We start from the raw sequence: 276,038 nt of genomic DNA on the forward strand, positions 1-276,038 counted from the left end.
AGGAAAAGGCAACCATGTCTCCTTCCTCCTGCCACTGCCACAGTGAGAGGGTCCTGCTCTCCCCAGGGCTTTGGGCAAGGTGAGTCCTTGTGCCCATTGGAGGGTGTCCCAAGGCACAAGCCCCAGCCCCTCAGCCCTTTCCCTGAGTCCATGGGTTCCTGAGGAGCTGCAGCCTCAGCGAGGAGGTGTTTGCCTTCTCCTCTGAACCAGGCAATCTCAGAGGATTTTTCTCACAGTCCCTTGAGCCATTAATCTTCTCAAAGTAAATCTTTTCTGTGGCACAAAGGGGATTGGGTAAATAATACAGTGGACAACCAGAATGCCCTTTTCCTCTGGGAAGACTTCCAGATCCAAATAGCTTCCCCTTGGCTCTGGCTATTCCCTGTTTGCTTTGCTGGTCTGTGATGGACAGGTATGAGGGAGAGGGGCTCTGACCAGCTGTGGCTTGGACTGTTGTTCTTCATCCACAATTGAATGCAAGGAGATGAGGCACCAGGGCAGGAACCAGAGGAGCAGCAGCCAGGGAGGAGCCTGCCAGCACTGCTCCATGATGCCAGGGGCACATTTGACCCGTGAGGGAACGTGGATGCAAAATGTCTCCTCATCAGTTTAAAGAGGAGAGCAGCAAATGGTGACTGAGGGAGCCAAAGAGGAACACTTGAGAGGAGAGAGATGGGCCGAGCTGGCAGGGAGCCAGGCACGCGCCTCGTCCTGCCTTTGTTCTGCTCCCGAAAAGGCAGCGCATCCATCAACAGCAACTCCTCTGCCAAAACAGCAGTGCTCCACAGGCTGAAATTATCCTCCAGCCCAATAAATGACATTTCAGCCTTCATTTCCCACTGCCCCAAAGCAGTGGTTATTAGGGAATAATAACCCAGCTCACACAGAGCTGGCCAGGGGCCTCAGAGCCAAGCCCATGGAGCAGCCTCATGGCAGTGATGCTGTGGAGATGCAGCCCAGGGATGGCTGGACTGGCTTCTGCCAGTGGGATTCACAGTGGGATGTAGCTGGAAGGAAAGGAGAGTCCCCATGAGCCTTGTTGGTGATTCTCAGGATAGTGCCTCAGAATTACGTTGGAAAAGACCTCTAAAATCATCGAGGTCCATTAACTGATGCTGCCAAGGCCACCACTAAACCATGTCCCCAGGCGTCACATCTGTACACATCTGTCTTTTAAATCCCTGCTTTAAATCTCTTCAGCGCTGATGTCTCTACCACTGTCCTGGGCTGCCTGTTTAGCCCCAGGAGTTCACTAAAACTGTGCAAAGCCACTGGAGACGGCGAGGACAGGGACATCGCTCGCCTCCCTGCGCGGGGCTCCCCTCGGCGAAGCCCCGATGCCCGCTCCGCAAAGGAGCGCAGCGACACTAGAGGGAACCAAATCCCAGCTTCTTGCCGGGAAAGCGGCTTTTCCCTGGGCAGCGGAGCATCCTGGCTGTCCGGCAGGGATCCCGGCTCCGGGAACGGGGCACCCACAGCTCTTTGCAAGCACCAGAACCACAGGATGGTTCGGGTTGGAAGGGACCTTACAGACCATCTCGTTCCACGCCCCTGCCACGGCAGGGACACCTTCCACTAGACCAAGTTGCTCAGAGCTCCGTCCAGCCTGGTCTTGAATACTTCCAGGGATAGGGCAGCCACAGCTGCCTCACCACCCACACAGGGAAAAATTCCCTCCCAACATCTAATCTGAATCTCCCCTCTTGCAGTTTAAAACTGTTTCCCTTTTCTTGGCACGATCTACCCTCTATCACAAGCTGTGTTTCATTTATGAAAACACAGCCGTTCGTGTAGTGCCAGACACAAGGGGCTCAAGGGGGATCTCATTTTGGGGTAAACTGACCTGGCATCTGCCTGTCCAGGGCTTTGCCAGTCCTTTACCAGGGCACAAACCTCTCGCCACCTTTGGGACATTTATTCACTCACTGCTCCACGCAGCAGCTGCTCGATCCCCTCTGCCACTGGGGAAATTGAGGCACAGACAAGCTGGGGGACCTTCCGCCCTCAGCCCACACAGCCTCCTCCACCATATTACTGGTGGGACTGGGCTGGCAGAGCCTTTGTCCCTGTGGGACAGGGTGCCCGGCGAGGGGTCACGGCAGGCTGGCTCTGCTCCCCGGAGAGGTGCTGCGAGGGTAAGTTGGTGAAGTGTGGGAAGTGCTTTGTGGAAATCGGCTCGCGCCAGATAAGTAGCCCTGTTGTTTTAATGACTGCTTCCTGCGGGGATTTGTCTGGGAGGGCGGCTCAGGGCACGGGGCTGGGGACTGGCGGGAGGTGAGTTGTGTCCTGGCCGGAGAGGTGATGGGGTGAGGGACCTTTCTCTTGGCTGTTTTTCCCAGTGCCCCTCTTTGTGACTGTATGGAGAGTGAGTTTTTGGACATTAGTGGATGAACTATCCTTAGAGTAAAGAACCTGACTGGCTAATGGGGTCTGTGGGCACAGGGCACTGCTGTAAACCCCAGAGGTCTGGGGGAGCATAGAACTGAGTATAAATGCTGCCCAGAGGCAGAACAAATGCCAGGGAGGGGGAGGCTGGAGGGGGATGGCTCTTTGAGAGGGGCTGTGGGCTGCCCCGTGCTGTCAGGAGAGGCAGCAGCACATCTTCTACAGGCAAGACCCTGCTGCATGTGCTCTGTGGTGAAGCGCAGAGGGTACCTCCTTCCGAAGCCTGTTGGGGCTCAGAGCTGTGTGTGGGCATGTGGTGCTATAATTTCTCCTATGTCTTGTGTGCAATTTGGGCCAGGGAAATAATTCCTTACTATGAGCTCCACCTTTTAGCTGTGCAGCTGGGCTGGCTGCTGGCTCTGGCAGGCTGCTGGCTACCTATTAGCAGGTCAGTGGCTACAGGGAGCATGAGATGGGCTTTTACCCTTGTGTCAGTGCTGGCCTGGCTTCCTGAGAGCTGCCTGTGCTGCCAAAGCGCAGGTCAGTGCTGCCCCAGTAATTACCATGGAGATTTCCAGCCCTTCCTCATCTCAGTGTGTGAAGCACATGATTATGTTATGGATGTTAGCAGGACACCAGCTTTCCGGGCTGAACGCTCGTGCAAAAGGCTCCACACAAGTGCTTCCTGTGCATGTCCAAATGCAGAGCTGAAGGCTGATGTCCCCAAACGGTGGCTGCTGGGTAGGACCTGAGCCCCAGGTGTGGGCTGGCAGGAGCTGTGGGAGCTCTGGCTGCCTGCCTGCTGCTGCCAGCCTGGCACGTGTGCCGGGCTCAGCGAGCTGGCAAAGGGCCTGGGCTGAGCGATCCATGGAGGAGCAAATGGGGCCGACATGAATGGCACAGGCGGCTCAAGGACTCACCATGGTGACCCAGGACAAGCACTCACCCTGCCAGCCTGAAGTTTTGTCCTCTCTGCTGCTGCTTCCCACCTTGCCAGCAGCTCCTGTCCTGGAGGAAGGAGCCCTTGGCAGAGGGAGGTCAGCGCATTTGGCAGAGGCTGATTCTCTGAGCAAGGGATGATGAAGGAACTCACGGGAGATGCTGAGCAGCCAAGGGAGCTAAAAATGAAGCGGTGAACAGCATTTACTCCCCCTGCTCACATGCCTCACACAGAGATCTGTGGGGCCCCGTGGGTGCTGTGCCAGCGAGTGCCCTGCCAGCCCACGCACCCCCATTTCATTCACTCCCGAGTGTGGGAGGATACAAATCACACCTGAGTCCGACGCACTGCGCGCTGGTTTGCAAAGTGCTGTAGCGGGTTCTGTGGCTGGCAGCTCGCTGTTAGCAGGCTGGGCTGTGCTGCCATCCTGCAGCAGCTGCTGGGGAGGGAAGGGGGCAGATGCCTGGCATGTGGCTGGGGCTCCCCAGAGCCCGGGGTTTGCTTGTTGCCTGGGCATGGGCCTGCATACCAATTTCCCCATGAAGTATCAGCGAACATCTGTATGGTGATGTAGGTGGCGATTGAAAGGCACCTCGATTCCTGGAGGGATGCGTGGGCAACCGGGTGTGCATCAGCTGCTGCTTCATCGCCTCCCGGGATGATGCTGGCGTGGCCAGCGGGACGAGTGAGCCGGTAGCGTGGGGCTGGGGAGCAGCACGTGCCCACGTGGGAGGGCTGTGTGCCAGGGACACCCATGCACTGTGACAGAGCTGCTGAGGTGGCCTGGGGGTGGTGACAGCGCTACCAAGCCTGGTAGCACTGAGGAAGAGGAAGCACATCCTTGGAGAGGAGGAGGAGGAAAGGCTGTGGTCTGCCAGACCCACACAGCATGGGCACAGCGTTTCCTCCCAGCTCTGCTGTTGGCACTGAGGCCTGGACAGAGGTTGGGTGACATTGGTCTCACTGTGCTCATCCCTAAAATGACAATGCCTCTGGTGTGGGTGGCCTGGAGCAGGGAGGGGACAGAGGATCCAGGGTATGTGTGCAGGACCCTGAGCCCTGGCAGCTTCTCCATGTCCCTTGGCCAAATCTCCTCCTCTGAAATGGGAATCACTCACCCCCAGTGTGCAGGTACCTCCTTGGTGAGCATCTTGGCTCTTCAGGGCACTCCTAGGAGGGAAGGCTTGCAGTGATTCTGTGAGAGCTGAAAATGGCCAAGGGGCTGTTGTTTTCTCAATTTCCGTGACGATACTTGGGTTTTCAATTAAATCTAAACAGCGCTTTTTTAAAAAATCTGAACGTAATGTTTTTCCTTCTTGTTGTTTTGTTTGAAATTTGAATGCTTTAATCTTTCTTTCTGTTTATTTTCTGACAAATTGGGCTTGGAAAGGCTGTTTGGGAAAGCAAAGAAAACCTGCTATAATCACTTCAAGAAAAGACATTCTGAATGCTTTAACGGTCCAGACAAATTGGCTTTGGTGTGGCTAAGTCTTGGGGAGTACAAGCCTCAGCTTGAGCTAAGCCTTGGATAAATACACCCCAAAGTAAAGCATTAGCTGGTGTTTTGTTTGTTATTTGCTGGCTGGAGGGATGAATGTGTAATGAATCTGCTGGGCCCTGTCTTGCTTGTGTCTCATGTCACTGGAGCAGCACGGGCTGCTGAAACCCTGACTCCCCATCCCTGGAAGTGTCCAAGGCCAGGCTGGACAGGGCTTGGAGCAACCCGGGATAGTAGAGGGTTTAGGGGGATTGAACGAGATGGTCTGTAAGGTTCCTTCCAACCCACACCGTACTGTGGTTTCTGTCCCCCCGAAGCTGGAAGGTGTGCGGGAGGCGGTGGGAGCAGGAGAACTGCCAGCTGCGTGTCCCGGGTGGCTCAGCCGTGCTGTGCGCCCCCAGCCCTGCGGTCAGGACGCGGCTTATCTGGGGAAGGGCTGCGGGGATAGAGGAGCACGAGCCGCGCTCCAGCATCCCGAAGCTGCACCGAGCGGGACCGGGGCTGGTCGCCCTCGGGGCGAGCGCAGCTTGGAGGCGGCTGGTGGGGGACAGGGGGTTCTGTGCGCCCCTGCGCACGCCGAGGAGGAGGAGGAGGAAGAGGAGGGGGCTCGCCCCCAGCCCTGCGCGGAGCGGGGGGGGAGGCGGGCGCGGGCGGGAGCCCGGCCCACGGGCGGGAGCGGAGCGGGGCGGAGCGGGAGCGGCGCTGGGCACCTCAGCCGGGCTGGCAGCGGCGGCAGGAGCGCGGCACGCCGGGGCACCGCACCTCCGCAATTGCGCCGCAGCCCGGGGCCAGAGCTGCTCTGTATGGCATGTGGCTGGTAACTTTTCTCCTGCTGTACTCTTTGCCGAAAGGTACGTGGGGGCCGGGGCTGAGGGGCGACGGGGGTCCCCCCAGGAGCGGGACCGCGTGGGCGGGCGACACGGGCTGCGCCCTCCCTGGGGTCACCGGGATTCTGGGTCCTCCGCTTCTCGGGTCCCAGGGCCCTCGGTGCGCCCTCCCGACGGTCCCGGAGCATTCGGTGCGCCCTGCCAGGCTCTCGCTGCGCCCTCCCCGTGCTCTTGATGCCTCTTTCTGGGCTCTCGGACTGTCTTCCCCGAGGTCCCGGGGGATCTGGGTGAGCCCTGTTGGGCTCTCGATGCGCTCTCTCCGGGGTCGCTGGGGCTCTCGGTGCGCCTTCTGGAGCTCTTGGCGTGCTCTCGGTGCTACCTCCCGGTAGTGCCCGGGTTTCTCCGTGCGCTCTCCCGGAGCGCTCGCCCCGGACAGCGCAGCGGAACGCGGGCTCGGTGCGCGGAGCGGGGCCGGTCGGTGCCGGCGCATCCCGGAGCGGCTCCTCGGAGGAGCCCCAGGGGCAGAGGGGGTTCCTGGGGCCGGGACAGGGCACCGACGGGCGCAGCATCCTCCGGCGGGGCCGCGCCGGGACCGAGCGCTCCGCGTCCCCACTCCCGGCACTACTGAAGTCTGATCCCGTCAGCAGGCGAAATCCAAGCGGTGCCTTAGAATTCGCATCCTTTCCTCTAGGAATGCTGTGTGAAGTGTAACCCAGAGGCTTGACATCAATCAGATTATAGATAAATCATATATATATGGGGAGAAGGGGGAGAGGATCATGAAACAAGCGTGTCAAGGAGACACACACTGAAAGATTACAGATTAATTTAAAGTTGGGCATTAAGTGAATGCTGCCCACATCCAGCGAGGTGATACTCTAACCGAGTTTCTTCTATAGATGCAATTAAAGAGAGGCAGGAGCTGTGCGTAGCATGGGCAGTTAAATCCCACTGCGTTTGTTACAACAATCGATCCATGTTACATAAAGGAATTGCCCGTTTCCGGATCTGCGGGAATTTTTAATTATGTTTCTGTAATAAATTACCTCTTTGCCCATGACCCGACCTGCGGATGCAGTGCTGGAAGCGCCCACCTCCTGGAAAATTGTCTGCTCAGAGGATGTAAAATGACATTTGCCCTAATTATCTTCTCTGACATTTGAGAACAGCGAGGGGGAAATTTTAGGAAATGAGGGAAGTGAAAGAAAGGGGATGGAGCTGCTTCCTTGCATGAGACCTTTCTTGCTGCCCATTACATTACCCTTTTAGCTGAATGTCAATCCAATGAAAAATATTTAGAGGTTTAATAGGGCACTCTGTCCAGTTGTGTGGTGTTGATCAATTATTCCATCAATTATTAATTATGGAATAGCTGCTTTATTTGAACTGGGGTAAAGCTGCTTTTGGGAGCTTTACCCAAAATCGCTATTGTGCTTTGGATCTGCTGAGCTGAACGTGCCAGCGTCTGCTTTGCTTACATTTGCATTTTTTACAGAGCTAAAAGGGAAAAACAAACCTGAAAATAAATAACCGTCGAGGATGTTACGCTTTCTTTCGACCCCCAGTAGTCAAAATAATAAAGAACTGCACTGGTTTATTGCCTTTTTGCATCTTTTCAGCCCCAGCTTCTTGGAAAAGGGATCTCTTCCCACAGAGCTATCTCTTCGGAGAAGAGCAAATTAAAAGCCTCCATTAGCACAACTCCTGATGGCCTCGTTTTACATTTTATTTCTTAAAAAAAAAAAGATATCTTCACTATTGAACAGTCCTGGTGATGCAAAGTGTTAACATGAAGTGGTTCCAAAGAGAGGACAGCAATACAATGGAAGTTTCATTAGAATAATAGGATAAAAAAATGAATTGCTTAATGCATGATAAACCTTTCAGATACTTAATATTTCTGGGCATCGAAGCACATCCTTTTAACGTGCTCCTGCTGTAGAACAAGAGCTCAAGTAGAAACCGAAAGCAGATAAACATTTGATCCAAGGAACCCCTGAAGTTTAGAAATCCCTCTATGGGCTGTAGCTGCTTATTTCTCTCCCCCTGTTTATAAAATAAACAGAAATAGGTGGTTGGCAAGCAGGGAGTTGAGCAGCAAGATGGTCTGGCAGTGTGAGGGAGAGCAGCCAGGCAGAGGGGAAGCGAGTGGCATGATGAAGAACATACTGGTCAAAATGAGAGGCTTGGAGCTGGGGAAACGTCTCCCTGCGTGATCTTGCTGGATGGCTCTGCCGCCTGATTTATATTGGCATTATATTTACATGATGTTCCCGTGTTGGGTGCAGTGAACGGTGCAGCTCGCGCTTTCTAATCTCTCCCATCTCGGCCCCCCAGTGTGGCACAGTGCTCGTTTGTCTCTGAAATGAAACATGGAAACCTCATTAAATGCACGGAGGAGAACCCTGCAGTGCTCAACTCCTCGCCCTGCCCAGCGCTTGTTTATCCTGCCAAAATTTCCCCAGCACCAGGAGCCATGGTGGCGGCTCACCCAGAGCCCTTACCTGTGCCTGGTCTGGGCTTTGGGCTTCTCCTGCCTTTGGATGGGAAATGGATATCGGCAACCCTGATATCCCTGGGTGTTTGTTCTCTGGAGGAACAGGCTGTGCCTCGTGCGAGGGGCGAGTGCCAGGGGTGTGCTGTGGACCAGCCCTTCCCAGAGCCGGGGTCTGCCTGGGAGCTGTAGGCATGGCTCGGGGCAGCCATGGCACTGGTCACCTTGGTTTTGGGGTGCTGGGGTCTCTGCCCACGTGATCCTGAGCTGGAGGGATGGATGGGCACTGCTCTGTCCTCCTTTGGAGCAGCTGGCGAGCCAAGGGCAAGAATCAAGCGGGAAGCCTCTTTGTGGCAGGAATTCTGACATGGCAGCACACGAGCCTGAGCTGCGCCTCGGATGACATGGAGCCATCTCACACCCAAATAAGCAGCACATTAATAGGTGCGACTTCCATGGCGGGCACGAAGGAGGAAGGCGCTCGGTCGTTGCAGTCGTTGCGATGCTGCTGTTCTGGGAGGATGTGCAGTGGCAGCTCTGGGTGCAGAGTGTTTCTTGTCTTTGAAATCTCGATTGTAGCCAGCTCTGCGCTTTTACATAATCATGATTTTTGTGAGTTACCCTTTCCCAGCTCATACATCCTGAAGTAACATCCCCCACCACACACAATCTGCATGTTGCCGCCATCATCTGCCAGCAGAGCTGTACCAAACATTTAGGAATTCCATTTCCAGACTCGTGCTGCCTTCCCCAGCTGCTGTGCTTGGGAAGGGCTGCGGGGGCTCCTCACCATGAGAGGGGAACAAGCACGACTTGGAGGGGACAGGGCAGAGGTGAGGAGGTTGCAGAGCCCACTCTGTTGATGCCTTCCCCTTGTTTGTCCTACCTGTCGACTGCATGGTGGAAATGCTGATCTGCACCTTGTAAAGCCAGTGTGTGGGTTGTGGTGTGGTGGGAGCATGGACTGGCAGTTGTGGAGGAAACCCAACATCAGCCGTGCATGACCTTTGCTCAACCCTTGTGCCCGCTCGTTTGGCCTCCCTGAGGAGACACTGCTGTCACCCTGGCTTGGTAATGTCACCAGATGTCCCCTTGGGACTCAGCTGCAGCTCCTCAGGCTTTGTGTGTAGCATGGCCAAGATGTGGATCTGGGCTGTGGAAGGGGAGGGATTGCCTGTGGTCTCTGGGCTTGTTCCTCACCCCACAGAGCAGAGGGTCCATCCAGGCTGGTGGGCTCAGGAGATTGTGCAAAGCTGGGGGATGTCCAGCTCTGGGTCAGCCCCTGTGTGCTGGCATGGTGACACTGGTACCTCCAGCAAGCTGCCATGGGATGTTTAGGGACTAGAAAACCAGCTGGGAGAGCCTTTCTTTCCCAAGCAAGGGTTACAGCCTCAGCCTGGGTGCTGTCGTAATAGCTGGAGGTGGTTCAGGCCTTAATTTCCATGCAGATGCATTAAGGAGCAGGCGCTTGGAGCATGTTTGAGCAGTGCCCTTACCCGCAGAGGACCAGAGGAAGGTTTTCCTTTGCCCCCTGTTTGGTTTGTCAGGTTGGGAAGGACCATGGTGCTTGAGCTGGAGGGGATTGTGCCACCAGGGTGGGATTTCTGTGGCAACCAAAATAGAGCGCTGGGGCAGGGAAGGTGCTGTGGTAGGTACCTGTCATCACTGCTGCTGTGTTGGGCACCAGCTGAATGCCCCGAGCCCTGCTTGGCATTTCCTGACACAATTCCCACCCCAACGAGACTGGTCCTTGAGGGGTACAACATGGGGGAGGCCACTCTGGAGTCAGGGCTTTAACCCTTCGGACTGGAAAGCCACGGTGGTGAGGTGACATCCCAGGTGGATGTGCTGCAACTCCTGCCTGCAGAGGCACCTCTGTGCTCCCTCTTGGAAGGGGCCAGCCTCGTGTTACTCCTCTTAACTCGGTTGCTTCCCTCTTCCTCCCTGCTGTGATGCTTGGAGTTGCCACTTCTGCTCCCTCATTTCCAAGGTCACTCCCTTCATTGGCACAAAGTCTGCTAAAAGTGTTCTACAGGTGAGGGCTTGGAGGAAGGTCCTTCCAGGAAGGCCAGAGGCTGCTCCAGCACTGGGAACGTGCAGGCAGAGTGTGTGATGGAATTCCTGTCCTCTCTTCAGTACAGAGGAATGATTAGGACTTGCCACCTACCTGTAATTCCCACCCCTATGCCTGCCAAGCTTCAGTTCACTTTCTCCTTGAACAGGGCAGGTGTCAAACACCCTTAATGAGGATAATAAATGAGCTGCGAGGTGGCCATTAGCCTGCTGCTCTCCGCAGCATCCCTGCAGCCCGGCACAGCTGGGGGCTGGGGAAGCCCTGGTGGTCCCTCCAGTCCTTTTGCTGACCCATGGGTGGGTTTCTTGCTGTGGGGCAGCCTTGGCAGTATCGCAGCAGCCCTGGAGGAGGGCTGGGGTGGGCACCCAGGTAGTCAGACCACCAGGACCAGTAAGGAGGTCTTGGGAAAGGTGCTGCCAGTGGGGTAATGTGAACTCCAGTCCAGTGCCTGGCCAGAGATCACATGAACCACCTTGAAACACAACTTGTTCAGCCTTTTCCCAGCTCTGTTGTGTTTCCACCCAGCTGTGGATGTGCAAAGGACCTTGCTCAGCTTTGAGGAACTTCCTGGGTTGGGGTGGGCATGGGACTTGCTGTGGGGTCCTGAGCAAACAGCTTGTTAGCAGAGGTGATGTACGTGCGTCGCGGGCAGAAAAAGCTTCTTATCTCAGGAGAAACAGCTCTGGCTGGCACGAAGCTGGTCATTGTCTGAGACAGGTCCTAAATCCACTTCTTAGAAAAGGATGGGCTCTTCCCTGTGAGGCTTGGAGGGGAGGAGGGGTTGTGCTGCTGGGAGCTGATGGCATTGCTATGCTCCTCGTGCAGGACTTGTATCTCATTTTCTTCCAGAGATGGGTGGTGTGGTGACAGATCCTGGGGATAGTCAGTGCCCTCTCTATAGAGCAAGCTTGTGCTTTCAGCACATCCTGGTGCTTTGCTGTGTTGCTGGAGGTGCTGGAGTTTGGGAAATCCAGACATCAAGACTAGTAAATATTCCAAAGGGATGATAGCAAAATTACTTGCTTCTCCCAGCTCGGATAGAGATATTAATATTTCAATACCTCTAGGTTGTAATTTACCACAATTTAGGAAGATTGAGCTCTGATAACTTAAAACACCTGCCTTTCAGAGCTAGCTTGAGTGTCCAGCTGTGCACTGGGCTTGGTGCAGCTCCCAGCTAGAGCCAGGCTGGGCTCCAGTGCTGGCACCTCTCACTGCATTCCCAGCAGAAACTGTTCCATTTCAGCTCCTCCAGCCTCCTCTTTTCAGGTTCATGGGAATTAATGCCCTCGATATGTAGGTTAGGGTCAGCACATCTGACCAGATGTGAGCAGTGATTTCTGGTTTAAAAATATTGCTGTGCTATTTCTAAATTTTTAATCTCTCTCAGTGATTTGGAGACAGTTTTATGAAACATGGAATTAGGATGGTGCTCAATGCTAAATGGTAAAGGAGATTATATGGATTTAACTCTATGCGTCTGTCACATAACTATTGCCAATCCCATAACCTCCATTTTCTATTAAAAATCCCTTTCCCCCTTTGACCTGAAAAAGCTTTATGGGTAATCTGAATTTCACTGTTTATGAGGTATTTTTCCACTCCTTGCCCCAGCCCCTCACTCGTCCATCTCTAAACCCTCCTGGTGCTGCCAGGGATGAAGATGTTTCCCTGACAGGCTCTGGGTGCTTGAGGAGCCTTCTCAAGCTGTGGTCTGAGATCTGGGGGGAGATGCTGGATGGAACATGGGGGCACAGTGGGATGTCCCTGGTCCAAAACCAGGGGAAAGGGTGGCTTTTGCTCTGCCCTGGCTCCAGCCATCTTCTGCTCAGCTCGGGCGACAGGCTCTGCCACAAATAGCTCTCTGCTGCTCGTGCGGGCTTTGTTTCCCTTCCTCAGCCTGCAAACCTGCGGTTTTTTCTCTGTCATGTATTTGGGGGAAGCACCGTGCTGCTCTGATGAAGGGAAATGCTGATTCATGACGACAAACCAGCCTGGAGATGTCACAAAATGACATCTGCAGGGCCGAGTGGTGGCCCTGTGGCTCTGCAAAGGCTCTGCTGGAGTTTTGCTCCTCTCTCCTTCGGTCTCTGGTGCTTGTTAGCAAGGGAGGGAAAAATAAATGGCTTTGTCTCCTTCTACCTGTGTGTGGACACAGGGAACTGGTGTGTGTGGAGACATGGAGGTGATTTCGTGACCTGTAAATCTGTTGTCTCGTGTGGTGGCTGGACCTTGCTATCAGCTCATCCCTTCTGTGATGGGTCTGCTGGGCAGTGCCCTGATGTGGGACAGGAGGGCTCTGAGGAGGCACAGTGGGAAACTTTGACATTTTAGGGGGTGATTCTGTGCAGTGCACACAGGGAGCAAGAACCAGCTGCTCTGCCTTTGCTGAAGGAGCCATGAGGTTGTACATCCGTTTGGGAGAAGGATGGAGAGGAGTCTGCTCTGGGAAGCAGTGAGATGTTTTGAGGCGCCCCATCCTGACCTGGATGAGGATGGTAAGGAGCAGGCTGGTGGCAGGAAACACACCTGACCAGGCACTGGAGGAACTTGGTGTGGAGGTGGAGTGGCTGTGGCCACTCAACCAGCCGTTCCTCAGATGAACAGCCACAACGTGCTCACCTCTGGCTCTCCATGTGGATGAGGCTTTTCTTCTCTCCCCTGTTTTCGTCCCCTCCTCCCCAAGTTAAGAAATTGAGGTCAGGGAGGGTCCCCCGTGACTCGTTTTGAACCGGCGGCACGGTAGTGATCTGCTTATTGGCTCTGCGGCACCACGAGCGAGTGCTCAGCCGGAGCTATTAATACACCCGCCGAGGGCCGTTCCTATATCCCTGTCCTTCCGCCCACTTGGAAAGAGTGCAGCTAAAAAAAGAAAGCGGATCTAAGTGACTGGGGGCCTCCTCATCCTTATTTATAGCCAATTTTGCTGGCTTTGGTTGAGAAGGGGGAGCTCTGGAGGTCCTGGAGAGTGGGAAGGAGGGACTGGATGAGTTGGGTGCAGAGGTCCCTTCCCTACTTTCCAAGAAGGGAAGTGCTGTTCTCTGGTGCTTGTGGTGCCCTGGAATGCTGCTTCCAGCTGGGTGGCTGCAGGCTCTGCCTGGACTATGCCATTGCACCCACCTCTGTCCTTGTTTGGATGGTGCAGGGATGCCTGGGAGAAGCTCAGGCTGAGGGCAGCGTGGAACTGGAGTGCCCTCCCTCTGGCTCTGACAAAGGGGAACAGCTCTTATCCCAGTTTTCCTGCCCCTCTTCTAGTTTGCAAGCAGCAGTAGGGCAGCAGGAGAGATCTCTGCCCTGCATTGGGATGGTGTGCACTGAATGTGTGGGCATTTGCTGATGGGCACCTGCAGCTGGGGGTCTGATGAGGCACAGGGGTGCCAGATGGGGCTGCTCAGGGCTGGGGGATGTTGGGGTTTGCAGGAGAAATGGTGTTGGTTGTTTTGCTTGGTGAGCTGTTGTAGGACTTGGGTGTCCTTGGGGCTGTGGGTGCTGAGACAGTCGGACCACGCACTTGGAGCCAGCCAGGTGCCTGGGGAAGCCCGGGAGGCTGCCCTGGGGGGCTGTCCCCACTTGCACAGCCCCTGGTTGTCCTGCTGAGGGGCCTGTGATCCCTGATCCGTGCTGGCAGCAGGAGCGCTGGCCTGTGAAGGTGGCCTTTATGCTTCCAGCCATGCACCGATGCTCCACCGCACACAGGGGCTCAGGGCTGTGCCAGGGGGTCTCTGCGCCGGCGGGATTGATGATCCCTGCAGTGACCCATCCTGTTGTGGCCTCTGCTTTCTCCGTAGCACACGCTGAAGATGTTGGAACCAGCCTCTACTTTGTGAACGACTCCCTCCAGCAGGTCACCTTCTCCAGCACAGTGGGGGTGGTGATCCCCTGCCCGGCCGCGGGGTCACCCAGCGCCGTCCTTCGGTGGTACCTGGCCACAGGTGACGACATCTACGATGTGCCCCACATCCGGCATGTCCATGCCAATGGGACTTTGCAGCTCTACCCCTTCTCGCCATCAGCCTTCAATAGCTTTATCCACGACAACGACTACTTCTGCACCGCGGAGAACTCGGCTGGCAAAATCAGGAGCCCAAATATCCGTGTTAAAGCAGGTAGGGGCTGTCTGTGAGCGCTGGGGTTTGGGTGAGGTGCCAGCTTTTCTCTGGTCTTCTCCATGGCCTGCCAGTTACCCCATCAAGTGCAGAACCAGGACTGCTCTCTTGGGCTATTGAGGTGGGATCGATTGATGCTGCGCAGATGGTGCTGGGTGGGATGTGCACCTTGGGGGTCTCCAGTGAGTGTCTGGAGAATGCGGTGTGGCTGCAGCCTGGTGGCAGGAGAGCTCCTTTCCCTGTGAACTCATTGTCTCACCCAACCACATACAGAGGCTTTCCACAGCTGTGGGAGGTGCTGGATCACATCTGTCCATGCAGGAAGACCTCCTCAGTGTTCCACAGCCCTGTTCCCACTGCAGCATCCAGCCCCAGCTTGCCAAGGCTTATTAAGAAAAAAAAAAAAGGGAGGAATATGGCAAAGAGCTGATTCCAAAAGCCATTATAGTAAATTATTGACCAGGCTGAGGAGGGCTAATAGCCCAAGAATGGCTTCATTATGTAACCTATTAAAAGTGGGGCTAGCAGAGAGAACGTGACAGAAGTGACTACAGGGGTTTTTTATTTTAATACCTTGTACTGAAGAGTAAATTGGTATTAACCCCCTTCTGCAGAGTGAATTATTTACCAGCACCATCAGGTTACCTATAAACCACAGCTTGGATGGAGGAGGGATGGAGCAGATGGGGTGTAGTAAACCCTCCTCGTACTGGACACCATGAGGTTGGTCTGCTGGGATCCCATGTGCTGCCATGAGATCACAGAGGGGGAGTCCTGGCTTTCATATCACTCAGTCCTAGGCTGAATGCACACCTGCTGTTAGTAGAGTTTCAGCTGGGAGCTCAGCCTCCGTCCCTGTTAGCAGGTGACATTAGCAGGAGATGTGGATGTTCAGTGAGGGCTCTTAGAGCAACCAGGATGGCTCTGAGGGTCACCAGAATGCCTCCAGCTGCTTGAGCTGCTCTGGCTTCATGGTATTAGAAATGGTTAGGAAACACTCCCCTGCCCCTGCTCCCTCCTGGCCATCCCACATCTCAGTCACTCTCCAGTGCTTTGTAACAGCAGTGCAGCACATAAAAGCCAGTTACAGCTGTAGAAAGCAAGTGATTCAAGAAAATGCAGTTGAAATTGAAAATATGAGGAGAAAAGTCTCTGGAAACTGTGGGAAAGCTGTTGTTAAGCACATGGAGCAAATCTCTACAGCCAGGTGAAAGTTTTAAGTATGCTCGTTGTGGCCAGGTGTTACCCTTGTGGGGTTTATTCCTTGTGGCAGGAAAAGGTTGTGGCCCTGGCTGTGGGGGCTGGCAGAGGTCAGGGGTGCAGGGGCAAGCATGGGGGGCCCATGCCCAGGGTCTGCTCCAAGCTGAGGTTCTCATGGTTGGTGGGGTGCATGCAGAATTCTCCTCATGGTCCCTGCTGGCCTTTAAAGCCTGTGAATAAACCTCTGCTCCAGGTGATTAAGGAAGCTTTTGGTGGATAATCTGCTTTGGCTCTGCAGTCCCTTTCTGTGTCGGCTCCTCCCTGTGCCCTCATGGCTCAGATCCTCCTCTCTGAGCCGGGTGCCCTGAAAGCCTGGGAAATCAAGGTGGAAATGCTGTCACCCTCTCACTGCTGCCTTGTCTGTGTGAGGCGTGGGATGTGATGCCAGCAGGAGCTTCCCACTCAGGGAAAACACCTTCCTTTTGGGGTGCTCAGGAGTTTGTTGTGCTGCTTGTGTTCTGGCCCAGGAGTGTGTTGTTAGATGACAAAGTGAACATTTATTTCTCATGGTAATGATTGTGCTCATGTCCTGCAGGGCACAATTATTGTCACCGGAAGGAGGCACCTGCCCTCAACTGCCTTTTGTACTTAAACTTGAGGAGTTTTTGGTGTCTGCATGTGTTACTGACGCTGGTGACATCTTTTTGACTTGCTGAAGAGGCTGAGGTGCATCCACATCACCCAGCGAGTGCTTCTGGAATGTTGTGGCAGTGGGGAGTTCCTTGTTGCTGGTCCAGGGAGCAGCATGGAGCTGTCAAAGGGATGTGCATCTCCCTGAGGAATAGGGCACATGGTGGGGACATGTGGCATGGCTTGGAAAATTGTCATCTGCTTCTCTCAGTATTCCCTTGGTGGATTTTCAGGGTGCCAGGCTCTCTGTCTCTCCCAGGTGCCTCATGGCTGCATTTTCAGCATCCAGAGGTGAAATGAATGTTACAGCTACAAAATGCCCTTTGTCCCTACACTGAATCTGGCAAGTTCAGGTGATGCTGGGGACTGTAGCAGGGTCCCAGCAGGAGGACCTGTGCCAGACACCCCCCTGCATGCTGAGCACAGCACTCCATTCCCCAACAGAGAGCCCCTTCCTTCCCTGGAAGGTGTTTGGGATGGAAGCAGTGTGTATCTGGGTGGGTTGGTTTGTTTGGGAAACGTGGGATAAAAGCAAAAGGAAGTGTGTTTTCCTCCAGCACTGTCATGCTACCAACCATCTGCTTTTCTCCACAGTTTTCAGGGAACCGTACACCGTTCGGGTGGAGGACCAAAGGTCGATGCGTGGAAACGTGGCTGTTTTCAAGTGCCTCATCCCCTCCTCAGTGCAGGAATACGTTAGCGTTATATCCTGGGAGAAAGACACCGTTTCTATCATCCCAGGTAAGAGAGGAGCACCTGTTCTCTTGGAAATCTGACTTGCTTTGCCATGTGTGACAGTCGTTGTCGTGAACGGTCTGTTTTTGGCTCATTGCCTGTGCCTGTGCTGCCCAAGCAGAGGCTTTTATTGGTGATCTTGCAGCTCCAGACTGGGAGATGCTGCTGGCGTGAGCAGGTGTGTTGTGTTCAGAGCAGGTGTGTTGTGTTCAGGGTCTCCTGGGTGCCGTGGTCGGGTGGCTCAGTGTCAGTGTGGCAGCACGTGTGCCCTGTCCTGGTTTCTGCCTGGCACTTTGGGTACCTGGCACCTGGGCTTGGACAACAGAGCAAGCACCTGCCTGTGCTGTCCATGTCCTGACTACTGCAGCCAGGGCTGGTGTTTGTGTTGTCAGGATGATGCACAAGTCAATATTTCATCTTCTCTTGTGAGTTTTCACAACTGTTTTGGCCACAGGGAAAGAAACTTGGTAAAAATGGTGTTTTGTGCCTCTTCACCATGCTGGAAGTGGCTTTGCCTCCCTATCCTGTTCCTACCTTGTAGTCCAGGATGTGTCCTGCTCAGTACTGACTTATATCTGTGGGAAATGGGCTGTGGGGGGACAGAACCCCTCGTCTTATGCAGGGACTTTGCAGTTCAGGGTGGTTTGCCCCTGGGTAATTCCCTATGATTTTCTGGCAGGTACTCCTGCCTGGCTTGGCACAGGTGCTGAGGGGGCTGTGGGCAGGTGCTGGCACAGCGTGGGGCTGTCCCCACATCCCTGTGTACTGGGGTGACCTCTTGGCTCCTCCGTGGAGCCGCTATTGACGGCCGCGCTGGCTGCCCGGCGCGGCATGTGTAAGCTCGTAGTAAAGCAATCAATACTGCTTTCCCCGGGGGATCCAGAGAGAATTAAAGGATTTGGCCAAAGTGAGCGCTCTGTGCTTGATATTTGCTCACAGGTCAGCAAGTCCCAATGCTCCTGCGGGTCTTGGTGCTGCCACAGGGAGCAGATGCCACCGGGAGCAGCGCTGGGGCTGTGCTGACCAAACAGGAGAGATGGTTGCTCTAATCCCTCTGGCACAGATCCTTCTTCCTTTTAAGGAGCTTAAGGAGCAAAGTGCTTCACCTGGAGAGGGGGTGGCATGTTCTCCAGAGGGCTGTGGTGGCTCTTGCTGGTGGGCTGTGCCTCCTGGCTGGGTCAGCCAATGTGCTGACCCAGCATAACTCGAGCACTCAGAGGCAGGTGAAAGGGAGTGGTGCTCCCTACCTTTGGCAGGGGGGCAGACTGGCCTTGCCAGCCTTTCTGTCCAGGAAATGGCTGTACCTGTGTGGATGGGGGAACCTGAGGTGGATTTCTGTGTGGTGGATGGGGCTGAGGAGTTTGTGGAGCAGTGAGGTGCTTGGGTGATGCTCTTGGTGGATCGTGGGTGATGCAGGTGATGCTCTGCCTGACGTGGGCTTGTGTGTTCAGGCGAGGTCCTTTTGCAGGACAACCAGAGGTGTTGTTTTGTCAGTGACAGGCTGGCTCTGGCAGCACTTCCTGGGAAGTTGGTGGTTCAGGATTCTGCAGGATGGAGCCAAGCAGTGCCTGTGTGGCCAGTGGGCTCAGCAGTGATTTTGCCAACCGAGCACCCGTGTACTTGTGTGATCTTAACCAGACTTGTTCCCAACTTTGCTGTGGCAGTGGATTTTTTAATATGATGATTTAATTAGGGTGGAACGATTTTAACATTCTAAAGCAATAATTACCCTAAAGACAGAACATATAAATTGTGTTACAGTGCAGAGTCAACACAAGCAAACATGTTGTGCCGTTAGATTACAAATATAGTATCTGCCTGAAGCTTATTTTTTTTGTTGCTGGTGTGTTAGAGCTAAAACTGGCTTTGCTGTTACCAAAAATACACACTTTTCCTGACCTCTGCTGATCTTCTGCTTCTGTCCTGGTTCTGAGTGGGGAGGAGGAGGGATCCCTGCTGTTTGGAGGGAGTGGAATGGGGGTGAGGAGAGCTGGGATGTGGTGCTGAGGCCCCACAGCCCCCGTCAGTCACAGTGATGCCTTTGCACAGTGAGCCTCTGCTGCAGGAGGAAAGGTGTGTGGAAGGACTGTCAGCAGTGCACCTGAGCTGTGCTCACAGCTGGCTGTGTAACGTGCTGTTCTTTCCTGACTTCAGTGTGCCAAGCTGTGCTTTCCCTGAAACTTTGCTCTAGTGCTCCCTGTGGAAGGCTGGGCATCTTCCCAGCAAGTCGAGATGCAGGAGGGGAGGAACAGTTCTGATGCACAGAGCAGGGAAAATCTCCATCCAGACTTCTCTGTGGCACAACACTCTTTTTAAGTGACTCTTTTTACAGTCAAAGTCTTTTCCCCAACCAAACCAAAGTATTCATAGCTCAGATGTAGGGGCAGCAAGTGTTTCCCCTGGGGCTGCTGCTCTTGTGAGCTCAAGCCTCCAGCTCTGTACATGGCTGGGGTGACCTTTTGTGAGCTTTTTTGGATTCTACAAAGAAAATCTTCCCTGTGGGGGTGGGGAGGCCCTGGCATAGGGTGCCCACAGAAACTGTGGCTGCCCCATCCCTGGAAGTGTCCAAGGCCAGGTTGGACAGGGCTTGGAGCAACCTGGTCTAGTGGAAGGTGTCCCACCTGTGGCAAGGGGTGGAATGGTATAAGCTTTAAGATCCCTTCCAACCCAAGCCAATCTGTGATTCTGTGTTTGATAAGTCTCTGCTTAATTGTGATTACAGGGTGCCCAACCTCCTGTGTTTTTTTCAGCCAAGCCCTGCTGCTCTTTTCATGTGGGTTTGGTGTGGATTTGGTGGATGCAGGGCCTGGGTGGTGCCTCGCTGCTGAGAGCCCTACTGAAGAGCCACCTGCCTCACCGGGGTTTGGCTGGCGAGCTGTGCTATTTGGTTAACTTGGCAACACCGTAACATACCCCGAAATCAAAGATAAATTCTTTATGGCAGGTTATCTCGCACATAAATCATCATTAGTGCAGCTCATTTTTGTTTAGAGCCCACCTGACCGTGCTGTCGTCGAAAGCTGTGTGTTTAGTGAAGTCAGGGGTTGCAGAGAAATTACAGGGTTTTCAAAAACCCATTTGCTTTGCTGGTGCTCACATCAGAATCAATCTTGCCTGGCGTTCCCAGCCTTGCTGCAGACACAGCCCCACTAGCAGGACTCTCTGGTGCTTTGTGTGGGTGGGTGTGGATGGGAGGGCAGCAGCAGGGATTGCTGGAGAGGGGCTGGGGAGAGAATCATGCCCCACACATGGGCTGGAATTTCAAACTGGGCTGCTACTGCTGAATCTTGATGTGTGTTTGAGGGGAGGGATGGGAGCACACCAGTGTTTTACACACCCCTCACCCTTTTCCATGGGGAAAAAGAAAAAGAAAATCCTGCTACAAGCCAGTTGGAGAACTCAACATTGTAAACAGCTTTTATTGTATTATTTTATTATTACTACATGTGGATCCCACTAATGTGTGCACTCCTGGGGTGCGTGTCCAGCTACAGGGTACAAAATAAATACAAGGAGCTACTTGAGTCACTAAAAGGTGGAATTTTGGGGCAATTTCAGATCATTCTTTGTTGTTGCAATGTGTTCATTTGAGCATTGCTTGGCTTTTGCAACCCTGTGAGGACACACATGCCTGTGCACTTGCACTGAAGCCATTCCCCATCTGAATCAGGGGTGTCAGTGTGTCCAGGTTTGCCTTGCTCGACACAAATGTGTGACCCATCCAGGCTGTGCCCACAGGAAGAACAGCCCTGGGGATGGGTATGTGGTGTCACTGGGCTCCGATCCTTTGGCTGTGGGTTCACATCTGCACTGGCACATCCCAACAGGGGGGTGGGTTTTGCCTCCAGGGTGTTGTGTTCTCACCTGGGGAGGGGAGTGGGTGTCACTGCAGTGCATGGGTCTAACCTTGTTGGATGGCTCTGTGGTGTCCCTGGAGAGCAAATTGTGATGCTCTCAGGTGTGACAACATTGTGTCAGCTCGAGGGAAAGCTGACAGTGCTTGGCATCCACCCTGCCCAGCCTGATGGCACTGGGACTGGCAAGGGCAGTGGGATTTGGAGACAGTGAGCATTACTGGCCTGGAAAAGCCAGAGCTGAGCTCTTATTTGCTGCTTCAGTGTCATGTACTTGATAGGCTGTGTTGGAAAAATCTAAATACAGCCCTCCTCAAGGTGCTACTTCTCTGAGGGTGCTGCCTTTGTCACCAGCCTCATACAAATCCTCTGAGGGCTGCTGAGACGAGGATGTACTTAGTCATTGGTTATCCACAAAGCCTTTTCTCTGGAAAGCAAAACGTAAAGCTTGCCAGAAGGATGGAGCTGAAAAAAAAAAAGAGTTCTGTGAAGTTTTCAATGTGTTTTTATGTATGTTATGGGCTGAGCCTTTCAGGAGTTTCCAAAATATCTGAGCTAATCTGTTGTGGTGCTTCAGATATGAGCTTTGTTTGACCTGCATAGCCCTTTCTGCCCCATCCTCTGATGTTCCCAAGGCTGGTTATGGGGTTCTTAAACTCATCTCAGCAGCTGTTTAGTGTTGTGGGCAATAAAAGTGCAGCAGCTTCCTGTGTGGCCAATCCCCCCAAAATGTTTGCTCTCCTCTGCTGCACCCAACACTGTTTTGGGTTCTTTTCTGAAATAGCAAAACTGGAACCACACACAAATTCCACTGCAATCCATCCCAGGATGTGGATGAGGCATGAGATGAGGCATGAGGCTGGATTTATGGGCACAGCGTTCCCTCCCAGCCGGGTGCTGCGTGCCACAGGGCACAGAGGGATGATCCAAGGGTCAGAAGAGCCAGGACCTGGATAATTCAGCATTGTCCTTGTGTCAATAGGCTTATTCTGGAGGACATAAGTCTCCTGTTCCTGGAGAAAAGCTGGAAGCTAAGGCAGAATAAACACGGTGAGGCGAAAGGCTGCCCTTGTTTATGTGTTTGTCATCATGGAGAGGTTTGGAGACAGAGAGAAGTTTCTGAGGGTCGTGTCCAGCTGTTGATGTTTTGGTTTGGTTTGGCCTGAATGCAGGATAACCCAGCTGGTTTAAAGCAGCAGGTCTGAGTGTGGTGGGCACGAGGCCACCCTGCTGCCCTGTCCCTGCTGTCCCCTGTGGCTGAGCACAGGGCTGGTGGCTGTGACCTGCTGCTTCCCATGGAGAGGAGGCAGCCCAGGCTGCCACTGCCTGCCCTGCTCCCTCCCAGCATGTGCAATCCACACAGGTAGCTGCAGGAGAGATGCTGTGACCATTGGGCAAAAGGCTGGCCAGGAGTTGGCCTTTTCAAGAGGATTTTGTCACTCCTGCCTGGGACGGGCTGACTCACAGCCTGGAGCTGCCTGATGTGATCAGGGCGAGCATTGTCCTGTCCTACCCTGTCTGGGGGTGCTGCAGAACCTTTTCCCCTGTCGACCTCAAGATCTTCTAAAGGTGTCCTGGCTTGTCCCCCACTCCTTGCCACCTTCTCTGGCTTCGACATGTGCCCAGACCTGTTACAGAGGGAAGTAGCTCCAGGCGTTATTCTCACCAAGTGGGGTGAGATTCTGTCTGAAATCATTTCATCCTTCCCCAGAGACTTGGCGTGAATTTTATCTAATCGCCATGGCAACAGATAAAAAAAGGTGTGAGCACATCTCCTTTTGCTGTGATAATTCAGATTTATATATTCAGATCAGATTGGAGTTAGAGATTTTAAAAGGAGCAGATGCAGCAGAAGGTGTGACTGCAAATAATGTGGCGAGAACGTTTGATGATCCTGCCCTTTAAGAGGGGAGAGCGCTTTCCTGCAGGTTTTTTTGGAATATAATTATTCCATCAAATCCACTTTAACAAGGACTCATTATAGCCCTGATAATGCAGAGTCACGTTGGAGACAATCACTCTCTCTCTCTCTCACACACACACACACAGCACACGGAGGGACCACAACAAGTAAACAGGATTCTGTGAACAGCCCCAGCACTGCAGGTGCCCCTGAGCAGCTGAGGTGGCCACCCTGCTCCCTGTGTCACCACGTGCTCCTGGTGCCTTGGCTTTGCAGGCTCTCCCAGCCTTGTAGCCCATTGTGGCAGGGCTCAGATGGAGGTTTGCTGACTCTGAGCTCAGGCTGTCCTGAACCAAAGCTGTTGGCAGCTTTTGCTGCACTGTGGCTGCTTCTGTAGGAAAGGAGAACTATGGCTGAGAGCAGAGCAAGGAATCATGGAGTGGCTTGGAAGAGACCTTAAAAATCATCCATTCCACTCCCTGCCATGGGCAGGGACACCTTCCACAATCCCAGTTTGCTCCAAGCCCCGTCCAGCCTGGCCTTGGATACTTCCAGGGATGTGCCAGTGCCTCACTGGATGCGGAGGGGTTTGGAGAAGCAAAGGGGCTGCTGATTTCACACTTGGCATCCTTTTTCCCCACCATGCCCTTGCCCCTGCTCCAAGCCCTGGGGCATGACAGAGCACTAGTCAAGTGTGTGGCATGGGAAGCTCCAAGGCATTAAATGGACATTCCCGGAGCTGCCATTCCTTGGTGCACCTTAAGTGTGAATTTTTGGTAGGGGATGACTGAGGGTTTGGAGATCCCATGGGAGGCAGGTGGGCTGTAAATCTCTTCCTGGACTGCAGAGAGCAGGAGGAGGAGAAAGAAATCAGTTGGAGGAGATGCAAGAAGAAAGAGTCTGCTGGTGACAGCCAAAAGGAAACATCCTTCCAATCATGCTCTGAATTGGTCACTGAGGTTTTGCAGGAAATGTCAAAGAGGTTGGGAAAAGAGGGAGGTCCCCTGCAGCACCCCGCAGGAGGGGGTTGGAGGTGCAGCCAGAGCCTGATTAACCTCCTGTGGTGTTCCTGCCCTTACAAGGTGTCTGGGCTTCCCTGGGGGAGCTCAGAGACCCCCTGGGCTGTGGTCCATGGATCCTTGTGAGAGGATTCTCTGCTGAGCACAGCCCTCAGAGGAGGTTGCAGGGCACAGCTTGAAGTGGAGCTGAGCTATATAATGAATCCTGGTGCTACATGTGCCTGCTGCACCTTGTTGAACCCACCACTGTTCCTTCCTGCCCACAGTACCGAGTCTGGAGGATCCAGGTCTGCACTGAATTACAAGGATAGTGGTTTTGTCTCCATGTTCAGAAGGCACTTGCTAAATTCTAATGCTTTTGTGCATTTTAAAGACCTTCCTGCTGGCAGAGGTCACCTCTGGGGGGTGAGTTTCTGTAAGGCACTGGAGCAGCTCAAGCTAAAGGCTGTGATCCCCACTCCATGTGCTGGGTGGGATGGTGTGGATGTTTAGAGCAGGGCTGCAGCCCAGCTGGAGCTCAGGGGGCTTTGTACAGGGGTGCAATTCATGCTTAGCCATGGAACACCTTGCCTTGAGGGCCACCTCTCTGCCTGGAGCACTCTGCAGGATGCTACCAGCCTGGTGGGCTTGGAATGCACCAAAATCCCTTCAAAAATTACAGAATAGGATAGAATCATAGATTTGGAAGGGACCCACCAAGGCTCGGCTCCTGGCCCTGCACAGGACAGCTCCCAGAATCATCCCAAGAAAATGCTGAAGCCAGCTCTGAGAAATGGGTTTGCTGGCATGTTCAGTTTCTCCACCAACCCCAATCTTTCTCCTTTTATGCCTCTATTTAAATGTCACCTAATGGAGTGGAGACGTTGCTGGCTCCTGTCCTACTCCCCCAGGGTCTCCCCAAGGACTGTTGCCTACCCAGCAGTAATTGCTACAGCAAAGCCAAGTGATGTGAGAGCTGTACAGGTCAAACCTCTTCTCAAACCACATGTTTTTGTGAGCTTGAGCCACCTGCCTCTGGGGCCCATGCTGGGCTGTAGAGGGAGAGTGTGTCATCACATCTTTGTGCCACCACCACTGCCGTGTCCACTGGGAGGGTGGGATGTGCGTGTCCAGTGTGTCCCAAGTGGGCAGAGCAGGGTTGGGGTGTCTGTGGACAGGGAGGGTGATGGTGGTGGTGCGGGTGAGCGTCTCCCTCCCCTCCTCCCCGTGCGCCCGCGCACATCCACAGATGCAGGAACAATCCCGGTCATTATTCCTGCCATGGTGACAGTGACAGTGGCAGAGATGCCAGCTTCCTCACACAGACGGCTTTATTTCATCTCCTCTGTTTTTCAAAGCCTCTTTCATTTTGTATGAGGAGACAGATGTGAAGGGCTGCAGGCTGATAAATTCTGCTGTCTTATGAAAAGAGAGGATGGGTTTTTGTTGTGGTTGCTGCTCTTCCTCCCTGCCCAGCCCCCTCCCAGCAGCCTCTTTCTGTTGAGGATGCTCCTTGCTCCGGGTGTGGGACGCTGTCTGGTGGTCAACTTGCAGGGGCAGGCAGGGCTGAGTTCCCTGAGTGGGCTTTCCCAGGGGTGGATTTTGCAGGGAGAACCTGGGGTTGTAGTGATGGGCACCTGGTTGCAAGAAAAATGAGCCCAGTGGTGCAGATGCCTCCCAGTGCATCCGCACTGCCTGGCCCTGGCATGCTCCAAGTCTGCCCACTGACTGGAGAGGAGCTGATCCCAGCTGTGGAATGAGGGATAAACCTTCCTGGATGCTTACAACCCAAATCCTCTTTCTTCTTGTAGCAGCACCAGGGTGTCTGGATTGGGGCAGGGGGCTTGGAGGTTGCTGTGGTCTGTGCCAGGGAGGAGCAGCTGTGGATTGGGGCATGGAATGGGATGCAACCTGCACTCCTTGGAGGGACTGGTGGAAGTGTGTGCTCTGTGCCTTCACCTTCATTCATGGAGAACCTGGTACTGTGGCTCCAGTGGCGTTGGGGGTCCCAGGGCAGCCCCCCTTCCTCCTCTCCTGCTCTACTGATAAGTCCAAGTTTAAAAATAAATTGCTCTGTCTTTAATTGCGGTTTAAATAACTGCTTCATTTTTATTTAAATGTGACTCTGTAAGGCTTGGAGAACAATTAGGAGAAAATACAGGGCATTGCACTGGTGCATGTGTTCAAGCATATAATTAATTTTTTTTATTATACTGATGTTTGCCGAATCTGGAAAAAGATCTTATTGTTCCTCTTGATTCAGTCACGCACAGGATCTACAAATACACCAGCCATTTCAGGACTCCATTTCATAAGCCTTGGTGCTGACATGCTGAAGGAAGGCTCCTCGGATCACTGCCCTTTGCCATCCCTGCTGTGACATGGATGCATGTTAGACCATGGGGCTTGCAGCCTTAAAGCAGGGTAGGCTGCTCTGTGCCACCTCAGCACTGTCTGCAGGGGCTCCCCAGTGCCAGGCTGGTGGGCACAGCCCAGGCTGGTGCTGTTGGATGTGTCCTCAGCCCCTCCTGAAGGATTTTGGCTGCTGCTGCAGAGCCCAGAGCCCCCACTGAGGTCTCAGCTGGGGCCTCACCTCGGTGAGGGTTTGTGATTTTTGTTGATGAATGGTGTTAAAATGCCAATACATGATGGGGGGCTGCTGGGTGAAACCTCTGCAAGGCTCATCATGACCCAGGGACCTCTCACAAGCGAGCTGGCCATTCAGGGCTATAAATCTCATTCAGAGTCGATAGGGATTAGGTTCCTAAGTGCCCAACATAGCTAAAGTGTTTCTGAAAGTGTCGCTTGTTAGAGGGCTGCAAGGAAGCTGCATGTGGTCTGGCGAGCTCTAAGCTTATCAGTCAAAGGTGCTTTACTTGGTGACAGAAGCCACTTGTGGTAAACAAGCTGCTGGCCCTTTGGACTCCAGACAATCTTTTAACCATTTATTAAAGCAGCTATGAGCTCTTCTTGGAAATGAAATCTTAATAGCGAGCGTGGCAGAGATTTTTCACAGATGGCAGCACTGCCAAAAGCAGGCATTCAAGAAAACATTCATCAAAAACATTCATTTCTTTCAAAAAGAAATTGACGTTTATAGCGTAGACAAATTTGGGACTCATTTGCTTTGCCTTTCAGTTTCAGGATTTTTAGAGGTCACGTTTTTCTGCACCTTTGAGGGCTAGAAACTGGTGTTATTTTTAACTGGAAACTGAGATTCTCGTATAACCACATGGCACTGGGAACTAGGGCATGTGGAAAGGCTGGGGCTATGGCAGGAGCCTGTGCAGGGATAGGGCATAGGTGGGGGGTCATGGAATCACAGAATATCCTGAGTTGAAATGGCCCCACAAGGATCATCCAGTCCAACCACTGATCCTGCACAGGACACCCCAACAATACCACCCTGTCCCTGAGAGCATTGTCCAAACCCTCCTGGAGCTCTGGCAGCCTTGGGGCTGTGCCCACTGCCCTGGGGAGTCTGGTCAGTGCCCACCACCCTCTGGGGAAAGAACCTTTTTCTGATACCCAACCTAAACTTCCCCTCTTCTCTGTTTTTTTGCATATGGACCCTCCCTGGGGTGGGGTGGGTGCCCAGCTGGCTCTCCCAGTGATGGACACGATGGCAGGGCCCAAATGGGAGCTGTATTCCATGGCATGGTCAGACAGAGAGCTTCTGCTCCAGCCCTGAGAGCATCCCTGGACTGCATCCCACCCTCACCCTTTGGCGAGGCCAGGAAGGACGGGTGTGCTTCTTAAAAAGCCAGAAATTCCCTTAAGAGGGAGCAATTCATTCACAGCTCATCTCCATTTCATCTGAAGGCTGCACCACACTGGGTTTGAGCCTTGTTATGTTTTCTCTTGAGCAATACCTTTCATTTCTGCAGTGTTTAATATTCCTTTCCAGAGCCTGCGTTGCCTGTTCTGGGTCTTTCCACCAAAAGCAGCTTTAAAACTATAAATTGTTGTGGCTGAGCATGTCACAAGCAGCTGTGTCTCGTTTGGGTGCTGTTGCACATCCCCAGCCTCTCTGTGCCCACTTTTCCCTCCATGCTGGACATCCCCAGTGAGGGGTACCCCTTGCAGGCAAACTCAGCCTGGGCTTGTGCAGAAGTGGTTTCTCTTGCCCAAGCCAGCCTGGTGCTTGGCACTGGGCACTGTGGAGGGCTGTCAATGCTCTCACAGCTCTGGGAAGAAATGCCCATGAAGACACCAAGACCTTCTGTGTGTTGGTCAAGGGGAAGGACAGGGTCTGTGTTACCCCATTGCTGGGGTGTTTTGATCATGTCTGAAGTGAAAACTCCATGCTGGTCATCGCTCCTGCATTCACCAGACACTGACTGATTGCTTGTAGCTGCTTCTCCCTGCAAACCACATCTCATTTGCATCGGGGAGAAACAGGATGCTGCAGGCGGCAGAAGCTGGTGCCACCACTGGAGACACTCCTCTGGTGTCATTTAGTGTCCCTTTGACTGGCAGCTCGTGTGCTCTGTGTGCAGGGCTGCACTGTGAGCCCGGTGGTGACGGGTGCCTGGCATGGCAGTGTCACTTAACGCTGCGGTTTCGCAAACGCCTCCTCAGCACGTTGGAAGCGTTAATGTTTCTACATCTTGTTTTCACGCTCATACATATCCCAGTTGTAAAGCTATGCAAAGGCAGGAGTGTTCATAAGAAGCAGGACTTAGGAAGCAGGCCCTGGGCGAGGGCTGGTGATCACCTGAGTGGCAGGTGCCTGGCTGGTGGATGCCCAGCCTGGTTCCTACTTTCTGCTGCTGGCTGGGGTGTGAGACATGCGGCTCCTTGCAGGGAGGTGATTGTTGGCTTCCCCAGGTGAGCTCCCTCTGCCTCTTGGCCGACTTCCACGTACTTAGTGCTGCTCCTCGTGCTTGGCTATTGTATAATCGATCCGACATCCTGGCACGTCCCGTTGTTTAAACAAGAGCTATGGCTATTGCATACAATAGATGTACAACACGCGCCCGATGGTGTCAAGAATTAACTTCATAATCATCTCCCTGATCTTTCTTGGCAGAGCTCTGGCATAACCTGTCGTGTCTTATCTAGGGATTGCATGTGAGTTATAGTTAACTCCGTCCTGGCTCCCAGGGTGAGCCTGGTGGTGGGCCAGGTTTTGTAGTGCCTGTTTCAGGATTCCTCCCTGCTGTCCAGCACAGCCACGCGGCTCCTCCAGAGCTCTGGCTGCTGAGGACACCAGCTCCAGTTTGCTGCATTACACCTACTGGAAATTTGGTGGGGGAATCTCCTGCCTGAAGGTTGGGGAAGGGAAGGAGCTGAGGTCTGTGGCCCAGAAATATAGACCATATCTATGAGTGCCTCTGTTGAGCATCATTTCCACACCTCAGCTCTGCAGATATGATCGTCTCATTTCCAGAAGCTGTTAAAAAAACACACGTGTCTCTCTTTCCTGCAGAGAAGAGCTCTTTGGAGATAATATTTTTGTTCTAGTTGAGAGCAGATTTAACCAAATGCCTGTCTGCACTGTGTTGGCATCTAGCAATGCCAGGTCCTGGGAAATGTGAATGGCTGAATTTCTTCTTTATCTATCCATAAATACACAATGTCTGAAACAAGCTAAAAATGATGAATTGTGGCTAATGCTGCTGCGTGATGGAGATAAGACCATAATTATTTGTTTGGGCAGCTTAAATCAACACCAAAAGCCTGACGGAAAACACAGTGATAATTTAAATCTCTTTGTGTGGGTCTCGTGGGCTGTGTGACCAAGCGTGAACTTACAGCACAGCCCTGTGTGAGTTTTGCATTCGTGCATGGTTAAAGCAGGTCATTTTGGTGTCACGCTTCACGTGCTGCTCCCTGAGCGTGCTGGGCCCTCTGTCTGGGGAGAGACACAGTTTTGGCTCTTTTCTGGCAGGTTTTAGCACCTCTGTGCTGCCTCAGTTTTGGCAGTTTGCTGCTACTGGCAGTATTATTTGTGCTGCAGGTAGGAGTGCAGTCCCTGCACATCCTGCTCCAGGGAGGTACCCGGGTCTCCCTCACAAGCCCAGCCTGTCCAGCCTTGTTAGGAGAGAAGATGGGTGTGTTGGGCTCCAGCTGCACCTGAACCCGTGGCAGAGGCTGTAAATTTTGACGTTCATTATGTTTGTTTTGCCTCAGTTTAATTAACTGATCGATGAAAGCCTATTGAGATCTGACCTCTCATGCAGCCTCCGTAAATCAGCTCTGTCCGTGGTGGAGTGGGATTTGTGTGCACAGTCCCAGCTGCTGAGCTGAGCTGAGCTGCCACATCATGGCTCGGGTGAGAGGCAGCACGGTCCTGGCCCAGCTTCTGTTTTCCCCTATTTCTTACACCTGGTCTCTGCACCGCTCCCTGTGCCCTCTCAGTTTAACATCTCTTTGCACTGGGATGCGTGAGCAGTTCCCATGTTTTACAGCAAAGCCTTCACTCCCACCCTCTTTCTATTGCACTTCCACCTCCCCACCAGGGATCCCTGGGCTGTTCCACTGCTCCCCATGGCAGCAGCAGCAGCACCTGTGTCTTCAGAAGAGGGTGACAGACTCCTCTTCACCATCTTCCCTCTGCCAGGGCCACCTCAGCCTGCCCTGCTCCCTCTGCTGCTCAATCTCTCAGGTCTTTCCTTCCCTCATAAATCCAGGGATTCAGCACCCATGCCCTGAGCCCTTAGCACTGTCTCTCCTCTTTCAGAAATATTTTTCCATAAGCTGGAGAAACTGAACTGTGTCATCTTTGGCATGTTTTCCTTTTGATCCCAGCTTTCATTATAGCACTTCTTCTTGAAGGAAAGTGTTGGAGAGAGAGACGGTGAGTCTGAGGGTCAGATCAGAGGGTCTGTGGTGGATCAGTTTGCAGGAGGAAAAGCTTTTGCACCCTGCATTACCACTGTGTATTTATATTTCAGTGTAAAGGGGGAAAACGCACATATTATCGAATGATGCACTTTTTTATCTTCTTTATGACTTCTAATGCTATAGCTGTTTTTTTCAAACCACTAAAAGCATAAGCATTAAAGCAATTTTCCAGAGTAATATAGCAAGAGGTCTGCAGCAGCTCTGCAACATTTGATAATAGTTGCCATCTTCAGCTGAAGATAATGATGTTAACAAATGTAATGGGAGTAATGAGTGGAGATTCAAAAAAGCAGCTTTTGTTTAATTTTTTTGTAATGCAAATGAGTTGGGGAATAAAGAAGAGCAGAAAATAATGAAAACTTCATTGGAAATGAATCTTAATCCTTGCAGCCAAGCACTGAGAGGTAGGGGGGAAGGAGAGGGATAGAAGTTGAGGATGCTCTGCCCCTGGAAGTGTTCAGGGCTGGGTTGGATGGAGCTTGGAGCAACCTGGTCTAGTGGAAGATGTCCCTGCCTATGGCAGAGAGTGGAACAAGACGGTTTTTAAGGTCCCTTCCAGCCCAAACCTTCTTGAATTCTGTGGGGTGTCTGGACTCTGTATGGGAGTTGAATAAGGTGAAATTTGGTGTCCTGGCAGGACTCGCTCCAGTGGGCAGGAGGAGCCAGCCATGTGTCAGACTTTGCTCCAGTCTCACCTCTGGCCCATGGATAGCATGGGATGCACAAGATTGGGCCCCAGCAGGCAGCAGCACAAGGTGGTCCTCCCTGCTGAGGGAGAAATCTACGTTCCTGTGGGGTTTCTGGGATCTCTCCCACCCCTGGAAGAAGGGACTGGCACTTAACATCTGACAGGAGGTTGTAGCCAGGTGACAGTCAGCCTGTTCTCCCAGGCAACCAGCAACAGGATGGGAGGACATGGCCTCAAGCTGCACCAGGGGAGACAAAGGCTGGAAATCAGGGAGAACTTCATGGAAAGGGTGGGCAGGAATTGGAGTTGGCTGCCCAGGGAGGTGGTGGAGTCCCCATCTCTGCAGGTGTTCAAGAAATGGCTGGACATGGCCCTCAATGCGTTGGTCTGGTTGACAAGGTGGTGATCAGTCAGAGGTTGGACTTGATGATCTTGGAGATCTTTTCCAGCCTAAATGATTCTGTGGTTCTGTGACTCCACAGTGCAGCTCCTCACAGCCATGGGCCTGGGGCTGACTCCTGTCTCCTGGCTTGGCTGCTTTCAAGCAAAGCAAAACTCTCTTCCTCTTGCTCCTTGGAGGCTGGAAATCCTGTGTTTTCTGTTCCTGCAGCACCTTCCACTTTAGAATGATGCCAACTGAGTTCAACCTTATGACAGCCCAGCAACTCCCTCTCCCCATCAGAACAAGTGAATTTGCTTTATTTAGATTGACTCCCAGCCCAAGTGATAGGTATGAGGCTGGCAAATGAGCATCCTTGTGATGAGGACTGGCACTTATGCATGTGCAGAAGATTCAGGTCTGTCAGCTTGTGTCAGCTCGCCTTCTACAGAGTGTTTAATCTCCTCACCCTTGGCCAAGAAATGCATTAAGAGATCTGCAGTGAGTGGGAGCTCAGGAATGGAGGGATGTTGCTGCCTGTCCCTCTCCTGTGAGTGCTGTGGAGAGTGATGGGACGAGGGCAGCGGGAGGGAGCACCAGTCAAACTGGGCACTGCATCTGGGGGAGAGCTGTGGGCAGCTGGAAACTGGGAGGAACTGGAGGTACTGCACAACCCCTCTTCCCCCTGGCAGGGTGGGCTTAGGAGGGTTAGTGGAGTGCCAGGAAGGTGGTGTTTGGAACAGGACTGGGGAGGCAGGGAGCAGTGGGTGACCCCCGTGCCTGTGTTAAGGCGATGCCGTTGCGCTGGAGCCCGGGCTGGCTTGTGCTGCCAGTGAGCAGATGGTGGTCACGGCTGCGTGAATGTCCTTGGGCACGAGGAGCAGCGTCCCCGGCCCTGGGGGGGTCCCGTCTGTCCCCTTTCCGTGCTGCTGCAGCTGCGTGGGCAGTGGGGCGAGACCCGCTCCCGCCGGCGTGGCCCCGGCTCTCAGGGACAGCAGAGATGGGTCAGATGAATTTGGGTGGCTGCAGGGCTGCCTTCCTGCCCGGGGGACAGGGCACCTTTGGCAGAGTGCCCTTGGCAGCATCGCATCTCCCTGCATGATGGACATGGAGCGTGTGTGAGCGGCGGGCTCTGAGCAGCAGCAGCAGCAGCATCGTCACTGGCCTGGCAGGTGGTGTTACTGGGAAAGGTGGGAACACCCCTGGGGTTTGTGTGTAACTCTCTGCCATGGGAGAGGTGCCTCTTGGGGCCCTCAATGGCAGCGGGTGCTCTGCTCACGAGCACTGGCTGGGTGGACGTGAGGATGGAGTGACGTGGCACAGGGCTGAACTCAGCATCTTAGGGCACAGGCCATGCTATAAACCAAAAGGGGTTTTGTTTGTGGGTTTTTCTTTTTTGTTGTTGTTTTGTGTGGGTTTTTTGTGGGTTCATTTTTTTTGTTTGTTTTGGGGTGTTTTTTGAGGGGGAAGGGTGAAGATATGAGTTATCACATCTGGCTTTGCAATTTACAGCTTTTAATTAATCTGAAATTTCAGTGTAAGAGTTTTATGGTAGGCAGAGGCATCTTTGCAAGCTGGGGATGCACTTTAGCAGAGATCTGAGATGAATCTGCAGGATGAGATATGAGCACAGTAAACAGGCTGTATAAAACAGAACTGTGAAGTAAAAAGTGCTGAGATATCAAGGCAATTTGTAGATATAAATGAGATTTCTTTTTGGAGCCCTTCCCTGTTACAAGTGTGTCCCTACCTGCTCATCAGCTGATCTTTGTTCCAGCACCTACTGATGATGACAAGCAAGTCAGAGGAATGTCAGCTGTCTGTGTGTGATGGACATTCAGTCCCTCACCAGAGGACCTTTAGGCCAAGGAGGAGGATCTGTTGAGTAAGGACAGTCTGGGACCTGGGCTTGGGTGAGCTTCTCCAGCCCAGAGAGGCACAGCAGGTACCTGAGCATCCCTTCTGTTCTGGGCCAGTCCTCCTCTCTCCATTGAGTGTCCGTGGCTGCAGCACTTTGCTGTTCTTCCTTGGCATGTAGGGCCAGAATTGTCCTTTCCCTGAATCCTGGCACGACCATTTGTCTTTGTGGTATATCAGGGCTCATTTAGTCCCTCAGGGGGGTGGTTGTAGTTCTTAAATAATCTGGTACTACCAAACTCCTTGTTACCTGCTCCACCCTTCCTTGCTGTCCTCTGTGTTACCTCTGCAGAGCAAACAAGGGTCTTCTGACCTGGATGCAGGAGCTGTGCTGGTTCTGAACCTCCAGTGCCCATCATGTGTCCATGTGCCCGGTGCCCCTGGGCTTGCCTGGGCTTGCTCCTCTCCCTGTTTAACTTCCTGCAGCTTTCATAGTGGCACATTATCCTCTGTTTTCCCTCTCCAGCCACCTAAAGCCTGGAAAATTGCAATAATGAAGGGTAATGATACAGTGTGGGGAGCAGGCTTTCATTTGAAGTCTCTTAAAGTTATATAAACACAAGCAAGAAACATTTGTTTACAAATATTTCCCTGTGAACAATGGAGGGGCAGAACAAACTTCTTTTGTCTCTGGCTGACACATCCTTTCATTCCCTGAGCCTTCCAGGCTGAATCCCTCTGGAACAAGATGGGATACTCCCCAGCCCTGGAGGCTTCTTGTCCTGCTCCTGAATTTCAGACCCCAGACCCAGTGCTAAGCAGACCCACTGGTGGCACTGGAGGTCCCTCTGTGTCTCCCTCCTCATGGATGGCTCCACAGGAATGTCGGTCCTTGTGGCATGAAAATCCCACTGGAAATGCAGACAAGGGGCAAGCTGGGAATTTGCTTTTAACATCAATATTCAGAAATAGTGCATGTGAATAATTGATGGTCCTGTGAGCTGGGCTTGTCTGTCTGTCACAGCAAAGCAGAGGTGACAGACTGACAGGCTGGAGTGGGGGGAGACTCCTGTCCCTCCTGGGGCACCAGCAGAGTGTCTGCACAGGGTGGGATTGGCCTGGATCTTGGCAGAGGATCTGGACCTGGGCTGCTCTGGCTGCTGTTGATGTGCCAGGGAGCTGGGCAGGGGTCTGTGTGCTCACCCTGGTCCCAAGCTCTGTCCTGTTCTCCAGCTTGGACTGTGGGACTTCCAGCAGCAACTCCAGCTGCCCTCCAGGTCCTGCTGCGCTGCGGTGGCCAAGCCACCGACGTGAACGTTTTAGGTGAAAAATAATCTGTCAGCAAGATTTGCCTGACCTTAAATTAGCTCTCACAAGAAGAGCTTAACCCTCATTGCTGGGTCAGTGACTCCTCTCTCTCCTAGTCAACCTGGCTGCCTGCTTCTGTCCCCTATCTATTTTAATCTCTATTTTTATTCTTTCTTTCGGGCATCCTTTGTCTTTAGGGTGATTACATGGTTCTGTTCCGAGCAGGCAGAGTCTGCCATGTTTTCTGTGAACCACTGGCAATTAGACCAGAATAGCTGTCTCCTTAATGATAACGTGCTGAGCAGCGTTGCTGCAGTGCTCACAACAGCAGGGACGTGTCCCTTGGGAAATTTGGGTGCTGCAGGGCTGGGACTGGGGAAGGGTTGGATTCTGCAGGAGTGTTGCTCCATCTGATGATGGCCCTGGGGCAGTTGGTGTGGGATAGCCCAGCTGGCTTCAGTGGAGCCGATCTGGGCTATGCAAGGGTTATGCCACTGGTGCAAGTGGCTTATTCTGCTCCTCCATCGCCCTGCAGGTGGGACAGGCAGTGCACTCGGTGGGACTCAGCCTCCCACCAGCCTTGGCACACAGCAAAGCCTCACAGTTCCTCCTTCAAAGCCTCCAGCACTCACTGCACGGAGCAGGGGAAGAAGAAAAGACCTCCCCCAGCCAAAACTGCAAAGGAAAATGAGAGCCAGAGCCTTTATAGCTGGAACCCTGAGCGGGAGGGAGGAGCAGGGCTGAGCTCCCGCCGCTCTCTCTGAGCTGCTCTACAAAGCAGCTCCCGGCTTGGTGAGCAAGATACAGCGAGAGGTTTGAAAGTTGTGACCTCAGCAAATGTATTAGACGGGAGAAAAGAGCTTTTTTCCTTTTCCCCATTCCAGTGTCAGTGTAGCCGTGGCTTTTAAACCACATTATACAGGCTTGTCATCCAAGATAAAATGTTATTAAGATAAAATGCTACACAGGGAGCAGTAGGGGACTTCCCACCGCCGTATTTCAGTGCAGCCGTAGGACTGTGCGGCCGCTGGCGCTGAGCCGTCGCCTGGAGCTGAGGCTGCCAGGCACAGAGCTTGTGATGCCCTGCAGCAGGGCAGGAGTGGGGTGCCACGTCCCCCTGCATGGGGAGATGCTCCCCTGAGTGTCTCCTTTCCCTCTCCCAGCCGCTGTCACCCGCGGGCAGGCTGGTGAGACGCAGGGGAAGGTGAAGGCATCAGGTCACCGGCCTGCGTGGAGCTGACAGGGAGCATGTGGGTGGCTGAGGGGCCTTCCTGGGGCCCCTCCTTCATGGGTCAGGGCACTCTCTGACTGCCTCTCTCTCCTCCAGCCTCTCTGCCGTGCATCCTCACAGCTTTCACGTGCTGCCCACCCCTCCTCTCCCTCCCAGTGTCCCACAGTCCCCAGCCGTGGCCAGTGCAGCCACTGCTGCATGTCCCCACGCTGCTGTCGTGCCTGCATCCCCTGCTTAGAGCTGGCACAGCCTCTTTAGCCTCGCTGACAGCCTGTCGATAATATTAATGTACTCCAGCCCCTGTTAATGTCCATGCGAAGTCTCCTCCTGCCCTTTTGCCATCACTTTTCCATCACCAGACATTTGTGTGCTGTGGCTGTGACATTAATCTGCTGAGCTGTGCTGGCAGTGTCAGTGTGAGTGGCTCCGGAGCGCAGGTGCAGAATTTCGGGGAGCTTTCCAGGCCTGTCTACCAGTGACAGAGACGTTTGGGTGAATCCTTTACAATAACTTGTAAAGAGCCAGGTTTGTGCCCCGCTCCTCAGCAGCTACAAAAGGAGAGGGCAGGAGCATCTCACCTGGGCTGAAACGCATCAGGAGTGCAGGAGGGACCCCGAGGTATGTGAGTGATCTGCAGGCAAAGCACATGCCAAACCATGGAGAGGGAAGAGCTGTTTGACCTGACACCAAGGCAGAACAGAGAAAGGGAAGAAAGGGGAGAGGAGGAGAGCTGTAGCTACAAGGCTGGGTAATCCCTCGGTTGAGCCCAGCGAGTGCCGTGGCTGGAACATGAACTTGTCCTGGGCATGTTCAGCTTGTAAGAGGGATGAATGTAAAAGCAATGCTGTTAGCTGCCTTATTAAAGGCTTGGGTCTAAGTCAATACGCACATGTCCCAGGTGGCTCAGTGCTGTAATTCCTAAAGCTTCACACTTCTTTGCCGGTACTTTTTGCTTGGAGGTTCTTCCCTGTTGGTTAAATCCTCCCAGCCCTTTGTTGTCCTGGGTTTACATCTCATGTGTGGGGAGGAGACTCACCTGTGGCTGGGTAGAGGCTGAGAAACCCACCTGAGCTGACACCACATCTGGCCCTTGCTGTGGGACTCACCCCAGTCCTGAGTGCTGAGACTGCCTGGTCTGGGACACTGCTGGAGGTGGCAGTGCTGGGGGTGCCCTGTGGTGTCACACCTGGTGAAACATCTCAAGGTCTTGCCCTGGGGAAGTTCCCCACAGTGTTTCCAGCATCACTCCCTCCTGCTCTGCCCATGTGTGTAAAATGGGGCTGGGACTCGTGTTCCCAACCCCAGGATTGTGGCCATAAACAGATCCCACAACCTTTGGTCACCGCACGATTTCTGGAGCCGCTGGAGCGCATGTGATTGCATGTGTAGGGCTGAACTTCTGACTCGCATCTGCTCTATCTGCTCTGGTGAGCAAATATTTGCAGGCAGGAGGAGATAATCCCTGCTGATACAGGTATTTACCCATCCTGTGCAGTTCGTCTGCCTCCCTGAGTGCCAGGCTGAGCAGGAACCCACACAGTACCTGTTCTTGTGCTGCCAGGAGGTTCCCGGATGAATCTCAGAACAGCCTCACAGGGACTACCACAGTGTGGGTGTTTTACACACTTTTCTTCACCATCTTGTCCTCTTCTACCCCATTCCTCCATATGCTGGCACAGGTTGCCCAAAGAAGTTGTGGCTGCCCCTGGGAGTGTTCAAGGCCAGGCTGAAAGTAGCTCTGAGAACCTGGTTACATGGAAGGTGTCCCTCCCCATGACAAGAGGCTGGAACAGGATCATATTTCTGGTTCCTTCCAACACAAACCATTTTGGGATGACTCTATGATGCTGTGTGGGGCTGACCTGAGCCCAGAGCACCTGGGCTGTGCATCTCTGTCTCTCTGAGCCCTGGGGACTCAACACTGGGATCTGGAGGGGGCAGATGAGCATTGTCAGGGGACACATTGCTACTGCTGGGCCCTCACAATGCAGGCAGTCAGCACTAGACTTGCTGTTCTCCTGAGTAATGGGATTTGGTTTTAACCCAAGGACATCCCTTAAAGCTAATGAAAATGTGTATTAGGGCAGGCTGCTTCCTTATTTGTGGGATCCCTCTGCTCACCCTTGTGTCCGACTTACATGTGGGTGTAAAAGCCCCACACTGGGGCACCCCCTGCACGCCCCCACACTGCTGGGGCTGGAGCTTTGGGACTGGAGGCTGCTGGGGCAGCTGGGGCGGATGCAGCCTGATGGTTCTTAGGGCTGATTGCACACAGGCACAGCTGGTGCCAGGGAGCTGAACAATAAAGTAGCCACTCTGGGCTGATTGGGCTAATCCATGCTGCAGACCAGGGCCTGTTTTCATTAGTTTTCCTCGATCAAATTAGATTGCCAGACGACAGATCCTATTAAAGCAGGGGAGACCTCCAGCATGGTGTGTCCTGCTGGTCGTGGGACTCCAGCCATCACCGGTGCCTGGAATGGAGGAGGATGCTGGTGGTGCAGCTCCTGGGCACAGAGATGCCTTTGCTTTTGTCCAGGAGGGGAGCAAGGACTGTCCCTCAAGGGCATGTGGCTCTGACCCTGCCTGACACTGCAGCAGAGCCCTTTGTCCTTCAGGGAGAGAGCTGCCCTCTCTTGCAGTTGCACCACTCCCCACATCCCTTGCTTTCAGCATCCTCCCCAAGCCCGCACCAAGCTGGCTCCTGGCCTGTATTAATTTAATTTTGTTTTTAACTCTCCTCCTCACAGGCAGGGCAGCCCCAGCTGTGAGCTCTGGCACAAGGCTTGTGTGCTGTGTGCTCCGAATAGCAGATTACACTGCCCTTAATCCGGCTTGTGTTCGGGGACCCAGAGCTGGGTTCTGACTCAAGATACGGGTAATGGGATTTAGGCTTCTTTGCAATATATTTCCCAGTAAAGGTGATTGATTGGGCTATTGATGACCTGCTATTGATTAGCCTTTTGTGGCTCTGAGACAGTTAGGCTTCAGCCTGCCCGTAATCCATCAGTAATTACTTCATCCTGCCATGAGATGCATTGCCACAAAAAGATGTTTGTGGGGCTGGAGTTGCAACCAGCTTCTCTATTGACAAGACCATGGCAGTGCCCCAGACTTTTCCAAGAGCCACTGGCTGCTCTTCCTGGTCACCAGGAAAGCCAAGGGTCTCTCTGGGGTGGGTCAGGCTTGATGTGTTTGGAAAGGGTTGAGCTGAGTGGGAAAAGTCTCGGTGTGAGCAACCTCCCGTCCCTGTGAACCGACTCCAAGTCATGACCATGCAAGTGTTGAGGGTCTGGGAGTAGCTGCTTTTGGACTTGAATTTCTGGAACCTGGTGCCTTTGACTTTGAAATTAACTTCATACCAGTGCCAGGGATAGGAGTTGCTTTATACAGCCAACATTTCTTCTCCTTGATTGAAGACAGAGGCAGTGCCGGTGCAGGACAGAGTTCCTGGCAAGCATAATTAATAGCAATTTTGCTGCCCTGCTTATTGATTCACTGTGCAGTTACCTCTTCCAGGAGGATTTCCATTGTTGTACTCATGGTGTTATTTGTCATCACAGTGCTACAAAGCCAGGCCCAGTTTGGCTTTGGGCATATTCCCATCGGAGCCTCCTGTGGGTCTGAGCTGATGGACTGAGGCACAAGTTGATGTGGGGTGGCCCTGGATTGGTGGCACTGGGTGGGTTCCCCCTTGGGGAGCCACAGCCACCCTGGCACAGTGGTCTGAATGGCCAGGCACAAGTTGATGCCAGGGATCCGCAGCAGTGGCTGCTCCCACTCACCAACACTCCGGTGTGCCGAGTAGTTCCATGTAGGAATAAATGTTTCAGTTGCACTATAAATAATGGAGCGAGTGAAGATGTTGTATAAGCGGTGCTCTGGGTTTTGCCAGAAGGGACGTAGTTTGTTGTGGGGATTTTTTTGTTTTGTTTTGTTGTGGGATTTTTTGCACTTGTGTTTTACCTTTTCTCCCCTTTTTTTTCTCCTGGAGCTCAACACAGAAAGGTTCACCTGAGGGACTTGAGGGAAGGGAAGGAGATTTAACTGTTGCAACTAAGCTACTGAATTCTTGTGGGTGTACTGTGCACTGGTGTGAAACCAGCAGCATTGCTCCCCTATGGACAGGACCAGCCTTCCATGGGCATGGGGTGTTTTGGTGGCTTTTAGCAAGTGGGTTTTTGCATTACCTGCATCCAGAGAGAAAAAGCCTCGTTAGGCTCCAGGTGCTGAGGGCAGCAATTAGCTGTCCATGGCTAGTCTGTGTTCTCTTGATAGGATACAGCTGGGGTAGGAGTGGTTGTGCTGCCAAAAACTGGGCTGCTGCCCCAGAGCCAGCTCTTCTCTCCTGCTTGGCACGTCGATGGCGCTCAAGGTGGTGAGTCCTGTATTTGTGTCCTTATGGGGAGGGGCTGGCAGAGGTGGTCTGGACTGAGCCTTTCCCATGAATAGTGCCCAAGCTTGGCAGCCCCGAGGCAGTATATCTCTGTGCTCCTTTGGAAAGGAGAGCTGTGTGGAGGTCCCTGGATGTGCCACCCAGTTTGTTTTGGGGAGCATGGGGATGCCCTAAGCCCCTTACTTGCAGGAGGTTTCCTTCTGCTCCAAAGAGCTGCCTGGTGCCAGGTGGTTGTGAAGTGGCTTGGAGGGCTGTGGAGATTGCCAGGAGAGCAGCCCAGGAAAGCTGGAGCAGCTGGGCTCCAAGGAGAGGTGTGACTGGACACAGGGAATGGCCACAGACTGTAGAGGATATCGGCTTTACTCTCTGGAAGTGTTAAAACCATAAAGCTGTGTTTTAATCGTGGGTTTAAGGAAGGAGTGGAGGGAGCAGGGCTGGATCTTGTGAGTCCATGGCTTGTGTTAAAGTCAAAGCTTTGAGGCTGACTCTGAAAGCTGGCACGTTGAGACTCTGGCTCTTGCAATGCCTGGGTATGGAGCTGGCCATGGGCACCTCTGCTCCATGCTGGAATGGGCAGAAGGCCACACCTGGCACTGTGTAATTCCAGGGCTTTTTGTTCTGCTTTAACACAGCCTAAAAGCATTAATGAGGAGAGTATGGCTTACAGGAACGAGATGTGTGCCCTGGTTTGGGATGTGAAAGCGAAAGGCATCCAAGTGCTGGTGTGAGCAGTGGCTGGCAGAGCTGGTGCTTGCACATCTGAATTTCCAGCTCCCAAACCCTGCTGCAAGGTGTGTACACACAAGGTGCTCACTGTGCCTGCATGAGTGAGGGTCTGCAGGCCAGTAGCTCCAGATGTCTTTGTGCCCAGGGCAGGAGGAGCTCTGGGCAGGGCTGCGGCTGCGCAGGGGTTCCATCATGCCTGGCGTGGTTGGCTCCCGATTCCAGGCAGAGCTTCTGAGTGTGACTGTGACTGGAATATACACACTTTACAGTAATTACCCCCAAGAATAAGATGTTGTGTAATTGTGACTGAAAATATGTTGCTGGAGCCAGAAGCCCCAGCTGTGGTGAGCACAGGCTGGGTGTGCTGTGAATGAAGGATGATGAGGAGAGGGCGGGTGAGAGGGGGGTACTGGTGGGGGGGCAGCCACTGATGGTTTTCAGGAGACCAGGATAAGCAGGGGGATCTTCACTTGCTGTGCCTGAGAAGAGCCAGCAAGCCCCACCTGTGGTTTTATATCTAATTCACCTGCATCTTTATTTCTCCTTGTCTGCCAGTGGCAATGAACAGTCCTGGGTACTGCAGGGGGTTTGTCCTGGCAGCCTGTGGTGCTGACTTGGCTTCCAGGGGCTGAGCAGGGCTGGTTTTCCTACCCATGGTGCCTGGATTCACCACTTTGGCACTTTTTGATGCACTGAACTTCATCCGACCTGCCAGAGATGCTGAGGTGCTACTGGGCAGGAGGTGGCTGGAGGCAGAGGGTGCTCAGGGCAGGTGGGGGAGCTGCAGACTTCAGAGGCACCCAGCTGGACAGGAGGGGCTCCCAGCAGCTCCTGTTGGTCTTCCTCCTCTTCTTGGAGGCAGCAGGCTGTCCTCCCCTCGGCTGGGGGCCAGGGGCTTTGTGGACCGCCCAGCAGCCCCACATTCAGCAGGGAAGTGGATTAGGAAGGGGCTTTACTTCTCCTATAGATGAGTGCTTTTAAGCACTCCTGTGTTGTTGTGCGTCCTGCTGGGAAGGAGCCAAATGTTCCGACAGCTGGCCAGACCCTGGATTGGGGGGACTTTAGCTGTAGGTGTTGCAAACAAGGTCTTAATTGATTTATCTGGACACATGACTTTTAATTGTATGGTGGAGTTAAGAGCCTTGCCCCAAATCAGGGGGAAGGGAAAAGAAATGAGCTGATACGAAGTCTATGCATCTGTACACTGGGATCTGGGTTGGACTGGACAGTGTATGGCAGGAACGTCCCAAATCCCCTGTTCCCCCAAGGTTTCCACTCTGCCTCAGAGCAGGGCAGTGACAGGCACGGAGCCAGACAGTGGAATGGACCCAGGACAGCTGGTGACACCTGGATGTAAAGGGCACAGAGATGGCAGGGCTCCCTCCCCTCTCCCTCCCTGATTCTGCTCGGAAGTGGTGGGGAAAGGAGGGGAAGCACCGAGGGGACCTTCCCCTGCCAAGTGGCAGAAACATGAATATTTCACAGCAATCCCAGCAGGAGCAGATGGATGTGGGTATAATTTTGCTTGACAAGTGCCACATTTCCGGGGCTCCTGTTCTCTGCTGCCCTTCCTGAAATGCCTGGGGAGTTGGAGCAGTGTCACCTGGGCATCCCCTGGCACCATGCCAGGCTTTTCCTGGTGCCTGGCAGAGGGCCTGCATGCTGGGGGTGTTCAGGCAGTCTGAGGGTTCCTGTGCAGCACAGGGAAGGAGTCTGGAAAGAGGATTCCCACCGGGACTCCAGGGAGCACAGCAGGGAAGTTTCCTCTGTCTGATGACACTTTCTTGGAGGTTGTCCCAGAAGGTCCTGGAGCTATGGCATCTCCTCTGAGTAACAGAAGGCAGTGGGTCTGTGGCATGTCCCCTGGTCCCTTGAGTCGTGCCCCGCTCAGGCAGAGGACACTGGCCCTGCTGTGTCGGGTCAGGTGCCGCTGTGGCAGCTGACACGAGGTGGGCTGGGGGGCTCATCAGCCAGAGATGGCCATGGCCCCGACTTGGGTCTGGCCTCCATCACTTCCTGTAGGAAATCACTTCAGTTACCCAGATGCGAGCGTACAGCCGCTCTGCCCGCGGGCTGCCCTGCTCTCCCCCGCCAAGCCCCAGCCTCTTACGCAAATCGCTTTTCACGCTTCCTTAATTGAAACTGTCAGATGGGCTTTACCTTTTTTATTTATTTATTTATTTCTATTTTTTTTATTCCATGTGTGATGATACAGACGTATTAATTCCACCATGGATATCCCAGCAGCTAGGAGAGATCAATAGAATGAGGTTGCATCTGTGACATATATATTACAGGAGCAGCACTGACAATATTTCATCGGGAAAGCCAAGCCAAATACACGCGTGCAGAGCCCTGTGGAGCACATTTGGCCATGTAGAAGGCAGAGTTACTGCCTGGCTTTAGTGGCACGTGGTTTTCATGCCCTCACGCAGCCTGCTTGGCATGGGAAGGGGATGAGGAGCAGCACAGATGCCTCCAGTTTGCTCATGTCTCTGCACATCTCATGTCCCTCAACCACGGGACACCTGTCCAGGGCCTCGTGGGTTATTTTTTGGCATGTTCTGAGTTCATGTCAGTCTGGGCCTGAGGGCACAGGGTGACCTGGTACTGTGTCTTGGTGCTGATGGCACTGGGCTGGGTGCACCAGCTCCTGCTGTTTCCCACCCCCCACTCGCCTCCCTCCAGAAATCCCCACAGCAGGGATTTGCGCTTTGATTATTTTCAAATACTGGTTTGTGTAAAATTTGATTTGAGGAAACATTTTTCTCCCACATGCTGTAGGATTGAGGGCGTGTAATCCCTCCTAAATCGCCTGGACGAGGTTTGTATTGCAATGCCAGTATCAGAGCTAACAAAAGGGGATTAGACAGGAAAATTCTGCGTGAAAACCTGCCGCTCTTTGAGGGCTTTTAGTACAAAGAAGATAAGATAGGTAGAGCAGAGCCATTTTTAACCCAGTTTTTAATGCACTCAGTGCCTCTCCTTCCAAGGCAAAGGAGAGGGGAGATGTCACTCCTTTTAACCCTTTCCCCTCCTCTGGCTCTGAAGGTCAGTGGACACTTTCTTGTAGGCACAGCAATGCAGGGTGAGTGATCTGAGACATGCTGGGCAGGAAAAACTGCCAGGGAATGCCCAGCGCAGGTTTTTATTTCCTTTCCAAGTTGGTGGAGAAGGGAGGAGCTCCATCAGAGCCCCAGTGCCTGAGCCGCACTGGTGGCTGCACATCTTGCTGCAGATCCTGACTGTGCCACTCAGCCGGGAGCAAAGCACATTCCCACCTCACCTGCCCAGAGCCAGGCACCGTGTCTGCATGTCCCAGGGGTAGCTGTCCCATCAGGAACAGAGATCTGTCCCACAGGGGATGGATAACTATCCTGTCTGTGCCGTGTCACGCCGCCTGTCACATCGGCGTCAGTCAGGAGGCGGCATCGTAACGGAGACAGCTGTCAACCTTTGCGGGCAGCGATCCGCCCGCCAGTGTATTACAGGAGCTCAGCAAGTGCCAAGGCACATCAGGCCAGGGGAAGAGATGCTCCAGGGGGAGATGAAAGGATCCCTTCAGTGGAATTCATGTGGAATAAGCTTTCCACAGGAGATATTTCCCGCTAATCCTCCTTAGCGCTCAGCTGATGCCTTGAAGCATCAGGGGTTTATATGCCTTTTAAAAATTCATTCTCTCTGCTATAACAGCAGGTGTGTGTGTTATCAACTGCCCTGCCCAGGCCCCTCTGATGCAGGGCTGCTCTCTGGGACCCACTGGGTGATGCTGCTGTAGTGAGTTTTGCAGATCACCTGAGCCAGGCGAAGGCGACCTCCCTCTCTGTTGGCTTTGCACTCCCCTGGCAGAGGGTGAGCTGGGTCCTGACGACTGTGGGGTTTTGATGGTGAAAAGGCATCGTGGGCACCCTGCACTGAGCAGCTGGTGGGATGGGAAAACACCGACTGCTGCCTTAGCCCCCATCCATCTGCCCCTGCTAATTGCAGCTGGACTTATAATATTCCACTTATCTGGTCAAGGGATACATGTTAGTTATTACAATTGATTATCACTAAAACCCGTCTGATACCCAGATTTACAGCGTGGCTGGAGAGCCAGGCGGTCTCCAGCCCTGAGCAGCCAGGATCTGGCACACTCTTCCAACCAGAGCTGTCTCTCCATAGGTGTTTACCCAGGGAGGAGCTGCTTTTCCCTTGACACTGCTCTTCCTGTGCCTCTGGTGTATCCTGAGGGGCTGCAAGGTGAGCAGAGCCAGGTCTGTGCTGCAGCTCCCTCACTGTGCAGTGTTTTACTGCAGTGGTTTATGGTCCTGGGTAGGGTGAGGGTGATGAAGCTGTGAGAGCTGCCAGTGCCAGGTTGCCTTTATTCTACCATCTGGGCGTGCAAGGCAGTGGCTGCCCCTGCGGCGGGTGAGGTCCTGCAGATGTTCCTGCTCCCAGGTTTGGTAGTGAGTGCTGCATTGGGAGAACCATCATCAATCTGCTGCAGATTAATAGTCACCAGCGGGTCAGACTCTTGGAGGGGTCTTTTCCTGCTGTTGGTGGGGCTGTGCCTTTCTTGATTGTTGGAAAATCCCACATGGGTGGCAGGTCCCGGTGCTGTGGGTGCTCAGCAGTGCTGGCTCTGCCTCGTGCATCTCCCCTGCACCCAGCACGTGGTTGGAACTACAGGAAGGGTGTGTGATCCTGCTGGAAAACCAGCACATGGTGGCCAAGGAGTGTCGGTGAGAGCCCGTGCAAGGCAGAGAGGTGTTTCTGCAGCACACACAGTGCTCTTGAGGTCTGTGTAGTGGGGTGGGAGGCAGAGAGGAGCCCCTGCACCTCCTCAGCTCCACAACACCTCGATGGCTCCATGGTAAACAACTTGACAAGTGCTGAAATCCCGAAGGCGGGGCTGGCTGGGGAAGGAGAGGGAGGTCATAATTGCATGGGAAAATAATGAAGTGCGCTCTTCTTGGAATATGCAGCGGCCTAACAAGAATCGGAAAATTAATTATCTTCTGTAATTAGTGTAATGACCTACACTATTAGAGGTTATTTACAGCAGGAATAAAACTTCCCCCTATAAATGTCAGGCTGTGTTGCTGGAACACAAAGGCTGGAGCAAACCCTGCTCCAGGTGCAGTGAGGATCCAGGGGCAAGACAGGACACTGGCCATCTCTGCTCAGCCAGCCCCTGACACTCGCAAGTCCAGCCTGCACCTGACCTGGGAGGTGCTGGCAGTGTCCTTTCATTTCTGGAGCTGGGGAAAGCTGGCTCTTTCATGCCCTAGCTTTGTGTCACGTGAATGTGGTCACTGGCTCTGCTGCTTCATGGGGACTTGCTCCTATCAGCCAGATCAGAGCCTGTCTTGAGTGGGCTGTCCCTGCCTGGGGTTTATGGCTCCTGAGCTGCCCCTGCCAATAGTGCTTGTCTCCCTCAGGGGTGCTGCCCATGTCTGGATCTTTGCCATTCCCCTGTGTGAGCACGCCCTGCTTCCCACAGAATCCCCCTCTGTGTTGGCTCTGGAGAGGCCCTTTCCCTCCCAGAGGCACACGCCAGCTGTGTGTGCACAGCTCAAAATGGAGACATTAGCTGGGTATTGTTCCTCAGCCTGAAGCCTTCATGGCTCTAAAACTGTCTTTTTTGGTGGCCAGGATGCATGAAATGAGTCCATAATCAGCATGTTTGCAGCACAAGGAGTGTGCTCATGCCCTCCACACTCATCAGCAGGGGTTTGCCTTCTGCAGCAGAGCATTTGGGGTTGGTTCTCCAAGTGCCATCAAGCTCTGCTTACCCCTTCTCTTTCCTGGCCATGTTCCTGCTCTATCTCTTGCCAGCCAGGCTCCCGGTCCAGGTGCCACGTGGGGATGGGATGGGTCCCACAGGGAGGGCAGTGTGACCGTGCCCTGGGGTGTTGCCCCACAGTGCTGCAAGTGCTGTCTGCTCTGGAACAGATGGGCACTGGTGGTGAGCCCTCCCTGCCAGCAGGGAGGGGTAGGACAGGGAAAAGTTGTCTGTGTGGCAAGGGTAACCTGAGAATTACTTGACATTTTAGCATGGAGGATCATGACTCTTGCATTATTAAAAGTGCAGTGATAAAATGCCTCACCTGTCACTGAGAACCGACATCAATAATTTAATTTGGCACCTGGTGATTAAAATGAAATAAGCACTGGTCCAACTCCCTTCCTGGAGCAGCGCTGGTGCTGTGATGTCCACGTCTCTGCACTGAAAGCCCCTTCAGTGCTTTGGATCCTGGTCCTTGCTGCTGCTGTGCTGCCTTGGCACCTGTACCTGGAGAGTCCAGGGTGCTGGGCAGTGTTAGCCAGGCCCAGCATGTCCAGGCATCCATGTGGTGCCCAAACGTTGAATGAGGATGGAGACAGGGCTGCTACTGCAACAGCTGATGTAACCTCATTGTATAAACAGAACAGAGTGGGGCTCTTGAAACTGAGAGTGTATTCCTTCCAACAGACCCTTAATGTAATTTGAATGTACAATCGAGGGTTTTTATAGCTTAATATTCCAGTGTTTGTGGTGCATCCTGGAATTTAAGTGTCTTAAACGTAATTATTGTTAATTGCTCACACGATTCTATAAACTCATCCAATTAAAAAAAAGTTATTAACTTTATAAAATATTGCAGGCATCCCACAGTGCAATATATTTGCAGGAAATAACATCTCAAACAGGCAGAGCTGAGATGCAATGAGGTAAATCGGTGACACCTCGTATTGCCTCCCTCTCCCTGAAGCCCTTTGGGAATGTGTCTCCTTGGCTAGGACAGGGATGTGAGTAGAAGGCCGTGGCCAGCAGGGCTCTGAGACTGGGAAGGGATCTCTGGCTCTTTGCTATGGGAATCAAGCAGAACCTCGCTCCCTGTTTGTGCTGAAACCACCATGGGGAGCATCTGGGGATGTTGGGGAGTCCTTGGGTGGGACACAGTGAGCAGCAGCCTCTGGGAAAGGTGAGAGGGGCTCTGAGTGGGGCAGACACTTCTCCCTCCTGGTTTGTTCCATGTCCTCCTGCTCCCTGAGCTGAGGGCCAGTCATGGCTGGCCAGGGATGTTGATTATCATCTTACAGTCTAGAGCTAGAATTTATAACCAGGGATTTATTGTCCCCTGATTGCTCAGTGCTGCCATTTAACTCATGCCCTGGAAGAGTTATTTAACACAGAGTGAGTGGAGTTGTGCTAATACTGCCTTATGCACATACATCTTCTCCATCCTCCTCCTTCTCCTGTTTTCCTTATGGGATTAAAATCCTGTGTGCCTGGTAGTGTGGGTACAAGCTCAGTCTGGCACAGCAGGTTTTCAGCTGCAGCTGCCTGGCCTTGGAAAGATTGACTGGTTCCATTCCTGAATGAACCCTGCCTTTCACATTGGCTTTGCCTGAATTATTGCTCTGGTGGGAGCTGATGGAATCCTCCCAGGGAAGGGGGAAGCTGGAGGTGTGTACTGGGCAGTATCCACACTCTCCCAGTGCTTTCTGGCCTGGGCTAGAAGGTGTCTTTTTCCCTTTCCATCTCACTGCTTTTCTAGTAGAGAAACAGTCTGTGGGAAGGAGAAATTTGAAGAAAGGAAACTTTCTCTCAGATGGAGACAAAATTGAATTCAGTGCGTGACTGAAATGAGAAGTTTCCGCAAAAGCTTCATTTTGGCGAAGAAGTATTTCCTATGGGATTGCTTCTGTACAAAAGCCTTGGTAAGGAGCTATTACAGCTGGTCAAATGCTTTCTCTGAGAGCTGTTTGTGATACTTGCCTTCTCCATCTCCCTTTGCATCCCTCACTGGAATCACTCTTCCCATGCAGTGATCCCAGCTCCCAGGGCAGGACCAGCGGCCACCAGCCAGGGCAACTCCAGCTGCCACCATGAGGATCAGTGGCAATTAATGCATCCTCTAAACAGCAGGTTTTGCAGGTAGATTTTCCATCTGAAGTAGCTGCTGATCTGGTGGCTTCTGGGACAGTGACGGGCTGACGGAGAGCACGCATGAAGCGGCATTTTCAAATTAATGAGGCATTATAAATTATATCCACAATTTTCTCTTCCATTTCCTGCCACCCCCTCCTGTCGTTGGCAGGGAGAGGGGACCTTGAGGAGCCACTCCTGGGGACTGTAGGGGCCAGGGCTCTCCAGCCAAGCATCTACCTCGGTCTGGGATGCAGGCTTAGCCCACTTGGCTGGATCAGGAGGAGAAAAATGCCAGCAGTTCCTTGTCTTCACTAGGAAACTTGATGTAACTGGTATTGATCTCTCTATTACTTCTGTGAAGGGCAGCTTCGTTTTTCAAGCAAAACAACCTTTGTATCTGAAATATAGAAATTGATTTTGAACAGGGGCTGCTGGTGCTGGCAGAAGGGGTTGGATAGAGGCAGGGAGGATGAGGCTGATGTGCAGAGTGAGGAGAGAGTCCCTCCAAAGTCAGGAGACACACTGGGCTTGTCTGATTGTGTTAACTGTGATCCAGGGTGGAAATAATGATCTATGAAAGTCAGCAAATAAACTTTACTGAAGGTTCTTTTTCTCTACAGGAACCAGAGCAGGGAGGTGAGGGACTGGTGGGAAGGAGGATGGGTTTGGGAAGAACCCCATCCCTGGCAGGGACATGGCAAGAGGTTCCTGGCTCTTGTGGCTGTGCTGTATTTCATCACAGAGCTGGGATGGACTGGGAGCAGGTCTGGGAACATCCGGGGCTCAGGCACCATGGGGAGAGCACCCACACCAGCTCCACCGACAGCTTGGAGCCCAACTAGGCACGCAGCTTTGTTTTGGGGTTGTTACAGTCCTGCTTAATTGGCTCTCGGGCTCCCTGTGCAAGGCGTCCAGTGCATCTTAATGAGGGATTCTCAAAGACTGGCTTTTTTTCCCTGGGACTAGAGCGAGGTGGTGTTTAATATTCATGTGTAGCTCTGCTCATTTGAAAGGTAACAAGGGAGTTAGATTCCCTGCTGGCAATGAATCATAATGGGATCTGGGCTCCTAAATCACCTGCGCATCATGGTCCTGCCTCTTCCCAAAACAGGCTGGGCTGGAGGTGGCCACCCCACAGCCATGGTGACAGCAAGGTCTGCTTCGGTGAGTCAGGACCGACTGAAGGGTTTCCAGGTCAGCTCTGGCACCGGGAAATGCTTTTCCACACCACTTGTGGTTGGGATCTGGAGTATCTCGCCACAAGCAGTCGTGGAGGTCGAGTTGTTAGCCAAAAGCAATTGGATGTTGACATGACAGGGAGACGCTGCGGAGCGAGAACAGATACTGACAGACGTTCTGACAGAGCTGTTAAAGCCTTGGCTACAGGCAGGGATTGAGCTGATCTTTGACTGTTCCTGTTAGTCCACGTCTGCCCACACTGGGATTTCTTGTGCTTTTGTGCCTGGTGTCAGGTGCTGGATGTAGGGAGAGGCAAGGGGTGTTGAGAGGGTGGTGCTGGCACTGTCCAGAATGCAGATGGCCACAATTATCATCAGCATACGTGGGGGTGCTGATGAAGGGGCTGGGAGCTGGAGCTGCCTGGCAGTGTCCCCACTGTCCCCCAGGCCCTCCTGAAGGTGTCGACCATAAGGCCATCCATGCTCCCTTTAGTCTTCCCCTCAGCAAAGGAGGGCACTGCTGCCTCCCCACACACTGTGCCAGCCTGGCCTTGGAGAGGAGGCATTTGTGATCCCTGCTTGTTGGGAAGAGACAGGAAATAGCCATGGGGAGTAGAGCTTTCACAGGGTTTTTGCTTTCCATCTGCTCCCCTGACTTTATTGCCATCCCCATCTCACTGTGCCTGCGGACAGTAGCGGGGAGGAGGCACTGGCTGTGTGTTGGTGTTGGGAAGGACCCTCCTGCTTGACCAGAGTGTATTGTACAGCAAAATGGTGGCTCCTGGAGCCTTTCCAGGGGATAGTTCTGCTGAAAATATTGCGGCTGTGCAGAGGGGACCATACCAATGTCATCTGCATGCCCTGCCCCTACACGCTGGGGAAGCCCCTCACTTTCAGCCTGTCTTTGATCATCCCTGGACAAACCTTTGGAGCTCTACATGGAATGCTTGTGCCTGGCTCATTGGAGAATCACTCATGTTTGTGGAAAACATGCTTTCCCCATTCTGCTCGTCCTCTCTCCCTCCCTCCTGCTTTTTCTCGTAGTCATTTTAGCCTAGATTAAAGAAAATAGGGTGCAGCACTGTGCGCATGTTCCGAGCGGTGTCTTTTCACAGTACTGTACTGATGCCAAGCAATAATGACAGGTTCAAGCTTTTCTGCATCACAAATGAACTGCATGCAAATGGCTAGTCCTGAATGGAGAATAATTGTCAGCACGGAGAGTCCTGCCTCCACCGATCCAGCTCCACCTTGCTTCCAAGGGGAGAAGGCTTCAAACAGTTAACGGGAATGGAGACATGGAAATAGCGGGGAGCTGCCGTTTCCACTCTGCTAGAGCCTAACCTGTTAGTGCAGAGCTGTGTGAAGAATGTCAGGGATTTGTTCCAAGCGTTATCGAGATGTGGCTTTACATCTGTAAATCCTTTTACGCATCGCAGCTCAGCCGTGAGGCTTCCCCACGTGACGGGCGGTGCTCGCTGCCCAGCCCGGGCCAGGACGTGACTGTGGGGCCAGTCTGTTTTGGGTGAAGCACCCACAAAACATTGCATCTTTTTACCTAATTCTGGCTGCAGATTAGCCACAATCTGCTTGTTCTGTGCGGATCCATCTCTCTCTCTCTCTCTCTCTAAGCCTCTCCAGTGCTTTCATATTGCCCATTAGTGCAGTTCCATTGTATGTGTTGATTATCTGTAGTTGGGATTGTGTCTGTGAGAAGCCAAGGGTGGGAGCCACGCAGCTGGTTTTGGCTGACCCTTGGGGAGCTTTTCCAGCTTATGTCAGCTGATGATTTGACTTAGCACTACTTGCTTTTCCACCGCAGTGTTTCTAGCAGAACTGGATTTAGCAAATGATTGTGACAATCTCCAGCACTATCAGAAAAACATGCTCCATCATTCACTGTGATGTGAGCTGATGAGGGGAAAAAAAAAGGCTTGTTCATCCATCAGAAATTCAGTGATGCTGTCTCTAGGTGAGCAATTTGCCAACGTTACCTGGTGTCACTCATTAGACACGAGATGTAACAGTCTCATTTACTCTTAGGGCTTCCTATCTCTTAGTTACTTTTGCATTTGACTTTGCACGTGAAACTTAAGCTCATTTTTAGCCTCTGTTGAACTCAGCTTTCAAATTCCTGCTCATTAAGCCCAGTCCCAGAGTGTGAGCTGCATGCACAGGAGTGGGGTTTGGAAGCCAAAAAAGTCCCCTGGTGCCTGTTGCCATTAGGCTTTGCAGAACAGTGTGTGTGTATTTCAAAGACAGCAGAGAAAGCAGTTTCTGCCCTCCCATCACTAGGTCTGAACTTTCCAAAATGCCTGGGCTTTGGCTGCATTTTATCTTCTTTTTTAAACAGATTTGTGGGCTTATAACTTTTTAAAGCATCTACATTTTTACATCAGGTTTGATTGATGCTTGTAGCCCATTTAGGGTTTTTTGGTACTCAGACATAAAAGAAGGGGAGCAGAGAGTGCAAGGACTTGATTTCCTCTGAGGAAGCAGAACCAGGGCTTAAAGCAGGTGTTTCACAGTCAGCACTTTGCTGGTGTCTGGAGCAGAGGCACCAGAAGATGCAGGTGGGAGCACATTTCAATGATGAACCCGAGTGTTTCTGCTCACTGCTTGTTTCTGTTGTCGTATTATGTGGTTTTAGCTGCTCCTCTTGCTGGCCATAAGATGTGAGAGCAGGGGGAAGGTGAAGCTGTGGGTGCTGCTGACTCAATCCCTTACAGATAAGAATGGGGCAGCTGCTGTCTGTCCCTGAGCTCCCAGAATTTCCTGCAGCCATCCAGGCTGTCAGGGCCTTTTGTGTAGCTCTGGTGGGCACTCGGGTGTCTGTCCATCATGGTACAGCTCGTTGGTCCCTTTCCAGACCCGTTTCTGTGGACAGGAACGGTCCTCTTTGTTTTTAAGAGACTCCCTCCTATTTGTCTGTCCCTCACTGCGTCATCTGAACTGCATCCTGTCCTTGCTGGTTTACATGCACTGGCTTAGGATGAATTTCAGGCTTGACACAGGCAAAGGACCAAGTAATTCAAGTAATGTTTAACTGAATTGTAGGGTGTGTAATTAAGGATTGGGAATTATTCTGGAAGATCCAGACTAGGAAACTGGCATTTAAAAGGGCTTGGGTTTGTGCTGAGACAAAAAAAAATCCTGTTATAAGCAGCTTCTTTATCTCTACATCATTGCTTTAGTTGTCACTGCTCAGCTCTTCAGGAGGCAGAGGGTGAGGAGCAGTTGTCTGCACCCTAATGGAGGAGAAGGTGGTAATCCCTGGGATGTCTCTGCACATGGCACTGGAAAATCAATGTCTTGGCCACCATAGAAGGGGCTGATTTCACTACCTGTGGTATTTAATGTGGTGTAGAGCTTGTGCTAACCACAGTGCAGGGACTGGTGTTGAGATACACATTAGAGTGATAGTTGTGCAAATTCTAGAGCATTAGTGTTATTAAAATGTCAGGCTGATATCTTCCTCAGCATTAAAACTCTTAATGCACTTCATCCTTTCAAACCCATGGTGCTCCAAGTTAAAGCATGAGAAAAAAGTGGTTACAGAGCAGAGGATTAACAAGAAAGAAGCCCTGATGCAAGGCTTCTGTGCAAATAGCTTCCTTGAGCACTTGTGCCTTTCAGTCAGGTTAAAATCCAACAAGACATGTTCATTTTTGTGACAACAGTCTGAAATTTGCTCATGTTGCCCAAAGGGAGCGTTAGCAGCAGTGCTGAGCTTTTAATGTTGCTGGAAAAGAGCTGCTATGGTCAGATTTGGCCAATAATGACAGTTGTGTGAACAAACTTACACTACCCCACAGCCAGGTGGCAGGAGGAAAGATCTTCTGTGCCTGCCAGGTACAGAACTGACCTGGGGCTTGTGGCCATTGGTGGGCTTTAGAATCATTGAATAGTTTGGGTTGAAAGGGATCTTTAAAGGTCATCCAGTCCAACACCCTGCAGGGTGCAGGGGCACCTTTGGGTCTCTCAGGTTGCTCAGAGCCCTGTCCAACCTGACCTTAAGTGTTTCTGTGAATGGGGCATCTGCCACTTCTCTGGGCAACTTGTCCCAGTGTTTCACCACCCTCGTTGTAAAAAAACCTTCCTTATATCTAATCTAAATTGACGCTCGTTTAGTTTAAAACTATTTTTCCTTGTCCTTTTGCCCATATCCAGGTGATGTCTCAGGTGAGAAACTGTTTAGGAAAACAAAAACTATTGATCGTGTCTCCTCACATCCATGTGCATGTGCTGGGTGGTTGTACACTTCTTCAGGCCACCTTGGATGGCACTTCCCACTCCTCGGAGCTTCCCAGGGAAGTCACTAGATCTGTGGGTGGGAATTCATGCTGGCAGCTGAAAAGGTTTTTGCGGGGAGGAAGAGATGAGAAGCTGAATCCTTCCTCTGCCACACTGGCACACTCAGAGCCCACATCGCCGAGAACCTCTCGGCATCTTGGGCGTGAAGTACCCGTTGCTTGCCCTCTTGTAAATAAATAAGGCAAAACACCGTTGTTTTCGGGGATGGAGAGGTCCCCGAGGGAGGGACGGGCGCTGTCCGCGGTCCTGATGGAGCCGCGGGGACCTTCGCGCTGGAGCGAGGTGGGTATCGGGCTCTTCTCTCAAGTAACAAGCATCAGAACAAGGGGAAATGCCCTCAAATTGCACCGGAGTAGGTTTAGATTAGATATTAGGGAAAAAATCTTCACCAGAAGGGTGGAAAGCATTGGAACAGGCTGTCCAGGACAGTGATGGAATCACAGATTCTGAAAGTGATTAAAAGACATGTGGATGTGGCACTTGGGGACATGGTATAGTGCTGTGTTAACAGCTGGACTTGATGGTCTAAGAGGGCTTTTTCATTCTTAAAAATTCTGTGATTCTCCATCCTAAGCATGGGCCTGAGTTTTCTTATGCCCTCAGTACATGCTCTTTGCACCAGCCTACTATTTTTCCACAATGGAGCTGACTCTTCTTTAGTATAACTCGTTTCCTGCTCAGTGCTGCTTTCAGAGCCTTCCCTCATACGGCAGCAGAGAGGAATCCAGTCCCCAGGCAGTGAATTAGGAGGTGGTAGCTGCTCATTTTTCATCTCTGTGATAAAAAAATCTAATGCAATCATCAAAAAATAAAACTGCGTTTTTCATGTCTTCGCCATTAGGAATGTCTCTTGCTACTGCTCTCTTTTCCCTCCTACTCCCAAATTATTGAGGTCTCAGCAGTGTTTAAAATCTCGTGGAAATTTACTTTTGGATGCCAGCAAAGGGGTGGGAGTTTGAGTAATCTCTAGGGCAATAACATTCCAGAAGTGTTGTGTTCCCTTAATAAAAACACTTTTTATCTGGAAACATAAATGTTATTTTTCCAAAGGCACCATCCTGAAAGGGGCTATTCCTTCCTGTCCTTTAGCTTAAGATATTACAACTCCTGGGAGACATTCTGTGGGTTTAGTAGCCATAACCTTACCTTTATGGCGTGTGTGGCCACAGCAGCCCCCTCAGATAATTTTGTTTAGGGCTGTGAAATTTGCCTTCAGAACCAAAATTGAATCCATTCTCTGCTTTCAGCAGCGTGATGGGTTTCTGCATGTCTCTCTTTCCCAAGGATGTTTGTGGTTATTGATGCTGAGTGTGGCTATTTATCACAGACAATACAGAACAAAGAAGAATTTATTAATAAGTCTCCTGGTCCCATATGCTTTCCTGAGGAACCTGAAGTGTGCTATTTTCTCCTTGCCCCATTTATATCTACATGGTTTTGCTCCTGTCCACTCGGATTAAATGCTTGCTGAGGAAAAGGAGTCGCTCTGTAGCGTATGGCCGAGTTAGACCAAGTGCTCCAAAAGGGCTGGGTAGGTTATTGGCTGAAAACAAATAGGGAAATAATGAGGAATCTCATGAGACTGACACTGAGATGTGCCCCAGAGAGGACACATTTACAGTAGGATCACAAGATCATTTAAGTTGGAAAAGACCTCCAAGATCGTTGAGTCCAACCTGGGATCAATCCCCACCCTGTCAACTAGACCAGAGCAGTAAGTGCCATATCCAGTCATTTCTGGAACACCTTCAGGCATGGGGACTTCCTGGGAAGCCCTTTCCAATGCTTAACAACCCTTTCATTCTTTCTGGTGTCCAATCTGAGCCCTTCCTGGTGCAGCTTGAGGCCATGTCCTCTTGTCCTGCCGATAGTTGCCTTGTAGAAGCAGCTGACCCTTAACCTTGCTACAAGATCCTGCAAGAAGCCATAGTGGGAGCCTGGGACCTGTTTGCCCATCCCTCACCCTCCTCTTGGTCTTTCTGGGACATTGGCACAGCAGCAGCATGGGCAGGGACGGGAGGATGTTCTGTGGGGGTTTCTGCCTGGAAAATTTGTCAGAGTCACTGGTGTGGAGATGCTGTGGTTCCTGCTGTGCTTGAGAAAGGGAAGGTGCCTAGGGAAGTTCTGGTGTTTTCTCTCCCCTTATGCCTCCTTATGCACTAATTAAAGGTCAGTCCCATTTGCATTCAGCGCATTTCTCTCCTTCCCTGGGCATTTGCATTGGCAGAGGGTTGTTTTCCATTTGACCAGGCTGTGGCTGCAGCCGTCGCCCCAGGGTGAGTCCCTGCTCCCACCTTTGGAAACCCACTGGAGGCCGTCACATCTCAGCCATGGCTCTGCAGGAGAGGTGAATGGAGCCCCTCTTCTGCTGCTCCCACTCCCCAGCCCCACAGGAGGAGCATTAGGCATTTATAGGTTTTTCTCCATGGATACATACCCGGGCACGTTGGTAAAAATATACATGCACACGAGTATATTTATCTGTAGTGCAGTGAAACCAGTGCAGGCTGTGAGCTGATTCCCTCGGGTGAAACACCATCCTTCCCTCTGAGCGCTTTCAAAGGGGAACTGTGCTGATAATTACTGCAAATATTTTGAATACAGAACTCATCACGGGCCTTTGTCGTGGTGACAGGCAGTGACCTGAGATACATTTCTCCTTTCTTAATGTACCCAGAATATGTAATTAAGAGGTGACTAAAAGATTCTCTATCACTCTTTGTTTTCTAATGTGGCAGGCTGTTATGAAATGCTGCCCCCTCCTTCCGTGGCGTTCAGTTCCCCGTGACAGATGCAGGGATGGATATTTGCTCTGCTCTTCAAATCACTCTGAGAGGTTCCTCTGCTTCCAAGGCATTGAGATTACCTTCCATTTGGCCCAAGGTTTTAAAAGTCCAAACTCTGTAGGGAAAGGCAGTTGGTGAGAGCAGGCACCGTGCCTGAGAGGGGCTAGGGGTGCAGCTGGAAGGCTGCAGAAGGGAAGGGCACAGCAAGGCAGGGCTGTCACCCCAAGTGCCCAGCAGCCTGGGTCACTGAGTGCAGGCTTGGTGCAGCAATGCCACTGAAGGAAATTTGTTGAAACAAGCCTGAAAAGCAGGATATAGGATACCTACGGTGCTGTCTTGCTCTAGGTCCTGACCCCCAAGAGCCATGCGGAGTTACGGATCAGGGCTGGCCCCACATTAGCATCCGCAGCCAGGCGCTGATACGCTGCAGTAAATGCAGCGTGACAGCACCTGAACGAGTCTACGTGCAGAACAGATGTCTTCTGGCTGGGGCTGGGGCCGTAGCACATCGTCACTTCATCAATTATATATCACCTCCCTCACCGTGAGCAGGCGCCCAGAAATGGGACTGTTAAAGGAGACATAAGATTTGAGAGCAGAAGAGAAACTTGTGAGGAGAGAGGACAGTCTTTGGGCTTGTTCCTTGTCTGGGTGGTGAAGGAGGCTTGGCAGGGCCTTTCCTTGCTCCTTGGCCGGCTGTGCTGTGCTCATCACCACTGTGCTCTTGGGCTTCATGGCCCCTTGCACCTTCCTTGCCCTCACACCGCAGTGATGGGAAGGGACAGATTGCTCCTTTATTTCTCGCTCCTTTCTGGGAAACTCCAGGATCCTGCTCTGGATCCTGGGATTGCTGTAGCAGCCTGGAAACCTCCCAGCACCACCAAACCCTTTCAGCTTTTACTCGCCTGTTGACTTACTTGTTTGTTTAATTGTTCCAGCTTGCTGCCTTTACCTGGCACTTACCTCCTTCATTAAAGGGAACGCAGGGCTTTTATTAGGACTGTGGAGTGTCGTCTAGTGTTTTCACTGAACATATAATTTGCCATGTATGAAAACCATTTCCAGAATTAATTTACCTACTGCAAACAGTTTGTATTAATGAAAATGCATTTTTCATGTGGGTTTTCTGGCAAAGCTGGCTGGAGCTCAAGAGCTCACTTTATCCATCCGGCATGAGTAGGAGATGGAATTTGTTTAAAAATTAAATAAATAAAAACACCCACCCCCCATTTTTAATACAATATGGCCCAGCAATAATCTCTGAGGCAGACTGCAAAGGCTGCAGAAAGCTCCATCTGTGGCATTTTAATATGCAGCATTGTCTCCTGTTTTAATATCCCCCCTTGCCCAGCTCGTGTTTGTGTAAGTGAGACGCGAGATGCTGTCATCTTCCCGGGTCACATCTTGCTGCTTGAAATGAACAGAAGTGGAGATGGATGCAGCCATGGAGCCCTTCCCATATTAACATGCATATTTTAGAATAATTGATGCTGAATTCATTTTGCAGCCTCGTTTCTCCTCAGCCTTCCCCCACCCCCTCTTTCATATTTGCATGGAAAAAATCCTGTGATCTGTCCAGATGGCAGCTGGAGGCTCTCAGCTGAGCTGGGCCCTGCTCTGACTTTCAGAGGCTCCTCCTGGCTGGGTTGGGATCAAGGACTGGAGGTGGGATGCTGATGGATGTGGCAGCATCTATGCCATGCTGGAGAGCAGGAGGAGGCTTTTGCTTAGATGTCACCCCAATGATGCTCAGCTGGATTTGGGGTGTCCTCCTCTGCCTGAGTTGCTAAAGCTGAGCTTGGTGGGTGGCCAGGTCTGACCTCTCTCTTAGTGAAGGGGACATCAGGCAGTGTCACCTGGGATGGCACCCATGGAGCTGTGTAGCTCTGCAGAAATGTGTTCATCAGACCTGTGGGGAAGGGCACAATGAGGCTTCTACAGATACTTTAAAATAATGTTTGAAATATATTGCAAGGCCAGACTACTTGGAAAATTTTCTTCTGTTTTGGTATTGTCTTCAATTATTAACCTAAACTGACCTCTTTTCTGTAAGTGAGAATTAATATAGGGTTGTGAATTTTGTTTCTTAAGAGAGTTAAGCAGTTGAAGACATACAGGTGGTTTGATTTCATTCTTGGCCTTTGTAAGGAGCTTTGGACCAGCTTGGTGTCCAACCTCAGTGAGTGTCCCTGTGCCAAGCTGGCTGGATGGGCACCCTCTTTATTTTGGTTACACCTCCATTTGCAGAATTTACCTCTGCCTTTTGTCCTGGGGTGTGACACTGAACATCCCAGCCCTGTGCCTGCAGAGCCCTCTGTGTGTGCAGCTGAGCCCACAAATAATCCTTTGGAGATCAGTGGACATTTCATGTGCTTAAAGTTAAACCCGTGCTTAAAGTTAAGCCTGAGCTTAAGCATGAGCAGGATGCAGGCTGGTGAGCTGGGTACTGTGTGACACATCTGTGTGCCACCCTCTGTGCCTCATGTGGGTGATGGTGGGCACTGGGGACCTGGGAAGGGGGGGACACCGCTGGACAGGGACACATGGGGTGGGGTTGGTTTGAGCAGTGGGCACCTCGCCAGAGGCTGCAGAGCCCATTCCAGCTGTGCACCAGTGCCCTGTGCCATTGGCTGTGTGGTTTTTCAGACATCTCCTGATGCTCTCCCAACTCTAGCTCATGTTTGAAGGCTGCAGCTCCCTAATTGAGGACACTCCTGAGCACACGTGTCACCTGCCACTCGGTGCTGGTGTTACTGCAGCGTAACCTCACGCCGTATGTTTATCTCATTCCAGGACTACTGTCAGCAACGCCACTCTAGGCATAAACTTAATTATATCTCCTCGGGTAGCAGCAGGGAAGTGATTTATTGCTGCTTTTTGTTTCCACCCTCCCCTCACCTCTCTGTGATTACACTCCTGTTTGCTGCTACAGAGATGCCAGTGCTTGTCTGGAACTTTGCTGGAGTTGCAGAGCCTGTATCTGGAAGTCAGTATTGGCTCTTGGTGGCCACAGAGCTCTCTCTTAGTGGTCCTGTCCTTACACTTAGCCCCTCCCCACCAGACCAACAGGGTGGTACAGCATGTTGGGATGTTTGGGTGGGCAGGTGGGATCTACCAGGGCTAATGTTCTATGATGCTTTTTCACACTATTTTAGTGGATGGTTTAATTTGAAAATAATTAGTGTGCCAAGGCAGTAGTCCCTCGGCTGAAGCAGCTCCTCAGGAGCAGACGTGATAGATCTTCAGTGCTTTTTCAGCTAAAAATCCTAAGATTTCTTATCCAGCCCTCTCATGCTGGCTGGTTTTCCCTTGCTCCTCCCTTCCCCTTGGGTGAGTGCTGACAGGAGCATCCCTCGAGGAGGCTCCTCGTTGCTCTTGGGCGGCACATGCTCTGCCCTGCTGCCAGGCTTAGTTCCTAAGGAAAGCAGAGAAGTTTGGGAAATGGTTTCTCTTCCCTGTGTCATCCACTGAGGCTCCTGCTCTTGCTCTCCAGGGAAAGGGAAGGTGCTTTAATTATTCCTGCCTTCTGGAAAGCCATGGTAATTAGCAGTGCTGCAGAGAGCAAGGCCTGGCTGGGCTTCCGAGTGCTCCAAGGAGGCAGGAGCAACTCTATGCTTTTTAAAGATGTTTCTCCTCTGAGGTGCAGCTGTGACAGCCTTGGCTCAGCCAGTGCCTGGAGCCCCTGGAAGTGGCCCCCAGCTGTGTGGGACAGGCTGGGATTTGGGGGGCTGCATGTTGGGAGTGTGTGTGCTGCATATGCTGATGGCGGGCACTGCTTACGTAGGGGCTGCTCTTTGGTGTGCCCAGGTTTTCATACCTGCAGCATCACATCAGCTCCAGGCTTCAGTATGCAGAGCACAGCACTGCAATAACGCACTCGGAATTTCTCCATGTGGTTTTGAACAAATTGCTGATTATTTTTCCCCTCATTATTCACCTGACAGAGGAGCAGGTTGAGTAATTAGCGAACACGCGTGAACTTTGCAGTGTTTTTATGAATAAAACATTTGTGAATTGGCTGGGTATCAGTCCTGCTGCTTTAGCCTGTGCACCCACTAATGTGTGTCAGCGAGGAGCATCGCTGGCCTGTCCTGTGCCACTGTCCCTGTGTCACCCTCCCTGGGACAGCTCAGCTTTTCACAGTGAAAGCTCATCCTGCCTGAGAGCTCACAGCTCTCTGCTCCATTTCTTGTGCAGGCTGAGCTCACTCTGCCATCCTCATCGCTTGTGGGGGAGGAAATTCTTTGTGTGGCTGTGGTGGGATGCTGTGCTTACCCCTCCTTGCTCCTAAAACTGCCCCTTTGCCCACCCTGCCCACATGGGCATCAGAGGTGTGAGTGTGTGCGAGGCAGCAGCTGCTCAGAGCGGTGGCCAGCAAGGCTTGAATAGCAGCTGAAAGGGAGGAATAATTTGTATCCCGTCAGTTTCAAAAGGCTTTTTGGAGGCGGGATCTGACCGCAGTGCTTCAGGGACAGAGGGATATGGGCTGGGGGAAAGTGTTGAGCATTCCCAGGCTGGGGAGGGAGGGAGATCTGGGTTCCTGCCCTAGACAGAAGGGCTGTATCCAGGGGGTCCTGTAGTCAGGGTCTGTCACCTTTGAAGCTGGACATGGGAGTCTGTGTGCCATCCAGGGAGACACTCTCCAGCCTGTGCCACACTGTCCCTTTGAACCCCCATGTTCATACATCCCTTCAGTGCCTGCCCTCCTGGGGTGACCCAGCCGAGGTGGCTTCTCAGCATGGGCTGCTGCCTGTCCATGGCAGCCGGCTTGGCTGAGCCCAGCCATGCCTGCTGAAGCTGGCACTGAGGCCTCGGGCTGTCCTGGCACAGTGAATGCTATAAAGGCACCACTGAACCGTGCAGAGCAGGAGGGAGCCTTGGGCAGAAGGCCAGTGGCTGAGGAGGTGTCCCCTCAGGCTGGCGATGTCAGTGTCCGCACTGTGTCCCTTGCCCTGAGCCACGCTCCGACCTGGCAGGGGTTGGGGAGGCACCTCAAGAGCCTTTCGTGTTCGCACGAGATCAAGGGATTCATCCTGAATGTCACTGCAGGGAAGCAAAGTGGAGGCAGGAGCAGGACAGAATGAGCTCAGGTCTCAGATAAGCTCCGTGTGTGTCTGTGACAGGTGGGTGAGAAGCAGTAGGTCACACCTTCTGAGTCACTGGAGAGTTACAGGGTCCTGGGTCCCTGATAACTCCAAACTGAGTGGATCACAGCCTGGATGTTGGGGGGTCCATGTGCATCTCTGTGCCATTGTATTGACAAATGAATATTCCACTTCCAAAAATAACAGACAACCTGGTGGCAATGCCAGAAGGTGCCACCCAGCTTTCCCCAGGCTAAACTTCAAGAGACTAAGAGCTGTGTCAGGGGCCAGGGCTTCCCCCAGCCCACTCTGTCCCCTGGACACCTGGAAGGCGGATGAAAGCATGTTGTAACAAGATCTCATCTCATTTAAAGACTTGGAGCCATGTGGAGTCTGCCCGTTCTCCTGGTGAGCTGCCCCTGCGTCTCGTTGCTTGTTGCTAGGAAATCATATCTTGTTGCAAGGTTGGATTTGCCTAAGTTGAGCTCCCGGGCCAGGGATACTGTCGGAAGGACACAGGATCTCTGTGTTTGTGGTATTCAAGGTGCCACCTGGAGATGGGTGCTGGGGTTGTGCTCCATCCCACAGCACCTGGCTGATTCTTCTAGCTCTGACTGATATTTTTTTGTGATCCTGTTGTGAACTATCTGTAGTATTTCCCTGCTCTCATTGAAGCAAAAACTTACTCACAATATGGCGCTTTTTTTATGCTCTTTAATAGTTTGGTACAGTGGTTATATTTGGATAGGAGGCCACTTCCCTCCTCCTGATTGATGCCCCATTTGCTGCAGTGTTGTTTCAGCACTCTGTTTCAAGGGAGATACCTGTGGGGCTGTCCCTCTCCATCACTGTTTTTCCAGTTGAAGTTCCAATTCTGGAGGCACTGCTTTTCTCCCAAGGGTCTGCTGGCATTCTCACAAGCCCTCCTGAATGAAAGCAGGAGGAAGGCAACCAAAGCCAGGGGGTGTGCAGTGAGTGTGATCCCCGAGGCCAGGCACCCCAACTCCTTCTGCCCTGGGTGTTGGATCCCTTCTATCCCTCTCTACCAAAGGGAAGTGTCATCCTGGCTCCTGGGCTTTGGTAACCAGCCCCACTCGGTATTGAGGCAGCACAGCCATGACTTGCCTTTCTTCTGAGAGGAGAGGGAGCACGCAGCCCTCCAGCTGAAGGAGGCAGGGCAGGGCTTAAGTACCTTCCTTTATGAAAGCTGCTGCCTTGTGAAGGAGGCTGAATGTGCCGATGGTAATGGCAGTGAGGTGGCCCTGGCATCACGCTCTCATCCTCGTTCGCAGTGCAGGAGAGCTCTTCAGTGGCATTGCAGCTTGGGTGCAGCTCACTTGTGCTGTGCTGGCACCTCTGCTCCTGCTCCAAGTGCTGCTGAGCCCTCGCTCAGGGTCAGCCTGCTCTGCTTGGCGTTGTGGTCACTTACGGCCCAGGTGCCAAACCTGTACATAAATTCTGCTGCATGAGCAGGGGCCAGAGTTCTTCCAGGCTTCACTGGCAAAGTCCTCATCCCTGAAGTGCAGACTCCTTTCCTGGAGTCAGTGGCAGGACCTGAGCTGGGTGCAGGTGCTTTGAGGACCATCACACGTCATCCTGTCTGACCTGTGGTGTTGTGGGTGCTGCTGGTCCTTGTTGGGTGCAGGTGTGAGCCCCAGGGCCCTCACAGGAACCAGCCAGGCCTGTCTCCATCAGAAGTGCTGGCTTGTTAAACAAACCCACCATAGCTGGTTTTCTTCTTGGATGTCTAACTAGGTCAACATCCATTTGCCTTGTCTTAATAATTATTGATAAGCTGCAGTGGATCATGTGTGGTGCAGGAAGGGGCTGCTCCTCGCCAGCTGCTGGTGCAGCCCTTGTGTGTGGCAGATGCTCTGTAGTGGATTTGTGCTGTAGCTCCATGGGGGGAGTGACGCTGATGGAACACGAGCACAAGGGTTGTTTCCTCCTGGGAATGTGCGCAGCTCCCCTGGTGCTCCCTGAACCTTTTCAGTACTGGAGTGAATGGAGAAGGGCTCGTGGTGGCCCACGGGTGGCATTTGTGGCTGTGGGGACATTCCTTCCTTCTCACCCCCTTCCAAAGGGGTGGTGCAGTTCACCCACATTTCAGTTCATGGCATTGCTGTTTGCAGTGGGTGGGGAGCAGACAGAAGGTGAGGAAAGCTGATGCCCCTGTCCCACCCAGCAGCCCACTCCTCTGCCACCACCAGCCCCCATGAGCACTCCTGGCTGCAGGGAAGGCAAGGAGAGATGTTTTCCCTCTGGATAGGAGGAAGGATCAGAACATGGTGTTGGCTGGGGAGGGTTGCTGTGAGCTGCCTCCAGCCCCCAGGCCAGGCACTGATGGGGCTGTGCCAGCAGGAGAACCCCATATGTGGAAATCTGACTGCCCCAGGGTGGCTGTGCAGAGCCAGCATGCAAGGTGGGTGGTTTGGGGGTTCCTTTCTTGGCATGGGCTTCTCTCTGTAATCAAAGCATGCAGACCAACCCTGAGTGAGGTGAAAGGCAAAGAATAAACCCAACCACCCTCTCCAAGCCATTCAGACTTCAGAGCTGAAGAGGAGGTTATGTCCTGGGGATTTTTTTTTCTGTTGCTTTTCCAGCACTAATGAGCGGGGAGGAAGTTCTGCTCTTTGTTCGAGTCACGTTCGCTGATTTCTTTTCCCCAGTGAGTAGAAGGGAGGGGAGGAGGGGATGTACCATTCGTGTCTGCGTGGACATGTGGGACCATGGCAGTGTGGGATCATTCCACTTCACTCCTGAGTTTTTGGTAACAGAAGTTCCTTTAGTGAGGCTTTTGTTTTCCTTGTCAGATCAAAACAAGATCTTCAGCAGGATTCATTCAAAGCTGGTGCAAGGCAGCGATGTGTGGCTCTCTTGCAGTTTTCAGTGTTGCAAAGGGATCTTCTGGCCTTGAGATTTCTTCCCACAGGCTCTTGGTGGCTTTTTGCTCCCTTTTCTGGGGAGCCAGAGAATTCCCAGCCCCAATTTTGGACTTTGTAGAGGTCTCTGTACTGTCCTTGGTCTGACAAGCACATTTCTGGCTGTAGAAACACAGCCTGTGCAAGGATGCAGCTGAGGGCTTGGGCTCTGCTCTCCCTTCCCTCCAGTTCAAGGGATTTTTAAAGATCAGTTGCAGTTCAGAGCATCCTACAAGTGAGAGCTGGTGGGAGGGCTGGATGCCCTTGTTCAGGAGGTGCACTCTGCTGTCTTGTAAAACCTCACCCAGCTCTTGACTCCCTCCTGACCCTGGACTGGGATTTGTCCTCCTTTACTTTCAGCCACCTTTTTCCTCCCTCCTGAATCTCACACAAATAAACCAAGGTCTGTTATTTCCCAGTTATTTAGGGATGACCCAAGTCTATTGATACCCTTATACCTGTCACAGCACCTTCGCTATAAAAGCTGGAAAGATAAGATCCAGTTGCTCCTCAGGGGGTTGTTCCCTTAGCACAGACCAGTTGTGCTGAACAGAAACCCAGAGCCACAAGGGTGATGGGCTCTGCCACCTGCCCTCGCCCACCCCAGCACCCACTGCCCCTCTATGAGGGCTTGGCATGACTTTATCATAATGCAGCATGAATTTCATTAGCTCATTTGTCTCTGAGCCCAGAGATAATTTAATCCCAAAGAGCCTTCCAAGGAGGAGCAGAGTTTAGCCTGTGAAGCTCAATAACCCTCTGGCTGCTGTTGGCCGAGCTGAGCTCTGGGCTGGCCGGGGCACGGCCGTGGGCTGTGCACAGCGAGGGGGATGTGAGGCTCCACACCCTTCCCATCTCATTAGACAGATTTTATAGCGTGAAATAACAACGGGAGCTGCGGCGTGAGGTCTGCGCTCACCACAGCGGCCAGGTCGGGGGAGATGGGTCCCTCTCACATGCATCTTATTTCCCTTCCATCTAATCACAGGCAGGTTTACTTAGCAAGCTGCAAAAAAAATCATTACATATGCTGCTAGTGGCCTGGTTAATTAAGATCTACAGTTCTCTGGGTAGGAAAAGACGACCTATATTTACTGTATGTAGGAAGACATCTGTCAGCTAGAAGCGCTAGATATCCCAGCGCAGGTTTGTCCTGCTTTTGCAGGCTCTGAATTGCAACTGTTTTAAGCTCTGATGCAGACCAAGTTAATTTTAAGATGACTGTTACTATTCTAAACATAAGGAAGGGCATATTTAGCCTCTCAGTACTCAAGAAGGCAAAACCCCCTGCATGTTTCTAGTAATTTTTCCCTAACAGTTTGCACAAAACAACAACAACAAATCCTATTTGGTTTCTGCAAAAGAATATGTTCGAGGGTGATCGTAAAATAGATTATTTTTAAATCTGCAGATGGTTTCCACATATTCCTCCTCAGCTCACTGCAGCTTTCCACCTCAGTAAACTGGTTTGTAATTTAGCCGAGGGCTGTGGAGCAAGCGTTCTGTCGTCTTGTTTTTCTTGCTCGCCTCCTGTACCCCTCACCCCCTGCTTTCTGTCCCCCTTCCCTTATCTCCCCCTTGCTTTTCCCCTGCTGAGTGGCTGTCGCTGTTGGGCTGGGTGTGAAGGGACAGGGTGTGATGATTGGCTTTGCCGTGGCACTCCCCACATCCCATGGCCAAGTCCCATGGGCAGCCTTTGTGGGAAGGTCCTGGCAGAGCTGGGGGCTCAGATTAAGGTTGGGAGATGATGCCATGGAGCCCAAACCACACTTCCCACTCTGTTTCATGCTGGAGAAGCTCTGCCTCGCTGGGCATGGAGATGGCTGATCCCACCCACATGAACTCCCTCCATCCCACGGAGTTTTGGGGGGGGCTCACCTGGGTGCTCAGGCCATGGAGAGAAGGTGAGGGATGCACAGCCCTGAGAGAAAGATAATTAGAGGAAGGATGCACTTTGAGTCCTGTAATGGTGGCGCCCCCCTCCCCCTGCTCCCTGGAAGAAAACACTGCTTTTTTTATTTCTTTGTTCTTTCACGGTTCGGCATTATAATTATTGAGATTTCACTGCAGGGCAAAATGATCATTTGACAATGTAAGTGGGGAAAATAATTCTCATGTTATCCAGCAGCCTCACTCTTATTATAATTATGGCGAAACTCCTGCAGATTGAAGTGGGGGCAAAGAATTTCCTCCTATGTGGTGTTTTGGCTTTTCAGGATTTCTCAAGATTTGATTGCAGATGGGAGGAATTTTTTCCCTCACGTATTTTCAATAATCTGAGGTTGGTGATGGATGGCAAAGGACCAGAGTACCTGTTGTTTTCCCCTTTGTTTTCATTAGGCATTTTCCATTTCTGTCATTCTCAGCGTTGGTGATGGATTTTTATGAGCAAATATCTTGGTTCGAGCCATTCGGATTTGTTTGCTCAGTAATGTCTGCAGCGGCAGCACAACCCAATTAAAAAATCAGGGGAAAATTGATGCAAAACTGCAAATCAGCCCTTCTCAAAATGAGGGGACAACAATCGCTCGTTCTGGGCTGCCAGTGCTGAGATTGTGTGTTCATCATGCCCTGGGGCTTGGTTGGTGGGGCTGGGCACCGTGTTCTGGGGAGAGCAGAGGTGCAAGGAGGAGGTTATGGCTGAGATAACTCGTGGGTGGTGTGATACTTTCTTTCGTTGAGTACACTCAGTCTCACGGTGTTGCTGGTGCCATTAGAGAAGACTCTCCAGATGTGTGTCCTTCCTGGGGCAGTGAGGCCACCGCATTCCCTTTGCTATCCTGCATCCCACACCATCCTCCATCCTGGGTTATCCTGCATCCCACATTATCCTGGACCCCACACTGCCATCCTGGTGCTCAGCATCCCTCACCAGCCCTCTCCCGGGCTGAGTCGCGTGGTGGTGGGGACGTCTGCTGTCCCCTGCCACCCTGGGGCTGATGGAAACGAGCTGACAGAACAGAGGCAGCATTAGCCTAATTATGGCCATACCCGCTACCTCGGCGTGGATTTTCCTTTCTTAGCGACTTCCTGTTTTCCTCTTTGAGATGCAAATTTTTGCACAGTCCTCGATCCAGATTTTCTTCTCATTAGCATGAAATCTGACTAGTTCCGCGGTTTTTTAAATAGCAAATGATAAAAAAAAAAAAAAGAGAGAGAGAGAAATAATTAAACGTTGCCCACAAAGTCGCGGTGGAGCCCCTGTGACTCTGGGGGGCAGGAGGTGGAGGGGCTGGTAAGGAACGTGCAGTCGATTTTCGGGAATCACTCAGCCGCAGCGTGGTTTTGCTGTGCCAGGCTCAGCTTTGCTCGTGCGGCTGAGCCAGAGATGGGCATGAGCACGGAGAGTAACTCTCTGTTGCTTTCCCGGACCCCCAGCCCATGCCGGAGCCTCCTCTGCCATCAGGCACACACATTCTGCCTGTGCTCCAAAGCTTTCGTTTTGCTTCCTCCTGGAAAATGAGGCTCGTCATGATAGGCGGTTAAAAAAAAATGACGCTCCAAAAATCATGTTTTGAAATGAGTGTTCTCTCGGTGGATTTTGCATGTTTTTATGCCTGCTGTAATCCCAACCCGCTGCAGCTCAGCGCTAGGAGAGGACTGGTACTAGCGCCGGAGCAGACGGCACTATTTTGTGGTAAATGGTCACTCCGGTAATATTCAGCTCTCCTTGGAAATGGAAATACAATCCTTGCTGATGTGCAGTGCGGGGACGCGGCGGGCCGGGCTCGGGAACTGCCGTGTTCTCCTGCCAGCCTCCTGTCCCCTTGCACCGGGAATGCCTTTTGCCTGGCATCGCCTTCCCCAGCCCCTCCCTCCACCCCCCTTTCTGTCACATAATGAGTTTGATAAGAAATTGTCTCGTTAACAGGATTAGCCATGGAAATCTCTAGTCCCCTCCTATTCATTTTGTAATGCTCTTCATCCTGTTCTGTAATTTTCTGCTGGTATTAGGCGGCTCCCGACCACCTCGGGAGATTAATTCCTCCTCCTTTGGCAGTGCCAGTGTGGCCAGTGGCGGGGGAGGAGGGTGGGCGGTGCGAGGGGTGAGCCCTATCCCCTGGTACCCACCCGGGGAATTCCTCCTCCTCTGAGTTCTGGTTCAGTGGAAGTGTGTCATTCCCAAAGTCCTTACACAAACAAATGAAAGTGTCCCCAAACGCTGCTCAGTTTCGCTGCCGGGCTCTCCGGTGACTCAGAGGTGGATTAAAACCCGGAGAGGCAAACTGTGCTCTCCCTCATACCCGTGTGAATCCAGTTCCGTGGGCAGCGTAATTCCGGATTTACTTCTAGGAACATGACTTGAGAGACTGGCCCTTGGGTAAATAATGACTCTTGATTTAATAACTCCTGCCAGCCCTGCAGGATACCTCGCTTCCGAGGGAGCTAATAGAGAAAGATCTTTCCTAACATCTGTTTTCCCAATTTTGCTGACTTGTGAGTCTGTATCTGGGAAGCAGCATCCAGGTAGCAGCAAATGCCCACTGCCAGTGAGTCCAGTGGGCATGGAAAACACCTGGAGCCACGGCTCAGAGTTCGACAAGCCACACATGTATCAAACACTGCAGGAATAACACCACTGATCATTATCTAATGTGAAATGAAATCACTGTTTGTGGCTTCCTGGATGGTGTTTGCAGCTCTGAAACACACCTTGCACTTTCCCCCCAAAAAAGCTTCCTGTGCTCAAAACTGGAACTTCTCTTAAGCCTTCATTGCCCAGAGAGAGAGAAATGCAGATGGCAAAGTCATTGCACTGAGAGTAAAGTGACAGAGATGCTCATTGCTACGTGGACTGTAAGATTTCGGGGGTAACATGTGCTTTAGGAGAGGGAGAGCAGGGGGGGCTGTGACAGGGAGATTCCCACCCAGTGGATTCCTCACGGAATTTATTCAGTGCCTTCCACTCCCTGCCATGAGAGTGTGCATGAGCAGACTCACTTCCCCTGCTTCCTTGGAAGCTATTTGTCATACTGCTGGTGATTAATTTGTGTGGCAGAGATGGCACCTGAGCAGCTGGTGAGAGCAGGAGCTCTGTGGAGGGTGGGCCTGGCCGTGGTGCTCCCAGGGCTCCGCTCAAGCCACGTGCTGGGTGCTCATGCCCTGGTGCAGGGAGGACTATGTAGGTGTACGTGCAGGGAGCACCTGCTCCTGATTGTGCCCATCCCATATTTCTTTTGGTGTGTGTTTTTCTAAGCCCTGACAAGAAAATCTCTGTATCTGCTGGTAAACCTCTCCTCCACCACAGCAGTCAGTGCCCTCCTCCGGTGTCCTGAGCACCACACAGTGCAGGTTGACAATACTCAGTGCCACATGCCCCTGGCTGCCATCCTCTTGCAAAAATGTGGTGCTCAGAAACCCCCTTCAGTATGTCCTTTTGGATTTATTAACTTGTCAGGTGCCTGAAGCACCGGCACAGGGACCTGGCACAGCGTCTGCTGGGCAGCAGTGTGACAGAGAGGTGACAATGACACCCTCCTCCTAAACCTTTCCTGAATTTCACTTCTCTCTCTCTCTTGTTTCATCTCTCTCACAGAAAAGCCATTTAAATGTAATTCCATTCTTAAACCCTCTCCCTCATGCATGCCTAATGAACAGCAAGCAGAGGTGCCGGGAACGGCCCGAGTAGGATCCAATCTCGCCGAGTGTCGACAAGTCATTTGGAAGGAGCCCTGGGAGCGCGCCCAGTTTTATTGCAGTGTAATTAGAAATAAAATCTTGTTGCGGGAGGAGAATGAGAGATGGGTGTTAATCCTGTAACAGGAGGAGATGGAGCCGTGCTTATAAAGGAGATTAAAGAGGGGAGGTGGAAAGCTCATCACACTTCCTGATTTCCACTCCTCCTTTGCTGTTCCCCCTGCCCAGTTCCACAGCCTCCAGTAGCATCCAGCAGGTCCTTTCCTTGGGAGAAAGGCCACTGCTCCTGAAGGATGAGGAGGAGAGAGGGAGCCCCTTGGTGCAAAGCCTGAGCTGCTTGCTCAGCTAGTGTTGGTGGCATTGCAGATGCCTGCAACTTCCAGGTGGGAACCTTTGGCTGGGTACATGGCTGTGCCAGCTCAGCTCTGCAGGAGAGCTGTGCTGCTTTTGGAATGGCTGGGGGTGGTGACAGCCATCCATCTCCCCTGGGATCCCCACGGCAGGCAAACATGTAAATAAATCTGTCAGATATCGTGTGGTTCATATGAAATTTGTATTGGGCTCAAGTCATGGCTCCTCTTTAACATCTCCAGGAGGGAGGGATGGATGGTGCTTTAATCTCGGTTCCCAGTCCATGCCCCCTCTGCTCTCAGCATTTGCTGTGGCATGAGCTGGGCTTAGCCTGCTGAGATGAAAGGCAGCTCTGGTGCGTGGCCGTTGACACCAGCAGGTGCTGCATCCCAGAACTTGAGCAGTCCTGGGAAGGGAGATGGTGAGCAGTGCCATGCCATTCCGTGCTATGCCACAGAGTGGGCAGGAGTTTCCATCCTGGATGGGTTTTCTGTGGATGTTTTTTGTCCCCAGGTGAGCTCCATGCCGGGCAAATGGCAACCTGGAACTGCAGCCGCAGCAGAAAAGTGCTGCTATGGCAGCAGTGGAAAATTACAGGCTTTGCTCTTTGGGGCTTCCCCCTCTGTGCCTTCCCCCTGGGAGGCATTTGTCACTTTAAACGTGGCCAGAAATAGCACCGAACAGTTATTGGATTTGTCCGGGATGCCTTGGGATGCACATGCTCCAAGTATGGCTAATTCATAAATGCTGACACCTATTGATTCTCCAGCAGTACCAAGGGAAAGTTATCTCATTAGTCTTATGAACTATAAAACGCGCTCCCTCCTAAAGCCCTGACCCTGTTGTTTTGATAAATCTATATTGGATAGAGCAGGAGCTGGTAACCTGCATCGACTGTAATCTTTCTCTCAGAATTGGAAGGCCCTTGGGAACGATGCTGGGGTTTCACAGCCACCACTGGCAGCTGGTTGTGGGAGAGGATTTTGGTAACAACAAATATGTGTCTGTGTGTGCGTACTCAGTGAGATCCTCCTGATGCTCACCATGCAGGAGAGCCCCCCTCTCACTCTGGTGGTTTTTCCCAGGCGAGGGGTGAACTCCTGGGAATTTAGGTAGAATTTAGCTCTTGGTGAGCTCTAGACTGCGTTTGAGCTGAGGACTTTGGTGAGGCTCAGGTCTGGCTGGAAGAGTTATTAGAGGCACATCGCTGCAGACTGGCCATGGATGTACTTAATCCTCTGCTTCCTGTAAAGCTTTTCCACCTCCTGGCAGGCAGAAAGATCTGATTTTACTGGGCGACCTTCGATGTTAATCTCACTAGCAAACTCAGCAATAAGTCACTTCGGTGAGATCTGTCAGACCTGCTCACATCAATTACTGCCCCACATCTCCCTTGAACCAGTGGAATGTTCCTCGATGGAGTTACTTGTCCCTTCTCAGAAAAAAAAAAAACAAAAAAACAAAACTAAGGAAGCTGTGCTGTCAGGTTGGGTGGATCTTACATGTAACGTAACAGCTGCAGCATGTGAGGGGCAGATGCCTTCCATCACTCCGTGGTGGAGGTGTGGGTACTAAACTTGCAGGTTTTCAGCCCATTGCTGTCTCTGGGGTGGGTGTTATGGCTCAAACCCCATGTTGGAGCCTTGATCTTGGGCACAAGGCTTTGTTTCCAGCCTGGCGCATGGCAGCCCAGGGCTGTGGTTACCCATGCACAGCCACATGTGGGGGTGTGGATTGGGACTGCCAGCACTTTGCAGAATACAGCCCCGTTACCATGGAAACCGGCTCCCCCCATCTCAAATTCCAGTGCAGCCAATGTTCTTCGCTTACTGGTTTGATGGGAGATGAAAAATTAATGTTTGATTTGCATGTTATTTCAGTGCTGTGGGACCACTCCCCCTGCCCTTCCACAGGGTTTGTACAGATCCCTGGGTGGCTCTGGCTGGCAGTGGAGCATGAGGCTTGTGCTGCTGAGCATCTGGTCCCAGTTGCATACTGGTGTTGCCATGCCATAACGTGGAGGCAAAACCATCCTGAGATTTTGGCTTGGGAGCCCCTGATCTCTCCAAGCGGGAATGGAGACACAGGGGTGTTGCTGGAGGTGTAAGATTGGCCCCCTGCTCCATCCCATGTGACTGCCAGCTCTGCTTCTAGGGAGGATCAGTACGGGTGCCTCTGTTAGCCAGAGTTGGCTGGTATTAGTATTAATTATTTGCTGTTTCTTTGATGTTTAGAGTCCCTCACACTCTCATATCAAGCAATTAAAGTCAAATACACACATCTGGCTAAGCCACAGCTGAATGGTAGTGCCAGCACAGCTCAGCACTGCTGTTGCCTTGGCTTATGCAAGGGGCACACTCTGGTTCCCTGGGCAAAGATCCCTGTTTTCTGCTGGTCTGTCACCTGCAGCACTTGCTGGGAATTGGGCCTGGGGTCCTGCCTCAGGATGGGATCAAAGACTGCTTTGGAAACATCTATCTCCTCCTCTATCCCACTCGTGTTTATTCTGCTCTTATAAGTTTGACTACTCTGCTTTCTTCTGCCTAAGCTGAGAATATCCAGGTGCTTTGAAAAGGTGCTGGAAGAAAAAACAGTTGTTTGGCCTCACTGTCTAGATTCTGGCTTACAAGGCATTGTGCAGGACTTGAGGGAGCCATTTGCAGCCATTGCTGATTTAAAGACTGGGTTTAAAGGTTTCCACTTGGAACATTCAGCTCCACTAAATTACCTTCTGCATTTCTGCAGTCCTGGGGTTTGGTAGAGGATGATTTGGCTGGCAGCATGGTGCAGCCAAGCAGATGGAGCTCTCCATCCCAGCTGTGGCTGGTGCTGGAATAAACCCCAAAGCCCCACAGAAGCTGGGGTGAAAGCCTTGCTGTCATGGCGGAACAGGGCAAAGGGCTTTCCAGGTGGGCAGGAAGCTTCTCTCCAGAGCCTTGGCTTGCCCAGCACTCCATGTAGCCACTACACAGATCTTTCTATTCCTGTTAATTACTGTTATTATTCATGATGAATTATAGGGGTCATGAGCCAGCCAAAGACTCCTTTCCTCGTGCACCAGGCTCCAAAACCTACTGGCCGGATGGGGCTGCTCCAGCAGTGCTGCTGGGGCCACACTGCCCTGCCTGCTCTCCCACCATCTTCCTGGGGCTCAAACATCAGCTCAAGCCCTTATTTGTTTTCACATGCTTCTAAGTAAGTTAAGCTAATTATTAACTCAGCAGGACGGATTCACTTTTAATTGCGGCGTTGCTATGGAGCGCGTGGCACCGCGGCGGAGCAGCGTGTGTGGAGCAGTGTGTGCCAGAGCATCGTGCCACATGCTCTCCTCACTCTCCTCTGCAGCCACAGCATGGCTGAATCCAAGCCCTGGGAGTGCAGTTGTATGTAAGGACACCCCGAGCCCCCTTTTACACCTGGGTAGGTGTGTGTGTGCACCCAGGATGAGTGATGGAGGGAGGCTGTACCCACAAATGCTGGAGGCTGCTGTAGCACACACGGGGCTGCTGTGGCTTACCCAACTTCATCAGCCTGCCTAAGACTTCAGCCAGAACTGCATGCTGGTGTGGCAGAGGTGCAGGGAGATGGAGGAATATCCCTCTTTCCCTGCCATGGCTCCAGTGCCTGCCTGGAGTGCAGGAGCTCTGCCCAACCCAGGTTCTCAGCCTGCAGTCAGGGCTGCTCGCTCACTCTTCTCCTCCCTTTGTGTCTCCAGAAAATAGGTTTTTTATTACTTCTTATGGAGGTTTGTACATATCGGACGTGCAGAAGGAAGATGCCTTGTCCACCTACAGGTGTATCACCAAGCACAAGTACAGCGGGGAGACACGGCAGAGCAATGGAGCCCGGCTCTCTGTCTCAGGTGAGCACGTTGTGTTGGTAGTGTGGGCAAAGAGGGAGCCTGTGCCCAGGAAGGGGTCCAGCCCTGCCCACTGCCCCCTCCCTTGCCTGCCTACAGCAGTGCCGTGGTGCACGGGGAGCACAGTCATCGCCACCTCAGGTCCCTGCAGCGAGAGGACATCCCAGTGGGAAGGGTGGGAGGTCCTGTTGGGGCTGCACAGGGGGTTCACTGCCTCGCCTTGTGCCCCCCAGCCACAGCCCCCTGTGCTGGGCTGTGCTGGGCTGAGCTGGGCGGTGGCAGCGCCGCGTCACCGCGGGCACGGGGCGATGGGGCGCGAGGCGATGCGCCGTGACAGCCCGCGATGTGAGCAGCCTGACGCGATGTGACGAACATGCAAGCGATACTGCGGCGGAGGCAGTGCAGTCCGAAGTGCTGGGTGTCTCCGGGCGCTCCCGGCTCCGCTGACTGCCCAAATTACTCTGCTCGGGAGGGAGGGAGTTCGCCCGACTCGCAGCCACACCGCGCTCTGCCATATGCTTTTTCCATCCTCGGGTGCACAGGCGGCAGCTCCCGCACCGACTCCTCAAATTAACCCCCCAGTGGGTAGGGAAGAGGTCCGAGATGGCTGAGTTGGGGCTTGCCTGACCTTGTCCTGGCCTCTTACACACCCGAGGGTCCTGTGTCCCATCCGTGCCAGTCCTGCCACGCATCCCAGCAGTGCATGGTCATCACTGGGTGTGTCATCCCCAATCCATGCACTTCGATCTGGCCCAGTCCACTCCTGGTCGTTGTCATTATTTACACGTCACAGCGTTTTACTTCTGCTTGGGAGTAATGAAAGAGGTTTCTTTCCCCTGGAATTTAATTTCACGCCTGAGACTTAGTGATTAATTTTCTCCTTTCCCAGCTGCCTGATGGGCCCTTTTGCTTGTAAATTTTGAAATGTGCCACAGAATTTGTGTATTTTCCACCAATTAGGTGTCACCTTGAGTAATTCCTCCAGTGCTGAGTTTATTCCTCCCATCACTGGTAGGATGTGTTTTCCCTCCCACCTCTCCCTGTTTGGCTCTCCCTGCCAAAGGCTGTGCTGTCTAGGTGGGACAGGGCACCCTGTGCCCAGCAAGGATGTTACTGGCATCCTGCACTCCTGTCTGGCAGCTAGCAGTTCATGGGGATGGGGAGAGCCAACCTCTCATGGATGATGCTGAATGGGCACGGTGGTACCAGTGTCACCATGCCAGAGGTGTCCCGGTGTCGCAGCGAGGAGACACCTCATGTCCTCCTCTTCGCTGGGTGAGCCCAATTCCTCTCCGAACTCAGACCCTGCGGAGTCCATCCCCACGATGCTAGACAGCTTCCAGTCCCGGGAGGTGAAGGCAGGCCGGCTGGTGGAGCTGCCCTGCATCGCCTCGGGCTACCCCAACCCGGCCGTGCGGTGGATCAAGGACGGGCGCCCGCTCCCCGCCGACGGCCGCTGGACCAAGCGCATCACGGGGCTGACCATCAGCGACCTGCGCGTGGAGGACAGCGGGACCTACATCTGCGAGGTGACCAACACCTTCGGCTCCGCAGAGGTCACAGGGACCCTCACGGTCATCGGTGAGAACGGGCGGGGAGGAACAGGGTGTGGTGGTTGGAGGGCTTAATCCTGCTGCCTTCTGAAACATAAACTCATTGTCAGTGTAAAGCCTTGAAGGTTTTGCACAGCTGTATAAGTAACAAGCCTTGTATTTTGGTGTGGTGTGTCACGTGCTGGAAGCCGCTCTCTTGCATGTGTCCGTGTTGGGTGCTCCTGTGCTTTGCTTTGTTGATTTACATAAAATTTATGTTGATTTACATAAAATAAGCTCTAGCCAAACAGTAAATACCATCTGGGCAGGCCAAGTATTTATCACGTGCTGTTTCTCCGGGGTTCCTCCTGTCACTGAAATCCTGGTGGTGCCAGATCCACTGTGCCTGCTTTACCTGGAGCAGCACTGGTGAGCACAATGCCAACCAGGCACTGGCAGCCTGCTGATATGTCCCCAGCTCAGCACTGTCCCCACCACACTGGCCATCTTCTTCCAGCCATCCTGCCACCTCACTGCAGTACCCCTGCCGTGGGCCTGGGGCTGATGTTTAAAGCAGGGGCTGTCAGCAGTGAGGAAGGTGGCAGGGCCACCTGCCTTATTGTGCAGTGACATTTTACACTTAGTCAGGCTGGCACTTCCAGGGCAGGGAGAGCACAGTGGGGATGAGCTGCCTCCTGCAGCGCTGCCCAGCACTTCCAGTGCCTCACTGCTCTCCCCTCTCTCACAGACCCTCTGCGTGTGACCCTCACACCAAAGAAGCTCAAAACAGGCATCGGCAGCACCGTCATCCTCTCTTGTGCCCTCAGCGGGTCCCCCGAGTACGTCATCCGCTGGTACCGCAACACGGACCTCGTGGCGGTGGATGACTACATTTCCATCCGGGGGATCAGCAACGAGACCCTCCTCATCACAGCTGCACAGAAGAGCCACTCTGGAGCCTACCAGTGCTTTGCCACCCGCAAGTCCCAGACGGCACAGGACTTCTCCATCATCACACTGGAGGGTGAGATGTCTTCCCAGGGTGGGCGCTTTTTCCTTTGCCCCTCTCTGAGGGGATGTCAGGATCCTTTGTGCATGTCTGGGGGGCAGTGAGACCAGCGAGGGTGGGGATCCTAGGGCCAGGCTGCTCCCAGCCTGCTTGGTGGGCTTTGTGTGCTGTCAGCAGGGACACAGCGTGACTGGCATGGGGAAGGAAGTGTTGACTTGCCATCCCCAATCCATGGGCCAAGACACCTCAATTCACCAGGCAACCCTCCCTGATCCAGATCACTGAGTGTTCACATAAGGGATGGGCTCTGCCAAGGGAGCCAGTGTCTATATCAGCTAGCATGTCCCCTCACTCCTCTCAGCATCTCCCTGTCACATGGATACTGGTGCAGCCATGTGCTTATCACTGGCTGGGCAACTCTCCCAGCTCCCACTCCAGGTGGGAGCTCAACGCCATCCTGTCAGTGGGTGACTGCTGCTGCCTGTGGCTGCCACTCCCTGACCCCCATCCCCCTGGGTGCCCCCCAGATGGGACCCCCCGCATCGTCTCCTCCTTCAGCGAGAAGGTGGTCAACCCCGGGGAGCAGTTCTCCCTGATGTGTGCTGCCAAGGGGGCCCCGCCGCCAACCGTCACCTGGGCACTGGACGACGAGCCCATCTCGCGGGACAGTGGGCACCGCTCCAACCAGTACACGATGTCAGACGGCACCACCGTGAGCCACATGAACGTGACCAGCCCGCAGATCAAGGACGGCGGCGTGTACCGGTGCACCGCGCGGAACTCGGTGGGCAGCGCCGAATACCAAGCGCGAATAAACGTAAGAGGTGCCTGTCTACTTTTAAATATCAGAATAGGACTTTTACTGGGCTTTTGGTTTTGTTCTGTTCCCCAGCTGGCTGTTCCTTGTTACCTCTCCCTCCTCTTCCCAGCCCTGTGGGTCTCCCTGGCTACCCCAGCCTCATTCCCTGAGCCCCCCACTCCTGCCCTGTTCCCTCACACACCTGCCTGAGGGGTTGAGCCCCTCAGATGCTTAAAGCAGGGAGTTTAACAAAATTGGAAGCAATTCCAGAGACTTGGATTTGGAGGGGCCAAAGTGCAGCACTCTCTTCATTGGGGTCTGCTCGCACCCCACCAAGCCTCTGCCTTGAGGTCTGCACAAGATGGGCAGACACCTGCCAAGGGACCCATGCACAGAGAAGGTGATGACAGGCGCAAAAGTGTCCCCGTGCTCTCCCAGCCGTCCCCCATTCCCAACAGGAGCCTGACTCCCTGACAGCCACTGCGCCCGCCGGCACAGGGATCTACATGACAAACGATGATGAGGCAGCACGTGAAATCGTGGAAAATGAGCTTTGATTTGTCATGTCTGTATTTTCTTTGTCTGCTAAAAGCCATGGCCGCGTTAATCACCGTGTTATTACGGCTGGAGCGTGTTGTTCAGTGCGTTCCAGGGAGCGCTCTCAGGCACGGGGTGTGGTGTAAACCCCTGCCCATTAATAATCCTCAATTAAAGCTCCCAGGCTTACAGGTGGGAGCAAGACAAGATAAGGGAACATTTATTTGTCTGTTGAGAACGAGGGTTGAAGGGCTGTGTTTGTCTGTGTCTCAGGTTTGGAATGGATCTAGTGGCTTTTTGGCTGGGATCCCAGGAGAGTTGGAATTTTGCTGCTGAATTTGGAGCAAGTTCATCCCTCAGCTGTGAGAAGCCAGAGCAGCATTTTCAATGAGGACGTTCCCATGTCTCCCTTTTTTCCCCCCTCTCACAGCTCTTGATGGGCTGTCACTAGATAAGATTCAGGTTTCCTTTTCCCTGGCATGGAACATGTCCCTCAGACAGGCCCAAGACACGGTTACAGAGTGAGATGCTAATTCCTTTTTTTCTGCTCCTTCTCTTAATGTGTGGTAGAATGAGAAACACTGTCCATCGGCTGATCCTGAGTGTGTGTTAAGCTGTTATCCTGCTACGCCCTCAGGACGAGGAGTCAAGACAGGGTTAATCTTTAGATTACTTTGCTGTTTTATGCAGCGGCTGGGAGAACAATGTAATTATTGATGCATGAAACCTCTCATTTACAAGCTCACCTGCAGCATTCTCTCAGTCCTTAGACAGCACCAGAGCCAACCAGAAACTGGTGGCTGTTGGCTTTTTCAGGGATATCCAGATTGGCAGTGAGGAGCTCAGAAGAGTGGGGTTTAGGGGAGGTGAAGTACGTTTGCCAATGGAATCAGGTTCCTGTAGCAGCTCTTGCCAAGGATGTTTGGCACAATGTAGGCATCTTCCTCCTGAGAGAGGCGCAGAGGGGCTGTGGTGATGGGGGAGTGCTCCCTGTCTCTCCCACAGCTCCCATGGCTGGAGGTGCTTGCCAGAGGAGCCAGGTGGAAGTGTGCTGGGTGGGCACAGTGCCCATTGTAGAAACACACCGCAATTCCAGACACCATCTCGCCTCCTCCAGTGGGCAGTGGTGATGTGTGCAAGCTCAGCTTCCCCAGCACTGGGGTTGTACTTGCCAAACTGGGGTGGGATTTGCTGTTTGAAGTGTGGATGTGACCCAGGAGCACAAGTAGGTGTGCACAAGTAGCTGTAGCTGGAGGTTGTACCCATTGAGCAGCTTTCCCCACACACACATGGAGAGGAGCCTGTGCCGGCTCCTCACCCAAACCAGACTGGCTCCCAAGTGTTCTAGTTACCTTCTTTGCCTGTGAAGCTTGCTCCAAAGTAGCAGCAGATCTGCATGCAAGCAAACAGCCCTTCGGAATTAACCTAGCCTGCCTCTTCCTTCCTCCCGAATATGTAGGTCCCCCGAGCATCCGAGCCATGAAGAACATAACAGCGGTAGCGGGTAGGGACACTTTCATCAACTGCAGGGTGATCGGGTACCCGTATTACTCCATCAAGTGGTACAAGGACTCTTTGCTGCTGCCTGACAACCACCGTCAAGTGGTCTTTGAGAACGGGACTCTAAAGCTGATGGATGTCCAGAAAGGCATGGATGAAGGAGAGTACCTGTGCAGTGTGCTGATTCAGCCCCAGCTCTCCATCAGCCAGAGCGTCCACGTCACAGTCAAAGGTAAGCGGGTGGAGAGGCTTTCCCTAGATGGGATGGAGAACTCATCCAGGTTGTGTTTGGGGTGTCTGTGCAGTGGGATGGAGGTAGAGGAGCACCACACAGGGAAGTCCATGGCTAGGTGGTGCCTGTGCTCTGTAGTCGCTGCAGGTGGGAACCCTCAGAAAATGGCTCAGCTCATGCCAGAGCGGCTACCTGGTCCTGCCTGCACTCTGTCAGCTGCCCTGAGCCACACCATATCCATTTCCCCTTACAAGCGATGGAGCAAGGATTTATGGTGTAAACATAACATATTAAAACATCTAACCTTTGCTTGGATCACCTTCACCGATGTTTTTCTGTGTGTGCTAGCTTTTAAAAAAATAATACTCTCGGTCTTCTGAGCGCACAGAACATCTTAAAAGCTTCTCCAGGCCATCAATTATTCAGCCCCATTGAGGGAGCTATCAGTCCTAATGAATTGAGCCGGATGCATTCCCTCCCAGTGACTCGCTGAGATTGCGCTGGGAGCGCGCGGTGCTCCCCTATCTCCCGTCCTCAGAGTTGTCGGGTCGTCTCTGCCTGTCGCCAGCTCGGTGTTTGCAGTAAATCATTTAGACAAACACGGCAGCACTAGGGACAGAGCTGGCCAATTGTTGTCCTCCCTCTCACCCAGTGGGGTATCTGTGGACTGGATTTACTCTGATCCCACTCCCTCCCCTCCCAGCCACCATTTTCTTATTAGGAATCAGGTTAGGGAGGGAGTGCATCAAGCTGATTAGAGACGCTGTCACTTGATTAGCTAACGCTCTTCTCCAGGGTTTTCCAAAGGGAAGAGCTGGCTGTGGATAACCTGTCCAAGGGCGGTGTGGGGAGGTCTTCTTGCCCCTCGGGTCTGCTGGGTATGGCCAGCTCTGCTTTTCTCACCTTATTTAAATCCCTGTCTACGTGGAGCCTCAGGGCTTGAAAAGAGGTCAGAGATGCTGGTCTGGTCTTGTGACAACTGGGACGGGCAAGACTGGTGTGGGGAGAGCACCTTGGTGTGTGTGCTCACAGTCAAATAATGGGATTCGCTGGGAGGTGCCACTGGAGGGTGCAGGATGCTGAAGTTCAGCTGAGGATCTGTGTATTCTGGGAAGCAACTGCTAGTGAACCCTTCCCAATGTGGATTTACTGCCTTGCTCAGTGGCCAGTGACAGGCTGAGGAAGGTGAGCGGGTGGAAGCGCGGTGTGGGCCGGTGGCATGCTGCTCATCCAGGGCCAGACATCTTCATTCTGGCTGCTGGAGATTTACACCGAGCTCTGCTGGCTGGATTCCTCATTTCCTCCAGCCAGCCATTGGATAAAAGGCCTGTGGAAAAGACTGGCAAAGCCCTAAGAAGATAGTCAGGGAGTGAATAAACATAACTGCATAGAGTGAGTACTGTGGGATGCTGTGGAGCACCATAAAACTTTTATGGCCACAAGTGCCTGGTGACCACATGAAGTACCACCAGTGAGTTATGCAGGTCCTTCTAAGCACACAGCTATAAAAGCTTTATAACTCCCTCTGGCATCACTCCCCCCAAGAACGGGGATGTGCGGGCAGCCCCCAGCCCTGCTTGTGAGGCATCATTCCCATCTCTTGCTGAGGGAAGCTCCTGTCCAGGTGTAGCTGCTGCTGCTTATGTGGGGAGACCCCAGAGCCCCAGGTTCCAGCTTCAAACCCCACTCTGTAGGGCTTTGCAGCTCAGGGATGCTGCTGGGGCCTCTCTCCTGTGCTATCCCAGCAGCACAATCCAGCATCCATCCTTCTGCAAGGTGCTCTGACAGCTCCTTCTTCCTGCAGACGTCTTTGAAGGTTTTAATTAATCCTGTGTGGGTTTGGTGCTGTCCTGGGGCTCTCACACAGCTCAGGTGGCTGTGGCGATTCGGGGAGCGCGGTGCTGACACCAGCTCTGCAGCCAGCAGTGCCAGGCTCTATGGGGTGATGCTTCACCCCATGGGAAGGCAGAGGCTGTTCACTGAGGCCCCCTCTGGATCTGAGCTGCTGGGATGGCACTGTGGGCAAGGAGACCCTGCCATGGTGCTCTGGGCTGTGGCCAGCTCCTGCTGCAGCCACACGAGAGCCTGGAAGCCCTGGAAAAACGGAGAGTGACAGCGTGAAGCGATCTGGGAAGGAAAGGAGAGTTGTGAGTTGTTTGTGGAAAGCAGGAGCAGGGAGAGCTGGGTCTGTTGAGGGAGCCTGTCCTTTTCCTGGTGCTCAGCAGCAGCCAGAGGGGCACGTTTGGAGAAGCGCAGATCCACAAGCCCATCCCCGCTCTGCGATACACTGCAGTGCATTTGCAATTAATTATTCATTAATTATGGAAAACAGGCAGCACTGGCTCCATGGCTCTGGCAGCTCTAGCCACGTTGCTGTAGCCAGTGAAGGGGCAGGCAAGCCCTGCCTGTACCTGCCTGCCTGGTGGCAGCCTGGGGAACAGTGACAGCCCCTTCTTGCCCCCTGCTTGGGGATGAGTCAGTGGTGCTGAGATGGGCACGGGGCGGGGAGCCCAGGGATGTGGGGGTGGGTAAAGGGAGCTGCCCCCATGCCTGTACAAAAGGGCAGCTCCCTTCTGCCGAAGGGACAATTGGCAGCCTGCTAATTTAATTATGGAGAATGCGGAAAGAGGATCTCGTCTACCAGGTGCTGAGCCTTGTTAAGCTAATTGTCTCCCTCTCTCTGCTTTCTTCCCCCTCCCACATTGCCAGAGATGCTGCGGTTGCCTAATTAAGTTATCAGAAAGATAATGGCTGGTTCTGAATCTGGTGCCTTTAAGAAAAGCATCCATCTAATAATGGCTTTTCTGCAAGCAGATAAATGCTGAGGTGGAATTTTGGTTGACACGTGATGGGGGTGGCCAGGGCTTTCCCCACTGCAGAGTCTGCTCTGCTTAGGAGGTTGGTGTTTCTCCATCCCGCTCTTAGCAGGGTGGCACTGCCAGGTGGGAGAAGTCTTCCTGCTGTTCTCTGCTCAACAGCACCTTCTGCTCTCCCCTGGCCGTGTTCCTGGTGGAATCAAAAGCCTGCTTTAGTTTCTGGGCTGCTGCTTCTCCCGGGACAGCATCTCCCCCAAGCCCCGATGCATCCCGTCCCCCCACTGGAGGAAGGTTTTCCCGGGATGGGCTCTCCAGCATGCTCTGCCTCTCCCCTCGACAGTCCCTCCACTGATCCAGCCCTTCGAGTTCCCACCAGCCTCCATCGGTCAGCTCCTCTACATCCCCTGTGTGGTCTCCTCTGGGGACATGCCCATCCACATCACCTGGAGAAAGGACGGGCACGTCATCCTGTCTGGCTCCGGAGTCACCATCGAGAGCAAGGAGTTCATGAGCTCCCTGCAGATCTCCAGCGTCTCCCTCAAGCACAATGGCAACTACACCTGCATCGCCAGCAACGATGCAGCCACTGTCAGCCGGGAGCGGCAGCTCATCGTGCGGGGTGAGCACCACAGAGCATACCCAGCCACCTGCATCCCAGCCTGGACCTGGTGCTGCTGCCCTAGTGGACTCAGGAGGGTGGGCAGCAAGGGAGGGAAGCACAGCAGGGAGCAGAGAGAAGTTGGGAGGCTGCTCTGCAGCTGCAGAAGCAGATGGGAGGGTGAGGAGCAGAGTCAAGCCAGGGCAAGCCCCATGCAGGAGGAGTTGTAGGGGTCCGATGGGGGGGGGGTTGCTACAGTGACCATCTTTTCTCTCAAATTCCTCAGTGCCTCCTCGCTTTGTGGTCCAGCCCAACAACCAAGATGGTATTTATGGTAAAGCTGGAGTGCTGAACTGCTCTGTTGATGGGTACCCACCTCCGAAAGTCATGTGGAAACATGCAAAAGGTAGAGATGGGTCACGTGGCAGTGTGTAGGGATGTCGGGGCAAGCATGGCCACCCCACCTCTGAGCCTCAAGAGTGCTCCTCTGCCTCAGCTGAGCTCTGTGTCTCTTTGTCCCCTCCTAGGGAGCGGCAACCCCCAGCAGTACCACCCCATCCCCCTCACAGGCCGCATCCAGATCCTGCCCAACAGCTCCCTGCTCATCCGCCACGTGTTGGAGGAGGACATTGGCTACTACCTGTGCCAGGCCAGCAACGGTGTGGGCACAGACATCAGCAAGTCCATGTTTCTCACCGTCAAGAGTAAGTACCCAGGGCTGTGCTGCAGTGGCATCATTGAGGGGCTGGAGAGCTGCTCCCAGCACAGCTGCAGCACTGATTTCAGGGGTGGGCACAGTGAGGGTGGCTGTGGGACTTGTGGTGGCCAGCAGAGCCTGATCTGGTGTACCCCCTTCCTCTGTTCCAAGAGTTCCTGCTGCACCAGCAGTGCTCTGGCCTCGGCACTGCACAACCCTGCGATCGATGTGTAGGGCATGGGAGGGCATTGATTCCTCCCCTCCAGAGACCTGCTTCCCTTTTAATGTTAAACACACTTTGTCTTTAATAAAACCAAGCAATCAATCTACATCATACAGGAGGAAAGGAAATAGCTGGGCTACTTTGACAGGGATGGGCTGAGAAGTGTTGTTAGACACCGTGTTTGAACTGTGTGTGTTATTGGATTGCTCTCCCGTTGCTACCAGCAGAATGTATAATTGCCAGCTCCGCGTTAGTTAGTGGGCTTCTTGCTGCTGCGAGCATCCAAACCTCCAAAAGGAGGTGGTGGAGGGGGTCCAGCCTTGTCAGTCTCGTTCCTGTATGTCTCCAGGAGGGGCTGGGCTCAGCAGGGCTAATCTTTGCTCTGCCCTACACCAGGGGGATGAGGCAGCAAGTCCACTGGCCACTGTCCCTGTGCCAGAGGGGGATGGAGGCTGCAGGTGGAGCTGCAGGAACCACCACCACCCTGGCTGTGCTGTAGGCAGAGGGGATGGGCACCCTGCTCTGAGTGCCACCTTGTCCTGGCTAAGGTGTCTGGGATGAGATAAGGAGAAAGTGACTCTGGCTCAGGCAGCTCCCTTCCTACCTCCCCTTCTCAACCAACCGCTTTCTTTCCTGGCATTGGCAGCCATTTCTCTCAGGGGCTTCTCCCCTCCCCACCCAGCTTCTGCCTTCCCAGGTTCCTGCTCCCCTCCCTGTCAGCTGTTTAATTTATCCCACCAACTGATGAATCAAAACGAGCGACTTCAAACAGGGCACTTCAATGAACTGCAGGTACAAAGTCGAGGCGATTAATCCCGAGTGAACGTGCCGAAGTCTGGGAGCCCGAACTGGTGCTGAGTCCCTGCTATCTGCCGTAATTGCATCCCAGGACAGGTTGCTTGCTGACTTGAATAGCACATAACCTTATTATGCTTGTGCTTTTGCATCTCCCGGAGCCCTCGCTGCCTTTGAAAAGGTTTGGATGAATAGGTAGACGAAGCGCCACAGCCAATTAAGCATTAGATGGGCTCTTTGTTTTGTTTCATTTTGGGGTTTTTGTTTGTTTAGTGAAATGTCAGCCCAATTAAAGGGAGATCAGCGCTGGCTTTTCCTGAAAGTCAGGCCACTGCGGACAGAGTTAAATGAGAGTTAATCAGAGCCCAAACAAAGTGTGCAGGCGGTCAGCAGGGAGACGGGAGTGCTGCAGACAGCTAGCATTGCACATCTCCTTCCCTGATACCACAGCAGTGGCCTCCAGGGGCAAGTCAGGTAACACATTGGACAGTGTGTGCTGTCCTGGCTAAGTGCCCATGGACTTGGCAGTGCCAGAAGGAGCTGGACGCTGCTTTTGTCAGGGGGATGGGCAAGGAAAGCCACCAGATTTGCTTGTACTGTCACAGGGATGTCACCTGCGGGACTGGAGCTTCGCTGTCCTGGGGTGCCACAGTCCCTGTGTTCCCACACCATGGCAGCCTGTCCTTCCCTGTTTGGGGATGGAAGTCACCAGCATCCAGCTGGGAGTACTGCAAAGTGGAAGGTGGGGAATGCTGGAGGGTGGGAGTCTGTGCCTGAGGGGACAGCAGGCAGGGCTGGGCTCAGGTGAGGAGACCACCAATGCGTGCTAAATGCCATTTAGCACATGGCTGCACACCTGCCTGGGTGCAGAGAGCAGAGCATGCGGGATGGGGAGAGTCACATCCTCAGGGGGTCCCGCTGGCTCTGCTGGAGCGGCAGCATGGTGGGCAGTGCTCACTGGGATGGAGGCTCCTGTGCTTGGTCCTCACAGGCACCTTGATGCCAAGGGTCCAGCCTGGGGGCAGGGAGAGGGGCCACTGCCCGTGTGTCATGGCACAGCCCTGTTTGGAGTTCGGTGCCGTACGGCACGAGCATAACTGATTGCTTCCATGCAATTTGAATTAATCTCATGCTTCAGGTGAAACTCAGCTAATCAGTGTAGAAAGGAAGCTGAGACGGGTGCAATCAAATTAACATCACAGAGCCGGCTCCAAACAAGAAAGAGGGGGGCGAGGGAGGCAGGAACAGCCGTTGTCACCCTTGTCACTGTTCTCATTCAGTTGTCACCAGCGCACTGTGAAGCAGCTCGTGCCCCAGCCCTGCGCTGGACAGCAGAGCATGCCAATGGCTGTCAGCTCTCTTTGTTCCCAGGCTTATCTCTGTCCAGCCACTAGGACCAGCCTCTGGCTGGGGCCTTGTTAACAGGGCCCATGGACACAGGAGAGTGGCTGGGCAGGGTGGGCCACCAGTAGGATGGGTGGGCACAGAAGGTGTTGGGGACAAGCTCTTCTCTAGGGAATCCTGTTTGCCAGAGTGCTGACTGGGGCTGTGGCTGGTGATCTGATGGGCAGGAACCATTATTGCTGTCCCTGTGCCCAGGGAAGGAGAGTCATGGACTAGCAGGGAGCATCCCCTGGCCACCCTTGGAGGTCCTGTGGCCAGTTCCAAGCAATGCTGTCCCTCTGCAAGCAGCAGAGCTGCACCAGGGCAGGTGTCAGGTGCTGACACAGAAGCAGCACTGGCCCTGTGCCCTGATCTGTGCTGTCCAAACAACTGCCTGGGGTTTTCTTTAGGTTTGTTGTGCTGTTTTCTTGCTCTGGACAGCATGCTGCTCTCCTGGGACCCCAGCAATTGAGAGAAGTTGATATGTTTACATCCAAGGAGCTGCTTTTAATCAAACATCAATAAGGGCATTTCAGCGAAGCAGAGCCTGAAACGGAGCTCCTCTCCCGGGGCTGTTGCTTGCTGGGAATGGGGCCGATGTTTCCACAGCTGCTGGGCTGCCCTGCCCCTTTGGCACCTGCAGTCATGCACAGACTCTGCAACCCACAGGTTGAATGAAGGCTGTGCTCCTTCCTGCCAAATAGTTTCCCATTTCTCTTTTGATGGTTTTTCATGGCAAGACCTGGGGACATTGAGCAGGAACCCGACAAGAGCTGCCATAGTGCTGAGACCAAAATCCAGATGTGTGTGCCCTTGTGTTGTGCCTTGCACAGTCAGCCCTGGTTTGGTGTAGGTGCAGGAGGCCCCGGCTGTCCCTGAGCTCTGTCTTCACCCTGGTGGGACGTGGAATGCTGGGACTTGGTCAGTCCTTCCCGTGCCTGCCCCTTTCCTGGTGTATCCCTGACACCAGACTGCAGGCAGACAGAGGTGTCAGAGCTTGGATAGGAGAAGCACACAGCTGTGGGTGAGACAGGGCAGAGCCAAGTGAAGTCTTACTCTGTTTCTTATAACCCTTGGTTTCCCATGGCCCAGACAGTTGTGTCCCAATATCCCTGCTCTTTTCATCCCTGTGCCAGCTTTTGGGAGGCTGTGCTTCCCGCCGGGCAGGATTGCCACAGGTGCTGCCAGTCGGCATCAGACTGGGCACGGCGCTGTCCTGCACCCCACAAACACTGGCAGCTCCAGAGGAAAGGTTTCCTTCGCTGTTAATTGAATTACATTGCCACAGAAAGCTGAGAAGTCGTAGCTCATTAGAGCCTCTTGTGTCCCATTAGAACAGTGTGTGTTGCCTTTGCGGATTGTCATTATCATACATTACTGCGGGACTCAGCACTGCTGTTTGTTTATGCATTACATTTTTTTCTACTTACCCAGGCTGCCCTTGGTCCCCCAGCCCATTCCTCCTGCGTGGTGCCTGCCACCAGCAGCCCACTGCATGGCAGCAGAGTGGCATGAGGGCTTGGCTCTTGGAGCAGGGAAGAGCCTGGCCAGGGATCAGTACAGCATCCTCACAGCAAGGATCAGCCATTCCTGACTGTGCTGCACTCACTGCTCAAGCAGCACTGGGTGCTGCACCCTGGATGGGTGGTGACCACAGCACAAAGTGTCCTCACCATCCCTGTTTGCATATTGGGGTGGCTATGGGAACAAAAAACATCTCTGGCATCTGCAATGCAAAGGCGGCCTTGCTGATGGGGAATCACACTCTGTATTCTGCCCAGGTTTATACGAGTGAATTATGCAAATCCGTGATGGAAAACATTCTTCCTCTCATCCTCGGGAGTGTAAAACCTTAGTCAATAATTCATACCCGCACGTCTCAGACTGGAGGCTTTCTCTTCATTATAGTGTGCACTTGGTTATTTGTCTTTCACGTTTTATTGTCTACCCCGGTGTAATGCTATGCATTATAAAATTTATCTGCTTCATTATTTTATGATCCTGAGCTGTATAATGCAGCGAGACGGTTCCGCTTCGGGCTGCACGGCCTCTTGGTGAGACCTGCATCCGCCGCCTCCCTGGTGGGGTCTGTGGGCTCTGCCAGGGCTGGGCAGCCACAGGTGGCACCTGGTCACCCCCTGGGTACACAGGTGACCCTCTGCCTCCCTGCAGTCCCAGCCATGATCACCTCCCACCCCAACACCACCATCGCCATCAAGGGTCAGACCAAGGAGCTGAACTGCACCGCCCGGGGCGAGCGACCCATCATCATCCGCTGGGAGAAGGGGGACACCGTCATCGACCCCGACCGCAACATGCGCTACGCCATCACCACCAAGGACAACGGCGATGAGGTCATCTCTACCCTCAAGGTGAGGGCTGGGGGTGTCCTGCACCTGCCCCAGGCTGCTGGGAGTTTTGCTGGGTGATGGAGGGGGGCAGGCAACACGGTGGGTTTGCAGGGAGGGTGTCAGTGGTCCTGGGTGGGTGCCACGTAGGCTGGCACAGTAGCTGGGTTCCCTGGGTGGCAAAATTGAGCCCAGTGGGGTGGGGTGGTAAGAATCTTGCTGGAGGGATTGTGACTCCATGAGCAGCACTGTGGTGGGAGCAGGCAGTGATGGCAGGGGGAGGCGGAGACACGGTGCTCAGGATAGCTCAGTCTGAACTGGCTCCTCTCCCTGAAATGTTTGCAGTTGAAACCAGCTGACCGTGGGGATTCAGTCTTCTTCTCCTGTCATGCCATCAACTCCTACGGCGAGGACAGAGGCTTGATCCAGCTCACTGTCCAAGGTACTCAGTCCCCCACACATGAGCTCTGAGGCTCAAAACCTTGCTGCGAGGGTGTACCCAGAGGGCTTCCTTCCCTGTGTCCCTAACCTGCCTGTGTATCCCCAAGAGCCCCCAGACCCACCGGAGCTGGAGATCCGTGAGGTGAAAGCCCGGAGTATGAACTTGAGATGGACGCAGAGGTTTGATGGCAACAGCATCATCACAGGGTTCGATATCGAGTACAAGAACAAGTCAGGTAGGTGACAGTGATGTCCCCTCCCTGTGCTGAGGGCTGTGTCCTGGGGCTGGGCTGTGCAGGCAGGTGTGGGACTGCCCCACCAGCACCTCCAAGGGAATATTTTGCCTCACAGTTCCTTTGATGAAGACAGGAGAGAGCAGCATTAATGAAATATGGTAATTTCTCTTGGATGGGAGCATTTGAAAGGGAATATTAAAAGAGACAATATTTGTGAAAAGTTGAACCCAGACGCATAACAGCAAGGGAGGGAAGTGGCACCTCTCCAGGTGGAGAAAAGCTGGAGGTGCCTGGAGAATCTCACCTGCTTGGGTATGGTCCCTCCTGGAAGGTGCTTACCCTCCTCTCCTGCTCCACTGCTCTTCCAGATTCCTGGGATTTTAAGCAGTCGACACGCAACATCTCCCCAACCATCAACCAGGCGAACATCGTGGACCTGCATCCTGCCTCCGTGTACAGCATCCGCATGTACTCCTTCAACAAGATCGGACGCAGCGAGCCCAGCAAGGAGCTCACCATCAGCACCGAGGAAGCAGGTGCTGGTTCCACCTCAGGGCACGGGTGCTGGGGACAGCGGGCAGGGGTGGTCCAGGGCAGCTTGGGGGCTGCAGCCTTGGGTGAAGCTGGCTGAGACACAGCTCTCCTAAAGCCAAGTATTTTCCTGGTGAGGAGGCTCCTTTCCCTGGTGCTTCTCAACATGCTCTTTTGGGTTTGTTCCTCCACAGCTCCCGATGGCCCTCCAATGGATGTCACCTTGCAGCCGATGACATCCCAGAGCATCCAGGTCACCTGGAAGGTGAGTGAGCCTAGGATGGCTTTCCCTGGTCAGGAGGGATTGGGGAGGGCCAAATGCTCTTCCGTCTTGTCCTGGGACCCAGCATGTCATGAACATTGGGAGAGTCAGGAAGGATTTCCCAGGAAAAATGAAACCCCAAAGGCTGAACATATAGTTCGCATGGGGCCCTTATTAATCCTGTTTTATAACAAGCTCATTATCTTGTAGGGTGTCCATGAGAGCCATAGGGGAGAGAGGATAAATATGTAAAAACTGAGATACTGGGTTGCAAAGTGTTGAAGCAGAGATCGATAAAACTTAGAATCGGATTTATTTTTCCAAAGCTGCCTAATGAAAAATAAAATTGATTATAAAGTTAGGACTTGGGAATGAACTGCTAAGTCAATAAATTTAGGGTACCACTTTTCCCCCCTCCCCTTAAGCACTGAAAAACAGATTAATGGAAAGTAAGATTCACTTGAAAGATAAGTCACTTCGTTTTGGGAGTATTTCAGCAAGATGGATCGCCCTGGCTTTGTAACATAAATTTACAATCAACCCTATTGATTTCTTAATGCTTCAGAGAAATATTGTTAAGATTGATCTCCGTGTGGCCTCTAAAGCTGCCAGACTTGGGGGTTTCCCTCTTCCTGCTGAGCTGTTCCACTTGGGGACTGGTGCTGTCTGGGCACATCCTTTCTGGTGGCTCCAAGGACCCACGGGACTTTTCTTATCACTGCTTTGCCACTCAGTGTGTGCACCCAAATGCTGTGGGGAGAGGAAACAACTTAGAAGCACTGAGAAAAACCACTGGGAAGGGGTGGTTGAGGCACCCATGAGCCTCCTGACCCTATAGCCATGCCTGACACCACTCCATCCTGCTCTCATCACTCCTCAGGCCCCAAAGAAGGAGCTGCAGAATGGGGTGATCCGTGGCTACCAGATTGGGTACCGGGAGAACAGCCCAGGCAGCAATGGGCAGTACAGCATTGTGGAGATGAAGGCCACGGGGGACAGTGAGGTCTACACTCTGGACAACCTGAAGAAGTTTGCTCAGTATGGGGTGGTGGTACAGGCATTCAACCGTGCGGGCACCGGGCCCTCGTCCAGTGAGATCAACGCCACCACACTGGAGGATGGTAAGGCTGTCCCTGTGACCAAACCAGGCAGTTTTCGTGCTCCCCAGTGACTGGGGGATGCTCAGTCACTCCCTGCCTCATCCCAGCAGGTCTGGGGTGGTGGCTGCCACCAGCAGTACCAGCTGTGTGCACACTCATAGCTCCCTGGGAGCACAAATATGTCAGGACACCCCTGGCACTGGGTTTCTGGCTCGATTAAAAGGGTGCAAGGTGAATTTAGGCATTGCCAAAGTGCCAGACAGGTTTCCATTTGGGTCACATCGCTGATGGCCTCAGTTGTTTTGAAAACAATGAGAAAAAAGTTTTGCAGTGCGTTTGCTCAGCAGTTTTTCATACTTAATTAAGGCTCTCGTTAGCCTGTCAAACCATGATCGTTTCCTGGCTGCATTAGCACTCCTCCCGGGGTATTCAAGGGCCCCTGTTTTAGCAATAGTGTCTTTTCCATAATTATATTACCTTCATTTTGTTCAAACGGACTATCTGTATTAGTTTATTATACTCTGTCCCTAATTACATGGTGCTTATATTTTTGCACCTAAGTAATATGAAACAATAATCATTTTCAAAGAGGATCGTTACTGTGATGTATTATCATTTAAATGCTCATAAAAATTAGAGTTACCTCTTACGGGGCAATGGGATTTAATTGCCTTGCATCCAGCCAGCTCTCCTTCTCTTCCCTCCCTGGGAAGCCCAGCCAGTCCCAGTGGACGCCTTGACACCATGAGCATGGGGATTGCAACCACCTCAGTGGTCCAGGAGGAGCAAAACTGCATGTTGGAGGCAGAACACTGCCAGGCAGGACTGGCTCAGGGCTGAGGGAAGAGCAGTAGGATGTGATCCCAGGGTGCATGGGACATGTCTCCTTTATCCTGCCATCTCCATTCTCCTGCTGATTGTCCTCTCTATCCATCCTCTCCTCAGTTCCCAGCCAGCCCCCTGAGAATGTGCGGGCCATCTCCATCACCTCGGATGTGGCCGTGATCTCCTGGTCGGAGCCCCCACGCAGCACCCTCAATGGAGTGCTCAAGGGGTACCGGGTCATCTTCTGGTCCCTCTACATGGATGGAGGTGAGCACTCGTGGGGAGCAGGTGATACAGGACCCAGGTGGGTGGCAGCAGGGGGCTGACAGGCCCTGTCTCCCTGCAGAGTGGGGCGAGATGCAGAACATCACAACCACGCGGGAGCGGGTGGAGCTGCGGGGCATGGAGAAATTCACCAACTACAGCGTGCAGGTGCTGGCATACACCCAGGCTGGTGACGGCGTGCGCAGCAGCGTGCTCTACATCCAGACCAAGGAGGACAGTAAGTGGCACTGCCACTCGCTCATGCCACGGTGCCGTGTGTTGCCATGCTGGCGAGGGAAGGGCTGGAGCGGCTGCAGGGGCACGGAGGAAAGCCCCTATGGACTGTCACAAGCAGGGCATTTCCCTTTCCTTTTTTTTCCTTTCCTTAAGTGCGGATATTTAAATATTTACACCCCGCCTGCCCTACTTTAATGCCATTAACTCAGTAGCAGAGCGTTCCTGGGCCTGTGTCCTGCGAAGTGCCAGATGCTGGGAGGGAGGCACAGCTGGGCAGGGTACGGCTGACACATTAAGGAGGTGGCCATTAAAAGCCAATCATGATTTCTAAACCAGAGCTTGGGCTGCAATTAACCCTCCTGCCTCCCGCTCACATGAGGACTGAAGCCACCCATGGAGAGATGTCCCACAGGCAGACCTGTCCCTGCTTGTGCATGCCCAGTGCTGATGTGACAACAACACTGCAGCTGCTTCCCAGTGTGTAGTTGGGATGCTCTCACCTTTCCTAGCTGGGCAGAGACCTTGGAGACCTCCCAGCACCTGCTCTGCCATTGTCTTTCCTCCTCAGTTCCAGGTCCCCCAGCTGGCATAAAGGCTGTGCCGTCCTCTGCCAGCAGCGTGGTGGTGTCCTGGCTGCCACCAGCCAAGCCCAATGGCATCATTCGGAAGTACACCATCTTCTGCTCCAGCCCCGGTTCCGGGCAGCCGGTACGTGATGGGCATGGGAGCAAGGCTGGGAGTCACCACAGTGTGCCAGGGAATGCTGAGCTGTCTGAGCAGGAGTGGGAGGGAGGGCTGATGCCAGGAAGCAGCAGTAGCAGGGAGGGCTGATGCCAGGAAGCAGCAGCAGCAAAGGCTCTTCTTGAGAAGGTCTGTGAGCTGCAGAGTTGTCCAAGGGCATCCATGGACACCCATCAGCAGAGCATGGTTCCACTGTCAATCTGTTCCCATCCTCCAGCATCTGCCCTGCTCAGCACTCGCTCCAGAGGGGGACACATGCCAGCAGCTGACCGAAAATGAAATAGAAATTCAACCTGGCCCCATCCCTCCTTGGCAAGGGAGAGGTTGATGGGAGGTCTGCAGACTAGTGCTTATCAAAAGCTCCTTCTCAAACTCATTTCACTATCTGAGCCTCTGGTTTCCAGGGCAACATAATCTTTTCATCAAAGCAACTGGTAAAACCGCTGGGATCCGATATTGTTTTCTTGGCATCTTGTCAAAACTGTCATTTGGGTAAAAAAAATTATGTATACTATACAATATTCATATAGGTGTGTCTGCTTTGGGGTACATTTATATCCGTGGGCCCCGCAAGGGCACACGTGTGCAGACAGTGAATGTGCAGATTCCTGCATGGGCACATGTGTAAATACCACATCCATCCTGTGCCATAGGGGTCATGGAACCCCCATCCCTGTCCAGTGTTGGCATGGTGGGACAGCTGGATGCTGTGTGGGGCAGCCCTTCCCCACTTGGTGTGCTTGGAGCAGGATGGCTTTGGCCCCAGTGCGATGGGGACTGGCCATGCACTTGCACAGCCAGACCTCTCCAAAGGGCAATAGTGGGGTTGGGATAGTTGCTGTGGGGATACAGGAGGTGAACCCATCTGTGTTTTGGGGGCCCTTTGGCCCCTCACTATGACCACAGAGGGTTTGAGGCAGACTGGCTGGGGTTGCCTCCACACTGGCCCCCGCTGCAGCTTGGCAGGTGCTAGGGAAGCGTCCTTTCCTTTCCCAGGAACAAACCATGCCATCGCAGCCATCTGTTCCTCGGGCTCCAGCCCGGGCTCCCTGGAGGAATCACGACACCAGCCGGCTCACACCGGCATTGAGAAACACTGAGCGGAGCTGAGCCGCTGCTCAGAGCCAACATGAAGCCCTGCAGTGGTTTGGGGGGTGATGGGGTGAGGGTCTCTCAGAGGCTGCACCTTCACCTGTCCCCCTTCCCACAGGCCCCCAGTGAGTACGAGACCAGCCCTGACCAGCTCTTCTACCGCATCGCCCACCTGAACCGTGGGCAGCAGTACATGCTCTGGGTGGCCGCCGTCACCTCTGCCGGCCGTGGCAACATCAGTGAGAAGGTCACCATCGAGCCTGCAGGGAAAGGTATGGCAGGGCTGCCAGGCTGGGGGCACACACACCCCAGCTCTGCTGTCCCCTGCCCCAAGGAGCGCTTTGGTGACCCCTGGGCAGAGGAGGTGCAGCATGGGTGGTTGTTACAAGTCATGAGGTCTGTGCATGGGGTCACCCCCACAATGCTGACGCCCTCCTTGTCCCCAAGCCCCCGCCAAGATCATCTCCTTCGGAGGCACCGTCACCACGCCGTGGATGAAGGACGTGAGGTTGCCGTGCAACTCCGTTGGGGAGCCGGTGCCTGCCATCAAGTGGACCAAGGACAGGTACTGAAGGGCTGCCAAATGTGTCAGGGGCTGGTGCCAGCTGCAGTGCTGTGTCACACACGGCTGATGTGCCCTCTCCCCTCCTGGCAGCGAGGACTCTGCCATCCCAGTGACAGTGGATGGCCACCGCCTCATCCAGGCCAACGGCACCCTGGTGCTGCGCTCGGTGAAGGCAGAGGACTCTGGCTACTACACCTGCACCGCCACCAACACCTGGGGCTTCGACACCATCATCATCAACCTGCTGGTGCAAGGTGAGGGTTCCCACCTCTGTGTAAGGGTGCCCTGCACAGACACGCTCCATCCCCATTGCTGCCCAGTGCTGGGTGGGTGAAGCACAGCAGGGTCTGTCCTGCACAAGCAGCTCCTGCTGGCAGAGTGGGAGGTCTCATTGGCACTTTTGAGGGGCACAGTTTGGGGCACTTTGTGTGTGTGAGGTGCTCATGGGCTTTCCTTCCTCCCTAGTGCCCCCAGACCAGCCCCGCCTCACTGTCTCCAAGACCTCAGCATCATCCATCACGCTGGCCTGGATCCCTGGGGACAATGGGGGCAGCTCCATCCGAGGTAAGGATACCACAGACAATGGGGCTGACACCAGCAGCTCATCCCAGAGCTGTGGGTGCCTCTAATCCTGGGAGCTGAGCCTCATGAAACATGTTTTAAGGCACATTCCTGCATGCTGTGCTATGTTTTTGTCTCTGTGCCTCAATTTTGTCCTCTCCAAAATGCCTCAGACTAAGGTTGATGTTTCTGAGCTCATAGCAGGGGCTGCCAGCCCTGATGAGGGGTTTGTGTGGTTTTGGTCAAGCTGTAGGGACTGAGGTAGCTAATGAAGGGCACGTCAGTAAGTGCTCAGGTGCTGATGGCCAGGCCCAGCCTCAGCACTGCTCTGTGTCTCTCAGCAGCTCTGAACCCACCAGGACAGGAATTGTTCCCTGTCCCTGGCAGGCTGAGGATTTCAGGAGGGCTCCAGGAGCAACCCTGCTTTCCTGAGCCTCCTTTCTGCTCTGATTCATCTCATGAATTATACTTTGAAACAGCTGCACACGGAGGGGGGAGCGAGGAGCGAGGAAGGAGACCTCGCTTACAATTAATTAAAAGCATGAAAGTAATTACAAGCAAATCTCCCCAGCCAGCAGCCTTTCACTCCAGCGGACTCTGTTGATAAATTTGGTTATAATTGGATTAGAAATATTAAAAACATGCTGCATGTGCAAAATAAATAAATAACCAGTGGCAGGCACCAGGGTGCCAGGCACCGTGGGCGGTGTGGGGGTGTCAGGGCTGGTGTTGACACCTCTGGGAATTGTGTGCCCGCAGACCTGGGAAGGTCCAGATGTTACCATCCTTGGAAGGGAAGCCTCAGTGCTGGGCAGGTGCAAGAAGTGTCCCTTCCCTTGGCACTGCTTTGCCCAAGTCAGAGATGGGTGTTCACAGAGCACCTTTTCATGGGTCCTTTGACATCCCCACTCTGGTACCCAGGTGGTATTGGCACCAGAGCAGTTCTGCAAGCTCTGCATTGTGTGGCTTGTGACGCACACAGCGAGGCAGAAAGCCTACTCTTCTCTGTTATTTTTATTTGAGAATTGGCAAAATCTCTTGCAAAAACAGCCAGATGTGCCAGTGCACCATCAAAGCTTGGTCAGCAGTCAGGGCACCAGGGTTGCTGTCCTGCAGGGCACCAATGTCCTCTGTGCTGTGTTCCTTGCCCCCAGCGAAGTTCAGACCAACTATCTTGAGGTTTGTCGATGGCAGTGTAACAGGTTTGCTCATCTAGGACACAGTGTGCTTCCTAATACTCTTCATCACGGGAGAGGAGGCGGCGTGCAATGACAGAAGCAACTTCCCTGCAGCTTCCCGAGGGAGCTAGTTAATTCCGGCTTTCCCTTTATAGCCTCGCACCAGTCAATCACAGTGTGCGCTCCCATGTGGAACCCAGCGATGGGGCCATGCTGGTGGCACTGGGGTGGGTGATGTGTGACTGGGGCCCTCTGGCAGAGCACTCAGGGGGTGCTGGGGGTGCCCACACTCCTCTTTCCATGACTCCCGCTTGGGGTCTTTGTGGTGGGCAGAGCAGGCAGATTCCACCACCACTCATGAGCACACAGTGGGGCAGAAATCAGTGTGTGATGAGCCCCCTGGTGCTGCTGGATTAGGGCACAGGATCTGCCAAAGTGGGTGCAGGGTTACCCACAGGCTCTGTGCCAGTCATAACCCCTTCCTTTCGCTGTCACCTCCCCCTGGGGAGCCTGTGTGCCTGGAGGTGACCCTCTCTCCTTGCTCCCACAAGGCTTTGTGCTCCAGTACTCGGTGGACAACAGCGAGGAGTGGAAGGATGTGTTCATCAGCTCCTCTGAGCGCTCCTTCAAGCTGGAGAGCCTCAAGTGCGGTACGTGGTACAAGGTGAAGCTGGCGGCCAAGAACAGCGTCGGGGCCGGCCGCATCAGCGAGATCATCGAAGCCAAGACTCATGGCAGAGGTGAGCCAGCCCCATGGTGTCCCTGAGGGGGGGGACACAGTGGTCCCCTCCCTGCCATGGCCCTCCTGAGAGCCTCTCTCCCACAGAGCCCTCCTTCAGCAAGGATCAGCACCTCTTCACCCACATCAACTCCACGCATGCCCGGCTGAACCTGCAGGGCTGGAGCAGTGGGGGCTGCCCCATCACTGCCATCGTCCTGGAGTACCGACCCAAGGGCAACTGGGTGTGGCAGAGCCTCCGCACCAACAGTTCTGGTGAGGTTTTCCTCACAGAGCTGCGCGAGGCCACCTGGTACGAGCTGCGCATGAAGGCGTGTAACAGCGCCGGCTGCGGCAATGAGACCACGCAGTTTGCCACGCTGGACTACGATGGCAGTGAGTTGGGGGGACAGGGCAGGGGACACGGCTGCTGGGGGGTCCCAGAGCACTGATTGCCCACCTGCCCACACTCTGTCCCAGGCACTATCCCCCCGATCAAGTCTGCCCAAGGCGAGGGTGACGATGTGAAGAAGCTCTTCACCATCGCCTGCCCCGTGATCCTGGCCACGCTGGGAGTGGCCCTGCTCTTCATCATCCGCAAGAAGAGGAAGGAGAAGCGGCTGAAGAGGCTTCGAGGTGAGATGAGGCTCAGTGTACAGGACCAGGCAATGTTCCTGGACTGCCTTTTTGTGCCCTAAACAGCTTCCTTAAAAAAACCCTTCTTGTTTTTTGTGTCTCTTGCACAGATGCCAAGAGTTTGGCTGAAATGCTGATCAGGTGGGTCTCTGAGCTGCCTGTGGCTGGTGCTGGGTGGGGAAGCAGGAGAGTCCTTGGAGCCAGAGGGTGGTCCTGGGTGGTTTTAAGTTCAGGTTCAGCCCTGCCTCCCTTCAGACCTTCTTGGGCTCAGGCCCGCAAAGGTTGTGTCGGTGACTCTCTAGCTGAGCCAGCCTGTTGTTCCTGGCCTGCTGGAGGGTCCTGACACCCTCACTGGAGCTTGCCTGGGCACAGCTGAGCCCTGGGTGGGCTGGCTGGTGGCAATCCACAGCCCATCCTAGGCTGGAGCCGCCGGGGCTCTCTCCGGTAATGGCCGGGTCTGCGTCCCCTCTTACCTCACAGCAAGAATAACCGCAGCTTTGACACGCCGGTGAAGGGTCCCCCGCAGGGCCCCCGACTACACATCGACATCCCACGGGTGCAGCTCCTCATCGAGGACAAAGAAGGCATCAAACAACTGGGTAAGCACATGCACATTTCCCATCCCCTTGTGCCCCTGAGTGCCTGACGGGTCCTATGGGTGGGTCAGCAAGCACCTGCAGCGAACTCCTGGCCAGAGAAAGGTCTCAACTCCAGCTTCTTCCCATAGGGGATGACAAAGCCACGATCCCAGTGACAGACACGGAGTTCAGTCAGGCAGTGAACCCCCAGAGCTTCTGCACGGGCGTCTCTCTGCATCACCCTGCTCTGATCCAGAACACGGGGCCCCTCATCGACATGTCGGACATCCGCCCTGGCACCAGTGAGTGGTGACATGCTGTGGGTGGGTGTGCTGAGAGCAGCGTGGGGGGCTTGTAGACATGAGGCAGGTGTGTGGGGAAGCCTGTCCTCCAGCAGTGGCCCTGCCCAAAAGCAGATGCTGGTAAGGCAGAAGGAGCTGGCAGTGCTCCAGGGAGACAGGACAGCATCCTGGCTGTCTCTGTGAGGGTCCCCCCATGACTGTGTCACCTTCATGCCTTAGACCCCGTGTCGAGGAAGAGTGTGAAGTCTGCACACAGCACCCGCAACCGGTACTCCAGCCAGTGGACCCTCACCAAGTGCCAGGCGTCCACCCCTGCACGGACCCTCACCTCGGACTGGAGGACAGTGGGCTCCCAGCACGGCATCACGGTCACTGAGAGTGACAGCTACAGCGCCAGCCTCTCCCAGGACACAGGTGTGCCAGCACTGCCCAAGGCTCCCCGGCACCCCTGCTGGCAGGGATCTACCTGTTTGGGGTGCACAGGGTCATTGGCCATGACCCTAAACTGTGAGTTCAGGGTAACTGCAGAAGTACAACTTAGTCAATGGGAACCACAATATGGTGGCTCTGAACAACAAGGCCTGTGCCCAGCCCCGGGACCACATAGAATGCCAGAGTGGTTTGTATTGGAAGGGACTTATAAGATCATCTTGTTCCACCCCCTACCATGGGCAGTGATGCCTCCCACAGGATCAGGTTGCTCCACATCCTGTCCAACCTGGCCTTGGTGATGACTGGGTATATTGCAGCACGGACAGCCTGGGCATTCCTACGATGACAGTGCTCTGGAAAAAGGCATTCCCCCACCAGGGAAAATTCCCAGGTAGGTGACACACCGTTTCCTCCACAGACAAGGGCAGGAACAGCATGGTGTCCACGGAGAGCGCCTCATCGACCTACGAGGAGCTGGCGCGTGCCTACGAGCACGCGAAGCTGGAGGAGCAGCTGCAACACGCCAAGTTCGAGATCACCGAGTGCTTCATCTCCGACAGCTCCTCTGACCAGATGACCACGGGCACCACAGACAATGCTGACAGCATGACCTCCATGAGCACCCCGTCCGAGCCTGGCATCTGCCGCTTCACCGCCTCCCCGCCCAAGCCCCAGGACAGCGAGCGTGGCAAGAGCGTGGCCGTGCCCATCCCGCACCGCGCCAGCAAGAGTATGTACAGCTCCTGACCATCCCCTCCCCTGCCCCAGAGCTCTCCCACCACCCCAGGAGTCCTTTCCATGCTTGTATTCTTTTGCACTTGTGGTATTTCTTCCCACTCTTGAATATTCTTTCTTTATTGCTTAATATTGTTGCCCATTTCTTCTGGTATTCCATCCAATTCTTGATATTCCATCCAGTTCTTAGTATTCCTTTCAATTCGTTAATATTCCTTTCAGTTTCTTATTATTCAATTTCTTACTATGCCTTTCAATACCTTAGTATTCCTTTCAATGCCTTAACATTGAATTCCTTAGAATTCCTTCAAATTCCTTTGTATTTTTTTCCCCAGTTCCTTGGTATTTTTCCCCATTTTTTAGTATTCCTTCCCATTCCTTAGTATTTTTCCCCTATATTTTACTATTTCTTCCCATTCTTTAGTATTCCTGTGCATTCTTTAATATTCTTTCTCATTTCCATGATATTTTTCCCCATTTGTTACAATTCTTTCCTTTCCTTTTTAGTCTTTCCCCATTCCATGGTATTTTCCGCCATTTTTTTGCTATTCCTTCCCATTTTTTAGTATTCTTATCAACTCTTTGGTATTCCTTTGTTTTCTCTATATCTTTTCTCATTCCTTGATATTTTTCAATTTTTTTAATTGTGTTCCTCTCCCTTCTTTAGTGTTGCGTTCCTCTCCCTTCTTTAGTGTTGCGTTCCTCTCCCTTCTTTAGTGTTGCGTTCCTCTCCCTTCTTTAGTGTTGCGTTCCTCTCCCTTCTTTAGTGTTGCGTTCCTCTCCCTTCTTTAGTGTTGCGTTCCTCTCCCTTCTTTAGTGTTGCGTTCCTCTCCCTTCTTTAGTGTTGCGTTCCTCTCCCTTCTTTAGTGTTGCGTTCCTCTCCCTTCTTTAGTGTTGCGTTCCTCTCCCTTCTTTAGTGTTGCGTTCCTCTCCCTTCTTTAGTGTTGCGTTCCTCTCCCTTCTTTAGTGTTGCGTTCCTCTCCCTTCTTTAGTGTTGCGTTCCTCTCCCTTCTTTAGTGTTGCGTTCCTCTCCCTTCTTTAGTGTTGCGTTCCTCTCCCTTCTTTAGTGTTGCGTTCCTCTCCCTTCTTTAGTGTTGCGTTCCTCTCCCTTCTTTAGTGTTGCGTTCCTCTCCCTTCTTTAGTGTTCCTTTCCATTCCTCGATATTTTTCCTCATTTTTTTAACTAATCTTTTTCATTTTTCATCACTCTTCCCTGGTATTCCCCCCATACATATAACACCACAGTACAATGGAACCATCTTTCTCTGAAAATATACCACACAGTCTTATTTTAAATACCACACTGTGAAGTGTAAGGGAGATTATAATACATTCTAGTAGTATTATAAAAATGCAGTTTACAGAGCATTTTACAAACCAGACACAATATAACACAAGTATAACACTGTAACACCTGGAAGGGACATTATAATAATGCAGAGTCTTATATATACATAGCTATAAATCCTTATATTAAGGTACTAACTATAGATGATGATATGGAACACAACATAGCCAAATATATTGTAGCACACACAATATCCATCCTGCAGTACATTCCATACATATCCTGTAATATTTTAGAGCTGTGAAGAGTTGAACATGGACTTACAGAACACACTACACAATATATACAATTAGAGCAGTAATGCTGTACTGATAGAGGTGTTACATGATATAAAAGACAATAAGAGTGTTTTACATGTACATATAAATCCTTAAATTAAGGTACTACAGCTGCAGATGATGCTGTAGAACAGAATTAAAGGCAGTAGTGTAATACAGCAGAAATATAACACCTATAAGAGGCAGTATAACAATGCTGGGTCTTATGCATAGACATAAAACCTTAAATTAAGGTAATAACTATATATGATGCCATATAACACAGCATAGCAGAATCTACTGTTTATTGAAGCACAGACACTACTTACAGTGGCAGAGTAAAACCTTTCATATAACATACTGTATATCACACTGCTGTGGGCTGTAACAGGTCTTAGAGAGAGTAAAAGGAATATTTACCACAACACTCTGCAGAACAGGAAGTGATCTGTACCACTGTCATATATCACAAATTAATAACAAGCAGCCTGCAATACATGACATACACATCCTATAGTGTGTTATAGCAGTTTACAGAACTTATAAAACACATACAGATAAGAATTATATTGTCTCTTACAGGTCCTATATAATAAAAACAATAATGTGCTGTCTTATATACATATATTCTTAAATTAAGGTGCTAAGTTATATATAAGGCTGTAGAACACATAGCAGAATATATTGTTTATTGCAGTATACTGTAACTATTGTGTTATCACACAATATGGATAACACTGATGTTATTTACACACAATACACTACAGAGCATGATCTGTACCTCCATGGATAGCACTGTCCTGTATCACACACTAATAAGCAGCATTCTGCACTACATGACATACACAGACTCTATTGTATGATAACTGAAAGTAGATGGAATGCAGTTTATACCATACACTACACTATCTACAATTAAGACCAAAATTGTTCTATTGCCTCTTACAGGTCTCATATAACACAAATATAAAAATGCAGTGTCATATATACATACACATAAACCTGTAAATATCCTCTATAATAAACACAACACAGCAGAACATTGGCTGTTGGAGTACACACCACTCATATTTGTGCAGTAAAGAAGTATTTACAAAACAGAGCACATAAATATGCCCCATCAATACTTAGCATCACACACTCATAAAATATCATATAATACAGTATAGTACATATATGCTATGTATTACAGCTGAAAACATAACAATACATAAAGGAAAAAGAGCAGTGTTATAGTGTTGAGATTCTTTATTACACTGTACACTTAGCATTACATCATTATTACTTTTACATCATAATTATTGTACAGCACACTTAGCATTACATCACTAGTTTTACACACTAATACTTTATTACACTGTACACTTAGTATTACATTATGGTACTTTATCACTGTGTACATTGCCATTAATAGTGTTACATTATAGCACTTTATTACTCTGTACATTACAATATTATTATCAATAGTATTAGAGTTCCTTATTATCAGTAATGTTACATTAAGCACCATATTGTAATGTACAGAGTAATGAAGGGCTATAGTGTAATACTATTGATAATATTGCAATGTACAGACTAATAATCAATAGTATTACAGTATAGCCCTTTATTACCCTGTACATTACAATGCTATCCATAGTGTTAGATTGTACCTTACAGGACATTGTATCCAACACTGAACACTGGCATTTGATGCATCCCAGCCATTGGGTTGCAGAGTAGGCCAATTTTGGGATGACGACACAAAGTGTTCCATACAACGTGATGTGTTCCATATGACACGACATGTTCCATATGGCATAACGTGTTCCATATGACACAACACCATCATGGACAGAGGGTGGGTGGGCAGTATGGTCACTCCAGAGCCTCACCTGCCTCTTCCTTCCCTTGGCAGGTGACTACTGCAACCTTCCGCTGTACGTCAAGTCGGACGCGTTCTTCCGCAAGCCGGACGCGCACGAGCCGTGCCCGGTGGTGCCACCCAGGGAGGCGTCCATCCGGAACCTCGCCCGGGCATACCATGCACAGGCCCGGCACATGACGCTGGAGCCCGGCACCAAGCCCCTGGGGCTGCCTCCCCCAGCCTCCACCGCAACCACCTTACCTCAGAGGACTCTCCCCATGCCCGGCACGACCAGCACCGCGGCCGCACCCGCTGCCAGCGCTGCCCCGGCACCCCCTGCCACGGCCGAGCCCCCCGTCCCTGCGGCCGCCGCTGCCGAGGCACGGGTGCCCACGCACTCCAAAGTGGGGGGCTCCAGGGACTCACTCCTAGAGATGAGCACGTCGGGGGTAGGCAGGTCTCAAAAACAGGGTGCCGGAGCCTACTCCAAGTCCTACACGCTGGTGTAGGGCCACCCACCGGATGCTGCTCGTCTCCCCCTCTCCCCCTGCCATTTATATTTAATTAACAAACTTGTACATAAATGAACTCTTTTGTATAAAAATGAAGCTATTTTCTTCTTCTCCGAACAGAAAAAGAAACCAGGGCACAAAGAATTTGATGTTACAGATTTAAAAATATAATATATATGTAAACATATATATATATTTCACATCATTTTGAAAGGGGCACAAGGAAAGACTCAGCGACTTTTTTTTTTCTCTCCCTGATCTTGTTGGTGGTTTTAAAAAGGAACGTCTCCGAGACATTGCATGCTATTTTACTGTTCTGAAAACAGCAGGAGTTGCTTCAATTTGCAAATGCTTATGTGTTAATACCTTTTTCTATGAAAAAAAACCCAGCGCTGTGTGCAATAAAGGTTATGTTTATACGTGGGCGTTTGTTAAGTGAGCAGGGAATTAAGGCAGAGCAGGGCAGGAGGATGGAGAGCCATAGCCCAGGGCAGCCAATGCACAGAAGTACTGAGACATGGGATTAAATATTAAGGAATACTAAGGCATGTACCAACCTGCAGAGTCCAGTTTTATGAGAAATTGGAACAGGGGCCTGAGAGTGGTACCTCTGAGTGGGACAGCCCAGCCATTGCCAAACTGTGCCACAGCACCAAAAGAGCAGCATCAAGTCCCTGCTCTGTCCAGTTCCAGCCCAGGATGAACCATGGTGCCACAGGAACCCTGGTCCAGCTCATCCAGAGGGGTAAACCAATACCCAGACCCCCATGAGCCATGGCACAGCACAGCTCTGGTAGCTCAAGGTAAGTGCAGGGCTGCTCCAGCATCATATCCAGCATCTAGCAAGGCACAGCAACTCCTCACAACAGGATCTGGTTCCCAGTGATGTGACAGCAGGGACAACAGGAGAGGCAGCACCACTGCTGAGCACAATGAGCTGCAATGGCAAGTGGTGAAGTGCAGCACCGTGTGGAAATCCAGCACCCTGTGCCCCGAGTCATAATGTGTCTGTGCCCCATCCTGGTGAATCATGGCACAGGACATGGTACAGCACTGCACAGGTGCCCCAGGACACTGGGCAGTGTGGTACATTGTGGCACACCCTCCCACTGTAATTTGTTCTGAGCTTCCTCTTTGTTTTTACCACCAGCCACAGCGATAAATCACCAAAGAGATGCAGGTTCTACCTTCCCCTTTCCTATATGGTTGTGAAATCAAGAGTAGCTGAAGCCCAGACAGGAGTCAGGGGCTGTCAGCCCTCCTTACCTGTTCCTCCTTACCTGCTCTGCTACCCTAGGAAGACAAAAATAGCTCAGGTCATTATTAACTCTTGGTTTTGTTACCCAAAGTAGAATTTCACCTTCCTAAGGAGCTTCTGGTGCAATTTGAGGTCTAATTAATTAACTGCACTTTCATTTCATTATTTCCTGTAATTTATAAGTTCAAGTTTTGATCACTTCTCCATCCATGCTTGCCATCCACTGGTTCCAGCTTTTTCCTTAGATACACTTCCTATTTTAACTCAAACTAGCAGTTGGAGCCTCTATACACAGCTTTGTACCATTCTCACTTTTTTTCTCTCTTTACAGGGTTTAATTCATCAGTTACAATCATGTGCTGCACAGGTCACTTTTTCAACATCTATCCATTATTTTTATTTAAATTAAGTACCCAAAGAAAAATTACATGGAAATACAGTGACTGATGTTACTGGTGCCATTACCTGAAGTAGTCCCCTTCCCCGACTGCTGGCACACTGGTCAGCAGATCCTCCTTTGCCATCTGGTTCTTCCTAACTAAGGTAAATCCTGAAATCCTGCAGAGCTGGAAGCATCTTGGCATGAACCTGGCAGCTGTTCACCCCTGGGGCTCATGAAACAAGCTGTTAAGACAATTTCTTATGCCCATTTTTTATAGTTTCCCACACAGGCTGGTGTGGAGGCATCAGGGATGATGCCCCACATGCCAGGGCTGCTATTTCCCACTTGTGGTCTCACACCAACTCGCCCATCAACCCCTGTACAGCTTTCCTTAGGGACTAGGCATGAGTTTTCTTATTTATTCAATTCTAACAGCTGGCTGGAGACAAAAACCACAGTAAATTTCCAACCCAGCATGAAGGAATACACAGATTTTGTACTGTGTTTGAGCAGCTGAATGGGGTTACTCAAGCAACCCCCGGGTCCCCACAGCAACTCAGCCAAAGCCAGGTCTGTCCCACACTGGTCTGTATTTGCCATCAACTAAAGCAAACCTGTCCTGCCCCTTCTGTCTCTCCCCAAGAGCAGTGAAAGAGGTGAGCAGCCAACCAGCATTTCTCAAGCATTTATGTAAGGATTTCGAAACCAGTTCAGAACACATAAGACTTAGAAACATTTACACGATACAGATTTTAAAGAAAAATGCCCAGCCCCATCTTAAAGCAGGGTCATCACCAGGCAGCACCTCCAAAATCCCAATCCCAGGCTCAAAATAGAAATAGAAGAGAAATTAGAATTAGAAATAGAAAAGGCAAGCGTGTTCAGCTGTGAGAGTAAGTAGATTAGCAAGATAAAAAGAGGGACAGATTAACAGAGATTATTAAGTCTTTATTGGAATTGGCTAGAACAGATTTCCTTCTACATCTTAGCAAGGATTCTCTTCCCCAGCAGGCACAAGCCCTGGCCCTGCATAGCTACACACAGCCCAAAAGTTCAGAAATCCAGAGTTTTGTTTCAGGCCTGCTTTACCAGCTGCCTTGAACAGCATTCCAGCCAGACCCCAGGATACCTACCACACACCCCCCATGTATCAGCCAGCCCAGGGTGACCAACCCAATGTCACCAGCCCTGCTCCAGAGGAGAGCCACAAGCACTGAGTGCCACCACAGCCAAGCACAGAGTCCAGACACCAAACACCAGCACTCACCAGCTGAAGGTAAGTAGCAGCAACTGGGGACAGAGCCCTGGTTAGAAGAGCTCAGGATGATTATGGCTGGAGAGAAAAACAAAGGGCTCTTGGGGCACAGCTCAGCAGCTCTGCACAGAAAACCTGACAGCAGACCCAGAAAAGGAGCAAAACAACCCCCAGCTGGGGGACCAGCCAGCACAACCACCATCAGCTGTGCAGGGCCCCACTCCCACCCACACAGCTGATGGGACTCACTCCCTGTGACCCAGGGGCTGGCCAAGGACAGGCTTGCAGCTTCACTCCCCACTCCAAGGTCCCCAACAGCCCATCTCCAGTTGTACCCTGGCCCACAAGGCAATGCTGTCTGGGGAAGGACTGAGCAGGATGGAGAACTCGCTCTGAGCAGTGACCAACACAAGGGCAGAGAACCTACACCTGCACCAAGAGCTACATTTCAGGGGGCAGGTTCACAGTCACCACAGCCCCAAATGTCTCTGGGGTGCAGAACAGACAAACAGGAGGTACAGTGTAGGGCACAGGTGGTTGATGTGTCTACTTCTTTTCCTGCTTCTGCTGTTGGTACCTCCTGAAGTGGGTCTGGATGGTGATGGCTGCCCTCTCTGAAGGGTCACTGACGAACTTGCTCTCCTTGCTGGCATCAGGGGTCACATCACCTAGGGTAACAACAGAGCACCACAGTGAGCACAGGCAGTGCTGGTGGCCCTGAAGAGGCTGCACAGAGCAGGGTAGGACTCTGGCATTACCCTCACAGAGTCAGTGGCCTCCCTATTACCCAGTCTCCCAGACAGGGCATCTTTCCTTGCTGGGGAAGTCAAAAAAGCTGGAGAGCTCAGAGCATGAAACCACAACTCCACTGGCTCACAGGGACATCTCCAGGGCAGAGGGAGCAGGGAATAGGAGGCAAAGCAAAGCCCAGCCTCCCTGGCAGCACTAAGCCCTCTATTTACACAGCTCCACTCCCCAAAGACAGCAGCTTCCCCACATTTAATCACCACGTATGATGCTCACTTACTTTCGCACACACAAATAAGATTAGAAAAAAAGCCCGGCCCTGCACAGCAATAAAGCTCTCATGCTGACAAATGGGAGCCCTCCCCACTCCTGCTTAATGTGGCATTAGGGAAGTATTGTGAAATTCAACAGGAACTGCATCAAAGCCACTCAGCAGTGCTCCTCTAAGCCAGTGTGTCACTGCTAAGCACCCCCCGAGCAGCCATCAGGAATCCTGGGGCCAGATGCTGCTGCATAAACTCACCACTGTCACCTGAACCCATTTTCCTTCAAAGCCTAAAAGAAATTGCGAAGTAAAAAATAAGAGAAGCCCGTGTTGGGAATCGGCTCCCTCCTGCCCTGCTTAACAAGACACACCATCAGCTGTAAATCCTGCCCACTGCACAAATCCAGTGCCAGAGGCTGAGGACCACGGGGCAGGTGCTGCTGTGCCTGGCAGGATGAGCCCCAGCTGTGTGGGCTGCCAAAAGCTCCACAGGAAACAGACCCATCCCAAGGAGCTCAGCCACTGTCAGCCTGGGGACCTGCACCTACTGCAGAGCAGTGAAAGCCCCAAACCAGCAACCAGGCTGGCCAGAGCTCCTGGCTCCATCCAGGAGGGATGTCACAGCACCAGCACACCCAGCCCCCACTGCCCCTTATCCGATTGGCACCAAGAATAGAACTGCTCAAAATCCTCTTTGCTGAGCACTTGACTTCAGCAGAGGGGCAGAGCCCTGAGACCAGAGCAAGGAGGAAAGGGAGGTGAATACCAGGTGGGTTTGCCAGAACAAGAAGAGGAAGGTGAGCTCTTTTGGGGCACAGCATGTGTGTCCACCTCCCCAGCATGGCCCCAAATAAGTGGGGCAGGTTTCACAGACAGGGGAGCAGGGATTTGCACAGACACACATGTGCTGTTATATATTTACCTGTGCATCCCTGTCTGATGCTACACATATTAACAAATACCTCATCATCAAATACCCCTTAATAATGTCACAGAGCCAGATTTTTGGAAGAACTAAAAGGCCAAGAAGGATGCAGGTGCTGCAATGCCTGCTCTTCTGCTGCATCCACAGTCCCAGACTGGAGTTTCTCCCATTACTTGGGTGGGGTTTTTTTTACTGCCTCCCTGCCTGCTCCATACTCACCTTTCTCTCCAGAAAGTGAGTAGATGCTGTTGTGCCGAGAGCTCCTGCCTCTCTGGAGATGTAGAGAAGGAAAATAAGTTAGTTATATTCCAGGAAGAGGCCGTGAGGACAGTCCCTTTCAGGCCAGCTGGGAAGCTCTGAAAGGGACAGCACTAGCCCCACCAAGCCTTCCACTTTCCATTCCCTTTGGGAAACTGGAACATGATTAGTGTTGTATCCTTAAAGAGCATTGATTAATTAAACTGCAATTTGTGAAAAGACCTCCAAGGAGAGGCAGGAAATAATTTTGTATCCAAACTCAGAGCTGTGAGATGTACTGGCACACCTCAGGATGGATGTTGGCACAGGTTATCCTCACTGGATCTGCATTTTAAACCAACAAGGAGAGACAGGCTTGCTGGGTTTGCTTCCCCCATTCCAGCCCCTGCACTATGAACCTGCAGCTCCTGGGATGCCATGCCTGCGAGGAGATATTTCCATTCCTAAAAAACATTAGCCTGAATTTGCCTGCAAATACCTTTCCTACATTCTTCAGCTTATCCCACCTCCTGACATTATTTTCTTTCTTACCCATGCCTTCTGCTCTGAGCATCCTGCCTGGCTCACACAGCTGCCCCCTGCAGCAGGCAGTGCCACCCCCCAAGCCAGCTGTCCTGGCAGTGCCCCCAGCCCTCACCTCACTGTCCCTGCTGGTGCGGCGGCTCTGGGACACACACTGGACCTGCCAGGGCAGGGGCTGGTACACCAGGTAAGGCAGGGGCTCCTCACGGAACAGGTTGGTCCCGAGCTGCACATGGAAAGGGTTTGCAGCAGGTAAGAGGACAGTAAGGGGAAGAGCAACACAAACTGATGCTCCTCCACATGCATCACCAGTGATCAGAACCCTTCCTGGCACCGCCCTGACATGCCACTCATTGTGAGGCTGTGGGGCTGCAGAGCCCTTGGGTAACAATGAGGCCATGGGCCTCCCAAACCTCCCACCCAGGGTGGTTTGTGCTGGCACAGAAGGCCATTCCCACCAGGATAAGTGGAGACCACTGCCTCCTCTCTCTCCCCCAATGGAGAGCAGCCCTAGCCAGGGGAGAAATAAAATGGAAGCAGCAAGTCCCATCTGCTGCCCGGACTCACCTGTCTGACCGCCCTCACCACGAAGAACAGCGCTGTCATCAGGGTGCCCAGCATGGCCAGGGTGTCCAAGGGGCTCCCCCTGTGCTGGGAAGGCACAGCTCTGGGAGCAGAGCACAGTGATGTCCAAACAGCCAGGGACTGAAACGTCCCTCCTTGGGCAGGCAGAGACCAAGCCCCTTAATGAGCTTACGGCTCGAGCTCATCTTGGTGAAGTAACCAAGCACTGCCCTTTTGCTCTGCTAATCACCAAGTTTCTCCAACAGACACACTGCTGGCATTCCAGGAAAAGCAAATCCTCTTCTCCACATACACAGGCAGGGCAGTGACTGGACGCACGCACAGCCCACCCCCAGGCTGGGCTCAGACCTGCTCTGTGGGGACCCACCCCCGCAGGATCACAGCAAAGCCTCCACACCCAGGAGGCTCCTGCAGTCCAGACAGGACTTGGGATGTCTCAAAGCTGCCCTGTGCTCTTTGCACAGCAATTGCTCAGGAGTGGGGTGTAGGGGACCTGTCCCCACAGGTGCCTGCCTGGACAGTGTGTGCTGCCATCAGAGAGCTCCTCCAGCAGCTCTTCCCCAGCTCTCCAGCTGGCAAGGACACACCAGCACAGACAATACATGGCAGGACCTCAGGCAAGTCAAGGCTTGGTGGTGCTGTCTTCTTTTTAAGAACAAAACTATCAGTCTTCACTTTTGCATGATCCACACACTGCTCTCCCTGTGGCTCATCAGTCCTCCAGGTGGCTGTGAGGAAGTGAGAAGGGGACAGGAACAAGCCTTGGGAAAAGAATGTCACCAATCCTCCCTAATTCCTAGGGAGGAGGTTACTCAGCAATCCCACCACAGGATCCCAGAAGTAGCCAGCACACTGCTGGGGGAATTCTTGGCTGCTCCCAAATACATGGGAAATCAGCAGCAACAGCCAATATACACTTAGACCATTTTAACAGATCCCAAGTTGCCAAAGAGAAGTTCTGGTTTTGTAGTTTTGGGTTTTTTAGCTTTTTCTGTCCCTGTATTTGCTACCCTATCCAGGTAGTTAAAAGAATAATGGTAACAAAGCCACAATGAGCTGAAGTGGTCTTGGAAACTGCCAGAAAAGACCTTGACAAGACAAAACATGAGACAGCCCAGAGACAAGCAAGATGTGAGAGGCAAGTACAGCTGGATATGCAGGGCTACAACAAAATACAACTACAACCATCACCATCATACAAAACAGACTCATGTTGATTTAATTTCATACAAAACCAGATACAGCTGCTATCCCAGGTTTCAACAGGAAAAAGGAACATGTTTCAAGCAGAGTTATTGTTAAAAAAATGGCATTTCTCTGCACCATTAATCCACACTTCTCCCAACACACAGAGTGGACTCAGGGAAGTGGCTTTGGCCACAGCAAGCCAGAACTGTAGGTCTTCTCTTCTAAAACACCTGACTGGAAGGGCTGCCATGTGTCCTCTCAGTATCCAGGAAACTAAAAGCAAAATCCCTACAGGCAGGGATTGGTGCAATCCAACAGCAGATGGAAAACCCGTGTTTTGATCCCTCCCTTCCTAGGGAGGACTAAGGCTGGCTGAGTAATTACAAAAACTCTAGAAAATATAAAATACAGACATTCTTGAGAGTTTTAAAACAATGTTCATCAAAAATATATTTCTATTTGCATGTAAACATCTCCCTGCCATGCTCACGGCGTGTGCCAGCACACCCCACCCAGGAGCAGAGCAGAAGGGGGCTGTGCATCATCACCCACCCAAGGAGCACACACAGCACGGAAGGTGAGGGGCATCTCAGGAGAATGGCTTTGAAGATCATTTCACAGATGGGATCCCCTTGAAGTGCAGGCGTCCTCATCAGGCAAAATGGCAAGTGGCTCAGCAGCTTTTTAAGGCATAAAATATTTAGCATCAATTTGGAGAAAATACTGACAAAGACAACCAAATACCACATTCCCACCCCAGAAGTACAAAAGCCTGACCCCTCCCCACTGGGTAGAGCAGCACCATCCTCCCCTCCCAGCCTGTGCATCCCAGCAGGCTGGCATGCACTCTGGATACGGCCTTTTCTGAGGAACATGACTGCAGCCATTGAGCAAAGCCACGAGCCACCATCTCACAGCTGAGGTCCAGAAGCTGCTCATCCCAACACCTCAGCCAGCTTTCACAGCCCACCCCACATCCCTGCTCTCCCAGGATCCCTATGGAGCTGCAGCAGGAGCAGCCAGGCCAGGATCCAGGGCTGGATGCCAAGGGCTCCCCAGCCCTGTGCAGGGAAGGAGACCCCAGCTGCTGAGCTGAGCTCTGGATTCCTCTCCCCAGGGCATGGAAGGACGCAGGTGGGGCTATGTCTTGACATTCACAGGACGCTGAACTCCTCAGCAGTGCCTGCACCAGCAGACACTCCTGACACTCTCCTGCCATCCCCTGCTCCCATTGCCATTGGCACATCCATGGCATGGGAACAGAGCTCCCACAGCTGCTTTGCTGTGCAGCTCTGGCCAGCCTGGCACAGAGAGGAGCAGGGAGTGCTTGTCCAGTGCTACCATGGAGAGCCACTCCTGGCTCAGTTCCTATTGCTTCCATTCCCAACAAGCAGAACACGCCCCAAGAGCCAGAATCTGTCATTCCTTGATTTTGCCCCCAGACTCTGCACCATTCCACTGCTCCTTCTCCCTGCTCTCAAGTGCCATGGGCCAGCTGACACAGCCCACCTGCCACTGAGCATTTGCTGGGCATCAATGCAGGCTCATTTCCTGACACATTTCCTGCAGCAGAGCCTCAGCTGGATTCAAATCCTCCCCCTTGACCAGTTACTCAAAGTCCTCCGTGATTCACAGCTCTGCCTCACCATTGCTAGAATACTAATGAGGGAAATGTTGATTTATTGAAGCCCTGATATGTCACCGCTGGATTAAATAGTCTATAAAGTATATTTGGACACATTACAGGATTAGAAGAATCCACCTGGGAAGTTTGCTTCCTCTTTCCTCCACTCTCTTGCAAAGAGACCTGTTTTCAAGGACATGGCACACAGACTCAGCAGTGATGGCTGGGTGGGCATCACTGAGATCCAGCACACCACAGGGAAGCTGCACAGACCCCCCACAATCTCTCCAAAAGAAAAATCTCACCTTTTAGTAGTGGTACACCTTAATTTGCCCGTTTTCATCCATTCCTAGCTGGAGGAGGCTGGTGCTGGAACTGTTGGCAGGGGGGTTCTGCACACGCGGGAAGAGAGGTCTGACAGCTGGGTGAAGGAAAAGCCTGGCTTAGAGCAGGAATTAACACACCTGAGCACAGCCAGACAGGACAGGTACTGAGGTACAGAGCCAGCCTTGTGCACACATGCTGTATTTAGCCTGCTGCATCCCAGTCAAACAGAATTAAAGGGGGATTAAGGAATTCAGAGGCACACAGTGCTCAGGACAGCACGGAGGCTCCAGGGATTTGCTGCTTATCAATGAATGCTGGAGGAGACACAGACAGCCCCAGCACAACACTGGTACCACAGCCTGAAAGGTACCACATAGCCTGAGAGCATCCCTGCTAACAGCACAGAGAGGTCTTGCTCTCTGGATCCAACCTCAGACTGCAAGATGCCTTAAAATGGAGCTGGAGAAGAGCTCCAGGGGAAGCCCAACCCTCACAGCCCAGGTCCACATGTCTCCAGGTGCCTTCAGCTCATGCTGGGCTGCTCAGCAGGGCCTGCTCATGGCCAAGGGCAGGGCCTGCAAAGACCAGACCCTCTTCTTTCCCACCACTTCTGCACTATTTGGTTCATTTTTTTTTTAAATTCCCACATTACCAGCTCCAGCTGCTCTTTTGTGTCAGACCAGAATCACTAAAGAGCATCACAGCACAACCAGGGAAAGGAAGGGAGGAGAATCCCTCAGTCAAGTACAGCTCAAGAAGCAGCAAACAGGTCACTCATGCTCTAACTGCTAAACATCACATTCCTTTGCAGAACCAGGCACTAAAGTAGAGGCCAAGGCCTCAAAACTGCTGTTCAGTGTTGCTGTGCTCCCAATTCACTTACCTCCTGCCATCTCCTCCTGCCTGCTGCAGGGAGGTGGAACACAATTAAAGACCAGACCCAGGTAAAGGATACGCTTTTGAGTCCTTCCTGAAGCTTTTCAGCCATTTCTTGTTGCTCTCAATCATTCCTTCAATGCTCATCTTTCTTGGCTCATGGAACTGGGAATGCTGGAACTGCCGGATTTTTTCACTGTGGCACATGAGAGAGAGAGAGACAGTGCAAGTGGGAAAAAGATCTGGGCAGAACTGATGAGAAAGTGATGAGCTGTTACAGAAAGAGCCACTATTACCAAAAAGCCACCTCCTCACCTGGGCACATGGCAGTGAATAGCTAACAGTATAACTTAGCTACTTAATATGAAATTCATAATTTTGTTATCTACTTGCTATGTATGTGATCCAACAATTATTCCAGAGAAACTACAGCAGCACAATGGAACACCTCAAGGAAGAAGACTCTTACTCTGCAGATACATATCCCAGCTTGTTGTCCAGAGGCTTGGGATTCCCACTGAGCGATGAGATCCCATCTGGAAAAAGAGACATTAAATACAGACCCCCCAAAAATCAATAGTCTTTATACCTAGGTGCACTTGCTTTCTTGTACCATGGACACACTGCCCCTACAAGCTGAGCCATCTGTCAAGGACATGGTGGAGTTAAGGAAGCAGAGATGGTGATCCCTACATGCCACTCACAGGAGGCTCCCAGTGAAGAGGGATGTGCCCTCTTTTGCTCCTTTAGCAACAGCTCTTCCTGCAACAGCAGGATGGCAGGATCAGCCATATGCTGCACTTCTGGAATGAGCTTCTCATTCCTTATCCCATTGGTACCCTTCCTATCTGCAGCTCCAATGCATCTGCCCTTCCAGCATCGTAAGGGCGAGAACTGGCAGGGCTGAGAAATCAGAAGTTGTAGACAAGGCAGCAGATGGATTAAGGACAGGAGACTCACCTGGGAAATACCTGTGCCATTTCTCTGCCAGGATGTTGTCCACTGACCGCCCCGAGATGGAATGACTGGGGTTCACCCCACTGCTCCAGGCCCACCTGTCTGTGGAAGACACCCTGGGAGGGTCCCCCAGGGAGCTGCCTGCCCGCAGGCCTGCCAAGGAGGAGTATGTGGAAAGAGGGATGCCATCACGGGCTGTCGAGGTGAAGAGAGGAGTGTGGTGACGGCTCAGAGAGTCCAGGGCACCCAGGACCCCATTCAGCTCACTGGTGATACACTGCAGAGAGTCCCTCAGGTGCTGGATCTTGTCCAGCTGGGGGATGGAACATAAATCCGTTCTCACATCAACTGAAGGAAGAAAGGAGAAAAAAAGGGGTTGCAGGCAAGCGCTAACAAGAGTGGCCTTCGTGCAAGTAACAGAAGAAGACCCTTCTGTCTTCCTGCCTCTCTTCCCCTGCCCAACTCCAGCTACAGGCAACTGAACACCAACAAAAGGCACAAGCTGCTTTTTTTTTTTTGAGAGGGAACTGCAGCAGCCTCTCCTGCCATGGATGTGAGGAGGGAAAGCCCAGACTCCTGCAGAAGAGCAATACAGCTCTGCAGCAGCAGAGGGGAGAGCTGAAACCAGGTTTTGTAATGAACAGGGATTTCAAAGGCAAGTTCATGCATGGATTCCATCCCTCTTCTCTGCCACTACAGGCAGGAAACAAGTTTTTCCAATCAAGTTTCATACACAGAGCAGCCCCAACCATGGAGACCAGACCTACCTTAGACACTACTGAGAACAACATCAGAGAGATGCAAGGGAAAGCCAAAATAGGGCTAGAGCCTCACACATTGAGCACAGCACATTGAGCCAGTCAGGCACTTACTTTTAGGCTGACACAGTTCTCCAATGGATGTGTCTGTATCCTCAGAGTCGCTCAGATCAAAAGTCACCACCTTCTTGTATGCAGCACTCTTCAGAGTATCCTCATCTGAGAGCTGGTCAGGAGGAAAACAACACAAATAAAACCTGCTGTATCATCCCTGAAACAAAAATGCTACTGGAAATCTGCCTAGAGCTTGTCTATGCAGTCAGGCAAAGGTCAAGTGAAGGCAAGCTTGTCTTCAGTCCCTGACAGCAAACTCTGAATGTCAGGAGACTGCTTGGGCTCTGGAAGTGTGAGAGGCCAAATCCAACAGCCATGTGAATTAGCCCTTCTAGACAGGAGTCAACACCTTTTGTGCTTTAAATAGCCCTCAGAACTCTGGCTGTGTCTCCTCTCTGCACCAAGGTTAAGTGCTTGACCATCAAAGCTCTGGTGCTCTTCCATCTGCTGCCGTCCCACCCAAGGCCACGTGGTCCCAGGCAGAGCCAAAGAAATTCCAAGGCTTGCCTTGGTGGGGAGAGCAGCCTCCATCCTAGACCTTGTTGTCTTCAGGCTCTTTTTTTAGGCTGTTTTCTGCAGCCACACACTCAATCTCTTGTGATCTCATAGAAAGTGTTTCAAAATCCAGCTTTGCTGGCAAACTCCAGTCTCTGGCCATGAGCTAAACAGCCCTCACAGGGACCACAAGCCCCTCAGACTCCGGCCTGGGGGAGGAGGCCAAGAACTCTGGGCAGGGGGAATGCAGCTGGGAGTGATGCTGGTGTTTACCTCCTCCAGCAGTGAAGATTCCAGCTGGCTGAGCTTCTCTTCCTTCTTCTGCAGCAGCACCTGTCCTTTCTGCATGGCAGACTTCATCTTGTCCAAGTGCTTTGCCTCCTGCAGGGGATCAACAGCCAGGCCAAGGAGGGGAATTAACCAAGAATGACAGGAAATGATCTGTGTTAGCAGTTAGGGTGACTTTCATTATCTCAAGCTGCTCAGCACAGGAAATGATGCTACTGGAGTGAAATTGCCCCCAAGCCCTCAGAGCTTGGGAAGTGCTGTGTACACAGCAAGCAGAGCACACAGCTCAAAGCAAATTCAGCTCAAGAAAAAGGAGCTTTCACTTCCAAACCCCACATCCAACAGGGTCACCACATCTGCAGAGCCAGGAATTGATCCCAGGGCTGTGGGATCACTTGTGTAGCCACAATGTCCTTGTGAATAAGCTCAGGGCTCACCTCCTCCAGGTTCTGGCGCATTCCCTCCAGGAGCTGGGAGCTGTGGGGATCCTGCACTGCCTCCTGTGCCTTCTGCAGATCCTGGTGCCACTGCACCTTTGCAGCCTTCAGCGCCGAGTGCCTCTTCCTCATGGAGCGGGTCTGGCGCAGCAGGAACTCCTTGGCATTCCGGAGGGAGATTCCTTCCGCAGAGATGTAGCTCCGGACACTACAGGAAAGAGGAAGACATGAGTCCTGGCTGCCTGTGCCATCCAGCACAACTCACACAGCACCTCCCAAAAACAAGATTGTCAGTGTACTGTGTGTAAATCCAAGCTAAAACATTCACTTGGAAAACCAGAGCAAAAATCCCTTCTGGCACACAGATACTCACGGATCAAACTGGAAGTCGCTTTCCTCGTGGCTCTGAGAGGCCAGGGAAGCAGGTTCTCTGGGTGAGTGCTGAGGAGTAAAACATTTCAAAAACTAAGAAATATGTATGGGAAACAGAACCCCAGGACACCATAAGAATTCAATCAGAGGCAAAAACTTGGAATGACATCACCATGGTACTGTTCAGCTCCAAAACCAGTGCCTGAGATGTTCTTTGTGTGACTTTTGAAGGTAAGACAGTGATTTCTAACCCAATTTAAGCCCTGTTTTTGACTCCAGTATCCCACACTCCTCTCCGCTCACTAATAACAGACAGAAATCAGCAAATACAACTGAATATACTGGCAAAGAGAAATATACCCCCACATCTCAAATGATTTCACACAGAAGGAACAAAAGCTGGGATTTTCAAGGGAGTTACAGCCTCAGATCTCACAAGGCAAACACCTTCAGAGTCTGCTTTACTCACAGCTTGAGTGCTTTCTCTCAGGTCTTCAACACGGAGTTCTGCTCTCTTTCTTGGAGATTCCACACTTTCTTCTGCCTCCAGTTCTTTCAGAGTCTCCTGCTTGCTCCTGACTGCTTCCTCCAGCTCACTGCCACAGGAAAAGGCAACAGTGGAGGCACTTGATTAGCCTGCAGTCCACCCTGGCTGCAATGGTGTCCAAAGTGACCTCCAGATTCCAGGAGGGAAAGAGCCACAGGTGTGTAAGACAGAACCAGTGTTGGGTCTGCGTGTGATGACAAGGCCATAACCCCTGGCTGGGCAGGGAAGCTGCTTCCCACCCTTCCCAGTAGCTCAGCTACCTCAGGAAATCTCTCCTTTGCACTTCAGTGCCCCTTTCACAGCATCTCATTAACCACATAAAGCAGGTGTGGAGGAGACAAACCCAGCAAGGAGAGGTAAAGGAGCAAATTCACAACCTGAGCTACTCATAATCTGTCTGCAACCAGCCCCCAGAACCTCCCTGCCCTTGACAGGCACCAAAACCACCACTAGGAGTCTGAAGGAATCCCAACACATTCAGGTGTCAGAAAGATGCCCAGGTTAGGTCACAGGGCAGTGGTTTTGGTATGAGAGGACATTGCTCCTACACACCCAATGCGTCTCTGCAGCCTCTGGCTCCGGGTCTGCAGCAGGTCCACCTGAGCCTCCAGCTCAGCCTTCTGGTCCTGCAGCTCTTCCAGAGACTTGCGCAGCTGCCGGACGGACTCGAGGAGGCTGCCATGCTCCTTCCTGCTCTCCTCCAGGCGCACCTGAGAGGCCAAAGCAGCTTCCTAGAAGAAAACAAAACACCCCTCATGGTCATTTACACAACACCAAAATAAGAGGCACACACAGCACACAAGGGCTCGATGCCTGCACAGTTCAGGGGGACTCAGAGCTGTACACACACATGGAAGAACAGGACTGTCTCTTCTCTTTGGGAAACAGCTCAGAGCTAATCCACCTCCCAGCAGGATGGCACCCCACACTGGGGCAGGGAGGGATTTTCAGCCTCATAGTTTAGAAGCAATATTTTTTTTTTAATTTTAGAGCCACAGTTTCAGTGTGGTGCCCTCAGTCCTACCAGCAGCACAGCCCCTCTCCAGAACTCAGCATACATACCTCCCTTTCAAGCTGTGTCCTTCTGTCCTCATCCAGCAGCTGCTGCCTTTGCCTTCTCAGGGACTCCTCCTGTGCACAGGTCAGAAGGCAGGTGAGTGTCAGAGCCAGGAGACTGCTGATGCTGAGCAGCACCTGAAGCTCAGGCCTAAGTTTCAAGACCATTTCAAAACACCCAAGGCTTGTTGTCAGATTTTCTTTACGATCCCTCTGTCCCTCTCAGAGTCACTCACTGTCTCCCAAAGCACTGAGCAAACCCACAGCTTAGATTTTCACTGCAAACACCAGCCCTGAGGTTGCACCACCAGGAATGCTTAGCCCTGATGTGTGATGGAAGTTGTGCCTGTAACTGGGACAGCAGCAGAAGTCCTGGCTGAGCATTTCTGAACAGTCTCCCAGGAAGAAGCAGCCAAAGGATTGGCACATGCAAGGGAACCCCTGCAAGGCCGACTCACCTGGCTAAGGAGCTGCTCTGATCTGGCTTGGAGGCTCTTTAAACGTATTTCAAGCTCGTTCTCTGCATCCTGCAGTTTTCTTTCCTGCATAGAAATGCTGAGTTAGAGAGAGTGGCACAAATTCCTCCCTCTCCCAGCAGAGTTCTGCCACAGGGAGAACAACACAGACTGGGAAGTGTGACCTGTTACTCATGTCAGTCACCCTGGGCTGTGGAAGGTGGCAGGGGCACGAGGTGTGGGGTACCCTGGGCACCCCCAAGGGTGCAGAGAGGTGTTCCTCACCTTCTCCCTGTGCCTGTGCTTCATGTCAGTGAGCCTCCCCTCCAGCTCTGCCTGCAGAGCCTTCACCTCAGTGTTGTGGGACTGCCAGAGCTGCACGGTCTCACTCTGCAGCCTTTCCAGCAGCTCCGTCCTCCGCTTGCGCTCCTGAGTGGGGCAAGGAGAACACCTCAGTGAAGCACAGGACTCTCCAGTAAGTGAACAGACACACAGACACTCTTTGGAAAGCAGTACCTCCTCCTCATACTGCTCCTTAATCTGTGCTAAGGCCTCCCGGTGCTCCTCTCTCATCCTCTCAATTCTCCTCTCGTGGTCTTTTTCCACTTCCCGCCGTTTCTCACTCATGAGCTCACTGAGCTGTGGGGATGAAAGGGAAGGATGTCAAAGGACTGAAATCCAGAGTGGGATCAGGCTGTGGTCTGGGGAGCACCTTCACCCCAGTGGGATGAGATGCTGAGGGGTGTCCTTTCCCCTAAGGCACCACTGTCACCCCTGGGCAGGGGTCATGGGCTCTCAGATCTCACCACACAGCTGAGCAGAGAAAGGTGAATACTCACCTCACGCTCGTATTCCTTCAGCTGATACACTTTTTGCTGCACTTTCTGATCTGCTCTCTGCAAGTCTTCGTGCAGCTGAGCCTCCTGGCTCCTCTGTGCCTCTGCTAGCTGGGTTTGCAGGCTGGAAATGACCTGCCATGAAAGCCACCCACAGAGACTTGTCACCCTCACAAGAGCATCCATTCAGTGCCCTCCTACAGAGAAGCAGCAGCATGGCAGAACCCTGGTGTGTGCAGTCTCACCACCCCCTGCTTGGAGCATGGCCAAATGCTGAGCCAGATCAGAACCACGTTTAGGAAATGGAAAAAAATTAATGCCACCCTCCCTGGCCACCTTTGGCAACAGTGTGAGCTAAAAAACCCCAACAAATTACGTTCTAGGGGCACCATCTTTACCTTATGATGCTTCTCTCCTGCTGTAGACTTCAGCTGCTGGAGTTCACTTGCAAACTGTTCCTCCAGCTCCTCTACTGCCTATAGAAACACGAGCAAAACAGTCTGCTGGGAAACCTCTACGTGTGGGGATATGCCAGTACAAGACGAATTTGCAATTAAATTCTATCCATAAGCATCAAAAAGAACAATGGTAACCCCTCCTTCCAAACTGGATCACGTACAAGGTGCCTTTACTCTCTGTGCTTTCCCCCTCCCAGGGGATTTCGATGGATCTTAATCATGCTGTGCTGAAAAAACTAGAAACTGCCCCATTCAAGGACTCCCCGTGTCCCTGAAGGAGTAAAGCAGTACCCAAAGTGGTGTTTGGAGCCGATAAAGTGGTTTCATTTAGTTCTGATCTGATAACAGAGCTTAGTTTAGCTTAGCAAGACACACAACCATCCTTCTCTCATCTGCGAATTCAAAGTTGCTATTTAAATAATTATTAGTTCATCACCATTGTAATAACAACTGGGGGAGTTCTGCCCTCCTCAATGTGCCTCTAACAGCCCATCTGGCATCTTCCCTTTGCGCTTTAAATGAGTTATTATTAAAGCACATACAGGTGTGATTTAATCTTAACAATTCAGCATTGCAATGCCAGCCAGGTCAGTGAGAACAGCTCAGGCCTGACCCTGGCTGGTAATAAAAGATCTCACCTTCTTCTTCTCCCTGTCTAACCTCTCCCTGAGCTCATTTAAGAACTGTTCCTTCTCTTGTTCCAGCTCCCTGATCTCTTTCTGATGGGCTTCCTCCATTTCCAGCTTCATTTCCTTCAAGGCAAGCTGCTGCTTCCTCTCCAGGCTCTCCTTCTCCATCAGCTGCTGGGATTCCCACTCTTCCCTTAGTTTCTGCAGCGTGGCCTCCTGCTCTGCCCTGATGGGTTTGTAATAAGAACACAGCAGTGAGGGTTCAGTGCTGGACAGTCAGGGCTCAGACCTGCTGCCACGGCAGGGAAACAGCTCAGGATCTCCACTCTGAGCAGCTGCTGGTGGCGTGCAAGATCCTTCCTCCCAAACCAGCAGGGTTTGTATCCCCAGGGATGGCAGCAGAACTTCTCACCTCATCCTCTCCTCCTCTGCCTCAGTCTCCAAGGTGATTTTGGCTCTCAGCTTTGCAAGTCTCTCAGCTTCTTCCTCTCTCACACGCAACTCTTCTTCCTCAGAAGCCTTTGCCAAATCTTCTTCTGGAGTCCTGAGAAATGAGCAGATAGAAAAAAAAAAGAAAAGAATTCAGGAGGCTTTAAGATCTTCCAACCACCTCCCCAGGGGCTACAGCTCAGCTGCTGCTCCCACTTGGCTGTACCCACCCAACTCCAGACCTTTCATTTCCCCCACATCTGCAGGACCTGCTGCTGCCACAGAAGATGCAGCCCCAGCATCAAACCTGAGCAGTGTGGTTTAAAAACATGCTATATCATCATAGGTTGGACTTGAGATTTGGTTTTTGGGGGCTTTTTTGCAGGTAAGTGAGATCAACTCTTGTTAAATGGATGCAGGCTCCCAGGCAAGGTACCTGGATGCATAAGTACATCTGGAAGCTCCATATTTTCATATGACACCTTTTACTACACATTTTTCCCTTCAGCTGCAATTTCTGCATCTTCCTTCACACTCAGATTGTATCCCCAGGACATCTCACGTCAAGATGCTGTTTCTGGCTGCTCAGTGTGCTAAGAACATAAGTATCAAGTCCATCAAAGTAATACACAAGCCTCAAGAAAAAAAATTCCCTCCCAGGCAAGGACACAGCTCCCAGTGTTGCCATCAGATCCTGGGTCTCACACAGCCATCCCTGCACTACTCCTGGAAGCCTTGTTTGGAAGCCCCTCTGTAAAACATGCGGTACCAGAGCTCCAGATAGTTCCTCTGGGGTAACCTCATCTCCTCTAATGCTCCCATTTCCAGTCCTGTAACTACCATTTAGCCCAGGATCTGAACATCTGCCAGGTGGTAAAGCTCCAAGCACTGAACTGGAAACTTCTCCCAGGTTAAACATAAGAGACAAGTTCAGTGTTCCAAAGGCTGTGTGTGGATGGAATCAGAGCTCATCTTGCAGCAGGAGGGAAGATGTTCTCCTCTCAGTGCTGGAGAGCCCTTTCCTGAGGCTGCCTGTGCTCTGACAGCAGGGCACTGTCCATCCCAAGGCGTGCAGATCCTCACACACAGGACTGCCTGTGCCAGGCAGAGAGTCCTGCACTCCTCCTCCTCCTCCTCCCTGAGAGCCTGGATCCTGCTCCTCACCCATAACTCTGCAAAGCACCACCCCTTCCAAGGTGGTGGCTACCACAGCACGAGTCTGTGGCCAGCAGCAACGAAATCAGCTTGGAAAGGCTCAGAGGAGATGGAGTAAAAAAGGCAAGTACCCAAGGGAGTTTTCTTTTTGCTGATCAAGCTTCTCTGCTTCCTCCTTCTGGATTTGCTGAATTTTCTCCTCCCCTGCTTGAAATAAATGAATTTCCTCCTGCTCAAGATCTGTCTCCACCTCCTTGGTTATTTCCTCCAGGGATTCTTCCTTAGGCTGGTTCAAGGACTCCTGGTGCTTGATTTCCTTCTCAGGTTGCCTACCAAAGAGAGAAAGGTCCTTTAGCAAAAGGGTGGCAGAAAATGGAATAACACAAAAGGAACAGCAAAATCCCCCCAAAGAGTATCAACTCCAAACCATAAATCTCAGAGCCACCTTCTCCAGAAGCTTCACTCAGGTCCACCACTGGTGGATCCTCTTGCTGACTCCCAGAGAAGCTCTGACAAATTACACCCAGCCCCAGCAGCACTCCTGAGTAACTCAGATTTTGGCCCATCAGAGCTCACCTTGTGAGGGCAACAGAGTCTCACTTCATGAAAGATCTAGTAGCCATAAAGCCCTGACCAGGCTGCCAGGCACAGGAGCAGATGCCATCAGGACCTGCTTCCAGCCCAGGGATTGGTGCTTCTGATGGACCAGGTATTTTTCTGCAATTGCAACCTGAAGTGAGCTGGAAGTTTGCCAAATCCAGGCAACAGAAAGCCCTCAGCACTTCAAAAATTCAGACCCAGTCTGGTTCTAATTAAGCTCTTTTTTTAAGATAGACAGCAGCAAAATTATAAGGTTTGAGGGAGGCTGAAGGGAAAGGAGAGGAAAATTGAGATTAGTCTATGAAGAAAAATTTTCATTCTTTGCTAGTGAAAGCTGGAGCAGGAAGGTCTCACCATGCTGAGACTGTCAGCATAAGGCAGAGTGACTTCTGTTCTGGCAGGAATCAGGGAAATAACAGCCCCAGTTATACAGCCTCAAGTCAGAAGAGAAAAGGTCACTTTTGCAGCCATTAGCAAAAAGAACAAGACAGAGGAAGGTAGTGGGGTTCTGGAAAAAACCTGCTTCACTGGTGCTCCCCATAATGCTGCCTGCAGCAGGTGTCCTTTATCAGGCTGCTCTGCAGAGCAATTCAGCCACTTCCACCTTTCTATCAGGTTCTTCCTTTTGCCCCAGTTCTGACTCAAAAGGAGATCCAGCTGATGCACACCACCACAATTCCCAGCAGAACAGGGGAGACACTGCACAGGTCTCCACAACACAGATTCCTTCTTCACCCCCTTGTCCCAAGAGACACTGCCTAATTTTTCCAGTTGCATCTGCTGATGTGTCATTTGACACAGAATGCAAAGTCAGCACAATCACACCTACTGAGCCTCTGTCACAGAGGAGCTGCAGGTACAGATCCACAAATACCATCAAAAGTGCAGCAGCAGAGAATGGTGGCTCGAGCAGGAGCTCTGACCTCATTATTACTTTACTTCAATGCAAACAATGTTCCCAGTGGCTGTAAAATTGGGGTGGTTTGTTGAGTTTTTGCTGTCCCTCCTATCCCAGCCCCACCTGGCAAGTTCTGTTTCTCAGGGAGGGTGAGCACTCGCAGCCTTGTCAGCGACACCAGCACAGAGGAGGCTTTCCCAGAAACAAGGCAAACGGTTCTCTCATCCCACAGAGTCCTGAGCCACAGAACTGGAGGGCTGAGCTGCTGTTCTCGCCCTCTCCAGCACAGACTGCTTGCCTGGCACCCTGACAGCAGAACAGCTGCCGGGATGTGCACATGGAGCTGCCGGAGCTCTGCCGTGCCCACCAAACCGCAGCTCCGGCTTCACATGCGAGCTCCAGCCACCACAAAGGGGGACAAAAGCACAAAAGCTGTCACAATCACACCACCAGGGACTGAAAGGAAACCCTTACGTGTTCTGTGGGGCACAAAGCTCCTCTGGATCCATCAGGCTATCCAGTGGTCCCTCCTCCTGCTCCGGGGCCGCAGCCTCCTCCCCATCATCAGGATTTTCTAAACCAGAACACTTCTCTGATGTTTCACAAGCACTGAGATCCCTCTCACTTCGCAGCACAAAAGAGGGGACAGAAGGACAGATTAGCTCAGCTCAGTCTAGTGGCTGCTGCAGGTGGACAAGGCAGGGGATGACAGGATGTGCAGGTGACACAGGTGGGTACTAAGCCATGGCTGCCAACGGTGCCTGCTCATCCAACACAGGGCTGCCAAAGCCACAGGGAGGCTCCACACCATTCCCACCACCTCATACCAAACTAATAAGCAGCTGAGGATGTAATGGGTGTCAGTCTCAAAACACTGGATATCATCCTTGGGTTATCCCACTCTTTCCAGGTCCTCAGAGAATGTTCCCAAGGTACATCAGCCCTATCAGCAACACTCACACTGCTGTCCAAATTACAGATGGGAGTGTTGGCAGGCATGTTTGTATCTACAGCTCTACTTCATCTTAGAAGTGCAGAAAGGAGAGACAAGGCAAGCACAAGCAGCTTCACAGACAGAGAGCACAAGAGGATGCTCAGCTGGGAAGCAGGCACCAAGTGATAAGGAGACAACTCCTGCAGGCAGAACACATTTTTGGGGACCCTCACATGAACAGCTCCTGCAAGAACAAGGCTTCAAATCCCATGTCACGCAGCCAATCATTAAGATGGGCTGCAGTTTCTTCTGCTCGTGAGTTTTCCTGGCACAAGGAACAGCTCCTTGGTTCCCAGTGCCCTGGAGAACATGTAACTGTGTGGAAGCCAAGAACTTTGACACAGCTCATCTGTAAATGCCACACTGCAGCTCTCCAAGGAGGAGGGGCTCGAGGGAGCAGGGAGCTCACTGCTCAGCACAGTTTTAAACAAATCACCACAAACAGGCTGGAAATAGCTCCCCTGAACAGCCTAGTCCTCATGGTAACTGAGGGTCTGGAAGCCAGCATTCCTCTTGGGGCAACAGCTGGTGAGCTGCCCACCTACCAGGAAATAAAATAGCTTAATGCTTACACCTGGTGCAGGTCACTTCTGTGGTGGTCCAGAAGTGAGAACTGTTCACATCACAGCTGGACTCTCCTGGCACCAGAAACGGGCACCAGGCTGGCCCTGAGAGCCTTCAGGTAGAGGCTCTGCCTAGTGGGGAGCTGGCAGCCCAGTAGGACCAGTGCTGAAACCAGGGGCTGACTCAGAACCAGAACAGTCTATCATCAGGCAAAAGCCAAGGGCCACATCTCCCCTGGTTCAACACCACAGGGCCCAGCACACTGTGTTAAAAGGTTCAGGCCATCTTGGCAAGAACGTGACTTTTGGAGCTTTCAAGAATAGTCAGGGAGCTGTAAGGGAGACAGAAGGCTGAGTCACAGCTGGGGCAGCCACCAAGACATGATGGACAGGCAGTTTCACTGCTCACCCAGTCAGAAGTAGTTCTGAGACAGTGCTGAGGAGGTGACAGGAGAAGGGAGAGGTTTAGTAAGAAGCTGTAAGAAGCTGCAGCATCTCGAGGTCTTGTAGAGGGGACACCTGTCCATGTTACAGCAAGCAGAGCAGGGAGGACAAAGCAGGAAAGGCATCAGGAGCTACAGCTGCCCACACCTCCTGAGTTGCTCTGTTTGTACCATACCTCTCAGCAGCTTTTGTTCTTTTGCTTTGCTCTTCCTCTATACTGGCTTTGCTTTGGTCTTTTTCCTCTTCTCCCACCTCCTGGGCCTGCAGGTAAAAGCAAACAGTGTGGAGTTTGTGGCTCCTTCACCATCAAAGACATTACAGGGGTTCTGCTGAAGGTCCACAGAATCAGCACTGAGCCCAAGGACCACACAGCATCCACAGGCTGTTCCAGAACACTGGATGTGCCTTCTGAAGATAACCAAGGGGCTCCAAACAGCACAGGAATGCCTTGCAGGAATGTTTCCAAAAGCAAAACGAGAGGCCTGGGAGCTCAATACAGAAGATGAACTCCCTGCCAGCACTAAGCACTTGGGACACAGGTTTGGCTTTTACCTGAAGGTCATTTTACATTCCCAAGTAACACTAAACTTCCTGAAAAATGCAGGACAAAAATCTCCTAAAAGAAAAATGTCACACACAAAGTAATGCACTGTGGCCATAAAGCAAATTGATGTATTGGCTGGGACCAGAATCACATCAGGGCTCAGTCCTGCCTCCCATCCTGGTTCTAGGCAGGCTGTGAAGGGCAGCACACACACAGGGTCACCAGTCCAGGGATTTCTGACTCTAGGACACATCAGGGTGGGTGCTGCTAGGGAAGCCAGCCCCCTCAGCAGCACACTGAGCATTCAGTTGGCTTATTTATGACACAGTAAATATCTGAAATACAAATAGCAAATATTTGAATGTGAAATAGTATCACCTGCTCCTTTGCCCACTTGCCAGCTCCCAGACCCCTCTGTCCCCTCAGCAGACACTGCACAGCTCACCTGGGAGGGGGAAGGACTTCCCTCCTCACCTGCCAGCTCCACAGGAGGCAGTGAGGGCTCACCCTCCCTGTTCACAGTTTGGGTCCCCAAAAGCACAGCCCATTCATAAATTCTTGGTGAGCACAGGACCAGCAGATGAGCCCAGCCCCTCCTGTATGTGGAGCAGGGCCAAAACAACACAGAATTAAAACAGCAGTAACTTATGCAAATGTTCAGTGGAGCAAACAGCAGAAGGATTCCCTGAAAGTGCTGTCACCTTCCATCACATCAGCCTGGGCAGAGCTCTCCACAGCCCCCCACCCCCAGCCTCCCTCCTGCCCCGCTGTAACTAATGACTGCAATTCCCGGGAACCGAGGAGCTCAGCAAATGTTTCCTCGCTCAAAATGGGCTCTGTCACCGCTGCCTGGGAACGGGAAGGAGCCAGACAAATGGGCAAGGATAATAGTCACAGGGCACCTCTGCTGAGCCCAGGCACGGGGCTGTGACTGCCCCTCTGCCCAACAGGGCTGTCCCTCCCCAGGACTGCAGGAATCTCTGGACACATTTGGAAGGACAGCACCTGTCTGCAGGTAATGAGGGCAGATTTTAAGCTTTGTCTGTGGAACTGTTAGATCCTTGCCCCTCCTGTTGCCCCCCAGGATCCCAAGCAGTGCCAATAACTCAAGCAGCAGAGTTTTCTGCCCAGCTGTGTCCACAGAGGACACCTCACATGCTCAGGACACAGAACCGGTTGTGTGAACAACAGGAATGACAGATAATGGACCATCTCCTCCCTCTGCACAACAAAGATCCCGAAGGGCTCAGCAGGAGGATCTCACATCAGCTTGAGGGACTCAGCAGGAGGATCTCGCATCAGCTTAGATCATGCCTGCATCCCACTCCTCACCACTGTCCCCCCTTGGCAGAGCGAGGTGCCAGCACTAAGCACTTCAGACACAGGTTTGTCTTTTTCCCCAAGTTTGGGCACTGAACAGGCTCCCCAGGGCAGTGGTCACGGCCCCAAGGCTGTCAGAGCTCAAGGAGTGTTTAGACAATGCTCTCAGGCACATGGTGGGATTGTTGGAGTGTCCTGAACAGTGCCAGGAGTTGGACTGAATGATCCTCATGGGTCCCCCCTTTCAATTCAGGATATTTTATATTCCAGGATTCTTTATCTTGCACATTCAGTAAGTGAAGGTGGGAAGGAGCAGCCTTCCCTCTGCCAGCAGAGCAGCCAGGTCTAGCAGGACACATCCCACAGAGCTTCTGCAGCCACCACAGCTCCTGCCAAAACATGCCAACCAAAACCCTCCAATTTTGTGCTCATGGAGCTGCCAGAAATGTTGTTTTTTTTTTCACAACAGAGTATTTTGTTAATATATTCAAAGCAAGGCAAGCTCCTTACATGGAAGCAGGCACATTCCTGCAACCAGAGTCATTCCAGCCGAGCCTCTGTGTACAGACACAAAAGAGCAGCTGCAGTTCTGCAGGGAGCACCATTTCACACCCAGCTCTCCCCAAACAGGGCTGTAATAAACTCCAACGTGGCTGCTCCAACAAGCATTTGCATGCACAGTGTCTGCGCTGCAGGGAGGGAGAGGGGGAACACAGCAGGCATATGTTTTGTTTTCCCTTCACATCTGATTATGCTCATTATTAGGCACAAGAGGACAGGTGTATTCTCCAGACACAACCTTACAAACCGGATTGCTCCTCTCTGCTGGACAGGTGGGGAGTTTGCCACTCAGGGTCTCCTCCAGAGCAGCTGATCACTCACAATCAGCACAAGGCTGAGTAACCCCAGCTGGATCCTGCCCTCCACCGCACTCCCAGCCAACACATCGCACTGAGATGGAGCAGGAATGCTCCAGAGGAACGTGGGGCTGAGGAAGCCAACTCAGCAACATGCTGAGAAGACAAGGATAAACCCAAGATGCACAGCAACCTTCAGTCAGAACTGCCCAACCATTGCTACATCCCAGAATAACACAGTACAGGAGGACAGACATGTGCCCACACATGTGCTCAGTGTGCTACAGCCTCACTGAAAGGAGACTGTTTTCCCCTCTTCATGAAAGCTGGCAAGACAACCAAATGCTTAAAAGTAAGCTTCCCTCTACCAAAATCTGTCAGAGGGAGTTAGCCTCCTTTTCTTCCCATTGATTTCTATCGTGTTCTGCTACACAAATCCTTCCTATCTGCTTAAGAGAAAGAAAAGGACAAATATAGTCACAAAAGAAGAAAGTAAAATAGACTACTTCCATCATTCCCCAGGAAAGCCATTTATTGACACTCCTATTGGGGCAGGGAAAGCGCGCAGGGGAGCCTGCATATGTGCACTCCTGAAGGCTTAGCTTCTTTATGTAGCCTTGTGCATCTCATCCCTGCAGAAAAAACAATGCCCTGGTAGTGCTGCTCTGATCCCTGACACTTCACACAATGCTCCTGTTCACCTCTGCAAAGCCTTTACACTGACAGCATCACAGTGTTAGTGCAACACACCCCAGTATTTCACCTGCCTGTTCATGGATCATCCCTGATCACACACACAGAACTCACCTTGCACATGGGGCTGTCCAAAACAGGAGATGGAGCCCCTGCATCCAATACCTCCTCAGAAAGCTGCCTCTGGAAGCCCAACTCCTAAAGAAGAAAGCAGAAAAGTATCAACGTCTGATGAGAACACACAGGGTTTGCCAGAGACCCTGAAACCAAAATCCTGACATGGCTTGCAATCCCCACTGCCCACCCCACTGATGGCAGGTCAGCAGCAGTTCCCCTCACCAGATCCCTAAGGAAACCCTCCCTGTGGGGTCCAGGTACATCAATGCCACACAGGGAAGACATTGCGGGACTGAGAGCTCTGTCACGCTCCCAGTGCACCCTTCCACATCAACCACAGCAGGCAGGGGTGGTGAATGGCACATCCAAAGGGCACACATAATCCCCCAGCCTCTACTGCTCCTCTTTATGATACCCCTGCACATTTCCTCATATTTTTTCCTAAAAGTCAGCTGCCACAAGGTATTCATTCTCTGACAATCCTTCCTCCTGGCAGAGGCTGTGGGGGCCTTGCACTTGGCTGCACAGGGCAGTGTGTGCACACACATGCCCATGAGCCAGCACTGCACAAGGCAGAGCCACTTGCCAACACAGGCTTGTACCAACCCCAATAAATAATGATATTCTCAGCCATTTGCTGGCCATGCTGCCTCTGCTCCCACTGGCAGATGGCAATGGCAGCTTCCTGTGGAGATGAAGAGATGCTGATGGGCATCTCCCCCCCATCTCAGGGCTTCTCTCCTGCCTGTTCTCCCACAGGCACCCTCCAGAGCCAGGTCTCACAGCCATACACACCCCCCTTAGCAAAAGCTGCTGAGTCCCTTAAAGCACAATTTTTACACTGCTTATTATTTTCCTTTTTTGCAATTATCTAAACACAGTCCCAGCAATATGTGACCTACTTTTTCAGGGATATTACCTCACCCACAAACCCAGTCTGTGAGGTGCAGGGTGACACTGCTGGCCTGTGCCACAGCTGAAAGGGCACTGCAAGGAGTGGGCACAGCACTACCTGGCTGCACCATCCCAGAGAAACCCGAAGCCCCACACCCAAGGGACAAGGAGTTTTTGGTGACTCACCACAGGCTGATTCAGCTCCCCATTGGAGCAGGTGGAGACACGCAAGTCCTCCCCACTGATTTCAGATGCCTTTGAAAGCTGAGAGGAGAATACAAGTTACAGCCTGTAGGTGTCTTACCACCTGGGCACTCCCAACATGACAACTGGCACTGGGAACACAAATCTGGCCTCTCTAACACAGGGGAGACAAGATCACAGGACATCACAGGGCAGACACTAAGGGTGTGACCCACAAAACAAGTACAAAACACCACCTTCACAGGAGGGCAAGGGCAGAGAAGTGCTCTTCAAATATCCCTGACCAAAGGCACTTGCTGCTTCTCCATCTGCAAGGATCTCTGCTGCTCTTGGAGCTCCCAGCCCTCCACACAGAACAGCACCATGGTCTTAAAAGCACTTTAAAAGCCCCTCTTGCCGTGCCTAAGCAGTGAATGTAGCAGTGAGAACTTCTACATTCCCACCATCATGAAGCCACATGGAATTGTTCCGTGGGAATACTCTATGGCCCTGCTAACTTCAGCAGGACAGCTCATGTGCAGAAGCACACAGGTAAGGGTTTGGAACAGCAATGCTGTCAGCTCTAAGCTCTTCAGGACAGAGCATGTTTTCCACGCTCAGCTTTGTATTTTATCATTTCTTACAGACATTACGCGTCAGTGAACTAGAGAAATCATCAAACTCAGCAGGAAGGCAGCCAGATTGGAAAGAGAGCATTCATCAGATCCCATATTCTAACCCATATTCTATTCTGGAACCTGACCACGAGCAGACAGTGTGTCTGTCTGGCAGCCCAGCTGCAGGGCCAGGCCACTGTGACACAGTGGCTCCTGTCAGACTGCACAACCCAACCCCCCGGGTCTACAGTGGGTTGTGGACAGTTCTCCTCCCACAGTGGGCAGACTGGGAGGTTCTGTGCTCCAGAGACAGCCCCGAGGCTCCGTCCTTCCCCGCTCCAACCCCGCAGCTCCCATCGCATCCGCCGCAGAGCCGCGAATCTCACGGCTGGCACTCACTTTACACTCCTGCCCCAGCTCTGCGTAAGCTGAGAGAAACAACAGAAGGAGAGAAACAAAGCAGCACGGACAGCTGGGCTCGGTGTGAGCTCCATCAGCAAACCTGCTCGCTCAGGACAGACGGCAGCACGCGAAGCTGAGACTGTTTCTCCTCCAAGACTCAAAACACACCTCACAGTTGAGGGTTTTTTGCATGTCGGTGGCTTTGGACAGCATTTGGTGTGTGCAGGAGAGAATAATTGCCTAGCTCGATCCTGAAATGCCAGTCTGGAAATTCAGAGCACTTGTGCCCCCCAGGAACATCCTGCTGACCAGGAAAGCACTTGCACTGGCTTCACAGAACACGAGACAGTGCTACAAGAGCTTTCCTGAGTCAGAGCCTGACAAGACGACAGGAAGAGCCAACACCAACCCCAAACCATGCAGGCAGGTCTCTTACTTCACCAGCATCCAGCCTGCTCTCTGTTTTTGGATCAGCTGCTGTTTCTTCCCTCCCTTCATCCACTATCTTTTCTCCACAGGACACGGTGTCAGCAGTGGCAGCCAGGCTTCCCATCTGATCTGCCTCAGCACCTTCCACAGCCAGAGATGCAGCTTCAGCCTGCCCAGGACCACTTGGCACATCCATCCCTGCTGTGCTCCTTTCCCCCACAGACTTGGGCAGCTCCTCAGCTGCAGGGATGTCACCTTCCACCTCAGCATCATTTTTGTCCAGTACTTCATTCCCAGCAAGTTCCCCACCAGAGTCCTCCTTGTTCTGGCCAGACAGGCTGCTGTCAGCATCTCCGGGAAGGATTTGAACTGGAGATGGAGGGCACGCAGCATCAGAATCCAAGGAAGACTCCTGCACTTCTTCAGCATGTCTTGATTTTAAAGACTCCTTCTAGGCAGCAAGTCAAACACAATTATAGCCACAACATTCTCTCTGGGGGGATGCAGGGGTCAGAACAGCACAAACTCCCCTACAGCAAGCAGCAAAATCAAAAAGCTTTGGGTGACTTTGAGACCTGTTTGACTTCTTTTCACATAGTCCCATTCCAAGGCAAGGGTCTCCATTGAGATAATCTCATTCACTTTTTGGGCTCTGATGGGGTTTTTTATCTGTTGCTTTTTTATTTGCAGGGTCTCAGTTGATAAAAGTGGGCAGTGGCTGTGCAAGGCCACCAGCCCTGGGAGCACCCAATGTGCTCCACAGCAGACCCATTTATGCTTCCATGTTGGTTCTGTTCAGTAAGAGATTGGAATCTTAAGAGACCATGACTGGACATTTCATTTCTGCCTCACGTTTTAAGCAAAGAACAGTAGGCAGGATCATCATCCCACCTTCCAGCAGGACAGACTTGAGGGTGGGCACTGATTGACACCGCCCCTTAAAGCTCAGAACAAGCCTGTGACTAACACAGGAGGCTGAGAGATGGCAGAACCCACTGGCCTGGGGGGAAAAAAGACCAACCCCAAATTAAAGCTTAGTCACCCAAAGGTTCAACTGCCTCTCCCAGCAGCAGAGAGGCCACAACACCCACCGTGGAGAGCAGAATAGCCAGGAGGGAGCAGGAGAAGGTTCCCTCATCAGTATGCAAACAGACCTGCTTGCACGTCCCACTTTCTCACTGTTTTATTAATGCTGCGGTGTCTTGTCAAACATTCCCTGCATCCTGCGTACAGCGTGTACCGTACACTGAGCGCATATTTTAACAGTGTATTTTTATCAAAGTGCCACTGGAACGCTGTCAGATCCAGACCCAGAGCTGCAGCACGTTCCCTGGCACGTCATTTGTCTGCGAGACCTTCTCGGGGCCAAGAGAGCCATCCATCAGGCTGGAGAGGCCAGGGAAGTCTAATCACTGGGCACTTCCCAAAAAACCTGCAGCTCTGAGCCTCACCTGCAATTTCCTGGTACTGAGTGACAGCTTATGGCCCCTGTCCAGCGTGATGCCTGGTTAGCAGAGGTTCCCAGAGTCACCAACCAGTCACACAAGGCTCTTGGTGGCACCTGAACCCAGAGAAAGGTGTGCAAGGGGCATTTTAGGGATGCTCCAGTAGAGGAGCTCTCATGGTGGTTTTATTTATCTGGGGATTAGGGTGGCTGGAAAGTTATACTCCTTTTGGATAGACTTGCTTTAGAGGTCTCCAGAGAATATCCCACCAGGAGATCTGACAGTATCCAGGATAACCCAAATGAGACCAAGCAGGATTTTGATGCTTGAACACAGTGCAGAGTTGCATCCCTTCAAGGGGCACATACACAACAGATTGCAACAGTGTGCACAGTGTTACTGGTACTCAACAGGGTTTCCCTCCAGGCAAGTTCACCTCTGCCACAAAAATATCCCAGAATAAATTCTTTAGCTGGCAGAACCCTGTTTTAACGGCAGCTATAAACAAAAAAGCTTTGTTGATGTTACACCTTGATGATCATAAATGCAATTCTCCAAAAGAGGGAACTGTGCCAGTCAGAGACACAGGTGAAAGAAGAGGAGGGAGGTTTTCCTTGTGCAACACAGACTATGCATTTCAGAGCTGGGACAAGTCAGCTGGGTCATAACTGGCTTCAGCTGATCTTTTCACAAACTGTAACATGTTTTACCTGTACTGAAAGATACTGAGAGGAAAGTCCTGCCTATCAAATCATTATTTCCAGTGATCAGTGTAAGTCTGGAGAATAGGACATTGATACCTACAGGACAGGTTTGGGATAAGCATCTGACCCAGAGATGGACAGTCAGAATGAACAACAGCCACCAAAACTCAATCCAATTCATCTCAGGAAGGAGGATGGACTCTGCCACCTCTGCACTTTAACATGTTGAATTTGAGAGTACAACAAGAAATTTAACACTTAAAGGAAAAAAGAGGAACAAATATACTGCATAGAGAATAACCTTGAAGGTTTTGAAGGTTGATGGGCTCCCTTCCTGCTCCCTAATTCCAGGCTGTTCTCAGACTCAGGGAGGGGGTAGGAACACCAGACTTCATTTGGGCAGCATTTGCCCTTGGATTTTAAGTTCACACTTCTCTCCATGCACATAACACTTTAACCAGCAAACGAAACAAGCCAAGCATCTACCAGAAACAACCACAACACTAGAAGCTGCCCATTGCATGCAAAGCCTCAGGGACACTGAGCAAGCCAGAGCCACCATCACCTCTCCCAGGCTGCCAGCATCCTCCACAGGACTCCCGGGGTGCTGGGGGTCAGCTCCAGGGGGATCAGCACCATCAGCCAACAGGCTGCTGTGGTTCTCCTGCTCAGCCTCGCTGTTTTCCTAGTGGAGGGGTGACAAAGCCACTTGCAGAAGTCCCCACACCACCTTTCCAAGCCAGGAGAGACACCCACTGTGACAGACTCTTCCCTGTGAGCTGTGTCTTGCTGCAGCCATGCTCCCCAACCACAGATGACAGCAAAACTACACACACAGCAGCCACTTCTGTCCCCTCACCAGCCAGCCCTGTGCTGGTATCCTAGGGAAGTGTTTCTTGGGAAGGAGCAGCACTGCTTCCTGCACTACATCCCTTCGGGAACACACCAGCTGTACTGCTCAGTGTTTATGTACAGAGGCAGCTCCCTTTCACCCTCTAGCCAGGAATGGTAATTTTCCAACACAAAGGACCCCCTTGATTCCCACTCTTTATCCAGAGACTGATCCCAAGGTGCCAACACTGTCACAGGGGATCATTTCTGCTACCACAGGACTCTCACAGGCACCCAGAGGTGCTGCCAGACCTATTTCTCCTCTTGTTCCTTCCAGCACTATCCCCAAGTTCTTTTCTATCTTGGGGAAGAGCCTCACATGCAGTGAGGACTCAGGATGCCAGAAGGCAGGAAATCAGGTTAAGGTGAGAACTGACCCTCATTGCAGGAGTACATTCAAACTACTGCACACACCCCAAGTTCTCCAGCATCCGACCTGGCTTTCATTTTTAGTGCTTTTTTCTCAGTTAAAACACTCCTTGCTCCAGAAATGCCCATTGAAGGGGGAGCATTTTTTCCACTTCTTCCCCCCTCTCTTCCCAGACACTCCAATGCTGCCTCCACTCCACCCAACATCCTGTCTCTGTAAGTCACTAAAACCACATATTTCCTTTGAATACAAACATTCAATCCTGACCACAGGCTACATGAAGCCAGTTTTTTCATTACTTTATCCATTATAGCTTAGATTTCCCCCTGTAGGACTTGCTACACAAACCCTCTCCTCTGTTTTGCAAGGAAGCTGGAGCAGGCTGAGCTCACTCCTAGGAACGCTTTTCTACTGCCATCTCATGGAACTACAAAAGAATTCTATTTTCCAGTGGGGCACTGCTATCTTATCAGGACTGAGATATCACCCACCTGGGTTAACAGCCTGGCTGTTGGGCAGCAATTGCCATTCCATAATAGATTCCTGATGCCCCATCCCCACGGCACTGAAATGCCAAGATAGCTCTTTGTTCCTGCACACATTAACATTTCAGTGAGGAATTGGGCCCCCACAGTTGTCTGGAGATGAGAGTCAGGGCTCTCTTTGTCACATCCACTTTGGCATAAGCCTTCACAGATCCTGCCCAGCACCTTGAATGGGTTCTCCAGCAAAGTACTTTACAGTTTAATTTTCATGTGCTGTGAAAAGGATAAGGCAAATACTCTAAAACACTTTAAAAGAAATTAATTTGCCTTTCAGATACTGGAACAGGATTTTCAAAGCGGTGAGAAAGGATTAATGTCAGCACAAACAGTCGGGCCAAATCACCAGAGCTGCTTACAACGCACTTCCCATTGTGCCCTTGTCATCTTAAGCCTGATCCCGGCTAAGGAAGCACAGACAGAGCACAAGGAAAGCACAGAGTTTGCACAAGGCCTTGGGTGCACTGACTGCTCAGTGTCTCAGCCGCAGGATTTATCTACAGTGCAAGAAGAAAGAAAACAGGTTTTGTGTTGTCACAAAAAAGTGGCCACGTGCAGCCCACATTAAGATCCTTGTAGGACTGAGTGACAGTGCAATAGCATTCCCAGAGGACATTCCCTTCTTTTCCCAATGCCATCATTGCAACTTCAACTGAAAATGAGCCTTCTCTGTATACTCAGTGAAAAAAAACGTGGAAGCAAAGTGTGCCTCTTCCTCCCCGAGCCTTCCTCCCACAGCAAAAGCAGTGGCACCTCTGACCCAAGACCCTCTTCCTGCTGTTCCATGGAAGAGCAGATTTCCACCTTGTCTGCTTCATCTACATGGCTTTAGTTCTTCCTGCGTTAGAGTGAAACAAAAGCTCCACTCTGTGCCAAGATGCCTCCCTCAAATCCCAGCTACCAAACCACAACCATCCTCCTCCAAACACAAACTTGCCTTCAGCACCCACCCCACTGTCCCCTGTGGGCCACAAATGGCTTCCCATACACTCCCCCAAGCCCCTCCATCAGCCTGCTCCAGGTTGTTCTCATTCTTATGTGACACAGGAAACTCGTCCCTCTGACACCATATTCCTGCACTCTTATCCCTCAGCTCCTCTCCCACCTGGGCAGTTTCACCTGCCCATCCCATCATTCCTGGTCTTACCTCAAATTCAAAGCTGCCTCCCAGGGCATCGACATCCAAGTACACATTTTTTAACAGTCCTGATGTGCCACGGAAACTCTAAAGGCATTTAGAAAAAAAAAAAAAGGATGATCAAAACTGAGTTCTGCACTCTGCAATCCCACAAAAGGAACTGAGGGTTGCTCAGCATTGAAATAAGGCAGCAAAGCCATGGCCACACACCTACAGCCAGTTCATTTTGGAATTACACCGTGGCAGATGTTGATTTACAGGGATTACAATGTGGAAACAGGGTTAGATGCTTTTGGGGGACCCATCAGCACAGAGAAAATGCAGCACAAATTAAAGCCCAGAGGCAAATGGAACAACCACTACCAGGGGAGCATCATGAAGCTTCATGGACTCTGGTTACTGACACACATTGAGAGCCAAGGCACACAAACTACCTCATTTTCACTTTCTTCCTCTTCATTTCTCCATTTATCCAGAGCTGTTGTGTTTGAGGAAATCTTCTCATCACAGATCAAGCCCAGCAGGGTCTTGGTGTGCCTGGTGGGCTTACAGAGCTCTGCAAGCTGTGAAGGCCAAAAGAAAGGGAAGTCAGAGGACAGGAAAGGGAAGACAGAAACCTGCTGAGACACTGGGCAGCTGCTGGATTTTGGGAAAGAGTTCAGGATTTCAGTGCTATCCTTGTGCTGCCAGAGCCACATCCAGCTGGAAGAGGAAATATTCTTAATGAGGCCAAAGGGGCTCCTGTCCTGTAGAGGCACATCTGCAAACCTGCCTGTGCCTCCAAACACTGATTCAGGCAAGACCATAATAAAATAGTTGAAATCACTAGTGACAAGACTTAACCCAGCAGGAAAACCTTCAATGAAAGTCTTTATTTGTATGTTTCCCACATATATTGCTTTGCTTTCTTTTAAAAGATCAATTTCCTACCACTTAACATGTTTGTTTATTTGTGAAGGTGATCATTTGCAAGTTTCCCACATATATTGCTTTGCTTTCCTTTACAAGGTCAATTTCCTACCACTTAACATGTTTGTTTATTTGTGAAGGTGATTATTTGTATGTTTTGCACATATTTTGCTTTGCTTTCCTTTAACAAATCAATTTCTCACCACTTAACAGGTTTGTTTTATTGACCAAAAGGTCACTTCCTACAAATAATCATTCAACATGATTGTAAGCCTTACATTTATCAGGAAAACTGTTCTTTTAATTTATTCTCAAATAGATGACAGAAAATATTGTTTATTAATTGTGTTATCTGTATTGTTCATCATGCTTCATTTGCACACCAAAGTTCTACTAAAATGAACTTAATAGATTTTGCTTCCCCCACAGTAATTGAAATGATTCCTTCTTTAGATCTGCTAAACACAGCAGAAGAAAGCTCACCACTAATTTAGCACTGAGCATCCTAGAAATAGAAAAAGAAATACAGTTTTTCAGCAAACGACTGTATTTCAAAGCCAACAAAAGATCACAAATACCCTCGTTTAAGCTTCTAAGTGCCCCCACCCCCGTGAGCCTTTGCAGTGTGCTTTTCAGGGCATGTTCCCAGGAGAGAGGGAGCCTCACCTGAGTTCCTTCCTTGGTGAGGAGGTCAGAGTCCACCACACTGTCCAGGCTCAGTGATCCACGAGGGATGATGGACTGAGATGCTGTGAGGCCACGGAGCGGAGCGAGGGTCCCCAGGGGCAGCTGGATGGGGGCCAGGTGGGGGCCCAAGGGCTGGAACATGGAGAGGGGACTCACTGACAGGAGAATACAGGTGTGCTGATTCCTTTGGAAAGGGAGAAGGTGCCTCCCTGTGCAAACACAGGCTGCTGAACTAACCCCAGCACCACTGAAAACCTGCTTGGAGACCCCACAGCCACCAGCACATGGGACAGGTAAGGAAATATACTTTGATTTACAGATTTACATATATATTCTGCCTGTCAAAGACCCATCTGAATGGGTCCAGAATGCTCCTTCCTTTCAGAGCACAGCAGCCCTGGGAGCCACCCCACATCCTCACCTCTGAGCAATGCATGCTCACATCCCAGGTTATCCTCACCCAGAAATGCAACCACCCTGCTGGACAGCATGGAATCCCCCACTCCAGGAGTCTCCCCCTGCACAAGTCAAACTAGAGGCACATGCATGCCAGGGTTTTCCTAGTGGCACTCCAGGGTTTTCCCTGCAGCACAACCAAGGGCTGGTGCTTCAGCAGAGCACGTGTTTTCAGAAACCACAGTCCCTGTGTCCTGAGTCTACTCAGGATTCCAGACTGAAATCAGAGTTAATTCACTGATGGATGAGGAGAGGGAGATGAATATGCACTGATCCTTCTTCCACCAAGTCATCACCACAGCAATGGCAGCAGAATAAATCACATTCTGGGCTTAAACTAATTATTTTCTACAGATGGCCATTAACCACACGTACAGGACAGAGGATGTTCACTGTCCTTCAGCAGAGAAAAATGTGGTGCCATCAGGCTAATTAAAACTTTAATCTACAGTTTATCTGTTATTTATAGTTCTTATCAGCTACCTGAGCACTTTCACAGTAGTAATGAGAAACCTGAGCTGGAGACTCAGTGGAGCTACAGCTGGACACCAGCAGAGCAAAGCAATCCATTAATGTTGCACACAGTGACCTTTCAGTTCATTCTTGTCTTCAGAACAAGAGATTTGGGAAGTTCTTATTAAACTGAGGTCATTACTTATGGATAAACCCCAAACAACCTGGAATGTTCTTTCCCAGGTAAGGCAGGATCTACAACAGGCAACAGAGGGAAAGGTTTGGGCAAAACTGAGCAAAATGGTTCAGCTATTCCCAGAGGAAGGAGAAAATTACAATTACAGATGAGTCTCATCACACCTTTTAAGCCATTTCAGTGTTCAGACCCGCAAAGCCATGGGCCAGTAACCTCTGGGAATGCTCCCCCTCTTGTCTAGAAAAGGCAATTCAAACTTTCTCCCATTTTTCTGTCATTTAAGAGGAAACAGAGTCCATTTCTCAAGGTGCAGGACATGGATGAAGGAGGGCTGACTGCAACTTTTGGGTTCTTGCATCATCTTAACCAACTCACTCTGGGAGTCAAGATTCAGCAAGAAAACTAAGCTCAAAGTAGCTGAATAAGCCATTCCCCCTCAATTTAAATTGTGGGATCTCCAGGGAAAAGACCAGCTTCACAGTGTGCTTACTACAAAGTCTTATAGCCCAAATTAAAGGTAACTTTGTATTCAGTGTTGCCAACTTGACTTGATTTCCTGCCCATCACCTGGCTTTGAGTTCAGAAGGAATTTTTGTCCTCAAAGTCCCTTGTTCCTCCCTCTGCCCAGCCCTCCCCAGAAGCACAGCAAGCAGTCTACTCACAAGGGATTGCTTCAATGACTGCTTCTCCTTCTTGTCCTTCTTCTTCTTCTCTTTCTTTTCTTTCTTCTGCTTCTTCTCTTTCTTCTCCTTCTTTTCCTTCCTCAAACCTCCCCGTGCCAGCAGCTTCTCCCGCTCCCGGACCACCAGCTGCCTGTAGTGCTCATCACAGGGGTGCTCCCACATGGACTGGCCATTTGCAAAGTTGAAGTAATACACATCACCAGTGGTGTCTTGGCTGCATGGCAAACACAGCATGAAAGGGTGAAAGAGCACATGAAAACACAGCTGCACAAGCCAGAACATCCTCACTGGATGGTGTGTCCACCTGGAGCTCAGGGAAGAGGAGCATCAAGCCTCCAAGAGGTCAAAAACATATCAGTGTGGGGAAGCAGCTCTCCTAGGATGCTCATGACCTTATCAAGCTCGTCAAAGAGTTTCTCCACTTCTTTTGCCACCCCAAAAATCCCTGAGCTCCCTCATCCACAGGAAGTACAGTGTTGTGGCATCACTCACCCTCCCCACCAGGAATGCTGGGCAGCACAGGGAGAGGACAGCAGGAGAGGACAGGAATCATAGAATGGGTGGGGTTGGAAAGAACCTTAAATATCCTCCCTCCTGCCATGGGCAGGGACACCTTCCACTAGACCAGCTTGCTCAGAGCTCCATCCAACCTGGCCTTGGACACTTCCAGGCATGGGGCAGCCACAGTTTCTCTGGGCAACCTGTGCTAGGGCCTGCCCACCCTCACAGGGAAAAATTTCTTCCTGAAATTTAATCTAAACCTCCTCTCTGCCAGTCTGAAGCTATTCCCACTTGTCCTGTCACTGGGAACCACCCAGGACAGCTACAACCAAACTCTCACCAGGGCTTCCAGTCCGGGGGTAACGGGGCCACCAGGCACTCCCTGGCCAGCCACAGCAGCTCTGACTCCTTGTCAGGATCAATCCCGATTATTGGAGCAAAATTCCGGATTTCTAGGAAAACACAAGAGGAATCTGTGAAGACAGTCTACACCAGGCACTACACAGCAGAGCCACCCTTCCAGCTAAAGCAGGGGGCACACTAGGAAATCCTGATCCCAAAACAAAGCTGCTCAAAGCCACCAGCTTGTGTCCTGCCAGGTGGCATTTACCTCTGCAAGCAAAGAGGTCATTTTTCAACTCTGTTTTCTGCAAAATTCCATGTATTTTACCCTCTCCACCAAGGCTCTCCCCAATTCCCATTTTCTGAACACACTCAGAAGTGACCTGTGTGCCTGAATCCCTTCACCCAGCCCACAGGGAGGACAGGCAGCACTCACCTTGCTCATCAGGAACATAGGAATCATTATAAACTTCTTCCAGAATAAGCTGGTTCCCGATGCGCACGGCTCCTGCCATGGCTCCCGCACCTGGGGGCAGGAAGGAGGCAACACAAAGTCACAACTGCCCCCAGAAATGAAGGTTCTTTGTCCCCCAGCACATTGCAGAGCCCTTCCACTGCAGCACACACAGCAAAACAAATCAAAGAGCTTCCACACAACACTTCCAGGGGCTATGGAAACAAGGAGGGGAGCTGAAGCAGCACCAAGTTATAATCAGATCCCTCAGGCCTCTGAGTTTCCACAGGGAAACGAAGATTTGCTTCAGGCACTTTTTAACCAAGGAAAAAAAATAAGCTGAAATGAGAAAGGGAAGAAAAAGAAGGCAAGCATCTTTCCCAGAAGGCAGCTTCAAGAGAAGTCCCAGACCTGGATCATCACTGCCCAGGGACAAAACAGCTTCTCCCTACTTACCTAAACCTCTGCCACCTTCTCAGAGGGCACTTCAGAAGCTGCAAAAAGAATCCTAATTCAGCATGTCCCACCTGTAGCCTATTGCTTCATTATTTCTCACACACCACAGCTGGGCCTTGAGGGCCCATCCAGCACAGGTTGAAGCAGTTGGATCCAATCACCTCACCCCAAACATTCCCAGCTGTGGCTCTGTATGGCCACATTCGACCAGAAGGAGCTTCCCACCACTGTTTGGGGGGCCACGTGAGATGCCAGTGCCAGCAGAAGTACAGGGGAGGGCCACGACCCACCATTCCAACACAGAGTCAAATCACAAGGTCAAATGCTTCAGCCTAAAACCTCCCAAACTCTCAGTGCATTAAGCATTCCTCTGCTTTCGTTGTGAGACCAGGAGGTTGTGGTACCTGCCAGGTGTCTCAGCAGCCTTAACACCCCTGTGACGACCACCCAGAGCAGGATCACCACCCTACTGGCTGTAACTGGGCTGTTGCTGCCCTCTTCACCTCCTTCTGTCCTCAGCCCACTCTGTATTTATAACTCTTATGTAAAGCAAATCTCAGAAGCAGCAACTAATCCTGGCAGTTTCCAGGCAAAGATATCCCCAGGACACACCAAACCAAAGCAGCATCACAGAGCTCACACCACTTCCCCTCCCAAACATCCCCAATTAGAGCATTTGGATGTGGGCAACTCACTCAAGGCCTTCTGTTCGTGTTTTCCTCTCACAGCACTAACTCAGCCCTATTTCCTATCCCTGGAATTAGTGCTGGGGGATGAATTATGTGCTCACTTCTCTTGGAGACGCTGCCTCACTGCACCCGGGGAGATATTACTGCAGCCTTTCAAAAAGGACAGGGATTTAAATGTGATATTAGGAAGGAATTCTTCCCTATGAGGGTGGAGAGGCACCAGCACAGGTTGCCCAGAGAAGCTGTGGCTGCCCCATCCCTGGAAGTGTCCAAGGCCAGCTTGAAGTAACGTGGTCCAGTGGAAGGTCCATAACCATGGCAGGAGCGGGAAAACGGATGAGCTGATCCCTTCTAACCCAAAAAAAGTATGTAAAGCGGGATTAACTGTTAGCGCAGCCCGGAGGCTGGAGCCACAGCAGAGGCGTGATTGGTGAGAAGGAGAAACAGCTTTGATTAATAAGCCATAAAACAAAACTAAAAAAAAGCCCTTTTCGCCCATGTCACCACAGCGCACACGTGACAAGCGCGCAGCCAGGAGCCGGCAGACGCTGTGTGCGGTGGGAGACTCCCCGCAGCCTCCCTTCGTCCCGCAGGAAGCCTCCCCTGGCACCGGGACCCCCGCGGGACCGGCCACCCCCCGCCCCGCCGCTCACCGTGCGCCGGGCCCGGGCCCGCTCCGGGGCTGCCGCCGTTGCCGGGAGCGCGGGGACCGCCGCGGCCGCTGCACCAGGCCCCGCCCCCCCAGCGCCATTGGCCGGCGGAGGGATGCTCGACTTCGGATTGGCCCGCGGGGAGGAGGGACACATGACGTCACCCTAGCGGGTCCGCCGAGGGGATGCGGTTGCCATGGCGACGCGTGGGTACCGCCCGCGGCGCATCCCGGTGCGTCCCGGCGGGACCGGCCCGGACACCTGGACGAGGACGGAGAGCGGGGCCGGGAAAGGGTTGGGGAGAGCGGGGAGGTTCGGGGCGGGTCTCTCCGGCAGCGCTTCCGCCGGCGGGCGGGCTTTCCGGGGCGGGTCCGGCCGCGCCGCCATGCCCGCCGCGCCGCCCGCCCGCCCCGGCGCGGCCGCCCCGCCGAGGCGCGGGGCGCTGCGGGCCCGCTGACCGCGTCCCCTCGAGGGGCTCCCTGCGGCCATGGCGCCCGCCTGGCCCTGGCTGTTGCTGCTGTGGCTGGGAGTCCTACGCGCCCTCCCGGCCCCGCCGCGCATCCGGCTGCCGCTGCGGGGCGGAGCGGCCCCTCCGTCGGGACTCCGGCAGCGCCGGGCGCCGCCGGACTCCGAGCCCGAGCGCGCCGGCAGCTTCGTGGAGATGATCGACAACCTGCGGGGCAAGTCCGGGCAGGGATACTACGTGGAGATGACGGTGGGCAGCCCCCCGCAGAAGGTGAGGTGGGAGGCGATGCATCCCCCGCATCTCTCGGATCCCCCGCATCTCCCGCATTCCCCTCACCGCCGGGGGTTGCGGGTCCGTCTCTGCGGGTGCCACCATGGCTGCATGGCTCTCGCTGCACAGCCCAGGCTTCCCGTCGCTACTCATCGCCCGGGTGATGCTTTTCCTGCTGGTCTTAGAGATGAGAGCTGGCCGCAGGCGCCCGCCGAAGGTGACCCCCGCACTCTCTGGCTGCCTGGGCGCTTCGGGGATGGGCAGCGTGTGCTGCGTGTGCCTTTCCGTGCGGGGCCGGCTAGGCTGCATCTCTCCATCCTTCCATCCCTTCCCCCCTCCATCCATTATTCCATCCATCCCCTCTCCAGAGCCAGAGCTTGTTGCCACTCAGGAGCTGTCGCCGTGTGTAGGCAGAGAGGGTGTGGGATGTGGCTGCACAGCCCCGTGCCCGCCTGGAGCGGGCACAGGCAGGCACGAAGAAGCCCATGGCCAAGCCGTGCTTGGCACGTTCCTCCCGGCACAGCCCCTGGCACAGCTGCTGCCTTGGTTTGTGTGCTGCTCCCAAGCTGGGGAAATGCTCCAGAAATCCTCCAGAGCTTGGTTTTCCCAGGGATCTTGTGCAGGCTGTCACTGCCCAGGAGTCGGGGCAGGAAGGGGAGGCAAAGGCCAGAAAAATGGGAAAGGCTGGCTGGAAAGGGAGCTGGTGCATCACCAGCTTCTTCTCCATCTTTTTGTCAGCATCCCTCACATGCTGGAGCTGCTCTGCCCAGGTCACGTTGTGGCACCGTGTGCTTCATGCTGGGGACCAGATGAGTGCTGAGGGCCAAGTGCTGGTCACACAGCACAGCGTGAGCAGCTCCTCCTCTCTTTTGTGGGTGAGACTGTGGAGGTTCTTGCTGCCAAATCCTTTTGTACCCATACTGATCCCCACTGCTGTCAGTCTGGCTCAGGGACTGGAGTGGGTCAGCACAGCGCTCGAGGCTCCACACTCCTCCCAGCACGAGGCCACATTCCCTTGTGCCTGCCACCACCACTTTTTTGGGTGCTGCCAAAACACCCAGCGCCCACACAAGCTCTGAAATACAGGCTGGCTTTTCTCCACGAGCTGGCTGTGCCCTGTGTGTGTGGTGGGAGAGAGTGATGTGAGCTGTGGACAGAAGAATAATGTCACCACCACGACAGTCGGGTCTCTGGGAGCAGCATCATGTTGTCCCTGTGTGCCTGGGATTTATTCTCTGCTCTGGCAGAGTGTGTTTAGGGGGAAAAAAAGGGAGGAGATTATTTCTAAAATCTAGTTTTAAATGTGATTTCATCATCTCCTGCCTGCCACGTGTCGCAGCTGCCAGATAATTTCCGTACTAACCACCTGTTCCCAGGCACTTGTGCGTTCCGGAGCCAGTCACCCTTTTGAGCAGCATCTTCCAGCCTTGGATTGCTTCCAAATGCGAACGTGGTGCCTCTGTGTGTGTGTGTGTGTGTGTGTGTGTGTGTGTGTGTGTGTGTGTGTGTGTGCTGGAGCAAAATCCCTCCAGGCATTGCAATGGAATGAAGAGATTCATATGAAAGAGTTTGGCTTGCCTTTGCAGAAAATCAGGAGCATATTTGGCCAGGGGGTGCTTGCAGCCTTCCCAAAGGGACACATACAGCAGGGAGATGGTGATCCATCTCCTCAGCTTTCCTTTCACCTTCCCAGTGCTGACAAGGAAGTTTCTGTATCCCCCTTGTGCTTTAATTTTGGTTCTGAGCTGTGCTGCACTGCCAAGTCACTGTCAGCAGCCGATTGCTCACACACTCCATGTGCCTGAGCATGTTGGTTTCCCTGGCTCCCCAGGACTGGCTGATTCATAAACACAGAGGGAAGAGGGGTGAGACAAGCATCGGGAGCCAGTGTTTTTGGACAGATGGCACAGGCTTGGTCCCCAGGAGCAGCATGCAGCACTAGGACGTGTGTGGCACAGAGTCAGGGCTGCTGCCGAGGTGCCTGGAGGGGCTGTCACTTCCAGGGACAGGTTTCAGGCAGCGTCCCTGTCACACATGTCCTGGCCTCGCTGGTTCACGTGCTGTGTCCTGGCCAGAATGGATGGCTGGGCTGAGTCTCAAGGATCCAGGTCCTTTCCACGTGGGTCCTGTGCATGACCCTGTCAGCAGGATGGAGCCTGTGAGAGCAAAAGCCCTCCCTGCTTCCTTGTACTGTAGCATCAGCTCAGCAGGTCTTTCTCCAGGGAAACCTGTCTCCTCTGGGTGCCCTGGGGGTTGGAGATGAGCTGTGTGGAGCAGGTGGCACCTAATGACCCACCCACAGAACTGGGAACAGCCCTGGAAGTGGCACGGGCACAGGTGCCGATTGCCAGGGCAAGGCAGCGGGCGCTGAGTTGGCACTCGCCCAGGGTGGATATTGGAGAGGAAAACATGCTGCTCTGATCTTTACCCATGGCCTGAAACATGGCCTGAGTGCCATGATCTAGTAAACAGACTGGAGTTGGACCAAGGGTTGGACTTGATGATCTCGGAGGTCTTTTCCAACCCCATCGATTCTATGATTCCCCATGGCAGGAAGCTGGCCAGGGGAGGCCTGTCGCCCAGTGCACGGCAGCAGGGCTGGGGCACAGGGCACCCAGGACATGCCAGCCCCTGTCAGGGTGCCACAGAGAACACTCAGCAGCTGCAGCACAGTGCTCCTGCGATTAGCACAAGCGCATTAACCTCCTTCCTCTCCCCTCTGACTCCACAGATTAAGGGCCGAAGCCCTGGCAGTGCTGGCTGGACTGATGCTTTGGAGCATTCCCCAGGGCTGGGGTCAGGGCTTTCCCTGGACACTGCTGCCCTGCAGGGCTGGGAGCCCCACGGAGCCCCCAGCAGCCCTCCTCTAGCAATCCTGCCCTGGCAATTCTGCCCCAACAATCCCACTGTGCTCCCCCACAGGCAGGGGTCAGCTGGGGGCAGGATCCAGCTGGCCTGCTCCCAGCCCTGCCAGTGGGATGTTTGCCAAACCTGGTAATCCTGCACAGGCAGGAATGAATCGGGTGCAGGGCTTGGCATATGGATGGTGATTAGCGGGCACAGAGATCTGCGGGGGCTGCAGACCATCAATCCTTTCCACCAGCTTTGGCAGCAAATTAGGTTTCCTGGCAAAGGGAACCTCTGCACCCTTGTGTTGTTGCTGGTGTCTGGCCCCATGACACCTGCCAGGTGCTTCCCACATCCTGTGGATTGAGGGCCTGAGGCCAGGCTGTGCTGAGCGAGGAGCTCATGCTCTGTTTGCACGGTAGCAGACAGTGTTTGCTTGTTCAACACCCTGATGTCACTGCCTCCTGCTCCACCACCATCTTCTCTCCTCTCTGGGCACAGCAAAAGAGGGTCCTACTGCACTCATGAGCCTCTCTGTCTCTCTTCCTGCTCCAGCTGAATATCCTGGTGGACACAGGAAGCAGTAACTTTGCTGTGGGAGCTGCACCTCATCCCTTCCTCCGGAGATACTACCAGCGGCAGCTGTGAGTGTTCTGAGGGGACAAAGAGCAGAGCCAGTGTGCCCTGACACAGCCCCAGCCCCACAGTGACACGCTGTCCCTTCTTGCTGGGGCTCTGGCCAGACCCTGCCAAGTACCAGCTGGCCTCTGGAGTGGCTGGATCCACATGGCCCCTTCCAGTCTTACTCATCCCTTTGATACCTTTGCAGGTCCAGCACCTACCGCGACCTGCGGAAGGGGGTGTATGTGCCCTACACCCAGGGCAAGTGGGAAGGGGAACTGGGCACTGACCTGGTCACCATCCCCCACGGCCCCAACGTCACTGTCAGAGCCAACATCGCTGCCATCACAGAGTCGGACAAATTCTTCATCAATGGCTCCAACTGGGAAGGGATCCTGGGGCTGGCGTATGCTGAGATTGCCCGGGTGAGTCCTGGCTGGCAGCAGCCTGGCCCTGCCAGTGGATGTGGCCATCAGCAGGCTTCAATTGCCTCTTCCCTTGGCTCTGTTTGTGCCCTGGGGCACAGCAGTCCCAGTGAGGGGAGCTCCCCTGGGCATTGAGAGCCCCTGGAGAAGGGATAGCACTGACACATCCCTGCCCTGCCTCTGCTTTCTCCTCCCACCAGCCTGACGACAGCCTGGAGCCTTTCTTCGACTCCCTGGTGAAGCAGACACGGGTGCCCAACATCTTCTCCCTGCAGCTGTGCGGGACAGGCTTCTCACCCAATGAGACAGAGGCCGTGGCCTCGGTGGGAGGCAGCATGGTGAGGGCTCTGCAGGCAGGAGGGGCCTGCTGGGGCTGCCACAGGGCTCTGGCAGCACGTGGTGGCAGCACCTTTGTGTCTCCACTGCAGATCATTGGTGGCATTGACCGCTCACTGTACGTGGGGGACATCTGGTACACCCCTATCCGCAAGGAGTGGTACTACGAGGTCATCATTGTCAAGCTGGAGGTCAATGGGCAGGACCTGAACATGGACTGCAAGGAGGTGAGGGGGCACCAGGGTCTCTGTCCCAGGGGTTTGGCTGGGCTGTGACACTGGAGGCACCCACTGTTGATTGGAGGGGTCAGGAGGGTAGCAGGGCTGGGGTATTGTACTTGTGTCACTCCTCCTCTTCTGCCCCCAGTACAACTATGACAAGAGCATTGTGGACAGCGGGACCACCAACCTCAGGCTGCCAAAGAAGGTGTTTGAGGCTGCAGTGAAATCCATCAAAACAGCATCTTCGGTCAGTGAAGCCCATCACTTCCCCACGGGCACATCCCTAGGGCTGGGGGCAGTACAGCTGCCTCCCACCAGCCTGGCATCTCTGCTGCCTGCCAAGCTTGGCTCCAATCACCTCCTCTTTCGCTCTGGCAGACGGAGAAGTTCCCAGATGGCTTCTGGCTGGGGGAGCAGCTGGTTTGCTGGCAGGTCGGCACCACCCCCTGGCACATCTTCCCAGTCCTATCCCTCTACCTGATGGGGGAGGCCACCAACCAGTCCTTCCGAATCACCATCCTACCCCAGGTGAGCGTTGGCCCAGCCAGAGTGGACTGGAGTGGGCAGCACTGGCAGGACCACACTGGGTGGGCACAGCTGCCTCCACTGCCCCCTTTCCTGATGGCACCTCTGCCCCTGCAGCAATACCTGCGCCCAGTGGAGGACGTGGCCACCTCTCAGGACGACTGCTACAAGTTTGCCATCTCCCAGTCCTCCACTGGCACCGTCATGGGCGCTGTGATCATGGAAGGCTTCTATGTGGTCTTCGACCGTGCCCGCAAGCGCATCGGCTTCGCCGTCAGCGCCTGCCATGGTGAGCACTGGGCCTGGAGGGAGGGAGGGATGCAGGGAATGTGGGTGGGCAGTGGCCAGAGCCTTGCCTTCCCCCCCAACAGTGCACGACGAGTTTCGGACGGCCTCAGTGGATGGGCCCCACCTGCACTCCAACATGGAGGACTGCGGCTACAACATCCCACAGACAGACGAGTCCACCCTGATGACCATCGCCTACGTCATGGCAGCCATCTGCGCCCTCTTCATGCTGCCCCTCTGCCTCATGGTGTTCCAGTGGCGCTGCTTCCGCTGCCTGCGCCGGGACCACGACGACTTCGCCGACGACATATCCCTGCTGAAGTGACGGCAGAGTGCAGGGGCCACAGGTGAGGCAGCAGGGCAGGGGTCTGGCTCCAGGGGCTGGAGTGTGGGGCAGGACAGCAGCGTGGGGAGCTCAGACCCTCTGCCCAGGACTCGGGGACTCGATGTCCATCAGGGCCAGCACCAGCTGTGGGAGTCCCAAGCCTGAGTTCTGTTCATCTGGGACCTACAGCAGGAGTGTGGCAGCCAAGTCAGGGGAGAGGGCAGCAACCCTGTCCTGGGGGCTGGGGACAGGCTGTCCCAAGCTCTCCTGCCTGTCCCTCCCTGGCTTGACAGAGTGACACATGGACGAACTATTCCCTGCCTGTCCCCTTCCATCCCTGTGCATCCCTTCTCCATTCTCTGCTCCGGGAAGCTGCTGGCCCAGCCTCTCTGTGTAGGGAGCTGCACGCACGTGCCCTGTGGCCGTGCCTTCCCCATGGCTCCCTGCACTGAGCTGGACTCCAGAGATCATCCCGGAGCCTCCCAGCTCCAGGCTTTTTGGAGACAGCCCCAAAGGGGCTGCCCAAACACAGCTTTCCCTGCCATCCTCCTGCACCCAAACACAGCTTTCCCTGACATCCTCCTGCACCCAAACACAGCTTTCCCTGACATCCTCCTACATGCCCATACATGGCTCACCCTGTACACAGCTCACTCTGGCATTTCTCTGCCCTCCCAAACTGTCCCCCGCTGCTGCCAGTCCCAGGACTCCCTGTGCCCACTCTGCCCTCCCAACACTGACAGGAGCAGGTGCTCATCCCCTCCTGGGACAGGCAGGAGCAGGCACCCATCCTCTTCCCCACTCCCCGTGGGATGGGCAACTCCCTGCCCTCCCTTCCAGCATCAGCAGCGGCTGCCATGGAGAAGCTGGTGCCAGAAGACACTGAAGTTCCAAGCCCTGGCACTGGCTGCTCCCCAGCCCACCCACCCCTTCAAAAGCCATAGGGGAGCCTGGGCCCCTCCCTGCAGCCCCCCAGCCTCACCTCCAGCATGTCCCATGGCACGGGACACAGCGGCTCCTCTCTGCTCCTTCCACGTGTCCAGGCCCCAGCTGTGGGACACCCTGGCAGCCTGGGGACAGGCAGCAGCTGCGGGGACTGCAGCATTTATTATTTTTTAGACACATGGTTGTATTTATTTCATTTTTTTTATACAGCAAGTCACTGGTACTGCAATCAGAGTGTGTACATAGCAGGTCCCACCCACACGGGTGTACAGACAACGGCCGCCTCTCACCTGTACAATATACCATATATCTCTATTTTTAATTCTAGCCCTGAAAGCCACTGTTCCAAACCCAGCATTAGGGGTCAGTCCTGTTTTGTTTTGGGGTTTCTTTTAAATGTTTTTAGCCCTCTGCTCAGTCCTTGGGCTGTGGCCACCACCCATGGCACCGCAGTGATGTGTTTGGTGGGAGCACATGATGGTGAGGGGGCCTGAGCTGGTTTGATGAGGAGGTGCAGGAGGAAGGCAGGGCTGGAGCACACAGGGCAGTGGCTCACAAGCCGAAAGGACACTGAGCACTTTTGTCCTTGTGGTGTTCCTACAGCACAGGGAGGATTTTCTGGTGTGTGAGGATAACCCTCCCCTCCTCCCCATGCTGCAGGATCACTGTCCCTTCCCCAAGACAGACACCCGTGACCTTGCAGCAGTGGTAGTGCTGTATTCCTTTGCTTCTCTGCCTCCAACCTGGATAGGAAAGTGCTTAAAACACCAAGATACCACAATTAAAAGGCATTGCTCCTCCATGAGCAAAGAGGGCCTACCTGCAGTGCCAGGGCTGAGCTGGCAGCTGCCCCAAGGAGCCACACGCAGGAGAGGAGCCACCAGGTCAGGTGGGGACAGGCTGAGGGGCCACAGCAATGACCCAGTGTAAAGCTTGTTAACGAAATCCTGCAGCTAAACATTTATTTGGAAAAGCAGTGAGGGAGCCAGGAAACACATGCAGTGTAGGAGGACACCCGCCCTCGCACGGGCACTGCCACAACAGCCCCCACACTGTCCCACCTCACTCCCAGTGCGCTCACACAGCCCCACCCCATCCCCATCCCTGCTCCAAAACTGCATCCAGCCACTCCATGCAAGAGGGCAACATTCTCTCCCCCACCCTCGTGCCTGCCCAGGACCCCAGAGACTGTTGTGGACCACTGCCTTAAAACACGCCGCGAGCGTGTGCGTGCGCGGAGAAGGATCTGCGGCTGAGCTCAGGTGCTGCACCCAGGGGGCTCCGCTGCCCACCCGAGGCAGAGCGGCCTCCAGCAGTCCCGAATTCCTGCTGCAGACCCCAAGGAATGGGGGAAGCATTTTTAGAGAGTCAGTACAAGGTTTTCAGTGGTGCTGAGCACCTCATAATCCCACCAAAATCCATGGAGAAAGGGTTGGTGCCTCAGCCCGTGCTTTAGGAGAAAGTACAGGAGAGGAGAGACCAGGAATTGTGACAGGTTGGTTTATCCTGAGCTGCAGCGCAGCCATGTCCGTCTGCTCCCTCCCCAGGGCCCAGTGACAGCAGGGGATGGGATGGGACGGGACCAGGGGCTGTCGCTGGAGGCTCCAGTACTCTGTAACCCAGTGTCTATGTAAGAACAATGAATGTTAACACGGTAAATTATTATGACATTAAAAAAAGACCACAAAAAAATCCTCTTTATCTCCAACCTGTTCATTGTCAAGAGGGGAAAACCAGGTGATGACTGGCAAGGGCCCAGGCTGCTGGGAAGTGGGTTGGTGAGGCATCCACTCATGGGGAATAGCCCTGGAAAAGGAGCTGCTGGGATCCAAGTGGGAAAAGGTGGTGCAGCAGCCACGACTGTCCCAGCAAGCAGGTGCCACTAGCCCTTATCTGGAAGAATCTGGAGATTAGAAATCAGCAGCAGCAGCAAATCACTGCATAATATACACACTTTATTTATGAATTTGTATGTATACAGACTTTCTATACACACATTACCTATATAATAAAAATGTACATGTGTATACATGATCGTATAAATATAGAACTGTAGAAATCTTAGAACTGATCCTGTCTATTCACAGCAACTCCTCCCGTGGGCCCACGTCGTTCCAGCAGCCGTCATTTGGGGCTTGGGCAAAAGGGGCAAGTGTCATTCGTGTTGGTTTGTGCCCAGAATTTGATGCACTGGAAGAGAGAGGGTTAGTCAAGAGCCAGTGGCACAACTAAGAGGTGTCATTGTCCACAGTGGTGCTGTCAGGGCACTAGTTTTCAGGGACAGGTTCCTTTGCTCCTTCCAGCCTCCATCAAAAGGTAACCATGTCATCCCTCCAGGACCTCCTCAACACATGAGTTTCCATTCTCTTGAGGGGCCACTGCTGGAGGCCCCAGAGCTGTTGGGGTGAGGGGTTTTGCCCACACAGGTAACCCACGGCCAGACCCATGGGATAGGGAAGTCTCCTCTTCTTCCCAAGAGCTCCTGCCTGGCCCCCCTGGCCCAGACACCTGGGCAGCAGTGACTGCTCTCTCCCCTCACCCTGTGTTCTAGATCCTTCCCAAATGTCCTGCTCCAGGGTCTAACCCTCAGCAGTGAGAACAGGCTTGGGGACAGGAACAAGGACAGCCTGTTCCTAAAGCCACCACTCAGTGGCCACACAAGGTGGCCCAGCCAAGAGTACAGAAAGGATGACAGGATGCAAGGACGTTGTTTATTGATCATACCCTTCTCCTGGCAAGGTGTCAGTACCACAGGGACTCAGGAGGGAATCAGCACTTGGAAGGATGAGGATGAAGCCTCAAGCAGCAGGGAACACACTCACCTCCTTGTGCAGCACATGTGAGCAGGCCATGGGGTGAAGGTCACCGGGCTGCACAAGCTTCTGGCACATCAGACACAGCTTACAGGCAGCTGGGGTCTGGGACAAGCAGTGAGAGAATAGAAGGAGCAGAAAAGTCAGACACCCAGCATTGATCACATACTCAGCTGCAGGCTGAAGCCACAGCCCACCCAGTCCCCATATCTGACACCACACGCTGTGAGAGCTGCCAACACATCTCGTGACTGTTTCCCTCTTCCCCAACAATGGATCCGTGCCCCTAATCCTTTCTTCACCCCACCAGCGTGAGGAGAGAGCTCCCAGCTCCGTGAGCTCATCCCTTGAGCCACTTCCCAGCCATCCCTCCCTCTCCTTTACCCCAGGGAATCCAAACAGCCTTACGTGAGATGCTGTTCCAGGGTAAGCAACCTGGGCTGGGGGCAGGAACACAGGGGTGCTGATCTGAGGCAGTGGAGCAGAGAACATGGGGGCCCTGATCCGGCTGAGAGGCTGCAGCAAGGCAAAAGGAGGCACATCAGAACAGCCCAGGAGGAAAGCACAGATGGATGAGCCACCTCAGGGAAAACTGCTCCCTGGTTACGCCACAGTCAGCAGGAAGGGAAGCCCAGGGGACAGCCCTGAAGCACAGCCCAAGCTCTGCGGAGATCCAGGGAGCAGGCACAGCTCTCCCTGCTCCCCAGGGCCCCTTCCAGCAGCCCCTGCACTGTCCCACCTGGGCTCCAGCTGCTGCCTGCTCCTGCTGCTCTGCCAGCTTGGCTGCTACCAGCTGGTTCAGCTGCTCCATGGTCAGGCCGGCCATGGTCTTCCGAGCAGTCTTGATCTGCTGCAGGATGTTGGTGAGCTGAGCCCTGTGTGGACAGCAGCCTGTTAAGAGCTCCCAGTCCCAGGGACCCTCAACAAGCAGCCACCCCTGCCCCAGGGGAAGCCATGTTGCTGCACAAGAGTGGCTGCTCTCCAATGTCTTCCTTCCACATGAGGAGAATCACACACTGAGGAGCTTCTCCCCAAAATGGTGGGAAAAAGCAGGGAATCCCCAGAGACAGGAGGGGGGCTCCTGGCTGTGCTCGGATATCCCTGCTGTCCTTCAGAGCTCCAAGTGTTTCTCATTCCCAAACCTGATGGAGACCACCACCCTTTGCTCCACACCTTGGCTTCACCCAGATCCCACACATTCCAGGAGGAGCCCTCCTTCCCCTGATCCCAGCTCCCATCCCACACACACACAGAGGCCCTCACTCTCCACGAGAACACCAGACACTCACTTGTTGCACTGTGGAAACCGAGTCAACAACTTCTCCAGCAGCTTTTCCAGCTTGTCAGCCGGCTGTGGCCTGTGGAACTCGGGAGTGACGTTCACTCCCCCCAGGCCCGGCGGAGGAGGGATGGAGGCAGCAGGAGGCATGTGAGGGCTGTGCGTGCCGATGAGCGATGCCACCACGGGGCTGTTCCTGCCCTGGGAGGCTGGCAGTGGTGGGGAGGGCTGGTTGGGCCTGGAGATAGCAGGGTTCAGCAGGGGGAAGGACAGCGCCCGAGGGTCGGCACTCGGCATGACCATGGGAACGGGGACGGGTCCGATGGGAAAGGGGAGCCGAGGAGTGAGGGATGGGTTGGGCTGGAATGCCGTCAGCATGAAATCTGTCTGAGAAAGAAAAACAGGGGGAGAAGGAAAGGCTGGTTAGAGTAAGCCCACCTGAAAGCAGAGCCAAGGGCCTTCCTCCCCAGGCAGACAGATGAGACGAACTGCAGCCACTGGCAGCTGGCAAGGGAAGGAGACCCTTCGGCTCCTCTCCAGGGATGGCAGGTAAGCCCAGAGAGGCAGGGAATGGGCAGAGGGCTCCAGAGCACAAGGCTGGTGAAGGGACTGGAGCACAAGTGCTGTGGGGAGAGGCTGAGGGAGCTGGGGGTGTTCAGCCTGGAGAAGAGGAGGCTCAGAGGTGACCTCAGCACTGTCTGGAACTCCCTGAAGGGAAGTTCTGGCCAGGTGGGGGTTGGTCTCTTCTCCCAGGCACTCAGCAATGGGACAAGGGGGCACGATGGGCTCAAGCTCTGCCAGGGGAAATTGAAGTTGGAGATGAGAAAAAAATTCTTTGCAGAGAGAGTGCTCAGGCATTGGAATGGGCTGCCCAGAGAGGGGGTGGATTCCCCATCCCTGGAGGTTTTTCAGCTGAGATTGGCTGTGACACTGAGTGCCATGATCTGGTAAAGGGACTGGAGCTGGACCAAGGGTTGGACTTGATGATCTCGGAGGTCTTTTCCAATCCAATAAATTCTATGATTCTATGATCCCAGACACACACAGCACAGCAGGGCTGGGGCCAGGCCAGCAGGAAGGCTGTCCCAGGGCCTGGCCAGCCCTGGCATTGGGGCTGGAGAGACACTCACTTCTGAGGGCGGAGGAGGCAGCGTCGGCGTCGGGATCTGTGGGAGGCTGCTCAGCTTCGTGCCATTCCTCACCATCTGGATGTGGTCGTTGAACTGATCCTACCAGAAAGGAAGAAAACAGATGCATTCATCAGACCTGAGGAAGTCTGGGGCATCCCCAGCCCCAGGGCAGCTGCAGGTCCTAAACTGACACCATTTGGTTCCACAGGAGTCAGGAGAATGAAAAAGGACCCAGAGGGAGAAACAGAGTAAGTGCTTCTGCCAATAACCCATCACAGATCATGTCCACAGCGCTGACCCACAAGCATGAGCCTGAGGAGGCAGAAGATCTCTGCAGCTGCTCACAAAGGCTGCCTGACCATGCTGTGCCTTTGAACACACAGCATTTTGGGGGTTGGGTTCTCTCCCAAAGAGGGTTATAGCTAAGCACAGAAAGCAGTGTGGATGTGAAGAACTGCTTGCTGCTAAGCTGGGAGAGTTCAGCAGGAACTTACTCGGACAGTTTCCTTGGTTGTTCGTATCCTGTTCAGCCTCATCTCCCACTCCTGCTTTGGCCTCATTGTCTCCAGTGTGGGCGGCGCAGACCTGCAAGCACAACTAAACTTTCCCACTTGCAACTGTGCTCTCACTGACAGCAAACTGGGAGCAACTAACTCCCCACACACCCTCCTGCCTTCCCCTCATCCAGCTGGGCAGGAAGGGCTCACCTCCAGGTGAGGAACCCCAGAGTGACTGATCTGGGGGACACACACAAATACCACAGCCAACAGCACTGACTGTGCTCAGGAGATGAACAGTAACAGGGCATAATCACAGCCCCACATGTATTGTGTGATTACTGAAACACGTTGTTTTATTAAGAAAGCCACAGGAAACCCTGAACTGTTCCAGTACAACCTCCAGCGTAAGCAGAGGAAGAGATGGGATGTAGGGACACCTGGCATACCTTCCCTGCCACCTCTGACACTACATAGACTTACTTGAGGTAGGTGAGGTGTAGCTCTGCTTCTTTTTCTGCTTCCTCTAGTTTCAACACCAGCAGCTCCTTTCGGCTCTCCAGGGACAGGATCTAATGGAGAGAGGCCCCAAATGAAGAGTAGTTTCTGTATTCCCTCATTTCTTGCTGCCAGACCACAATCTCTCCACCAAGAGTCATGCTCAGTGCACCAGGCACTGCTCCCCACTCATGTTTACTGCACTGATATTTGTTTATCCCTCCTCTTGTTCCACAAAGTGGGACTTCACCTCATCCTTAACTGCTCCTAATTTCACAGAACCATCCATTAACCATCTGGAATCTCAAACCAAACACTACAGGGAAGGAGTCACCTACTAACCTCTGCTTTCCAGGCCCGTTCTGTCTCCTCAAGAATGTTCCTGTTGATTTCATTGTGCTGGTTCTTCAGCTTGTCCAGCTCCATCTCCCACAGCTGCCTGCACACAGAACAGAAAGGGTTTCCTTAGGCTCAGGCATGGGAATGGCACAGAGCAGGAGTGCTGACAGACTCCACAAAGGGATCAATCCCGGGAGCTCTGGATGGAGTGGAACTGTGGAAGACCAGAAGCTTCCAGACCAAGACACCAGCCACAGGTTCCTGGGCTGCAGGAGTCACTGTCCCAAGAGGGAGCTGTTCTAGAGCACACAACCAACCAGAGAGCAAACACACTGGGAAAAATGAGAAGGTGGGAGTTCCCCTCTGAATAAATCATTCCAGTTCCAGGGAAGGGTGCACAGGTCTGACCTAGGAATCAACCTGAGCAGTACATGGAGTTATGCGGTTTCTGATCAAAGTTGGGCATTCCCACCTAAGCTAGGGAGCACCTGGACCTGGAGCTTCTCTGACCAGCTTTAAATCCCCAAGTGTGCCACACTTTAGTGTAGCTGGGCAGCTTTAGGAACAGACAGGGAAATCAGTCTGCCCTAATTCTGGGAAGTTGAAATTCAATCAGAGGTAGCAGTTACAAGCTGAGTCAATCCACCAAGCACAAACTTTAATCTTATGGGATCTTTATGCCACAAGTATCCAGGAGCCTGCTTGTGACAGGGATCAAAGAGGATTTAATCCAAAGACCTGATGCTGAAAGAGGAGATAAAACCCTTAGAGCACGTAACTGGCCAGCACTGCTGGATCATTCTCTCTGCTCTATCCCACCAGGAGCATCAGATTCACTCCATGGCAAAATGACAGGAAGGAGAAGTGCACTGAGCAGCATTAATCAGGTAATAAGAGTCTTACTTCTCATCGGACTGCTCTGCGATCAGAGAGGCAATCTTGTTTTCCTTCTCCTCCTGCTCCTTCAGCAACCTGCAGAGGAGAAAGAGGACAGCACAGCTGGAGTCAGGATGTTCAAACCCCGTCCTGCCACATCCCTGCACACCAGAGGCTGAGACAGCTCCGTCCAGTGGGTGGGAAAACAGCCACCAACACCCTCCAGAGCAGAAATCCTGCAGTCTCATGACACTGCACAAAGGCTGTGGCACAGAACCAGGCTCAGCCAGGCAGCTGTGCCCCTCCAACAGCATGTGAAAACTGCAATGTCCACTCAGGGGAAAGGGGCTGAGGACCTGGAACCATCACTGGAGGAGCTTTACCCAAAACCAGCACTGAGGCCTCAGAATAAAAGAAGTTAACCTTTACAACATGACAGAATGACTCCATAAAAATGCAACTGCACATACAGAGGCTGTCCTAAATTCATTCATACAGGTCTGTCCTAAACACTTGCTGCTTCTGAAGGGTTTAAAGCTCTTTGCTCCATCAGGTAAATATCAGGGTTAAGCAAGACCTTTTTCCCACAGAAATAAACACTGTTATTCCATACAAATACCTTCTGCCTTTCTCACAGAGTTTCTCAATTTCAGCTTTCAGATCCTGCTCCTTCTGCAGGAATTCTTTCTTTTCTTTCTCCATCTTCTTTTTTGTCTCTTCTCGCTTGATTGTAACATCCTGAATTGCTTTCAGGATCTCCTGGAGTAAAAAAAAAAGCATCATTCAAATACAGAGCAAAATTTCCAAGTAATGGTTTTGATTTAAAATCTATTATTGTTTTAGATTAATTGATTGAGGTTACACAGCAAACTCTTTCTTTTTAGCAGATCCAATCAAGATATATATTGGTTATTATGAGCAAACCTGGGAGACAGACACTCTGGACCACTCTGCCTCTTCATAGGGATTTAAAAACTAACTAATGGGCAGGTTAAACAAAACCAGGACTTCACCAGATACCTGGTGGTTCTTCATCTCCTCTTCCCTCCGCTGCTGGAGCTGCTTAAGCTGGACCTGCAGCTGATTCTCCACCTGCCTCTGTTTGTCCAACACCTCCTGGTAGCGCTCCTTGAGCAACGCCCGCTCAGACATCATCTTGTCCTGCAGTGGGGAGTGAACTGTAGGGAGAACCTTCCCCTCCCCTCATGCTAAAGAGAGGCAGGAAAGCTTAGCACTGTGTAAGAGCCCTGACAAGAACCACAGATAAATGGTTTCCACCTTCACAGCTCAGGCTCTCTATACTGGAAAAGACAAAGGGATACACTGCTTGAAGCTGCAGCTGGTGCTGCATTTCCTCCTGTAACAAGGAGAACTTAAGGACTCCAAGGCTGGTATTTCGATGATCTTGGAAGTCTTTTCCAACCTTAATGATTCTATTTTGACAAGTAAAAAGTGGGAAGAGCAGCTTCAGCTCCTTTGCCTGGGAGCAGCAGCCTGGGAGTGTGAGCATCTCAGCCCAGACCTGATACCCACCAAGTTCTTCTCGATATCCTGATCCGTGTTCACATCCGCATCAGCCGCCTTGAAATCAGTCTGTGAAGGGAGAGGATTGCAGTCAGACCCTCATCCCTGCAACATCTCCAATGCTGGCCAGATAATCAACCACCACTGGAGAAACACCAGTGGTGAGAGAATGACCATATCTGGATTCTGATTGGCCACTTAAGCAATGCTTATTTCATCCTTTTCACAGCATCACAGAATAGCTGGGGTTGGAAGGGACCTCTGCAGATCATCCAGTCCAAACCCCTCACCAAGACAGGGTCATTTGAAGTAGGTGACACAGAAACACATCCAGGTGGGTTTGCAATGTCTCCAGAAAGGGAGACTCCACACCCTACCTGGGCAGCTGCTCCAGGGCTTTGCCACCATCCATGGAAAGTTCTTCCTCAAGCTGAGGTGGAACTTTTGTGTTTTAGTTTCTAGCCATTGCTCCTCATTCTGTTGCTGGGCACCACCAAAAGGTCTGGTACCATCCTCCTGGCACCCATCTTTGAAATATTTATACGCGTTAATGAGATTCTCTTTCAGTCTTCTCTGGACTAACCAGGCCCAGCTCCTGCAGTCTCTCCCCATCAGAGAGATGTTTCAGACTCCTAATTATCTCTGTGGCCTCCACTGCACCCTCTCCAATAGCTCCTTGTCTTTCAAGCCCTGAGGAGACCAGAACCAGACACAGTGCTCCAGATGTGCCCTCACTAGGGCCAATTTTAATTTAAAGATTAATTAAAGACTATTCAAAGCACAGGGCCACACTCATGGCAGTGGCTGCAAGGCTGCAAGTACTGTGGATGTGTTTTACTCTCCAACCTCGACTTACCTAGTTCTTTACCTTCCACCATCCCTAAACAACCTTTCAGGGACCTCACCCATCACTCCACAAACCCCAGACAGCCCCGGGGTGGGGGAAACAAGAAAAGCAGTAAGGCTGGTGAAGGGACTGGAGCACAAGTGCTGTGGGGAGAGGCTGAGAGAGCTGGGGGTGTTTAGCCTGGAGAAGAGGAGGCTCAGATGTGACCACAGCACTGTCTGGAACTGCCTGAAGGGAAATTCTGGCCAGGTGGGGGTTGGTCTCTTCTCCCAGGCACTCAGCAATAGGACAAGGGGGCATGATGGGCTCAAGCTCTGCCAGGGGAAATTGAAGTTGGAAATCAGAAAGAAATTTTTTCCAGAGAGAGTGCTCAGGCATTGGAATGGGCTGCCCAGAGAGGGGGTGGATTACCCATCCCTGGAGGTTTTTCAACTAAGATTGGCCATGGCACTGAGTGCCATGATCTGGTAAAGGGACTGGAGTTGGACCAAGGGTTGGACTCGATGATCTCGGAGGTCTTTTCCAACCCAATCCATTCTATGAGTCTACCATTCTATGACCCGCACCCACCTGCACCGCGATGTTCTGCGACGGCCGCGCCGGGGCCGCCTCCTCGCCGGGCTCCTCGGCCACCGCTCCGCTCTGTCCCGCCGCCTCCGCTCCGCCCGCTCCGGGCTCCCCATCGCCGCCGTCGGGGCCGGGCGCGGCCGCGGGGTCCCCCTCGCCGCCGGGGCCCGGCTCGCCGGGGCTCTCCGGGGCGGACAGCGGGCTCCCGCTGCGCGGATCGAGGACATCGGTCACCGCCTGGACCCGCGCTCGCATCCCCGCTCCCACCGCCGCCCGCATCCCCGCCCGCATCCCGCTCCCACGGGCCCCTCCGGTACCTGCCGGGCGGCGCGGCGGGGCCGGGCTCGCAGAGGCGCGGCGGGTCGGGGCCATCCCCCTGTGCCTGCTCCAGCGCCATGGGCGGCGGCTGCGGGGCTGGGGCCGAGCCGAGCCCGGGCCGGCGGAGCGGCACCGGCCGAGGGCACCGGGGCGGGGGGACCGAGCGGCACCGGGCGGAGCGCTCGACCCGCGCCCCCGCCGCACCGCCCCTTCCTGCCCGCGCCCCGGCGGATGTGACGCCGCTGTCAGCGGCACCGGCGGTTCCGGAGGCGGCTCATGCCCGGTGAGCGCCGGGAGGGCACCGGGGGGCGAAGGGAGGGGACCGGCGGCGCTGGTGCTGGCGCCCCGCGGGGAATGCTGGGTGGGAGCGGTGGGGATGCAGGGTGGGAGCGGTGGGGATGCAGGATGGGAGCAGTGGGGATGCAGGTAGGGATGCTGTGCCCGTGCGTGGTCCCCACGGTGTCCCCGCTGCGTTGTGCGGAGGTGCCGCTGCTCCGAGGTCACTTAATGCCCTTCTTTTAGGGAGGGAAACCTGGACCTCGGAGGTGAGTTCTGTCAGAGGCTTGGGACAGGATGGAGGGCCGGGGGTGCCGAGCTCCGGGCACATTCATGGGTGCGGGGTCTCGGGAGGTGCTTTCCCTTCTGCGCGCTGCCATGGTGCGTGGAAAAAGGGTTCAGTCAGGGCTCGGTGGTGGTTTCCACCCATGCCGAGTGAAAGCAGGTTCCTCCGGCTGCTGAGCAGGTGAGGAACGAGTTCCCTGCAGAAGAGGAACCGGCTCTCGGCGTTGTCCGTGGTGTTTGCTCCTGGGGAGCTGCGCTTCAGGAGTTTCTTGCCAGTTTTCCGCCTTGCCGGGCCATGGCGAGTGGAGGAAGCGCCTCCTTCTGCCAGCCCAGCGCGGTGTGTCCTGGCCCGGGGCTGCTCCCACGGCAGGCAGAGCAGGGTTGGTATCTTTCCTGCCCAGCCTGGGTGTGCCTCCTGGGAAAGAGTCGACTCGGCTGGGGTTTCCCTGGAACGGTATCTGTGCTGTGCAGCGCCGTTTGTGGAAACCGGGGTGTGCCAGCCTGGGGCTCTCAGGGACCTTCACGTGCGGCCGAAGGGTTCTCACCAGTTCTCACCAGTTTAATTTCTGCCATTCCAGCCCGCCTGTCTGATGCCGCATTGGAGGCAGGGAGTGCCGCTATGGAGCGCAGGGATGGAGGCCACGCTCTGTATCCACACGTGCCTTTGGCTGAGCGCTGCCTGGATGCCCCTCGCCTCCTCAGCCAGCCCGGCCACTGACGGCCACCACGGCAAGCTGACGTGGGCGGTCAGCCTGGATGCGCCCGAGGAGCAGCTGGAGCAGCGGGCAGAGGAGCTGGCCCAGACTGCGGGGCTGGTGAACATGGGCCGTGTTGGGGAGCTCAAGGGCCATTACCTCTTTGCCTACCAGCCTGATGGCCGCGCTGGGAGCGAGCCCGAGGCGATAAGGAGATCGGTGGACACTTTGTTTGCACAGCACGACAGCGTGCGGTGGCACTCGGAGCAGAAGCTGCTGAAGCGCTCCAAGCGCAGCCTGCACTTTAATGATCCCAAATACCCCCAGCAGTGGCACCTGGTGAGTGGCTTTCCAGCTCCTGCTGTTTGTGTGGCCACATGGGAGGCAAAACAGCCTCTTTTCTGTTCTTTGGTGAGGAGGGAGCACAGTGAGAGCTCACCCTGCCTCCTGTGTGCTCACCCTGATGACAGGAAGAGGCAGCTGCCATGGCTGGTTGTGCACTCATGGTGCTGGGCTGGGCAGAGGGGTTTGGCTGGAGCACAGGGCACACTCCACGGCTTGAGCAAGTGTTCCTTGCTGGCCACATCAAACGATCTCCCCTGACTGTCCTGTGGCTCCTTCCTGTGCTGGCCCCGGCCCCACACGGCACTCTGGAGGTCCCCTCACCACTGACCCTGTCCCCTCACTGTCCTTTCTGGTGTGTAGAACAACCGCAAGAGCCCCGGGAAGGACATCAACGTCACGGGCGTGTGGGAGCGGAACGTGACGGGGCGTGGTGTGACGGTGGTGGTGGTGGATGATGGCGTGGAGCACACCATCAAGGACATACAGCCAAACTATGTGAGTCCTGCTCTGAACTGGGAGGGCAAAGGGCAGGCTGGAGGCTGGGCAGTGTGACATGAGCATGTGAGAGCTCAGCTGCCACGGTGGGAAGTGCCAGCAGCAAACCTGTCCTGGGAGATTTTGCAACCAGGCTTCAGGGTTAGCTGCCTTTGTGCTACACTGCAGCTGCTCTCCTGCTGCTCTGCACCAGTGGCTGAAGCTGCCTCTGTTGGTCCCTTCCCCGTGGCAGCAGATAGCAGTGCTGAGCTGCAGCCCTGTGTGGAAGCAGCCTCAAAGTTCCTGTGACTTCCAGACAGTGTTTCAGCCCGTGTGGTGTGCTCTCAACTGCTGCTTTTCCCAAACTGAGGAGACAGAGCCCCAAGTCGTGACTGTGGGTCTGCTTTCAGAGCCCAGAAGGCAGCTATGACTTGAATTCCAACGACCCTGACCCTATGCCTCACCCTGACGAGGAGAACGGGAACCACCACGGGACGCGCTGCGCCGGCGAGATCGCGGCTGTGCCAAACAACAGTTTCTGCACGGTGGGAGTTGCCTATGGGAGCCGCATCGCAGGTACCTGCGGGCTGTGGCACCCCACGGTGCCTGGCTTGTCTCACCTGCTGCTCCATGGGGCTGGGACATGGCTCTATGGGGCTGGGACACGGCTCCATGGGGCTGGGATATAGCTCCATGGGCTGGGACACGGCTCCATGGGCTGGACATGGCTCTGTGGGGCTGGGACACGGCTCTGTGGGGCTGGGACACGGCTCTGTGGGGCTGGGACACGGCTCCGTGGGGCTGGGACACGGCTCCATGGGGCTGGGACACGGCTCCATGGGCTGGGGCAGTTCTGAGTCAGTGGTGCCTTGCTCGGGCTGGTTGGGCTGTGGGAGGGAGAGCCCAGTGCCTGCCTGAGCTCCTCTGCCCGGCAGAGCAGGATAGGTGTGGGTGTGGCAGCTTTTACACTGTTCCTGGAGTGCTCCTGGAGTGTTCCTGACCTGCCCATCGGTGGAGCTTTCAGCAGCTGAGCCAGGCAGTCATGCCATGACATGTCTGCTGCAGTGCAGGCTGGAGGCACTGAGGAAGCAAATCTTGGCCAGTCCTTCACTCTCCCCTGGCCCGTGGTCTGGGCTCTGCCTCATGGAAATGGACAGGGGTGAAGGGCCAGCACTGCATCTCCTCTGCAGGGCCAGGGAATGTGTGCTGTGCCCTCAGCTGTCTCCAGAGCTCCGGTGCTGCTCCATAGAGGAAGGGGAGATCTCTGTGTGTCCCTGCCAGGGCAGGGCATGCTGGGATGTGGTAGTGTCCCTACCTGGTCACACCATGGTCCCTGGGGGTGACAGCAGGCCGTGGAATGGGGGACCCTTGGGTGACAGCACAGTGCTGGGGGTCAGGGCTCTTCCAAGGGCACTGTTGGGAGCTCTGCACCCCTGCCCTGGGCTCCCTGCCTCCCTCTCTGAGCATCCACGCTGATGGTGGCACAGAGGGTCCCAGAGCTCCAGCCAGCCAAGAGGGTCAGAGGCTCCCAGCTGGCAGAAGCTTATCATGTAACCACAGCACAGGGAACAGGGAGGGTTTACCCAGTGCTGCTTCAGGTCTCAGCCCTCCAAAGCTGGGCTGGCCTTGCAGGGGCAGCCTTGAGCCAAGAGTTGGTTTGCAGTTTATGCAGCTCACTGAGCCACGTGGGTCGTTTTCTTTGTCCTTTGTCCCACAGGCATCCGAGTGCTGGATGGGCCCCTCACGGACAGCATGGAGGCTGTTGCCTTCAACAAGCACTATCAGATCAATGACATCTACAGCTGCAGGTGAGCTCCAGGGGCACTCACTGAGGGACTGTGGACCCTGCTCTGCCTGAGGATGGGGTCACAGCTCATGGCTGAGTGTTCACACCAGCTCTCATCCTCCTGTGGCTCCAGATAGCCTTAAGGCACCAAAATCCTGTTCCTGAAGCTCTGCACAGCGCCTTCAGTTGTGAGATCTCCTTCTGTGTGCTCCTGCAGCACATCCCATGGTCTGGCTGAGCTGGAGGGGTCACTGTGCCCCCTACTGTGGTCAGGCAGCCCCAGCTGAGCCGTGTGACGGAGACTGGAATGTCTTGTTAAATAAAAATCAAACATTTTGTCCACTGGAATCTGGCCCAGGGGCACAGTGCAAACACAACAGTAATATCCCAGCAGCGAGGGGCCATCCTGATGGATGGGAAAGCACAGTGCTCCCTGATCCCAGTCATGGTGCTGGGAGCAGCTGGTGGCTGCTGGTAGCTCCCTGTCATGGCAGGAAAAGTTGCTGCCTGTGGCTCCTGGCACTGTCACTTCACACTGTCTCTCTTTCCAGCTGGGGTCCTGATGATGACGGGAAAACTGTGGATGGCCCCCATCAACTGGGAAAGGTAAAAACCAGCCCCAGCAGCACAACTGGCCCTGGGAGGGCCCTCCAGGGCTTGTGGTTTGTTGCCTGCCTGGACAGGCATGGAGGGACGTTGCTGTGACACTGTGCACGTCTGTTTGTGTCCATGGCTGCCAGCAGAGGTGTTCCCTGTCACTCTGTGGTCGGCAGAGGTGACGCTGTGGTGAGAGAGCAGCATTCAGGCAGTGTGGGATGAGCTTCCCAAGGGAAGGCTGGTCCCAGCAGGAGAAGCCTCTTTCACAACCTGTGGTATTATTCTGAGAACTTTTGCAACCCACAGGACGCTCTCTGCTCAGGAGGCTGAGCATTCCCAGTGCTGAGGGTGGTTCTCCAGGCAGGGCCTTTGGATGCTGGGAGCAAACGAGGGGAGGGGATTGCAGTGGGAGAAGAGTCAGAGCTGAGGCTGCTCCTTCCCGGGCCACTGAGGCTTTCTCACAGCTTCTGTCCTGCAGGCCTGCTGCAAAATGCATCAGGTCTGCCTGTGCCACAGTGAGGGGTCACTGAGGGGCCCCAAAACCAGCACTGGGAGTGGTTCTGCTCCATTGCTCTGCTGCTATGCTTTTCCAACCACAACTCAGCAGTTTGGAGCAGTTTGGAGCTGTTTGGAGCAGCAGTGATGACTGAGTGGTCTGTTTCCAGTTCTGCAAGTTAATTGGTTCTCTTCCTGCATGGAGAGACAGATGGAACAAGCTCTGGGACACACAGAGCATGGGCAGAGCAGAGTTGGGAGGGCAAAATGTACCTTCATCTGCCAGAGGAGGGAGAGCCAGGGAGTTCACTTCCAGTGGGATTGTGTTTTTGCTAGTCCATCAGACACATCCTTTCCCTAGGTGGGAATAATGTCTGGGCGAGATGTTGGTCTGGAAATGTGATTCCTGGTGGGGCTGTTGTGTCTCCCAGCAGGGTGTCCATGGGGCTGGACCCTCATAGGAGGACAGGGGCTGTGTATGAGGAGCTCTGATCCCACCCTGGCTCACAGCCACATGGCGTGCTGACTGTGGCTGTGGGCAGAAACCACTGGGATCAGCAGGGGAGGGCATGGGAAGTGCCCCCCTGCCCTGAGCACGGTTCCCTGTCCACAGGCTGCCCTGCAGCATGGTGTGATTGCCGGTCGCCGGGGCTTCGGGAGCATCTTCGTGGTGGCCAGTGGGAATGGTGGGCAGCACAGTGACAACTGCAACTATGATGGATATGCCAACTCCATCTACACTGTCACCATAGGTGAGCTCCTGGGTGTCCTGTCTCACTCTTTCCCAGTGTGGAATAGCGAGGTCATCCCAAAAGCACACAACCTGCCCAGGTAGGAGCTGGCTGGTTGGAATCTGTGAGAGGCTGTCTGGGAATGAGCATGGTAGACTTCAGTCCTCAAGGCTGCAGTTTGCTTTTGACCTACAGAGCAAGAGGAGAGCAGGGAGATTTCTTGCCTGTGTCCAGGCCTCCCTCCTGGGGCTGTGACATGATGCCATGTTCAGGTAGTGACCTGGAATGCAGCATTCCTATCACTTGGGCTAGAGGAAAAATGTGTAATCCAGGTTCTTGAGAGCAGAAGCTGCAGGAGAGGTAGAAGATCTATGTGACACTGAGAACAGTGAAAGGTTATTTATTGTGGTTACCTATCCTGTAGATCTTCCAGGTGGGAAAAATACAGGCTTGGTTCTGATTTGCATACCCAGCTCCCAGCCTCTGGAAGAGGACAGCTGGCAAGAGGGGGTCTCAAGGAATTGTCACCTTGAAATTTCAGCAGCTGAAGCTGAAGAGGTTTTGTGCAATCAATGGCTTCCCCTTTTTCCCAGGAGCAGTGGATGAGACGGGCTCCATGCCATTCTATGCTGAGGAATGTGCCTCCATGCTGGCTGTGACCTTCAGCGGTGGGGACAAGATGATGAGGAGCATTGTGAGTACCCATACAAGGCACCTGTCTGCCCCTGTGTCCTCGTGGACACACCTGGAACAGCCAGGACAATGCTCTGTCCCTCCCTATTGCCATGTAAGCCAGGGAACACATGTGCCTTTTATCTCAGTCCTACATAAATCGTGCTCTCAGAGGCAGCTCCTGTTTCTCAGCTCTGTAGGAGCTGCCCCACAGCTGCCCAGCCAGCCCCCTGATCCAAAGGGATGTGGGAGCACAGAGTGCAGGGAGCAGCATCGGGCTCTTTAAACCACTTGGCCACAGTTGCTGCTCTGCTCTGGCACGTGGATCTCTCTCAGCTGAATTTTTCAGAATATTTTTATGAGCTTTTTTTTTTTTTTGCCAAAAAATGACTTCTTGTCAACAAAATGTCCTTTTTGCCTGAGCCAAGCAGCCAGGGTTGTTTTCCCCACAGCAGGCCTGACCCAGCCCATCCCTCCCTTGGTGCTGGTGCCTGTGAGGGTCTGTCAGGCTTTTCCCACCCCATAGTGTGACCCCTTCCTATCCTGTGGTGCCAGCAGGGTCTGCAGAGCCCACCCACCCTGGGATAGCTGGGGGAAACGTTGCTGCCTCCCAGGCGTGGTGTTTGGGCTTGTGTTGTGCCTGGCTTGGAGGATGTCCTGTCAGGATATGTATATCCCAAAAGCACTTTCCTGGCAAAGCTGATGAGGCAGCCAAGTCCCAGTGGAGATCAGCACCTCAATGTGTGGTTGGGGGTCTCAGGGGGTCTGCTTGGGTCCTCCTGGAGCAGGGATTTCCTGCTGTGTCTCTGTGCCTGCCACAGAGGAGCTGAATCCAGGCTTGTCAAACAGGCTTCCCTGCCTGCTGGGTAAACCAGGAGAACAGGGATAGCCTGGGAGCCTCAGCCACCTGGTTGGGACTCAGCAAGCTCCTCCTGCAGCCCAGAGCCAGGGCAGGGATCTGTGCTCAGCCAGATCACGGCATGATCCAACACAGGGAAAATAAAACCCAGAATGGAGCTGATTTTTCCTTTCAGAAATAACTTAGGTTGTCCCAGGCTGGTTTGGAAAGTACTGACACTAGGAAAAAAAGGGAGCAGCAACCCAGCAAGGGCTCTGCTGCATTCCATCATGAGTTCCAGGCTTGTGGGCTGATGTCTGGCTTTCCCAAGCCTGGTGTGAGTGCTTTGAAGGTCTCAAATGGACATTCATTTTGAATACTGGCCTTAAGGGACACTAACATGGGAGTGGCATTCCATGGAGGGGCCAGGACAAGATCCACACGTAGCCTAGTAATGGCATGTGGCACAGAGACATCCTGTACCATGATCACTCCCTCAGCGAGCCTGTGCCGTGCATAAATCCAAACAGCCCTTTTTCAGGAGGGTAGCCTGCTCCTGAACACCCTGGAACTCTCTGCAGTGGTGTCAGAGTTAACATCTCTGCAGCCATCTGCTCAGGTTTTTGGTTTTTTTCTTTTACCAGACCATAAACTTTGTGTGGTTTCCTTAATGGGAAGAATTTAATACAGCTTCTGGCACTCACTGTGCTTCCTACTGAAAGTTTGTGCTCTTGGGGTGTTCTGTGTGGGACACACAGAGTCCCAGTATGAGCTGGAGCTGTTCACAGCTAGAAAAGTGGGATGGAGTCAAGCAAAAACACAACAAACCCTCCAGAGTTTGGGCTTTCTCCCTGCGGGGAGCCCGGGGAAATGGATGCACTTGGTTTGCAATGAGGTGGCATAATTTGGGAACCTCCCAAAGCCTCTTCTGGGGCTCTGTGTGCTCTGCACAGTTCCATGTGGCCCCTGTTGCAGCATGATTGTGTTGGAGTTGCAGCCCTGTGGTCAGCAGGGAGGATGAGGAAAGTCCCAAACTGCATCTGCCAGGAGTTTCCCACAAAGTTGCTTAGTTAGACCCAGTTCCTCTCTCTCTCTCCAAAGGGAGCTGTCCCTGCTTGTTGCTTCCCAACTGGCATCACTGTCCCTGCAGTGAGGGGGCTCCCAGAAACTTTCATGGCTGTCTGTGAGCAGGGACAGTTGTGCCACAGGCTGTTGGTGGAGCTGGAGTGGTGAGGACACAGCTCAGGGCCAAGACTGTGTGCTCCATTACTGCAGTACCTGTCCCAGCCACCCCAGAGTGGCCTGACAGAGGCATCTCTCCTGTTCCTTGGCAGGTGACAACAGACTGGGATTTGCAGAAGGGCACTGGCTGCACGGAGGGTCACACGGGGACGTCAGCGGCCGCTCCCCTGGCCGCGGGGATGATCGCGCTGATGCTGCAGGTGCGGCCATGTCTCACCTGGAGAGACGTGCAGCACATCATTGTCTTCACTGCCACCAAGGTGAGGAGCCCTCCCTCTCTCCTCCCCTCCCTCCACAGCCCTTCAGGGATGCTGCAGGAAGGCCAAGTTCCTGCTGTGCACATCCATGTTTATGTCTGCTGCCCCTCCATAAATCTCTCGCTCGTCTGGCTCCCAGCAAGGGGATTGCGTTTTCCCCTCGCCCCTTGCTCCTTCCAGGAATGTGCCTGAAGCATTTTCATCTGTCATGATAATAAATGGGGTATTTGCTGCAGGAATGCCTCCATCTGCCAGTGGAGGGGTCTTCCAGGGGCTCAGCAGGTTCCAGGGGCTCAGGCCCCAGGTGATGGGGTTGGCCCAGCCCAAGGGGTGTCACCTCTGCAATGTCACCCCACAGTCCATGCAGTGGGAAAGCAAGGAACTCTGCCCTGCTCTGGCCTTTCCTGGGCTCTCCAGAGAGTCAGGCTCCTGGAAACAGACACAACAGAGAGCTGGGCAGCAAACCCAGCCCTTCCCTTGGCCTCACCTCCCACGTGCCTTCACTGCCCACAGCAGGAGCGGGAACTGACTGGAGCTGCCGAATTTGTTTTAGAGATGGAGAGCTTCTTTCACCACCCTCTGGGGAGCAGGAGTCCATGTCCAGCTGATGCTGTGCTCACCTTGGCACGGGGTAGTGTTTTCCTTAACTCCAAGCCAGTGTTGCCTGAGCAGTACAGCCCGCTAAGTGATGGGACCCAGATCTGTCCTGCCCCAGCTCTTGTTGACTTAAGGGACTCAGTTCCTTCTCTCCAAGGCTTTTGCCATCCCACAGGCTGTGGCTTGGGCAGCAGGGAGCAGCTGGGATGTTTCAGAGCAGAGGCATTTGTGCCCTTTTGTGCTGCTCTATTTCCTTTCTGAGGTGCTGGGAAGCCCGTTTGTCCTGGGATTTGTTTCAAACAAAGGTCAACCTGTTTCTTTCTAATAAGGCCATGTGAGTTTGCTTCTCTGCCTCTGCAGGATGTGTCTGAGCCTCCTTCCCTTCAGGCCTGGTTCCCTTTGGGTTTCAGGGCTGCTGGTGTCCTCCAGGGTAACCAGAGCACCCCAACTTTCTTTGCAGTATGAGGATCGTCACGCCAAGTGGGACACGAACCAGGCGGGCTTCAGCCACAGCCATCAGCATGGCTTTGGTCTGCTGAATGCCTGGAGGCTGGTCAATGCTGCCAAGGTAATTCCCTCCTTCCCAGACCTGCCCTATGGGCTGGTAGAGTAGCCCAGCCCAGTGGCAAGGACACATCCTGTCCTGGCAGTGCTGTGCGGTGACACTGCTGCCGTTCAGGGCCAGTGCTTTGGCCACCATCCTGCTGGCCCTGGCTCTGAGGCTGCTTTTGGTATGAAGTCATGAGGCTTTTGGCAGTGCCTGCAATCTGCCCCCGGGCTGCTCCTCTCCAGCACTATATATAGCCATGGCGAGAGCTGCACTGCCGGGAGCCAACAGCTCTGATTCACGGCGTGGGGGCTTTTGTCAGCAGCCCCAGCACTGTCCTCCCTCCCTCCCTCTCTCCACAGTGGCTGCAGGGAGGGTATCCTGCCCTGAGAAACAGGGTGTTCTCAGCGGGCAGCTCCAGGAGCTGCTGGGGGAGTGGTGCAGTCAGAGCAGGTGGCAGCATCCCCATCTCTTCCTCCTCTGGTCTCACGGAGACCAGGGCATGTCCCTTTGGCACTTGGTCCCAGGTCATGTGTGGAGCATTGGGCAGCTGTGCTGGGTCACTGCTAGTGCCGGCCCTGCCCCCAGTGTCACATGGCCTTCCACGCTGCTCCCTCTTCCTGCCCCGCTGTGCCCAGGGTTGGAGTGGAGTGGCCTCAGATGACTGCTCAAAACCACGTGGGTGATGGCAGGGACAGACCCAGTGCTGAGGAGTCCCAAATCTTGTTCAGCCCCCTCCAGCTCACAGGCAGTGGCTTTCCCTCCTCTCCTGGGCATGTGGACACTGCCTCCATCCCCAGGATGCTCACAGCAGCCAGTGTGTGCTGCCCAGGTCTGTGTGTACCCCAGACCAGCATTGGGTGAGGCCCCTTGGACTAGGACCAAATCCAAGAGCAGCTTGTGAGAGCCCTGGGAGATTGAGGGATGGATGTTAAAGGAAAGTGCAGTCCATTCTGAATCCTCTCCCTTTCCCCCTGCCAGATCTGGGAGTCTGTCCCATACCTCGCCTCCTACGTGAGCCCTGTGCTGAAGGAGGGGAGGAGCATCCCATTGCTCCCACAGGAGCTGGAGGTCGCCTGGAATGGTAAGCACAGGCGTGCCATGGAGAGCCCTTGCTATACACGCCAAGGCCAGGGATCCAGCCCATCCCTGCTGCCACAGCAGGGCAGGACTAGCCCTGGGCTGTGTGAGGCCACAAAGGGGTTAAGTGCTGGGCTGCCTGGGCTTTTTCTTCTCTTTCCGCTGCCCTTCCCCAGGGGATCTGCCTGTTGCTGCTGTTCCCTCCCCATAACCCCATCCCATGGACTGATGTGTTTGGGGAGCCAGACAGCCTTGAGCGAGGGGCTGGGCAGCAGCCAGACCTGCTCCACTGGCTTTGACCATTTTAGGTAATGCTCCAGCTCCTGACTTGGCCAGCCCTGTCCACATCAACAAGCCGCTGCTCAGGCTGCTACCAGTGGGAAAGAGAGTTTGGCACAAGCCCTTCCTGGTCCCCCAGCAGCTCCTGGTTCTCTGCTGGGTACATCTGCTTGCCCTGAGGCTGAGCCACATTCCCCCTCCTTGTCCTGCTGGAGATGCAGTTCCTGGGATTCTGGCCCTGCACCTCTCACTGCCCCAGCTGCCATTGCTGGCAGAGGTGCTGGGGGTTGGCAGTGCCCAGAGGCTGTTCACCAGGACAGAGGACCCCTGGAAAGAGTCTGGAGGTTGGTGGGCCTCTTGCAGAGGGTGCTGTGCCTCCCCTGCTTGCTCCAGGATGAGGAGATGCTGGGGAGGTGCTGGGGCCTTGTGGAGAGGGTCAGTGGTCAACCAATAACTCTTGCCCTGAAAGTAGCTGTGAGCTGAAAGCTGGGCAGCCAGCAGTGTTTGGGAGAGGCACTTTGGAGAAGCCTGCACAGAGGGCACACTGCTGTCCCCCAGGTGCAGCAGACTGACCCAGAGCTGACCCTTCCCCATGGGGCCCTGGGAACATGCTGGCTCTGTGAAGTGCCTGGTCATGGTGTTTGCTCACCTGCCCCCTTAGAAGGCTCGGGGAGCACCCACCTGCCAGGAGAAGGCCAAGCCACAGGCTGCAGCTCACTCCAGAGCATGCCAGGCTCCCTGGGCTGTGGTTGTCAGCTCTGGGGCTGTGGGGATCCATGGAGCTGGGAATGGTTTAAGGTGGGATCAAGGAGCCTAGACACCCAATTTGTCCTCCCAGTCGCACACAGAGCAGCTGGGAGGAGGCAGAGATGGGCATATCCTGTTGAGTGGCATCACAGCCCCTTGGGGCTGGCTGGGAGTGGGGACTCCATCCTGGCCACCAGCCTTGGCAAACCCCCCCTTCCCTCTCCCAGTCACCACTGCCGACCTGGAGCTGTCTGGCATGAGGACCCTGGAGCACGTGGCAGTCACTGTCACCATAACCCACCCTCGCCGTGGCAACCTGGAGATCAGACTCTTCTGTCCCAGCGGGATGATGTCCCTGATTGGCACCACCCGGAGCATGGACTCGTAAGTGCTGAGGGGACGGGCTGGGAAGGGCAGGACTCCAGGGCCCATGTCCAGCCTCGTGGGTCAGGCTCTGTGACCCTCTCATGGGTTGTTTCCCCTCACCCCATGGCAGGGACCCCAATGGCTTCTCTGACTGGACCTTCTCCACGGTGCGATGCTGGGGCGAGGAGGCGCAGGGCACATACAGGCTGGTCATCAGGGACATCGGTGAGTCCTGCCTCCCAGGGGCCTCTGCTGGGGTGGTGGCAGCTCCAGGCCATGTGCTGGGGAGCTGCCAGCTCTTCACTTAAGATTGTTCTCTGCTGGACCAACCTACCTCTTCCCCAGGAGATGAGACCCTGAGGCCCGGCACCTTAAAGCAGTGGCAGCTGACCCTGTATGGCTCCTCCTGGTCCCCAAGAGAGATGAAGGAACGGCAGAGGTAGGACACCACAGTCCTGGCTTGATGGGGAGCCAGGAGGGAGAGGCTGAGGGGTGTTACCCATAGCTGTGAGCAGGTGCTGCTCAGCTGGAGCCGTGTTGCTGCAAGGTGCATGGCAGGTGCCCTCACACCTCACAGGGCAGCCATGGGCTGCAGAACATGGCACTGCTGAAAGAGGCACTGTGCACCCTTTGTGGGCATTGGGACCCTCCTTGGAGCCCCCCTGCCTGCAGGACCTTCATGGGGTACCTCTGTCCCCAGGCTGCTGGAGGAAGCCATGAGTGGGCAGTACCTGAGCAGTGACTTCTCCCTGCCCTGTCCTCCAGGGCTGGACATCCCTGAGGAGCAGCACTACACCATCACAGCCAACACCCTCAAGGTGAGCCTGCCTGCAAGCCACAGGGACCCTGTGTGCCCCAGGATGTGCTGGAGGAGCAGGACCCTGCTTGGGACACCAGGCAGGTCAAGGGTGGTGTTTCTCAAGGGATTTCCCCTCTGTAGACCCTCCTGCTCTTGGGATGCTTCGCCGTGTTCTGGACTTTCTACTACATGCTGGAGGTTTGCCTGACGAGGAACGATGTGGGGCTGGACCTGGCCTGCTCCAGCTCCACCAGCTGCAGGTGGTACCAGCAGAGCAGGAAGCACCGAGCCCTGGAGAGTGGCCTGGAGATGGAGTCGGTGCCACTGTACCGGGAGAAGGACATGGAGGAGGCTGAGATGGAGTCTGAGCACCCAGAGCCTGCCCGGGAGGAGGAGGAGGAAGGGTGCTGGACCCCCACCCACCCCAAACTTCCCAGCAATGGCAGAGCTGTGAGCTTCCACGAGGCAGTTCCCACTGGAGCGGGATACCTGGGGCAGGAGGCACCAGCTGAGCTCCTCATGGAGGACAGGGAGCACCGGCCGTGCTGACTGGGACTGGGATTACTGGGATTAGGACCTCCCTGTCGGTACAACCCTCCTGGGCACAGGCAGCACAGACTCATTCCTGAGCCACCATGGACCTTTGCCACTGTGTCCAGAGGAAGGTGGTGGTGGAAGTGGCTCAGAAACAAGGAAAAAAGAGTGCTGGAATTGGAAGGGGAGCTTCCCTTCCCTTGCTCTGGAAAACAAGCCTTAAATCCTTTCCTGAGGTAGCCTGCCCTTCAGGACACTCAGTCCACTGTTGTGTGTGGAACAGGGCCCTGTGCCATTCCCTCTGGGAGCACAGCAGCTGTGGCAGAGCTCCACACTGACCCCCTTCCCACCGTTGCTCCCATGGCCTGGCGGTGTCACTTTATCCCTAATTTCTGCAGAGAGCCTGGAAAACCCAGCAGGGCCCCTGGCAGCTGCCTCTGTAGGCAGGGACCCCACAGCACTAGCATTTTCCTGCCTGCTGGGCTGGCAGTGGACCTGTACCCACCAGTTACTCCAGTCTAGAAGCAGGGAATGACTTTACTCATCTCCAACCAGCACTTCTCCCTGTCCCCTGTGCTCTGATCTTGCTGATTCCTCCTCTCCCATGGGCACGGAGCAGCTGTGGGGCTGTAGAGGCAGGAACAGGCCTATTTGGAGGCAGGATTGGGCTGTTCCTGCAGCAGTGGGCACTGGAAACCCTCTGGCAGCAGGTCTGGTGGCACCAGAGCTCACTGCAGCCACTGTCCTGGATCTCTGTCCCCATCCAGGAGGGACAAGGCCAGGAGTAATGCCTGGTTTGGGCCAGGAAAAGGAGGATGAGTTGCTCTGGCAGTGGCTTGTCTGAGCAGGGTTGGCTTGTTCACATGTCTTTGGGTTCAGTGGTTTATTTTTTTAAGGCTGGGGTTTGTTTTTTAATCAGCAAAGCCCTTTTCTGTAGATTTCCAAATAAAGCCTGAAAAACCCTCCTCTCCCCCATCCGTCACTCCTCTGCTCTCCCAGAGCTTCCTCACTGTGGAAAAATGCACCCACCCAGCACCTCCCAGCACTGGGGTCCGGGGGGGACCCAGTGTTGAGGTGCTGGCTCTGTGGGTGCCGTGTGCCCTCCATGCCCTGCTCTCAGGACCCAGGGTAATGGGAGCTGGCCCAGGCAGGGGGAGACAACAGCTGGGCCAAAGTTTGGAAGGAGCAAGGAAAAAGGTGGGTGTTGTGGCTCAGGGGGAAGAGGGCAGAGTCTTCCAAGCTGGGCAGGGAAAGCCCAATCCGCAGTTGTGTTTTTCCCAGGTTTGGAGCTGGAAGAAGGAGCAGCCTTTTAAGGAGGGTGGCTTTGCCTTTTCCAACATCACCAGCCAGCAGCGACGGGAGCAAACCTCATCAGGCCACACCAGATGATATATAACCTTTTAATTTCGACAAAAACGAAGTACAAAACCGAGGCCGAATTCTCTTTTTCTCCCCATTCGCAGGGATCTCTGCGGCAGTGGCGCGTGGGGGGCTGCGGGCAGGGAGGCTGCCCCATGGGCTGGGGCTCGTGCCCATCCCACCCGCCAGCCCCAGTGGGGAGCAGCGAGACACCCATGGGTGCCAGCAAGGGCAGGACCAGCTGGGGGGGATGCGAGGCCGGGGGGCAGAGGCTGCGGCCCCGGGGCTGGGGGGCTGCGTCGGGGCGCGTGCGGCCGCTGGCGATGGGGCGTTGTTGGGGCGCTGGCGTTGGTTGGGGGCGTTTGCTCCTCAATAAATACCAATCGGTGCGGGGCTGGTGGCGGCCGCCGGCGCTCGGGCGGCTGCGGCGCTGGGCCAGGGGGGAGCGGAGACGGAGGTCCCGGCTGGGGAGGGCTGGGGGCGGCGAGGGGGTGCCTAGCTGATGATCTGCCGGGGCCGGCCGTAGCTCATCCCCGCCTGTGACGCTCCCTTGTTGGTCCCCATCTGTAGCCCGATGATGTTCTTGCCCTCCTTCAGTTGGCTCTCGGTGAACTCCCGCTTGTGCTCCTGTGCTTTCCTGCGGGGCACAGGGAGAGGCTGTGGGGCACCTGCACCCCTCTGGGTGCCCAGCAGCCCCACCCTGATCCCCACCCTGATCCAGCCCCTCTCCCTCGGCATACCCCCTCCATGTGCTCCAGGGTGCTGTGGGCAGTGGAAAGAGCCCCCTCTAGGCAGCCACAGGGCAAGGGCGTTCCCAGACCCAGCTCTGCACTCCCCCACTTACTTCATGAACCAGTTGGGGTCCCCGTGGTAGTTCCCATCATTCTTGGTGACCGCCAGGCTCCCCAGGGCCATCAGCGTCCTCTGCACTGCTGCCATGTCCTTGGCTGCCAAGGGATGGATGCAGGGATATGAGGATGGGCACAGCACAGCAGGGCAGCCCTGCATCCCCCAACCTCAACCACCCCACTCCCTCACCTTCAAAGAGGTCGACGGTCTGGAACATGTCTGTCTTGATCACGCCATAGTCCTCAGCTGCCTTCAGGAACTGGGCAATCTGCTCCATCTGCTTGAAGACCATGGTGGGCGGCGCATCAGGGATCTTGATGGGCTTGGAGCCGTCAGGGTAGAGGCTGTTCACCAGCCTGCTGAGCACCTGCCACAGAGGGGAGCCTGAGCTTGCTGCAACACCCATGGAGCTTCCCACCAGCTGCCCACACCCCTGTGCCCCCACTTACGATGCCATTCTTCAGCCAGACCTGGAAGCCCAGGCGGCCCCGCTCGGGGCGACCCACTGTGGACCCGCACTGTGCCACAATCCACTCCACCAGCCGGTCCTCCAGCTCATCATCATACTTCTTCTCAATCTTGGACTGCACATCCCTGCTCATGCCGTAGGCTGGGCCTTTGTTTGCCATGGCTGCAGTGGTGGGAGACCTGGCAGCACAGCAGAGACCATCAGGCTGCGAAGATGCTGTCCCTCTATCCCAGGACCCCACAGCACCTCTGTGACATCCACCTCCCACCCTGGTGCTGTGAGGACATGCCCTTCTCTCAGCTCTTCCCTTGCCACACAACAGCCCTGCAGCTCCATCCATGTTCTCTTTGGAGATGAGTTCATGGCCATGGCCCCCAAAACCTGCCTGGACAGAGGGTTCCTGTCCTGGCAGAGGTGCCTCATCCCAGTCCCTTTCCAGCTCTTAGCTGGCACAAAAATCCCTGGTGTAGCTGTGCCAGGATCCTGGTGGCAGGGTGACCACAGCAGGGCTGGGTGGCCATGACACAGCAGTTGGCCACACCATGCTGGGGCAGGGTGCCCATGGGGTGGCCTCGGTGTGGCGGGTCCGGGTGCCAGGGAGGAGCACAGGCAAGGCAGGAGTGGTGGGAACTGTGCCCGTGCCCTTGTAAGGACATGCTGCGGGCAGGGATGGCAGGTATCTGGCTTCGGGCATGGCCCGAGGGTGCCAGGAGGATGCCAGGGAGGATCCCAGGAGGGAGAGGCACTGTGAGCATCAGCCAAGCCCTTGACAGAGCTGGCCTTGCTCCTCCCTACACGGCTTCTTGCTTGGCATGAAGCCTCAGAGTGCCAGGGCTGTGCCCTCTGGGAGCTGTGTGCTAGGTCCCACATCCATGCCCTGTCTCCAGTGGGCTCATCCCGACCGCTGGGCACAGGCACCCCGACTCCTGCAGGATGGGCTGAGACCTGGCACGGCTCAGTGCAGGAGAGGATGCTGACCCTACTTGCTGCCAGGAGGAGCCCCACGGGCAGCCTGTGCCCAGATCCTGAGCACTGCTGGGCACGACCAGTGATGCTACACCAATCCTGCTCTGTGCCCTGGCCTGACCTGGCAGAGTGGGTCACACACAGAAACGAGTCCCACCGCGCACAGCTCCCTCGGCCACACGGCGGCAGTGCCCATCAGCTACCTCCGGACCTGCCAGCCCCGTGCCCATCTCCCCTTCCCGCCGAGGCACAGGGCAGAAATGGGAACGTGGGGGTTGGAGTCGTCCCCTCCTCTCTGCCCTGAGTCCCGCACGGCCCCTCGGGCCACCGCGGGGCTGAGCCCGGTGGACCCACAGCAGCAGAGCCCCGATGGAAACGCGGTCCTGAGGGGCAGGAGCAGGACAGAATCCCGGCAGTGACCCCAGTCCGAGCAGGGGAGTCCGACCCTACTCCGGGGCGCAGCGGCACAATCCGAGGAGTAGGATTCCCATCCCGAGGAGCTGCATCCCACCCGGTGAAACAGAATCCCCATCATTCAGGGAGCAGATCGTAGTCCCGGGAGCGGCTTCGCTGTCCCAGCTACAGGGTCCCCATCGCTGGAAGCAGCACCCCCATGCCGGGAGGGCGACATCGCCACCTCGGGAACCCTCCCCGCCGCCCCTCTCACCCCCCCACTTCCAGCGGCAGGACTTACAAGCGGCTGCGGACGAAGTGAGGGCGATGCTCGGCGCGGGACCAGCGCTCTGCCCCGCGGGGACCCCGACCTTGCGCTAAAAGGCGGGCGGCGGGCCGGTGATGTCAGCGGGGCGCGGGGCCCGGCCCCCCCCAGCCCTCCCTCCCGGGGCGCCCATCCCAGGCACCATATTTGGGGAAAGACTCCGAAAACCAGCAACGAAAGCCCGTGGCCGAGCATTCCCCGCGTGCCTCCGCCCCAGCGGGGCCGGGGCCAGGGCGGAACCGGGCCGGGGGCTGATGGAGTAAATCCTTTTATAGCCAGGCGGCCGCGCCGAGGGCTCCTGCCCTGACTTCATGGCTGGTTTCCCCATGTGCTCACCACTGGGAGCGGGGGCGGCCGAGTGGGATCCCCGTGGTGACGGTGCCCGGCCGAGGCTGCCGGGGCGGGCAATGAAGCTGCGGGCATCCCGCGGGCACGGCGCCTGGGCATCCCGCAGCATCCCGGGATTCCCTCTGCCCCGCGGGCACCAGCTAGAGCGGGTCAGGGCACAGCCAGGCACGAAGCAGAGCTTTGCTGTCTGTGAAATGGGACACCCCTGAGCATCCCTCCCACCCCTGGGGCTGTCAGGCCCCCACTCCGTGCCGCACAGACCATCCCCAGACTCCCACAGAGGCTCTGCAGAGCAGCAGCAGCGATGCTCAGCCCCCGCAGCATTTCCACTCTCCCAAAATCCCGTGGGGAGAAGGAGACAGTGCCACAGCAGTGGCTGGCTGACACCCGGTGGCAGCTGGTCCCTGGGACCCTCTTGAACTGTCACTGCCCAGGCAGGAGGCATCAGGCACAGGCAAAGTGCAGACACTTTAATGCGAGTCCCTTCCCAGCAGATCCACGCACGGAGAGAGCGCGGCACGTCGGTGGGAGTGGCAACAGGGGCCCACCGTGGCCACCCCCCCTTCCTGGGACACTGAAGAAGACACAGGTGGGGCCTCTCTGGCCACTGCCACCATCGTGCTGGCCCCACACATCCCCACCTGCCACCCATACGACTCAGGCACTGAAGAGAGACCCACACCTGCGAGCTCGGGGTCCACGGAGCTGCTGGCACGGCGCTTGCCACAATCCCCTCACCGTGCCCATGGGCACACGGACATGGGGCAGCAGCACCTTTTCCAGTGTCACTTGCCACCGATGAGGATGCCCTAGTGGTCCCCCAGTGCTGTTTTTGGCCACAATAGGCCCAGGGATGGGCATGTAGCGCCTGGAGGGACCTGGCCAACAGGGAGGAGGTGCACTGGGACCCCCAAGCTGCGTGGGGAGGGGGACGGAGTGGCTGGCAGGACCTGCAGCGCAGACATCCCTCCCCAGGGGTGGGTCCCCCCTCCCGGGGCTGCGGCTGGGCGTTTGGCACAGTCCCTGGGCAGCGTGAGGCTGCAGGCTCCTAGAAAACGTAGATCTTGTCCCGCTGGACGCAGTCCAGGTCATCGTCCAGTGTCAGCAGCACCTGCGGAGCAAGAGGAGCGAGGGGAGAGGGGCAATAGTGAGTGGGGGGCTGGGGGCAAGGGTTTGCCATGCCAGTGGAACCAGCACCTACCAAGAAGGAGCCGAACATGGCGATGGAGGAGAGAAAGTGCCAGATGTCGTGGTCATCAAAGAAGTCGAGCAGGATGCAGTCACGGTTGTGCTCTCGAGATTCTGCTGGCGTTTTCTGTTGGCGACAGGGACAGTGTCACTGTGCCCATCCATGGCCACCCTACCCACCCTGCTGCCTGGGCCACCCTTCTCTCACCTGCCAGGTGCTCAGCCCCTGGAAGAAGAAGAAGAGGGCGAAGCCCCAGACCACGGATGTGCTGATGATGCAGAGCAAGGGAATGAGCTTGATGCGCTCACCACTGCGTAGCTGTGGGAGAGCCCAGGATCAATGTGTGGGCAGGAGCTGGCAGCAAGGCCCTGCCCTGCTCTGCCCTCCCCACCAGGCCTGTGGGGTCAGTGGCTCAGCTCCCACCTTCATGATGATGTAGAAGGCAAAGTAGAGGAGGAGGTTGCAGATGCCGATGGCCAGCAGGTAGGAAGCAAAGTCATTGGGGCGGACAATGAGGCCGTAGGCAGCACTGGGGAGGCAGGGACAGACAGCAGGGTCAGTGCAGCCTGGGGCCCCCCGTGGTGCTTGCTGTCCCTGAGGCATGTCAGCAACCCCTGGGACATCAGGCAGTACATGTGGCCACTGGGGTGCCACAGCTGCAGGGGGACCTGTCATGCTGGGCTCACAGCTGCCAGGAGCTGGCTTTCCTCAGCCCAGGCCCAAGGGAGGGACGGCAGCTGGCGGGGCTGTGCCATAGGAGTGGGATGGGAGCAGCAGCAGGGACGGGGATAAGCAGGATGGAGTCTGTCTCTGCACTTACAGCGACCAGTTGATGATGTTTCCCATGACCAGGAGCACCATTCGGTCCTGCAAAGGGTGAGGAGGATGTGAGGGGTGGCAGGTGGCCACTCCAGGGTGGGGCCTGCCAGGAGGGCTCTCCACAGAGCCAGAGGGCTCCAGTGCCAGCACTCACCACGTACATGGGCCCACTGCACTGTCGGACACAGTCTGTGTACAGCACGTGCAGGATCCTGCGCAGGATGCCTGAGTCTGTGGGGAGAGGGGAGGTGACACTGGGGAGGCCACAGCACTGCCCCCTGCCCACCCCGCTCATGGTGCCCCTGCTCACCCAGCTTCCAGCGCCCCATGTAATAGAGCTGGGTGCTCAGCAGCAGCGTGGCCACGATGTGGATGACAGAGAAGACAATCCAGAAGGCTGTGTTACCCTTCCCAAAGACCTGCAGGGTAAGCAGGGGGTTGTTAATGACCTGTGGGGTGATCTGTGTTTCCACCCCCCAGTGCCTGCCATACTCACCACACCGACCACAGAGAAGAAGATGACAAGGGCCAGGCAGGCATAGGCACTGTAGGCACTGGCATTGATGTCCGGGTGGCGTTTCTGGTAGAGCTTCAGCATGCAGAGCCCCGCGATCATGTACATGAAGGAAGTGTCTGGAATGGAGGGACAGAGGTCAGGGTGGTGTGGGTGGCCCCAGCACAGGTGGCTGGAGGCTGGAGGGAGGCACTCACCAAACTGGAAGTTGGTGTAGTTGGGGCAGACATGGTAGCAGGCGCTGAGCAGCCCTTCCATCATGAGGGCGGTGCCCATGGCATAGAAGAGCCCGAAGTGCTTGGGGATGCCACACTCCTGTGGGGCAGAGGGAGGGGCAGCAGGGGGGTCCTGGGTGGCTAAGCCCACCCCAGGGTATCCCAGCAGTCTCCATCCCTTACCAGGGCGTGGGCATCGTTGCGCAGTAGCGCCCGGTTGTAGTTGATCTCACGCTGCAGGATGATAAGCAGGAAGAGCAAACCCAGCAGGACGTATCCCAAGTTGCTGAGGATGTTGTTGAAGGCGCTGCAAGGGGCCAGTCCAGACGTGAGTGCTGTAGACCCCACTCTCTCCTCAGGGCTACAGTGCAGTCCTGGGCACAGGGGAGCCCCAGCCACCCACCCCAAACCCACCTGAGGTTCCCCAGTGGGTGGGCACAAAGGAAGTTGTAGTAGCAGATGTCCTGGTTGCCAGTGACGTTCACCACCTGCATTCGTGACCAGGGTGAGGGTCAAGAGGGACCCCCAGCGGCATTCCCACTGTGCTGGGGAGCACATTTTGGGACTGCAGCCCCCAGAGCTCCTGGGAGCCCCACTTACTGCCAGCCTGGCCCCACTTACTGTCTGGTAGGTGATGACAAGCTGGATGACAGGGAGGGCATAGAAGACAGCAATGGTGGCAATGTTCCTGGGAGAGGCAGAGGAATGTCAAGAGGTACCTGCTGCCTGCTCCAGGTTGGGACACTGCTCAGTTCCCCCATCCCCACTGCCCCCCCACTCACCAGAAGTAGATCTGGTACTTTTTCCTCAGCACCCGCTTGTCCTTGCGTGCCAGGTCGGCCACGCACAGGTATTTCTGGAAGGAGAGGTGGGTAAGGGGTTGCCCAGGCAGTGGGGAGCAGCCTGCATGGCCCAGGGGCCGGGGTGGGACACACCTTGGTGCGGATGACGTTCTTGTCATAGTCAATGTCGGCCAGCGTGTCGTAGTCGTCCTCCTCCACGGAGCTGAGCGAGTCGAGGCGCGGCCGGCCGGCCACGTTCTCCAGTGACCGCTCCCCTGTGGTCGAGCCAGGGCTGTCGGCAGAGCCCCTGGCCCAGCCCACCTCAGAGCCCACCCCATGGGACCCCAATCACACCCAATTAACCTCTTGGCTGCCTCCCTGCCAACTCTCACCAGGGACAGGCTCCAGCTCCCCACGGACCCTGTGCTGGCACTGCCCCAGGGAGATGTGGCTGAGCCCATGCGGGTGAGCAACACCCTGTGTCCATTCCCTGGGACTTTGCCACACTGGGCAGACAATGTGCTGCCCCACAGCCCCTTGGCACTGCTCTTGCTCTGGGGGAAGGGAGCAGGGAGCTGGGGTGCTCTGTGCCCCAGGCACACACTTGGGGCTGGGCAGATTTTGCCTTGATTGGCCCGACCCTGCCCAGTACCAGCATCTACCCATGGGAATGCTCAGCGGCCTCGTCGGGGTGGAGGACGTGCGCCGCTTGAACTGCTCCTGCCCTTCAAAGGAAAGCCACAGTTACTGGAGGAGGGTTCCCTGGCGTGTGCCCACCCCACCAATGGAGACACTGCTGTGGGTTGCTGCCAGCCCTGGGACCCTTCCTGGAGATGGAGAGGGGCACGGTTGGGATGCCACTGGTGACGTGGCTCTGCAGGGCTGCAGCCACACCAGTTGTCCCACAACTTACCCACATAACTGTAGGAGACTTCTGTGGAGCCCAGGCTGTCCGTGACACCCTCAGTGCTGCTGGAGGAGCCGTTCCCTGCAAGGATGGGCAGAGGGTGGGCACAGCCCATGGGCAGGGGGTGAGAGACAGGGTTGGGGACAGCACATGGCACTCACCGAAGGAGCCATAACCGTAGCTGTCGTATGCACGGCCCAGGAAGGAGTCAGGGATGCTGTGGGAGTGACCTGCAGGACAGGATGGTCCAGTCACCCCTAGTGGCACCCCTATCCCAGGGCTGCATGGCCCTTGGGCTCAGAGCAGTACCCCCTACCCCTGCTCTGGCACACAGTGAGCTCAGAGCCAAGGACAGAGCTGGCACCTACCCAGGAGTGATGCTGGGAGTCCCCGGAAAGCCGTGGGAAGAAAGAGACAGAGCTGGTGAGATGCAAAGCCCCAGTAAAACCCTGCAAGCTCCATAGTGGAGAAGTCTGGGACCCCCCTGTCCCCCTGACACTGATTTGTCCCCAGGGAGCTGAGGGGCAAGCGGAGCTCAGAGTGATAGTGGGGAATTCCCACAGAACCAGGGGCTTTGCCATGGGCTCAAGAGGGCAGAATAAGCAGGAATCCCCCAGGAAGACCTCTCTATGTCATTGGCTGCTGCCTCCATCCCTCACCTGTGTCCAGGCTGGGTGAGTCCATGGCTGACAGGAGCCCCTTCCTCTTGTGCTGCCTGTCAAGGGAAGCAGAAGTCAGCCTGGCTGTGCCACTGCTGGGGCGAGAGGGCACAGCCCGAGGGCCCTCACCACACTGAGCACAGGATGGTGCCCACAGGCTCAGCACCCAGAGGGGCAGTGACACCCAGGGACTCACCGGCAGCCCTCCCAGCAGGCGATGAGCAGCGTGAGGACGTAGAAGGACAGGAAGATGCTGAGGCAGAAGAGCACACTGCTCACGTAGGCCTCCGCTGTGCCAAGCCAGGACAAGCCCTCAGGAAGGGATGGCACCTCTGGGGACCTGCTGTAGGTCCCTGCAGAGCCCACCACCTCCCAGCACCCCCAAACCCTCCCAGACTCACAGGTTATGGCAGGTGACACCATCACCTCCAGCATCTTCTGCCGGTTGTGCTGATCCACGGGTTCATCTTGGGAAAGGGCACGGATGGGGTTCAGCTCACTGCCCTGTCCCCAGTGTGTCCCCACACACAGCCCATGGCAGCAGGGTGGGTGCCTCCCCCAGCCCCCCTGAGTACCTGGAGAGGAGTTTTTGGAGAGGGGGTAGTAGGGCAGAGCCCCACCACAGGCCTCATCCTCCGTCTTCACCACTACCACCACGTAGAAGCTGTGGCTGGGGAAATCCTTCTTCTGCAGCAGCCATGCCAGGGGGAGAGATGGGGGTCAGCAGAGCCCACCTGGGGATCTCCATGCCAGAGATTATCCCAGGAATAACCTGAGGTACTTGGCAGCACCAGGCAGGAGCTGATGGCAGCTCAGCCCCATGGCACAGCCCACAGCACAGCCCCATGCCCACCTGCACCGTGATGGCTGCCTTCTTCGTCATGGTCTGGTACATCCCAATGAAGGCCACGTTGTTGTCCAGGTCGTAGACAGGGCACTGGGGGAGGCAGAGGGGCCATCAGCCCTACGAGGCACCACAGGTCACCCAGAGACCCCACTGCCCAAACCTACCAGGATGTCCTGGATGGAGATTACGGAGCAGGGGAAGGCCATGGCCGAGGTCACCTTCACGATCACAGAGTCCAGTTCCTCAGGGAACTCATACTTGAAGTACTGCAGGGGGGGAAAGTGCCCATTGCAGCCACGATGGCCACGTGGCACAGGCCCCCTTCCGTGCCACACTGTGGTTCTCCTCACCTGTGGCTGGGCAGCCGTGGCGTTGAAGCTGAACCTTTCATTTGTCCTGCAGAGAGAGCGTGGAAAGATGATGGGTGGCAAGGGGACCCTGCAGTCCCCACAGGCAGCGGGCAGGGACAGGGACAGTGGCACGGGGCTCCCCTCACCGCAGCACAAAGTTCTCCACGCGGGTGACTCGCAGTTGGTATGAGGTGTTGACAGAGAGAGTGGAGACATCCACGTAGAAGTGTTGGGTCTCCACCTCAGCCTTGGTCTGTGGCTGGCAGAGCGTGCGGCTCACCTCCTGGTACGCGTATTTGCGCTGGTACCTGGGCAGGCAGAGCTGTGTGATCCCCCCTCGCCTAGGGGAAATCCTGTCGGGGGGATCCCAGCCCCGGGGGGGATGCCCTGCATGGGGAACCCGCTGGTACTCACAGACCCCGGAGGATGAGCGGCACCTGGAAGGAGACCACCGCCTCCTTCTGCCTCACCACGAAGAGCACGGGCCGGTCCTTGTGCTCGGAGAGGACATTGACGGACACCCGCACGCCCTCGGTCTGCGGGGACAGGGCAAGAAGAAGCATTGGCTGGGCAAGTCGGGCCGCGGCAGCTCATCCCGAAGGCTGGACTTTGCTCGGTCGTCGTGGCAGAGGCTGCTGTGCCCCGCACACCCAACAGCCCCGGCGTGGGGCGGGGGACACCCCAAGGGACATCCTGCCCCCGGTGGTGCCCCCCCGGCTCACCCTGTTCCTCCGCACGCTGTGGTTGAAGGCGTAGATGTGGAGCAACTTGGCGTCCACCCAGTCGGTGTAGGTGATGTTGAAATGCGCTTCCGTCTCCTGCACGTCCCGTCGCTGTGGCTGTGGCTGTGGCTGTGGCTGTGGCAGGACGGGCAGCGGGGGCAGCAGCAGCAGCAGCGCCCCGGCCAGCAGCGCCCAGCCCAGCGCGGCCGTCCCGGTGCCCGGCATCCCGTCAGCATCCCCGGCCAAGGTCCGCGGGGCGGGACGGCACGGCACGGCACGGCACAGCACGGACGGGGAGAGCCGGGACGGGGCGCTCAGCCGGGGCGCGCCCGGGCGCGGTGCCCCATGGCGGGGCCGGAGCGCGGTGCGGTGCGGTGCGGGGGATGCGCGGGGACCGCTGCTGTCGGAGCCCGGTACCCCGGATCGCGATCCCGCCGCTCTCCCTCTCTTCCTTCCCGTTCCGCAGCCGCGGTAAACACGGACCGGCGGTGACGTCACGCCCGTCGCACGTTAAAGAGCCCGGTCGGGGAAGTGACGCGGCGGGCGGGGCCGGGGGGACAGCAAGGGACTGTCCTGTGCCCGGCGGGGGGGACCGGCCCGGAGGGGAACCCCCGCCCCAGGGAACCCCCGGCGCCATAGAGGAGCTCCCGCTCCATATGGGATCCCCCATGGAAAGCCCCGTTCCATATGGGACGCCGTAGGGGATGCCCTGTCCCCAAAATTTGAGTGCCCCTCTCGTAATTTGGAGTGCCCCTTTCCCCAATTTTTGAGTGCCCCTCTGGAAAATTTGAGTGCCCCTCCCCAAAATTGAAGTGCCCCTCCACAAAATTTGAGTGCCCCCTCGTAATTTGGAGTGCCCCCTCCCCACTTTTTAGTGCCCCTCCCCAAAATTTGAGTGCCCTGCCCAAAAATTTGAGTGCCCCTCCAAAAAATTTGAGTGCCCCTTTCCCCAATTTTTCAGTGCTTCTCCCCAAAACTTGAGTGCCCCTTTCCTTAATTTTTGAGTGCCCTTTTCCCACAATTTGAGTGCCCCTTTCCCCAAAATTTGAGTGCCCCTCTCCCCAGTTTTTGGGTGCCCCTGTCCCGTTTTCGAGTGCTCCATAGGGGATTCCGTACAGGAATCTCGGTTCCATATGTGACCCCCACAGGGGATGCCCTGCCCTATGGGAGAGCCCCTGCCCCCCATATAGGACCCCACAAGGCAGCCTGGTTCCAAAGGAGTCCCTGCTCCATAGGAGATGCCATAGTGGAGTCCCTGTCCTACAGGGAACCCCCCCAGTGCTCTGTCCATGCTCTGGACCCCCACCAAGCCTCTTGCCCAGTCTGTCTGTCCCCAAAGTCCATGGGGACGCAGAATAATCCCCTGCCAGGCCAGGGATGGTTCTGCCCCATCATTCCTTTCTTCTACCATTCTCTGGGTTCCCACAGGGGCTCCTACAGCCTCTTCCCCATTTGCAGTGTGCTTCATCACCTGAGAGAGAAAATTCAAAGTAAATTGGGAGTTTTCCCACGGTTGAGGGAAGCAGGAGTGATGCCACGGTGCATTTTTTGTGTCTCTGAAAACACCCTCAGTACCAGCTGCAGTTGAGCCAAACACTTCCCAGCCCTCTCTCCAAGGGCTCCATGGCCTTTATATCATGTTTCCTGTGCCTGCAATTGTGGGGTTTCTTTATTTAAAATCCCCCCCTGAGTGGCTCAGTCTCACATCACCTCACACAAATCCACTTTCTGGGCTCGCTCTGACATCCAGGACCTCTGGCTGCTGCTTCCTGCACGGGATAAATGGCACGAGACAAGTGCTGCTGCTATTGTGCACTTTATTTCTCTGGGCCCTCCTCTCCCTGAGGATCTCCCAGTTTGGACAGTCTGCACGTTGTTTCCAGGTACAGGTGGTGGCGCTGGTGGCAGATGGAATGACCTCAGGGACAGACGGATGCCCATGCGGGACTAGAAGCAGAACTCCAACTGACTTCTTGGCTCTGACTGAACTGGAGTTGCCTCCATGGGATGGCTGTGAGGGGGATTGTGTGGGGATGTGCATTCCCTGTTCACTCCAGGGCTGTTAAATCACTCAGCAGTTGAACATGAACCACTGTCCTGTCGAGGGCCAACACAGGTGTTCCCTTTACCTGCAGCATCTCACTCACAGGTCTGGCAAAGGACCTCAGCTCTGCATGGGGAAAGGCGGAAAAACAGACCAAAAAAAAAGCCCCAAATGGAGCACACAGAAGCAGGAATTAAACTAGCAGAGAGGATTTGGCTGAACACAGCTCCCAGAGTCATGGAGGGCTCACGGTGGGAGGTTTGGCAGCACCTCCTTGGAGACCAGCTGGGAGTGACCGAGACAGAGGGCAGGAGACGCCTCGGCACAAACACACACACACACACACACACACACAGGCTGCGACACGGTGGGTGAAACATTGACATTTATATCGAAATATGCACTAACAGTGAGTTCTACCAGCCGATGCATTTTTGCCAAAGCAGAATCACAATGGTTGTGTCCCAGGGAAGGCTTGGGGTGGCCTCACCCCCCCCGGCCCCGGCACCTCACAAGACTCTTGTCATTTCACATCTTCGGTTTGTTTTCCTCCCTGCTGCAATAAACACGAAACTGGGAATGCTCACTCAGAGGAGACCTTTGCTCCAGCCCAGGCCCATCCCAAGGGACACCCAGAGCTGGAATTGAAGCTTTCCCACCACGAGGCACTCAGTTTTCAGCACTAGGTGAGTGAGGGGGCAGAATGTTGCTTACACCACCTCTCAGGTGAGCAGGGCAGTTTCCTGGCAGGCAGAGCCAAGCCTGAGTGGAGAGGATGCTGTTCCTCCCTCTCCAGCACTGGCAATGGAGCAAGAGCTGTGAGCACTGAACCAGCACAGAGCGTGGCACCTCAGCAAGCCAAGCCTAAGCAGAGCCAGCAGAGCCTCCCTGGTGACGCTCCAGAGCCTGCCAAGTCTCCCGGTCCACTTGGCAGCCTGCCAAAGGGGCTGACTCACAGAGAGCACAGGGTGCTGAGTGAAGTCAGAGCTTTACTGGAGTACATTCCTGGTTAGCATCTCTTCAGCCAAATGCAGCAGCAGCAGGAGGGAAAGCAGGGATGCACAGATTAACTAGCACACATTTGCCTTTTCTCACAAGCCTGGAGAGATGGAAAGCTCTCAGGGAGCAGAATAGGGTTTATCCTGGCTCCCTGAGTGGGCTGAGGGTGGGATAAGCCCTTTCCAGGAACTCTCCACTGCAGTGCAGTTTTAACATTTGTTTTTCCACTCGCCCTTCCCCAGTTTCTCCAGCCAGTACCTTACAGGAAGCATGAGCAGCATTCCCTCAAAGCCTGCCCTGCAAGGCCACAGAGTGCAGAGTCTCCCTCAGGGAACAGCACCCCTAGGCTGGATCATGGGGGTAGGATGTGATCCCTCCTCTCCCATGACACTCTGCAACTCCCTGTGTCTGATCCTGGCAAGGGGAATGCTTCACCTTTCCTTCATCTGTGTGTAGATCACATATACTGGAAACAAAACACACACTATGCATGCAATCCAGGCAGGAATCCTGCTATGATCAAATCTACAGGAGGAGGGGGATGAGGTGGGACGTTACGGGATTCCTCAAGGCTAGGTCAGAGTTACACACCAGCCCCTTGGCCACAGCAAAGGGCAGACAGACTATGTACAGTACCTATGGGCTTCAGCAAGGACCTGACACCTGGACACCCTCCCTCAGCACGTGGAGTGAAGCTCTCTGTTCCTCACAGATTTACCTGCTGAGCCCTGCATGTGTTACTCACAGGAAGCACAAACTCAGTGAGGCCTGTGTGGCACCACTTTGTTCCAGCTCTGGCAGGTAAGCCAGGGAGGAAGAGATTTGGTTTAAAATAATTCTCAATTTGCAAGTTATTAGTTCATCCAGGGCTCTTTGTGGGTCCAACTGTTTCTTTCTGAAAGAGAACCTCTCAGTTTTAAATGAAAGGCTGTTTCACTAAAAACCAGCCCTCCTAACTACAAACCAAACTGAAATCCCACTAAGCCACAGCCCCTTAGGAGGGCACCTGCCCCTCCAGCTTCCTTGCTGGAGGTAAGGGGCAGTGTCCAGGGCAGCAGGAAAAGCTACACCTTCACTTTTTACTGTAGTTGCTCAAATAAAATGTTTATACAAGTAAACCAGTAGGAATAAAGAAATATACACCTTGGGATCTGTAAAGCTTCAGATTTGAGCCTTGCAGCCAGGGGCTGTTAGCTTTAGAAAAAAAAGGATGTAACAGTCATATCCATAAAAAAGAAGAAAAAAAGAACAAGGAACAGCACTGCAAAGAGCCCTGTGGTACAGGGACCTCAGAGGGATGTCTGTCAGTTCTAGGGAGTGAGGAAGTGACTGCCAGATTACCAGATTATTAAAATCCTACACTGAGCAACTGCCAAAAGCCAGTAACACCAGAGGCAGGAGGAGCAGGGGAGAGCAGCAGCTCCTGGACAGGAGTGTTCCTGGGAGAGCTACGTGGAAGGGAATGAAGGTGCCCCCAGGAAGAGCTGCGTGGGAGGGAAGGAAGGTGCCCTGGCTAGCAGGCATGGGGAGACAAGCATGAGACAAGCATCTGGGAGTGTTGCACAAACTCAGATAACTGTTTGCTTCTTTAAATTTCTGAATTCCAGTTTCATGCTGCTTCAGAAAGGAGTGAGAAAGCAACACGTGTCATTTAAACACCCCAGTAAAAAAAAACCAAAACCAAACAACAAACAAAAAATCTCCAAACCCGTAAAAGGTGGGACTGAGTTTGGAAAAATGCATCTGTTCTGGCTTTTGCAAGTGGAATGTGATTCTTGTTCCCAGGCAAATACACAGAGCATGATGGCTACAGCCAGGAATGGTGAGCCAGGAGCGGTGTCAGACAGGCTACAAGGGGTTCTAGGACAACCACAGAGCAACAAGACATGAGTGGGGCACAGAGTGACAGTCCTGTTCTCGTTTTAAATGAGGAATGGTTTAAAAGTAAAACTCTTCTTCAGCTAATTTCCTCCTGCAATAAAACCAACCAAGCCGGCCCTCGTATGTACAAGACCAGTTAAACATGAGCCTTCCCCCTCAAAACACTAGGTACGGACATCCGGTAACATTCTATAATGGAAAGTGCTTTAAGAAAGAAGGATTCTGTAGTGCCAGTGACAGAACTGATCTGATGGGCTGGATGATGCTCTCAACGCTGACATCAGCGGCTCAGGCCAGGGCAGCTCGTTTCTCCTCGGGGGTCTCCTCCAGCAGCTGCATGATCAGTTCGTGGAGGGGTTTGCAGACCTTGGCGTACCCCCCGCCCGTCAGGTGCAGGAAATCGAACATGTCGTGGTAGGAGATGGTGCCATCCGAGTGCACGAAGCCCACGTCCACGTCCAGCAGCTGCACGTTGGGCAGTTTGGGGAGCGAGGCTTTGAGCAGATGGTTCACCTTGGCGTTCTTCTGCCGCAGCGGGTTTGGCTTCTCTCCACGAGGTAGCAGGCCCTGGCACAAGGAGGAGGGGAAAAAAGAGCTTTGTATGACTCTGATGCCTGTTTTACCCTCCAGCTCAGGCTGCCTGTCAAGATTTAGGATGCCTGTGACAAGAGGAATTCATTCCTTGAGTCAGAATTTGTCCATTCAGACCTAATACAAAATGCAAGTGAATCATAGAATGGATTGGAAAGACCTCTGAGATTATCAAGTCCAACCCTTGGTCCAACTCCAGTCCCTTTACCAGATCATGGCACTCAGTGCCATGGACAATCTCAGGTTAAAAACCTCCAGGGATAGGGAATCCACCCCCTCTCTGGGCAGCCCATTCCAATGCCTGAGCACTCTCTCTGCAAAGAATTTCTTTCTGATCTCCAACTTCAATTTCCCCTGGCAGAGCTTGAGCCCATCGTGCCCCCTTGTCCTATTGCTGAGTGCCTGGGAGAAGAGACCAACCCCCACCTGGCCAGAACTTCCCTTCAGGCAGTTCCAGACAGTGCTGAGGTCACCTCTGAGCCTCCTCAGCTGAACACCCCCAGCTCCCTCAGCCTCTCCTCATAAAACTTATGAAGGAGCCAGATGAGCTGCAAGTATGACTGGCAGGGCACCTGCTTTCTTTTAATATTTAAATATATCAGCTTGTGTTCTTTTGTTGTTATTTTTCCTGCCAGTGCTCAGCTGCTCTGCAAGAGAGGCAGCAGTTATGCTGTTAGGATAAGGAAGCCAACTAGAATTCCCAATGCCAGCTTGGATTTGGGCACCTATTTTCCCTTCAAAGGACTTCCTCAGCAACACTTCTGAGTGGGATATTTGATGGGATGAGTCCACCCACCTCTGGAGAGGCCAAAGGAAAAGCCAAGCCAGCAAGGGGAGGCACAAAGCAGAGGACAGATGAAGTGAGAGCTCCCAGAGACATACCAGTACAATGACTTTGGCCTGTGGCTGCTGGGTGTTTATCAGGTGCACGATGGCCTCGATCCCCCCTGCTACTTCTTCTGCTGTGTTTTCATGATTATTTGTTCCAACCCAAACAACAATAACCTACAAGGAGAGAGAAAAACAAAAAAAAGTGTTTGCAGCTTTTCCACAGTGAGTTGTAACAGGCTGATGATCCTGAAATCCCTGCATAAACAAACATCATCCGTGGCTGGAGACCTGCAAGGAGAGTTGGGCTTAAGGCTCAATTCAGGCTGCCAGTTTAGCCCTGGGGCAGGCCCTGCCCACCGTTCTCAGAGAAGGCACCTGTCCAGGGATGCAACTGCAGGTGCAGAGTGGGCAGGTGACCTTCCCTGCACACCTGAACATCCTCACCATCTCTGCAGCAAATACTTGCCATCCCTTTCCACAAGGCACCAATGCAGCTCAGGCCCAAGAGATGGGGCTGCAGCTCCAAGCTACACCTGGCACAGGTAAATCACAGAATGGCCTGGGTTGGAAGGAACTTTAAAAGGATCATCCAGTTCCAACCCCCTGCCATGGGCAGGGACACCTCCCACCAGCCCAGGTTGCTCCAAGCCCCCTTCAACCTGGCCTTGGACATTTCCAGGGATGGGGCAGCCACAGCTTCTCTGGGCAACCTGTGCCAGGACTTCACCACCCTCACAGGGAAAAATTTCTTTAGTATCTAATCTAAACTTATTTTCTCTCTGTTTGAAGCCACTCCCCCTCTGCTCTGCTCCCAAACACACCCCAGTGCCTGGAGCACCCAGTGCTCAGACACAAATGTCCACCTGCTCCCTCAGCTCTGCCCCATTCAAGCCCTGGAGTCTCCTCTCAGTCAGCACAGGGCTGCCTGGAGGGGTTTTCTGCTTTGTACCTTGGGTTTAATGTTCTCCAGTTCACCATTTTTCAGCCTCCATAGGACATGTCCCGTGGTGTCTCCACCAATCCCAAAATTCAGTGCGTGGAGTGGTGAGAAGAGCTCTCGCCATATCTGTAAGCAGAAATCAAGGTGTGAAGGGAAGACACTACACAGAGAATTAATGGGAGTCCTTCTCTGAAATCTCCCTCCACAGAGAGCATTTAGACACAGAATGAGCCTCTACTTTATGGAACTGCTGATGTTCAAGCTCTCAGACCTGGCACAAAGGGGAAGATTTCTTGAGCAGTGATTTGTTCATCTCAGCAGAGACCCAGAGTGCTGAAATGTTGCAAATCCAAGCACGGGGCCACTGAAGGAGGAATCTGTGACCTGATTAAATCCTTTTCATCCCCAGGTAACAGAACCAGAACTAGAGCAGCTGCCACCATAGCAGAGCTCTTCTTTGTCCCTAGAGCCAAAAAGCCACTGCTCTCCTCTGCCTCAAGTTTTAGGGAAAAGCCAGTGTGCCAATGCCTCAGGCACCTTGAGTGCTACAGGGTCAAACATGTTCTGGCCACACCAGGGACACCCACAGGGGATTTGGTGGCCCCTGGGGAGGCTGGAATTTGAGAGCCAAGGGGTTGTGTGCCTGTGCCAAAATGAAGACAGGTTGTGGTGGCCCCAGAGGAGGAGGCCAATGGCCCAGGGAGGTAAAGCAGCCAAGCAAAGCCACATAGAGGCACTGGGGGGTTCAGGAAGCAGGACAAGAACACCTTGGGAGACAGCAGTGAAATGGGAACAGAGGGAATTGTTGGTGTTGCACGTGATCTCCAGTTACTGGGTTAGAGAGAGGTACATCCCAAGTCCTCCAACCCACTTTTGTGCTCCCCTCATTCCTACCTCGTACTGCTGTAGCAACTGCACCATGGAGTCCCCCACGAAGAGCACGTCGGGCTCCTTGTCTTTGCAGTCCAGGACAAACCGATTGTGCTGGGAAAGAGGAGCTGCAGGTGAGCTCCAGGGGATAATTCCTCCTGGGCATCCATCCCTGCTGCAGGGCAGGGACAGCTGCCCAGAGAACCTCCCCTGCTCCCTTCCCTACATGAACCCACCACCCTCTTGGCACCCCTTGGACATATTTACATGGATTGGCAAGATCCCCTCTCAGTCTTCTCTGTACTACCCAAGCCCAGCTCCCACTCTCTTTTCCCATCAGAGATGCTCCAGATCCCTTCTCCAGGATACACAGGCAGGACACACAGCTGGCCTGAGCAGCACTGGCCCAACAGACCCCCAGGGATGAGAATCCCCCTCCCAGATCTCCCAGTCCCCCACCCAGTCTCACCTGTGACATCCACCTGTCGTCCCCCTGGATGTCCTCAGCAGCATGTGGAACTGCTGCCGGGTTGGAGTCCCCCATGCCCATCCTGTTCCTGTGGAAAAACAAGTCCCCACGAGCTGCTTCCAGCTGTGCCACACCTGGGGAAAGGGCTGTCTGGCTGCTGGAAAACACTGCCCTCCCTGACATCCACAGCTCCTGCCTATTCCTGTTGGCTGATAACAACAGGGATGTTATTCCATGCATGACATTCCCCCGGAGCCACGGACATCCCAGCATAGAAAACAAAGGCCAGCTCTGAGGATGCCCTGCAGACCCACCTGAGCTTTAATAACCCAACAGCAAGCGCTGATACTTTGGAGATTAGCCCCTATTAATTAATGTCCAGAGATCCAGCTTACACTCCCTGAGCTCCACAGCCCAGGTGGATAATCTGGCTCTGGGAGCAGAGCAGCGTGCTGGGATTGATCCTGGAATCACAGAGTGCCTGGGGCTGGAAGGGCCCTCTGCAGATCGCCCAGTGCAGGGTCACCCACAGCAGGTGACACAGGGACACATCCAGGCGGGGCTGGGATGTCTCCAGGGAGGGAGCCTGGAAAGGTGTCTCCAGGGAGGAAGAATGACGCTCTGGAAAGAAGTTTTTCCTCATGGTGGTGTTTCATTTATGACCGTGCACTGGGCACGGCCGAACAGAGTCTGGCACCATCCTCTGGGTGGATATTCGTGCGGATCGATGGGGAACCCTCTCAGCCTTCTCTTCCTGGGCTAACCACGCACCGACCGCACCCGGGACGCTCCAGCATCCCTGAGGATCCCGCAGGACCCACACCCAGGATGCTCCAGCATCCCCTCGGATCCCCCGGTACCCGCACCCGGGGCGCTCCAGCATCCCTACGGACCCCGCAGGGCCCACACCCGGGACGCTCCAGCATCCCCTCGGATCCCTCGGTACCCGCACCCGGGATGCTCCAGCATCCCTACGGACCCCGCAGGGCCCACACCCGGGACGCTCCAGCATCCCCTCGGATCCCCCGGTACCCGCACCCGGGATGCTCCAGCATCCCTACGGACCCCGCAGGGCCCACACCCGGGGCGCTCCAGCATCTCTACGGACCCCGCAGGATCCCCACCCGGGACGCTGCGCTCACTCGCTCCGCGGCGGGCCGGGCTGGGCATGGCGGCTCCCTGCGTGCCCCCGTCCCCTGCGCTCCCTCCCGCGGATCCCCCGCGCCGTCCCGGCCCTGCCGGCGGGTCCCCCCCGCACTCACGGCGGCAGCTCCTCCTTCCCCCGCGACTCCATGGCGGGCGCGTCCCCTGCGCTCGGCCCCGCGCGCCTGCGCCCCGCGCTCTGTTCCGCTTCCGCCACGGCTTCCGGCCCCGCGCGCCCCCCGCGTGACGTCACCGCGCGGCCTCCTGACGTCACACCGCCACGTCCCTGACGGCTCACACACCCCGCCCCCCCGCCCGGGGGAGTGACGTCACGCACAGCGAGCTCCCCGGGTTTTCGTCCCCCCAAAACCCGCAGCGCCTCCCCCTCCCTCCATGACGTCATTCCATCGTCACCCCATGACGTCATACTGCCCTCCCGAAAGGGGTGTGTGAATCGGCTGATGGCCCCTCCGCGGGGAGTGACGTCACGCACAGCGACGTCCCCTTCCCGTGTTTTGCCCCCAAAGCCGCAGGGCCGAGCCTTCCCCCAGGCAGAGACGTCATCCCACCATCGCCCATGATGTCATACCGCTCCGAGGGGAGTGACGTCATCCCACCATCCCCCATGATGTCATACCGCTCCGAGGGGAGTGATGTCATCCCACCATCCCCCATGATGTCATACCATCCCAGAGGGGAGTGACATCATCCCACCATCCCCATGATGTCATACCCCGAGGGGAGTGACGTCATCCCACCATCCCCCATGATGTCATACCCCCCGAGGGGAGTGACGTCATCCCACCATCCCCCATGATGTCATACCGCTCCGAGGGGAGCGACGTCATCCCACCATCCCCCATGATGTCATACCCCCCGAGGGGAGTGACATCATCCCACCATCCCCCATGATGTCATACCCCCGAGGGGAGTGACGTCATCCCACCATCCCCATGATGTCATACCCCGAGGGGAGTGACGTCATCCCACTATCCCCCATGATGTCATACTGCCCCCGAGGAGAATGACGTCACGAATCGCATGGGGGTGCCGCTGATGCCCCCCACTGGGAGTGACGTCACGCGGAGCGAACTTCCCGCATTCCGTCGCGTTTCCCTGCCAAACCTTCCCCATGACGTCACTCTGCTGCCCTGTGACGTCACGCCGCCAAGAGGCGCGGGAGGGGGCGATGTGTGACGTCCCACCAGAGGGACGAGTTTCCCGTTAAGCGGCGGGGCCTCCCCGCTCTTCTTTTTTTTTTTTTCCCGTTTCCCGCGGGTTTCGCCCTAAACCCGCGGCACCTCCATGACGTCACACGTCACTTCCCTCCCAACCCCCCCCAAACGCGGCGTGACGCACCCAGGAAGCGGCAGTGCATGTGTGTGACGTCACGCGGGGCGATTTTTCCCGATTTTCCCCCAAAACTAAAACCCGAATCCGCCGCCCGTCCCCTCCTCTCCTCCGGCCGCCAGGGGGCGCCGCCGCCCTCGGTGTGACGTCACTCGCCGCCCCGCCCCCGTCGCCATGGGAACGGCCCGCCCCCTGGCGCCCCCCCGCGGGTGAGCTCACGCGGTGCCGCAGCCCCGCGGGGGGGTTGGCTGCGCGCGGCAAGATGGCGGCGGCGGCGGCTGCGGGAGGAGCGGGAGGAGGAGGAGGAGGAGGAGGAGGAGGAGGTGGTGGTGGGACAGGAACAGGGGGTCCCCCCGCAGCCCCCCGGCTCTCCCCCGCCCCGCCGCCCCCGCGGCCCCCCGGGCCGGCTCGCATCGGCTACTACGAGATCGAGCGCACCATCGGCAAGGGCAATTTCGCCGTGGTGAAGCTCGCCACGCACCTGGTGACCCGCGCCAAGGTGAGCCCCGCGGGGTGTGGGGGGCGCCGGGGCCGCTGTCAGCGGGGACACGCGGGTCACCCGCGGGTCCCTGTGGCCGTGGGAGCGGGGGGGAAGCGCCCCCAAGGCTGAGCTGGGGCCGCAGGTCGGGAATCACCGGGGCCAGGGGAAAACCATCGCGGCCGGGGCTTGGCAGGGCCGTGGGAAACCGCAGGAAGGGCCTCCCGAGGCTAATCCAGGTGGATCCAGGTGCGGCCGCGCTCCCAGGGAGCTCCAGGTGGATCCAGGTGCGGGTGGGCACGGAGGAAGGCAGAGATTCCACACCCCGGCAGGGCTCGCCTTCCTGCGGGCACCGGCAGGAATCCTGCCCGGGAACTGCAGCAGGATGGGAGCCGGAGGGAGCAGCGACGGGGTGGGCAGGCCTTGAGCAAAGCCCTGTGCCTGCCCTGGGCTCCCTCCGGACTGTCCCGGGCCAGTCCCACCCGTGCCAGTCTCACCCGTACCAGTCCCACCAGTGTCAGTCCCACCCGGGTCAGTTCCACCAATGTCAGTTCCACCCGTGTCAGTTTCACCCGTGTCAGTTTCACCAATATCAGTCCCACCCATGTCAGTCTCCACCAGGGTCAGTCCCACCAGTGTAAATGTCACCAATGTCAGTTTCACCCGTGCCAGTGCCACCTGGGTGAGTCCCACCCGTGCCAGTCCCATCAATGTCAGTTTCACCCGTGCCAGTCCCACCCCTGCCAGTCCCATCAATGTCAGTTTCACGTGTGTCAGTCCCACCCGTGTCAGTTTCAGCCGTGTCAGTTTCACCCGTGACATTGTCCTGAAACACGGGGACAAACTGAGCATCTTGTGGGTTTGGTGGGGCTCTGGCTCTTTGCCCCAGTAACAGAATGAAATTAATTTTGAGGGATGTTTAAAAATCAGTTGTTGCACGTCCTGGGCAGTTCTTTCCGAGCTGGGCTGTGTTTGCCTGCCCTGATGGCTGTTCTGTGTGTCCAAGTGGTCCATGCCACGATTTAATCTGCATTTCGGGTGTTCTGAGCTGTTGTTCTCCCCATGATAAACCTGAACCTCGCTGCTAGAAACAGGTCCAGGTGCTTGGAGTGCAGGACACTGATCCCCCTGAGTGGAGATCATTCCTGAAGGAGCAGTGATCCAAATCCAAGTTGTTTTCCTGTTCCTGTTTCCAGCCTGGCTTGTTGGGTCAAGGTTTCTTTTCAGTGGTGCTGACTCTGAAGTTTACAAAATTCCAAAGCAGAGACCATCTTTTCATGGGAATAGTTGATTTAGTCTGAAGAAATGCACACAAACTTTGTCTGGGAAACGTGTCCTGCATTGGCAGGGCTAAGGCTGAATTTTACAGGTTGTTTGTGGGTGATGGGAGAGGATGCTGAGCTTGGAAAACTTGTGCTTTGTTTAATAGCAGTGTGCGCTCATTCCTCCTGCCCTGGGGTGACCACAGGGGGGTTGTGGGATTTGGGAAGCAGCACAGACCCGTTATGGTGGGACCATAGAATGGATTGGGTGGGAAAAGCCCTCTGAGACCATCAAGTCCAACCCTTGGTCCAACTCCAGTCCCTTTACCAGATCATGGCACTCAGTGCCACGGCCAAGCTCAGTTGAAAAACCTCCAGGGATGGGGAATCCACCCCCTCTCTGGGCAGCCCATTCCAATCCCTGAGCACTCTCTCTGCAAAGAATTTTTTCTGCTCTCCAACTTCAATTTCCCCTGGCAGAGCTTGAGCCCATCGTGCCCCCTTGTCCTATTGCTGAGTGCCTGGGATGGTGAGGTGCTGGTGGGCTCTGGAATGCGTGGTGGGTTTGGCGTGTGACACGTTCACCTTCATGGAGGAGATCCAGTCCCTGCCTCTTGGAATTCCGAGGGCTCCCTGAGCCTGGGGAAATACCTGTGCTGGAACAACTGCCATCTGTTCCGCTGAGCTGGGATAGCTTGGAGCTGAAACTTGACCTGGAAGCTTTCTCGACTCCGAGGTTGGGTTTCCTTTCAAATCCCAGCCTGTGGAGAGGAGTGTGAGTGAATGGATTGGGTTCTGCCTGCAAACCCAGAGCTCTGTGAGTTCAGTGCTTTTCCTTCATTGACTGCACTGTTGCTGTTGGCTCTGGGAAAGGAGTGGGGAAGGAGAGAGGAGCTGCTTGATTCAGGCTCTGGGACTCAGGAGGTTGGAGGGGAGGTGTCCATGGAAATGTGTTGGAAAGGACTGATCCGTATGGGAAGGCGTTTTTGACTGGCAGCAGGAATATAAAATAATGCTACTGCAAACTTGTCTTCATTATAGTTACACTTTTAACACTTTGACTTGCTGGAAACAATTTGGAAGCAAGAAAAACCTTGGCAAAACGGTCCCATTTAGGCATCTGAAAGAATTCTTTGATCACAGAATGCAAAGGCAGCCCGTTTGCTGTGTGTGCTGGCAGTCCCTTCCCGAGGTGATCCCTCTCTCCCAGTAGGAGCTGCGTAGGAGAACCGGGCAGTTCAAATATAGCCACCAAATCCCTGCACAAACTTGACCCTGTGTCACATTCTCTTAGAGAAAAGCTGGTTTGCTCGTCACGGCCCCTCCTTGGGAACCGCGCTCGTCCCGTGGCTCAGGAGGAATTCCACTGTGTGAGCTTGGAAATAGATTGTACCCCGTGTATTTGGGCCTCTTCCAGGAGGTGAAATTAATGACGGTCTAGACTGGTGTCCACTGCTGAGCTGGAATTAAAGGTGATCTATTGGTGGTGTCGGAGCCTGTTTTCCTTGCTGATGGACATTTACCAGGTCAGGTGGACTTTGACATGACAGTTCGAGATAACAGCCTGAGCATTCCTGGCTTGCGTCCCCTTTTCCCTTAACAGAGAAGCAGGGAGTAGTTCAGTGCCTGGGCTGATATTAAAGGCCTGGGATTTTCCTGGCCCTTTGGAAGTTGAGCACTGTGTTTATTCAGGGAGAGGAGGAGAGCGTGAGCTGTGTGTGCCCAGCCCTGCTGGGCTGGCACATTCTGCTGACACTGAACGTAGCAGTTTACATAGAACTGCATTTCAGGAGCTGAATGTGGGTCAGCAGTGCTGGGGACACTGAGGAAAGGGAATGTTAATCATCCCAAAGGGCAGGAGGCCTGTATTCATAATTGTCTCTGCTGGAGCTGATGGAATAGAAGGGAACAGTCGGCAATTTACGTATTAACCAAGGCAGCAATTTACATTCAGACCTTGCCCATGCAAAGTTGGACACTTGTGCTCTGTCAGGGCTGCTCCAAAGGCTGGGTGGGAGCTGGAGCCACTGCTCTGACCAGGATGAGCTGGGCACCTGCAGGATATCTTGCTGCATCCTTCCTCCTGCCCCCCTTGCCTTTGTCTCTTCCCCTGCACTCTTTGTTGGTGAAGCCACACCTCGAGTGTTGTCTTCAGTTCTGGGTCCCTCAGGCCAGGAAAGAGATTGAGGGGCTGAGCGGGGCCAGAGAAAAGCAACGAGGCTGGAGAAGGGACTGGAGCACAAGTGCTGTGGGGAGAGGCTGAGGGAGCTGGGGGTGTTGAGCCTGGAGAAGAGGAGGCTCAGAGGTGACCTCAGCACTGTCTGGAACTGCCTGAAGGGAAGTTCTGGCCAGGTGGGGGTTGGTCTCTTCTCCCAGGCACTCAGCAATAGGACAAGGGGGCACGATGGGCTCAAGCTCTGCCAGGGGAAATTGAAGCTGGAGATCAGAAAAAAATTCCTTGCAGAGAGAGTGCTCAGGGATTGGAATGGGCTGCCCAGAGAGGGGGTGGATTCCCCATCCCTGGAGGTTTTTAAGCTGAGCTTGGCCGTGGCACTGAGTGCCATGATCTGGTAAAGGGACTGGAGTTGGACCAAGGGTTGGACTTGATGATCTCGGAGATCTTTTCCAACCCAGTTGATTCTGTGATTCCATGATTCTGTCTTTCACAAGAAAGCCTTCCTTGTTTCTGTGCTAGAAACATTCGGAGTGACCTGCTGAATGAATTGTTTCCCACAGAATTTCCGTTTAAAAATCACCCAACTGGCTTCATTAGAATTCCAGCTCTATTCAGGTGCTGGGGTTGTTTTTAATGCAAGATTTTTTCATAAGAGCTGGTCAGGGAATGTTCACAGAGAAGGACATGAGGGTTGGTCAGTCATTGTTCACAGAGAGGACTTCATGAGTGCACCATGGGACACAGATTGTGCTCTTTGGATGCTCCATTCCAGTCTTCAGGAGCTGCTGGGGATGAGGAGAGAGGAAAGGGCCCACTGTGGGTGCTGGGCAGTGTTGAGAGCTCTCTGCTGTCCTGGTTCCTTCCCTTGCACCAGCTTGGAGACAGGACACCCAGCTGGAATGTGGAGCAGCACATTCCTGCTGTGGTTTCCCTGCACTCATGGAGCATTTTGTTAGGACATGAGGAGTCATTTTCAGCTCCATCTCTTTCTTGAAGTGGAGATTGGAATTGACAGTCCAGGGAAAACATGGCTCACTCCCAGGTACCATGATCTGTGCTGCCTTAGCGCCTTCCAGGCTGGTTGTCCACTCAGAGCAAGTTTCACTGACTGTGTGTGATGGGATCCTGTTAAAGGGGCATACCTGGTGTTGTTTTACTGGATGGTAACCCAAATCCACGATGCTTTAATCCTTGGCAGAGCACAGCCCTTCCACCAGCACAGGAGCAACTGGAGAAAGGCTGGAATTGAGGTGATTTTTTTCCTGGGTTTTTAAGGAGCTAAGCCTTTTCTGGAGACTGGGAGGCAGCTCTGATCTCACTTGGTGTGGGCCATTGACTTAAGAGTTGGACTTGATCTTTGTGGGTCCCTTTCAACTCAGAATAGTCTGTGATTTCAGTGATCTATCATGAGACTGTTCAGAAATTACCCCCTTGGAGGGGATGTTCCCTTCCATGAGAGAACCAGCTTAGTTTCTGTGCCTTGTCTTTGGGTGAGCTGATGAGCAGAACACATTTTGCACCGGAGCTCTTGGAGGTGGGCACTGTGGCTTTTGAACCCAGAGTAAAAACTGGGCTGTATCCTTGATGGATCACTGGGCATTGCTCTGGGAGGACTCGGGCTCTGCTTGGCGCTCTCTGGGCGCTGAGCTCAGGGGCCTCAGTGAGGATTTGCCTGGATTTCTCTGCTCACATGCAGAGCACACTGAGCCCAGCGGGTGGAAAAGCCTCGGTGGCTGCTCTGTCCTGCTCTTCCTGATCCCTGGCGTGTGGCAGCGAGGCACGTGGCTCTGGGATGACTGTGGATTGCTCCCTCCAGCAGCGTGCCCGTGTGATAAGCCCCGTGCCGTGACTCATCATCCTCGTGTCAAGTGGAATTGTTCAATAATACCGAGCGTTTCGTAATGACCTGTGCCAGGGCCTTGCCTGGTCACCTTTTTGTAATCACTTTCCTTTTCTTCTGCAGTGTTTGTTGGTGCTTCACCTGTCCTGGGAGTTATTTCTCATGGCCATAAGGGAAGCTGATGGCATTGGATGGCTAATTCCGCAGGCAGCATTTTCCTGCTGCTCACAGGGCCTTTGTTCTCCTTGCTTGGTGCTGCAGGAGAGTTGTATTTTAGTTCCCATTTGGTGGGGAGATTTAGTAAAAGCCCAAAAGCTAGAAATGAACTTTGGCTAAGCAGAGTTGCCACAGTGGGGATAAGAGGGAGCATTTCTTAAAACCTCACAGAGGCACTGCCTGTATCAACTGTGGGCTGAAGGACTGACTTTTTGTGTTTCAGTACAACATTTCTTTTGCTGTAGCAAATCACATTTGATTACCAGGAGATTAATGTCAGAGCATGATTGAAATGGAGGCCAGGCTGCTTCCTGGGGAACACTGACAGGTAGAAATGGGGCCAGGACAGCCAGGTGACAGTGGGCAGGGTGAACTAGTGGACCTGTGGCACCTCCCCCAAGCCTCTTGGGGCAGGGGGAATAGTCTAAAAGAGCCAAGATAATTAATACTTGCACCTCAGCCATGTGGTTATTAGCTTAATTGGAGGATGAGTTGGGTACATCTTTTGTACCTCTTCAACCTGGCTGCTTCACACCTCCTGTCCAGTGTCCATTCCTCCCAAATGTTTGCTGGGCAGCAGCTTTGGAGCTGCTGTAGCAGGAGAGGTGAAGCAAACCCTGATCAAACAAGGTGGTGGCATCTTTGGACAGGTACAGAAACTGCCTCTGTGGGGAAAAGCCATTGCCACTGACAGGAGCAGGAAGAGGAATGGCTGTGACACAAGCAGGGATTGGTGTTTCCCTGGAGGGTCTCACAGAGGTTTTGTGTGTGCTGCAGAGACCTGATGAATCACAGAATGGATTGGGTTGGAAAAGACCTCCGAGATCATCAAGTCCAACCCTTGGTCCAACTCCAGTCCCTTTACCAGATCATGGCACTCAGTGCCACAGACAATCTCACTTTAAAAACCTCCAGGGATGGGGAATCCACCCCCTCTCTGGGCAGCCCATTCCAATCCCTGAGCACTCTCTCTGCAAAGAATTTTTTCTGCTCTCCAACTTCAATTTCCCCTGGCAGAGCTTGAGCCCATCGTGCCCCCTTGTCCTATTGCTGAGTGCCTGGGAGAAGAGACCAACCCCCACCTGGCCAGAACTTCCCCTCAGGGAGTTCCAGACAGTGCTGAGGTCACCTCTGAGCCTCCTCTTCTCCAGGCTGAACACCCCCAGCTCCCTCAGCCTCTGCCCACAGCACTTGTGCTCCAGTCCCTTCTCCAGCCTCGTTGCTCTTCTCTGGCCCCGCTCCAGCCCCTCAGTCTCTTTCCTGAAGGTTTCTGGAAGCTGTCTGCTCATTTGTGTTTGAAGGAGGAATTACGTGAGAGGGAAATAAGGAAATGGCAGTGTGTTGCTGGGAGACTGGGCTCCTTGGGTGTTAGACATTTTTTTCACAGAGAAGCAGCACCAAGCTCCTTTTTCCCCACGTCCTCCTGGGTCGTGTCTCAGCCTTGTGCAATGGCCATGGCCATACCCTGCCCCAGCAGGTTGCCCCTTCTTGCTCTCACCAACACAATTGCATAACAACTGTGTGTCTTCCCCATGAAAGGATAGCTTTGGGAAATTGCTCCAGCACTGCCAGCAGAGTAGAATTCTCATTTTGTGTGGAAGTTCTCCTTGGCTGAAGAGATTCTCATGAGAATTGTGACTCCCCCATGTGAGCATGGCGGGTCCTGCTGTTGTCAGTCCCACCATAACTGCACAGCAAGTTGTTGCCTTCAGCTCAACATACACAAGCAAGGGTTAAACTGACTCCGGTGTCTCCCTTTGGAGCTTGCATGGATTTAAATAGAGCAGTTTGGAGATTCTCTAGTTAAGCCATTGTACTCATTTATTGCAGCCAGGGCCCTTCTGCTGATCCCAGTCCAGGGGTTTAATATGCCATGTTAACACTTAAATGAAGAAACCACTGAAGGCTGATTCATTATTAGTCATTATGTCTCTTTTTCTAGTAATTCTGACCCCAAGTCTCTCTGGTTGAGACTAAATCTTGCCCTCTCTGCTAAACGGCCATCAAAGGGGCTCCATAAAGAGGGAATTTTGTGGCTTCAGCCAAGTTTCAAAGTAGTCGAATCATGCTAACCCACACAAACAAACTCCCACAGCCAGTGGAACTGACACGCTGAGCTCAAAAATAGCCTGGCATGTGTGGGGGGAGCTGAGCCGAGCTCTGCTCTGCACGTCAGAGGATGGGCAGGAGATCCTGGAGCAGCCCCAGCAGCAGCTCCATCGTACCTGGATGGGCATTACCTTGTTGTGTTACAGAGCACATGTCCTGATCACAGTGGAATGTTGCTGGTGCTTCTGGTTATCCTCTGCATCCGGTGCTGGGGACAGTTTCCAGCCAGGGCAGCTGCAGTTTGGGTGTGGGGTTCTCACAGCATGTAAGAGTTGTAGCAAAGAGCTGCTCCTTGCATGGTACAGGTGTCTGGGAGTGACTCCAGCGTCCCTCCATGCGAGATGCAGAACTTTGCTATGAAAAGGTGGGCAGAAACCTGCAGTTTGTGGCCGTAGTAGCTTTGATCATTGACACAAGTTGGTGGCAGGACTGCAGATGCTCTTCCTGAAAGTGCTTTGGCCATCAAAGGTGTGAAAAAGAGCTGTAAATATGAGCGTTGGGTCATGCCCCTTGGCTGGAGTGCATGCAGGAGTGGCACTCCTGTGGGCAGGGTTTGTGATGGCTGTCGGAGGCAAATGTGGTGCTGGGAAACCTCCCTTTGGGAGTTGGGAGCCAGAGTTCCCAAGGATCTGTGTGAAGGAGCTGGTGAGTAACGTGAGGATGTGGATGCAGAAGCAAAACTTGAGGTGCTGGAGCGGGGCCAGAGAAGAGCAATGAGGCTGGAGAAGGGACTGGAGCACAAGTGCTGTGGGGAGAGGCTGAGGGAGCTGGGGGTGTTCAGCCTGGAGAAGAGGAGGCTCAGAGGTGACCTCAGCACTGTCTGGAACTGCCTGAAGGGGAGTTCTGACCAGGTGGGGGTCGGTCTCTTCTCCCAGGCACTCAGCAATAGGACAAGGGGGCACGATGGGCTCAAGCTCTGCCAGGGGAAATTGAAGTTGGAGATCAGAAAAAGATTCTTTGCAGAGAGAGTGCTCAGGCATTGGAATGGGCTGCCCAGAGAGGGGGTGGATTCCCCATCCCTGAAGGTTTTTAAGGTGAGATTGTCTGTGGCACTGAGTGCCATGATCTGGTAAAGGGACTGGAGTTGGACCAAGGGTTGGACTTGATGATCTCGAAGGTCTTTTCCAACCCAATCCATTCTATGATTCTATGTGTCTCACATGGCTTGGGATGGGAGTGCTGGGGTTGGCTTGTCCAGAGGGTGATTCAGCACAGCCTGAATCACGTCAGCTGAGCCACAGGGAGAAACTGGCCATGTCTTCCCAGGGACTGGAGCGGGAGCCTGACCAGCTTCCCAAGGCTGCCTTGGCCATCTAACAGGGGCCCGCTCACAGGAACAGTCTTCATGCATTGAGTTATCACCTTGATTTGCAGATGGATGAGGTGACTGGCCTTAATTTGAGTGCTGTGCAATGCAGGAGGTGAATTATTGACAGCCCAGTTGGGTGTTTTCATCGTAGTTCTGCCTCTCCTCGACGTTCCCCACTTTCCTGTATGGTTTGGCAGTCGCAAGCTCTGCCTGCAGCTCCTTAAAGCATCTGATGCAGTTATAGTGCATTAATTATCGAGTTTTGAAGATGGTTTAGAAGAAAGGGAGTCTGTGGGGTATCAGCATGTGTCTGTGGGCCCAGAGCTGGAGGCCGGAGTGGTTTGACAGGGAGCCAGGCCCAGGACGACTGTCGGAGCTCCATTAGCCGAGCGCACGCCCCGGCACTGCTGGGAATAAAGAGAATGTGGGGCCGCGGCAGCAGATTAAAGTGTTTCAATTAAAGTCTGGATTTGGAGGCTGTGTGCGTCTGCTGCCTTTCAGCAAGCAGATGGATGTTTCTTGTCTCCTTCCAATAACTTCTAAAATGTGGCTGGTCCTGTTGGAAAGAGTTTTGAATGACGGGGACGCAGCGAGGTGTTCCGGAGGCTGGGAAAAGTGCGTGTGGATTTCTGCAGCAGAAGGGAAAACACATTTTTTCCAGGTTTTTCCTTACCTAAACAAGACTCTCTCAGCTTGTTCTGGCTCTTTGGCTGTGTCTTTTCTTGGATAACCTCTGCCCATGCAGGGAGTGTTGTGTGCAGGAATACATATGGAATGTGTATGGGAGATAGCAGGGATGGGTGTGTGACAGACCCATGGCCATCACACTGCTGGCACAAGGTGGTTTTTTAAAGGCTCTGGGATCTGCTGTCATGTTGCCTGAAATATTTCTGAATTTTTTCGCCAGTGTTCAGGCTCACCAGGTGCTTCCAGGTGTGTTTCTGGCCCCTCTCAAAGGCAGTATCTTTGAAGCCCTGAGGGTTCTGCTGCTGGGCAGAGGCAGCTGCATTGAAGGTGATGCCTGAAAACTAATTGTAGCATTTCACAACGTGAAGTGTTTTTAATGGAAGGAGTGAGTTGACAAGCTGTATGTCATTGTGTGTGAAGTGTGATCAGATAACACACTAAATTGCAGCAGTGATCCTAATTGGGGCTGGTTCCTGTCTGGAATGGGAGGATAAAGTCTGTTCAGGTGTCGGGCTCCTCTTGCCGTAGTCTGGAGAAGAGCAACGAGGCTGGTGAAGGGACTGGAGCACAAGTGCTGTGGGGAGAGGCTGAGGGAGCTGGGGGTGTTCAGCCTGGAGAAGAGGAGGCTCAGAGGTGACCTCAGCACTGTCTGGAACTCCCTGAAGGGAAGTTCTGGCCAGGTGGGGGTTGGTCTCTTCTCCCAGGCACTCAGCAATAGGACAAGGGGGCACGATGGGCTCAAGCTCTCACAGGGGAAATTGAAGTTGGAGAGCAGAAAAAACTTCTTTGCAGAGAGAGTGCTCAGGCATTGGAATGGGCTGCCCAGAGAGGGGGTGGATTCCCCATCCCTGGAGGTTTTTAAGCTGAGCTTGGCCGTGGCACTGAGTGCCATGATCTGGTAAAGGGACTGGAGTTGGACCAAGGGTTGGACTTGATGATCTCGGAGGTCTTTTCCAACCCAATCCGTTCTATGATTCTATGGAGTGGTGCTGATGCACAGGCTTACCCTTGCCAGGTAGGCATAGCTGGTTAAGTCTTCTGGAATGCAGACTGCATGACAGTGGCACTGAAGAAATTAGGTGAAAAAATGCCTCATGTCATCTGTGTCTAAATCCTTACAAAGACATTTGTCCAGGCTTCCCTTCAGCTGAAACAATCAGTGCTATGGCAGTGTTTACTCTCAGTCACTGTGACAGCGTGACCGTGTCTGTGTGTGCCTCACATTTTAGTTCAAGCTCATAGCACTGGCAGCAACCAAAGATGAAAAGCATTAGTCTTGGTACTTAGTCTTCCCTCTCTAGATGTGCTTGTAGGAAATCCTTGGGCTGTAATCTTGCAAGTGGCTCTGTCAAGGTTATCAGCCTGGCTGGAGTGCTGCTGACGGAGTGCCCTGGGCAGCCTGTGCCACCGGCTCGCTGTGCCGGGAATTGTCCTGGCCTCTGCCCTGCCTCAGACAGGGAAAGGGGCATGTGCTCTGTGATTTATGGCAGGTTTCCTCCTCCCCAGGTGCCAGCAGACAATGGTGCTCTTCTGCAGAAAGGTGTCTTCTTCACCCTGGGACTGGAACAGCTGTAGCTGCTTTCAGTAGTTTTGGAGGCTGTAGGGCCTCCCCCTCTCCCCCCACCAAACTGATTACAGTACAGCTTAGCCAAGAAGGCCAATGGGATCCTGACCTGGATCAAAACTAGTGTGGCCAGCAGGATCAGGGCAGTGATCCTTCCCCTGTACTCTGCGTTGGTGAGACCACACCTTGAGTGCTGTGTTAGTTCTGGGCCCCTCAGTTCAGGAAAGAAATTGAGGGACTGGAGCGGGGCCAGAGAAGAGCAACGAGGCTGGAGAAGGGACTGGAGCACAAGTGCTGTGGGGAGAGGCTGAGGGAGCTCGGGGTGTTTAGGCTGGAGAAGAGGAGGCTCAGAGGTGACCTCAGCACTGTCTGGAACTGCCTGAAGGGAAGTTCTGGCCAGGTGGGGGTTGGTCTCTTCTCCCAGGCACTCAGCAATAGGACAAGGGGGCACGATGGGCTCAAGCTCTGCCAGGGGGGTTTAGGTTGGAGAGCAGAAAAAAATTCCTTGCAGAGAGAGTGCTCAGGCATTGGAATGGGCTGCCCAGAGAGGGGGTGAATTCCCCATCCCTGGAGGTTTTTCAGCTGAGCCTGGCCGTGGCACTGAGTGCCATGATCTGGTAAAGGGACTGGAGTTGGACCAAGGGTTGGATTTGATGATCTTGGAGGTCTTTTCCAATCGATTCTATGATTCATGATTCACCCTGGGGCTGGAACAGCTGTAGCTGCTCCCAGCAGTTTTGGAGATTGTAGGGCCTCCCCCTGCTCCCCTCACCAAACTGATTTCAGTACAGCTTAGCTTGTATTCTATTTTTTTGCACATGTAAATATACCATTAACCAACTCCCATCGTTCCCCAGCAGCCATGAAGGAGCATGTTCTCAGCTGTACAAAGCCCATCTATGTTCTTGCATCTTCAGCATTCTGACACAGTGAGGGGGTTGTCACTCATACAGCAACTGTTTGTTTTCAAGCACAATCTCATTGGAAACCAATAAAAATCATTCTGATTCATTCTCTGCACAAGGATTTTAATACTTGGCTTCCACAGAGGTTGTTTTTCCCCTGAGCTGCTCTGGGAAGTGTAAGATAAAAAAAAAAAACAACAAAGACTTTTCCTTTCTATTGGTTAATTCAGCTGGTTTGTGTTAGAAACAAAGTGCAGAGAAGGAAATCATGGTGGCTCCCTCCCTGCTTGCTGCAGCGTGGGTGTTGTGTGCCCACTGCCCTGGCAGAGCTGAGGTGCACGGGGAAACCTGTGCTTAGTCAGAACAAAATATTCATGTGTTTTTTCTTCCAAGTTGAGACTCCCATTACATGGTAAAACGACAAGTTGAAGGCTGACTATGGGTATTTTCCCACTCAGTGGGCGCTGTGCAGTGTCTGAGTCACTTGCTCACAGTGTGGGCCTCAGTCTCAGCTTTGCCTTGTGTGTGTGTGTGTGTGTGTGTGGCTGCTGGTCCCAGTTTGGTTCCACAGACACAACTGGATCCTTGTTTTACTCACCATTGACACAGCTGGCCTTGAAGTTAGTTTCTTCATGTGAGCTCAAAGAAAAATGTGCTGGTTGAGGAACTGCAGTCTGGCTTTTGAAACCATAAAACCTTTTATAAAGGTAAGGGTGGGATGCAGCCCCTAATTATGAGGGTCAGTAAATTGTCAAGTTCCTTTTTGAATGGTGATCAGATCTCGTGTATGGCTTTACTTAGAGGCTGAAGGGTTTAGGATGCAAGATAAATTCTTTGGAAACAGGTCAAATTTTGCATGCCCTGAGACAACACGAAGGGAGTGCCTAATCCTGATCTGGATTAAGAGGGGTAACTAAAGTTGCCTTGAAAAGTGCTTTTGGAAGAGTGACCAGCACGTGGCACTCAGCAATAGGACAAGGGGGCACGATGGGCTCAAGCTCTGCCAGGGGAAATTGAAGTTGGAGATCAGAAAAAGATTCTTTGCAGAGAGAGTGCTCAGGCATTGGAATGGGCTGCCCAGAGAGGGGGTGGATTCCCCATCCCTGGAGGTTTTTCAACTGAGCTTGGCCGTGGCACTTGATCTGGTAAAGGGACTGGAGTTGGACCAAGGGTTGGACTTGATGATCTCGGATGTCTTTTCCAACCCAATCCATTCTGTGATTCTATGAATCCATTCCTGGTTTGTGGGGATGTTGGTGTTCTCTGTTGCTCTTCCATAGCAGTGAGGTGCAAAGAATCAGTTGCTTTAGTGCAGCAGAAAATTAGTGGGAAAACTAAACGTGTCAGAGCTTTCACCATGGCAACAAAGCCTTGCTCGCAGCACAGTGAGACAAAAGCGGGTCAGGTCTGTGTGGAGCAAGGTGGGAGCCTTCCCCATGCTGAGTTGTCTCCAAACCAGCACTTTTCCTGGGCAAGAGAACGGGATGCAAAGGGCTGGTAAGGTGACAACAAACTTAAGGATTTGGAGTTGGGAATTAGAAGCGGGTTCTGCCGATCTCATGCTTGTGTCAGCAAAGCATCTGACTTCGGAAGTGGTCACTGCCCCAAGGCTGCCAGAGCTCAGGGAGTGTTTGGATAACACTCTCAGGCCCATTGTGGGATTCTTAGGGCTGTCCTGTGCAGGGCCAGGAGTTGGACTTTGATGATCCTTGTTGGTCCCTTGCAACTCAGGATAGTGTATGATTCTATGATTTTGTGCTTTTGAAAAGCTGCAATGGATAGGAATTTTTTGTAAATGCCAAAAAGTCATTCAGATTGTTCCCCTTTACGTGGAACTGTAAATAACAAAGAGGTTGTAAAGTCTGCCTTATGTGACAGTGCCCAATGTAGTTCCCTAATTCTTGGACTCTTTCTCTTGGATTTGTGAACGGTCCACGGGTTGTACAAGCACCAGTTGACCTTCTAATAGTGTACCATCAGTTTGTCTTCTCATTCCATGTGTTCCAGCATTTTGAGGTCAGCAGGAAAGGGATTGAGCAGCACTGGCATCAGTGACATGTGGAAGAAGAGCTGTCTCTGCTTCTGTCCCCCCAACAGTGTCTCTCAACACCTCCCCATGTGGTTTGGCCATCCCCAGGCAGGCCCCAGGTCCCAGAGGAACACACAGCAGTGGGCTCTGAGCAATGCTCCTGCAGTGCTGCTGCTGCTCAGGAGTTGTTTTCCCCATAATTGAGCGGGATATTAAAAGGTTTATGGTTTACAGTTACAGGCGTTGCTCTGGCTGGAGGAGCGTCGAAATCGATACGGCAATTACTGCCGGGCTCATCACGAGTTGTGACTCTCACATGCTTGGGGAGACAAAAGTGGAAGTGGCTGGAGGAGTGCCACCAGCAGGGTGGCCACAGGTCTGCCTCTGAGCCAGGGATGGGGTGCTGGGCAGCATTCCTGGCCCTGGGAAGGGGTGCTGGGCAGCATTCCCAAGCCTGGAAAGGGGTGCTGGGCAGGTGTCCTCGGCCAGGGAAGGGGTGCTGGGCAGCATTCCCAAGACTGAAAAGGGTTGCTGGGCAGCATTCCCAAGCCTGGGAAGGGGTGCTGGGCAGCATTCCCAAGCCTGGGAAGGGGTGCTGGGCAGCATTCCCGAGCCTGGGAAGGGGTGCTGGGCAGGTGTCCTGAGCCAGGGAAGGGGTGCTGGGCAGCATTCCCAAGCCAGGGAAGGGGTGCTGGGCAGGTCCTGTACCCACCTGCCATGAGCCCCTGAGAGGCACACGAAGAACTTGCAGTCGGGCTGCCAGTTTTGCAGAGCAAAAATGCAAAAAAAAAAAAAGCAACTTTAGAAGTGCTCTGAGAGCAAGAATATGTTGTACAATTTGCTCGTTCTTGCTGAGTTCTCTTTGGATTCATCCTCAAGGCCGGGACTGCAACTGGAGGAGGGAAATGGCAGCAGTGACCAGGTCTGGGTGGCCCTGGTTGGGAAGCGCTGCTTCCTGCCGGATTTGCATCCCAAGCCCTAAGTCAGCACTTTGGGGCTGTGAGTGGTAAGGGTGCCCTGGCTTGTTGGAGTGAGTCATCATTCAAATAGTCACCAGAGCAAACGTGCTTGTCCAAACAAGAGCAGCCCTGCAGAGGTACCTCGGCTGCTCCAGAGTGGCTACAAACAGCAAAACGCTTCTCATTCTCCCACCTGCAGGTCTCCAAAATCCCAAACCTTGTGCAGCAGTCGGTGTGGTGGCACCGCCCTCCCTGCTGCCTGGAACAAAGCTTGCTTCCTGTGCTCCAAGGTCAGATCCTATCAGGTTGGAGGGAGCAGTGGTTTGGGCTGAGCAGATGTTTTCCTCGATGGGTCCCAGAACAAAGGGTGCTCTGCAGCGTCTCCCGTGGTGCCTCCTCCTCCTCCTCACAGGTGGGAACCTCAGCTGTGCACCTGAGCTTAGTGGCGACATTCAGTGCTGCTGATGGATGCTCCAGTGGTTTGTTAGAATAGGAATATCCGCTCTCAATTAAAATGGTGATTAAGATAGCTTTTTAGTTTTTGCCAGGCTTTTTTTTCGTTATCTCAAATGTGTTCTAAGATCTTGAACAGCAGTTCCTGTCTTCTCTTTGTTTTGATCCTTTGTTTCAGAGCAGGCTTTGCACCGGAGAGTCTGCGAGCAGCTCTGCAGGAATGGCAGTGTCACAGGAGGGTGGTTTGAGATTTCAGAGTCCTCCTAATTCAGGGCTGGAGTAAGAAGTGTTTATGATGTGTGACTTGAGTGAGTCACCTCCAGCTGGAGGCAGCTGTCAGACATCCCGACCTGCACACAGTCCAACCCATGTGCATGTGCCTGGCTGGGGTTATCCCGAGCAGGGCACGCCCGGCAGGCACCTGGCTGGTGCTCCAGCCTTTCTGTCACACAGGAAAGCATTATACCTGCGTGGCAAAAGCACTGCCACCTCAGCTGTGATCTCCCTCCTGCCATGCTCCTACCCTGTCATCTTTTGGGGGGGGAATCCTCCCTCTGATGCCCTCCTGGGCTGCTGCCTAAGGAGCACTGCTGTTGGTTCTTTGGCTGTTTGTGTTGAGTGTTAAGAGGCCACCCAGCGTCTGGCCCCACTGGTGAGCAAAGAGTGTTGTGACTGTTTGGTGACACTGATTTCATAGAATCACAGAATGGATTGGGTTGGAAAAGCCCTCCGAGATCATCAAGTCCAACCCTTGGTCCAACTCCAGTCCCTTTACCAGATCATGGCACTCAGTGCCATGGCCAAGCTCACTTGAAAAACCTCCAGGGATGGGGAATCCACCTCCTCTCTGGGCAGCCCATTCCAATGCCTGAGCACTCTCTCTGCAAAGAATTTTTTTCTGATCTCCAACTTCAATTTCCCCTGGCAGAGCTTGAGCCCATCATGCCCCCTTGTCCTATTGCTGAGTGCCTGGGAGAAGAGACCAACCCCCACCTGGCCAGAACTTCCCTTCAGGCAGTTCCAGACAGTGCTGAGGTCACCTCTGAGCCTCCTCTTCTCCAGGCTGAACACCCCCAGCTCCCTCAGCCTCTCCCCACAGCACTTGTGCTCCAGTCCCTTCTCCAGCCTCGTTGCTCTTCTCTGGACCTGCTCCAGCCCCTCCATTTCTTTCCTGAACTGAGGGACCCAGAACTGAAGAAAACACTTAAGGTGTGGCCTTGGCTTTGGATAATGTTTCTCCTTGTGATGGCCCCTCTGTCCTTGGGCTTGCTGTGGTTGTGTCTCTGGCTGTCGGTGCGGTCACTGTGGCAGATGCAGAACAGACACAGCACTGGGACAAATCCAGAGCAATCATGGGGCTGACGTGCCTTGTTGGGTCTGTCTGGTTGGGTGCATGGCTGATGGAAGAGTTAGTGAGCTGGTAAGGCTGGCAAGGGAATTATACCCTGTTCCAACACAAAGGTGCAGATCAAATCCCACTGGTGTGGGTGCTCTGGCCCTGGCAGCGTCCATTGAGGGTGACAACACCGAGCTCAGGGTGTGGGAATCCTTCAGTGGAGTCAATTTCCCTCATTGTTGGCAAACTGTGAGCCAAATGTGTACACAGTTTAGAGCAACAACTTCCTATTGACAGTGCTTTCAGAGGAGCTGTTGTTTATAAAGTGAGGGATTTCCAGCTTTGTTTTTCTTTCTCTCTCCAGTGCAAAGTAAACTCTTGAAACTGAATGTTTCATTTTCTGACTGCTTGATAATGGTTGCTGGATTCTGCTGCTGGTGGTGAAACCCATGGGCTGATGGGAAGGCACTCAGCAATAGGACAAGGGGGCACGATGGGCTCAAGCTCTGCCAGGGGAAATTGAAGTTGGAGAGCAGAAAAAAGTTCTTTGCAGAGAGAGTGCTCAGGCATTGGAATGGGCTGCCCAGAGAGGGGGTGGATTCCCCATCCCTGGAGGTTTTTCAAGTGAAATTGGCCGTGGCACTGAGTGCCATGATCTGGTAAAGGGACTGGAGTTGGACCAAGGGTTGGACTTGATGATCTCGGAGGTCTTTTCCAACCCAATTGATTCTGTATTTTGGGTGTTTCTAGACCTATGTCAGAATCACCGAATCACAGACTATTCTGAGTTGGAAGGGACCCACAAGGATCATCAAGTCCAACTCTTAAGTCAGTGGCCCATACAGGGGATTGAACCCATGACCTTGGCATTATTGCAACCAAGTTTTGTGCAGTGCAAGACCCCTGAGTATGGCTGGAACATGGGTGACAAAAGGTGTGTGAACAGGAAACACAGATTTCCAGCTGAATGCTACATCTTGGGTCTGCGATGGTGGTGATAGTGGGAAGGTTTTGACACAGGCTCTGTGTTCTAGCTGGAAGAGAAATTTAGGTGGCATGGCAACAAGAAGAAAAAAGGAAGAAGGGAGAAAAGGAAGAAAAAGGAAGCAAATAGGTGTGTCCTTGCACTTTGTTCTGTGTGCACAGCACAGACAGTGTGAGCAGTGCTGTCCTGTGTGCTTAGACTCACCAGTCAGTTTCTTAATCCAGATACTGTTGCAAAAAGCTTTTTGGGGAATGAAGGAATTGGGATCCGTGTAGCTCCTGTCACGCTGATGTGTGCAAAGTACCTGTTCATGGCATTGCCCAGGCAGTTCCATTGGGTGAGCGTCAGCGAATGCCTCTCCTCGCACGGTTGGGCTTCTTTCCAAAGTGTTCCCTCTCACGGCATGTATGAGAGTGTTGTAAAAACATAAATCCCTAAGCCTCTCCTGGTGTTATTACTGTCATTACTCTGATAGTAGTTTTCAGAAGTTAGGGTTTAAGTGGTTCCCTGATTCTGTCCTCTCCTCTGATATGTCTAAAACCGCCCCTGGAATTAGTGCCAAACGCAGGGGTTGGGAGTCAGGTTGAGTGACGCCTTCGGCAACCAGCTCAAGATCAGCAGGAGCAGATACAAGACACTTGGTTGCTGTTCAAGCTGATAGTGCCAGGGAAATATTTAGCACATAGGTGACAGTTCTAATCTTTAAAGCACTTCATAAACATTGGCTAATCCACAGTGCAGTTCTTGGTTGGCAACCTATCTGTCTTCCCTGGAGAGAACAAATGGCTGGAGGACTGAGAAGCTGCAGCGCAAGGCCGGGGTAGACATTGAATTTCAATGGGATTTTTTTAAAGTATAATTCAAGCTACAAGATTTGCTGCTTCTGTGACCTGAAGCTCGTGAACTGTGTGCACTTCAGCCATATCTGGAGTGGGGATTCCCTGATGAGACACTGGACTGAGCTGTGCAGCAGAGTGAGGGAGGATCAGGGGAGGTATTTTTAATTATGTGGGCACAGTTGTCCTCTGCTCTTTGATAGCTCACCCTCTGCCTTCCTGAGGGCCCTCAGCTTGGCTTTTTCAGCTGCCTGTGGACAGAACACCTGTCCCCTTGAGCACTCCTATTGCCTTCAGCACACCATGGGGCCTGTCTGGGCAGGTGCATGAGGTGCTGTGTGAGCATCAGCCATGCAGGAGAGTCACGAGCAGTCAAGGTGGGAGCCCTGAAAACTATGGCAAAATTCTGTTTTATGGCTGTTATTGGCTGTGAGGAGAAAAACAGAATGACTTTTGCTCTTCAAGAGCTTGACCCTTCCCTTCAGCACCCTGCTGTGACGGGAGGAGCAAAGCCACAGGCAGGGAAGGTGAGTGATTCTGTGGTCTTGTGTGGGGTTGGTGGGGTTCGTTGGCTTGTGTGGGGTTCATTGGCTTGTGTGGGGTTCATTAGCTGCACCCCAGGTCCTCAGTGCCAGACGAGCACCAAACCCTGTAGGTGGGTCCAGAGAAGAGCAACGAGGCTGGAGAAGGGACTGGAGCACAAGTGCTGTGGGGAGAGGCTGAGGGAGCTGGGGGTGTTCAGCCTGGAGAAGAGGAGGCTCAGAGGTGACCTCAGCACTGTCTGGAACTGCCTGAAGGGAAGTTCTGGCCAGGTGGGGGTTGGTCTCTTCTCCCAGGCACTCAGCAATAGGACAAGGGGGCACGATGGGCTCAAGCTCTCACAGGGGAAATTGAAGTTGGAGATCAGAAAAAAATTCTTTGCAGAGAGAGTGCTCAGGCATTGGAATGGGCTGCCCAGAGAGGGGGTGGATTCCCCATCCCTGGAGGTTTTTCAGCTGAGCTTGGCCATGGCACTGAGTGCCATGATCTGGTAAAGGGACTGGAGTTGGACCAAGGGTTGAACTTGATGATCTCGGAGGGCTTTTCCAACCCAATCCATTCTATGATTCTATGAGTGAAAGGGAGGTGGGAAGCAGCACTGGCTGCAGTACCAGATGAGACATCTCCTCGAGCCTTGGGGCAGCCCTGACTCCAGACCTGAGAGTGCCTGAATCCCTGAGCTACGGGCCGAGGAGGGAAGGAGAGGCTCTGCCTCTCATGTTGAAACCGGGGCACTGTGTAGGAAGGAACGTAAGATTTGTATCATCAAAGGCTGAAAGCAAGAGGGAACATGATTTTGTAGCCTAGTGATGAGGGAACTCCCCTGGGAGGGGATAGGGATCAGCTTCCATCTGTGCTCCGGGGACTGTTTATGTATTTTGTGTTGAGAATTGCTGGACGAAGCACATCTTGAGCTGCCCTCAGTTCCTGAGGAGTAACTGGCAGTGTGCTGGGATGGCTGACTGTGCTTCACCACCACTGGGGCTTCTGCACTTGCCTTGTCTCTTTTACATAGTTTTTAGGACAGGGACCCAGGCACTCAGCAATAGGACAAGGGGGCACGATGGGCTCAAGCTCTGCCAGGGGAAATTGAAGTTGGAGAGCAGAAAAAATTCTTTGCAGAGAGAGTGCTCAGGCATTGGAATGGGCTGCCCAGAGAGGGGGTGGATTCCCCATCCCTGGAGGTTTTTCAGCTGAGCTTGGCCGTGGCACTGAGTGCCATGATCTGGTAAAGGGACTGGAGTTGGACCAAGGGTTGGACTTGATGATCTCGGAGGTCTTTTCCGACCCAATCCATTCTATGGTTCTGTGATTTACAGCTGAGTTACCAGAGTTTAGGGAATTTATCCATCTCATGCCTACTGCAAGTATTAACCAACCACAGGAGTACTGCCAGCCTTCTGCAAGGAAACTACAGTGTGTTTGTTTGACCTTCTTCAGACACCCAAAGGTGTAAAGATAATGCCCTGTGTGAGGCAGATTTGACCAAAAGATGAGGTGGTTATCAGGAGTTACGAGCTGACGAAGAACTGGCATTGTTTAGATCTTGTGATTAAGCCCTTTCACTTCTGATTTACTACTTGGGTATCTAAATTGCTTAACAAGAGAGAGTATTATGAAAAAGCAGCAAGGTAGGAAGCCTGGTTTCCAGTAAAGCTTAAACCACAAGGGGTTTATCAGAATTTGGGGGGGCAGTCCTGCTGTGCATTCATAAAGAAACCAAAAAGAGTTTCTTTACTCAGAAGACAGAATATATTTTAATTTTTTTCGGCCTTGGTTTGTAAAAGGTGAAAAAGGTAAGCCAGGTGAAGTGCAGAGAACTAAATGCTCACTTGGTATCAGGAGCAGGAGCTACAAGGGCGTTGTTGCATAAAACAAGCCTGGTCCTGTAACATTTTGTTTAGATAAAAGATACAGAGAACCCTCGGCAGTGACGTGCAGTTATTTACAAGTGCTCATGATTTAATGAGCCCGTTCCTTGGGGCTGCTGGGTCAGCCAGTGCAGTGGGAAGGTGTGTGAGGCAGGGAATGGTGGGATCCCAGAGGGAAGGTGTGTGAGGCAGGGAATGGTGTGAGGCAGGGAATGGTGTGATCCCAGTGGGAAGGTGTGTGAGGCAGGGAATGGTGTGATCCCAGAGGGAAGGTGTGCAAGGCAGGGAATGGTGTGATCCCAGAGGGAAGGTGTGCAAGGCAAGGAATGGTGTGATCCCAGAGGGAAGGTGTGTGAGGCAGGGAATGGTGTGAGGCAGGGAATGGTGTGATCCCAGAGGGAAGGTGTGTGAGGCAGGGAATGGTGTGAGGCAGGGAATGGTGTGATCCCAGAGGAAAGGTGCGCGAGGCAGGGAATGGTGTGATCCCAGTGGGAAGGTGTGTGAGGCAGGGAATGGTGTGATCCCGGTGGGAAGGTGTGCAAGGCAGGGAATGGTGTGATTCCAGTGGGAAGGTGTGCTGGGGTAGGAATGGTGTGATCCTGGTGGGAAGGTGTGAAAGGCAGGGAGTGGTGGGATGGTTCAGCCTGGAGAAGAGAAGGTTATGTGGAGAACACAGAACCTCTTCCAGTATCTGAAGGGAAGCTGGAGAGAGATTCTTCATCATGAACAGTGCTGACAGGATAAGGAGCAATGGATACAAACTGAAGGAGAGCATCTTTAGATTAGATGTTAGGGAGAAATTCTTCAGTGTTGAGGGTGGGGAGACCCTGGCACACATGCCCAGAGAAGCTTTGGCTGTCCCATGCCTGGAAGTGTCCAAGGGCAGGCTGGACAGGGCTTGGAGCACTTTGGGCTGGTGGAAGGTGTCCCTGCCCATGGTAGGGGGTGGAACTGGATGATCTTTAAGATCTTTTCCAAACCAAATCAGTCTATGATTCTATTCCATGATCCTGCAGTTGGGCTTGATCTGGCAGCGCCAGCTTTGGCTGCACCATCACCAACTGCTTGGCCAGGGAAGTTGTTTTGATTAACTGCATCATCCTTGTCTGTGCAGGGATGAATGTTTTCCTCACAGACACCAGTCACCCAGCAAGGAGACTATCAGCTCATGTGGAAGGGGAAGGGTCTGAGCTTTATATAATCTGTTGGCTCAAAGACTTTTCAGAAACAAATCTTGCGACTGAGCTAGAGGCTAATGACAGCAATATGTCTGCTGGCAGCCAGCAGTGATTCAGAATAGCTTTGGATCTATCCATATGCTCTTTTCCTTGTGTTCCTTCTCAACAGAGCTGAGTGCAGTTGAGGAGGGGTTTGAAGAGGGTGTGTGGCATGGGAGAGATTCCAGCTTACCTCCTGTCAGGGTAAATCCATTGCCTGTCTTCCAGACTCCTGCAGAACGGTGGTGCAGAGAGCTTGGGAAGTGTGAGGGAATCATCTGCAGGTGTGCTGTCATGCTTTTTATGTCACAAAATGTCATGGCACTGTAAATAAACCCCTACCTAGCAAAGAATAGGCTGTATGTGGAGTTGCTGTGATGCTTCATCTCTGTAAATTAATTTCTTTAAACAGCCACTGCAAAAACTCTGATCTGTGACTGGATGGCTGCTCTTCCTGAGTGTGGCTTTAGGAGCCCAGGAGAACACATGTGTAACGCAGAGTTCCTGCTGTTTCCAGCCAAGACTTGCAATCTTTTCTTCTTTCCCCTTAGGTAAACAGCTACAGCATTTCAGCAAACCCTCTGTCAGTCTTTGGAGACAGGGAATTTCTTGTAATGTTTGTGAAAGTGCAAGGCCCATATTCCATTAATGTCTTGGGATGCAGTAAGAGTGACTGCCTCATAGATCATAGAATGGATGTGGTTGAAAAAGACCTCTGAGATCATCAAGTCCAACCCTTGGTCCAACTCCAGTCCCTTTACCAGATCATGGCACTCAGTGCCACGGCCAATCTCAGTTGAACAACCTCCAGGGATGGGGAATCCACCCCCTCTCTGGGCAGCCCATTCCAATGCCTGAGCACTCTCTCTGCAAAGAATTTTTTTCTGATCTCCAACTTCAATTTCCCCTGGCAGAGCTTGAGCCCATCATGCCCCCTTGTCCTATTGCTGAGTGCCTGGGAGAAGAGATCAACCCCCACCTGGCCAGAACTTCCCTTCAGGCAGTTCCAGACAGTGCTGAGGTCACCTCTGAGCCTCCTCTTCTCCAGGCTGAACACCCCCAGCTCCCTCAGCCTCTCCCCACAGCTCTTGTGCTCCAGTCCCTTCTCCAGCCTTGTTGCTCTTCTCTGGCCCTGCTCCAGCCCCTCAAGATCTTTCCTGAACTGAGGGGTCCAAAACTGAACACAACACTCAAGGTGTGGCCTCACCAATGCAGAGTACAGGGGAAGGGTCACTGCCCTGGGCCTGCTGGCCACGCTACTCTTGATCCAGGCCAGGATCCCATTGGCCTTCTTGGCCACCTGAGAACACTGTTGGCTCATGTTGAGCTTCCTGTCAATAAGTACCCCCAGCCCTCACATCACCCACTCTGAGGTGCAGTGATGAGGAGGTGGTTCTGCTCCACCAAGACTACAGTCGGGATGGTTTAGATCTTACTTTCTGCTTTTTATGGCTCTTACCTGGCTGTTCTGTATCGCAGCTGATAAGTTATTGATGCTGCTCATCCTTCTTCCTGCACACCTCTGCAGGGATGTGCAGCTGAGGCAGGGATGAGTAATGCCTCTGGAAGAAGTGTTGCCCTAACCTTTTATGCTGGATACATCAAGCATTCGATTCTCTACATTTTCCATTGCACTGGGGTGACTGTACATTCCTATCAAATGATTCATTGGATTAACATAACTTTTCTATGAACCAAAATATCTCCTCAGACCCTCAGAGCTGAAGGGATCTTTAGCAGATGCGCTGTTGGATGCTCATTGTGCGTGTTCCACACCAAGGGCTGTGCACAGACAGACTGGAGCGCAGGGCTGTCCTTCTTCTCCCCCTACAAGTGCACTTGGTTCCCTCACATTCCATTTCAGTGACGTTGCAAAGCTTTTTTCTTTCTTTTTCCCCAGAGGGACTGAGCAGAGCTGTTTACCCTCAGCTTCCCCTCAGAGAGAAGGACACAGGACAAGCATGAGGGGGAAGGAGATGAGAGCATGAGTTCTGCTCCGAGGGGAGTCAGTTTGATGCTCACCTGCTGAGGTGCTGTGCTCTTCATTTTGGTTCGACAGCTGCTCTGCAGTTCTGTTTGGGTTCCCAGAGGCTGTGCTGAGCACATGTGCTGGTTGTCATAGAATCATAGAATGGATTGGGTTGGAAAAGACCTCCGAGATCTTCAAGTCCAACCCTTGGTCCAACTCCAGTCACTTTACCAGATCATGGCACTCAGTGCCACGGCCAATCTCAGTTGAAAAACCTCCAGGGATGGGGAATCCACCCCCTCTCTGGGCAGCCCATTCCAATGCCTGAGCACTCTCTCTGCAAAGAATTTTTTTCTGCTCTCCAACTTCAATTTCCCCTGGCAGAGCTTGAGCCCATCGTGCCCCCTTGTCCTATTGCTGAGTGCCTGGGAGAAGAGACCAACCCCCACCTGGCCAGAACTTCCCTTCAGGCAGTTCCAGACAGTGCTGAGGTCACCTCTAAGCCTCCTCTTCTCCAGGCTAAACACCCCCAGCTCCCTCAGCCTCTCCCCACAGCACTTGTGCTCCAGTCCCTTCTCCAGCCAGTTTTGCACTAGGCTGTGTTGCTGTGCTTGAGGCTCTGTAGCTGCTTCTTCCATGTTGTGATGGATGCCATTGCTGCAGCAATGTGGTTCCTGTTTTCATCCCTCGAGAGCTGCTCCTTGGAGAGTTGCAGCTTGCAAAACTGCTGCCCAGAAATGAGGCATGTTCTGTATGAGCAGCACAGCTCACCCTCAGAGCTGCCAGAGTCAGAGCCTGTGTGGCTGTGGTGTGATTGGGATGAGTGCATCCCACAGGGTTTGCTGAGAGATAATTCCATGCTGTTCCTCAAGACTTGCTGATGTGGGGTTGTTTTTTCTTGTGTTGTTGTGAAACTGCCCTCAGTGTACACCTTATCTCAGAGATGCTTGCCTGTCTTGCTCATTGGCAGCCACGTCTTCCTCCTCCTGGAGCACTGCTCTCACTGCTGGGCTGGTTTCCAGTTGTGTTTGTCTGTTACTGGTGAGCTGCAGTCCCTGGACTAGTTGTTCCTGAACAGTGAGCTGGGAATGTGACCTCATCACTGTCTAGAACTCCCTGAAGGGAAGTTCTGGCCAGGTGGGGGTTGGTCTCTTCTCCCAGGCACTCAGCAATAGGACAAGGGGGCACGATGGGCTCAAGCTCTCACAGGGGAAATTGAAGTTGGAGAGCAGAAAAAAATTCTTTGCAGAGAGAGTGCTCAGGCATTGGAATGGGCTGCCCAGAGAGGGGGTGGATTCCCCATCCCTGGAGGTTTTTCAAGTGAGCTTGGCCGTGGCACTGAGTGCCATGATCTGGTAAAGGGACTGGAGTTGGACCAAGGGTTGACTTGATGATCTCGGAGGTCTTTTCCAACCCAATCCATTCTATGATTCTGTGGATGATTTCAGCCTGGCAGTGCTGAAGTGCTCTGTGCTCATGGGGAGTTGTGCACTGCCCAGCCAAGGGGTCCTGTGAGTGCAGTGACGATCACAGCTCGTGTCCTGCCCCTCTGGTGACATTCAGTCACCGCCGTGCCCTGGGAATATTGTTTGGCTCCATCACCCTTATGAGCTGGCCCTGCAGTTGAACTTACCTCTGTTAGGCTGTGAAACCATTATTTATGCTTTAACTCCTCTTAAGGTGATTTTTTTTTTAATTTTAGCATTTCCAGCTTATTAATCTTGCTGGAATGATGGACCTGCCTTTAGCAGCTCCCCAGGACACACAGGCTGTGTGAGCTGAGGGTGCAGCTAATGCCTTTATGGCAGTTTTTACAGTCTGACCTCGAAGCCTGTTGGTTGTGTCTGGGAATGAGCAGAGGAATGCGATGTGTTGGAGCTGCACCTTGTAGGGAACCCCTTTCTGCAGATCCCTGCTGATGGCACTGACTCCCCACAGGCTCGTGGGTTCTTTACAAGGTGCATATAATGACCCTGCCCCATTACAGTTATCTCAGATGTCACTGTTATTTATTCTCTGAGACTTTACCACATTCCATTGCCAGGGAAAAGTTCTTGTTTTCCCTGAGGCAGCTGTTGCATTTAAGGAATTTTTGGTACGTGCTAAAATAGAAACTCATTGTCATTTTGTACCTGAATCATAGAAAGTCAAGATAACATGACAGAGCTGGGTTCTGCAGAGACAAAGTTCTCCTGCACCACACAGATCTCTCTCTGGCTGTGGCAGCTCTGCTCGACTCTTCCAGCAGCACTGAGAGCAGCGATGATTGCCTGCCCAGAGAGGGGGTGGATTCCCCATCCCTGGAGGTTTTTAACCTGAGATTGGCCGTGGCACTGAGTGCCATGATCTGGTAAAGGGACTGGAGTTGGACCAAGGGTTGGACTTGATGATCTCGGAGCTCTTTTCCAACCCAATCCATTCTATGATTGTTTGTGTGACCAGTCCTGCAGTTGGTAAATAAGCATTTTTTTCATCTCCATTTAAAGAGAGGAAAAAACCACTAATCAGCCTTGTGAGGCAATGCCTTTAGTTTCTTGCTGCTATAGTTCAAATTAATAGAAATCTCATTTATCTCCTTCTGGTAATACATGTCCCTGGAGAGCAAGGTCATGGCAAATGATACAAATGAATGAATAGGGGAGATGGGAAATGTGATCTGAAATTCCTGCAGGCTCGCTCATCTCTCACCCTCCGTGTGTCAGGGGAGCCTGGATTTACGTCACTGTGCCTTACATAAGGATCTATAATGTGATAGCTCCTGAGGTTGTGTGGGTCTGGGGAGGCTCCTGTGTAATTGGCTCAGTGTGTGCTCAGCAGAGCTCTCAGGGCTCTGCAGTCACACGGAGGGAGTGGTGCTTGGGAACCTTTTTGCAGCCTAAAGGTCTTTTTCTTCTTTAACATCACCATTTTCTCTGGCATTGCAGCTGTTGCAGGTAGCCTGGATGGTTAAAATGCTGAAGAGGTGAAGGACACAGTTAAGGTGTAAATCAGCTCCCTAAGGCCAAGCTGTCAATGTTTCACAGCATCCCAGAATCCTTGAGGTTGGGGAAAACCTCCAAGACCATCAACCTCAACCTGTGACCCATCCCCACCTTGTCACCCAGTTCAGAGCACTGAGGGCCACATCCAGTGGTTCCTTGGACACCTCCAGGAATGGGGACTCCACCACCTCCCTGGGCAGCCCCTTCCAATGCCTGACCACCCTTTCCATGCAGAAATTCTTCCTAATATCCAACCTAAACCTCCCCTGGTGCAGCTTGAGCCTTTTTCCTGTTTCTTCTTGTCCTGTCCCTTGTTCCCTGGGAGCAGAGCCCGACCCCCACCTAGCTCCCCCCTCCTTCCAGGGAGTTGGAGAGGTTGAGAAGGTACCCCCTGAGCCTCCTTTTTTCCAGACTGATTCCCCCCTCAGCTCCCTCAGCTGCTCCTTGTGGGACTCTTGAGCCTTCCCCAACTCTGTTCCCTTCCCTGGACACCAAAGCAAGGAAACAATTTGGGTAAATGTCGATACCAAGTGTGAATAAGCAAGGCAGTGTTTGGATTGCTGCACCCTTCTGTGCTTCTTGTACAGCTGCAGTAAATCTTTTGCCCAAACTGGTAAACTGGTAAACTGCTTGTTAAATAACACCCCACCTCCTCTGCTCAGGCTCTCCAGTGGGGTTTGTTTAGCCTGGAGAAGAGGAGGCTCAGAGGTGACCTCAGCACTGTCTGGAACTGCCTGAAGGGAAGTTGTGGCCAGGTGGGGGTTGGTCTCTTCTCCCAGGCACTCAGCAATAGGACAAGGGGACACGATGGGCTCAAGCTCTGCCAGGGGAAATTGAAGTTGGAGATCAGAAAAAAATTCTTTGCAGAGAGAGTGCTCAGGCATTGGAATGGGCTGCCCAGAGAGGGGGTGGATTCCCCATCCCTGGAGGTTTTTCAAGTGAGATTGGCCGTGGCACTGAGTGCCATGATCTGGTAAAGGGACTGGAGTTGGACCAAGGGTTGGACTTGATGATCTCGGAGGTCTTTTCCAATTCAATCAATTCTATGATTCTAACAGTGCATTCTGGACATGCCCTGACCAATTGCATGTCCCCAGATAAGCAGAATTACAAAACTAAGACTTGATGCAGAAGTTCTGTGCTTAATTACCTGCAGCTCTGGTGGCATATCCTGTGTTTTGGCTGCTGATCACAGGAGCAGGGCTGTGCTGCACAGCTCTGTGTGTGCTGTGGTGTGGTCGCTGCTGAGCTCCCCAGCCTGACATTTATGTAGTGGTCTTGTGATATTCCAGGTTTAGAAGGCAGGCAGCTTGTTTTACTGGACATGTCATTCGATAGCCATACAGTATGAGCTCCTGGCTGAAATCCCCTTGGGCTGTGGAGCCCAGGGATGAGGGCTTGGAAGCACTGGAGCTCAGGGGCCATGTGGAAAACTGGGTGTAAAACCGGTGCCCTGTGCTTTCCTTAGGGATGGATCAGTCTCAGGTTCATTCCAGAATGGAGACCCTGCCCTCAAGATGGGACTCTGGTCATCCTTACGAGGATAGAGGGGTGATGAGGAGCAGCTGAGGGAGCTGGGGGGTCTCAGCCTGGACAGAAGGAGGCTCAGGGGGGACCTTCTCACTCTCTTCAACCTCCTGACAGGAAGGTGGATCCAGGTGGGGATTGGTCTCTTCTCCCAGGGAACAAGGGACAGGACAGGAGGAACTGGTTGAGCCAGGGAGGTTTTGATTGGATATCAGAGAAAGTTTCTTCATAGAAAGAGTGGTCCAGCACTGGGACAGACTGTCCAGAGCAGTGGTGGAGTCGCCATCCCTGGAGGGATTTAAAAGCCATGTAGATGTGGCCCTTGGGGACATGGTTTAGTGGTGGCCTTGGCAGTGCTGTTGGACTGATCTTAGAGGGTTTTTCCAGCCTAAACAATTCTGTGATTCCGAGGCATCAGGACATACTGAGACCTTTATTTGATGGGGCAGTGGGGATGGTGATCTGTTCCATACATAGCACCTTCCTGGGCTGCCATTTTCAGTTAAGAGTTCTTAAAACAAAAACAAAAAGTCCTCTAAGGGAAATGAAGCCCTGCCTTGGCAGCCCCTCTGTCTGATCTTTGGGAAGTGCAGATGTGCATCTTGGAACAATTTACTCCTGGTGGTGTTTAGGGCTACCAGAGTGACTGTTTATTCCCACATATGGAGCATGGTTTCAGAAGGTAATTTAAACAAATGGAGCGCCACTTCCAATTTTTCAGGCTTCTAGTTGGGGAGCCAGAACTGTTCCCCTGGCTCCAGCTTGCCCACCCTGGCTGTGTCAGTTCCCACATGGCCTGCCAAGTTTGCAAAGAACTATCTGTGGTCCCTTTTCCCTTCTGAGGAGGCAAAAATCCTTTGGCTGAGAGCAGTGTGAGCTTTGCTGGGACATGGAGCAGGGCAGGGAAGTGCAGACTCTGGGCAGGGAGAAGGATTGGCAGGGAAAACCCTGACTGGGATTGATCCTGTTGTTTCTGAAGTCACAGAATTTTTGTGAGCTCGCAGCTGCCGCCTTCTCCTGTCACAGCCTGGGCTGGTTTTGCAGCAGCAGCTGAGCTGTGTGAGGGGGTTAACAAAAGCCGTGACGTGCTCGGAAGCTCCGCGCTCCTGGTTCCTGCTGGATGCTGCCAAACAGGGTCAGTTCCTGCTGCTGCACTTTGGGAAGGGTAGTTTGGGATCAGAAAATGCCTGTTATCCCTCTGCTGCACAGTCGGGGAAAACACCCCCCTGTTTTGTGGCTGTTTGAACCGGAGAGTTCCCTTAATATGTAGTTCTTTGCTTTTACATGCACCTCTAAGGTCTAGGCTGAGTAAAATGATTGAGTAGTGGAGCAGTTTGTGCTTGTGAAAGTAAATATTTTCAGTCTACTGAAAGCAAATGGAAATGTGTGGTCAGTGTCCTGGTGCAGTGAGTCCTGACCTGCTGCTTGGGAGAGAGAGGAAATACAGTGACGTGGGAAAAGCAGTGCCTTTTGAGCCTGGGGCACGAGTGTGGAAAGGAGCAGTGCTGGTGAGAGTCACAGAATCACAGAATGGATTGGGTTGGAAAAGACCTCTGAGATCATCAAGTCCAACCCTTGATCCAACTCCAGTCCCTTTACCAGATCATGGCACTCAGTGCCACGGCCAATCTCAGTTGAAAAACCTCCAGGGATGGGGAATCCACCCCCTCTCTGGGCAGCCCATTCCAATGCCTGAGCACTCTCTCTGCAAAGAATTTTTTTCTGCTCTCCAACTTCAATTTCCCCTGGCAGAGCTTGAGTCCATCGTGCCCCCTTGTCCTATTGCTGAGTGCCTGGGAGAAGAGACCAACCCCCACCTGGCCAGAACTTCCCTTCAGGCAGTTCCAGACAGTGCTGAGGTCACCTCTGAGCCTCCTCTTCTCCAGGCTGAACACCCTCAGCTCCCTCAGCCTCTCCCCACAGCACTTGTGCTCCAGTCCCTTCACCTCCCAGAGATGCACAGTGGTTCCCCAGATGTTTGCAGGGGTCACTGACCCATCTGCTCTGTGCTGCTGTTACTCTGGGATCCCATGAGCAATAAGCACTCGCTGCCTGACCTGCTTTCTGTGTGTGAAATGGCTCAAATATCCAAAATTCAGAGATGCAAAGTTGTGTGCTGCAGACTTGGTTTAAGACCCCCAGTGGATCTGTAGGTTGGCTGTATTTGTTTGGGTTTTGTTTTCTTGCAGTTTCTGCACATATAAAAGAGGCTTTGTCCTCTGTGGGCCCTGAATTTCCCATGTACAAGGAGAGGCATTGAGAGAATTCCAGGCTGCGGCTTTGCTTCCACGTGCCCCTGCTGCATTTACCTGTATTTAGTGCATGTCTCTGACTCAGTGTTTACTCTTCAGTATTTAAACATTCCCTAGAAATTAAATCTTTTAAGAACATTATTCTTCACACCAAGTGCTGGTAGAAGCCCAGTTGTGCAATGCCTACGCTCGTGTATTGGCTGCTGTCTGACTCCCTCGGAACAGGATTTACGGTGGCAAAGCAAAGCAGCAGCCACAATTAGAATTTGGGTACTACAGCACTGAAGTGCTTTCAAACCAGCAGTATCTGTGTCCAAAAATACTCCATTGTCCCCTGGTTCACGTTTTAGGGCTGGGGGCAGCCCTGGTTACTTGTGAGGGCTGAGGGTGGTTGGGGTAGAATCCCTCTCAGAACTCCCTGGGCACCTGAGCCGTTGGTGCTGCCTCTTGGAATCTGATTCACAGAGATGGAGCAGCAGGGTAAGAGTGACACACATTGCTGTCTGATTTCTGGCCCTTTGCCACCTGCTGTCACCAACCTGGGGCTAATGGCCCTGTGTGACATTTGGAAGGCAGAGCCTTGGCCAGGGTGATTAGTGGGAAGCTCCAGCTGTCCCATCCTTACCTGAATTCACTCCTCGGAGCTGCAGCTTGCGCAGAAAGGTGAAGGGACTGGAGCACAAGTCCCATGGGGACAAGGGCTCAAGCTCTGCCAGGGGAAATTGAAGTTGGAGATCAGAAAAAAATTCTTTGCAGAGAGAGTGCTCAGGCATTGGAATGGACTGCCCAGAGAGGGGGTGGATTCCCCATCCCTGGGGGTTTTTAAACTGAGCTTGGCCGTGGCACTGAGTGCCATGATCTGGTGAAGGGACTGGAGTTGGACCAAGGGTTGGACATGATGATCTCGGAGCTCTTTTCCAACCCAATCCATTCTGTGATTCTGTCAAGCTGGCTTTGTTATGAAACAAATTCAAATTTTAAGCAAATCTTTGTGGTTTTGAGGGGAGCAGAAGTTTCCTGAAGCTCCAAAAGGCAAGGCCCTGTGTTCTGACATCACTGGAAGATCTCAGCGGAAATAACTACAAGGGTGTTTTGTCCTCAGCAAGCTTCAACCTTTTCACTTGATGCAAGTGAGGAAATTCCCGACTTCACTCAGGTATTCCCCCCTCACCCTTTAGTGGAAATACCACTGTAGAACATCAGTTTATTTTAAGCCAGACTTCATGATCGAACCCAAGTTGCCATCCCTGCATCTTCCTTTGTAGTGTTACATACTCTGCTGAGAGCAGCAGGCTGGGGCAGCCAGTGCTCCTCCCACCTCAGTGGGGATAAATTCATGGTGCTAAAGCTGGCACAGTTTGTTTTGCTTCTCCTGATGAGGGTGAGGAAGGGGCTCTCCATCACTTGGATGTGTTTTTAATCTTGGTTGTTGAGGGTTAACATGTTGAGGGCTGCATTCCTTACAGTTTCACTTTTGGCTTTTTTTTTTTCGAAAACTTTCCACTTCATTTCATCATGGTTCTGGAGTGAGGGGTGGGGATACTCAGGAACCTTTGAGTCTGAAAATGTTCTGTGTAATCAGGGGCTGGAGGCAGCCACGGTTGTTTTCAGGCCCAGGGGAACCGGTCTTCCTGACAATAACATTAACCTTCCTCAAATGAGTTAATTGAAGGATTTTTAATTAACTTAAGGGGTGGGAATGGTAAATAGAGGCAGTGGTTTTGAGAAGAAAATTGCTTTCTGCTCTAGTCTTGTGACTCGTGGAAATGCTGATGTTTAGAACTAAAAAAACTGTGTCTCACTGGTTTGATCATTTCTGTTCCCTTTGGAGACAAACTCAGGTTCAAGTGAGTGGGTTTTGTGGCACATAGACACCAGAATTGATGGAGAATCTGAGAGGTGAACTACAGCCTTCCAAAGCTTTGTGTACCTGCAAAAACTGTACTCAAAATTTTGAGTGTAACAACTCTGTTGGCTTTGCACTGGAAATACTTTGGGTATATCATTATATTTCTGCCTCCTGAGCTGATAACTCAACGTGGAACATCTTTACCAGGTTACACTGCAGCATGGGAACCTTCCCTGAGACTCAGATCCCTCATCAGTGTTTGTTAAAGTTCAGCCTGTAGATTTTAGGGATGCTTTTTAAGGGGATGAGGGTAGCTAGTCTGGAGAAAGCAAAGCATGACCAGTCACCCTCATCCCCTTTAAAAGGGGATGATATCCCTGATGTCTGGTATGGAAGGTAAGAAATGCTGAGCCCTCCTGGTGTTTTCACTCTCCAGACTGCTGTACCTTTCCTGGAGCTGGGTCTCTCCTGGCTGGAATTGCTGTACCTTTCCTGGAGCTGGGTGTCTCCTCCTGGCTGGACTAGGCAGGTTTGGAGGTGGTTCTTGTGCAGGCAGGAGCAGAGAGCTTCTCCCAGTGAAAAGATTCCCTCCCAGAATGTTCATGGATATGGGCAGGGGGAATGCCCAGGTTAAAGTGGGTGTGAAATGGGTTAGTGCCCTAACCCTGACCTCAGCACTGTCTAGAACTCCCTGAAGGGAAGTTCTGGCCAGGTGGGGGTTGGTCTCTTCTCCCAGGCACTCAGCAATAGGACAAGGGGGCACGATGGGCTCAAGCTCTGCCAGGGGAAATTGAAGTTGGAGAGCAGAAAAAATTCTTTGCAGAGAGAGTGCTCAGGCATTGGAATGGGCTGCCCAGAGAGGGGGTGGATTCCCCATCTCTGGAGGTTTTTCAAGTGAGCTTGGCCGTGGCACTGAGTGCCATGATCTGGTAAAGGGACTGGAGCTGGACCAAGGGTTGGACTTGATGATCTCAGAGGTCTTTTCCAACCCAATCAGTTCTGTGATTCTATGATTCTATTTACATGAATCCTCTTGGATAGCACAGTCTTGCAAAGGCATGGATACTCATCCCGAACCCTGGATACTCATCCCGAACCCTGGATACTCATCCCAAACCCTTCCATGGGCTGCCCTGGGCGTTGGGGCCGTGGCTGATGTCCTGCCTTGTGGAGCGGGAAGCGCGTTCCATGTTGAGCTGCTCCAAAGTGCTATTTACAAGACATCTTGTGACGGGGCCACTGCTTGTTTGTTCCCATAGAAACTGCCATCTGATCCTGGCAAACCGCACAAAGGCTCCTGCTGCAAAAGCAGGGTCTAAAAATTCCTGAGTGCATCATCGAGATCGGGCGTTCCGCTTTATCCTTGGCTTTCCCAGCAAAATCTCGTCCCCTTCCCGCTCATTGTGCTCCATATCCCATAGTGTCAGTGTGATTGGCACCTTAAAAATAATCCCAGGAATAAAGGTGATACTGTCCCACCCTAATTGTGGTTAAAGAGGTGCTGGTGAGGGAGCAGAGTTTGCAGTCCCTGATGCACACGGAGGCATTTAATGCATCTGAAATCTTGGATATTGGGGGAAAATTCCTTATCTGCAAATGCGTGGCTGTTGCTTTTGGTTTATTTTGAATATCAAACTAGTTTCACTTCAGCATAGAAGAGACCAAGTGTTTACAGGGCTAGGAAAATATCTGTGCAAGTCTGTTTCAGAGCCCAGAATACCACATTCCCAAATGGACCTGATGACACACGAAGAGGAACAGTGATTCCTTCCATCTTATCTGTCACTTCTGATTTTCTGTGGCACTGTGGTGATCCCAGTGTGATATTTAACGTTCCTACAGCCTTCTTTTTTAACCAGGAGCTATTACACTGCTGAATCTAAGTGCACATTACAGATCCTGTGTGTGCAGGGCCTGGCCTCCTCCCTGGAATGTGGGCAGAATCCAGGGAAAGAGCCCAGCACGGAGCCACCGTGCCCGGGCTGTGGCGAGGAGAAGGGAACAGGCCGCTGAGGCTGAGTGAAAGGGATTGTTATATGGGATGACAGATTCCTCTGGAGCTTGTTGCTGTTTGCAGAAGGGAAGCCAAGACATTGGTGCTTAATATCTTCCAGAAGTCATTTGCTTTAACCCTTGCAGAGCCTCGGGAAATAAACTGGAAGTCGCTGCAAAGGCTCCCTTGTGGGTCTGGCAACATGATGAGAGGATGTAGCGTTGAGCTGTGCCAGGGGAGGTTCAGGTGGGACATGAGGATAAATTCCTTCACAGAAAGGGTGGTCAGGCACTGGAAGGGGCTGCCCAGGGAGGTGGTGGAGTCCCTGACCCTGACGGTGTTCAGGGAACAACTGGACATGGCACTCAGTGCTCTGGTTTGGGTGACAAGGCGGGAATAGATCACAGGTTGGACTCAATGGTCTTGCAGGTCTTTTCCAACAATTTTTGTCATTAAAGAATAACCACTCTTGTTGAGAGACCTGTTGTGGTGCCTCAGTGCAGGCTGCTCCTTGCCTGTGTGACAGGAGTGAGGTTCAGGTATTCCCTCTCCACATGGGAGACCTCTCAGTCAGAGCAGTCATCTTTGCATTAGAATCATAGAATGGATTGGGTTGGAAAAGACCTCCAAGATCATCAAGTCCAACCCTTGGTCCAACTCCAGTCCCTTTACCAGATCATGGCACTCAGTGCCACGGCCAAGCTCAGCTGAAAAACCTCCAGGGATGGGGAATCCACCCCCTCTCTGGGCAGCCCATTCCAATCCCTGAGCACTCTCTCTGCAAAGAATTTTTTTCTGCTCTCCAACTTCAATTTCCCCTGGCAGAGCTTGAGCCCATCGTGCCCCCTTGTCCTATTGCTGAGTGCCTGGGAGAAGAGACCAACCCCCACCTGGCCAGAATTTCCCTTCAGGGAGTTCCAGACAGTGCTGAGGTCACCTCTGAGCCTCCTCTTCTCCAGGCTGAACACCCCCAGCTCCCTCAGCCTCTCCCCACAGCACTTGTGCTCCAGTCCCTTCTCCAGCCTGGTTGCTCTTCTCTGGACCCGCTCCAGCACCTCAATATTATAAGTATGACTTAAAAATATTCAAACCCTGATGTACCGTGTGTTCTTGACACATCACTTCATGCACAGCAGCATCTAAATTCCCTTAGTTCTGAGCTTTTGTTATTTTATAATCCAGTATTTCAAACCTGGCTCTGACTGGACGCTCTGTACCTGAAATGCTCCGGTTTTCCTTGTCATTTTTAGGTCGTGACTGAATTAGAGCAAAATGACAATCCAGGGAACTTTCAGTAACACTTTCAAAACCTGCTTGCTGTGGTATCCTGGCAGCTTTGTAAAGTGTTCTATCAATGTTTGAGCTGGGTGAGCTCTTCTGTGCCTCACAGCCCGTCTGCTCCAAGGGGAGGGAGGTCTCCTTGGGGCTTAGTTTGCAGCAGGAGCCATAGCCCTTTGGTGCAGCATTCCTGATGCATCTCCTGCTGTGACAGATTTCTTCCTGCATGTGACTACATTTCCAAAACTCTGCTGCTAAGCAACTCTCTCTGAGGCTGGTGTTGCTCGAGCAGCGCCCGCGAGTAACAGCCCTGTAGGGTTTGCTCCCCCTCTGGCTGCAGGAGCAGGAGCAGGGTGGGAAATGGGCCCTGTGGAGAGCAGGTGAACTTCTCTGGATATTGGTGGGTCTTTCTGGTAGTCCCTGCAGGTGATCCTTCCCCTGTACTCTGCGTTGGGGAGGCCACACCTTGAGTGTTGTGTTCAGTTCTGGGCCCCTCAGTTCAGGAAAGAGATTGAGGGGCTGGAGCAGGTCCAGAGAAGAGCAACGAGGCTGGAGAAGGGACTGGAGCACAAGTGCTGTGGGGAGAGGCTGAGGGAGCTGGGGGTGTTTAGCCTGGAGAAGAGGAGGCTCAGAGGTGACCTCAGCACTGTCTGGAACTACCTGAAGGGAAATTCTGGCCAGGTGGGGGTTGGTCTCTTCTCCCAGGCACTCAGCAATAGGACAAGGGGGCACGATGGGCTCAAGCTCTGCCAGGGGAAATTGAAGTTGAAGAGCAGAAAAAAATTCTTTGCAGAGAGAGTGCTCAGGCATTGGAATGGGCTGCCCAGAGAGGGAGTGGATTCCCCATCCCTGGAGGTTTTTCAAGTTAGCTTGGCTGTGGCACCGAGTGCCATGATCTGGTAAAGGGACTGGAGTTGGACCAAGGGTTGGACTTGATGATCTCAGGGGTCTTTTCTAACCCAATCCATTCTGTGATTCAAGAAATGACTGGGCGTGACAGTCAGTGCTCTGATATAATTGACAAGGTGGTGTTTGTTCAAAGGTTGGACTAGATGGTCTTGGAGGTCTTTTCTAATTGAAATGATTCCGTAGTTCTGTAGTTCTTTAAAGGGTACAGTGGCAATCTCAGGAGATGTTGGGAGTCAGGTCCCTGCATGGAGGTCAGTTGCGATTTACAACAAACATCTGTCCTAATATTGACAAGTGGGGTACTCAAGGTGTTGGTAAACTGAATTTTATTTGTTTATGGGGTGTTTAGGTTGCAGTGCCTTTTGTTCAGCTGCTGAATTGAGTGGAGAGCAATTAAGAAAGCACTTTGAATGGGGTGACCTGGACTGAAAGGGGACCAAGGTGGGCAAATGTCCTTCCAGATTTCAGTTTACCTCTTGGCTTTGCTTGTCCACAGGTGGGTGGGAGGCCAAGCTGTGGCTCAAGCAGGAGTCCAGTCAGGCCTAAGCAGAACTGCAGCGTTCCCATCTGCTGTCAGAGTGCCTGGATCGGAGCCTCCTCAGCAGAACAGTCAAGCTTACGTGACCAGGATCTGCTTTTTCACGTTGCATTTGTTAGTTAACTGATTTGCATTGATTTAAATGCACCTCCACAAGGTTCTGCACTGGTTTAAGCTCATTCAAAAACCGGTTTTAATTAGCAAGTGCAGTCTTTGTGTAGTGAGTGCCAAGATTGCTTTTAATTTGCATGGAACCCATGGAGGTGGTGCTGCAGACTGGCAGCAGATCGTGGGGCTGCATCACAGCCATGTTCCTGGCTGAGCCTCCATCCCTTTCACTCAGAATTGCCCTGGTGGATCCCACTGGAATTCCTGCAGGGACAGTGCTTAGTGCTGCAAGCAGGAGCTGCTTTCCTTTGGGGTCTGTATGACACCTGCACTTGGGTTAGATGTGACCAGAGAGTGGCCTGATGTTCATTTCAGTTCTGTGAACTGATGGGAGCAAGCACAGGTTTGATCTGTGCCATAGAAAGGTCCTGGGGGTTTGGAAGAGCTTGGTCTTGTGCCATAAAGGACCTGTTTAGATAACAAAGATCTTGAGGCAGAAACAAGACATAAAGAAGTGAATGAAGAGTTGTGGTGGGGAGAGTGGTCTTTATCTGAGTTTTACTTCTGATTTTTTCCCTTTGACTTAAGCTAATTTTAATACTGGTTCTTAGATTTTCTGCATTTATACTCAAGGTATGAAGGAGTGTGATTAAGGGACAGCCCAGGCACACAGCTTTTCTGTGGATGGACATGTGGATGTATTTCAGTGTACCAGTACTCACTGTAGGATGGCATTTCACAGAATCACAGAATGGATTGGGTTGGAAAAGACCTCTGAGATCATCAAGTCCAACCCTTGGTCCAACTCCAGTCCCTTTACCAGATCATGGCACTCAGTGCCACGGCCAAGCTCAGCTGAAAAACCTCCAGGGATGGGGAATCCACCCCCTCTCTGGGCAGCCCATTCCAATGCCTGAGCACTCCCTCTGCAAAGAATTTTTCCTGCTCTCCCACTTCAATTTCCCCTGTGAGAGCTTGAGCCTTTGCCCCCTTGTCCTATTGCTGAGTGCCTGTGGGTGTGGTTTGCTCTCTTCCCTCAATCAGATGAATAATATTTCACACCACCTCTAATTCTTGTTCTGAGTCCTGTGAAGTTCTCAGCCTTGCAGCTGGAAAGCATTACAGGAATTTTATAAGGCTTCTGAACTACAAACAAATCACTGGCACAAATGTCAGCTCAGGCTGTTGGAGCTGGAGGGGTTTTCTCCTGTAACAGAGTGTGAAGTGAAAAGATGGAGAGGTCAGTTGTAAAGCAGTGTGAGCCCAGTGGAATTTGGGAGACAGGAGTGGTGTGGCTGTGCCAGAGCTGTGTCTGAGGTGGTTAGGTGTGGCTGCCTGCACTCTGGTTTGCTGAGACTTGCTCTGCCTTCGGCTCAATCCCAGCTAGTTTCTTGCTGGAGCTGGGGAGGAAAAGGCAGCAGTGGCTGTGACCAAGAGATTCAGTGTCTGACCAAACTTAAAAAAGCTCTGGAAATCTTGTCATTAAGAGGGATAAAGGTTGGAGGTAGATGTGGTGTAGCTTAAGGGATTCCTGTGCTAAGCTGTGGCCACCTGACCTCCTTAGTCACTGCTTGGTCCCCTGAATTCCTGCTCAGCCTGGAGTCCGGGGGAATCTCTCAGCAGCCACCAGGTTTTGTGGGGATATGTAGTAATTCTGTACATCCTGGATATGCTCTTCCCAGCCAAGCAGCAGCAGCTCTGTGGAGTACTGAGTCCTGTCCCTCGGCTCTGCCTCCTCCCAGGTCTGTGTTTGCAGCCCCAGGTGATAATTCATGGAACTCCCTCTCAGTACCTCCTGTTTGCAGCAGGAGGTTCATGCACCGAAATGGTTTGTTTATCTAATTGGCATCTCCAGCTCCCTTTCCCTTGCCTCTCTCTGCAATCCCAGTGCCCTTGATGCTGTTCAGGGTGATCTGATGCAGTGTCTGTCAGACAGGGGAGGTAACTCAGAGTCTTTCTGTTGTTTCCCGCTGTTGCCTCAGGTGATGAAATAATGAGAAGCTCTAGAGAAGTGTTTGTGCTCTGGGATGCCAGGTGAGGATGACAGGAGGAGAGCACAGAAGTCCAGCTCTAGCTCATGGCTTGCAGAGCTGATTTCTCCCTCGCTGTGGCTTGTCCAGAGTTTCCCTGTCATCCCTTGCACCTTCCAGAAGAGGAACAGAAAGAATTTGCATTTGGGATTTAATCACCATTGAACTGGCACTGAGGATCCTGTTGTGAGCAGCGAGTTTCAGGCAGGACACTCACCTCTTGCACAAGTCCTGTGGGCAGAGGCTGAGGGAGCTGGGGGTGTTCAGCCTGGAGAAGAGGAGGCTCAGAGGTGACCTCAGCACTGTCTGGAACTCCCTGAAGGAAGTTCTGGCCAGGTGGGGGTTGGTCTCTTCTCCCAGGCACTCAGCAATAGGACAAGGGGGCACGATGGGCTCAAGCTCTGCCAGGGGAAATTGAAGTTGGAGAGCAGAAAAAAGGTCTTTGCAGAGAGAGTGCTCAGGGATTGGAATGGGCTGCCCAGAGAGGGGGTGGATTCCCCATCCCTGGAGGTTTCTAAAGTGAGCTTGGCCGTGGCACTGAGTGCCGTGATCTGGTAAAGGGGCTGGAGTTGGACCAAGTTTTGGACTTGATGACCTCAGAGGTCTTTTCCAACCCAGTCCATTCTGTGATTCTGTGATTGGCTTCTGTGTGTAAAGAGAAGCTGCAGCTGATGGCATAGGGCTAATCCAGGGCTGGAAAAGGAGGAATTTGTTGTTTGTCAGCATGGGTAACTGAGCTCCTTGAGGGTGCTGTAGATGAGTTTCCTCTGGCTCTGAGGTTTGTAGGCTGTTGTACATACCATGAAATGATGAGATTTTCTTACCTGTGTGTAGCTGGTTGGCTGAGCTGTAGATCTGAATGTGGGGTTTGTGCTTGGTCACTGGAATCCCAGTTCTGTTCCCCCTGGGACGAGGAAAGGTCATGGCAGAGCACAGCGCTCAGACAAGCTGGGTATTAACACTGCAGCAGGCCAAGAGGATTTGGATGTATTGACTTTTCTCATAACAGCATCAGTATTTTCTTCACCCTGTGCAAGACACAAGTCCCTGCATTGATTGTGCAGAGGGATGTGGACAAGGTGAGAACTTCCTTCCTGAGCAAATGCAGCATCTCTGTGCACATCTTCGTCCACAGTTTCCTGCCTTCAGTTGCTGCCAATATTTGCATTTGTGCCACCTCCAAAAGCCACTGATTTTGCTGCAGAGTGGCCTAGTTTTATTTGCTGTATCACTTTTAGTTAGATGGGTCCTGCTGGTTAGTTAATTGTGAGGGTGAGATGCCCCTGTTCTACCCCTGAGAAGTCTGGGTATCTGGAGTGTCAGTGCGTCCTTTTATCGGGCGCTTTCATACAACTAAAAATTGTACAAATTGCCTATTTGCATGTAGAGAGCTCGCTTTTAGTGACCCTAAAGACACCAGCAGGCTTGTGCTGACAGCTTGCCTGAAAAACATGTGCCTCTGCCATCCGACTGTCCATACAGAAATGTGTCATTGCTGTGGGGTGACATCCATCCCACTGAGCCCCCGAAAAGGGACACGACCTGCAGCAGCCTGGAGTTCACATTGTGTTTTTATCACAGCTGTGTATCCATATGCCAGTTAAGAGCCTCTGCATGTATCTAATCTGCATACCCTCTCCAGTGTGTGCTCCCTCATCCCTCTTTTTTTTCATAGAATCATAGAATGGATTGGGTTGGAAAAGACCTCCGAGATCATCAAGTCCAGTCCTTGGTCCAACTCCAGTCCCTTTACCAGATCATGGCACTCAGTGCCACAGCCAATCTCAGGTTAAAAACCTCCAGGGATGGGGAATCCACCCCCTCTCTGGGCAGCCCATTCCAATCCCTGAGCACTCTCTCTGCAAAGAAGTTTTTCTGATCTCCAACTTCAATTTCCCCTGTGAGAGCTTGAGCCCATCGTGCCCTCTTGTCCTATTGCTGAGTGCCTGGGAGAAGAGACCAACCCCCACCTGGCCAGAACTTCCCTTCAGGGAGTTCCAGACAGTGCTGAGGTCACCTCTGAGCCTCCTCTTCTCCAGGCTGAACACCCCCAGCTCCCTCAACCTCTCCCCTTCTCTGTCTTAGTTCTGGTCTCTGCTTCTGGACTTCTGAAGGTTCTGTGCAGCTTCTGTATCTGCTTATGGCAGTGATTTTTTACCCCTCCAGCAGCTGCTTAATCCAAACAGACTGTGTTCCTGAGCTTCCCAAGTGTTTCTGGCAGGCAGGAGCAACTGGGAAGAGAAGTTGTTCCCTGTCAGCCCCTCTGACAGCTCACATTGTCAGCCCTGTAAGGCTGCAACTGTAGTGGATGGAGAGGAGAGGGCTCCTTAGCTGACATAACTGGGTCCAGAGCAGAGCAATGAGGCTGGAGAAGGGACTGGAGCACAAGTGCTGTGGGGAGAGGCTGAGGGAGCTGGGGGTGCTTAGCCTGGAGAAGAGGAGGCTCAGAGGTGACCTCAGCACTGTCCAGAACTCCCTGAAGGGAAATTCTGGCCAGGTGGGGGTTGGTCTCTTCTCCCAGGCACTCAGCAATAGGACAAGGGGGCATGATGGTCTCAAGCTCTGCCAGGGGAAATTGAAGCTGGAGATCAGAAAAAAATTCTTTGCAGAGAGAGTGCTCAGGGATTGGAATGGGCTGCCCAGAGAGGGGGTGGATTCCCCATCCCTGGAGGTTTTTAAACTGAGCTTGGCCGTGGCACTGAGTGCCATGATCTGGTAAAGGGACTGGAGTTGGACCAAGGGTTGGACTTGATGATCTCGGAGGGCTTTTCCAACCCAATCCATTCTGTGATTCTATGAAATGTGGGGGAATTCAGGTGGATGAGCCTTTTCCAGGCTTATCCCTTTATCAGTCCCAAGGCCCCCTGCAGTGACAGCTCCTCATGTGGCTTTGCCCTGCCACGTGTCCTCAGAGTGACACAAGAGCCACACTGCAGGGACAGATCCAGGGAGTGTTTACTGAGGGCTTTCCAAGAGGAATCTGGAGCAGGAGGACTCCTCAGGACAGTTCTAGGAAATGTCTTGCTCCCAAATAAACATGTTGATTTTCTCAATGCAGCCGCTTTGCCGGTGCCATCTGTTGGCTCCCGTTCCATGGATGAGATCCGTGCTGACTTATGGGAATGCCACAGTTCCACTTCTGTAAAGATCAGAATGGAGCACTTGGGCTCCTGAAACAAGTGAGGTTTTCTGACTGTCACTGCTACAGAAACAACTGAACTGAAATGGAAAAGGTGCTTTCTTTATGGAATGATCATTCATGCAGGAAATTTTAATTATAGTTGAATGACAGTTATAATTAGATCCATGCAGATGCGTGGCATGAAGGAGTAGATGTTAGCCCAGGCCAGGGTCTCAAGCTTGTTCCTTTGTTCACAGCACAGAAGAAGGAAACATGCACAGTTCCATGTCTGCTTTCCACTGAAAACACACTGTGCTTTCACCTCTTTTTTTGTCAGAGCCTTTCCGAGCCGCTGGAGCAGTTCAGAGCCCAGTGCCTGTCCCCTCCCGGCCCTTGTGCCATCCTGGCCTCCTCCTGCCCATCTGCCCAGGCTCCCAGCAGTTTATTTCCCTTCTTGTTGGCAGGGCAGTGTGGATTCAAGGGAGTCTGTCAGATTATTAACCACACTTAGATGAGAAACAGGATGTCCATCATAAATTTTAACTCCTTCGAGTTGAAATTCTCCTGTCTCCTGTTCCAAACCTTGTGCCTCATTTAAGAGCCCCTCACCTTGGCATGATCTTTAGCTCTGGTGGCTGCCAGATTTAGAAAGCTGGTGTCTCAGGGCAAAATAGGAAATTATTATGTTGTTTATAGCTATAATTTGGGAATTTTAGGAGAACCCTGTGTGTTTGAGAGCAGGAATTGCCAAGACTCCATATGCTGGGCTGAAGGAGATGGTTGGTGCTCAGGGCAGAGGGGCAGCCTGGGCTCACAGGAACATTTTGGGGTGCACTGTAGGCAACTTGCTGTTTTGGCCTGAAATGTCCCTTCTGTCCCTCCTGACTTCCCATGGGATGCAGTAGGACATTCTGATGACAGAGATAACTCCGTGCTCCCTTTTGGCCTTCCGGGGTTTCGGTGCCTCTCCTTCCATTTCCCAAGGACCACTTTGCTTTCACAGGGTTGAAATTTCCACTTTTCCTCACAAGGCTTTTGCCTGGTGTGCACACATACTCAGCACAGCTTTAGGATGACAAAAACACGGACCAGTGTTCACTGAAGAGCACCAGGAGGAGAAAAATCTGGAAAAACAATGGACAAAAGCCACCTGGCTCCAAAGAGCAGGGGCTCCACAGCGACCTGCAGGTGTCACTTTGCACACCTTACCTGCCCTCTACCAATTGTTTTTAGCCACTTGTCATTCCTTCCAAATAACAATTCCTCCCTCAAATTACTAGTGTAAGTTTTACTTGGATCCAAGGAGGAATAAATGAGCTGTTTAGAAGTGGAGGGAACATTTTGTTAATTGGTAGCAGCATGCTTGCTCCAGGCTTGGCATTTATCCTCCTGCCTGTAAGCTTCATTAACTTCTGATAAAAGAATAGTTAATTTCTCAGACTCCTCTTTTAGAGTATTTCATTGTTTCAGAATTTAGATCATGGTTTTCTTCCACTTCTACTTGTAGCTGAATTTGTGCTTTCTTTAATGATGTTTAGTCTTGCTCTCTCTGTTTTATGTGGTGTTTGTAAGCACCAGGGAATGCACTTGATTTTTGGGTTTATTTTAGTGTTGCCACTACCTGAAGCTGATTTTTCTGATAAAATACAGAACATTGTTTCTAGTGGTGCCATAAATGCTTGTGTTCCTTCAGCTGGACTGGGAGGATGAGGAGTTTGTGCAGTCATAGGACTCTTTCCTAGCTGGGAGCCTCAGTCAGGGAGGACTTTGCTAGAGGAAGCAAATGGGAACTTTCCTTACTAAATAGGTATCTTTCATATTTGGAGGCAGGGCAGTTACTGCCCTGGCAAGGATTTTGTGATAAGATAATGAAGGGTAATTTTCACGTGCCTCAGATTGTTCCCTTAAAGATCATAGAATGGATTGGGTTGGAAAAGCCCTCCGAGATCATCAAGTCCAACCCTTGGTCCAACTCCAGTCCCTTTACCAGATCATGGCACTCAGTGCCACGGCCAAGCTCAGCTTAAAAACCTCCAGGGATGGGGAATCCACCCCCTCTCTGGGCAGCCCATTCTAATGCCTGATTATTCCCTCTGGAAAGAAAGATATTAAAGATCCTTTTCTTTCATAGTTTTTCTCCAATACATAATCTCCAATAAACAAACAAACAAATAAATAAATGTCCAAATCCATTGTGGCTATTCCCTGTGACCAGGTTTTAGATGGAGTCAATCTGGCTGGCGTGACCTGATGACTTTAGCCAGTCTCTTTTCTGCTGACATCCCAAATCATCTTTCGAGGGAAGGGAGAGTATTAGCCAGCTGGGAAAGGCAGGAATGGAGAAACTAACTTGGTCTGTTCTGGAAAGCCCTTAAACCACTCCTTCCCTCTGGAAAAAATGCAGTTCTCCAAAAGAATCTGAAGCAAACCTCTGGAATGAACCAGCTCTGGGGAGTCCTGGGTGGAACACGGCCCCCAGCCCTGAAATTCCCTGCCTTTCCTTTCCCTTCTGTGGAGCACAGAGGGGATTTCCTACTTCCACCCCCGACCGGTGGTGAGGAAGCTCTGCACTTCCTGAAACTGGAGCACAAGGTGGTTTCCCCAGGATTTTTCAGGAGAGTTTTGTCTTTTATGCTGCATCAGTTGCTGAAGGCATTTGGATGGAATGAAAACATTTGGAAGAAACCCCTTTGGGAATGCCAAGTCTCTTCTCTGCATAATTAGTTTCTGAGGATGGGCTTGGGTTTAGGTTTGCTTGGCTGAGCTTGGGAGAGGATCACAGAATCACAGAATGGATTGGGTTGGAAAAGACCTCCGAGATCATCAAGTCCAACCCTTGGTCCAACTCCAGTCCCTTTACCAGATCATGGCACTCAGTGCCATGTCCAATCTCAGGTTAAAAGCCTCCAGGGATGGGGAATCCACCCCCTCTCTGGGCAGCCCATTCCAATGCCTGAGCACTCTCTCTGCAAAGAATTTTTTTCTGATCTCCAACTTCAATTTCTCCTTCACAAGAACAACATCTCCTGGCTGCTGTTTGTGTTCCTTTGCTACTGATTGATGCAGGCACTGTGTGTCTTGTGGCTGTGGAGTTTCAGCCCACCACATGTAAATCCCACAGTGCAAGGAGGTGACAGCCTGGTTCTCCCTGTCCTGTGTTATCAGAGAAAACCAGAGTAATTCAGTTGTGTTGTGTCTGGCCCTGCTGACCAAGTTGGGTGCAATCAGATGCTCTGCGTGCCTTGAACTCGGCCAAGAGTGTCAGCTCAAGCCATATAATTAAGCTGGGAAATGAGTTTTCTTTAGAGCAGTACAGAGCTGCGAAATGAGTAAGGAGCTTAGGAATACTCCAGATCTGTGGATTTTCATTTATGTATTTGGGCCTGAAAATGACTCATGTCTCTGGGTAGACATCTTGGCTCCGCTCTTCAAGGCAGCCTCTCTTAGCTTTTATGTATATTTATGTTCAAACTTTACAAAAGCCCATTCTTGCAGGAAAATCCTTGGTGAAAAGCATATGGGGAGTGCTTCCCAGTCCCCCTCTGGCTCTCTTTAACTTTTCCAGCCTGCTCCTGAGTGCTGTCCTTGGAAGTGTCGCGGCACAGATCCGGGGTCGGAGCCACACGCTGAGCTCAGCCTGTGCTGCCAGCGGGGCCCGGATCAGCACCCCGTTAATCACAGCCCCTTTTAGTGCCTGGCAGCCCCTGCAGGGCCAGGGCTGCCGGTTCACCTTGTGCCTCCAGCCCCTGCCAGCAGCTCCCAGCGCCGAGTGCCAGACCTGGCTGCCGTCCAGCTCCCGCTCCGGCTGTGGGAAGCATGCTCAGTGACTTGGAAGGCTGGAGTCATTCCTGTGCTCTGAATTGAAGGTTTCAAATGAAAGAAACAGCTTATTGTACTTGGGTGCCTTTTCGGGACTCTGCTGGTTCTGCTCACATGCAGGGCAGTTGTTGCCCTGGCAGGCAGGGATTTGGTCATAAAATATGGGGCTGAGTTTTCATGTTTCATAGAATCATAGAATGGATTGGGTTGGAAAAGACCTCTGAGATCATCAAGTCCAACCCTTGGTCCAACTCCAGTCCCTTTACCAGATCATGGCACTCAGTGCCATGGACAATCTCACTTTAAAAACCTCCAGGGATGGGGAATCCACTCCCTCTCTGGGCAGCCCATTCCAATGCCTGAGCACTCTCTCTGCAAAGAATTTTTTTCTGCTCTCCAACTTCAATTTCCCCTGGCAGAGCTTGAGCCCATCGTGCCCCCTTGTCCTATTGCTGAGTGCCTGGGAGAAGAGACCAACCCCCACCTGGCCAGAACTTCCCTTCAGGGAGTTCCAGACAGTGCTGAGGTCACCTCTGAGCCTCCTCTTCTCCAGGCTAAACACCCCCAGCTCCCTCAGCCTCTCCTCACAGCACTTGTGCTCCAGTCCCTTCTCCAGCCTCGTTGCTCTTCTCTGGACTCGCTCCAGCCCCTCAATATCTTTCCTGAACTGAGGGGATTCAGATTGCTCCCTAAATAAAAATTCCCTTAAAGGATCTAAACATCCTTTGGTGGTTTTTCTCCAAGCAGCACCGTGCCTGTGAGAGCAGAAAAAAAAAATCTTTCCAGAGAGTGTGCTCAGGGATTGGAATGGGCTGCCCAGAGAGGGGGTGGATTCCCCATCCCTGGAGGTGTTTAACCTGAGCTTGGCCGTGGCACTGAGTGCCATGATCTGGTAAAGGGACTGGAGTTGGACCAAGGGTTGGACTTGATGATCTCGGAGGTCTTTTCAACCCAATCCATTCCATGATTCTGTGATTCCTTTAGCCCTGCACTGGTGGCTGGCACTAGGAGAAGGACATGTGTTTGGGTCGTGTGCCCCTGTGGGTTTGTGCCTGTGGTCTGGCATGTCGCTCTTGTCCTTGTCCCCGCTGAGCTCTGGGGTCTGGTACAGTCTGAGCATTTCTTTTGTTTGGGTTTGGGCTGCTGTGTCAGATGTTCCTGGCTGTTCATCCTCAGCGGTTTTCAGAGCAGTGCTGCTTTGCATGCCCTTCCCTTTGCATGATCCTGCAGCCTTCCTGGGCAGGACTTGTGTAAATTAGGCTCAAGCAAAGCATCCAGGAGATTTGTAAAAGCAGCTCTTTTCCCAGGGAGAGCCATCTCAGAGCAAGAAAACCTGCTGGGGGATGGTAATTCATCCCACAAATCCCAAACTCAGCTGGCAGACTGGAGCTGCTTGCTTGCATGGGTGTTTCATGGTGGGAAGGATGATACTTAAGGCTGAAATTTGATTTAGAAGCAGCAGGGCAGATGTTTCTCTGCCAGGCAGAGCAGCTTTTTCTCTGCCTTTTCTCCCCTGCTCATCTCATCATCCTGGAAGTTTCCCTTCCTTACTGTCTGTGTGTGGATGAAACGAGGTACTTGCTTAGAGTGGATTTAAGGTGAGGTAGTGAAAGTGTCTCCCTGTTTGGAGTCTGATGCCCACAGGGACTGGGAGCTGCCAGCTCCAGGAAGGTGGAGGGTAAAGAAGCAAGGAAGTCCTGGAGGCTGGAGAGCAGCTGACTGGAAGCACTTAGACTTGTTTAAACTCTGTCAGTGTAGCATTGCAGAGCACTTCTGGTTTCAAACAGATAAATAAATTGTTAGAAGCCTGACACCACCCCCCATTTCCATCCCTGCTGGGTTTATCAGCCCTGGTGCAGCAAGCTGGTGTTGTGTGGGTGATGCAGCTGGGTCAGTCACTTCTCTTTTGTTTCCCTTCTGGTAGGTCGCGATAAAGATCATCGATAAGACCCAGCTGGATGAAGAGAACCTGAAGAAGATATTTAGAGAAGTGCAGATCATGAAGATGCTTTGCCACCCACATATCATCAGGTTGTACCAGGTAGGAGCACTCTGGGATGGGGTTGCCATCCCTTGGCACTGGAGCTGTGCACTTCTTGTTACAGCTTAAAGATTCTGTTCAATTTCAGTGTAGCAACTTTTGTTAATTCTAATTGGAAACACATGACTGGGAGGTATCTGGATCATTGTACAGACATATCTGAATGTAACTTATTTGTAACTACCCCATTTTTATTTTAGATCCTTCTTCTCCAGTTGTTTATTTCATGGGCTGTGTAGTAGGAAATGAAAAAATTACTTACACCTTCCAAGTCCATTCTTACCTCCAAGCATCCATGAATAGAGATGAAAACACTGTGTAATAGCACATTCTGTAGGGTCATCCCTCCATTCCTCCTACGTGAAACTAGGAAAGTCCTTTATGTTTTCAATGTCTTGGAGTGCTTTAATTGGAGGGGCAGGGGCAAAGTGTGCCTAATCCTTCTCTTTTCTGGGCCATCGTGCTTCCGCTGTGTGCTGGCCTCCTGCCACCTGTTTGTGGCCATTGTGTGCTTCTCAGTTTCCCAGCTGAAACCAGATGCAGGTTCCCCTTCTCAGTTTAAGAGAGGGAGTAAATGTCACCCAGGGGCAGGACTGAGCTACCTGCTCTCCTCTCCCTGCCCAGCTCCCTGTGGCTCTGCTGATGTGCTCAGCCCTTTCCTGGAAGGGGATCAATACTGGCAGCAGACCTGCTTGTGAATATTGTTTGCAGACTTTTCCCCAGCTTGTTTGACATTTCTGGTCTGCAAACAAACCTCCAGAGCAGGTGAAGGTGCTGCCCTTTGCACAGGTACCTGGTGCTGCCCTTCCACTGTACCATCAAACAGAACATGAGGAAGGTGCAACAGGGCAGAGGTGGGCAGAGTGATGGGAGCAGAGGAGTAGAGGACCCTGCTTTTGATCTGTGCCTGAGGAATCTAAGTATTTATTTGGATAATAAAGAGTTATAACTGAGTAGAAGTAACAGGTTAATTACCTTGGCCAAACCACTGTGAGATGCCTCCAGCAGACCCTGCAGAACTGTGGCCTTTTTAAGGTACTCAGGGAATGCTGCTTTGCAAACTGACTCCTCAAACCTTTTTGTTTTTTTAACCAAAGTACCTTTTTCAGCCTGTTTTACTCCATCTAAAGTTTTAGATGTGATACTGAACAGGTGACTCTTGTGGCTTGGCTTTGGTGAGAGGAGTCCCTGCTGAGGAGCCTGTTTCATCTGGCCTTCCTTTCTGGGTGCTTCCACTGGCATTTATTTTTAGATAAAAACTACTAAAACTTGGAGTTGGGAATTCAGAGCCTGTCACTTCTTTGCATCAGGAATCTTGAGCTGAAAAATCATGTTTTCTTGATCTTGTAAGACTTAAAAGGTGTAAGTGAAAAAGAAGAGTGTCTGTCATGACAAATGTGTATAATATAAGAGATTCTGTCTGGAAACAGAAATGTGCTTAAACATCTACTAAGGGTTTTCTGGACATGCAGGATCATTAAGTGGGAGCTGTATATCTTGTCTCCTGTCCTGTGACAGTGCAGCAGAACTGAGGTTCATCCTTGCTATACTCATGTTTTAACATTCAGAATAACAGGGATCCAGCTGTTGAAGCATCTGCACTTGTCTGGATTGGGCATGGATTTTGGAAAAACTGAAGTTTACCTGTTCAATCCTAGTTCTTAGGAAGAACAGGCAGTGCTGGGCTCCAAGTGCCTGCCTTCTCTGTGGGGATAACATTCTTATTTCATGTCAAAAGGGCAACTTTCACTTGTCTTTGAAGCAGAGAACAGCCAAAACAAAGTCAAAATGTTTCCAGACACCCTGGAGTACCAGAATTAAGCTGCTGAGCCTGGCACTGGAGATGCTACACTGTGGTCCTGAACTGAAACACTGGGTGTTTTTCCACTGGCAGAGCTGTTAAATAAATAGTATCAAGTTTTGGAAAACACCCCAGGTGTGCTAACAGATTCTGAAAAATGTGTTAAAAGCTGTTAAAAGCTGGATCACAGAATCATAGAATGGATTGGATTGGAAAAGTCCTTCGAGATCATCAAGTCCAACCCTTGGTCCAACTCCAGTCCCTTTACCAGATCATGGCACTCAGTGCCACGGCCAAGCTCAGCTGAAAAACCTCCAGGGATGGGGAATCCACCCCCTCTCTGGGCAGCCCATTCCAATCCCTGAGCACTCTCTCTGCAAAGAATTTCTTTCTGCTCTCCAATTTCCCCTGGCAGAGCTTGAGCCCATCGTGCCCCCTTGTCCTATTGCTGAGTGCCTGGGATGTTACCTGGCTGCAGTGGGGGGGCTCCCTCCAGCAAAGCCTGAGCTCTGGTTCCTTTCTAACAGCTCTTGTCTCCTGGGGAAGTCACAGATTCAGGGAATATTCCCCCCCTTGGCAAGATTGTGATGGTTGTTTTAGTGCCTGCAGTGGTCTCATCACCCAGACAGGTGAACTGGTTTGGTGGTAACAGCCCTGAGAAGTCTTCCAGGCTGCTGGAACACAAGACCAGGGAGCAAATGCTAAAGGGAGAGGAAATGGAGGAGGAGGAGGAGGCAGGTGCAGGTGAAGTGTTGTTACAGTGTAGTTACAGATTTGGTGTTTGAAACCTCCTGTTTCATTCCTACTTTCCCCAGATTCTGTCCTTTCCCTCACATGGCTCTGTAAAGCAAGGGGAAGGTCACAGTTTGGATTTGATAAAAGCACTTAGAGTGTGTTATAGAAAGAATAAAGTTGGTTTAGATCCATTTCTTGCTGCACTCAGCAGTCTCCTTATGTGTCACTTCTCTGTCCTTGTGTCCAGGTTATGGAGACAGAGCGGATGATTTATCTGGTGACAGAGTATGCCAGTGGAGGGGAAATATTTGGTAAGTACATTTATTGCATTCTTTAATCAGATAATGCACTTGGTCAACTCCAGTAAACTGAAAATAGCTGCCACACTCTCTTGTTTCAGCTGAGAGGTGCCCTTCAGCCTGCAGACTTTCCATTGACAAGATGAGCAAAGGAATAAATGAAACCAATTCAATGGAAAAATTACCCCCATAACCTCTGTTTGTGCTTTGGGTTTCATTGACAGGTGGTGCTGCTCCTCTTGTGTTGACTTTGGGATTAAAGGTGTTGGAAATAGTTACCCAGTTGGATTTTAGTGTTTGTGAATACTTTGCTTCCTCACACGTTACATGAACCTCCTGATGGTGGAACTGCTGGTGTGTGTTAGTAGCTTTCAAAGAAAACAGGCAGTCCTGTGGTTCTGGAGTGTTTTGCACTCAAAACCATGTCTTGTCTTTTCCTTTTGATATCTGATACTGTCTTAGCAAGCATCAGTTACATCCCTTCTAAACACCATTGTCTAAGGGTGCTTTGGCTGAGCATTCTTGACCACAGGAGCTGTTCTTGAAAGGAAAAAGAGCATCTGTGCAGCACAGTTGCAAGGACTGTTGACTGATTTATTAATTTGTTTGGTGACCAGTAGTAAAACTTGTAGAAATAGGAATTTACTTACACACTGGAATTTTGTGCCGGGTGACAGAGTCAGAATTTTGCAAGATTGGTCTGTACTGGTGTGGGCAATGTGAGCCTGTGAACAGGGGGCAGGTCCTGTGTGCTTTCAGTGAGCTGGTGCAGTCAGGGGAGTGAGGACAGTCACTCACAGCCTGTCAGCTCTGTGGGAACACTCCCCTTGTCCTCCTCAGTCATTGCTGAACATTCACTTTTGATTTCACTTCTCACTTGGCTGGAGGAGAAGCTGAGTTGTAATAAAAGACAAAGCTTTTAGTGATGCAAGAGAAACCCCAAATTAAGGAAAATAAGACCTGAAAAGTGCTGGTTTCCAGTAACTGTAATGTACTACCAGGTCCTCAGCACCTTTATAGGTAGTTGTCACACCTTCTTCTCAGCATTATCCATGGCCTTTGGATTTGTCCCTGAGAAGGTGACAGCTGAAGGGGAAGCAAGTGGCAGCTGATGTTAGGGCAGTGTGGGTTGCCTGATGAAAAACTGACTTCCTCCAGCTGAGTCCTCCAGTTGTTTATTCAAACATTAATCATGGTGCTGGACACACTCAGCAATTCAGTGGCTTGTGAAATTCACCTTCCAGCGTGCAGCAAAATCACCTGCATGTGCACTGGAGTTCACTTGTGGATCACCACAGAAAAGTATAAACCTCTTTCTACTTTTTCTCCCTCTTCTGTTGAATTTGGCAGAGATGGGCTCATCTTTTTTTAAATCCAGAACTATGTGCAAGCTCATATACAAACTTGGAATGAATTCTTTGGTTACAAAAATAGCTTTCTGCATGAGTCGAAGTGAAAACCTAATTGCCTTCTGAAAGATTTTCTGCTGTAGTAAATTCAGCTCATTAGCATGGCTAATTTCCATGTTGCTGCCCAGCATTTTATCCTTGTTGATAGCTGGGAGCAGCCAGCCCTGTAATAGTGTGAGGTTTCTCCAGACCAAAGCAGGGAGATCGTGCCTTTCTACCCGTTTTTGAGGATTTTTGGGCACTGCCCTTGCTGTGAGAGCAGAGAGAGGGGAACTCAAGTCTCAGCTTTTTGTGTTCAGAGTTTCCTGAGGAGCCATTAAGACTTTGTTCTACCAGCGGAAACAATTTGCAGGGAGGAAACAGGAGCCCATTTGGGGACAGTTTCCTTGCCGTCCTGACATCTCCAGCTCTGAAGGATCTCACGCCCTCCTGTTGTGGGCTTTGTGGGCTGGTTTGCACCTGCTCAGCTCAGCTGGGGCCCACCTGTTGGGTACAACCTCACCTGCAGGATCCTTCTGCACAGTGTCTGTCCCTCATAATGCAGAGGGGCTTGTTGGGAATGCTGGATGTGCTGCTGTGTGTGAGGTGCATATGAACACTGTCACTGTGTCCCTTACTGGGTGTTGGGGGATCCTCTGGGAAATGGACCTTTGCTGAGTCTCTTTTATCTTTTTTTTGGTTGTGTCCTAACACTTGCATGACCTGGGGTTTAAATTGTGGTGCTGAGCTGCAGAAGGGGAAGGGGACTGACAGCCATGGGTTTCTGGATGCCAAACACCCAGGCCCCTCAGTTCAGGAAAAAGATTGAGGGGCTGGAGCGGCTCCAGAGAAGAGCAACGAGGCTGGAGAAGGGACTGGAGCACAAGTGCTGTGGGGAGAGGCTGAGGGAGCTGGGGGTGTTCAGCCTGGAGAAGAGGAGGCTCAGAGGTGACCTCAGCACTGTCTGGAACTGCCTGAAGGGAAGTTCTGGCCAGGTGGGGGTTGGTCTCTTCTCCCAGGCAACCAGCAATAGGACAAGGGGGCACGATGGGCTCAAGCTCTGCCAGGGGAAATTGAAGTTGGAGAGCAGAAAAAAATTCTTTGCAGAGAGAGTGCTCAGGGATTTGAATGGGCTGCCCAGAGAGGGGGTGGATTCCCCATCCCTGGAGGTTTTTCAGCTGAGTTTGGCCATGGCACTGAGTGCCATGATCTGGTACAGGGACTGGAGTTGGCCCAAGGGATGGACTTGATGATCTCAGAGGGCTTTTCCAACCCAATCAATTCTGAGTGAGAATCCACCACATCTTGATCCAACCCTACTGTGATCATCATGTCTTGGTCCAACCATGTCTTGATCCAGCCCAGGGCTGATCACAGTGGGATTGGATCAAGGGTTGCACTTGATGATCTCAGAGGTCTTTTCCAAACCAATCCATTCTATGATTCTGTGATTCTGTCAATGCTGCCAGTGCCTCATAGAACTGGAGTTACAGCTTGTGATGTTAACTGCAGGTTTTTCTTAGAAGCAAATCCTAAGTTGCCTCCCTGATGCTTTCAGAACTTTCCAGGTCTTTAGCTGTACCATGCAGTGTCAGTATTCCATGGGCAGTGCCAGAGGCTGGAATTCTCAGCTGAAGGAATGGTGGTTTCTCTGAATGACGACAGTCAGTGGGTGTTGGCCGCGTGTCTGTCCCTTGTTGGTCTGAGCTCCGCAGGGATCGTGGGGCAGCACCTGGGAGGGCTGTACCACCTGTTTATCTGGACTTCCAGTAAAAGGGCTGTGACAGCTCCTTCAGTGGCCAAGCTGTGCCGTCAGTGTCTTTGATTCATCTCTTACTGGAAATGGTTTGATAATTCACTTTGTTTGCGTAGCGGTGCGTGGGGACCAGGGAGAGAGCTTGGGTTTGCTGTGGGCTTGAGCAGCCAAATGTAAATTGTTATTTTTGTCCCTATCCATGTTTTGCCTGTGGTTGGGTTGCTGGTTTGACATTATGAACAAATGAATGTCTCCTTTTAAACATAGGGTGCTCTTTGTTCCAGGTCCCTTGAGTGTCCCTTTTTGAGGTCAAATAGAATATAGTCTAAAAATCTGGTTTATTTCAGCTGTTTACTATGAACATTGTAAATAATCTGCAGTCCTCACTGACTGAATATGGGTTATTGGTTAATTAACAAAAAAATTGCAGAAAATTTAGAAAATTACTTCTGATTGCTGTGGTCACCATGTCTGCCCTGTCTCCTCACCTCTTGCCCTCTCATCCTGAGTTTTCTGTGCATTAAACAACATGGTGCCTGTCCCTGGAAGGTCAGGCTGCTCCTGACATCACAATGTTCCCGAATTCACTGGAAACGTGACTTAATCCACCACATGGAGATGTGTGAAGCTTCAGCAGTGTTTGCTTTCCAGACGAAAAAACAACTTAAAGGCACAAGGCGTCTGTCCAGAGGCAAGAAGTGGAAACTTGTGTGTCAGTCCTGTCTCTGGACCAGCTGATTTTTCTTCAGTGGAGGATTTTATTGGTTTTTTTTTAACTCAGAGAGCAGCATCAGGTGCTTCATATAAGCACAGGAACCAGTGGCTGATGTTTTTAAGGGCTGTGAAATGAAATCATGCATGATGAAATGAATTTCTCTCTGTAAGACAGAGGAGCATCACCCTCCTGCTCCAGCCCCTGAAGATCAGGGTGACGTCGACACAGCCAGTGGCAGGTCTGGGTGCTCTGGCACACTCAGAGCAGGGTGCTGGCTCCCAGCTGAGCACTCAGGTCAGCTCTGTAACCTCCACTGCATCAGAGGTTCATGCAGACTAAGCTCTCAATGGTTAATTTTGGCATCCAGTTGCCCTTGGTGGTATGTGAAGTATTCTGTAGCCTCATTGTTTCTGTCCTTCCTCTGGAGCCTGTGCAGAAATGTCAGCGGCTCCGAGGGCTGTGCCTACGTGCGGGGTTGGGGACTGGCCCCCGTGCCCAGCTCTTCATGAAAAGTGAAATTTCACGCCTAACCTAAAAAGGGTTTTCTGCAGCCTAAGCAGGACTGACTCATCAGAGGGGCAGCAGAGATTTCTGTGTGAGAGGCACAGGGCAGAGAGAAGGGTGCTGGAGCTGAAGGTGTGTGTCACCATCCATGTCAGGAACCCTGGTTTGGGCAAAAATGTGCTTAGGACAGAACTGGTAGGAAGACACTTACTGCAGTAACTGGATTTGTTTTCTTGTCTGCAGGAGAACTGCTAAACTATTTACGGAATTGTTGAGAGATTGAACCCCTTTGCTTTGTTTTAAGGGCACTTGCTGTGCTCCCCAATTCCAGCAGTGTGGAAGATGTGAATGACCTTGTTTAGGAGCTGAGCTATCACCTGTTGATCAGTGGCAACACTTAAATTGGAGCAGCCCTTGCTGAACTCTGCTGTCAGTCTCCAGCTCTGCAGAGTAATTAATTTATGACCATGCAAATGGCTTAATGAAACACGACAGGGCAATTTGAGATGGTACCTTTACTTTTCCTAGCCAGTGAGCTGAGGGTCAGATTTGACTTGGTGATGGTTTTCCTTCCCCAGCCCTGGTTCAGATTTGCTTATGGAATAAGTTTATCCGATGAATAAAAGTTAATTGACGAGTTCTTTGAAAAACACCTCGAGTCTGTTGCACAACATGAGTAGGCAAAGGCAGAAGTAGATTGCTGTGCACTCAGGAGTAGCACAACTGCTTTGATGGATCTTGGTAATTAGTATTTACTGCGAGTCAATTACATTGCAGGTATTTTAATTAATGGGTGACTGGGGAAAAACACAACCACCCGATGAGAAACCTGCACAAGTGATTTATTGTTACTGTTTTCAAGAACGCGTATTGAGCCCCCAGTTTTAATGGGCTCTAGGGAGGGACATGAAGCATTTCAGCCTAGTTTTGTCCAGAAGTCTTTTGAGTCAGTGGCCCTGCTGAGGAGTTAGAACCTCCTGAAGTGGCCAAGGGGATAACAGGCCCCTGGGTTTTGGGTGGCTGGTGCCTCTCCTAACCCACCCTGTGACTCGTGCCAGAGGGGACAGGGTTTGTATAAACCTCCAGAGCTGTTCCTGTGAGCTGGCAAAACTTGGGAACCCTCCTGGTCCCATGTGTGGTTACTGGGGACACCCCAGGGCACATCTTGAGTTTCTTCTGGGTTTTTGTAGTGCTGACCTCAGTCCCATAATTGTGCAAGCTGCTGTTCCTACCCATATCTCTTACCTACTACATTAGCTTTAGCCAGATTTGCATATTGGGTAGAAAGGTATTAGGAAAGGGCAATAATTGTATCTCATAATTCACCTGCCACTTCGCTTTTTATGCTTTTATGATTTTACAGGCAGCCTGTTCTGCTGATGCTTCAGGGAGAGGGATGATTTTTTTTCATAGAATCATAGAATGGATTGGATTGGAAAAGCCCTCTGGGATCATCAAGTCCAACCCTTGGTCCAACTCCAGTCCCTTTACCAGATCATGGTACTCAGTGCCACGGCCAAGCTCAGCTGAAAAACCTCCAGGGATGGGGAATCCACCCCCTCTCTGGGCAGCCCATTCCAATGCCTGAGCACTCTCTCTGGAAAGAATTTTTTTCCTCCTTTCTCTGCCATTTCTGCTTCCTTCCTCCTGCCTGTCCATCCCTGCTCACGGGACAGTGAGGACTGGCTCCTGTAAGCCTGGTGCTTCCAGGTTTTAAGTGGACTGACTCCAGTTGGGTCACTGCTGTGTGCCTGCCTTTGTGATCTCTTGGAGAGGCTTTTCGTGTCCGTGTGTGCAGTGCTGCCTTCCAAGGAAAGCCCAGCTGGCAACAAACACTACCTTTGAGTGAGAGTACAGGCTTTCAGCAAAATATTTGGGAGTGCTCAGATTTCCGTAGTGGAAGCCAGTTCCATTTTTATAATGAAATGTTTTCTTGGATATAGCAAGGATGTTTTTGCACCAATGTGCAGGGAGGGGTGGTGTTAAATACCTCCTGCAGCTGGTAGCTTTGCTGGCTGGGAAGCTGAGGTGAGGAGCAGGTTCTGTCTGTAACTACCTGGGACCTCACTGGTTCCAGCAAGAGTTATCTTTTGAGGCAGAGTAGACCAAAGACACATATCCTGTGAAAAACCAGAGGGAAGGAGGGATGGCACATGGCCAGAGCCTGCACCTCTCAGTGTCGAGGTGATGTGATATGAGGCTTGGTGCCTGACTGAAGGCAAAGGCTGGAAAGCTTTTAAAGGATTTAAAAACCTTTGCATTTATCACAAAACAGTTCTGTTTTTCCAGCCATCCCCTCAGCTGTTCTCTAAATAAAATTTTAAAGCCTTTCAGAATCAGAATCACACAGACTATTCTGAGTTGGAAGGGACTCACAAGGATCATCAAGTCCAACTCTTAAGTCAATGGCCCATACAAGGGATTGAACCCATGACCTTGGCATTATTGCAACCAAGTTTTAACCAACTGAGCTCATCTCACTTGGAGATAGCCCAGGTGAGGGCAGATTTGCAGGCACGTGCCAGAGTCCCTGCCCGTGTCACTTCCCTGTCTGGTGTTGGGGCTGGAAACCACGGTGGTTCCCATGTTATTCCCCTCCTCCTCCACCTCACCACCTCTCTCCAGGAGTGTGTGAGAAGCCCCTGTTGGGGTTGTGTCCATAACTGTAAAAGAAAAGCTGTTAAAAATCTGTAAGTTTGCTATAAAATCACGCTGGCTAGAGAAGATTAATTAGGCCACAGCTTACAGGTGTCACACTCAAAGACAGTTTTATTCAAGAACTCCATGGAGAGACAAAAGACAGGTAAAAAGCCTTCTCTAACTTCTTCTTCCAGAATATATCCCTTTCTAATTCTCACCCCATAGCCACTTCTCATAGGTTGAAACCACAGTGTCCATAACTCTCATCACAGCTTTAATTGGATGATACTTTTCAGCAGATGTTCACTTTGCTATGAGAAAAGTTATCTCTCCAAATTCCAATCCCATGAGCAGAATGACTCAAAGCTTTCCTATCTCTTTGGTTTTTGCAAGTTGCTGGTTTTTCTCACAGAACTAACTTAGCACCTGCCAACAGGCCTTAGAAAACTGCCCGCAGTTCTAAAAAACCTCTTTCTCAACTCAGGAATCTATTTTTCTCTCTACACATAACCACTGTGTTCTTGCCCCTCACAGATCACCTGGTGGCCCACGGGCGCATGGCTGAGAAGGAAGCCCGGAGAAAGTTCAAGCAAATAGTGGCTGCTGTCAACTTCTGTCACTGCCGTAACATAGTCCACAGGGATCTGAAGGCAGAAAACCTACTCCTGGATGCCAACCTGAACATCAAAATAGCAGGTGAGCTCAGCAGAGCGGTGTGGGGGGAAGGCAGCTGCTTTCAGGAGTTAATAAATGTAGGCATTGGCTGCTTCCAGGTATTCAGGGAGAAGGAAACGTAGTGCAGCGAAAGGAAGCTTTGGATTTCTGTGTGGCCTGCTGCCCAGAGCTGAAACTGCCAGGTTGCAGCCAGGAGATTTATATCTCCCTGCAAGTAGTGCAAAGTAAAAGAAGAAGAAAAAAGAGCAGGTTTGGCTTCCCAGGCAGACATGTGGCTGCAGACACTCCAGTGTTGGGTCCTCTGGCAAATGATCTTGTTCTGAGTCCTGCTGCTGGGTTAGGGCTTCTTCAGAGCAGGTCAGGCTAGGTGAGAGAGAAGGAATGGCAAAGTGGGGATGACAGGGTGGATGGTAGAGCAGTGAAGGGGAAGCAGCACTCCTGGAGTCATTCATGATGTGCTGTGACACAGCCAGAGTGGCCCCAGAGCACTTTAGTCAGCGCAGGCAGAGGAGCTGAAGGTACTGAACACACAGGTCCTCACTGCCTGTCCCAGTGGGATTTTTTGTCACTAACTGCCCTTCCAGAGAGCTTCCTCCTTGGACATTTCTGTACTGAACTAACACAGACCTGCCTGTCTGATCCCCTGACCATGAGACTGAACCTTGGCTGCTGAGCTCTGGGAGCCACTGACCAGACCTGACTTTATTTGGCTTTGTGTGGGATTATGTAGCAACTGATTGAAACAAGAAGATTTAATGCTGCCATGGTCATCCAATTTCATGGGGTTTTGAAGTGGAAGATGTCATACTCACCATTTAATTCTACCAGAGCCTAATGCACAGCAGAGCCCCTTTGGAAAGCCCTTTGTTGCCCCCAATCCTAAATTACTTCCTGGGAGAGCTTGTCCCTTTTATAAGGGTTTGTAATTTGACTTTCAAAAAAACTGAGAGCTACAAAACTTTTCAGTCTGAGCAATTTTAGTGCTGGGAGGTGAGGAGTGCTCCTTTATCTTGATACCATCTTGAAGAAAGGAAACATTTGTGTTTGTTGCGTTACTGCTCTCTCACCGTACAACCCTTAAGTGTTAGATTAAACACTCCACTAGTGGTAAAATGATTAGTAATTTCTTAGGTTTCCCTAATCTTTTTGTGAGAAGGGAATGGGGAAGGAATAGAAAGGAGGGAAGGACTTGATGAGCCTTGCTCAAGACTCTTAACAGTCTGAACCATGTCCTGCTTGGCACAGGGGTGATAACCTGCACCTCGCCGTTCTGGAGCAGGAGATAAGTGAGACACTTTGCTGATGAAGGAGTGGAGCTCCTGGGAGTAAGAGTTGGGAGGTCATGGAGCTCCAGGGAGAGGCTGCTCAGGAGGTCTCTTGAGCAGCACTTTCTGGTCCTTTGTGCTGCACTAATGATTTGAGGCCATCTTGTGTTCACGGGGAAAACCCGCTCCGTGTGGAGCGGGGAGGGTCCCTGGCAAATAGCAGGAAGTTAAAAACTAACCCAGGTGGAAACTGGAATTCGACTGGATTTGCTGAAGAAATGTCCTGGTGAGCAGGCTGACAAACTCTGAAAATTGTGGAAACCTTTTTTTATCTAGGAGAGTTGGAAACTTTTCCTTCCAAATCTGTGCTCCCGGAATGACTGCAGGAGATAGTCCCCACCCTGGTGGTGGCAGTGTTTGCCTTGGCAGGAAGATGCAGTAGTGCTTTGAAAAGCAGCCTGGAAAAGCTGATTTATGGTATAGGATTTTCCAAGTATTAAGTTTTCTCCCTATAACTCATCAATTACAACTTGACACCAGTTCTTCCATTGTTTCAAGAGCAAAAAGCAAGAAGTGATAGCAGCAGATCTGCTTCACACCAGACCTCCCAGGATAAATACACAAAGCCAGTTACAGTGGTGGAGAACCAGCTGAACCTTCACTGCCAAACCCATTAACAGTGTCTAACTCAAACTTCTGGAGTTTTCCAGACTCTCAGCAGTGCAGATTTTCTGGCACGTTCCTCCTGACCTCCATTTGCAGCTTTAAATCCCCTCCCTGGCACTTAGCAGGCACCTGGCTCTCAGGGAGGGAGCGTGGCAGCCCTGGAGTGGGTAGTGCTGCTGGTCTCACTGATGGTCACTGTTTGTGAGGATTTTTTTTGATTGATTGATTGCTGCACTATTTTTCCATAAACAGTGAGATCCCAGTGCCGTGACCCTCGCTCTCATTTTTCCCATGGATGCTTTTCCTCCAGTGTACCTTCTCAGAGTCTGAGTCAGTAGCTGCTGGCACTGCATTCCCTGTGCTCCCAGCCGGAGAGTTCAGCCAGGAGTTGATGATTGCTAAACACCCAGGCCTTCCCGAGCTATGGTTTCAGAGAGGAATCTGATCTATGCATTGCTTTGCATTCATTTGCAAGAGTCTGCTGCTCCTTCCCCTCCTGAGGATAAAATCCCTGTTGTGCAGATACTGATGCCACTCCCTGAGCTCTGCTCCGAGGAAACATGAGGGACCAGGCCCACTGTTGTGTAACAGAGATGTTTCTTCTAAATACTGTCCCTATATCACATCATTGTGACTTACCTTGCTCTTCAAAACTGCCCTTTTGCCTCTGCTTCTGTTTGTGGAATGAGACCTGGTTGCTCCCTGGATATTTGGATTTCTGTGTCAGCTTGGCTTGTGACTTGCCACAGATTTTAAGAAAGTTCATTTAAGTGGTAATTTGTGTTTTTGTTTGGTTTAGGTTTTGTCATTTGTTGCTTTGGGGTTTTCAAATCCTCCCCTGGCCTTTTTAGGGGGGTTTTAAAGCCCTGCTGTTTTCCACAGCCTTGACCTCGGTCACGCAGCGCAGGTGGGTACTGGAAGCTGTTCCAGCCTTTGAACAGTGTCCATGTAGAATGGAGCCTCTGGCTCCAGCTCCCTGCAGAGCCCAGCAGTGTGGAAGTGCTGGGCAGAGCAGCAGCTCTCCACAGGGAGAAGCTTTCATCCCAAAATCCAGGGCAGCCGCAGGGTGAGCGCGGGAGCTCTGGGACCTGCTGGCTGAACAACGCCGTGCCCATGACCTCTCTGGCCCTGTGTCCAAAGGAGAGGGTTCCTCTGTGCCCACCTCCTCGCCCTCTCCAAAAGAGCTGTGAATCCCTGGGAGAACTTCCCTGGGAGAAGCTTCCCAGCTGACCAATCTCCAGCAGCTCTTAGGGAGCAGAGAGGAAGGACGTGGGAGGCAGCTGTTGTCTGTTCCAAGGCCATGGTGGTGCCATCTGGAATGGCACAGCCCTGCCATGGCACAGCCCTGGCGGCGGCATGTCCCTGGCATGGCACGTCCCTGGAATGGCACAGCCCTGGCATGGCACGTCCCTGGCATGGCACGTCCCTGGCATGGCGCAACCCTGGCATGGCACATCCCTGGAATGGCACAGCCCTGGGATGGCACAGCCCTGGCAGCAGTACAGGAAACACCTTGTGCCTCTCCCCTGTGCAGGGCTGGAGATGCTTCTGGCTGTGCAGGGCAACAATCACTCCTGGGAAAATACAGATGGTTCCCCAAGTACTCAAAAGCCCTGTCGAGTACATACAAGGACAAGTAAAAGGATCTAAACCAGGATAACTTGTTCAGTATGTGGGAAGTACCAGAATTCCACAGTGGGAAGGAGTTTACATCTAAAGCTGACACAAACGCTGCGTGTTGGGAGATGGAGACACATCCAGTGCTGTAGCATTTATTGCTTGTTCCAGTGGCCATAACTCAGGCACTTGTTACACATCCTGCTTTAAACGTGAGACAGCAGCTCAAAAACTTGCAGGGGTGGAAAAGACAATTGTGCATCTGAGTGCTGTTTCCCTGGAATGGTCCTCCAAAGGCCCACTGGAGGTTTAGATGTATTGCCAGCAGTAAAAACCCAAAGGGTGTGTAACTGCCTTGTTTTGATACCGTGATGCTTTTAAAGAACATTTACCATCCCTGTGCTGTTCTGAAGCAGGGTTTGAGCAGCCTGGTGTGTACTCCAGGTGTTTCCACAGGAACAGGCTGTGTTAGGTGTTTTTCACAAGCATAAATCATCTCCACAGTGAGAATTTTCCTCCTGTGGAAGGACAAGAAGAAGGAATTCGGCTGTGCCCTCCTGGAGCTGAGCTGGCAGGAGCAGCACCAGGTGGTCTGCTGAGTTCTGCAGAAGCTGTTTGAAGGAGGAGAGGAGTCACCTGAAATTAGGTCATGGAAAATCCTGTAAAGGAAAGCAGGGGAGCACAAACTCACCAGTCAGTACATTCTATGGAGCTCTGGTGGGGTTTGCTGTGCCTCTGGCATGGAGCTGTTGGCCATCACTGGCCTCACTGGTGGCTTACTCTTGGAATTTGGTGTGGAACTGGCAATTAATTGCTAATTAACTGGTAATAATGTGTTAGAGCAAACCTGTAGTTTCATATGATATAGGAAAGCAAACCTTTCTCATTGGCTACAAAATTCGTGCAAAGTCCTTACCTTGGAGCATGGATAAAAGGCTGTAAGGAGAAATTAGCAAATAAAACAAAGATTAATTTTCCAGGTGAATGAGTACTTACTTCAAGAAATGGGGAAAAAACCCCTTTGTGCTTTTGTATCTCAGGTATTCTTTATCATTTGTGTGCATGTATTAAAACACACATTTTCAGTCAGATTTTCCTTGCACAACTTTGGGATCTTGTGTTTCACTGCCAGGCTGTGCATCACCCCAGATCCACTGCTGTTCTGACCAGTGACAGAGGCAAAATTCATCTTCAGAGATTTCCACTTTCTGCACCTGCACTGTGTGTTTTTGCCATGATGTTTTTTGCTTTAATCAGTCAGAATTTGCAAACTGAGCATTCCTGGCCCTCCTTGCTCTCCCACACCCTGCTGTGAGAAGCTGCTGCTGGTGCAAATGCCATGAGAAGTGGCCTTGTTGCTGTAGGTCCCTGTCCCTGGGCATTAATGTCACTCACCCTCCTACTGGCACATCTCTGGCACTTGCAGATAATCTCTGTGGCGCCACTCCCTGATGGAGCAGCTTCTGAGGTCACCTCCTTCACGGGATGTGGGAACACCTCTGTGACAATGTCTTTGCCTCAATTCAGTAGAGGCAAAAAGAGGGAAGAAATTTAGGGAAGATTCCGTCTATTTACAAGAGCCAACTCACTTCTCTTGGATCCAGACTTGTTTCCTTACCCTTTCCAGTGCAGGTTCCAGCTGTGAGCCAGGGGTAGGCAGGTTAATTAGCAGGGAATGCCATTAGTGCCCATGTAAGCTGATGGCTGGCTGCCTCTGATTTCCCTTTCAGGATTTATTATTTGCTGTTGGTGAAGGATTTGTAGAAGCTGCCCACCATAACCAAAGTTTCCAGCTCCTGTAGTGCTTTCTGGAAAAATCAAAATTCCTGTTATTTTTCCTTTTGCACTCTGTCTGTGCTGATGGCTGTCCTGGCCCCCAGGGGAACTTGGGAAATGTGACATGGGGAAATCTGAAGGTTAGAAATTAACTGAAGATTTATGTGGGATTTCTTGATTATAAGGTGGAAGCACCATTCAAAACCATCCACCTGACATGCAGCAACCCTCATTGATCTGATCCCTGGTGTGTTGATTCCAGCATGGAAACCACATTGGGTGAAAAATGAACAAACTTCTGGAAATATCTTTGTTCTGCTAAGCAAAAGCAATATGGGTTTAGTGTGCAAAGCAGGATGAAGTAGCAGTGGGGTTTTTTTGCAGCAGGTGTATTTTATACTGTACAAAGTGGATTTGACACTGTTCATTCTTGGTCTTTTGTCCCAGTACAGAGAAGAATTGCTTTGCCCAGGTGGTTTCAGTGATGCTCCTCCTTTCCTTGCCTCCTTTGCACTCCTGAGTCTCCCAGCTGCCCTTGGAGGTGATGGAGTCACCATACCTGGAGGAATGACCAAACATGGCCCTCAGTGCTCTGCTTTGTTCAGGACAGTTGGAGACAATCATATTCCTCTAATCGGTTCTCTGTATTCTTTCAGATTTTGGGTTCAGCAACATCTTCACCCCTGGCCAGCTGCTTAAAACCTGGTGTGGGAGTCCTCCCTATGCTGCTCCAGAGCTCTTTGAAGGCAAGGAGTATGACGGGCCAAAGGTTGACATTTGGGTATGTGACAAACCTCTTTCTCTCTGATTTTGATGTAATTTTTGCTCTGTTTGTTTGGCTTTGCTTCCTGAACACTCAGCACACAGAAAAACCCTGATGTGGCAAAAAGTGTTTCCCAAAGGAACGTTTCCAAAATCACATTCTGGCTCCTGTGTCCTGTGTTTTCTTTATTGGGAGGTGCCAAAAACTTGAGCTGCCCAGAAAATGCATTTTGATTTTGAGGTTCTGGAGCAGGTCCAGAGAAGAGCAACAAGGCTGGAGAAGGGACTGGAGCACAAGTGCTGTGGGGAGAGGCTGAGAGAGCTGGGGGTGTTCAGCCTGGAGAAGAGGAGGCTCAGAGGTGACCTCAGCACTGTCTGGAACTCCCTGAAGGGAGGTTCTGGCCAGGTGGGGGTTGGTCTCTTCTCCCAGGCACTCAGCAATAGGACAAGGGGACACGATGGGCTCAAGCTCTGCCAGGGGAAATTGAAGCTGGAGAGCAGAAAAAATTTCTTGGCAGAGAGAGTGCTCAGGCATTGGAATGGGCTGCCCAGAGAGGGGGTGGATTCCCCATCCCTGGAGGTTTTTCAGCTGAGCTTGGCCGTGGCACTGAGTGCCATGATCTGGTAAAGGGACTGGAGTTGGACCAATGGTTGGACTTGATAATCTCAGAGGTCTTTCCAACCCAGTCGATTCTACGATTCTATGATTTAGTTTTCCCAACACTCTGCCTCTGACATGAGGTTTGTTTTGTGCAGAGCCTTGGAGTGGTGCTGTACGTGCTGGTATGTGGTGCCCTGCCCTTCGACGGGAGCACCCTGCAGAACCTGCGCGCTCGGGTGCTCAGCGGGAAGTTCCGCATCCCCTTCTTCATGTCCACAGGTGAGGGGACAGGGAATCAGCGACACAGAGCCTTTCACCACACCTCTTCCTGTTTCAGCTTTTTGCAGCATTTTGGCACATTAATTTGCAGCCACAATTCCATCAGAGATCTGTGTGCTGTTGCTGCAAAAGTACCTCTGAATGCTTTAGTAATAGGTTTGAAAAGTATAATTAATTTTCAGATAAAACCAGTTTGAGAAAGAATCATACATAGACCCTGAGATCAGCTCAGTTGGTTAAAACTTGGTTGTAATAATGCCAAGGTCATGGTTCAATCCCCTGTGTGGGCCATTGACTTGAGAGTTGGACTCGATGATCCTTATTGGTCCCTTCCAACTCAGAATAGTCTGTGATTCTTGGTTGCTTGTTGTGAGGTTAAAGAATAATTTTGCATGGGCTGCATGAAGTTTCCCAAATGAAAACTGGTTCTTTCCATGCAGAAAATTCTACTAAAATGTCATGCTTTCAAAGCAAGCTTAGATCCCATCCCATAGAGGGAGAGCCTCAGCAGTCCCCCATGGTGACTGCACAGGGGTAATATGATGGAGAAATCATTCGTGGTTAGCTGCTGAGTGGAGAATGTTCAGAGGATACTTTGCCCTTCAATCCCCAAAAGGCAGCCCTGTTGCAGTAGGGAGGGACAGCGTGACAGGGAGTCACCTCGGGGTCGCATTTGGCCAGAGTGGCTTCCCTCCTTCCAAGCACAGGGAAATCAGTGTCTGCAGCAAAGGGGGATGTTGGGGCCTGACACGCATTGCCTGGGAACAAAAGAGCCCCTTCACCTGCTGCAGCAGCCATGTCCCTTCCTGTGGGTGACCCAACCGCTCTCTCTTCCCTGGCAGAGTGTGAACACCTGATCCGCCACATGCTGGTCCTGGACCCGAGCAAGCGGCTCTCCATGGAGCAGATCTGCAAACACAAGTGGATGAAGCTGGGGGAGGCTGACGCAGAGTTTGACAGGGTGAGCAGTGAGTGGGGGCTGCTCGGTGCCTCAGGTGGGCTCTGGGCATGTGGTGCTGCATTGTTGGTTCTGCTCTTTGGGAACTTTCATTCCCAGTCCCTGCCTTTCCCTTTCTGTGTCTCCTGGCATTGCTTTCCACATCAGTCCTCATCTACATACAGTTTTGTATCTTTCCCCATGGCATTGGGAGCTTGAGGCACTGGATTTTGGATTGCTGTGCCATCAGCCTCCAGAACTCATGCCAGCTGCAGCTGGAGCCCAGTGCATGGGTTCTTCGGAGCTCTGGCTCACCAGTGTGCCTGTGGGAATGTCACACTAACTCTGTGCCTGTGCCCTCACAGCTGATAGCAGAGTGTCAGCACCTGAAGACCGAGAGGCAGCTGGAGCCACTGAACGAGGATGTGTTGCTGGCCATGGCGGACATGGGGCTGGACAAGGAGCGCACGCTTCAGGTGAGGCCCCGCACCTGGCGTGTCCTGCCTGTTCCTTTTGGAGATCAATTTGTTTGGTGGCAACTGAGCAACCCCAGCACAGTATAGAGTGTATTTTATCACCTCACAAAGAGGCCCGACTGCTTTTCCTTTCCCTTTCAGTCCCTGCGAGCCGATGCGTACGATCACTACAGCGCGATCTACAGCCTGCTCTGCGACCGCCTCAAGAGACACAAGAACCTGCGCATCGCACCGTCCCCCAGCATTCCACGGACCATGACCTTCCCCACCTCGGCCAGCATCCAGGTACATCCACATGCCTACTGTTCTGGAAGGCCAGCCAGTCCCTTACGTGATAAACTCAGACTTGCTTGTGGGTGTCCTCATCCTGAATGGAGTGTCAAAAACATTCCTCGTCTGAGAATTTGGTGTGTGTTTAGGGTGCCATAATCCTGGGATTAGGAACAGTTTGTGCATTGGCTGAATACCCTTCAGACAGTCTCCTGCTGGTTAAGTGACAGGGGAGAAGGCACTGTGAGGGTTACTGGGAGCTGGAGTTCACAGCAGAAGAGATGCTGACCCTGCCTGAACAGAAGGGAGTGGGGGGAAATGAGGGAACCCCTTGAGAATTGAGAATAAACAGCTCTACACTGGCTCCAGGATAACCTCCCTGTTCCCAGGAGCTTAGAGCTGTGCACTGGTGTTAATCCAGCAGTGTTTATAAAGGGGTTGTAGGAGGTGCTGTGTTTGTATCTTCTGATGCTAATCTCTCCACTCAGCAGACAGAACAGACAAGCAACGCCATGAACATCAACGTGCCACAAGTCCAGCTCATCAACCCTGAGAACCAAATTGTGGAGGTGAGGTACCCTCCTGATAGTCCCTGCAAGTTCTTTTCCTGGCTTGAATTAAAGCCTTTTCCTTGATCCTCACATTGTATTTCAACATCTCCAACGTTTTTCCTGCACAGACTGATGGAACAATGAACCTGGACAGTGATGAAGGAGAAGAACCATCACCTGAGGCTCTGGTCCGATACCTCTCGATGAGAAGGCACACAGTGGGAGTGGCTGACCCACGGTGAGTACTGGGTGGAGGATTAGTGGAACCTGAAGATTTACTCCCAGCACATGACCTTGGTCCTTCTGGGTGTTCCTTCAAAGGTCTGAGTCCCATTCCATCTAGATTAGTATTTGAGATGAGGATGAGATGCTTTCCTCCTCCCCTTCCTGATCAGCTCTGTGTAAGCTTTACTGGTGTGCAAGACAATGTCTTACCTGAGCTGCACTGCTGTCATGTCCAAGGTGAAGGTTTTGTGATAAATGCCATCAGAGTTAATGCCAAGAGCTGGTTCTGCAAATCTCAGAATGAAGGAGGAAGAGGGACAAATGAAAACTCCAGAGCAGCTTGGCTGCTGTCTGTGACCATTTTCCAGAGCAATAGGAAGCTTTTTGTGAAGGAAGCTGTGTGTGCTGGATTTGCCTCACAGCATGACTAATTCACCTCTCCAAATGTGATTGCACAGGACGGAAGTCATGGAAGATCTGCAGAAGCTCCTGCCCGGCTTCCCCCGTGTCACTCCTCAGGCTCCGTTCCTGCAGGTGACCCCGAACGTGAACTTCATGCACAATGTGCTGCCCAGGCAGAACCTGCAGCCCACGGGGCAGCTGGAGTACAAGGTACTGCCCCACGTGCTCCCTGCTGTGGGCTGTACCCTGCCAGGGTTGGGGGTTTTGTGCTCATGCTTGTTCACTCTGTTTGCCATTCCTTGGAGTCCAGAAGCCTCAAGAGTTACTCCCTTTAGGTGTGATCCCAATTGGTTCTTGAAAGTAGGTTTAGATTAGACATTAGGAAAAAATTCTTTACTGTGAGGGTGGGCAGGCCCTGGCACAGGTTGCCCAGGGAAGCTGTGGCTGCCCCATCCCTGGAAGTGTTTAAAGCCAGGCTGGATGGAGCTCTGAGCAACCTGGTCTAGTGGAAGTTGTCCCTGGCCATGGCAGGGGCTTGGAACAAAATGGCCTTTAAGATTCCCTCCAACTCAAACCATTCTGCGTTGCTGTGATTCTGTGAAAAAGCTGAAGAATGCAAGAACAGTGCAATATAAAATTAATTAATGAGCTGGAGAGAAACAGGACTGTGCTGCCTGGCTTTGAGCTGCAGGTTGCAGCCAGGCAGCTAAAGCACCAGGCAGGGAGATGGAGAGTTAAACCCTGCTCATCACTGACACTGCCTCTCCCTGCCCCACATCACTCTGAGATGCTGGTGACATTCCTGAAGCCCAGGGAGCTTGTCTTGTGCCCGTGTCTGGTTCGGGGTGGGTAACTGTGCTGTGTGTGTCCCCAGGAGCAGTCCCTGCTGCAGCCCCCCACCCTGCAGCTGCTCAACGGGATGGGCCCGCTGGGCCGGCGGGCGTCGGATGGCGGAGCCAACATCCAGCTGCACGCACAGCAGCTGCTCAAGCGGCCCCGGGGCCCCTCCCCGCTCGTCACCATGACGCCAGTAAGTACCAAAGGGACAGCAGAGAATGGGGGTGTGCTTAAAAATATCTCCTCCTGCAGGCAGAGGTGACCGTGTCCAGGTCACAGCAGGCTTGGTGTGTAGCGCTCGGGAAGCTCTGCAGGGATGTGCCTGCTTGCTTCCAAAGGTTCCCGTGCTCTGGAGCAGTGGGGTGCTCTGTCCCCATGCAGGAGAATGGCTGTGCTGGCACCTGGCAGCCAAGATGGTGTTCCTCTCTGGAACTGACAGTGTTATTGCACTTTTTTTAATAATTGCTTTTCTTCTCCTTTTTCGATCCCATGGAGAAACTAAAGTGTCCATCTTGGGCATTCATGTATGTTCTTTATTCCTTGGTGCATCCATGAATTTTCCATGCAGCTGCAACCTTGTACAGGCAGTTTGATTGGGGAAGGAATGTTGGAAGGGGTTCTTGGCTGAGTTTCCTTGGTGGTGCAGAGAAGCCAACACACACTCCTATGAAAGCTCATTTGGGAAGGTCAGATGTCCCCACTGGGGATGGGACTGTGTTGGCTGTCCTCTAGAACTGTGGCTTCTCTTCTCTCCACAGGCTGTCCCAGCTGTCACCCCTGTGGATGAGGAGAGCTCTGATGGGGAGCCAGATCAGGAAGCTGTGCAGAGGTAACTCCCACTCTTAACATTTGCCCTTCTTACCTCCACGAGGCTCACCCTGGGGTGTTTCACAGCTGAATTCTAACACAGCAACTTCATCAGGGCACCAAAGTTGATTACAGTGAAGGCTCAACAACTTCTCCTGTTCCTGTGGGTGTTGATTACCATAGGCAATTGCTCCTCTGGCACTATTGGGTGCTTACAAAGCTGGATTCCCCTGAAATTGGTAGCTGATTGAGCAGTAGGTTCTGCAGAAACTCTTGGAACTGCTAAATTCCTTTGCTTAGTGTGCAGCAGCCAGCATGCAATCCACACTAACCTGCCAAGTGAGTGCCGAGGGATTCCTGCTCCCTGCCGAGTGCTGGAGGTGGGAGGATCTCCTCTGTGGCCTTGGGTGCCAGTGCAACTTTTGTATCAAGACATGCAGTAAACATCCAACTCTGATGCCTCAAACAAAGTGAGCTTGCTGGAAATACAGGTACCTCTAGCTGCTAATTTTAGCATTACGCCTTAAAATAATCTGCTCCAATAAGGAAAGGATTATTAGCTCTCAGGCTGGGAACTTCTGTTCTCTGTGTCTGCTCCAAACATGGCCTAGGAAGTGGGTAGAATATGCTTGTACTTTCTCAGTCCATGAACACACTAACCATGGCCTTGCTAACGTTTTCTTAGTAGCTTTTGCTCAGTCCTTCTCTGCTAACCAGCTGGTGCACTACGTGTGGTGGGTGCTCCTGCTTCTTACCTTGAAGAGCTTTCTGGATCCCCCTCTTTGTACAGGTCAGCACCTGAGTAAGGGAATGGTTCTTCAGGGGCTCAGAAGGGTTCAGACTGGGGGTTGTTACTGGCATAGTGACACTGGGATGGGTACAGGTCATGCTCCAGCCTTGGCCAGCTCTGATCCTCTTGGTGCTCCAGAGGAAGTGGGATTTCAACGGTGGGTGTGAACAGTGACAGACTATGCACTGAGATTCCTTTTGCCTACCTGAGCTTAGAGAATCTACTTTTAGCCTCAATATCAGCCTCAGTAGCCATTAAAAGTTGTAATTTAGGGCCTGTAATGTCCTCTGACAGCACCTCAGAGTGCTGGCAGTCTTTCTGTGCAAAGCAGATAAATCTCATTCTTGGCAAGGGGATGCCTGAACATCTTACCTGGGCAGATTCTCACTACTCTAAACCCAGATATTTCAGTTGAGCCCTTAAAGCATTATCTCAGCTGAAAACATTTTGAAACCCTGTGCAGTATTTTGTAGGTTGCAAGGCACTGAAATGTTCAGATCCCGCTGGAGGCCAAATCCCCTTGGACCCAGAGGTCACTTTGCTGCTCTCGACAGTGCTGCCTTTAGTACTTTCACAGCACATTTTCTTCTTCCACCAGATGGCCTTGAAAAAGCACCATCTACGTTGTGTGTTAACTTGTTCTCCACCCCCTTGTGTTGCAACATGTCAGTACTCATCAGAGAAGGGTAAATAGCATTACCATAATGGACAGATGCAAATATTTAGCTTCTCAGAACACTGCCCCAAATATTCTGTTTGCAGGCACCAGTGAGCAGCTTTTGCCCTCCTTAATCTGACCTTGAAAGCAGAGTGTAGGTCTTCTCTCTGTTCCAGGGAACAGTCACATCTCCTTTGAGCTTTGGGAAACTTTCTTCCACCCGAAACACTGTTAGAGCTCATGATTGGATTGTTCCCTGGAGGGCTGAAATAAAATGATCTTAGCAAACCACAACAGTAAAGCTCTTTGGGAAACTTTCCCTCTCTGCATCAAATGATTCTTAAACAGCTAATGGCACAGGCTTTGGCGAAGCACCACAGCACTGTTAACCTGCTTCTTCTGCTTAAGTGGCTTTAGTAGCAAAGACAGGCTGGGTTTGGGCAAGGCAACAACTCTACTGCTTGCTGCTCTTTCTGCTTCACAGTGGGAGTTGCAGGGGACAAGACCAAAGGCAAGAATTCCCAGGTGTCACCAGCCAAGTGGTCTTTGGCCTGATCACCACCTCGCTGCTGGTTCACAGGAGCAGGAGTTGAATTCATACAGTGGCGTTCATCCCTCCCGGCCTTGAGTGGGGCCACAGTTCTGGGGACAGCCCCAGCCCCCTCCTCGCGGCTGGGGCAGGCTGGGCAGGGGTTTCACCTGTTCTTTGCTTGCCCCATGCCCCATCTGCCCTGGGCAAGGCTGTGCCAGGAGCAGCAGGGCAAAGCAGTGGCTCTGAGCACTGTGTGGCCCTTCCTCACATCCTTATAAGAGCAGAGGCTCCGAGTTCCATGGTCCCCAGTCTTTGGTGGGGTTTGCAGGAGACCTGCAGCTCTTTTCCAGTGCAGAGGGAACTTCTGTTCAAGCTGTTGTGTCCCAGCTGTGGTGTAAGCGGCAAGCCCAGCCTTGATACTGGCGGCTCCAGAGGAAGGGACTCTCTTGTTACTCGGGATCTCATTCCCTGCGCATTCCGGGTTGTTCCCGACTCCCTGGAGCAAAGCAGGGACTAGATGGCGCACTTGGACTGGGCTGGCCCCAGCCCTTCCTCAGCCCCGGCCCTTCCTGGTGCTCCTCAGGCAGCCTGAGGCTCTGCCCACCCCGATCTCTGCTGGGGTGCTCCCCTTGCACCCTTCCCTGTTGTGACAAGGTGGCCACTGCTCACGGCAGGACCTGGGGTGTCCATGTTCGGTCTGAGGTGCAAAGGCAACCCTGGAAGGAGCAGCAGCTCCGCTCTGTGCCCGCTGTCTACCTGGCTCATGCTGTGTTATCTCTGTCTTGGCTCCCCAGGGCTCAGTGGGGCCTTGGGAGAGGGAGGCAGACCTGCTCTAGTGGAGGGAATCCACGCTGAAGGCAGGTAGTCACCTGGCTATTCCCAAAGGGATATACCAGCCTTCCCATTGAGGTGAAACGTGGCTTTCCTGCTGGGAAGAGTGAACAGCTCCTCTTTCCTTCGGGGGCTGGACCACCAGCAGCTGAAACTACACTTGTCCCCTAAGCACTGACAACCCAGTGCAGTGACAGGCACAGGCAATGCGCCCATGGTGTGTTCTGGGAACTGCAGACGCTTCTTCCTTCCCGTTTTCTCTGGATTATCTAACGCTCCCTGTTTTTGGAGTACTCCCATCAGTCTCTTATAAAATGTGCTCCTGCTTGTTGCAGATACTTGGCAAATAGGTCAAAAAGGCACACTCTGGCCATGACCAACCCTACAGCTGAAATCCCTCCAGACTTGCAGAGGCAGCTAGGACAGCAGTCCTTCCGACCCCGGGCTTGGGCTCCACACCTGGCACCCGACCAGCACCGGTGAGTAACGGCACCGGCCTGCCGGGCAGCTTTGCGCCAGGAATCCTGTTGGATGGCATCTGGAATGGAGCACTGAGGACATCCTGCTCGGCAGGGAGGGGTGAGGAGGAGGAGGAGCAGGGATGAAGAGCAGACCCACAGAGCAGAGGGTGTCTGGCCACGCTGGGGACGCAAGTTCCACGCTGGCACAGTCTCCCTTCCTGCAGGGACAAGGAGGAATCCCTCCAGTCCCATTTTTGTGGCTGGAGAGGCTTTCCTGGAATGGCTGCCACCACAGAAAAGTTGGGAATAAGCTATTTGTTTTAAAGGAAAGCTTTTTCCTGTTGTGATGGTAGTATCAAGGCAGCAGATTTGCTACAGAATATTTTTGGAGGCAGATACAAGCAAAGTATTGCACCAAGTCATCCACACCAGGGCATAAAAACCCTCACTGTTCTGCACCAGAGTTGTGTGTTCTGACTGCAAAGTCTCTTTGCAAAGCTCCTCAAGAGTGGTTTTATTTCTAATCTGGACCCTTGATGGGAATGATGTATGGAAAGGAAGCTGGGGTGGGAAGGAAAAAAACCCACTGTGACTGGGAAATGGGGAACCTTTGGATTGGATCTAAACACACTCAGAATGTGTGGGAGGGACACTCCTGATGGAGAGGTGTTAATGTGACTGAGTCCTTGTCACAGCAGCAAACCGGAGATGGTAATGCCACAGAGGGAGCTTAGAAAGCTCTTAAAAAAATCCAGCCTCTTATAAAAATGCTTAAAAGCGCCCTGAACCCTCTGTGCTGGGAGCAAACCAGCTGCACACTGAAGTTTGCTGCCTGTTGGGAGAGCAGTGGCTGCCCGGCCAGGCTGGTGCTGATGTTCAGCCCCTCAGGCAGCTCACACTGGCAGGCTTGACAAAGCCCTTTTTATTGTAGCCAGAGACCTGCTGAGCTGAGCACTGATGTAATCAGCAGGGACAGGTGAACTCTGAGCAGACTGAGACAGTGCTAGTGCCACGCTGGAGCTCCAGAAAACCAAGATAAGCACCTCTCTGCTCTGAAGTTACTCCCTCTGAGGTGCCTAGGGAATGGGGAGAGCAGGAGGGGAAGGATTTCTAGGGCCATAGCTTGGTAGAATAGGAGGGCAGCTTGCAAAACAACCAGAATGTGCTGTGTCCTGCTTTCAGGATTGCTGCAAATCCTCAAGGTAAGCCTGGTTCCTCATGCATGGCAGCAGCGGAATTTTTACAACACTTAAAACACACTTACCCTGTAAATAATGTTGGTGTCACCTCTGCCTCTTGGCTCTGGAGTCCAGAGGCTGTTGCATCGTGGGCAGGGTGGTATCTGCACTTTCCACCCTCGGTGTTGTAATGTGCTGTGAGCCTGGCTCATGTTTTTCCTGTGAAATCACTGATATTTCATCTGACCATGTCCTAAACAGAGTGTCCCACATTGAGTGCAAGACATACCTGGCACAGAAATTAGCAGTCTTGTGTCATTGTATAAATAAACTTCATTTATTGAATGGCAGGTGGGTTTTATTTTAGCCCTTAACCTATTTTAAGCCATCTTATGTATCTTCGTATGTAGCCCCTGATTTTGGTCATGCTAAAGTATCTGAAAGCAGAATTGAAGTACAACACCTCTGCAGGGCAGTGCACCTCTTCTGCCTTGGCCACATGGCTTTCAGAACCTCAGCATGATTTTATCTGTATTCTGCTTTCCATCAATGCAACAGGAGAACAAATGGATCAGGATAATGGATGGGATGGCATCAAAAGGCAGGAGCACAGCTCTGTCCTTGGAAGAAGGTT

At 52.8% G+C, this 276,038-nt stretch overlaps 9 protein-coding genes across 27 annotated transcripts in view; 4 read left to right on the forward strand and 5 right to left on the reverse strand.

The window, feature by feature from the left end:
* Positions 1-5,539: 5,539 nt before the first annotated feature.
* Positions 5,540-105,456, forward strand: DSCAML1 (DS cell adhesion molecule like 1). Of its 2 annotated transcripts, XM_071576252.1 has the most exons (33): positions 5,540-5,674; positions 14,007-14,324; positions 16,809-16,955; positions 75,025-75,171; positions 76,471-76,749; positions 77,449-77,724; positions 78,237-78,533; positions 80,505-80,777; positions 83,934-84,212; positions 84,478-84,597; positions 84,719-84,895; positions 89,462-89,661; positions 89,983-90,079; positions 90,186-90,314; positions 90,683-90,850; positions 91,040-91,110; positions 91,988-92,228; positions 93,153-93,299; positions 93,379-93,534; positions 94,102-94,241; positions 95,485-95,638; positions 95,814-95,931; positions 96,022-96,185; positions 96,397-96,495; positions 98,222-98,410; positions 98,497-98,784; positions 98,869-99,024; positions 99,135-99,165; positions 99,505-99,623; positions 99,752-99,904; positions 100,124-100,318; positions 100,755-101,066; positions 104,574-105,456. In XM_071576252.1, exons 1-33 carry the CDS (start codon positions 5,632-5,634, stop codon positions 105,029-105,031), a joined length of 6,141 nt encoding a protein of 2,046 aa, XP_071432353.1. In that variant the 5' UTR covers positions 5,540-5,631; the 3' UTR covers positions 105,032-105,456. The 2 variants fall into 2 exon arrangements, with proteins under 2 accessions (XP_071432353.1, XP_071432354.1); XM_071576253.1 differs by lacking the exons at positions 83,934-84,212; positions 84,478-84,597; positions 84,719-84,895; ... (20 more) ...; positions 100,755-101,066; positions 104,574-105,456 and having other exon boundaries at positions 78,237-78,526; positions 80,505-80,610.
* Positions 105,457-112,631: 7,175 nt separating this feature from the next.
* CEP164 (centrosomal protein 164) lies at positions 112,632-145,438 on the reverse strand. Of its 5 annotated transcripts, none has more exons than XM_071576352.1 (33): positions 145,357-145,438; positions 143,541-143,630; positions 143,103-143,214; positions 142,241-142,475; positions 140,453-140,605; positions 139,312-139,440; positions 138,887-138,964; positions 136,502-136,621; positions 133,795-134,235; positions 132,343-132,420; positions 131,260-131,343; positions 127,907-127,992; positions 126,205-126,354; positions 124,364-124,561; positions 123,061-123,192; positions 122,658-122,874; positions 121,960-122,037; positions 121,565-121,696; positions 121,242-121,364; positions 121,011-121,154; positions 120,729-120,812; positions 120,277-120,345; positions 119,767-119,945; positions 119,137-119,263; positions 118,669-118,736; positions 118,296-118,503; positions 117,844-117,951; positions 117,076-117,187; positions 116,207-116,551; positions 115,716-115,782; positions 115,326-115,442; positions 114,349-114,457; positions 112,632-113,099 (listed from the first exon to the last, which is right to left on the reverse strand). In XM_071576352.1, the coding sequence occupies exons 2-32, from the start codon at positions 143,617-143,619 to the stop codon at positions 114,352-114,354; spliced, it is 4,359 nt and encodes a 1,452-aa protein (XP_071432453.1). In that variant the 5' UTR covers positions 143,620-143,630; positions 145,357-145,438; the 3' UTR covers positions 112,632-113,099; positions 114,349-114,351. The 5 variants fall into 5 exon arrangements, with proteins under 5 accessions (XP_071432453.1, XP_071432452.1, XP_071432454.1 ...); XM_071576351.1 differs by having other exon boundaries at positions 133,795-134,238; XM_071576353.1 differs by lacking the exon at positions 136,502-136,621.
* Positions 145,439-145,685: 247 nt separating this feature from the next.
* On the forward strand, positions 145,686-154,645 carry BACE1 (beta-secretase 1). 2 transcript variants are annotated; one of them, XM_071576332.1, is made up of 10 exons: positions 145,686-146,089; positions 149,492-149,580; positions 149,766-149,982; positions 150,183-150,320; positions 150,411-150,545; positions 150,685-150,786; positions 150,918-151,067; positions 151,182-151,353; positions 151,436-151,699; positions 153,800-154,645. In XM_071576332.1, exons 1-9 carry the CDS (start codon positions 145,841-145,843, stop codon positions 151,675-151,677), a joined length of 1,494 nt encoding a protein of 497 aa, XP_071432433.1. In that variant the 5' UTR covers positions 145,686-145,840; the 3' UTR covers positions 151,678-151,699; positions 153,800-154,645. The 2 variants fall into 2 exon arrangements, with proteins under 2 accessions (XP_071432433.1, XP_071432432.1); XM_071576331.1 differs by having other exon boundaries at positions 145,687-146,089; positions 151,436-154,642.
* On the reverse strand, positions 154,557-163,523 carry RNF214 (ring finger protein 214). Of its 2 annotated transcripts, none has more exons than XM_071576330.1 (15): positions 163,310-163,523; positions 162,996-163,200; positions 161,588-161,647; positions 161,075-161,215; positions 160,674-160,813; positions 160,082-160,150; positions 159,182-159,278; positions 158,825-158,913; positions 158,339-158,429; positions 157,845-157,943; positions 156,725-157,101; positions 156,175-156,310; positions 155,844-155,951; positions 155,445-155,540; positions 154,557-154,812 (listed from the first exon to the last, which is right to left on the reverse strand). In XM_071576330.1, the coding sequence occupies exons 1-15, from the start codon at positions 163,387-163,389 to the stop codon at positions 154,747-154,749; spliced, it is 1,854 nt and encodes a 617-aa protein (XP_071432431.1). In that variant the 5' UTR covers positions 163,390-163,523; the 3' UTR covers positions 154,557-154,746. The 2 variants fall into 2 exon arrangements, with proteins under 2 accessions (XP_071432431.1, XP_071432429.1); XM_071576328.1 differs by having other exon boundaries at positions 158,339-158,441.
* Positions 163,524-163,525: 2 nt separating this feature from the next.
* On the forward strand, positions 163,526-177,917 carry PCSK7 (proprotein convertase subtilisin/kexin type 7). Of its 3 annotated transcripts, none has more exons than XM_071576325.1 (16): positions 163,526-163,593; positions 164,450-164,905; positions 165,272-165,406; positions 165,796-165,961; positions 167,103-167,193; positions 167,723-167,777; positions 168,877-169,015; positions 169,588-169,688; positions 171,839-172,006; positions 173,061-173,168; positions 174,129-174,231; positions 175,481-175,637; positions 175,750-175,844; positions 175,965-176,058; positions 176,320-176,437; positions 176,560-177,917. In XM_071576325.1, exons 2-16 carry the CDS (start codon positions 164,462-164,464, stop codon positions 176,965-176,967), a joined length of 2,382 nt encoding a protein of 793 aa, XP_071432426.1. In that variant the 5' UTR covers positions 163,526-163,593; positions 164,450-164,461; the 3' UTR covers positions 176,968-177,917. The 3 variants fall into 3 exon arrangements, with proteins under 3 accessions (XP_071432426.1, XP_071432427.1, XP_071432428.1); XM_071576326.1 differs by lacking the exon at positions 163,526-163,593 and adding an exon at positions 163,718-163,855; XM_071576327.1 differs by lacking the exon at positions 163,526-163,593 and adding an exon at positions 163,938-164,251.
* Positions 177,918-178,338: 421 nt separating this feature from the next.
* On the reverse strand, positions 178,339-181,387 carry TAGLN (transgelin). The gene is made up of 5 exons (XM_071576333.1): positions 181,290-181,387; positions 179,610-179,808; positions 179,350-179,527; positions 179,156-179,258; positions 178,339-178,948 (listed from the first exon to the last, which is right to left on the reverse strand). The coding sequence occupies exons 2-5, from the start codon at positions 179,787-179,789 to the stop codon at positions 178,807-178,809; spliced, it is 603 nt and encodes a 200-aa protein (XP_071432434.1). The 5' UTR covers positions 179,790-179,808; positions 181,290-181,387; the 3' UTR covers positions 178,339-178,806.
* Positions 181,388-182,116: 729 nt separating this feature from the next.
* On the reverse strand, positions 182,117-189,175 carry SIDT2 (SID1 transmembrane family member 2). 4 transcript variants are annotated; one of them, XM_071576254.1, is made up of 28 exons: positions 188,666-189,174; positions 188,358-188,479; positions 188,090-188,251; positions 187,944-187,989; positions 187,758-187,859; positions 187,600-187,683; positions 187,322-187,433; positions 187,148-187,213; positions 186,943-187,036; positions 186,747-186,802; positions 186,456-186,467; positions 186,249-186,317; positions 186,094-186,168; positions 185,843-185,905; positions 185,334-185,455; positions 185,181-185,254; positions 185,020-185,086; positions 184,813-184,886; positions 184,582-184,705; positions 184,381-184,498; positions 184,166-184,302; positions 183,980-184,088; positions 183,824-183,900; positions 183,671-183,717; positions 183,274-183,379; positions 183,058-183,168; positions 182,863-182,976; positions 182,117-182,772 (listed from the first exon to the last, which is right to left on the reverse strand). In XM_071576254.1, exons 1-28 carry the CDS (start codon positions 188,888-188,890, stop codon positions 182,710-182,712), a joined length of 2,631 nt encoding a protein of 876 aa, XP_071432355.1. In that variant the 5' UTR covers positions 188,891-189,174; the 3' UTR covers positions 182,117-182,709. The 4 variants fall into 4 exon arrangements, with proteins under 4 accessions (XP_071432355.1, XP_071432356.1, XP_071432357.1 ...); XM_071576255.1 differs by lacking the exon at positions 186,456-186,467 and having other exon boundaries at positions 188,666-189,175; XM_071576256.1 differs by lacking the exon at positions 185,843-185,905 and having other exon boundaries at positions 188,666-189,175.
* Positions 189,176-190,465: 1,290 nt separating this feature from the next.
* On the reverse strand, positions 190,466-198,635 carry PAFAH1B2 (platelet activating factor acetylhydrolase 1b catalytic subunit 2). Its single transcript, XM_071576334.1, has 6 exons — positions 198,553-198,635; positions 197,291-197,378; positions 196,846-196,935; positions 195,961-196,077; positions 195,063-195,185; positions 190,466-194,156 (listed from the first exon to the last, which is right to left on the reverse strand). The coding sequence occupies exons 1-6, from the start codon at positions 198,582-198,584 to the stop codon at positions 193,878-193,880; spliced, it is 729 nt and encodes a 242-aa protein (XP_071432435.1). The 5' UTR covers positions 198,585-198,635; the 3' UTR covers positions 190,466-193,877.
* Positions 198,636-200,115: 1,480 nt separating this feature from the next.
* SIK3 (SIK family kinase 3) overlaps positions 200,116-276,038 on the forward strand; it is an 88,905-nt gene continuing 12,982 nt past the window's right edge. For 2 of the 7 annotated variants that reach the window (XM_071576160.1, XM_071576161.1), the window contains exons 1-15: positions 200,116-200,282; positions 248,854-248,970; positions 251,754-251,817; positions 259,343-259,504; positions 265,464-265,588; positions 266,326-266,449; positions 267,292-267,410; positions 267,752-267,862; positions 268,004-268,147; positions 268,621-268,701; positions 268,812-268,921; positions 269,367-269,520; positions 270,185-270,340; positions 270,906-270,976; positions 274,101-274,244. In XM_071576160.1, coding sequence (XP_071432261.1) covers positions 248,929-248,970; positions 251,754-251,817; positions 259,343-259,504; positions 265,464-265,588; positions 266,326-266,449; positions 267,292-267,410; positions 267,752-267,862; positions 268,004-268,147; positions 268,621-268,701; positions 268,812-268,921; positions 269,367-269,520; positions 270,185-270,340; positions 270,906-270,976; positions 274,101-274,244 — 1,607 coding nt within the window. In that variant the 5' untranslated portion in view covers positions 200,116-200,282; positions 248,854-248,928. The remainder of the gene's footprint in view (positions 200,283-248,853; positions 248,971-251,753; positions 251,818-259,342; positions 259,505-265,463; positions 265,589-266,325; positions 266,450-267,291; positions 267,411-267,751; positions 267,863-268,003; positions 268,148-268,620; positions 268,702-268,811; positions 268,922-269,366; positions 269,521-270,184; positions 270,341-270,905; positions 270,977-274,100; positions 274,245-276,038) is intronic. The other 5 variants (XM_071576162.1, XM_071576156.1, XM_071576163.1 and 2 more) reach the window with 5 other exon arrangements.

This window comes from Pithys albifrons, chromosome 23 (assembly GCF_047495875.1).
Source record: "Pithys albifrons albifrons isolate INPA30051 chromosome 23, PitAlb_v1, whole genome shotgun sequence".
NCBI lineage: Eukaryota > Metazoa > Chordata > Aves > Passeriformes > Thamnophilidae > Pithys > Pithys albifrons.

Bases quoted from the DNA above. Each gene is read 5' to 3' on its own strand.
- PCSK7 (XM_071576325.1), top strand. From the start codon at position 164,462: ATGCCGCATTGGAGGCAGGGAGTGCCGCTATGGAGCGCAGGGATGGAG. The intron at 164,906-165,271 runs GTGAGTGGCTTT...TCTGGTGTGTAG, and splicing joins ACCCCCAGCAGTGGCACCTG to AACAACCGCAAGAGCCCCGG. The intron at 172,007-173,060 runs GTGAGGAGCCCT...CTTTCTTTGCAG, and splicing joins TTGTCTTCACTGCCACCAAG to TATGAGGATCGTCACGCCAA.
- CEP164 (XM_071576351.1), bottom strand. From the start codon at position 143,619: ATGGCAGGAGCCGTGCGCATCGGGAACCAGCTTATTCTGGAAGAAGTT. The intron at 138,965-139,311 runs GTAGTTTGTGTG...AAATGCCTTTAG, and splicing joins AGGAAGAAAGTGAAAATGAG to AGTTTCCGTGGCACATCAGG. The intron at 121,365-121,564 runs GTGAGTATTCAC...TCATCCCCACAG, and splicing joins TGAAGGAATACGAGCGTGAG to CTCAGTGAGCTCATGAGTGA.
- TAGLN (XM_071576333.1), bottom strand. From the start codon at position 179,789: ATGGCAAACAAAGGCCCAGCCTACGGCATGAGCAGGGATGTGCAGTCC. The intron at 179,528-179,609 runs GTAAGTGGGGGC...CCTCTGTGGCAG, and splicing joins TCTGGCTGAAGAATGGCATC to GTGCTCAGCAGGCTGGTGAA. The intron at 178,949-179,155 runs GTAAGTGGGGGA...TGTGCCCCGCAG, and splicing joins GACCCCAACTGGTTCATGAA to GAAAGCACAGGAGCACAAGC.
- DSCAML1 (XM_071576252.1), top strand. From the start codon at position 5,632: ATGTGGCTGGTAACTTTTCTCCTGCTGTACTCTTTGCCGAAAG. The intron at 5,675-14,006 runs GTACGTGGGGGC...CTTTCTCCGTAG, and splicing joins GCTGTACTCTTTGCCGAAAG to CACACGCTGAAGATGTTGGA. The intron at 89,662-89,982 runs GTGAGGGCTGGG...AAATGTTTGCAG, and splicing joins AGGTCATCTCTACCCTCAAG to TTGAAACCAGCTGACCGTGG.
- BACE1 (XM_071576332.1), top strand. From the start codon at position 145,841: ATGGCGCCCGCCTGGCCCTGGCTGTTGCTGCTGTGGCTGGGAGTCCTA. The intron at 149,983-150,182 runs GTGAGTCCTGGC...TCCTCCCACCAG, and splicing joins CGTATGCTGAGATTGCCCGG to CCTGACGACAGCCTGGAGCC. The intron at 151,354-151,435 runs GTGAGCACTGGG...CCCCCCCAACAG, and splicing joins CGCCGTCAGCGCCTGCCATG to TGCACGACGAGTTTCGGACG.
- PAFAH1B2 (XM_071576334.1), bottom strand. From the start codon at position 198,584: ATGGAGTCGCGGGGGAAGGAGGAGCTGCCGCC. The intron at 196,936-197,290 runs GTGAGACTGGGT...CCTCTTTCCCAG, and splicing joins ACGACAGGTGGATGTCACAG to CACAATCGGTTTGTCCTGGA. The intron at 194,157-195,062 runs GTATGTCTCTGG...TCCTTGTGCCAG, and splicing joins AGGCCAAAGTCATTGTACTG to GGCCTGCTACCTCGTGGAGA.
- RNF214 (XM_071576328.1), bottom strand. From the start codon at position 163,389: ATGGCGCTGGAGCAGGCACAGGGGGATGGCCCCGACCCGCCGCGCCTC. The intron at 161,216-161,587 runs GTGGGTATCAGG...TCCCCACTGCAG, and splicing joins AGGATATCGAGAAGAACTTG to GACAAGATGATGTCTGAGCG. The intron at 158,442-158,824 runs GTAAGTCTATGT...GGGAAAGTTTAG, and splicing joins CTACACCTCACCTACCTCAA to TTGTGCTTGCAGGTCTGCGC.
- SIDT2 (XM_071576254.1), bottom strand. From the start codon at position 188,890: ATGCCGGGCACCGGGACGGCCGCGCTGGGCTGGGCGCTGCTGGCCGGG. The intron at 188,252-188,357 runs GTGAGTACCAGC...CTGCCTGCCCAG, and splicing joins CCGCTCATCCTCCGGGGTCT to GTACCAGCGCAAATACGCGT. The intron at 183,901-183,979 runs GTGAGCAGGGGC...CTCTCCCCACAG, and splicing joins CATGGGGCGCTGGAAGCTGG to ACTCAGGCATCCTGCGCAGG.